Source organism: Mugil cephalus, chromosome 3 (assembly GCF_022458985.1).
Source record: "Mugil cephalus isolate CIBA_MC_2020 chromosome 3, CIBA_Mcephalus_1.1, whole genome shotgun sequence".
In the NCBI taxonomy this organism is placed as follows: domain Eukaryota; kingdom Metazoa; phylum Chordata; class Actinopteri; order Mugiliformes; family Mugilidae; genus Mugil; species Mugil cephalus.
Window position 1 is genome coordinate 8,826,146 of NC_061772.1, and position 233,885 is coordinate 9,060,030.

Here is a 233,885-nt window from a genome sequence, read left to right on the forward strand (position 1 = left end):
GATAATACGTCTTTCTCCTTTGACTGATAAGCACACACACACTCGCACATAGCCTCCTTGTGGCATGCTGACTGTGTTTATCTCTGCCCAGACACTGGGCAATAAAGCACGGTTGTTGTCAGCGCCGAGCCCAGCCGCGTGCTCTTCTTTGCCCGGATAACACAGACACAGCCTGGGTGGAGATGCTGGACCGAGGGCCCCCTCCGCTGGAGAGCCTGAAGAGGTTTGGCTGTTAGGCTGATGTGTGACACCATGTGTTTACTTCTAACAGTGCTGACTGTATCTTAAGTGACAGTGTGGATGATCCATTACAGTTGAGTCCAGGTCCCCTAGAGATAAATAATTGGATGGCCAAGTGCCACGAGACTGCTTTAAAATGCTCTGGTGCCAAAAACTTTGTATTCGAAAGAGCTCACTGTGGCTAGACGTGTCCCCCTTCCTTTCTGTATGTGTGACTGCACGTCTGTGTAAGAGTGTATTCAGTATAAAATCTAAAGCTATTGAGTAGAGGACTCTGTATTGATTCAGCAAAGGCAGCTGTACAGATAAATGATATGAGTATTTATAATGGTGCTGAGCAGAAAACAACCTCCTAGTTTATAAGGAGTCAGCGGCAAATATTTTTCTAATTTTACGCATTTGACTATTTTTTGGGGGATGTTGCTATGTGGTGCCTGTAAGTAATCTAATGCAATAGTGCATTGTTTCACTGAATAATGTATAAGAATGTATGCTTTTAAGAATCTGTGGTTGATGTCACCTCATTTACAAGGATGATGAAGAGAAGTACTGTGCATTTAAAGACAAACAGTTGTCTTGTTTGTTGTTATCCTTTATTATTAATATAAGAGCGTGCTGTATGTGAATATGTGATAGATTCTCTCAGACGGTTTAGCTGGTTATTTACGACAGCTGGTTCCTCCACATGTGGCAGTGGTGAAGATGTTGAAGCCCAAGTCCGGTGCTTCCACCCGTATTGGTCTGTATGTGTCTGAAGGGGTGAATGAGAAAAATTTGCAAAAGGCTTACCATTTATTCTGATAATGGAGAACCTGGCTTTTGACTGTAAACTTGACTAACGTATTTAATGCAAGGTCGACTTGCTAATGTAATCTTCAGGTTAAAATACCATGTAAGTATGCCTGAACACATTGATCACCAGTGACAAATCAAATCATATAAAATGGCTAACAAATATGCAAAGTCAAACGGAATAAAATAGCGACCAAGTGGCTTTTGCATATGGCACTTAATGAAATTATAATAATGGCTGCTTTTGCATGGACACAATGTGTATTACATCACCAAGCGTTGGTGTAGCACTCTGCTAACATATATGTGTCCACACATAGAAAGCAGACAGGTTGTGTGCATGCGCACTTGGCCGTGTGTGCGCAGTTGTTTTGAAGTGTTGTTTATGTTAAGCCATGATTAACACCATCCAGGTGCTCTTGTTGGCAGAGCTCTTCGGCCGATGCTTTAGACGCTCACACATTTTCCCTCTGCCTGGGTCCAGTCATCCATATTTACAGAGCTGGACGAGCCAACATTCTGAACTGCTGACCACCATTTATTCTGGGACTGTCTCGTAAACGGTGCTTCTCCATGGAAAGACAGGGCGCATGCGCGTGCGCAAAAGAGACGAGTGGGGGAGGAAGAATTCCACAGTCACAATGAGTGCAAGTTGGTGTGTGAAGATAGAGGGTGCAGGGAAGGGATGTAGGCAGGGGGGAGGGAAAGGGAGTGAGGGGGTGGGCGGAAGAAGCAAAGGTGCATGCAGAGGTGTGATGGTCTGCTTCGGCACCTGGAGATGGATGCTATAGCTGACACTTTGACAGCTTTCAGACAGCATTTCATTAACCCTATCTCCACTGGTCTAGACAGGAAGGCCGGTCTTACGCCTCACACAACCGCTGCCCTGTGAGGAGAGCGGGTCGGAGGGCTGGATGTGTGCTTTCCAGCTCCCCAGAGGAGCAGCGGCCTGTTTATTCTGTGCGGGTAGTGTACAGCGTGCATCTCTGTACACTAAACTCTGTTCTGTAAACTGGTCAGTGCGGTTTTCAAGACGTCTTTGTGCGTCCAGCGTTGCACCCTGTACCGACTAAATTCATAACCAAGAAAATGTCAGGAAGTGAGGAGAAACAGGAAGGCCCTAGGAGGTCAACAGAAGGGCAGTGTACGAAACACAGCATAAAGGTGAATGTGGGGGTGAACCGAGGCAACAAAGTTATTATTGTATTTTATTTGTTACCACGAACACGCTTGAGAACCCTATTAAGAGGAAGTGGAGTCAGTGGCTACTTTTGGGAAGGAGTGGGGATAGAAGAGTTTCCAGTAGAGCAGTAGAAACATCTCATATTCACTGGCATGTGAAAAAGGTTGTGTAAGAGTGGTGAAATCACCGACATTTTTCAACGTCTGACTCCTACTTTTGTATCAGTATAATCATGCACCTGTGTTTTTCAGACATTTTGCTGGGAATTCAAACAGCTCTAAGGGTCTCAGAGTCACACATTTTCGGTAATCTCACAAACTGTGCTTATGAAACGGTGGGATAAGCGTACACAGATTATGAACTGCTGAATTCACAATAAAATGCATTTTGAAGATATTCCATACACCAAACTCGCTCTTTATTTAAACCACTTCATTCAACGTTCATAAGCAGTATATCAACAGCAGCATATCAACATTACATGCATTTTAGTTAGTTTAGTTGATGATTTCCAACAGCTGTTGTATAAAATGTTAATGAATGTTTTTATAAAGAAATTAAAGTTGTTGACAAAATCAGTAATTAATGTGTGCAAATGTTCTTTTATCAGGTTACAACCATGTTGAGTTATAAACAACTTATTGATTGATTATTTACATATGTTTCCAAAAAATCCACTGTTGCACTAATGATATGAGAATAGCATAAGTGTTAGTAAATTTAATGGTAGCAACGGAGAGAGTTTACTCTAGTTTTCTTTTTTTTTCTTAATTACTATCACTCTGGCTTCTTATTCCTCTTGATGCAAATTACTATTACAGCTTGACATGAACTAAGTCAGGTGAACGGCATTCACTGAAAACAAGGTGTGGTTAATAGCTGAAATAGTTTAGAATAATCCTAAATCCTAAAAAACCAACAGCTTGGCTCTTGAGAGTAGTGGGCAGAACAAACCAAATGAATGGTAGAGGCTGCCTCTTTGTAAAATAAATATGATGTCAAACAGATGTGGGTTATTAGCGGTGTGTGTTTTAATTACCCGACTGGAGGATTGGGTCTGATTACAGATTGAGATACTCTCAAAGATGAGCTGTGCTCTCATACACAGCCGTAATTAACAAATAATAACAACAAAAATAAAAATAAAACATTTTTGGTTTCACACCATAAACTTTTGATTGACTTCAAATTTAATGTGAAGGTACGGATTTTATTTTTTATGTCCTGAGACTCCTCATGAAATAAAACTAAATGTTTTTTTCCATTTGTATCCCCCAGAATTTCAGGATCTCAGCGGAGTTTTGGTTGTTCCTTTGGTTTATTTTCGCCCATATTTTGAGGAAATCACGAAACGCCCCTGCTTTGACATTTCTCCATTCCCATCTCTAAGAGGGCCAACCTGTTTATAGCACTCCCATAACCCCTCTGCTCTGACAGTGAGAGAAGAGCGTGCACTTTTGATTAAACTACCACAGCCGAGTGTTTACTTCTAGTTAAGTGGAGGTCACAAGCATATTTTTTTCTTTCATTCCCCCGCACCCCAATAAATCTCTTTCCGGCCGGAGGAGAGGAGGCTTAAGGCCGAGGGAGAGAGGGAGAGAGGGAGAGACCCCTCACTCGGTGGTCCTCTGCAGCCAGCGCTCGTCCGAGCAGGAGCTAAAAAAATAAACTCTTCCCTCTGGCACTGAGGGTGGGCGATGCCACTCTGCGACAGGGGACGGCGGGCTCTGGCGAGTGTTACTGAACTGTCACTACCCCCATTCCCTTCGAGCGCCCCCATCACTCCTCATCAATGTCCCTCTGGAGAGGGCTGGGCAAGCGGGACAAGGGGTGGGGTCAGAGTCAGGCATTCCCTGCATTCCCAGCCAGCAGTGAGGCGGCAGGTACAAGCAAAAACACAAGTTCACGCACAAGCACGCGCAAGTACGCACGCACTCACGCACGCACGCAGGCATGAAGCGCATGCTCACACCGCCGCAGCAGTGCAGGCCACCGGGGCACACGTCACTGTTGTCAGATTGAACAAGACATGGGGCTAATCCAAACCAGCAGCAGGCTTTAAGACACACACACACACACACACACACACAAGTATAAACAAACACACAGGTATACGCACACTCAGCTGAAAAATAGTCTTGTCCTTCACAAATACACAAACAACGGTGATCTATTTGTGTGTGTTTGTGCATAGGCATCTGTGCGTACATATACGTATGTGTGTGTGTGTGTGTGTGTGTGTGTGTGTGTGTGTGCATGTGTGTGTAAGAGAGAATGAAAGAGAGGGAGCAAGACCAGCTGCTTAATGTCTAACTGGAGCAGCTCTTAGTGGACTTGGCGTGCCCTGACAAAATCCATTTTGTGATGGAGCTGTGATTACAATGATAGGCCTGGAATTATGATGTTGGCTCTTCCAGGCCCCAGTTTGTTCACAGCTGTAGAGTGCACCATCTTTTGTGTGCTCCTCCTCCTCCTCCTCCTCCTCCTCTCTTTCTCTTTCTTCCCTGATTATAGCGAGAGGTTTGCTGTAATACTTTGCTAATTACACATACTGATGAAGTTGAACACAAACTTTGGTGGAGCGAGAGTGCCGTCCACATGTGTGAAGTGATTACTTAGAGCGTAGGGGGCTTGGAGGTGTCAGTTTGTTTGCATGATAAAGATGTCAAGATTATTTTTAAGGCTTTGCTGGCGGTTTAACGTAAGGCTATTCTTAGCACGACACAAGATAAATTTAGCCATCTGGAGTCACTTGCTAATATTCTCGTCGCTGGGTAACCTCATCTTATTAGCACTGAACAGTGAGATGAAGCTGACCTTCTGAACCGCTCTAAGACGGAACACAAACCAAATGTGCATTTAGCGCAAAGCTCCCGCGGCATAAATTGGACTCATTTGAGACACTCTGAGAAATCAAACCCCATCATGAGGAGATGCTGAGATACATTTTTCCATTCCTCCTTATTCACCCAATTCAGATCTAATCTCCTCCCTCCTCTCTCACAGTGGGCTTGGAATGGTAAATGCATGATGGCAGCAGATACTAACACTCAAAATCTCTTTGAGTTTTTGCACGCACACAACACTGAGCGAGCGCTACTACGCCGACATACTGGTTTGAAGCTGTAGAGGTCATGAAGAATGCTGCAGTTTATATGGCTGTGGTCCACTTAACCATGCTGTTACTCTAAACACTCCTGTGTGTGGCACTCCCATTGTGACTGTATCTGTCCATTTGGTACTCTTCATTTAGGATTTACTTTCTTCTTCTGGAGTGTATGTTTGTGTGTGTGCCAGCAGTGGGGGGAGGGAACAGCGTAGTCGGATGGCCATGTATTATACAGGATTGAGAGGGGCGTTATCAGGACATAATCTACACATGTACACATACACCTAATACAACACAAACACATACACACTCTTCTCTCCCCTCTCTGTCCAGGATCTGGGTGTTCCACAGCACAATCCTCTGTCCTCTTACTCCGGCCTTTCCCTGCACACTAAATGTTATCCTTTGGGCTCCTAATTGCCTGTAATTTGCTCGTTGAAAGAATCTCCAGCTTGTCTGGACCAGCGACGTGTGGTAACCTGAGAGCCCCTGAGGGGGAGGCAGGGGAGGAAAGGCGGAGGAGGGAGGGAGGAGAGAAGAAGTGAGAGGAAGTAGACAGATTAAGAGGGCCAAACGTGAAGGTGAGGAGGAAGAGATGAGGTGAGGATAGAAATCAGAGAGAGAGAGAGAGAGAGGCTTTCCAAACATGACCAGTGCTGCACATGGGATCGTTTGTCTGAAAAAGAATTTAGATTAGAAGACTTAAAAAAGCATTATGTCTTCTTTGCACCATCAAATGTATGATTCCCTCAAATAGGTGCATATCCTCACTTTCATCAAGTGAACGTGCTGTAGTTATTGGTTTCATATGTTTCCTGCCTCTACCACAACAACATGGAAGTTGGTACAATTTCATGTTTAGTGTTAAGATCTTCTCTGAACAACAGCTCCAAAAAATTACAGCTACTTTTTCTAGGAAGAATTGTTTTAATAGTGCAAAGAATCGATTATATAGAATATAATATATCAACACATTTTAAGCGACCAATGTAGTTTCAGTCAACTGTTGGCAGGTGGATCTTTTGATATATCCTCAATGCACAAATAAAAGACTATTTAGGAACATTACATCCAACTGTTGGAAAAAAACAAACAAACAAACAAAAAAAAACATCTGGGTTGATGACACCAGAAGTATTCACAGGAAGTGTTACCTCTTAAATGAAGGTTAGCAGCTTTGTCCTTATAAATTGTATTACTTCAGCGTTACCAATAAGCCAGTCTTGAAAATTACATTAGTATCCCTCAGGTTCCTCAGAGTTTAAATATTGCACTTTTGTGTTATACCACAGAAGCTTCACAAGAGGAATTCATAACTTGACTCTGAGAGTTGTTTTGTAATCCTTTAGTTTTCACCTGTTTTGAATCTAAATAGTTTGGAACTTGTCCAATATTCGGTGACAATGCTACAAGCAGGAAGTGAGTAATGGCTGCGACGTAATCACACATAGTGTTTCCCCACAGTCCACGAGAGGCTTCTATTATATTCACTCATAAAGGTACTCTTAAAAATCAGACTCTAAACAAACACTAAAATATACATCGTTTGTTAGTGCTGAGCTACGTAAATCAAACAGATGCTCAAATGACTGGAGCACACTGTTGACTCCAGTCACCCCCCACACTGACCCACTCTTAGTGGCACATGCAAACCTTTCTGATCAGAGCACAGTGTGGTCTCAAGGACAGGATATAAGGTCTTGATTGTTTGCCTTAATTTCCTGTGATGAGGGATGACGAGTGTCTGCTTGCCAGCTTGCCAGCTTTGCTCTCCTGTCTCTTCCAGCCAGTTTAACATGCCTCCATACCAGTCTACCATAAAAGGCAGCAGGAAAGCCAAACACGCACGTTTCCCGAAAGGGCAGCAGAGGATTTGTCACTAAGCGCCGTACCTGAAGCCCCCCCCACAACTGCCGCTAAACTCCAGCCCTCCGACTCCCCCAGCTTCACGTTGCTCTGTGCTCCTGTGGACAAGGTAAACTGCTGGGCCACGGCTCTGTTTAGGCATACAGTTGATTGCTGTGAGATTACACTGCTCCTTTTCAGCTGGGGTCAACGTCCTCATGTTTGACAGTTGGAATCACAAGCAAATTGTGTCATTTCCTACTTGTTGTAGGTCTCAGCATGTATGTGTATGTGCATGCATGTGTGCGGCTGTCTGATCTCCTTAGACAGCCAACAGTTTGCAGGCTATTATGTGACATATGTATGTGCAGTTTACTACAAGAACAGCGATCCTATTTTTCAAGGAATAAGGCGCTAACCTCGTCCCTTATGCGGACTCCAGTGACTCATCACATCTGCATTGTTCAGCATGTTTCTAGGTTTGGTGTTAGATTTTCTTTCCATCATCGTCACTGTGTCTCTCTCAAAATGTCAGTGCAGTAGTCTTATGTTGTTTCTGTGGCCAGTGCCAGCGGCATTTGGCCCATTGTAGAGTAGAGCTGGTTTACAGTTTACATCTGACTGTTTGCCTGTCCTCTATATTCCTGCTAACTGGGACCACCCAGGAGAGCACTGAAGTGGTACTGGTCTCTCTCTCACTCTCTCCACTGCGTTCTCACAATATATTTGTGTCTTCCATTCCCTCTGTTTCTTTGCAACTTTCTCTCCCGTTCTCTTTTTTTCCTCTTGGTGAACTGGCATTCTTCTTTCTTTCCCAAAATCAAGTAAACAGTAAGTTGATAACTCATCATAAGACACAGAAAATCAGCACAACAAACGACCCGTTTTCTTTCATATTGTATATTCTGCCATGGCAGTGCCCTCTATCGTTGCTTACATGTTTTCTTACCGCAATACCATGCAGGGTTTGTAAACCAGTTGTTCCCTTAATTCAATTTTGATTGCCGGGTTGCATTCAGAGTTGTGCTCAGCTCCTTTTCTGACCAATGGAGTGAGGGGTTGAAGGAGGATATTTTGTGGACAAGAAATCAGCCAGCTTTTTTTTTTCCCGTTGTTTTCATTTCGTTTCTTCATCGTCCAGCGGGATTATCTGTGTCATCTTATGCACCCAAACATTCTTCTATTGAACCCAAGGCACAACTGTACTGTACACATGCATTCATATTAGAAGCTCCAGAAGCTGAGAGGTGGGACAATTAGCTGGCCATCTAAAAATATATCTTTTAAGGAAAAGTGTGTTGCGCTTCCATCTTGTCAGCATGAAAATGTTCCGCATTTCTTGGCCATAGATAATAATCAACTAAATATGTTTGGTTTATTGGTTTAGGGTTAAGACATTTGATGATGTCACTCTGGACTTACAGTACTACTTATAGCGCGTGCAATATTACAGTTTATATTCCTTAAATGTGTTTTAATATGTACTGATTATTTAGATAATGTGGCCACAGATGTTTAGAAAGCGGTGTTCTTTGGTTCGGTTTGAATCTTATCCCATTGTGTCCTCTCTGCTCCGTCCTCTCCTGTCTTGATACAACTACTGTTTACACACTGAGGTCGTGGACTCTGTAGCTGAAGATATCACTCATATCTGTAAGTCTTGACCCGCTCCTCGGGGATGGATCATAATAGCCCATCTCTGCACAGCCATGGCAACACCATACATGGAACAAAAGAATGACTCATCACCCGACTGTGGGGAAATGCTTTTTGTTTTCCGGCGAGGCTTGCTTCAGTTTTGAGGGAATGGCATGCATCTTTGACGTACTTTGAAGAGATGGACTGTAATGGGAAAGTTGTGGATTTCTTGCAATCTGATGCTGCTGCTCTGGATTCCTTCAGCCAATGATGTATGTTAACTCGCTGGGAATGAAGACGTAAGAAATGGGTCTCGAATGATAATAATTTTTAACGTGAAAAAAAAAAATGCATCTCATGAGGATCGGCCGTCTATAGCTATATGCAAACTATGTAGCCTCACACACACCCAGACACATGGACTCAATCTTAAATTAGTTTTACAGAATGTGTGAGAGTTGCAGAGCAGAGCTGATGAGAGGCCAGCACTGCTGAGTGGCTAGTGCCAGTGGAAACAAAGAGATGTTGTGTTTGGAACGGCTTCCATGTCTGGATGTGATAGGGCCGGATGGGTGAGTGGAAGTGCAGGCAGCCTAATTGGAGAGAGACTGAAACAGCACACGAATGGACTGCTTGTGATGTCAGCTTGGCCCAGATAGTGCTGTTTCATTGAACACTAAAATACATATGCAACCAATGTTTCTGCTCAGCTGCAATCAGTCCTGTGCTGGGGGAGATTCTGCAGTTGCTCATTATAACTAAATGCAGTGGAAGCTGATGTCGGTTGTGCTAAGCTGTTACTGACAAAGGAAGATCTATTTAAGAAATCATGGCATAGGACTGTTGAGTGCATCATTTGCATGGCGATAAAATTTGCAGTGCATGCCTACTGCCTATTTACTATATTTAAAATATATTATATAAAATATTTGATTAGGATTTATCACAAAAAAAAAGGTTTAGTATTTCATTTGGGGGATGAGTTGAGGTTATAGTTTTCATGTTCAGTGATTATATTGTTTTTTATAATAATTAAGTGCTTGCTGTGACATTTAATTCCAGATTTTCCAGAAGTCATGACTGAAGAGGAAGGATAGATGGGACAGAGGAAGCAAGCTGAGAGGGTTTTCTGAAAGGCTTCTCCTGTTAGCACGTCACAGCCAATCTAATCAGCCTGCCAGGACTAAAGAGGAGTACAGAGGAGCTCCCTAATTGCTCATTTGTTCTGTATCTCCAGCCACTCAGCAGCACTAACTGGCCCCAGCCTCAGCCCCCGAGCTTTCCCGTGCTCCAACTAAATGCATGCACACACGCACATGCCCACACAGTAGATGTTTACTTGTAATCATGGCATTTAGTTACAATAATTTATTTCCTCATGTACATGACATGGAAAATCTAAATCACTGCAGAAGAACTACATCCAAGCCAAGTTACATATTTCTCTGAACGTTGCACAGTTATGAATACACAACTACGAATGCATGCTGAGTGGGACTGGGAAGCTTAACCCTCAACATAACCAGCAGACTGGTTTCAGATTCAGCTGGAGTTGGCAGGACAGTTGGACAGCAGGTTCAGCACTGAGGAGGAACTAATGCAGGCAGCTGGACAGGATAACACAACTGTCACAACTACACTGTACATAGCGCAACGTCAAAGTCAAGTTTTGCGCCAAGCCAATTTTTTTTCTCTCCTTCTCTCTTATTTACTAAATTTGTGTATTTACAGGCACTGCTATTTTTAATTATCAGCACTACTCGACTGTTATGTAATACCTTATCCTTATATCTATCCATCCTCTTCAGTTTTTATTGCTTTTATTTTGGACATGTGCTGGAGAAACCTGCCAACCAACATTTATGTACAGTCTTAATGTCATAGGTTATATTAATTAAATGTCTTGATTGGGATTTAAATGTTGTGTCTGTTTCATGCATTAAATACACTACCAGTCAAAAGTTTGGACACATTTTCTCGTTGAATTGAATGACAAGGAGTGTCCAAACTTTTGAGTGGTAGTGTAGATCAAGACAAAACCATTTTAAACTAAACATAGAACAACATGGAACAGAAATAAGATGAATGTCAAATCTGAAAAATATCCCTCAAAAAGTAACATTAAAAAGTAATTAGTAAAAGTAATATTAACCGGTAATTTATCATTCAGCTCGTGTGCGCTGTGGAGTATTTGCCTTCCAATTTATGAAAATTCACAGTGATCAAATTATGGAAGGCATAGGCATTTAGTCTTCTCCATGGACACACGCAGGCCAGGTCTGGCCCAGCAATAACCAGGTCACAGGGTTAACATAAGCCAATTATCAAAAGAGTTAAGGAGGAGACAGGAAACACATTATTTACCACATGACTGCCAGAGTGATGTACCACACACAGAAACAGGCTGTTTATGCCTTGCTTTTTAACTTTGCCTTTAGGCTCCACTGTAGAGGTAAAATCTAAGGTGAGCTTTTTTCTTTTTTTTCTTTCTTTTTTTTTTAATTCATTATACATCAACATGAATATGACGTCGTGAACATCCTAGACTTAACCACAAATCCAACCTGAATCTGAACAGACACTAACACATTTTAGAAGCTGCATCAATTCAATCACACGCCGTATTTGGTCTGAAAACCTTGTTAAAATCAAACATACAGGTTGTACGTGTGGCCGAGTCGAGGTTTGTGAGTGAGACTTGTGTCACCAAATCTGTTTTTTGTATACAAGAAGACAACGTTCATGCTATTCTTTGATGTTTTGACAGGATTGATAGCTATGAATGTCAGTGTATCAGGCATGTTTATATTGGGGATGTTTGGTATGACCCTGGCGTGTGGCTGCGGGACACTGCGGGGGGTCTCACTGTTTCCTGTTTATCACATCTCCCAGATGAATGTCAAACAGTTTACCTAACAAGGTACTCTCTCTCTCTCTCTGTGTCTTCTTTATGTCACCCACATGTATGCACACACACACACACACACACACACACACACACACACACACACACACACACACACACACACACACGCGTGCATACACACAAAGTACACACATGCACTTATCCCATAAGCACACTGAAATGCAGTGGGCCGATACAAAATGCAGACGCTTTTCTCTCAAACGTAGACACACGTATGGATGATATGTAATATAATAATATAACCACACATATAACATAAGACCACGCTAAACTTTCTTTGCATTCAATTTATGTTTTTGACAGTAAATGCTTCTTAAAGCTATTATTATAGTTATGATTACAAATATAAGATGCAGTAGCCAGAGTGCTGCATTGGAGGTATTTTGGTAGATGTACAAGAGTTTGTTATATTATTTTACAAAATGTCTTTAAAATTTGCCACGTGATTGGCTCAACTTTCTAAATGTCCAAACAAAATTGATACATACTCTTTCAGTTTTGCACTTTCCCATCACTCCGAATTTTGCCATTATCTCTGAGCTTAAGAATGAATAGATATTGTGTTTATTTTGCCATTTGTGATTTTTTATTCTTTACAGACGGTTTAACAAATTGTGCATCGGTATCATCACAGGTCTTATTGAGGAATGAGGATCTAAATAATTTTGCTGGAAATCAATAAAACCAGACAGACGCCATATAGAAAAACAAACGTTGTTGCTACAAGTAATGGGTTGGTCTTAATAAATGTGCGTGTGCAACAGCACACCTTACAGGCTATGTGACTTGATTATTTTTTTTTTCTTCCAACTGCCAGTAAAAACAATGTCACCGAGAAGCCTTGTCAGGAACAGCTCGGGTCTTCCTGTCTTATTTCCAGGGCTTTCTCCAGACTTAACTGTCTTGTAAACCATGCAAAAGCTACTCAAAGTAACACGAGATCCTGCATGTCAGAAAGAGAGAAAGAGAGAGCGAGGCCGGAGGAAAGAGGGGGTTGGATGAAAGTAGACGTGTATGTGAACGACTGGAGGAGGTGATGGTAATTTGCAAGCTCCGTTTTAGAGCTTTAGAGGATCTGCCATCTATCTGATATCCACCACGGTTCTAAAAACTAGTGGGTGGCTGAATGTGAGTTTGTGTATTTGTTTCCGACCACGTGCTTTCGTGTGAGTAACTTACTGAATGGAAGGAACTGAGAACTGTAACCTGGGCTTCCATAGAACGAGGTATTTTCCATGAACTCAAAACCCCGAAGCATGTTTTTGTTTCTTTACTGTATTCCCAGTGCATAAGACAATAGGATCTTCATCCTGCTGCTACATTGCATTTAAAATTATGTGCACTAAAGCCAGTGTCGGGCAACTATAAAAATGTCATCAGTTATAGAATTTGACCAGTTTTACTTGCGTTTATTTTTTATTAATTAAACTGTTTATATTTTCATATAAACTTGGTAACATCAATGTTCATACTTTCACTCAATGAATGATTTATTTCAGCAATACCTGATTGAATTAATCAGTAAAAGAAATAAAACTAAAGTTATATGGGGGAACTTTAATTTATTTTAACAAATGGTTATTTTGGCTTATTATACCAACAACATCTGAGCATTTCTGAAAGTAACTGACTTTTCCAATGTTATATCCAAAGGCCATACACCTTCAGTGTAATGTGCTGGCTTTAAAATATCTGTTGTGGATTTTAAACAAATGAACTCAGAAAAAAATGATCGATGCCACTGTGGGGGAAAGGGTCCTTTCAATTTAACACAAGAGGTGGTCTGCCTGGGAGCCAAGCTAATGCTTTTACTCTTCAGACCCCAGGGCGATGCTGGTCCAGACCTGGGGCAGAGAGAGATGTAGATGGAGGGACTATTTAACCACATAATGCACAAGGGATTAGGAGTCCAGTGAGACTTAGAGTCCCTAGACTGAGCCCAGTCACCGTAATCAAACACAGAGATGGGCAGGACATGTATCCACAAGGGGATTTGCGAGTAAAAGCACACAGGGAGATATTTAGACGCAACCTTTCCACATACTTTTTCCTTTTTTTTTCTTCCCCTTTATGATTTTTTTCCATCCTGGAGGATGCATCCGAGAATGATGATTATTCTATTTGCACAGTGCGCTGTGTAATGCACGCATGTGTGTGTGTGTGTGTGTTCGACTTCATGTAAAAGAGACAGACGAAAAGAACAAGTGAGACATCAGATGAATGTATGTGTGTGGGTGGTCTTCTAAAACGAGAAAGCCCGGCCATGAAGGTTCTACACTGCGAGCGCAAGTGAACTGTTAAGGGCCGCAAGCGCAGCCTGAATGAAATCACAATATGCCAAATATGAAAAAAAAAAAAAAAAAAAACGAAATATACAGCGGGGAAACAATCTCCCACTGAGACATGCTGAGGGCCTGTGGATGGGGCCGGCTGCTCCCCTCTATAAAGCAACTCTTTCACGAGGGGAAACATTCATGGGACGGCTGATTCGCCTAATAAAGTTTCAATAGATTTAAATAGCTGGACAACCAAAGCCAGGTCTGAGGGAAGCAGAAGGCCTTGAGTTAGGAAAACCTGCTGCTGACAGCAGCCACCTAAACCCTCATTCACATCAGCTGGAAAAGAAGAACACCCTGAAAGATTATTTATGGGACAGAAAAGCATTAAAAGAAGGTGATTTTAAGCTTTAAAGATTTACGTTACGATTTCACTGAAAGTGGTGATTGCTAAGAAAATTGACCACACCAAGAACTTCAGCTGTTTGCTGTATCGATACAAAGGTGCAGAGGATCAACATGTCTTTGTGTGTCTAGTAAAGCGGTGCACAAATTCTCTCCACATCCACATCCTTGGGTTCTCTTTCCCCCCATCTCTCTCACAGTGTCCTGGGCTCTCTCTGACAGGCTTCAGTCTCTCAGTCTGTCTGTCTCTGTGGATTTCCTGTGGCCTCAGGGCTCCTCTATATCCACCTCTCTCGAGGGACGTGGCTTGTCCTCTACACACACCAATATACATAGACACACAAACACACACCCACATACACAATCAGCTCAGTGTCTCTCGGGCCGATGATAGGGATCTCCAGCTCAGTCCACCGCTTCCCTCTGGGGTCAGATTGGACGAGATGCTGCCACTAACGGGGATGTAAGTATGTGTATGTGTGTTCTGTCAGTCATTCTGTGCATACGCAGGCCTGCTGCATGTGTCCCTCTGAAGGTTTATCTACATTAGACATACATTTCTTTCTATGCACTTCTGAGAGAAGAGAGACAGATGGAGAAACGTGAGAGAGAAAAAGAGAGAGAGACAGAGAGGCTTTGCCCTGTGAAAAGAGGATAAAGTGGGCAGAAGCTCTTGTAGCTGCAGGGCTCCGGTCTCTGCCAATGGTTTCCAGATGGGAATCATTTGCCCTGCACTGCTCTAGTACATGGACCACTGTCCTCCATAAGGGATGTCCAAACAGACACATGGACACAAACCCCCAAAAAATAAGGGAGACAGAAAACAAATGCATTTAAAAAATATGAATAAGAAATTGTTTGAGATGGAGAATGCAGAAATGGGAGAAGCAAACACATTTTATTTATGTCCGGTTCAGTGTGGGACAATAATTATTAAAATAATAATAATAATTTTAAAAAACAGGCTAAAATTAGAGCGTCTGAATCCTGTTTGAATCAACTCTTGCGTCTTATCTTTTTCACTCCATTAAATTTGGGGGGACATAATTGTGTAAAAATCCTACAATGTAAAGATTTGATGACAAAGTAGCACAATAGCAATAACACAATGTAATAAGAACCTTAAGAGAAAAATAACAAGATGTAAAAACCCACTAAAACACTTTAAACTGTAATATACATTAATGCAGGGCTCTTCAACCTTTTTCTCATGGAGAGATTAAGCAGGGACCCTCTACCTACTATATGTGTTCTATATTAAACTCGGACTGATGAAAATTATAAATATATATCATTATTATCATTTTACATTCAATATTATTCAAATAATACACAGGTTCAAATATATATATATATTTCATTTCAATTTCCTTCCTCCATTTATCCCATTACTAAAATATTCTGGATTCATGTTAATGTGTATTTAAAGACAACATTTGAAATTTTAATTTTTAGTTAGGTGCTTAGTGTGGCGCCAGCAAATGGTTGGTAGTTGTGGAATAGCAAATAACGTATTTGATTAGGTGATATATTATTTTTTCTTTGCACACAAAATGCATAATCTGCAGAATAGTAACTTTTTTTATGTAGAAGAGTAAAAAGCACAACAGTGTAATAAGAATATATATATATGTTTATTCTAGAGTATATGTACATAGTTACTTTGCACCGGTGAAAATCAAAAGAAAAGGTAGAGATGTACACAAAGTGTTGAACATGTCGTGGTGTGTGGCAGATGTCCCTTCCCACGCACTGCTGTGGCTGTACAAAGAGTCAGTGTTCAGAGGCCTACAGTGTGGCGATGCGTGACGTGACGGTGTGAAGCTGCCTGTAAAACCCACAGAAACAGGTACGGGTCACAGGCTACAGCACACATGGAGGGTCAGACTGGGCTTTCTCACTGTGTCTGGGCTGAGTGTTTGTATGTGTGTCTGCGAAGGATTGAGACAGGCGGTGTGTGTGTGTGTGGGGGGGAGGGGGAGACGGTCAAATATATGTGTCTATAACATTGTATTTTTAGAAACCACATGATACAAAGCTGCGTGTCCATTGGCGAAGCACCCACGATGTCTATCAGTGATTGTGAGCGTCCGGTAAACTGCCCTCCACCACCACCACCGTTCACACACAAACACTTCTACATAAAAACACACAGTTTTGGGCTTTCACCTCTCACAACCTTGAGCACCACATATGGTATCGGTTTTTAACCCTCTCTATTCATTGTCCAAACCCAGAAGTTATCATCAACCAATGATGGATACATCTATAAGCTGAGGATATATCATTAGCAACGGTTAACAGCCTCACAGAGTTTACATTATTGATACACAGCTGTTGAGGACTGTCAAACAAGCAGCATGGATAAATAAGTTTTCCAGGTGCAGCTATTGATCACCAAAAGTTTTAATGCCCCCTCAGCTTGCGGCTCTACACCTCAAGATCGATTGATACCTTCATTAGCCAACTGGAGGTGGCCCTAACCTCAATACAAAATCTATGTTTGTTATTGTGTGAAAAAAATGAGCCCGGTGGGGATAAAACTGGCTGCACTGATAAAAGGACAGGAGCGATGGTGACAGAGGGATAAAGAGAAGTGAGGTTTGAGGGAAAGTCGGTGATATATAAAATTGGATTTTGAAAGCGTGTTTAAGGGTGCGTTTTAAAACAAGAAGGGAGAATGAAAATGATGGCCACATTTATCACATTCATTGGGGACATGTGCAGGCACGTACGTACTTTCGAGGGCTGGTTTTCTGTTGCCTCACCATACATTAGATAGATGGTTCGCGTATGCGCTGGCAGGCTGGTGAAACATCTGGTTTCCATGAGGTTCTGAGCAGACTGAGAGCAGCCAAGTAGTACAGCACAGAAGGTATTAGAGGTAATTTACTTATTAGAGAAAAGGGACTCAATCTCAGGAGCTGTGATTGTAAATGGAGATGGGGCCTATCTGGAGGACTATCAGTATCCCTGCAGGGGAAATACAAGTAGGCAAGCAGTGGCAGTTTAACACAAACACGTGTACGTCATAGCCACAAACACATGAACACTCACACAGCATGACACGACATTATTCTGTTTTCACTTGTACATATACTACCAGTCGAAGGTTTGGACACACCTTCTCATTTAATGGTGTTTCTTTATTTTCATGATTCTCACTGAAGGCATCAAAACTATGAATGAACACATATGAAAGTATGTAATAAACAAAAAAAATGCGGATACATTTTTTTTTATATTCTTCAAAATAGCCACCCGTTGCTTCGACTGCTGACCTTCCCTCAGTGAGCTTCATGAGGTAGTCACCTGAAACGTTTTTCCATTTTCAGTCTTGAAGGAGTTCCCAGAGATGCTGAGCACTTGTTGGCCCTTTAGCCTTCACTCGGCGGTCCATCCCATCCCAAACCATCTCGCTCCTTACACAGCCTGGAGGCGTGTTTGGGGTCATTGTCCTGTTGAAAAATAAATGATGGTCCAACTAAACGCAAACCAGATGGGACGGCATGTCCCTGCAGGATGCTGTGGTGGCCATTCTGGTTCAGTTTGCCGTCTTGTTCAGTGTGCCAACTTATCGTCAACAGTGTCACCGGCGAAGCACCCCCACACCATCACACCTTGTCCGCGCTTCACGGTGGGAACCAGCCATGCCTGCAACAAAGCGAAGGGTCGCTACTGAAATGTGAAATGTATTCATAGTTTTTTATCAATTTTTAACGTAGGTCATGGCTTTGCCGTTTAGCTGTGCAGACTGAGTACTGAATCATATGTGCAGTGCAAAACACCATGAGTCATCATATAGTCAATTATGTTGCAACTGTGGCAGTGTCATCATTTTAAAACTGAATCTGATAAAACCCCTTTTCTATGAAACCAAAATCTAGAAAAGACTGAGTTCTACTGAAGAAACAGCTATTGTGATTATGCAAAGTTCCTTTTTTTTTTTTTGCTGTATTGTGATGACTGTTTTTATTGAAACTATCTCCCACTCCCTTCTGCTGGCCAGTTTCCTTCCTGCACACCAGAATAAAGCCCTTTTTTTTCCCCCCACAGCATCAGTTGCTCGGCCCAGTAGTTGTTTCGGCTACTACACAATACGCGGGTCCAGACATGAGACACCAAATAGTTACCCAGCGAGGTTTCTTCACTGTTGAGACAACACCACTGCAATAAAAGGCAGCGATTATTTTCCTAGCCATGTCAAATGATGTGCGTCACACTCGACCCGAGCAGCGTGGAAATAAACCAGAAGCTGGGCTTTGAGACTGGAGGGGTGACATGAAGGAGAGAGAAAAAAGTAGACATGTCTTACCTTGATTTACCCCAGACTGTCTGATTGTATACTGTACAGTAACCCTATCAGGAGGCTTTGTGTCAATCTTATCATCATCTTTATCAGGGAATGCTTTTACTCTGTGACACTTTCTGTTTCCCTGGTCAAGACGGACTTTTCTTCGCTGTTTTTTTTTTCCCCTGAATCCAGTGACGATGACGCTACAGAGATGATATCACTGTTTAGGGATGTTGTCACTGTTAGTGTTCCTGAAAAATGGTTGCTCTTATCTGTTTGTAAATCTGATGATGCCTTTGTGGCTAGTTAGTCACCGTCGTCATGCATCTTCTACATCAACATTTTCACCTTTCTTTGAGTCCTGGGCGATAAACCAGACGGAGAATACTTCCATGGAAAAAAACTGAGAATATCGCTGATTAAACCAGCAAGATTATCATCCCTAAATCTTCTTTGGATGCCGCTGAATGTCTGACCTGTTCTTATTACGGTCTCTCAGTAGAGTCTATGTCTCTGATGTACTCCCCCAGGGAGAAGCGCTCTCCAAGATTATGCCTCACGTGCTCACCGGCCCCATTCGTCTTGACTCAGCTGAAACTGGATAGTCCAAACACCGCAGGAGACATTAAAACCGAACAACACATTGGCCTTTGAACTTTGCGGATCACAAAATCACACACGTCATGTTCATTCATGTTGGAAAGGACTCAGATGAGTGCCCCCGCATTGCGCACATCATGGTCTTTATCCTCCAGCTCCCACATATTCACGTGGGTGATGGAGAGCGGTTGTTACGTGTCGGCATGGATTTGAAAGCGTGCGTGATCAGTAATAAACACTGTTAACACAGTCGACTGAAAGCAACTAAATCTGCCTGCGCAACTTGATATTTTGGTGATTGATTAGGAATGTTGTGCGAGCCTTCATAATTTATATTTATCTCCTGAACGCGTTTACCATCCACCACACCCACAATTCACCTTTGCTCTTTGGAAATGGGCCACGGCGTGGTCAGCAGTGTAAGTGAGCGAGATCCGTTGTGATATGTTTGTGTGTTGGGGGCTGCAGGGAGGTTGTTAGGGTAGAGAGTTACCTAATCCACTGATTGATGGAGTAAATTGGGTGGGCCAGGCCTCACTGAAAGGAGGAGTGTGTGGGTGACGTCTGCCTTCAGCTGTCCGCTGTCTGATCGATCCCTGCGCGGTGGTGGCCAGAGAACCCCTACTACTGATAAAACAAACTCACACACACGCAGAAACACCCACACATTAAATTCCCTCCCTGACTCAGTGTTCGTACGCAGGTTAAAATATCTATTTTTACTGCACAGGGCTTCAGAGTGAAGAGCGAATGCGCTGGTGTTAGTGTCGCTGTTTGCCGAGCCAGATTGCAGAAGACTCGCTGCTGAGTTTACGAGGGGGAGCTCTCCGTCTGTTCTGTGTCTTTGTGTCAGCGTGACTTTACCACAGTGATCTGGCTCGTTTCTTCCGCTCCAGCACTCCAAATAGTTTTTCTCTCACTTCTTTATTCTTTACCATGAAAGTGCTGTTTGAAAAACTGCAAACAAAAGTAAAATTGAATTGTCTCTTTGTTTCACTCTTTACTTACGACATCCTCTCTCCTCTTCTCAGCCCTACATTGTTAAATGTTACTAACGCTAATCGATAAACATATACAAAGATCTTTTAATGTCCTCTTCTACTGTTGCTTGCATGTAAGCACGCTGTATTGGATTTTGAGTCTGAGGCCTTATAGTATTTCTGTACTTTCACTGTGCTTGGCTTTCATTGTCTATCCATTTATGCATCCGCCTGTCCATGTCTGGGTCCGGAGAGATGCTCTAACCGCCACTGTCTGTGTGGCCTTCTTTGTTGTAATGTTGGGCTGCTGTTCGCTCTCCAGAGAAACCACGGTGTGTCATAGCCACAGAAATAGACCTGTGTTTACATCACCTTAAACCCACCCCGGCGCTTGTTTTGAAAGATGTTCTGTGGTGAACTCTTTGGAAAAAACGCTTCTTTTCCTCCGGATTGGAAAAGAAATCACCAGGTATACATATAATACCCACTATGGTTGAATTAACAAGGATCGCGCATGATCAAGGCGCGTCCTGCTTTTCAAGATGCGTTTCAGAATGTCTCAGCTCCGTTGTAGATATTACTTTCTGAAGAAATATCCACCAAGGTCAGTGTTTAACAGAGGGGCTGTAATGACAATGAGCTACTGGGGCCTTCCGAGCTCTGGCCAAGTGTTGGACCGTGGATTTAGAACGTGCCTTTGGTTTCATAGCGTTGTGTAGTACCCCCCCTACAGGAAACTGAGCAAACTGCAAGAGACAAAATTGTCACTTGGAAATAAAAAATAAAACAAAACACAAAAACATTAACAGTTGACTCATTCTCACTGACACACGACACCAAATTATGACAAATTGAACTGCAATTAAATATCGAGTAGTTAGTAGTTATCACATTTTTACATAACTACTACTAATAATAAATAACGAGAGCGGGCCACCAAACTATGTTCCACGGACACACAGCACGGAAACACTGATCTTGCTTTTCCCAAAGAAATTTCACAAATTACAACAGAAACCACTAACTGAAAAAATACTCTACAAGGCAAAGACACTGAACCACGAATGTTGTTTGGAAACAGTCTGTAAAAGATGAATAGTTGTGGTATTTGTTTATTATTTAAGCAGCGTTTGTAAACTATATTCATTATCGACATATTTCTGGCACATATACATATCCGGTTGATTTCTAACTTCAAAAACCATTACCAGCGTCGAGCGTATTTTATATTTACTGTTACTACCACGTACTATTTCCTCACAAAAGCCACTCTGACTAACACTAATGCCGATGAGCAAGCGACGATAAGTCTGAGTGTTCTCTACATCTTGATGAGTGGCTGATAAGATGGCAGGGGTCAGATCTGAGTGGTCATCTCCTCTCCACTCTTCGGAGCGCGCCATAAATCACATGATGGTGTCTGGGTGCTGTCAGGGCTGCCTGCTGCCCACCAGGGTTAAACCAACAGAGGCCTGAGAGGGGTGGCGGACAGACAGGGGGAGGCCAGGGAACACTCTGCTTTGTCTTCCTCAATGACAGCGATACCGCAATGCGTCAGTGGTGGGGAGTGAGGAACCAAAAGTTACTGTAGACGTGCGCCGAAATGACTCTTTATTGACGTCCACCGCTACAAATACACTTTGATTCAGATGACGTTTAAGTAGCTTTCTTCCGTCCCCCTCATATCTTCATATTGCAATAACTCTATTTGGTAAAACATGCCACTTGCTATAACATAGGTGGCTTTCTTCCCATCGAGTGACTTATTTTCGCTCTCCATCTGCTGCTCCGTCTTTCCCTTCCTCTTCGTCCCTCCATTCTTCCCTTAAGAGCCAAGTGGTGGCTGGAGCGCTGAAGGCCTTACCCAGAGCTAAAGATAGAGCTCTTTAGAGCCTTCATCTGTCATTCTGTGACAGTATTGTAATCAGGACTAGAAAATCCTGCCTACAGGCCGGACCCGACAAGGGGTTTCAGCAGTCCTGAGTCCGCTGGACAGCTGCCAACCCACAGAAGGCGTGCGAGTAAACGCAGCATAGCCCTCATACTCCATCTAATGTCAGAGCATGGAGGACAAATTTATACAATGCTGCTGAGAACTGTTGAATAACACAATTAATTAGCCCTAACTTGGACTCCACGGGTGCCATCAAAGAGGGAGCTCGCTGTGTCGAAATAAAATGTAAAACTACAAACCGTGTAGTAACAAAGAGGAATATATCAAGTCCTTGACGCACACTGATGACATGCATGGTTAGCAAATTTCCCTAGCGACATCATTATAACCATCAATTATGTGGCCAGAGACTGAGATCGGACACAAATGTTGCCAAAGACAACAAAATGTAAAGAAAAATGCTCCATTTTTAATGGAGTTGTACAAAACGCTGCAGCATACAGTGTGTAGAACACGTTCATGCTATAATGGAACAGCGTTGCCACGGAGGTGGAATACTGTAAATGAAATTTAGCTTTGGTGAATCTGGTCCAGTGTATTAGTGGCCCTGTCAGGACTAAACTGACAGAAATTTAAGGAAAAATTTCATTGGAAATTGAGAGTTTAAACAGGCCACTGTACATGTATGTGACTGTTTATGAATGGGGGCGAATGTCCACCTGGGAGAAATCTTTCATCTTGACATTTAAAGCCTCCTGGACTTCAGTGTCCCTGCTCTGAGTAATACGTTTAGGTATAACATGGCTTTGGCTCCAATTATTTTGGATTACATCGGAGTGCATGTGTAATGTAATGTAAAGTCAGAGTGAAACCATAACATTTTAACAGCGGAATTTCCTAAATTTCCTTAAAATAAAACAACAGTTCTCTTGTGTGTGGGACGTGAGTGGGATGAGAAATGGATGACACCAGATGATTAGAGCATTAGCGAGTTTATTGTTATGATCAGTCACTCACATAAGTCAGGGAGAGTAGCACATGGATATTGCACATACTTCCATCTTTGTGTTTGTTTGTTTGGCTCGGGCCTCTGATGATGACTCTTTGTCTGGTGTGGGGATATAAAGGAGGAGTGAGAAAGAAAGACAGAGGGAGAGGTGGAGTTTGTAGGATCTTATCAACTTCCTGTGTGTGACCTGGTGGCAATGCTCATGTAGGACAGTGATATGCTGACTCTTGTTGTGCCCCTCAGACAAACAGGACAAAAAAAACACTTAATGTTGTGTTGTATGAGGCTTGTACACGCGGAGAGAATTGTGTTAACGTAATTCCATAACAAAAAAACGTGTAAAACATTAAAGTTTAGTCCAAATAAATGAATATATATCCTCAATATACATCCTCAAATACAATACATAACTTTTTTTTTTTTTTTTTTAATTTCCAGTGATTCCAAATGATAAAACCACGTCTGCTTGTTAACCATTAGATTTCATGCATTCAACTCTTTCTTCTGCTCTCGCACAATGGAGATAAATTTAATTTTATTTGTAGTTCCCCCCCAGCGCTATAATGTGCCTTCGCAGAAAGAGTATACTCATTCTAAATGAATCATTCAGCAAAACATACCATTATCATTATAAATACAGTGCAGTGAAGAAACGGCCCTTACAAAAACTGCTGACAGCATGTTCTGTGAATTTTATAACAGGGACGCTGTTTCTGGAAAGCTGTGTTGTTGTTTAAATTTATACTATTTTAAGCAGGCTCGGTGGAAAGCAGATTCGGTGTGTGGGTCAGCAACAACCGATTGTTAGAACTCCCATGCAACGATCCCCTGACTTTTCCTCTAGCTCCACCATGAGGATAATGTTTGTGGAGTTGAGTCAAATGTCTCCACAGCTATAGGATGGATTTGAAACGGGCATTGTTTTCAGGATTGTTTCATCACTTTGGCAGCGCCTTAATGTGTCGAACCCAATTTTAATATGACCAGTACTTTATGAATGTACACCCGAAAACCTGCAAACCTAATTTAACCAAACCTTACATTTGTATCAGCTTCAGCAATACTTCTCTTCAACATTTTATTTATTTATTTTTCGTAAAACAAAGATGCGGAAAATGGCCGATATCGTGCATGCTAAGCTTTGTCATCCTGGACATATTAGCTCGCTGATCCTAGCAATGAGATACTGATGTAGCACACGGAGCTGCCATTAAGGCTGCAGACTTTTGCTGAAATGTAATGTAATTTTTATGCTAAACATCTCAAAACCTGGACAGAATAAAAAAACAAATATGCCCACCTAGGTTTACTCTAAAGTGTTTTTCCTAATTAACGAAGCTTTTACCAACATGTCACAGAATTTCCTTTAGTACTACTTTTGGTAGTAGCATGTCGGCGCAGAAAATAATAAATAACCCACAGGAGCGCAAGTGCCTTGCCAAACAGCTGGACGCTCTCATGGCACGTAAGGGTTAGCAAAGTGATGGAAAGAGCAACAAAAAAACCATCACGGGAGGATGCATGCAGTCACAGATAGTAGTGATTTCCTGAGAAAAGCACTGAGGGAGAGGGGAAGAGAAAACGCAGCTTCATCTCTCCCAGGAAGTCTGTTAATGTGGGAAAGGTGAGAGTCAAAGGCACGGTGGGTTTAAGGGTTACGGGCAGGGTTGTGGTTAGAGAATGTGTAGGCCTGGAGCTGTAGTGCGTCTGGCTAATGATGGATGGACAGTGCCAAATGGAAGGTGGCTGTGGGGGTTGGTTCTTCCTGCTTTTTAAGCAGACCTTGACAATCTCACCTTTTTCTATCAACACAGATTAAGTCGTATCTCCCTGCTCACACACAAACACACACACACATCATCATCATACATGGGTAAACACAGTAAACATAAACACAAATTCCATCATAAACACATCAATGTTGTATTTTCTATCTTGACAACATACATACACAAGGCATTTTGTCCGATATGTAATATCATTCAATTATAAAAATATAACTTTATGAAGTTCAACAAATATCTATTGTTTGGCTTGTGCATGCAGACAACATCGTCTGGGGCTGACGTGGGTAGAAATCCCTAGTGTGCAGGTATCACCGGTTGGCATCAGCACACTCAGAGCTCATCATCTCAAACTGCTCTTTTATTACAGGAAATTGCATGTGGAATGAGCAACAATCTAGCTCCTAACAACACATCTGCACTGGGGGAGCCGGGTGACGCAGGTCAGAATTCGAGCAGGGAGTGAGTTTGTCGGGTTGGGATATATGCTCAGGTTTCACAGCCCCTGTGAGAACCGAAAGAGCTTAAGACATTCAAAGTGACTGTGTTTTTTTTTTTTGTTTTGTTTTTTCTTTCCTTCCAAGATCGAGCATAGTTTGCAGAGTTAAAATTTCTATTAGAGAATTGTACTTTGCATTTGCCTTAGGATGATGCCTTTGACTTTAATCTTCGAAGATAACCTTCGAGCATGTGTGTATTTGTGTTTGTGTATGTCATGTATGTGTGTGTGTGGTCCCCTTTAAATGATAGATGTGTAGAGGGAGGAGTGTGGGGCGGGGGGCAGTAAACAGTGAGACATGCATGTAGGAGGTCTGGGTGCAGACTAAATCCAGAGCTGTCAGGTTCCCAGACAGAGATACAGATAGATCCCATCCCTTCGTCTACACAGCTCAATAAACCTTCCCACCTACCAGCCAAGCTTAACGACCATCAGACCGATAGACCGTCCGTTCCCTAGAGCTGGGGTCATCAGCGTGCTCCTAAAAACTGCATCATGCACTTAAAAAAAATAAAATAAAATAAATAAATAAATAAAAAACAGGACTTGGTGTGTGTTCATTGTGTACTTTTTGTTATAAACACTGCAATGGTGCAACCATGGAAACCCTAACAGTAGGCACCACGGCTTAAAATAGGCCAGTTTATTAGACGTCACAGGTTTTAGAATCTGAGTTTGTTCATTTTTAAGAAATCAGAGGTATTCAGTTGTCTTTGAGCCCGTAAGGAAAACATCACAAAAACAAAAAGCCGTCAAACATAAATCTCAAGAAAAGAAATGCAGAGCTCATAGTTTTTTATGAGTGCACATTGTAAAGCGCAAATAAGGAAGGAAATAACTGATATTGTGCCAGAATTACAATGACTGCATTTTGAATAGAGAATTTAGCTCCAGCAGAACATCTGTCATAAGTGGGTGCCAAGAAGTTGCGTGACTTGTTTTTTGTTTTGTTTTTTAGCATCAGAGATCCACTCATTGGGAATTACTGTATATTAGTTGTTATATTATGTTGTAGAAATCGAATTGCACCAAGAAAAAACGGTAACAAAACAAGCTTACACACATACACACACAGACTTAAAAAATATGTGATGAATAAAACTTCAAAGAATGTAGAGTTGATGCTGTTACTATGTGCCGGGTCACATCACGAGGGAATACAGTTTTTGTTCTGCTATTAAAAAAAGTCACTCGACCAATGTGATTTTTCCCAGAGATGGTTTACTCTCAGGACTTTTTACTTCCGGGCTGAATGTTGTATGTAAGTCTGATGCGTGCGTGTGAGAGAGAGAGGGTATGTTTGTGATGTGTGTGTATGTGCCTGAGGGTGGAAGTCTTCCCTCTTCTGACCCCCTCTGCGCCCAGGGGTCACACATTGTTCAGGAGGATGCAGACACCCAGGCTGATGGATGGCTGTTCGGACTGTTTCCCTGGATTCAGCGATACTCGGGAAATCGTAATTCACCCCGTGGGAGAGACAGAAGGCGGACCAGGTCTCTTCTTCGTCTCTGCACTCATTTTCTTTCTCCAGGATGCGATGAAGAGGCTGAGAGCTCAGCTGCTTTGGCCGAGCTTTAAGGAGGTGGAGTAAATCTTCAGCCACAGCTGTGCCCTCTCCAAACTCCGGAGAGTTGTCCTGCACTGAGGACTAATGCCGTATATGGTGCAACCAAAAATACCGCTTGTTTTTTCCTTGTTCCTTCATTACGCACTCTTTCTAAACACTCACGTATATTTACACACATTCTTTGTCACCAGATGACGTGAAATAGGATGATACATCCATTAAGCCAATGTTGAGTGTAAAACATTGCATTCCTTAAATTTCTTTTCTCTTATTACCCTGTCTCAGATTCAAGGTCAAGTAACCATCTCAATTAGTGGGTTCACACAGTTGCAAGAGTTTTTTGCGAGATTAAAATACAACTGAAAACCTCCGTCCACGTGAGACACAAGAAAAAAGCCCCTCTCTCCTGGAAACATGATTTTTTAAACCACAAAAGGTACTCTCACATCCCCAAACTTTGAAGGAACTCTCAATTTCATGCCCAAAATAACACTGAAAAACAACTTTATCAACTTTTCTCACACACCCATGAAGTGGACATGTGGACGAGTTGTTCCATTAGTTTCCTCGGCTTTACTGCATAAAGACATCATAGGTCAGTTGGGGTACCTAATGGGGCTAATGACCAAGACTGATGGTTCCTTAGCTCAGCGAACGCCATCACCACCCGCACTCTCTGCCAAGTATTCAATTAGGGTCAGTGAGTAATTGGGTGTAGATGAGGTAAGATCATTGTTAGGCTCAGTGTGGAAAGTCTTAGAAATGTGTGCGTGCGTGTGTGTGTGTGTGTGTGTGTGAGCTGTTGAGTCTTGAGTGACTTAGTAATAAAATGAGTTTCTAAACAAGCCACATGAACACTTAGACGGACGTCCAGGGACAATGGACGGCACATTAGCTAAATGTAGAAAAGTTTCATGATGTTTTCTATCACAAAATATTAAATTTTCAGAACTTTTCTGCATTCTTATTTTTTTTTTTTTTTTCTGGAAACGGCAGCTAAAGTTCACTGAATCTGGTACAAAAGGCATGATTGTATCTTCAAAGACTTTTTATTGTTGAAAACATCTCATGGGTGAATTCAGTCATTTAAATACTATAGCGAACCATAGCGGGTTTCGGTATCGGTAGTGGTTTTATGTGATGACTGGATCTAAGCAAAGAACTGATTTCAGTGTCTTTCACAAGACCACAACCAGTGTGTGTGTACCTCCTCAGCAACTCTGCCCTAATAGTCTCCACTAAGACACTTCATATTATTTACCCATAACTGTTGAAATGTGACGCGTCTGACTGTAGCGCAGTCAGGTTAAAAAAGCATCATGAGCTTCTCTGACGAGGCAGTTTTTCTTTCATGTACCAAACTCTTGAGCAGTGGTCAGTTCATTTGCTCAAGTACTGTGGTGCTTGTAATTTAACTGAGTATTTTAACCACATTTTAACCACTCTATTTCCGAGAAAAATGTTGTACTTTCTACTCCACTATGTAAAAAGTTATTTTGATATAATGAAAGAAAATTATATTATGATTTGTTGCGCAGGGTAATAAAACTAGTTCTACCTGATGCATTAATATGCTGTTTGGATGTTGTATAAATTGTCCTGCAGGACAACATATAAAAGAACACTGACAGAGATAATTTTTATTTTTTACCATCATACATTTAGTACATTTTACTCACAAGCATATTCTCATACTTTTACCCAATGTTTGAAATGTAAGACTTTTGTTTGTAACTCAATATGTTGTTGAACTGTAGTATTGCTTCAACTATATGTGTTATTTTAATAATTTTCAAAGCTAATCACTATACAAAAAAGAAAAACAAAAGTAAGAAAAAAAAACACAACTCTCTTTGCAAGGAGGCAGCAGAGAAATATCTATAATTGTGGTGGTCAAGTGTATGACCTCTTTAGATTTTAAATGTAGCAGAAATAACAAATAAACAGTTTGCCCATAAGCCCCAGACCGATATGATCTGCGTTTCCTGAAGGGAATGGAATTGTCATCAAGATGACCAACGCTGCCAAGTAGAACAAGATTCTGTTTGTTATCAGCTGTGAAAGGGGAGGAAGAAAAAAAATACAGTTTTACATCTCATGACTCTTTTATGAGATGGGCTGACACACTGTTTACATGTTCTTCTTATTAACACAGATAAAATAAAAATAAAACTTAAAATCTTATAATACTAATAGTAATAAAAATCATCAAATGTGATGTCATTTTTTTTATTACTATTTCAATATATTTTGACCATTTTACACAAACGAAAAAATATAATGGAGCTTGCAAATAATCTTATGTGGCGTCATATAGTGGCGCTATGTTGCCACTAGATGGCAATATGAAGCTGTGACAGCTTAACCTGGTGATGTTCAAGTTGTTTACTTTCATTTAACGCTAAAAATCTTTAGGCAAGGCAAACACACAAAAAAACAAAACAAAATGAATTGTATATTACAAATGCAATACCCAAAAGCAAAAGGGCATCTTTCAACAATTGGTTATTTCCTCTTTTTGATGAGTTTCCCTATTTGCTTCTCATACTTTTGGACACTCTTATGACATTAGTCTTGCTTTTAGTCCCAAGTTACATAAGCAGAATGTTTCCACACACACTCTCTCTTGATGTGAACTGTAAAGTGTGCAAACCATCATGGTTAACTAGCCATAGAGGATCTGCTTCAGTAGTCCCCCCGCTGTCGTTTTTTTCTTCTTCGACGGGGCACAGCAGAACACAGAAACATTCAAATATTGGGATAAAAATATACTTCACCCGGTTATCGGGTTTCTGCTTTTAAACATGCAAAATTTTCACAATTTCTCCCGTCTGCTAGATTTCGTTCTACTCCCCCTCACAGCAGTGGCAGTTATTTTTATACATGCGCTGTTTTTTCGCCGTAATCTTCGAAATTTTAAAGTCGATTAGACAGATTTGCTGCTTATAAGATAGAAGTGTTGACAGGTGATTCCACCTTGATCATGTTGGGATTGAAGCATTTCAGAAGAGGAAGGTATGCAGTGTGGCTGCGCTCTCTACTAAGCCATGTGGCTGACAGACAGCTTGGCCCTCAGACTCTTCCAGCTGTACTGGAACCAATTTAGAGCAACTTTAAATAATCCATCCCGGCAGCACCTGTTGCCTGGTCAATGTGTGGCCTCTTCCTCAGAAAGAGGTTGTTTTAATAATATCACATGTGCAGTCGTGTAACGTTATAGATGGAAACAAGGTTTCGAACCACAAACACCTTGTTCCTCAATCAGTGATGCCGTTACATACAGCCAACCACATGTCGTCCAAAAACACAAACAAAAACAAAACGATTTATAAAGGCAGTACAAAAATAAGAATGTGTGCTCCGTGTTTTGCTACAAACAATGCTTGTGGTAACATTTTTTTTTTTTTTTTGTGGTAACAGCATCCAACTGTGAAATATGAACAACACCAGTATGGAGTTGTTGTTCTGTTCATAATCGTGCGGCGTTTAAAGGTGAATAAACGTCAGCGTGGAATCTTAAAAGGAGTAAATTCAAATCGTCGATACGGCAGAAAAACTGTTTCTCAGGTGTCTTTCTGTTACCTCATATCTTTCACCTTTCTGGCTACCCACATCCCGTCACCTCTGCACTTTGCATGCACACACACACACATAGTGAGCACTGAGCTGTGAGCTGCATATCAATACAGTTCTCATGCTCCCCTGACTCGGGCTCCTCAGGGACTGTTACCCCACCCTGGCCTTCCCCTCCTCACATCAGCATCCTTCACCCTCTTTTTCTACTGATGAGTTTTGTTTTTCTTGAATATGAAACAGAAGTGCACTATTTATTGAAGTTTATTCTAAAAAAATAAAAAAAAAATACAAAAACAAAAAAATAAAACTCATCAGTATTTCTGTTAACTGTGCTCCAGTTGTTGAATGTCACAGGTAAAGCATCTCAGTAGTTTTCTCCTGTACAACCTGCAGGTTGCTGCACTGTAAATGCCGGCATGTAGTTAAATGCAGTTAAACTGTGTGCTTGCTCTGGCCTAAAAGAAATCCACACTCTCAGTGGCTCGTGCTGTCTGAGCCTTCCACCACAGGCCCGCATGTTAATTGTTCCTCTTTTTCTGGGAGAAGTTGTGTGCTGAATCTTCTTTCTGGGCTCCTTCCTGTGTTTCCTGTCCAGAGACAGATCAGGCGGTCAAGGATCACTCTTGTCAAAGAGTGCAACCACCAGGACATGAACTGACGCAATCCTCAGCTGTCCCTTCACCCGCCGATACAGCCGATACAGTTCATCCGTCTGCTGTGCGACCTTTAAAGGGTTCTGTGGATTCAGGTGTATGATCGGTCTAGTTTGTTCTAACGCTTTAAGTTGTTCACTGATTTGACCAGTGTTTTTCTAGGACACCATATGATAGATCGGTCACATCTCACTCAAAAGATAATTTCTGATGAAATAAACCACAAAGACTTTAGCTTACTGTACTCATGAGATTGTCAGCAGTGGTCAATTAAATGCATGTAAGGTATTTTGACTGTGAGAACTAAAATAAAGACACTGATAGTGATAGTGACATTATTATTATTATCATATGGATGGCTTATTACAATAAACTCCTTTCCCGTAATCCGCCAGACTTCCTTATCTTCACTTTTACTTGTCATATCTTTCCTCCCACATAAAACCATAGCCATTGTTTGGACATTTCTTTGAAGCTGCGCTGTTATCTTCAGTATACATTTGATTCTACAATGTATACTCATACATTTAAGAGCACTAAAATAATTTCAGGCCGTTATTTTTTTTTACCTTCGTCATTCGTTGTAAAACATTAACTGTTAACACTACCGTGAAAGAAGACCGCCGTAGGTAGGAGGCTACAGGGACCTTTGGTTTGAAGGACATGAACTGATACTGATTAGAGGATATGATCCTTGATCAGTGGCTACCGTGATGTGTGTGCATGTGGACGTACACAACATGTGTGGTTAGGTGGCTTTCTCCCTGCGTCCCAGGATGTGGGCTTCTCGTCCACCTGTCTCTCCACTGACAGCGTCCTCAGCGCTCTCCCAGTTCCTCTCTGAATGCCTATTCTCATCTCACCCACACTGATTCTAAACCAGAGTTTTCCCCAGAGACCCCACCAACGCCTTCGGCACCGTGGCTTGCATAACACGACACGTACATGGTAAATCACAACTTCCCACCAAGGCTTCGGCCTTTTACGTTTTGTTTCATTCTTTTGAGGAAGGCTTTTAGTTTTAGATTTGTTTGAACAATTCCCCCCAAAATCATTCCAAACGACTGCCAATCAAACAGCGAGCCGCATTAAAAAAAAAACATTTCTTTAGAAGTCGTGACTCTCCGTGTGAAATTACAGCTGATACAAGCATAAGAACATGACACCCAAAATGAAATGAAAGGTCAGTGCTGAGCCTGCAGGCAAACCCAGGGACGCCAACTGAAGAGTCAGCAGAACAGGCAAATCAGGAAACAACAAAAAACAAGAAAAAGTAATTCCTTTAAACTATTGGGGGGGGCAACAACTTTCAAAGTATAGTTATTCCTCTTTCGTTTAGTTTCTTTGAAGCACTGCCTTTCACAAAATAAGAACTGTTTCTTTACAGTACATTGAAATACTGGAGCAGATGGCCACGGCCTCGCATGATGGCAACATCAGTTCTGTTTGTCCCACGTCTCTAATGGTTTATTGTGGGAAGCCTCAGACGCCACAAAGAGATGTCGCAATAGAAAAAGAACCACATTGCAGACGCTTAAAATGTGAGCAGAGTGTGTCCTTGCGCAGAAACGTACACAAGATTTTGTCTACTTCTTTTCCCACCGGGGTCCCTCGGCAGAGGTGGACGGAAGAGCCAAATCCTGCAGCGCGCCACTGAGGCAATATCATATTTTTAGTTTGGCTGCTTGTAAAATTCAACATTAGTAAAAGCACAGAAGCATTTCTGAGAAACGTCCTCATCGGAAGTAAAAGCGCTGCTTGGGGAAAAGTGTTCACATGCGTAGATGTCCCTGAGTTTCTTCTGCAGATTCTGCTTCCCAGAATCATCTGGCCTAACGACACCATGCTTTGGTGGCTTGTATAACGAGGCCAAGCATATTAAACCATTAACTGTAAAGAAAGTACTAAATAATATTTAGAGATGTCAAATTAATATATCAGTTATTCAGAGCTAATGTTTCTATTCTAATGGGCAGAAGTTTGTAGACTCCAGCAGTGAAGTAAAGGTCTTAATGTCTGAAAGATTATTCTGTCATGATGCGCCTACTTTTTATATTGCTGAGAGTTAAACCATGGAATTGTTATACATCTGAATGTCAGTAGAAGGTTAATTCAGTTTTACCGGGCAACAGTGAGGCCTTTTTCTGTCTTTCAAAGTGTAAAGTGCAAAAATATATTCTACTGCTCCTGACACGGTATTCATTATTTTAATTAGTAGTTTAAAAAAAAAACAAAAAAAACAAAACAAAGAAACAAAGACAGATTTGCATATTCATTGACACTTAAGTAACACAAAGCATAAAAATGTGACAATGATTGACTTTCAAAAAATAATGTCAGCATAATATTTATTGATTTACAATATTGCTTAAATTTGGTTGACAGCCCATCATAATGTGATATTTATTGTGCGGGGAGGAGGAGTCAGTTTCCTGTGGCAGTTTTTGAAGTCAGTTCCTGTTCTGTGGAAATTGGACAGTACTCCCCCATGTAAATAAGTGCACCCGCACACACACACACACACACATTCCACCTGTGTTTTTTATTCAATGAACCATTCATTCGATTTGCTAATTTAAGTCGAAGGTTTAACCCAGTCACTTGTCATATGAAGAGCACATGACTTCTGTAATCATAGGTGATTTTTGTGTGAGTCATTACAACAAACTTTACTGAATACTGAAAAAAAAAATTATTGACATACCTCCAGGGGGGAAATAGTTTTCATATAAGTCTCTGGAATCATGTTCAGCTTTGTGGCTTTGTACCTATTTGACATGATTTGCTATTAGGTTTATTCATATTTAGACCATTTGTTTACGCGTATTTCACTTTACAGTAGAAAAGTGAGTTCAGCGTTTGCAGCAGCATTTTATAATGACAGTCTCAAAGCCTTGCCTTCTGTTTTGGGGAACTGAAAACACGCGCACAAAATCACTCTTTTGGGGAAAAACGTCTCGCGGCGTACACCATTAAATTTGATTATGAATGGTCAAAACGATCTTGATTGGGGTTCAGCAACCAGCGTGTGTTCTTTTCTCTATTAAGTTTTGGGGGCCACACTCTTATGTTGTCTGTTTAGGGCCATTTTGAGTCCCACACCTTTTAAAGAATTAGGCTGCTAAAAACTGAAATCTGTGTGTGTGTTCTTGTTTCGGAGTCCAAACTCTTGCCATTTTGGCATGTTGCCTTTGTAGGGAGACCACACAAATACTTGGTTTTGGTGTATGTGTATGTGTATGTGTATGTGTATGTGTATGTGTATGTGTGTGTCTACATGGTGCTTAAATTAAAAAATAAAACATTTCTCAGGAATGAGATGCCCCCAGTTTCTTGGAAATATTCCCTCCATGTACAGTTTGCTGCTCGTTGGTGGTTTTGTCTGCTCTCTGGAATTAGTAAGAAATGGAAGAATATGAAGAAGAAGTAGAAAGAGAAGGGATGTCATTGTGAATCACTTAGCACCAGTTGGTCACCTCTCTTCCTGTCCTTTCTCTCTTAGTCATCACAGAGACATGCCGGGGGGATGTTTGAGAGTTCCCCCTTACTAAAGTTGTCTAGATCCTTCTTTTAGTTTCAAACTGTGTTTTAGTTTCATCATTCCAGAGCCAGAGTAATACATCTGATGTGTACATCATGAATGGTCACCTCAGCAATGGAGGAGTTCCCTCCAAATACACTTTTGTAATTCCATTATCCAAGAAAACTATATGAATCTTGACATTTGCGTGATAAATTTATGTGACTTAAAAGCACATGCTTCAATGTTTATCTCAAATTCTAATCAAGATCTTAAAAGATTTGTCAAAATTCCTAATGAATTTAGGAATTGGTAAATCTATTCAAACACAGAACAAAGTAAAAGGAAAACACGGCGCATATAGGGTGCAGAAGTACTTCTTAGAAATGTTGTCATTTCCCCGCAGAACATGTACCAAGTTTTTGTTTTTGTTTTTGTTGTCACATTTAGGATACATCACGACCGCATGGCTAACGGTTATGATGAAACTGAGGTTCATAACTTTACACAGCGCTTTAAATGTTTTATAGATCAATTCAACTGTAGAAAACTCCGCATAGATATTTAAAAAAAAAAAAAAAAATGAAATAAAACACGGTGGTGTGGTTTTTAAAATGGACGAAACCTGATTAGGCCATATTTTTGTCTTGCTATTATTAGATTTAGTTAATGATCTGAAACATGGTTGTGTGACGCTCATGAGGAACACTCATATTAACAGGTCAAATCTGTGTCGGTCAGTTCAATTTAGCAGCTGTTACACAACTGTGTAATGTGCATTTTTTTAATAACTCAAATCAAAATGACATAAAACAATATGATTAAGTAAAGTCAAGTACGTGCTGTACATTTAAAAGGTTTTATTTGAAAATCAGTTTACAAAAAAGATTAAAAAATTGGCAATATCAAAACAGCATGATAGTAAAACCTATCTGTAATATAATGCTACATAGCACCGAAAATTGTTTGCAACTTTTACCAACTCATATAAAAAGAAATGCAATGTACATTTGGTTTGTTTCTTCAAATCATCCCCACACAGTAAACTGAGTTGAAAGAAAAAAAAAACACTTAAAAAAAGATGGAAGTAAAGATCAAAGTTCAAATTTAGCTTTGAGAACTAAACTACTGGCACATATCCATTTACTGATACACTGAAGAGAGGCTTTTTTTGACGTGCGTGTAATATATGATATACATTTGCCCTGGTTAGCCCTGGATGTATAAAATAATAAACATTATTCTACCTATAGATACCAACATTCAGCTTAAAAGTCTCACTGGGAAAGAAGAGGAGAGCTCTTTCTCCTTTTATGTCATTTCACCTGATTGGCATGTGTCAGAAAAAAAAAAGGAATGTCCTTTACATGTTTTCAGTCACTCAGTCTCATACACACAGAAGAGCTCCTGTCGGGTTTCACTGCTCACAGTTCAAGCCGTGATGGGCATGTTTTCCCTGTAGCAGGCTTGCCTCTGGGGGCCATTGTAGCTGCACAAGTCCTGATAGATCCGAGCCATCTGGTCAGTGGCCGCATCATCAAACATCTCCAGGTTTGGGTTGTTGCAATAAGGCTGGGAGCGACGCATGTTCATTTTCTCCAGCAGGTGCTGGCAGTTCATCACTGTGATCTGTCAGATGGAGACAAGACAGGGGAACGTGTTTATTTTATTCAACGTACAACATTGGTTGTGAGAAGTTTTCTTTTTAAATCTCGATATGGTGTCTTCAGTAGACTTACCTGCACAATGATCAGTTTGCTCTTGGCGCTGCTGTGGTCATTGAGCTCCTCTCCAAAACACAGGGTCACTGTTGGATCAGGAGCAGGAATCTGACCTTCCTGGTAGAGCTGGAGAGCTGGAGAACACAAAATAAATGACCGGCTGTTTAAAGCATCTTTGCAACTTTACAAATTTGGCTTAAGCATTAATATGAAATGAATGTGCTTTAGACTGAACGATCGTTCAAATCAAACACAGTGCCTCACCTTGAAGAAATCGTCCTGTGTCAAAAATCTTGACTACAGCATCCCTCTCGAGTTTGCCAGGCACAGAGCTGTACTGTGAGCCGACTTCACCCAGTCCGCTCCAAAAGACGCGGCTCTGGCAAAGCCTCTTGATGAAGATGCCCTCTTGGTTTGCACGGACCAGTACACCTCTCTCCAGGTGGCCCAGAAGCTTGCGAGTGACATAGCGCTGGCGGTCGTACTCAATGAGCTCAGCCGGGGGGAAATGAACACTCTGCATGGTGTCTGAACTGTAGAGGGCGCCACGACCCATGTGCTGCTGTGGTGAAATCCGGCAGCCTTCAGGATGGCTTACCAGCGTGTTGTACATCAGCTTTCCTCCATAATAGAAACTGATCATCATTTGAGAGGAAGCTGGAGGTGAAAATGAAAAAAAAATTACCATAAAATAATGATGTTATGTTATATCTAGCATGTTGCATGGTGAGTTTGTTTCAACTGCCACTGCTTATCTAAACAGTGGATGGTATTACGGCCTGTCATAGATAGCATTAATGATTACCTGAACTGTGAGTGCCTGAAGGCAAAGGGTCCTGATGCAATGGGAAAGCTGTGAATCAGAGGAGGAAGATATGAATTAAGGCTACATTTAAACCCAGTGCGGACACAACCGCACTCATGTCATTAGTTTGCTGCATCAACAAAAATGCTATTTCTCTAGCACGATCACACAAAGAAATAATCACTTTAGTCAGCAAAGTTCAACAGGATGTTAGTCAACTCCTCCATTGCAGAATTCAACAGACAAGCAAATAAGTTCTATTTAGCACCCAGGACAGCCGGGGCTTGATTTCCACTGTGGTTATTTTTAAGGGGAATTATAGCTTGGGTCTGTGTAAAAAGAACCGCCTCACATGAAGTTTGAAATAAAAAACAAAGGAAGTGCATTGGCGGACATACAAACGCACGCTAGATGAAACTGAGAACAAATGAATTCAATCAGGCTAGTATTTTTTTCTTTTAAAACGCTGTCTTACCACTGATGCTGCTCTGAGACCAATACTCTGGGCTGGCCTGGATGCTACAGCCTTCCTCCTGCAAAGAGACAACAACGTGCATAACATGTCAACAACCTAGCACCTTTGTACACTTCAATGTCACGACGATGAAGTGGGAGGGTTAGACTGCTCAGTGTAACAAGTGTTGGAGGAGACAATGTAGTGTGGTAATGAGAAAGAAAAGTCACACAAAAGCCGAGTGTCAAAAAAAAAAAAAGAAAGAAAGAAAGAGAGAAAGAAAGAGTGCAATCTCCAGAAACAGATGTGGGGGTGGTGTCTCACCTCTTTAATGAACTCTTCTATTTCTGTAGGGCTGCAGTCCATGTCCGTCATGTCACCAGAGCTGGCGGTAACAGGCATGGCCATCACCGAGCTTTTGCCATCTGTGGTGCATTACAATGTCAATTCTAATGACAGGTGATTGATAAAAGTGTAATAATAGACACCTCCCATTTCACTTATTTTGACATAATAATAGAAACTCACGCTTCTGCTCCTCTTCAGGCACAATGCGGTAAACTTTATAGGGCTCAGAGATGTCCAGCTGTGACCTCTCGGTCACCTCCTCAAAGTCAGGACTTTTATTCAGGGCACAGCGTAGTCTGGTCTTCCATGTTGCAGGCTCAGCCTTGTCCCCCTCCTTAAACTTGCCTTTAAACACAGCCCAGGCCTATAGAAGGTACAAAAAATACGTTAAGGTGATATAATATATTTTTTTTTGTCCAACTCTTTCTTACAAAAAAGTAAGACACAATTTGTTGTTTTTTTTTTTTTGTTACAATAATAATTTTCTACATGGTGTCTAAATATATGTTATCAATTTAAAAGTTACGATTTTTGTGGAAACATAGCACAAAGGTTTTCACTTAGATAACTTAATTAAAATTAAATCAAATCAATCATCGCCAGAATTCATTGCAAAGCTGCGGTTTTTCCGCCCAGCAGTCTGCCCAGAGGGCAACACAAGAGTGCTTTCAAACCTTAAAAATCGATGCGTCAACTTCTTGATTGTAATCCTGTTTCCCTGCATGCTTCCACGGAATTCGGAACATAGTGCGGCTTTCATCCTCCCACTGGAGACCGGAGTACTGGCCACTTTGGATCTGTTCCATCAACCACTGCTTCAGTCTCCGACCTCCCGAGTTTGACATCTTGACCGAGAAAACTTTTTACGGCTTCTTCTCTTGCGCCTAAAGGAGGAATATATAGTTCATAATAGTAAGCAAAAAAAATCGTATATAATTAACAATTCGTCCTCAATTTAGCCAGAGGTTCTAAATCGTAAGTGGCAACTAAATAAAACCTGAAATCAAAAGTAAAAGCACTTACAGTTTAATAAGCTGCTGAGCTCTTGGCCCTGTGAGTCAGGTTGATAGATCACTGTCAGACACTGTCAGACAAAATCAAGTGAGCGGTCCCGACACACGCCTTTAAAATTTATCATACACTACTCCGTACCATGAATGAAATAGCTGGAGCGTTGCGTGACGACGCTGCGTCTCCTTAACCAATGAGCGCGTGGAAGCGCCACAGGGGACGGCCCACTCCGGAAGAGTCGTTCTTCTAACCGTAGGCATTTACAAGAAATGGCCTGACATAAGAACCGAAGGTAGTAAAGATGCTGCCCACGCTAACAGCCGTGAGCACTCACTAAAACCCGCAGAGTCACAAGTTACCTTGTGCTGAGGGGGATTTCTGCTCTCTAGGCGTTTTAACGCCCACTCCTCACTGATGAGAAACATCGGAGAGCTGTGGAGCAGGTAGAGCAGCCTGGTAAAGCAAGTCGGCTGATTCAAATTGGCACCGACCACCGGGGCACAGGAGCTCGACTAACGTCAAGACAGTGTCGCGTATGAAGGTGCGAGGGCAGCCAGTGAGACGCAATATGATAAATCTAATGTAGGCTAGACTTAAAGTCGAAAGCAATTAATACTAAAGGCTATATTTCTAAATTCTGTGCTGGAACATGTTATAAATTAGTTTTGTCAGAGAAACTCTGAGGTAGAGACTGAAAGAGAAATCAGTGTTACTCTGATGCTGAAAAAAATACTTGTCAGCTGTTTTACCTAATAGAATATTGGGTTTAATTCTTATTCGAGTGAAAAAATGGCAAACGCCCTCCTTGTTCGGCTAATCGACTTTAAATTTTTGCTTCGTCCTGTCAAATTGTCTTTCTGAAAAGGCATGTTGTCACGTTTTATTGAACAGAATTACCGTTGAAGCAGACTGAGTGGTAATTTAAATGGCTGTTAGTTACACCCCTAGACCGGTGGTTTGCAGATATACAGAATTTCCTTCTGTCATTTGTTGAAAAGTAATTACCTGAAACTGAGTGAGTACATGCAATGGTGGAAAAACCAACCACAAATTAAATTCAATTTGTCATTAATCATCATAATAACTGAATCCTATCATTCTAGTATCACCTTTTTCTAAACATACAGTAAAAGTGAATGAATGGTTTCTGTGTCTGGTCTGCCCCAACCCCAGGAATGTTTTCTTGGGAAACAAGTTACACTTCCCTGGAAGTTCTGATTATGGCAAACCATGTTGGTGTAGTGCTTGTTTTATACTGACACACTGTATATTTGAACACCTGGGCTGAGCCTGGTGTGTATGCGCTGTGTCATTTATTTTTTATTTATTTTTGCCATACACATACAATGGTGTCGATAGCACTGATTTATTAGCAGTTCCATTTTTTTTGTCAATTACTGCATTTCATTATAAAACACAAACAAAACAAACAAAAAAATGACATAAATACACAATTAACCCGTGAATAACACAAATTCTCTAAAAATCTGCTTTGTCACAATAAATCAGAGCTTCAGTAAAATCAGGAAGACTTTTCGTACAAGACTGCAGAGGTCCTTCATGTGTCGTTAAACTCAGCCATAGTTTGTAATAGCTTCCTATTTTAACCTGCTCTGAGATGCTTAAAGGAACATTTTGCCATTTTTGACACCTACTTTTATGAGTCATTCATAGAGTTTGGTTTGAACGTCCACAGTGCAGTCTCTACATCTCATAGGCAACTGTGGCAGCCTCAAATATCATCCTCTAACGGATGTGATGGCAGCTGATAGATGAGAAAATACACAGGGGTTGACTGTTGAGTTTTTCTTTGTCCTATTTGCCTGATAAGAGATGAGTTAGAGACAATGTGCTAGTTACAGACACTAGTAAAAGTGTGCGGTCTAGATACAGCTTGGAATTTTGTTTACATTTAAAACAAATGAACCACTAAGTATAAACAAGTGCTGTTGACTAGATTGGCAGTGATATGTATGTAACTCATGTGACTCATATATTGGCCAGTGAACTCACTGGAACATCAAATGTCGGTAGCTTTTCTACATTTGAGAGGATAGCCGTAGCACTTGGTTGCTGACGTAACAATTTGCAGTATTAATCACGCAGTTATATTGTTTTGAACTACAGTGTCAAAATAATGTCATCAAAATGTGATCAGTTTGGCTGTAGATTCGTAGATTTCACTTTCACAATCACAGGCCTTAATTTCAGGCAAAATGTCCATTTAAGACGGTCTTTAAGGCTATTCAGCTGAACATTGCAGGTGTAAAGAGTGCACACTCAAAAACAAGACTCATCATGGCTAAGGTGCTGAGGTGTTTAGAGTAAGGCGTCTGCGAGCACCAATACCCCTGTTGTGGCTGTATTCAGTTTAGGAGCTTGACAGGTTCTGCTAGTGGATAAGAGTCTGTTCTACAATTCAAAATCAACCTCCGTTGCTTAAAAATAGTGAGACAGATGTGAATAAAGCAAAGCTATGGTTGAAAATGTTAATAGTTTTTCTACATCTGAGAGGATAGCTGTAGCACTTGCTCTTTAAACTAATTCAATGCCAGTGGACGTCCTATGGAGGCAGGTTGATTTAGAAATTAGTACAGAATAATAGTAATCCCATTGCCTGAGCAGAGACTCATGTTTCAGGTGTTGCCTTCGGGATTATCCGCGCTGGATGGCAGACCACTGACGCCCATTCCCTGATTTATCCAGCGATGGTCTGCTCCTCTCCTCTGGCTCTCCTGTTGCTCTGTGTACTGGCTCAGCAGGGCTCCCACCTGCTCCTGGTCATTGAATGGACTGGGACGGAAACTGGACTGTAACCATGCTCGGTACTGGGGACAAGAGGGGGAATAAATCTCATTAACCACCTTCAACATTCATGTATTAAAGCTAAACAATGCTATAATTTACTGACGTTCTGAGTTTTGTACCTACTCACCTACAACATATCATGTCTGACAGATGTAAAGATTGAAAATGGTCGAACGTGGCATACAGTCCAAACATACGCATTTACCATTATCTATGCTTGATGTACGGAGTTTGTCACACAGGGTTCATACACGCCAGTGGAGTATATGAGACACAGGAAAAATGACAAACTTAGGGTTCCCCCCCATCCAAAGTGAAACCCAAACCCACAACACATTTTTAGTGGTTAATAGTGGTAGTCAGTTAAAATGGTCTTATGCATGCATTTGCGGTGACATTTTGTTGTCTTGTTCACTTGTCTCATCACAGACAAGTTTGAAGGCTGCTTGCAGCTGGTGAGCTGATGTCACCTTAACCACAGTCATCACGGGGGGTTTAGTACAGGGATGTTATATCAGAATAGTTTTGTACTTACCTAGCTACAACATATCATGTCTGACAGATGTAAAGATCGAACATGGTCAAACGTGGCGTACAGTCCAAAGGTGCACATTTACCATTATCTGTGCTTGATGTACGGAGTTTGCGATAACATTTTGTTGTTTTGTTCACTTGTCTCATCACAGACAAGTTTGAAGACTGCTTGCAGCTGGTGAGCTGATACTAAAAGACAGTGGCATTGTAATTTGTGTGTAAAGGTAATTATTCATATTCATCCTCCTCATGTCACATTCATATTTTAATTACCTTTCTTTCAAGCACATTTTCATTGTTGATTTAAACAACAATAATGGGTCAAAGAGGCAAACAGTTGTAATATCTGAATTAATGCCCAGGAATTATAATGTTATTTTGTGCAACACCTGATTCTGAATGAAATTTAATGAAGTGAAAGTCACTCTAACACGAATACACTAATCTTCCTAAAATTTGTATTTTCACATTCATCATTAAAACCAAACGCTACAGGATTGACTCATAGTTTCAGCCAAAAATCAAGCGGGTATAAAGAGGGCACTGATAGGAAGACTGATAAGGCAGCCTGCCATAACATGAGATTCATACTCAACATTTTCAAGATGACACAGTGACAGTAGACTTCAGGTGTTATGAAGTCTACTGTAGTTGTGTCATCTTGAAAAAAAGAGTATGAATCTTGTAAGAAGCCACAGAGTACTTTCAAGTGTTTCACACGGTATACAGAATGAAAGTATAAAAGTATAAGCTCCAGCAAACCATGAGAGGGTGACAGAGCAATCAGTTACAGCTTACCCAGTTTGCCCAAGTCACGACATTAAGGTTTAAACAAAAGGTCAATTTGAGTAAAGTGTGAGAAGACTTGCAATGGATAACTGCTTCAGAATAAATCCAGTAAGACACTTTATGTTCAACAGACGTGCCTCAGTCAAATCGTATTAAGTAAAATTCAACACATTTAATACAATTAATAAAATTTATGCTTTTGAGGGCTTCTTGTCTGATATCAGTAATTATCAGGAGAGTGGTTTTATACCTTTTCTGGACTGTAACAGAAAAGTTGATGGAGATCAAATTTGAAAATATTTTCTTCTTCTATGGTAAATTTGTTAAAGACACTTGTGCCTGCATGCCCCGTACACTGCATTGTATTTCACGTGCCTTGTTACCGTGACGCTGCTCACGAACATAATGTTACAGCGACATTTAAGACAGAAGTCATTATCTTCTATAGTCTTCACTTTCTATCTGAGACATGTGGGAAAATCACAAATACAGAAAACCCATTTCCCCTTCAATCCTCGAAATCCGTGCAAGGTCTACAAACAATGAGCAATTTTTTCAGTCATGTTATGTTGCAAGATGCTGACAGTAATGCAAAACACGTGATGAGCAGTACCAGGCTAATGCAATCCCAGCAAACCCCCTGCAGTTCCCCTTCTCTGCTAATCTACTATTCTACTGGGTCATTCCCTAACCAAACCGGCCAACTAACTAAAGCAATAGAAAACATTAAAGGTTTTTGACAACAACCTGCTACGTGCTCACATTATGGGGTCTTCCTATGACTAAAACATAAGGTATTCAAAGGACTGAACAAGTGTTTTTGATACGTATGGTTGAGAATTTATAAACTTTCTGCACTGACACCGAATAGTTTCACGCATATTTGAGCACAGTTTGGTTGCATGCAGTTATGGAGGCAGAAAGAAATGTAATGACGTGAAGATACTGTAACTCGTCATATTTGAGCAATGACATTAAACAAAAACTGCATTGTCACAATATTCTTACATTGACTCAAGAATGAAACTTACACCAGTTACACTAGGACCACCCAAAGGCCAACTCATCAGTTGTTGGCGGGTAAGCTTCCAACGTGAACCCACAAATTTTGAACTAACATTTTTTTAATCCACACAAAACTGTGATCCCCTGTACATATGAGACGGAAGTCACATGACAACGCTCCCCGACAACGCAGAAGGACAAGAATGACTTGCTCTGAGCTCTAAAACGAACATGATGAGCAATAATACAGATACATTTTAAGATATTAAAAATGCAGAGAAAAAAATATCTGCATGCAACTGGATGGTTGATCAGAGCCGATCCTACAGCCGATCAGAGCTATTTTTATTTATTTATTTATTTTCCTGGCAGATCATTGTAGGAGCATTATCAGTGCCCAACAGAGCTACACCAGGCCACCAGGTTAGCATTAATCGGCCCCTACGCAAATATATCTATTCAATTCAATTTTATTTATATAGTGTCAATAACAATACAAACTGTCTCGAAATGCTTTACAAAATCTGAACCTCAGCCTAAAACCACGACAGCAAGCATATTTGCTGTTATAACAGCAGATATGCGATACTAGTAACTATTTTTGAGCAATTTCAAGCAACAAAATGAGCGCATTTATTTGATGAAGTGCTGCAGTTTAGTTTCCCTTTCGGTTGGAGTGGAGAATCTTACCTAAGTCAGCCTGAACCACCAAAGGTGACAATTCCTGTGAACCACTGTAGCTTATTGGCTTTTTTAAGAATAATAAATATGCAATGACCAGTTTCAAAAATAATGCAATGAGCATTCATGAGATGGCTTTAAGATTAACAGTTTACAGGTTAACCACAGACTACATGCGCTGTGTGATGGTTGTGTGTGTCATATCCTGTAAGTGCCCGTGCAAGGACTTCAATCACAAACAGCACACTGCAGGCGTGTTCAGAGAAATCTTGCATATCACAGTTAAATAGAGTTTTCATTCTCATCTTCTACAACCACTTGTCCTCTAGAGGGTTGTGGGGGTTGCTGGAGCCTATCCCATCTGAAACTGGACGAGAGGCGGGGTACACCCTGGACGGGTCGCCAGTGTATCGCAGGGCTAACACAGACAGACAACCATCCACACTCACACCTACGGCCAATTTAGAGTCACCAATCAACCTAATGAGCATGTCTTTGGAGGTGGGAGGAAACCAGAGTACCTGGAAAGAACCCACACCAGACACTTCTAAAATATCTAAAAATATGTATGTAAAACCTCAGATGATGCAATATTCAAATGTTAAAAGCAGGTTGGATGCTTTATGTAGGAAGAGTGTGTGTGTGTGTGTGTGTGTGTGTGTGTGTGCGCGCATTCATCATTTCTGTTTTCTTTTTCTTGGTCACCTCTGAAACTTGTGTAGTCTGGTACTCCTGCAGCTGCTGCTGGAAGCCGTAGTTGGGGCCGACAAAGGAGCGAACAGCTTTGACCGCAGACAGACACTCCTCCCAGCTGTAGTGGGTGACAGTCATCAGGTAGGCCACCACCATGGTCGTGCTGCGGGACACACCAGCAAGGCTGCAACACAAAGGATACTGGGTCAGTTTGATTATCGTAACAAAGCATTGTAGTCAAACATGTGTTTAATTGTCACTGATAATAGGCAAATAAATAAAAGAAGGCATTCAATGAGAGATTAAGACATAAAAACCTACCAGTGAACGAGGCAAGATCCACCATTCAGGCGACATTCATGGATGAAGGTGATGCACTCTTTAAAATGTTGCAGTCTAGTAAAAAGTCAAAGTACAACAACAGGTTGAAATACTATTTTTAAACAACAAAAATGTAGCACACACTTGTATTCAGAACAAAATATATAACCAATGTTTTATTGTATTACATTTACATTATAGTACATTAATACTGTTGCTCATCAAATCCAAAAAGTAACTTACTTATACCCAGGTAGAGCGGTGAAGCTAAAAACGGCCTGCACATTATAGGATATGAGAAAGCACACCTTGAACTGAAACTACTGTGTTGAGGCACTAAATCTGCATTTCCACTCAGTTGCTGAAACTACGATAATGTACCAGTTTTGACTGTACGAACTGCAGGTTACTCTCAAATATAGTAAGACGTCCCAGAATGAGTTAGGTAGTTTTAATATTATTATTATTTCTAAGAAATAGGTTGAGGAGTGTCAAATTTTGTTTAAACCGCTCAAAGTCGTCATGTGAGAAAAAGGTTTGCTCTGCTAAAACAGAGAGTCTGTGGTAGACCAGTGCACAGACAGGGAAGTGACTGACTTCATTTTTGTCTATCTGCAAAATGACATGAGTTTGCAGGTTTAATGTATTCTGTGCCTAAAAATGATCAGCGTAATCATTTGAATTAATACCAAATAGCCTCCTGTCTTACGGCAAGCACTTGCAAACAGGTGAACAGACAAAGTGTAAAGGTCACAGACAGGAATACAGTGCAGCACAATGAAGTGCAACTGCTCCCCAAATATCCTACTTATTCACTGTCAGGAAACACTGATGGTGTTTTGCATAATCAAGAGCTGCATGGCTGACAGCACTGTCTCCTGAGGAGCAGATGCTGGTTACTCAATAGCAGACAGAATAACAGACTGGGGCTAAAATAGATTGACTGTCACTTTTCTTTTTTCCTTCTTCCTGAGATCCAACTCTTCTTTAAAACATGTCTCCTCAGCACTTTGATTTCCTAGCATAGAGGTTTTCAGCAGTCTTGTTTAATATGCAGAAATTTAACTTGTGACAAGTATTTGAGGTTTTAACCAGTGGAACATGGAGAGCATTTCTAAAACGAAATAAAACTGTTATGTTAGTGTGTAGTTAAAATGCAAAACAAAAGTTCTCTTAGGCCTCTGGTGTTACATGCTGAATTACTATTAAAATACAAACATTAAAAAACATTATTATATATATTAAATATAGCACATTAGTTAAAATACATTGTGTTGGACGAGGAGACTTGTCGCATAAATGCACATCTTGTTTTGGAAATGTTGCTGTGCAAATAAGTTTACACCTTCATGGTCAATGCACAGTGTGCATTGACCATGAAGGTCCAAAGCATGATTTTCATGAGAGAGTTTACAAAAAAGGGAACCTCTTGCTCTTCACAAACACCTACATGCGCATGTTAGAAACTTTAAATAACATTTCAAGCAATTCCAATTATCTCTTCTCTGCATCAGCTGGGGATTGTACAAAACCTTGACAATGTAATTGGTAATAAATATGTCACAGCTGTTAGGGAAATTTATTTTGTCAGGCCCCTTATCACTCACTGCAAATCACTGACTAAAATAGATGTTTCTGTCTTCCAGTCAGCTGTTTAATTCTGCACATATTTTGTGGACTTGTTAGGGTGTGAGGTTGGCTTTCATTTTAGTCTTCATACATGATGAATCCTCTTTGCTAACCAAATGAATCTGACCTGTTAACACTGAATTCTAAAATACAGACACAAGTTTTATGGGAGTTTAAAGTTTAAAGCCTATGTGAGAAAGGCCATCCACGGTGTGTACCTTACACGTGGGAGGGGCCATTAGACCTAACCATAGGGGCCCCTATATGATTGCAAGCATGGTGGGGCGGCAGTTGGCCTCACCCTCCCATCAGTCAGACCAGTGATTGTGACAGAGGGGGTTTATTAAAGCCCTGGGTGGTCGAAGCAAAGAGCCAGATGTCACACTTAGGTTTCCTTCCTCTGCTGCCTGTGGGAAGGACGCTTGATTGCGACAGTGGAGGTCAGACACCTCCAGCCCAACCAATCAGCAACATTCAACCAACCACTAAACCTCAATTCTCATTAAGTTACACTTCACACAGCTTAGTTTTCTTTTTTTCCCCCGCAAACTAAAGCAAAGATAGCTCCTCTCAAGGCGCTGGATGACCACAGTGACTGTATAACACAAAGTCAAAGATTTCTGTAAACCTCTATCTGTGCATGAACCCTGACCAACCGTAGAGAGCGGCTCTAACACCATGAGCCCTCCTTAGCTCCAGCACAGACGTCAAAGTCAGTCATCAGCTGGGGCCGCAAGACATAAGACCACTCCGTCGCATTAATGCCCAACCTGCAGAGTGACTGACTGATGCTTTGTGTGGTTCCTCCACTTCATGAATACAAATACAACACGTAGGGTTAAAAGAGGTTAAAGACTGTGCGTATAACGAAACGTCCCTTTTTATGACTAATGTTTTAGCAGACGTTGCATGGGTGGAGGACTGGCTCAAGCCTGTTTCAACATCAGTCTGCCTACTGATGGACAGTGACACACTGAATAAACGTACTCTGTCTTTTTATCACACGCGATCTCATAATAAACATGATACACCGTGACGCGAGTGTTCATTTCACTTGATATTTCTATATTATGAGATCACTGTAATGTAAATGAAATGGTCATAGGTCACTCTGACTTTTAAAGTACTGCTGGAATTAGAAACTCACATTTCAAATTAACCAGGACACAGTTGTGTAAAACCTTTCCAACAGGAATTTTATATTCAGGTTTTGTAATGTTTGTGCTTGTCTTTGTATAGATAGTTTGAAATTTAGACCATCTGAGGGAGAACATTTTGGCTGGTCCTCACTTTCATAGGGTTCAAAGTTTGGGACGGTTAAGACTAAGGTTACGGTTGGGGCTAAAATTGAGGGGCTAGGGCTAGGGGATGCATTACGTGGGTGAATATCCTGACCAGGATAGCTATACAAATGTGTGTGTGTGTTTGTACTTACAGGTTCTGGTTGGAGGCATCGGCTGCATGTATGCAAAGGTACGTCATGTCCTGTAAAATATTCATAAAAAACTGTGGACAACTGAAAGCAAATGGAAGAATGTAGGTCACGTTATTACCCCTAAATTAACTGTCCCACAATTAAAGTCTTACCTGGTAATTACACCAGATTTTAACAACCAAATAAATGATAAACGATTAGATTATTCCTAAACACATGTGTACAGAAGAAATGAAAAAAAAAAATCTGTCAAAAAAAAAACATATCTTGCTCCAACTATGACTCATCACTACCCCCAGCTGGCTGAATTAACAAATTACATTATTGAAAATACCAAAACCATCTCAGTAAAATTTTCCCAGAACAAGTCTTGATTCATAAAAACTTGTTATGAAGGCAAACAAAAACACCAGCCAACCTGGAATTTCCCACTTACCTCAAACACAGGCTTAGCATTGTTGTACACGGACAGGATATGGGTGATGCCATTCTTAGCTAGACTTTCCCTGTTTTCTGAATCTGAGACATGGAGAAAGCGGGGAACAGATCTCATCACATGATTACTGAATTTTACTCAAAGCAAACACACAGACAACTATATCCAACTACAATGAAAGTAGTTGCAGTTGCAGGTCTGAGAGCTGTTCACTAACGTGCCACGTGTTTTGGTTATAGTTAGGCCTGTGCTAACTTGCTCCTGTCACTTGAGCTTATCTTAGCCATTTTACTGCTGTCATCATCAAGGCAGCTAAAGTTAGAACACTCCACATGCCTGATAAACTGAGGAGGAGGTTTGTCGGGCCAGGGAGTGTCGCACCAAAGACTGCAAAATCAGTAAAGCAACACCTTCTATATTTTTAATTATCTTAGACCTAGACTGACCTTATTGTCATTTTTTATGCACAGGGTGTATACAGAATGAAATTTCATTGCATACAGCTCAGGACAATGTAATAAAATTACAAATAAAGTAAGATAAAGCAGCGATGCAGATGGATAGGGTTACATGTATCATAGTGCATCAAATGTTTAATAGTGCAACATATCAGTGCAGTGAATGACAGTGATTTTTTTTTAATAACAGCTACATCTACATCCTTTACAGTGATCATCAATGATCTAATCTACTCCACCAGACAAAAGTTAAATCTATATTGCCAAATCATTAGGCACTCTAGTGGAAGCGAATACATTTGAATGCATATAACAGTCCCACACTAAAGCCCCCTTCATGACTGTTATAGAATTAGTTTATGTTGAAAACAGCCTCAGAAAGGTGGTGATTTAACAGTGTGATCATTTTAATGGATGTGGCTTGTGGTGCTTTTATACTGGATTATTGGTGGTGTTCTTATTGTTATTTAGCCTAGCCCACTGACTAAGATGGAATTGTGAAAATAGGAGACACATGTGTCAGTAAAACACAATGCAATTCAATAATACTACAACCCACAGCCTCTGCAATAAAAATCAAAAGCATTCAATTATTTTAAACAAATGCTGAATACCATAGCCTTCCTGAAGCTAAGTTTTAGTGCAGGACGTTCGCCCTGACTAGTGTACCTAATCAACTGGTATATCTATGATATAAACAAGCCGTACAAAGGTATAGCCAGATCCAGATTCATCCATTCATAATAAATATGGACTAATTCATTTAATTTATCCTCAAAATATCTGAATGCATTAAATACATTAAAATGACAACAGAACCTACCCAACCTACTGAGAACACTGAAGGTAAAATGTAGTACTCTATCAATTTCCCACTTCTTTGTGCGTTTGTAGCCTATAATGGCGGCCTCACGCCTTACGTGCTGAACAACTGCTTTATCCAGTGTTATGCATCAAATCAAGTTACATGTTTGTCTTACCTCTTATGTTCCCAAGGTAGAGCCCGTCAACAACCTGTGAAGCAGCAGTCACAGACATGTTACATTTAGATATTCATTACACTTCAGCTTCCAGGACTTGAGAAGAACAAATGCTCCAGGTCGAGCCAGATTGGATTTAGAGCTTAAAGCTTAAGAACCAGCTAACAGGAAAGAAAACGCTCCCTATAGCCATACAAGGCCTGAAGCACTGATGCATGCTGACCAGGACAAAGTGACAATCTGCCCTGATGATTTCTGCTGCGGTTAAGAATGGATACATATATCAATTCACCTTTTCTAAGGGAGATTTTGGGCTGACATGTCTTTGTTGAGACAGGTGGAAGGAAGACATGCATACGCATTTAGGTATTTATTTTACTACAATATTTCTATGGGAAATGGGTGCAACGTAATTCTTATTTTATTAGACGTACTTAAAGATTTTGCAAACAAAACCGCTGTCATCTTATTGTAAGACAACGATAATTAGTTATTAAATATATAACTAATATAAATGAAATATTCATTGTGTCGTCAAATATTTAATAGAGAAATTATTTTAAAATGAATTGGTCATTTTATAGTTTATAGCATTATAGTGACCGTGCGGTTGTCCCTGTGTAACTGTGTGTAGCTGGGCACAATGATCAAACATAACATTATGACCACCTTCCTAATAGGTTTCCCTTGTGACTCATCAGAGAATGGACATGGGTCCTCTGAGGGTGTCATGTGGTGTCTGGCAACACAATGTTGTTAGTGGGGGGCTCTGGGTCCTGTGGGTTGAGGGGAGGGTCCTCTGTGGATCATCACACAGATCCTTGATCAGTTTGGGATCTAGTGAATTTGGAGGCCAAGTCAGCACTTTGTGCTGTTCTTTGTGTTTTTTTCGTTGTTGTTCCTAAACTGTGCGTGTGTGTGTGTGCGTGTGTGTGTCAGGCTGGAGATGGCTGCTACCATCAAGGAGTGTCATTGCTATGCTATAGAGTGGATGTTGCTAAGTAACATCCACATGAATACCTGGCCAAAAGTACCCCAGCATAATATTGAAATGTCAGAAGATAATCAATGTGTACGATGGCATCACGCAACTGACATTTCGTTTGGTAATTATTAATCGGATTTATTCAGAGACCAGATATGAATCCAGATATGAATGTTTTTTGTTTTTTATTCTTTTTTAAATACCTGTCTTGTGCAATAAAAACGTCTGCACTCGACCAGTGTTATTTGTTTATTTCCACTACCCACAGATCAAAACATGTGACGAGCTTGACTAACGTTGAATAGTTGACGCAGACTTCAACCAGCTAGGGGAGTTTTACAAAATCCCCCACAAATGGCACATTGCTAAAACAAACAAAATAGGCGTACCTTGTTCATTCCATTGCCCATGGTAATTCCGAGGCGGTCTACGCCGAGCTACAGCACTTTAATGTGTTGAATAGCTATGATATGTTAACATGGACTTTGTATCCAAAACACGAGGCAGGACTGAATGACTTCCGGCGCGTGAAGCGGTGGATAACCTTCGCTTCGGTCGCTAAGTTTCCCTTCTATTCAGTAGCATTATTATTATATACAACTTATATGCCCCAAACGATGGGGTTTCTTTTAGTCTTGGCCTCCTCTCTGCTCCAACAGTTCCGTCATGCCGTATCTTCTTCCGGATTGTTTTGACGTGAAACAACAGCTGCATGCTCATCCGGTATGTGACGTCACCACAGCTGTCCTTCACAGGAAAGACTTGGACACCGATAACGCCATCCTCCAGCCCACGGGTTACACAGTTTGATAAGGAAACCATTGATTACGCAAAAGGGATCTATGCAAAATAGCAATGCTCCCACCTCTGCCTGCCAGCCCAACTACTGCATATTTTATAGTTTATATTGTTCATTAACACCGCAATATACCGTTTTGTCACCGATAATTTGATTTAAGCAGGTATCGATTTCATTCTGTCAGACAACAAAAATACAAGCTACTAACATAGTATCATGGTATTTGTATTCTCTTAAGTTGAAATGCTGAAATTTGAAAACAATTTATATCAAATTGCATTGAGCAAATGAGCTAATTTAAATCAAACAGCCTTATAAATGCCTTATGTTAGTCTTTCTCTTCTGCATTGCTCATTCATTGCAAAACAGTATTCATGTACACACAATTAAAACACGTTTTAATTCATTTAACTGTTTTTATTTTTATTTCTATGATACACAAAGACCGTAAGAGGAAGTGGCCTTCCAAAATGCACAGACTGAGGTAACGTGGACAACTGATAAATACAGAAATACGTTTTTCTTGTCTGCCTTTATCTTCAAGTGCATGTTGTTGGTCCCCTGGGTCTGTTACTTCTTCCACTTCTTGTTTTCGTAGTCCCAATTGGATGAGAAGCCCTCCACTGGACTGACTCTCATGTCCAGCATCCTCTGCAGCTCCTTTTCCTTGTACTCTGCATCAAATGTGTGTGGGACAGGTCCATACACTGCAAAGAGAAAACAAAATGTGTCAAGCCTTAAACAACAGAAATCAAAATAATCCTTCCCTCTAGATCCGAGACTGTACCAAGAATACTGAGGAAGATGCCATGTTAACATATTTACCGTACTTCCTCTGCCAGAGCACAACGAGGCCAGTGAGGCCCATGAAGACAAAAATCCCTCCAACCACAGACTTCCACTCTCCTGATCCCCGATTCATCTCAGCAAAGCTCTGGTCGAAGCTGATGCGGTACACTAAAGATTGGAGACACACAACTCTAGATGAAGAACGCTTTGAAATCAAATAAAAAATTAGTTTCTAAACATGCTACTTAACTATTTGCTGCTGATAAAATCGTTTAGAACAGAAGTGCATCTCAGAAAAAAAAAAGTTTAGTGTTAACAAGCCCTACATGCAATCTTCTCATCATTGGAGAGGGCAGCCCATGAGCCTTTCTCCTTCTCCTTCAGGGACTTCTGCTCAGGACTCAGATTCTGCACGAAGCGGACTTCTGGGAGAGGGCTCTCCCGCCTATCAAAGTAGGGGGGAAGAGAGTAGTCCTCCACCTTAGCAACACCTGCAGGGGGAGGAAACAATGGCTTATCAAGTTACTTTGTATAGAATGCGTTAATTCATGATAACATTCACTTGAAACCTTATGTAAAAGTCATACACTAAGATTAAAGAGTCAGTATATGTGTTCCCATTTCAGTTTTTTGCCAAAATAAAAGCAATATTTCTGACATTTTGATAAAGCAAATTGTGCTTTGTACGAGTTTCCATTGAAGGTATAGAGACACCACCTAGAGGAATATGGACCTCTAATGAACTGGGGAAACGGGAAAAAAGTGTTTCCATTGCACTTTTGCAATACACTTTTATATTGATACATCTGAAAAACCACCTCATGAGAGCGTAAAAACGTTTCAGCAATATTTGAAATGTATACTGTGAAATGTAGACGTTTCCATTACCAAGTTTTTACTGCTATATTTAGGTTTTGCACATTTCTGGGGTAATTTAATGTTTCTTGGCTGAATTCAAAGTCAATTTTGTGAATTCTTTGAAATTGTGGATACAACTTTTTGGGGACATCGTGTCAGTAGATCACAGTCATTTGAATTACTTTGAACAAAAAGCATGCAAGTTTAATTATGAGTGAATGAATAGCTAAACTAATAAAAAAAACAATGGGCTTGGTTGGGGACGTTGTGCAATTAGAAATTAGATGCTGTGGTGTTTTGCTGTCATGACCATGTCTCTTGATATTTCCTGATAAAAGTAGATACAAGCTAATAGAGTGACTGGAACTCTTTGAGAATAAGTATAAGCAGTTAATCAGTTCAAAGTACTTGATGGCGCATGACACTACACACATGTAAGTACGTGAAATTTTTACTGGCACATTTAAATGTTTCCTGACGGCCATAAACCATGCTCAGAGTGAAAAGGGGTCAGGTACAGATAAGGAGGAGGAGCTGTTCCTTTGTGTAACCTTCACTTTCATTAAAGGATGGAAACGTGTGGTTGAAAAAGTTATGTTTATTTAAGTAAGAGAACGTAAACACCCATTTATTTGGGGTGCAAATACAATTTAATTGACAACTAAATGTCATTCAAAAAGCTTGCTCAAAATAGATTTTCAAAAGGGCTATTGCGTCTGGAGATTTACACTTTAAATTGTAAAATAAGTGAAGTTTGCTTTTGAAGGTCACCAGGAATGTGTACATGGAACAAGTTGCATCTGGTGTCATACAGCCAGCCACAAATAGAACAGACTCATTTCATCTGTTGAACATGTAGAACATACCATGTCCTCCACGTACACAGACAGATGTGGAAATGGCACGTTTGCCAATAAGGCTGAGGGCTCTTGTGGCCAGCATTCTGTGGAAAAGATCATATAGGAGATATTAATAAAGCCATTAAGTACATTTACACACACTGACGAGATTTTCACAATCTCTATACAATTATATTTATTATCCTTCAATTTTTAAAGTAGGCATGAAAAACAGGTTTGGTACAGAAAAAAAAAATATATGAACACTGTAGGTAAATGGGCAATTTGAAGTAATAGAAATAGCAGATTTCTCTGTATGTACTGTCATAAAGCGTTATACTTAAAGCGTTTACATGAGAATATGTAATGCACGGATACACTATTATTCACTCCACGCATTGTACTTGTATGCGAGTTGATCTGTCGCTGTTTGGTCGCGGTTAGGTCGTGGTAAGGTCTATGCGTCCAAACCGAAAGGTTCAGCTTCCACTACAACGCTAGCTAGCGTTAGCTGCAAACACAAGGTCATTGCGCGAAGGAAAAACCTAATCACAGAAATGCCAGTTTCTCCGAGTCACCGCTACATTATTCGCTGTTTTCTGAGCCTCATCTGAGGCTGCATTCGTGGTGGGCCACTGAAACATTTGCTTTTTGCACATTGCATCTACCACTTGAGGCTAACGTCAGCTACCCGGAAAGTTAGCACGTACTAGCGCCCGCACAAAGTCAATGTAGGCAGCTGTCTATTTGGATTAAAACTATTAACTCATCCTAGGTCCTTCATTATACTCAGAATGTATATAATGGCAAAGCACGTTTGCGGTAAACTGCGATGTATTTTGATAAGGTTAGATAGACGAGGTTGATAATAATAAATACGACCTGCCGTCTCTTCCTCGCTCTTCTCTCCGGGAAGTATGGGAATGACCGAGAGCGGAAATACGTAAATTGTGCGACACATAACGGAAGTTGGTCTCGATTTTGCGACACTCCTATCCTGTTTTGCAGCAGCACCGGTGGTACACGAGCGAGTGGAAGGTGGAAGTAAGATTAGCACTCCTGGTTGGACACCGTGTTGAACGTGTAGCACACAAAGACAGCGGTGATTTGTGATATATACAAAGCTTACATGAGCTCAACAGAAAACATCGCTCCGACCTCATATCCTGTCAGTAAGGTGACTGCTGAGGTAGATATCTACTTTTCTCCGGGCATGATAAGTGACGATAGCTAACGGTAGCAGGCAGCAGTTCCCCCTCGTCGTTTAAAGAGCCACTCAACTACCTTGGCAGGAGCTGTCGCCCCTCTGCTTTTTTTCCGTATAAACATGCCGCTTCAGCTGACAAGCCAGGCTTACTGTAAAATGCTTTTGCATGCTGCCAAGTATCCTCACTGCGCCGTGAATGGACTGCTGGTCGCAGAGAAAACGAAGGAGAAAAAGAAAGAGAGCCACAGTGATCCCGTGCTGTGTGTGGACTGTGTGCCCCTGTTTCACGGCAGTCTTGCTCTGGCACCGATGCTGGAAGTAGCTTTAACGCTGGTAAGTAGGCATCAAGGAAACAAGGGAACCATACAGTTGTTTTGTTGAGTGGGCCTGGTTTAAATAAATGCAGTCTAGCACAACATGATGATTAAACAGTTTTTCAAGTAGTAAATGATGGTCAGCATGCAGGCTGTGGAGCTGTTAAGGTGCACTGCATTACACCAACAGGTGAAATATATTGTTGTCCCACTTAAATGTATGTGCTGTCACATCACTGTGTGCACAAGGGAAAAGGAATACGTTGTAACACAAGAGTACAGCAGTAAATCCAAGCTCCATCAAGGTTATGGTATGGTTGAATAACAGAGCCATTGATCCAACTGTGTTTTCATTTCGGAGGCTGTTTATTATTGTATTGTGTTGCATTGACACACGTCTCTCTTTTGGCAACGCCATTTTAGTCAGTGGGCTAAGCTCAATAACAGAAATTAAAAGATCCACCAAAAGGATCATGGAGCTGAATCAGTGTAAAATTGCAAGTGAGTTTATAGTATACAGCAAAGACTGGACTAAATATCATATTCAGCTCTTAATTTAAAAAGCATCATAAACTACACCTCTGAAAGTAACAGTGAAGTGCAATCAACATGTCTGTGACAGTTTTCCCATTCATTCAGCTACATGTACGTGATAAACCTGCAGCTGAGCGTGGTTTATTTATTTGTTTCATGTCTGATGTGTTTTCCTGTTAGAAATTAAACCGTTCTGATGGTCGGCTTTCATTCTCTCTTCACATGTTGCCCTCACGCCCTCATGCTGCGATCTCAGATTGACACTTGGTGTAAAGAAAATAATTACATCATGGCCGGATATTATCAGGCCAACGAACGCACAAAGGATTCAAGGTACAAACTCTGCTGTTCCGGGGAACCACGCTGCACCCTGCTCAGGACCCCTCGCTAACATACACAATATGTTTGGTCCTTTCTCTTGTAGACCCAACCAAGTTGCAGAAAAAGTAGCTGCCAGGATTTCAGAGAACTTCAACGAAGCAGCAATTGTTATGGTAAGAGTAAATCATTTAAGCTTGTCTTAATAGATTACATATTGGAAATCATGTGTTAATCAGGAAGGATAACACAAAAGAAACAATGAGAGTTTCACTGTGGTTTTCATATAAAGAAAGTTAAAGCAAAATTATGGCTACCTGGGAAGTGGTAGAAATGTGATCAATGAAAAATGTTCTGACGATATTCTATAAAATAGTTGGCAGCTTTTTAAATTATACACATTTTATTTACAAGATTTTTGTACAACCAAAACTCTCGTCTGTAACAAAAGACCCTAGTTGCCACTATATCCCTTGTAATTTCTGTGTTGTTTTTTCCTTCAGGTGGACAGCAGTAGATTAACAATGAGTTGTTTTGAGCCCATTGTGTTTATCTACGATCATCATGAAAACAAGTGGAAAAACAGAGAAGTAACTCCGTAAGTGTCCCAGTGTTAAGATCTGCTTGACTATGAGGCCTGCATAATGCACACCGCACAGTCTGAATGTGTAGCTCAGTCAGAGCTTCTAGCATACACGCTCGCAGCCTTCTCTCAATAACTCGCGGTATTCAAGTATTTAAGGTCGTATTTTCGTGTCTTTCAGTGACTCTTTCGAGGACTGGAGTGAAGCGCAGAAGATCACGTCTGCTCTGCTCGAGGGAAAGTCCTACGAGAACTTGATTGACTTTGACAATCACTTGGATGATCTCAGGAATGACTGGACCAACCCCGTGATTAACAAGTCCGTCCTGGATTTGTGCTAAGACCTCCAAGTCAAAGTTGCTGCCATTTCAGCGTGCATGATGCTACTCATTTTGTAGCACAGGAGAACAAGAATGCTTCCATGAAAAGGTTCCCGCAGTGACGGGAGCTTGCGGAGCACTGACCAGATAGGTCTTTAAAGGGCAAGCGCCACATGTGCATTGCTGTCCTGTATCCACCTTTACAAGGTGATACTAAGGTAAAGAATTGAATGCAACTTAAATTCAAATTTCTTTCTTGCAACGGTTTGTCTTTATTCATAGTTATGTGCAAAAAGTTAAATTCTAGAGTATTTAATCTATATATTTCTTCTTAGCCTCACAGAGATCAAGTTCTAAATTCTTAACACATTTAGATGAAGATTGTACTGATGAGATATGATGTAAAACATATATTCTTTATTAAATTTCTAGTTTAAGCCCTCAAATGAAATTAAAGTTTGTAGACAGATTAATAATAATAATTAAAAAAAAGATTGATGATATAGACCCAGAAACACAGGAACCTTAAAGTTTTGTTCTGTTTTACTGTACCAACCTGTTTCTGCAGCTGCACCAGCAACAACAAAGGGATGGTTGACTCAAGAGCTTTTTACTGATTAATGCTTACACAAATGTTTCTATAATGCATGTCTCTCGTCAGTGTCGCTACCGCGCTGCTGAATGTCATTCTATACAATATGTGTGTTCAGAAATCTGAATTGGATCCCAGGAATGTGTGAATTTAGTTTTGTCCTGGATATCTCTTAAAAGAATGGAGTAGTGGTATGTATTTTTACTTAATCGACAAATCTAAGTCCATCTATTTAAGAAGCAACATTTTTGACAGACATTTTATGAACTGAATGTAAAATGAAAAAGATTTTCTGAAAGGATCCATGCTTTATGTCACGTGTGAAATCATTTTTCTGTGTCTTACCACTGCCTTGACCTTGCCTTGGCCCAGCTACAGGGTTTGCAGCTTCATTGTTTCGTTTGATATAGTTTAAAAACGGCCTATGAACGGCTCCATTAATGTCTTTGCTCCTGTATCAGTGACACGTGTCAGGGTGCTGTGGTACTGTTAATGGGTAGAATGGAGAACTACATGATAGACATTTTATATGTCAGTTTGCAGAACTAAATTTGTAATAAAAACTTGTATGTACTAAACATTTTAAAGTAAAGCGGTAACAGAATATCTTTTTAATGCCAGGGGAAAGTTGCATTGGTATTAAAGTAATTGCACATACTTTAAATGTTATCTTTTTTAAATGCAGACACCGAGTTGACGTGTTTATTCAAATTCTTCTCATCAACCTGACATTGACTTAAGCCTTTGTTTTATGAAAAGAAACACACACACATAAAAAATCAATTATAATTTACCAGAAAAAGGAAAATAAGAACTTTCAGATCTAAGACTGAGCCGGCACAGCAGCTCGGTGGTTAGCACCGATGCCTCCCACCCTCCTTCTGGGTTCGAGACCTCAGGCCTCTCTGGGTGGAGTTTGCATGTTCTTGTGTCTGTGTGGTTTTCTCCAGGTACTCTGGTTTCCTCCCACCTCCAAAGACGTGCTCGTTAAGCTGATTGGTGACTCTAAATTGACCCTAGGTGTGAGTGTGAATGGTTGTTGGTCTCAGTGTTAGCCCTGTGATAGGCTGGTGACCTGTCCAGGGTGTACCCCGCCTCTCGCCTGATGACAGCTGGGATAGGCTCCAGCAACCCCCGCAACCCTAGATCAGATGAGATCTAGGACTGAACTGATTCTAGTCTCCAAGTTAAAGATTTGTTACTGTGTTCTACATCGCTGAAAGATTATGTTTGTTATTGACCCCAGATCATCACTGTGGCATCTCAGACTTTTTGATGTTGTGTGTTGTCCATATGAAGGTAATTTATACTTACCTATTTTTTTTATTTTATTTACAGAAATCTTGTACTTGAATGTATGTAATCAGTTTTACAAAACATTGTTAGGGCAACAGCATGCAAACTGATAAAAACTACTGTTTAGCATACATGTTGCTTTCGGAATAATAATATGATGATTCATTTCTTAACATCCAACAATCCAATACTTTTACCTTTTTATAGTTTCAAAATGGTTTCCTGTTAATACATACTTTGGACCGTAATAGACTGCCTTTAAATAACCTATAGATAAAACTACATCAAGAATGCTCTTGAATAAATAAGCCTTAAGTCACAAATACTTTAATTTTAAAAGAAATGTGTTCAAAACAGCTGTGAGTGCAATAAAACAACGATTAGTTTATGTGTTTATTAAGATGTCTGGTTGCACTGGTACTTAATGTTTAAGGAACCAGTCTTTTGGGAATTAACAAGAAAAACTTATGCTATCATTGAGTGTTTAAAGCTTTGGCTTCAAACACCACTGTTGGTCAGCAGTTTGTTCCAGTATTTAACTAAAACTATAACTGTTCCACAATAAAGCAGCATGTACAGCTCTTTTATGAGGGTACTGTGCCAATGTTAATAAAATGAACAAATGTCAGGGATTTAAATTAATTAAATATCATTATAAAAAAGGAAAAGCTTTAGCCTAGCATGAGTTATTGTATATTTTATTATTATTATTGTGCATAAATATGCAAACAACATAACATTAAAAGATAACTTTGTCGATAAGTATTTTCTTAGTGTGAATAGACCAGTAACTTGTGTTAGCGACTAGCTTGAAGTTTGAATGTGAAGAAACAAATAAATAAACCACGGCGCCTTCCTCGGAGCACTCCCTAACACTGCCACCTAGTGGCGCACGGGTCACATGGCTCATTTCTTCCTTCCGGTACAGACAAAGCAAAACAACGAAGGTATCGTCATTGTCGTCATGACTCGTGACTCTTCAATAAGCAGCTTTCAGACTACCAATTCTATGAAGATGTGTATACAATAGGCCAAAGATAACATGGAAAGAGGCTAAAAAATAAGATGAAAGTCCATGTAACGTTAAACAGTGCTCAGTCACTCACGGCAGCGCTGACTCCGTGTTGCCGTAGTTTACTTCCTGTTAGTGACGAAGCTGTCTCCTCCCTCCATGTCTTCCGGTTACGCTGCAGCGCGGGAACAGTTTGCATCTAGAGAGTGAGGGAAATTTAAGACAACAACACAACAAACAGCGATGGACCCTTCGGAAGTCGAGTTCCTTGCAGAGAAGGAGTTGGTGAAGATTATACCAAATTTCAGCCTCGATAAGGTCTTCTTGATCGGGGTAAGTAGTGGGGCTTATAGACACCGCGTTAAAACAGTTAGCTTTTGACCATGTACTGAGAAGTTCACAGCGTTACCGTAGCCACGTTAGTAAGTATACACTACTAAACCATACGATGTGAACACATTAGCTTAAGGCACATAAGGTACAAAGAATATACATGAATGCTCTATGTAACAAATTATTCGTGATAAATTGCGCGTGTTTCTGTGATCAGGGTGACCTGGGTCCCTTCAACCCAGGACTGCCTGTTGATGTTCCCGTTTGGCTGGCTCTAAACTTCAAACAGAGGCAGAAATGTAGGATTGTTCCCCCTGACTGGATGGATGTTGGTAAAGTTAAAACTTGATCATCATTATTAATAATTAATTGCACTTAAACAGGTACATAGAATGTAATCATTGATGGTTTGGGTTCATTAAGTTCATAAACAGCATTTATGTATTGAAGTGGTTTCTGATTTACTCCCTCTGTGATGTGGTGCCATGTTGTTGACACTTCCTCCGATGTGCAGAGAAACTGGAGGAGATGCGAGATCTTGAGAGAAAAGAGGACGCCTTCACACCTGTTCCCAGCCCTTATTACATGGAGCTCACCAAACTGCTGCTGAACCAGTGAGTCATATAAACTGCAACAATCCTCATGCCCAAATCCTGCCGGCCTGTGTTGTGTCTGCCTCACAAGAGCCTCATGTGGTCGTTTGTGCTTTTTTCCGTAGTGCGTCTGACAACATTCCTAAAGCCGATGAGATCCGCACGCTGGTCAAAGACATCTGGGACACTCGTATCGCCAAACTTCGCCTGTCTGCCGACAGTTTCATCAGCCAGCAGGAGGCTCATGCCAAGGTAAAACCGTCCACAGACCGTCGTCCTCACTACTGTTAACTAGACACTGACTAGTGGTGCATTTGGTTCTTATTTTATCATTGGCCATTAGGGGATCAGAACTACGACCTTATTCTTAGTTTATTTTTCAAAGTTTTCTCCGGATAAATTTAGCCCCAAAAGAATTCTATCATTTTGGAATGACATGACTCATAAAAGGAATATGAGTTAATGTGGCAGCCACTCAACCAGGTGAGCTATAAAACGCCATTTAAATGGAAGCCTCACCACAGTTGGGTGATTTCAGTCTCCTCCCTCTGCTCGTCCGTCTCCACTGACTGTCCAATGAATACACAAAAAAGACCAGTTATTTTTACACTCTAAAGATCATCTTTAAGTGAACAACTCCCCCTATTTTCATTAGGGAAAGTTGAACCATTTCTTTGTTTTCATTGTTTATTAATCAACAGGATTACTACTAATTGTCATTGTGTCTTGAAAAACAGTTGGGATTATCCTCTTTCCTCTGACTGGCAACACTTTAAGATGCACCTCTTTAACATTTACAGGCAATCTGTAAACACTTAAATACCCTATAAGACACTGCACATTAACAGTATTAAAACTCTAAATGCACCTTTATGTTTACAGCTACAGTTAATAAACGTTAATAGGAGGCTTGAAGGAGAGTAAGAACACTATTTTCCACTTGTTAAAAGCCAAAATCGTTCTCACTGTGATTCTGTCCCTTTTCAGCTGGACAACCTGACTCTGATGGAGATCAACACCATACGAACGTTCCTCCTGGATTCTCTCAACTGCATGTACAAGCTACGCACCAATCTGCAGCCCGGTTCCAGCAAGGGACAGTTCACGGACTATTGATTCAGGAAGGCCAGGGCCAGGGCCAGGGCCAGGGCCAGGGCCTGCCGAATCCCATCTGGATCTTGTCCCAAGAATTTGGGAAGACTTCCGATTACAGAAAAGACTGTTCTCTCAGAAACTGAAAAGTTTTACTCGGCATTTTAAGGGATCGTGCTTCTTCCGACGGAGACGCACGTCAAAACATACATATTTAAAAGCTTTATGTGCATCTGCTGTTAGCAGTAAGTGCTTGTTTAATTTAATCGTGTTTAGACATTGGTTCACAGTAGATTAAAGCAGATGCCATTTCTGGACGTTTCATAATGTGACAAAATAAATGTATTTGTGGGTCCATCTTGTGTATACACTATGTGTAGTCCATTTGCCATAATTTAATGTAATGTTGCATGACTTAGAATGTGACTCCAGTCTAGATGATAGATGATATGTACGTTCAACTTGCGAAATGATGGTAGGCGTAAATCAGTTCAAGCAAAGATAGAAAAATGTCCCAAACAATATTAACCTAAATAGAATGAATTTGTCTGAACTGTACGTATCATTGCCGGTCTACTACACTAAACCAGCACCCACAAACACACAAAGCCTGTTGATATTTAACATTTTTGCCATATTTTATTTTCTTTTTTGTCGGAAAATCACAGCCATATATTCATAAATACCTAATTACTACATTCAACAAAGAATATATTACATTAACAATGAATTCAAACAAGTACATTTTAAAAACAGGATTTCACAGCATCTAGACATCCTCCACTGAGTATTGGGGCTATTGCATGGGCGTGCATGGGTCGGAGACACAGGGAGGCCGGAGCCAGAGGCTCGCCGCACTGCGCCCTCCTCCCCAGCTCATTGGCAGCTTTTACCTCAGCATGCATGCTCCCTCTCTGTTGGCTCTCTCCTGCTCTGTAAAAATGACAGACCGCACTCTGTGTTCCTCTGATCTGGCCCATTTATTTAAAAAAAAAAAAAAAAAAAAAACATAACAAAACAAACGGTCTCGTGGTTAAACTGATTTTGATAAACAGTTTTAGTGTCCGCGCTTGACTTGGTGTGAGGCCTACAATAGACACCCGGATGTAAAAATGTGAAGTCCCTGATCAAGATGTTAGGCGTAGAATTATGTGGACTGAAACTCATTCACATGCTCCCAAATTCTTGAGGCACTTATAATATTGTGTGTGTATGGGACATTTGTGCTTCAGTGTTTTTTAATGTTTTTAATATAAATTCATTTTTGTATTTTTTTTTTTTTAAAATACTGAAATCCTTCACCCTTTCACCTCAAACATCCCACATGCATGATGTGGTATGTGTGTGTATCATTTCCAAACATCACTGATGGAAGTGTTATACCAGCCCAAACTCCGTGTAGAGGAGATAGAGGGCAGCTTGAATTGTCATGTGATATCCTGTGACTCAGAACTCGTTGGCAACTTTGTTTTTAGCGGGCCGTCCTAAAAACAGGGAAGTGCCGAAAGTCGATGAGTAGGGTCAAAGGTGTTCAGTACTGAAATTGGCTGTTCTTGTATGGCTGCCCAATTGCAACTTCACTGAAAATGAATCCAAAATGCTAGATTATTATTTTGGCACCGTGTCCTCTAATGGCTGCTGAAGAGGGCTCGATCTGGTGAGGAGTAACATTCTGAAAACCGTCGTTTAGTTTGAGCCAAATGATATGAACGTCAATAAAGGTCCAATGATTGGGCAGGGCAGGACTAAGCATCGAGACCAGTTCTTCTGCTGACTGCTTAAGAGACTTCATGTCTTAACAAAATAGTCAAAAAAGACCAAAGTAAAAACTAGATACTTATATGTGTCACTGTGGATGTTGGTGCTGCATGAGAATATCACAAGCTAACTACCAGTAGTCATGCCTGCAGCGGTGAAGCTGACCAGAGGAGACGGGGAATCGAAACAGACACGTGTCGCTGTGAAGGAACGGGGCTGAGTGGGCAGGAGCCGTGTCTCAGGGCCTCTAAGCAAGCTGTGCTGAGCTCGGAGGCTGGATGAGGTGGCTGTGGCTGGGTCTCGGCTGCGCAGTGCCAGGGCAGAGCAAGAAGAGGAGCGCGTCCCGCTTTCTCTCGCTCTGTTAAATGTCTTAAATCGAGCTGTTCTGGCCAGCAGCAGTACAAACACTAAAAGCAAGGCTTTCTTTTCCAACCCCCCAAAAAAAGCATAAACATATAAAAATGGCAGGCTTTGTCTTTTAAAAGAACAATGATTAAAGTAATAAAAACATACAAAATTCTTTTAAGTCTTCATATTATGTACAATACAAGGCTGAAGCACCTTTTAAAATTCTTATTTTCAAATTTTCTATTTCGAAATAAAACATTTCCTTAATTCTTTCCAAAAATGTGCATTTTCTAAGTTCTTCCCTAATTTGAACAGATCTTTGTTGTAACACAGTACCACCAGGTAGTTCTTCAGCTTTTATTCTTAAGTGCATTTCCAGTTCAAAAGCTCGTGTGGCCACTGTGATAAAAATCAGTCCCAGCTGACCAGGAGCCTTCGTTTGGAGATTCGGAGCTATCAAGTCTCGTAACGACACCCCTCCGGGGTCTAGCTGCTCCCTCATTGGCAGGATTGTCTGTGTAGCTGTGGCGGCGAGGGATGCAGGGACTGAAGAATGTGAAAAGCAGCCGTGCGTCTGTTTGTTGATCTTCAGGTTCTCTTGCCCCGTGCTCCTGCTGATCTCCGGGTCGGCTACATTGGCACACGTTAGTGGCTTGTGGTGCAGTCCCTGGGTAGCCACGATCCAAAGACTGCCTGTCCTTCACTGAATGGTCCAGTCTGTGCACTCAACTAATTACTCATTGTTTCATCTTATCCAGCCAGTCAGATTCTCCGCCGTGGAGCCACGAGGACCTGGCCGTGAAAAATAAACTCTGGGTGTCAGTCTGAAGGGGGAGGTGGCTGGGGCTTGGGGGCCGTCGGATCAGAGTGTCAGGGTCACCTTGGAGGGTAGCCTTTGTAATGGCCGCCCCTCGGCCAGTGCGTCTGTGGCAGCGTCAAACACTTCCTGAAGTGCTCCAGCTCCGCTTGTAGCTTCTCCCTTTCCACTGCTAGTTTCTGTCTCTGGGACATCAGGTCCTAAGCAAAAGCGAGGTGACAATAAATGAGAATCACAAAAACTCAACACGACAGTAATAGGAATAGACGACTTCATACTGGCAATCACTTTACAGTAACAAAAACACAAAAGTGTGTAATAAAGAAACGTAAAATCCTAAACTGTGTCCTTTAGTTCAAAAGACTGTACACCAGCACCTCAAATGTCAAGGACGAAGCATCACTTCATGCTGTTTTTTTCTTGAAACCAGCACTGAATTTATTTGCCATTTACAGGAACATAATCATCCATTACCACTACAGACATTACGTAACGTGTCCAATATGATGCACCTTCCTTAAATTCTTGGCAGCGAACCATGTGGTTATGTTAACTAAAGGTCTTGAATGACAAAGCATTTTTCTCAATTCCCTTGCTGCTTCTGCTCTGAATATTTCAGGCCTCTGCTGCCCTCTCTGTGTTGCGTCGTGCCTGTGTCTTACCCCCATGGTGTGAGACAGCTGCTCAGCAGTCAGACTGAGGTTGTAGTTCTGAGCTTCTAGTCTTCGACACTGGCTCTGCAATACTTGCCGCTCCAAACTTTGCTCTAAGTGACAACAGAGAATAAGAGAAAAGAGTTTAGAACAAAAATATGTCTTAAAGTACACCTTAAAAGACATAATCGACTCGGTTGATTGGATCTGGGTTGAATTTAATTTGAATATATTTCTGGAACAAATACTGATTACACATTCATTTGCAAGTGATTTGTGTGGAAGTGGATAAATAGCACCCTCTAGTGACAGAAGAACATCATATCAACTTAAACATCTTCACTCTTCTTGAGTTGACAAAATTGTTTCATTATTTTAGGTTTATAGTTATATTTATATTTATTCTAGTTATTACTTATACGTAATGTGCATTAATCTTCATTTGTTGCTCTTTGTATCGACTGTTGTCTCTTTTCAGTCACCTGTAGCACAAAACGTCCCTCTAATATAAAGGGTGTTACACTTTAAATCGTTTGAAACACAAACCAATGTGTGAGTGCTCAAAATAATAATAAAAAACCACAACATCAGAAACATTTTTTTCTCATTTTTAAAGCTATACTGGGGTATTTTGACAGGAATAAGCAGTATATAACAAAACTGTTGCAATCACCACATCACTGCAATCACTACATTTTTTATCGTGGATGCTTACCTTCAACATATTCCTGATAGGCTTCAAATATAGATTCAATCCCCTGCCACTTCGAAACCGGGGCCTCCTCTTCCTCCTCATCCTCATCCTCCTCAGAGTCCTCAGGCCCAGACAGGTCCTCTCTCATCCCTGACGCCTCCCTGTGTACGGGCAGTGAGAAGTGCTGCCCGTTGGACTGAGGGTGAGAGTGCGCATGCGGATGAGGAAATGACTGTGCGTTTGAATGAGACTGTGAGTGTGGCGGCGGGGGCCGGCCGGGGGCGCTCTGGAGCTCTGGAATGTTGTAGTGGACAGAGGACTCCTGGAGGTGGGACGACTCTGACGCCCCTGTGGCTCCACCTGAAGGAAGAAGGTGGTGGAGAAGAAACAATTGTTATCTATTTTTAATAACATAATAAAAACAAATATCACAAAACTTGTCAACCAAGAGAAAACACATTTTTTTGTTATATATGAATTTCTGGTTTTCAGTTGACCCAAAACTCAAATTGGTCAAGTTTTAAAGACATCTAACACATCTGTTTTCTTAAATGTGACAGACATGCGTGGCACTGCTCGTGTTGCTCAAAGTGCCGAGTAAAATAACAAATAGAGGCCTGGTCACGCAACAAAATCAACAGATGTTGTTGTGAGCAGTTCCAGTTACAGGAGCTGTCTACCAAACTACAGAAAGAAGCTTGTACATTTCAAGGGTCCCTTTAATGTATGTATCATGTAACACCTGGAACTGCTGGGTCCTGCTTCCTCCTAAAATGTGACAATTTGACTTTCTTTACCACGATTATTTCTTAATGCTTTATTAAACAGGAACAGTGGGCACATTTCTGTAACTGAGAATGAGTTTTATTTCTACAATCTGTTCTCATTTGATGGATTCCCCTACTACTCTGTCCCGCTACCCATTAGTCACGTTTGTAGAGATGTCTCCGTGATCTTGACTTGTGACGCTTACCTTTGTGTTTCTGCAGAGCCTTCTGCGTAGACTGAAGCACAGACTCGTGAAACTGCTGGGCAAATTCCTCCGGGGTGAAGCTGTCCCAAGGTTTTGTGCGTCCGTTGAGGCTGTGGATACCCTCTTTCGCCTGCAGGGGGAGTGGGGGCCGCAAGCTGTTAAGTAGGCTGGAGCTTCTCTTTGAGATCGGCCCCTCGCTGGGCCCCCGGGCCTTGTCTGGGTAGACAGCTGGAGAAGGGGGTGCCTTTGGTCTTAATGTTTCCCCAAGGGGTTTTGGATGGCCATTGGGGGACGCTGGGCAGTGTGAGGAGGGGCTGTGTAGTCTGACACTGTGGTGGTCTTCAGATTCAGAGGGAGGATGGGTAAATGCTGGATCTGCAATCATTGAGCATACGTTAGTCATGATGAGGTCAAGAAGATCCACATTACTACAGAATATGTAAAGAAGCTATTAGAAACCATTGTTGCTATTAGATTGTATTATGCTGCAGAATGCTCCAACTCAGATACTTTACATACAGCAAATGAATAAACCAATAGTTCAGAGATATGAAAGTGTGGATGTTTATCATGTCTTACCAGACGTCTGTGCTGGAGGGCTCTTACACAGCGGATGAGGCGCATGTCTGATGGTATCCAAGGTTACACTCTTTTCCTTAATGGCATGAAGCAGCTCCACCACCTTTTCATTATCTAAGGCAGAAAAATGACTGTAGCATTAGTGTAGGCCTTAAACTCAAACACCCGAGGGTGTTGTTTGAGTGTTAAAAAGTAGGTGTTACTTGAGTTGGTTTAAAGGCTTAGAATTGGGCACGTTGTGTGCGTGTGTGTGTGTGTGTGTGTGTGCACGTGCACAGACAGAACCTTGATACAGGTCAACCTTTCTAACAGGGGTAACGCAAAGCAATACATTGTTTAATATTTGTTTCATATAATAATATAAGAGTATGAGGTTGACATCATAATTTTTGACTCCTTTATAATTTCCTTTGAGGCTTGAGTCAGCATGTTATTGAGAACGTAGTGCAAGTAAAGCAGCCAGAGCTCCGCAGAAGCGAAGCATCAGCAAGCCGTAGAGCCGACTGAGAAATGACTACTACATTATAAGAGCTAAATGAGCATGCAATCAGTCTTCTTCTTTACTGTGCTGGAGAGAAATGGATGGACTGGTTTCTAACTAGCTTGGTGAAACACACTGACGTGTGCTTTGTTCGGAAACATCCATAGTGTGGACAAAATCTATTCTCAATTCTGGTGTTTCCCCATCGAAGCCATTAAAGTTGGTTTCCTTAAAAACACCTATTCTTTAACAATAAGGGCAGGCCATGTTTGTTTTTAAGATTAGCTTCCACTAACTAATGTACATCATAACCCATATTTAGAGTAACTCTTACACACAAGGAACCATATGTAAAGTGCATTAACCAAAGGGTTCCAAACTGGCTTCAACATGACTAAGTCAATATGAAGTGTATATTACTAAAAATTGCCTTACCTCTCCTCTGCTGCACAGTGACATGGGAGAGTCTAAACATAGTGAGGAAGCGCTTCTTATCCTCCAGCTCTGGTGCGCGGTCCATATCCTCAGGGGTGAAGCGTGTGCTGAGTTGAGGTGGAGGTGGAGTGCGTTTGGACTGAGAGGCAGGTGGTGAGGGGCTGCGTTCCCTAAGCATCCTCCTCCTCTTTCTCCTCTTCTGGTGCACCAGCTCGTCCCGCCGGCCCACCGTGGTCAGTCCAAACACTCCCAGAAAATCCAATTTCTGTGCAAAGTGAGTTAAAAACAATCATCTTACTCTAATGTTTTCTCCTGAGGACTTGTGTGTTCTTCCATTTCATAAAAGCACTGAAAGCATACGGAACGTGTTGGGAGATGTTTACCTCTGTGGAGTCATCTAGTTTAAGTGGGGGCTGCTCTGCTACTCTCCTGAGATGGGCTCTCACGTCCTCTTCGTCACTCTCGTCGTATGAGTCATCCAGCTCGTAGTAGTAACCTGCAGAATACACAGAGGTCACTCCTGACACCCCACTTCTTAAATCCTCTAACGCAGATGACTGTCAGATGAAAAGGATGCGGTCTATAATTTTCCTGGCGTGTGAGAAAACATGTGTAATAGTACCTTTCTCCCTGGCCTCCCTTCTTCTCTTCTCCTCCAAGTCGAGCTTGCTTACAGGCCTTCGGTGCTGATTCAGGAACTCGTCGTAGATCAGCTTCGTTTCTGGACCCGCACCCAGTGAGGTTAACTGTCCCATACCAGGCCCGGTGACCATTCCTAGTCCTTGTCCATGTCTACTGTGTCCTGGGTGTCCCTGGAGATTCTTCAATGCAGCATTGCTTTTTACAGTTCCCTCCAGCTCATACTGGCTGGACAGAGACAGCGATGCCCTCTGCTGGCTCAGGAAGGACTGGGTGGATTTTTCCAAATCGGCGAGGAATGTGCTGGGCTCAGGCAGGCCAGGAGGACCTCTCAGAGGGGGATATTTCTCCATTGGTCCCCCCTCTCTCCTCCGGGCTCCATCGTCGTACTTGGAGGGCCCCGGAGGCAGCCGACTGAGATCGTAGTGTCCCATCCCTGAGGGCTCGTGGTTACGTCTGGACTCCGAGGTTGTGTCTATGAGAGATGCAGGGTTCCACAGAGTCGTGGGAGGCGGAGGGTGGTGTTCACGTGGTGGCTGCGGAGGTTTGGGGGAGATTAGGGGTGGAGGGGCACCTAAGTGAGGGTGGAGTTCCCGACTACCTGGTTCATGGTGATTTGGTATGGATCTGCAGAAATACAATGGAAAAAGCAATTCAGGATCCGTTAGACATGTAGTGCGGTACAATATCCATCTCTTTCTAAAACTGAGGAATAGTGTTTATGAGTCACATATGCTATGCAGAGACACAACAGTGCTCACATGCCCTGCCTACTTCCTTTAATCCATGTCACTATGTCTGTGGATTTGCGTGTCGGTGCAAAGCAGTGTTATCAAGCCCAGACAGACTAGCCCAGAGCAGAGTGAGGATGTGGCCAAAGCACACACTGTCCTCCATATAGACAGACCTGTTTTTGATCTGTTAGGCCCTTGTACTGAAGCGTGCTTGGGCACAGAGACAAATGCACACATTATACTGTGGAAGAGGCTAAGAGACAGAGAGGGACACAGGGATGTTGTGCATTACAATGGATTGTTGGAAAGGGAATTACACTTAATGCTAAATGTAGAAGAACAGGCACAGTATGTAAAGGGAGAACAACAGTGGAAAGAAAAACTTGAAGAGGGTATGGTAAGAGCAAATAAGAAAGAAAGAACAGCAAATGGCTAAGAGACACTGTCTTGAGTGCCTCTCTAGATGGAACCTGACAGGATGCACACTGCATGACCAGTGAAATTATCCACGGCTTGTGTTTATGGTCATTTTTTGTGTGTGAAAGTGAGTCAAAGTGTCTTATCGGCAATCTGCAGCCTGCGAGCTGTGATTCTGTGATTATACTGCTGGGATACTGATAGCGGACACATGCCCCTCTTGTACCCTACCAGCACAAACCACAACCTCATTTTTGAATTACACACAACAACACAAACACAGACGCGGTTACAAAAGAGGGTAGGGGCTTTCTGCCGTGCTAGGTTGAGAGGATTAGCTCAGAATTAGCCATTGTGTATCTTAGTATTCCCACTTGCTGCCTGTTTGAAACCACTACCCATCCCCTGTCATGATACAGCAGTCATCAGGCAGCCGTTTCCTACATCAACACCTAAACACAGCCGCCATACCGGGGCTGGAAGGTAACATGAACAGAAATAGAGTAGATGTGATGCTTCTGACAGGATTTATCTTTTTTTTTTTTCCAGTCCTTCCTGAAAACAAACTTCTAAAGCCTGTCAGCCTCTAAGGCTTCAAAACACAGGCGCAACTGTCCCTATCAGGCTTGTAGAAACAGCCAATATCACCACAGTGTGTGTACTGAAAGCACGCGTGCATTTTGGCGACAGGGACCTCAGAACTTCTCGTCTCTATCAGAAAACAAGGCCAAAACGACTCAATTGCCAAGAGAAGTTGAAATAAACACTGGCATGAGAATGTGTTTGAAATTTCAGCACAAGTTGGCTGAACTGCAACACTTGGTGAGTGTTACCTCACCTGTGTGAGTCTGTCCTGTGATCCGAAGTGTCAGCTGGCCGGCCCAAGTCCAGGTGCTGCTCCAGAACCTGCTGGCGGAATTCAGACACCTGGTACTGACGATCCTCTTTCTCCTGACGCAGCTTGCGTTGGCGCGCCAGCCACCTCTCCTCCTCATTGGTCCTCTGAGCGATCATTGCGGCCGGGAGCCCCGCCCCTACAGCGCCAGGCCCCATGTAGAGGCCTGGAATCAGGCCCGGGACGGGGTGATGTGACTGGACCACAGAAGGGTGGATTCCCGGCGGAACTGGTTTGGGAGCTGGAAGAGCGGGCTCTTTGGTTTTATCTGCAGGGATGAAATAGTCAGTTTAAAAAACGGGAAAAAAGATGTATGTGGATGCAACTAATGATTATTTAATAGGAAATTATCTTCTCAATTAATATTCAACTGTTAGTAAAACAGTGAAATATGCCCAATGTAGATGAGGGTACTGGTGTCCTTGGGTGTTTCAGATTAATTTCATTTGTATCGACTGTATTTTTAAACAGCTAGTTGCTTCATTGTTTATCATGTGCTTATGAGCAGTATGACTGTATCTTATGGAAGCTATATGGGACACATGGACACATACCAGCCCGATTAGGAGTTAGTCTCTCAGGCTTGGTTCGCTCCTCTTGTCCTCTCATGGCATGGAAATCAGCCAGATAGTGGTTTTCCATGGCCTTGGATGCCTGGAGCTCCTTCTCCCTCAGCGCTCTCTCTTTCTGCCTCTCCAGCTCCTTCTCTCTTTCTCTCTCCTTCTCCCGTTCCCTCTCGCGCTCCCGCTCCCTCTCGCGCTCCCGCTCCCTCTCCAGCTCCTTCTCCCGCTCTCTCTCCCTCTCTCGTTCTCTCTCCCGCTCCTTCTCTCTCTCGGCCTCCCGCTCCCTCTCCTTCTCACGCTCACGTTCTCTTTCTCGGTCCCTCTCTCGCTGCCGCAGCTCGTCCTCCAGGTGAAGCCTAAAAGTGGATAAGAAATAAAAGGCAAAAGGAGGTGAAGTTAGAAGGGAAAACCTATTATCACAGCATACCACTGAGATCTACTCTGAGTATATAGCTTTGGCTGTTTGTATGCACGCATGGATCACGGGGACTTTACCTCTCAGACTGCAGCGCTGACAGTGAAGGGTGTGTGAAGTCTCCAGGGTAGCGGACCCCTGGTATGTGCATGTGAACAGCAGAGGGATGGATGGGGGGTAAACCTGCCCCAGTTGGCAGCTGATAGAAAGGTGACCTCAAAGCAGAGAGGCAAAACGGGTCATCCATCCTGGGAGATAAAGATTACGATAAAGAAGAGAGAGAGGGAGGGATTCAGTTTCCCTTTGTGACAGCGCAGCGTTCACTTTCATTAACCTGTGTGCCTCCATCTCCCGAAGAAGTGACAGCGAGGGATCTTCCATCTTACAAGGAGACAGCAGAGTCTGTCAGCTAAACTCAATCACCACACAGCAGCCAGCGAGAAAGTGCTGTATGTTGACTCACAAGTGTGAGTTTTTGTGTGTGTGTGTGACTTCCACTGCTCTACCCCTCATTACATCCATTACAGTGCAGTGTGTGATGGGTTCGGCAGTACCGCGATCCTGGTTAGTTGACAGACCAGGGGCACGCAGTCTGTGATAGCTCCAAGCAAACGTCGCTCTTCTCAACACACACACACAGCGCACGTGTGATCTTACATAGTGTACAATCAAAAAGTGCATTAAATGTTCTATACTCATTTTTGGAGCTGTTTTTTTTTTCATTGTTAATAATCGTGCTGCGGATGCTCTTGTTCTTCAGAGAGAATCCAAAAAAGTACAGATTTGAAGTGGGACATTTTCCCAGATGTATAAACAGTATGGGGGTTCTAACAGACAGTTAGAAACAGCAAAACCATCTGTAGTTATCTTCTCTCATTCTATCCATACAGTACAACATAACTGAGCTTGTGAAATGATATTTCACAAAAAAATGTCTCTTAAGTGGATTGGTTTAGACAACATTAAAACATACAAAAACATCACAATATGGAAAACTGTCAAATGTGATGTGCTCCTTGTTCTGAGCACTGAAATAAGTAAAGCACATATTTTTAATCAGTCTTTCAAAATCACTTTGACACACCTGAACAGGATATTTTCAAATACACACATATCGTATCTGTCGCATAGATGCTGCCAGTATTTTTTATAGATACTCGGTCACCTTCATTTAAGTAGAAGTCCATGTATTCACAACATTGTTTCGTTTTTTTTCCTACCCCATTTTTTTCTGTGCTGCCATCTGTCCTAGTCATGTCTCACATAAACACAGAATAAAATCTCCCTCTGCTAGTAATATACAAATATCAATATTTTACCACTTGGAACTTGAATTCAATGTCAGGGAAATTACTGCTGAGTCTTAGAAGTACAAATACTCTTCACTTCAGTTTTTTTTTTTGCACAGTTTGCAATCAGATAAAATGGGTGCCAAGTCAACAAAACAAATGAATGGAAAGGCTTACCTGTATGGCGTGAAGGAGTGGTGGGACAGGTAGCTGGGGTGGTAATAAGCAGCTGCAGCCGCTGCAGTTGCAGGGTCCAGGCCCAAGGGCACGGAGGGCATTCGGAGGGCGTCCTCGGTTGTGGGATAGGGCCGGAAACCCCGGAGATACTCTTCCGGTACATGACCAGGGGGCACTGCATTAGGCAACTGTCTGGGCAGGCTGACAGGAACAGAAGGAGTAGAGGCACAACAGGAAAAAATATATGGTTACTTTGATTTGTGTGTGTTCACTGTTGTGGAAACCCATTAATTTCCACCAAGAAACTGTGTGAATTTAAATTGTTCCTCAGCACTAATGTCAACAAGACAAATGCGCAATGTAGCTGCTTATTCCAGTACGTTTAACATAACAGTGAATTATTGATTGTGCATTTATATCAAAGCGAGCCGAAATTTCCTTTAGAAGTGAAAACGTGTAGACTCTGCACATCCAGAGAAAAAGGCATAGAAGCGATTGACTCACTTAAGGGGCTGAAAACGTGAATCCTGCATGACAGCGCCGGGGGTGAGACCAAAGGCATAGGGGTTTCCCAGGAGGTGCGCAGGGACTGAGGGGCCACCCTTTTCCTGGGAGAGTGTCCCCTCTGGACCCAGACGTTCCCTGCTGGCCCCACGAGGCCCCGAGTCAGCCTGCAGAGAGATACAGAAAGAGAGTCTTAGTCATTGTTTGTGAGGACCTGTGATCGTCACGGTTGTCACTGTTCATGGAGACCGTCCTGTGTGTGTGTGCGCGCGCGTGTGTGTGTGTGTGTGTGTGTGTGTAGGGGGGGGGGATAGGCCTATTTGTGGTTTGGCAGCCTCCCTCACTCTTCCTTCCTACCTCAGTCACTTATATATGCTTTCTCACAGACAACACCTCACAATAAATCTAGACAGTTAAACAATTCTCTGAGGAGAACGTATGGGAAATTGGAGGAAGCAGGCACGGGGTGTTTAAAGAAAACACAGGCACATGCTCTTCTCTAATTGTAAACAAGATATGTCATCCTTATGATCGATGAGGATGTGGTAATGGCAGACAACGGCGGTGCTTCTAAGAGATGATGACTTTGATCTTTGCGAAGCGCGTGCGTCTGTGAGCGCGCGCACGTTTCCTTCACAGTAACATCTACTGGGAAGGCAACAAAGTCCAAATAGCAACATCCCTCTGCCTGTGTTTATTCTTCTTCCTTCTTTTCTTTCACCTCCCTCCTTCCCTTTGGCAACAAGCCTGGTCTCACTTATCCAATCCCACAACAAACACACAGAGACACTCAGCAGGCACATACACCATTTCAGAGCTACAGAGACACCCCGCCGTGGGAGTAGGAGGGCATTTTCTGAAGCTTTGGTTCCCGTCTTCCCACAAATGCAATGGCAGAACCAAAAATCTAAAACCTTTGTAAGTAAGCACAAGGAATTTGTTTATAGAGTGATACACAGTCAAGGAGGATTTTCACGGGACTGGTGGAACGTGTATCTCTTGTCTGTTGAGGATGGCAAGGGAACAATTAGTACAAGTAGAAATGTTAGAAAGAGAAAGGAAAGGAAAGACAGCGATGAAGCCATAAGGTGAGCAAGAGGAGAAGGCAGTTCGTGGCCCACTAAATTAACCTCTGGCCTCCCTGGGATTAAACAGACACCTTACAGCAGTGCTGCCCTCTCTCTCACCACTGCCTCTGATAAAACAAATCCCATTTAGTGAGCCATTACCTCCACGTCCTGTTCCACAGCCGCTGACCCAGGCTGACACTCATGCACTAACATCCAATCCTAAATGCCTCTTATGTTTAGACTCCCCACATCTCCCTTTGTTTCTTAAATCGCCCCCCCCCCTCACAGTGGAATAACGTAACTGTTTTCTCCTTGCTGTTTCTTGCGCTTCACTAAACAGTATGGCCTCTTTATTCCCCCCGAAGCATCCATCCCTTTAGTCACCCCCACTCCATCCCAATCCTTTCAAAGCTTTACGAGCGCAGGGAGAAGGTGGGCTTTCCCTGATGGCCCCGGCAGCCAACTGGAAAAATAGGTTCATATATGTCAAAAGAAGTCAGTCTCAAATAGTGGCTGGGGAACTGCAAAATGCAGTTTCTGTTTGCTCTTTGATCCTTCTCGTTCTTTTTCCACCATCTTTTTTTTTTTTTTGTATTTATGGCAGACAAGGGGACGCATTTATTTTCTGAACCTGCATTTACTTGCCCATCAAGCAATGCGCACATGTGCTGTGTGTGTTTCTTCCATCCCTCCACCCCATAAAGATGTGCTACCGCAGGTACAAAAAACTGGTGAGCAACACCGTGGTGGTTGGATGCACTGAGCTGCTTTCAGTCACACTGTCAGTTAATTCACTGCTGTAATCACACTGATGACAGATTTGCTCACCGCAAGATCTGTGTTTCTTGAAGCTGTCACCGTCTCTTGAACATCCCTGCTGCCACAGGTCTGTGTACTTAATTATGCATGTTTGTTATGTGAAAAGTCGGCAGGACTTTCATATTCCCAAGTTGCACCTTTCGTTTCAGTGTGCGGCCCAGTTTCATCACTCATCGAGTTGTTGCAACAGAGTGTGACCTTATAATGAAAATGTATGCTAAGAGCAAACAACGTCCACTGGCCACATTTGTTAACATAACAGCACAAGAACCCGCTTAGCAAATAAAATCACACATGGTCAGTTACAATGTCAGTTAAAGTGTTGACTGCTGTCTGTCTGGCATTTAACTGATGACCCGCAGTTGGTAATCAAATGAAGGTTGAACCTGCGTTCAATACCCACCCTGCGTCATACACAATTTGGTGTCACAGGGGTTTTATAATCACGACTATGACTCAATAACTCTCAATTGGTGCAATTCCCAGACACAGATTGCCACTGAAATTGAATCAGCTGTTCCTTTCCAACAAGTTTCACAGAAATCCTATCATAAGAGGATGGAACAAAGATGCCTGTAAAACAACAAAGCATAGTGGTGCTGCAGCAATTCTGTCACCGATTTCTGCTTTCGCTGAAAAAAGGCAATTCTCCTCTCATATGTAAAATGATCAACCAGAAAATAATGCAGACATCACCTTTTAGTTTATGTTAATACAATATAGTTTTTTTTTTTTTTTTTTTGCCTGGACTAAGTCTTATGTTGTGTATGTCTGAATAAATGTGTGGATAACACTTCCAGAAAAGCACGCAATGGTATGAGTATTACATGTCAGAAACTAAAAACTGCCCGGATCATAAAGACAGAACCTGCCATAGCCATTAAGGTGGTTTTAGAGTACTGCAGGACCTAGACACAGCACCGGGACCTAGCGCAGAAGCCTAAACTGCAGGTAAGACACACAGACACCTACACATCCAACCAGCTATCCCATTTTGACCTTTCCCCTGCCCAAAAACAAGCCCTTCCAGTCTCAAACACACACTATTCACTGGCAGCCCGTCATATACACACACTACACAGTGCAAATACAAACACTCAAACTCAAAGACATATCCATTAACAGCCATCTTCCTCTGTGTGAGCCGGTCCCCTGTAACCCTCAGCAAGGGTGGGAGACCCCGCACATTGTAGAGTGCTCGTTTACGCCTCTCAGATGGAGCCATGAATCCAAATTGCCAATTATAAAGCAATTACAGGCAGCAGCGGGAGCAGACTCCTGCAGTCATTAAAGCAAAATGCCAACGCACCAAGGCCTCCCTCTCCTACTGCCTTGCATATCACCCCCCTCTGAAAACAGACTCATATCTCTGCCAGGGAGACACTATAATACCCTTCTAACTCCGGAAGAGGGACGCGTACATTTGAACACACAGCAACAAGCAACTTCTTCTCGGACACTTCAGGGATCCGCTCTACTTGCAAATGGTTCGTATAAACGCGTGTCCTCATTGGTCCTCTGACTCTCTGAGACCACCATTATATGCGCTTACTGAAGCGGCACTGCAGAAATAGGGGAGGCGCTATGACGCCAGCTTTAATGACACATGCCTGCTGTCCCCCCCAACCTCTACCCCCTCATCCCCAACCTCTTGTCCATATCACCTCCCTCGGCCTCCTCGTTCTGTCAGGATGGCCCCAAGCCCCTCGTGGGGGCACCGTGAACCCAGTGACATGACCTTTTTCATTTTGAGCTTGACCTGTTACACACACACACACACACAGCCACCGTACAAAAGTCTACAAAAACATGCTTGCAAATGCTGTATACACAGAGCATTACGTACCATATATGTAGCTGTATATTTTTTTCTGCTCTTTTAAACTTTGATGCTGAATAAATGACAAAATGGGTGACATCACCGTGTCCCCCCCGTCTTTCCAACCCCTCCCAGCTCTGCCTGACCTTTGAACTGCAGAAGGGGTCATTCTGCAAAAGCTATCGCTACACCGGGTGCGGGTCAGGGGGGTTTCCATGAGAGAGGACAATGGCCTGAATGCTACCACACACTGCTTGCTGGCTGACCTCCTTACTCACCCTTCACTATCCCCCTTCTGTCCGTCTCCGGGGAACCGTCAAAGTGTCTCAGAGAGTTTGCGCATGTTGCAGAGTGCTGTTCATAACCGTGCACTTGGCCTCAACCATTAGCCCTGAGCTGAGATAAGATGGCTTAAAGCAAGGCCATAATCCATAATCCACTCCTTATCAAAGCAAGCAGCTCTCCCTCTTTCTCCCCCTCTCTCTCCCACTACGTAACAAGACTGGTCGAGGAGGCAGAGGATACACTTGACTGCTCAGGTAAAAAGAGCGAGGCTTAAGGTGAGTTTGGGGGGGGGGGTTTAGGAAGCTCAAGGCCGGGACTCAGGAGGGACCGGTTCAAAGGGCAAGGGCCAGATGTTTGCTACAGTTGAGGCCGTCACCTCGATGTCCCAGCGGCAGCTAACATTGTTTCATTCAACACACAGAGCCTTTGAATTTGGTTGGGATGGAGCGGCGGAGTGGGACACATTAATAAACCTGCCGGCCGTGTCACATGTACGTATGTCAAGCGCACACTGCCACACTGTGCATTTCAGGCAAGCTACAAAATCCATTAATCCCCCCAAGCATCTGTCTATCTGTAATACTATAAGGGAAGCTGGATAATGAGACGATCTGAATGCTGCTTTATCAGACACATAATAGATGGCAGATTGACAGGACACTGCACGGAGAGTAAACACATCAGAAAAAAGAAAAAACAGAAAGAGCAACTGAGAGAAAAAAAAAAAGAGAAGAGCAGATTCAAGGTCAACGTATGTGTGTGTCTGTGTGTGGGTGAGGGGGTTGAAACGTGGCTTTACCTGGCGCCCCTCGTTCCTCCACAGGCCGTTGCTAGTCTTTGTTGGAGCAATGGTGACTACAGGTGGAGTATTTGGCACACTGTGGCCTGTTGGATTAACCAGGACAGGCCCTGGAACAAGAGGCCCCCTCTTGGGCGTACTGACTGGAGAGCTGTGGTTGGTAGCCGGGGACGACACTGGTGATGACTCGCTGCTGATGGAGGATGCAGCTGGGGAAAGACAGAGACAAATGAGAACAGTTAAAAAAAAAAAGGTGCTGTTGATCTGTGATTTTCCCTACTAACATAAGGCAAATGTAACAACACTATGATTCTGTAGCTACTTCACGAGGGAATAAAAAGAGGTTGTGTCCCTACAATAGCAACAAATAACGTCCGTGCACAAAAACAGAGTGCCAGATGGATGGCCCTAGGCCCATATTATGAGCTGACAGCGATCAGGATGGGCAGCCCTGTGAGAATCACACAGCCTTGACATACAGGACACACACAAAGCACAAGAAAACACTGCTTGAGAATGAGCAGCTATACTGTATGTATATGCAAGCAGCCCCACACCAGACTCCCCCCCTCCACCACGCACGCACAGCAGGTGGTGAAACGCTGGCCCAATGAGCTTCTCTGTTGGGCTGTAGCTGTGCCACATTAACAAAGCCCTCAAGGGAAACCCTGTAGCGCAGGGTCGCGGTCTGGTCACATGCCTGGCTTTCCACACATCTTGCGTTTCTCTCTCTCTAGTTCCAAAGCTCTCAAATGATAGCATGTCCACGTCCACCTATCACTGCAGTTCCTTCTTAGCCTTCTTCAGTGAGCTACACAATCTGTTCCTCTGTCTCAACTACATCCACCACAACTCTCCCCATTTTCTTACTGTTAACATGTGTGTTTTGTCTTTTTTTCCTCTCAATCCCTCTCTTCTTCTGCAGCTTCTGCCTCTCCTCCTGATAGTACAGTGTGTGTCTCCTCTGCTCAGAGCGAACGCAGTACAACACAGTCAAACTGGGTCACAATCCTCTCAATCAGACACATACTTTGGTGCAGCAAAAAGGACAGTGAAAGATGCGTGCTCATATCTGAGTGTGCAGGTAGTGTGCTTTTGTGCATCAACGAGGTTACATGCAGCTATGTTTAAAAAAGGCAGCTGAAACCTCAGACCAGTTTCAGGTCTGCTCGTCTCCAATTATCACCACCTGAACAAAAACCGCAGATCTCTACTCAACTGCCATTTCTTCCCTGCTTTGGTCTCCGTGGCAACATAACCCAACAGACAATGTCAGCATGTAGTAGGCGCGGTCAGGATATTAAATGATTTTTAAACACTTCATTCTGACTAATACCACTAAATAATGGAAAGAATCAATAATGGCAATGTGATGATGTCTGGAGAAAATCTGAAAATCTATGTGCGAGTGGGTTTGGGATGGGGAGGGCAAGGAAAAAAAGATGTGTGAGGAAAAGATGGTAATGATACATGTGAGGTGAGACATGAAAATGAAAAATGATAGGAGATGGGGGATGATTGGGAAAAAACAACGAGCGATAGTGCAAAAGAGGTGCGAGGTGAGGTGGGAGATGGAGCGGAAAGGAAAGCAGAGAGATAAGGGTTGCAGATGGGTGAGTGGGTGGCAGTGGTGGCGTGGGGGCATGGGGGGGGGGGGGGGCAGTCATATCTTGTCTGCACAATGGCAATTAGTGGCCTAATCCTCCCCCCTCACCTTGGAGAGCCATTACTCTCCCCTGCAAGACTAGGCCAATCAATAGCAGCCCACTCAGCCTGGGGAATGGAGCTACACTTAATACAGCTCTAGTGTCACAGCCTATTCACTCATCACACACACTCACAACATGCATACGCATGGATGGGGGAACAAATAAAGCTGGAGGGAGGGAAGGGGCGGCGGTGGGGTGATCACAGTGATTCTGAACTGCTAAGCAACAGACCTCTGCTCCATCTATTTCTTTCAGATCCCTCTCCCTCTCCCCCCCATCTCCTCCTTTTCCATGTAGAGGCAGAGCGGACCAGAGAAGAGGCAGGGCAGACTAAATAATTAAGAGAGCAGGAAGAGAAGCAGGTGAGGGGAAGAAGGAAATAAAAGAGACAAGGGCTGTCTACCAACGGTTTCATTCTCTCCACAATCTGTGTGCACTTCCTTCCTCAGTGGGTATCCCCACCGCACACAAAAATCACAAATGGGTATTATTCCTCTATCACTGCCTTCTCCTCTGACCCTTCATTTCTTTTCTGTTAGTCGAACACTGAGCATGCCAACCAGATGTACATCTGTCAGACGGACTTTTATGAACACATGCACAATATTTACAGGGTGCCATGGCTCTTGGAGGTGTCTTGCAGGAGTGGTTCAGTGTCCGTGTGTGATTATATATATGCAGGTTTCCCTTTATGTTTCTTATAAATTGACGCAAATCCACATGCTCCTTTCCTTTATCAAGCCACCACGCCTCATCAAAGATCTCCTCTTGTGCCATTTTCAGTCCCCCTCCACTGATTTCCATACCTATGCATCTATTTGCCCCTCCCTCATATCATATTGCCATGTGATTGGAGAAAAATTACATATATGAAGCATGTGACTGGCAACAACCTGCTGTCATTTCTGCCATAAACTCCTCCCTTTCCATCTATACAGAAACAAGATGGCCACACATGCTGGTCCTGTAGGGACCCAGAAGAGTCAGACGAGGAGGAACAGAGCCTTCGTCCCCAGAGTCTAAAATTGGCTCATCAGCTCTCAACCTGCACTTCATTAGCAGCACTGATTGTCACTTGCTTGCTGTGTTGGGGGGGGTGTGAGGTGTGATGATGGGGTCGGGAGGGGGCAGCAGGGGGGAGGGCAGGGGATGGGCAGAAGAGGCAGAGACGGAGGGAGAGAACAAGAAGAAGAGAGTGAGAGAGAAAAAATGCTGTCTTAGTCCCAAGCTGTGTGTGATTAATGTGAAGCTCCTTTCTCCATCGCCTCCTCTATTACCAGTCCCACTCTCCCAGACTGCCTCCACACTTGACCGCTCAAGCTGAGCCACGCACACATGCTCACGCACACACACAAAAGACACAACCAACAGCAGTCATGAGCAAACAAACCAAGCTGCGGTCAGAGGCTGTGGCCAAGTGTCCATGTGTAAACGGTAGCCTTTACTTCAGCCAATGACCCGATGAAACAGGAAAAAAAAAAAAAAAACGCATCACCACGCCTCTTCAGTAGGTTCTTTTGGAGAGTCAAGCGGCTACAATGTGAATGGGGTCCACTAAATATCTAGCAGGACTTCATAGGGTGACAACGCTACACAAAAATATTTCTCTGCAGCCAAATGGCCTCTTCCCATCCACTGCCACGACCACCTCTGTCAAAACGGCCAGGCATAGTAAGCCCAGCCAGGCAGAAGCTACTCTCCTACACCCTGCCAACACACCCAGCCCTCCACACACCTCCTCCCTCCCAGCATGCATTACAACAACATCAGCACTTAATTAAACAGTCCATTTCACACCTGGTGTGCGTAGCAGTGCCCAGCCAACCCTGCATCCATATGCCACCCCACCAGCGCACACTAGCACAAGCCTCAACACGTGCACTCCAACACACAATCACACTCTTGCGCGCAAACACTGCACACACCTGCTACTACAGTCTTGCCATGCACTGACAACACAACACAAAGCCTGTAATCTGCATCACTGAGTTGGGGGAGGGGAGAGGCGCACGGTGTGTGTTGCTGTGCCAGTGAGAGAATGGAAGACGGTACAAGATGGCGGACAGAAATAAGATGAGCAATCTTTAATGCATTCTGCTTACTGCACATTACACTTAAATTGTGCTCCACTAGTGTAGAGAGTGGGGAGATGTGTATGGGTGCTGTGTATATAGAGACAGAGAAGGAAGGAGAAAGCAAATGAGCTTGTTTGTGAGTGTTTCAGGGACAGTCACAGCCTGAAGGGTTTGCCTTTGAGAAACACACACACTGAACACAGCAAGGCTGTGGAGCTCCAGGCAGGCTCCAGATGGAGAGGTCAGAGACACACTGCCCCGCTGTCCCAGCATGCTCTGGGCTCCCAGAAACAAGGGAAGCCTCCGGCCACACACATCCATGCACACACGAAACTGTACACGCAACAAAGCTACACACAATCTGACCGGCACCCCAGGTTTTCACATACCTACTAATTACTTTCTATTTTGTTTTCTTTCCAGCCCGTTTGTTCCATCTTTCTGGTATACCTTTATTCACCCTCTCTTTATTCTGCCTCCTGGCAGTGTACTACGGTTGGTGTAAACATAGTCATGGAACTGGTGGTGTTTATGTGTCTAAGAGTGAGTGAGTGAGAAGAAACAACAGAGAGGATTAATCCCAATTAATCAGATATCAGCAGGTCTGCCTTTTGGAGCCAGTGTGTTATCTGTGTCTGTGTGCTTGCATATGTGATGCAGTGTGTTTTCATGCGAGCGTACGCTGCACGAGAGTGTGTCCTTTATGCTGCTCCAATACTCATTATCCATCACCTCCCCTCTTGAGCGCAGCACTCACTACACAGAGCTATTCATTATACTCGCCACAGACAAGTGACGATGTATGCGACTATGTGTGCGCAAACGTGTGTGTGGGTGTGTATATAAACAGCAGCCGTGCTCAGGGTCTTAAATCAGTTCAGCAGCTGGTGGCGGTGATACTAGTACTCAAACCTAACTAATTCCTCAAGGCCTCAGGACACTGAGTCATGGCACCTCGTATATACTGCACCACTCAGCCCAAAGCATCAACCAGAGGGCAAGAGAAAGACAAAGGGAGGTTGAGTCAAAAGGTAATGAAAGGACAGCAGGCTGGAGCATGCAAAGAAATCACGGAGCTTACACAGTCGCAAAGACAACCGTGCGTATGAGCGGCGGTGTTTGGGTGTGTTGCCTATAAATACAGGCTGAGCAGACAGAAAAGTGACTTGGAGTTCCCGGGGCCTCACGTCTCTCTGCCCACCCTGGAGCCGGCGCTCTTAACACAGGCAGTTGCCCCTTACGCCTGACGGCTGACTCACCAACACATCACTACTCCAACCAGGCGGTACAGTCAGAGGGCCTCAAATATAACAATGGGGCTTTTTGTGTGCTTCATAAAAAGGTGGCGGAGCTTCATAAGATAGGATCTAGTGTCTGTTTGCATGACGAAGACACAGACAGGAAATCTCTTCTTTGACACATTGTGATTACAAATAGAGCAGCTCACACTTATTCTCACCTCGCTACACAATGAGACGTAAAAAAAGCAGAAATATTAAAAATCTGGACAAAGAGAAGACTGTCCTTGTGCTGTTTAGCTGCAACTGACAAAACGGCACATGCCTCAGATAAGACAGAAAAAAAATCCAATAAAAAAAGGGAGTCCACAATAACATGAAAAGACAGGACAGGCCTCTGGAAGTAGTGGTTGTACAGAGATAGAGAAAGTAATAGGGCTGACATGATCGGGATGAAGGATGAATGGAGATGATGGGGAGAAGGACTGAGAGGGAGGAGAGGAGATGTTGGTATCTGAGCTCTCTCTCTCTTTCTCTCTGTAATAAATCATCTGCAGGGTTGTGGGTCCCAGACTGCTATGGGCTGGGGAGCGAGGTGTCCAGGGACAGCCAGGAAGGAGGGGACCAACTGATTTAAGAGCCAGAGCAAGGGTGGACAGCTGGGGTAGCTGGGCCTCTCTGCAGCCAAGGCACAGAGCCACACATCCACACACAAACATACAACGACTTCACAATGAGAATTTTCCTACGGAGGTTCTCCTGCACTGATTCTGCTTTGTAAGCTTGTTTGTGTGTTTATATATAGATGCTTAAGAGACACACATAAGCGCTGGTAAGTACTTGTACATGAATATGTGTCCTGGAGACCAGGCTAGCATTTACTAAACATAAAGGAAAGATGAGAGTAAGAAACTCGCAAAATCAGCAGTTCAAAAACATTTACATGGATCTTTGAACAATCATGTTTTAGGAATAGTTCAGAAGGCCAAAATATAAGGTTAAGAACTGGAGACTCAACCACCTAGTGCTTATTTCATATACATACCGCCCCAGAAGTTCTGAGAGATGGGGATTTTGTTGGATGTTTCATGTGGGTAGCCACTGACAAAGAGGTATGAATGATGAGGAACTGGAGAGCCAAGATATACACACTGACAAGCTCACCCAAGCGTACATGGACACACACACAGCACATTAAGTGGGTCAGCTAGAGTAGCTCCTTTTCATAGTAGTATCTCCAGGGATACTAACTAATTCAATTCTGCGTGAGTATCACTTCATTGCTATTAGCCATTCTCTGTTGCTATACATACAGTACTGATCTTTGAGTCGACATGTATGCACACAGAGCTCAAATCAACTGTGAAGTCCAAATGCTGAAATGCGTCACATCCATGTTGCGTGGCTTTACCTCGAGGTTCTTCAGCCTGTTTTGCCAGTTTACGGAGGGCTGCAGCAAATCCAGAATGAGCTGACTGAGCAGCTGGACTTCCATTGGCTACGATGGAGCCGTTCAGAGGTGACGGGGTAAGGGGGCTGACCGTCGCCGTGGTACGGGTCGCCGTGGAGATCATTCCTAACGATGGTGACTTTGGCTCATGGCTCATGCCTATGAATGGAAAGAAAAGGGAGGACATCCGGGAAGTATTAATAATCAATACTGCATTAAACTGAAAGAACGAGAAATAAATAAAAAATATTCCTGTCCAAACACAAACACATGTATTGAAATAAATGTGCAAGGACAAACACAAACTTAAGTGGACTAAATAGTCACATAGTTGTTTTACTGACACACAGACACTCTGGATATCTGGACGTGACAGCTGGGGAGGATGCAGATTGGTAGAGGGGCTTTGGTTGTGTGGCTTAGGGTCAGAGGTGAGAGGCTAGGAGGGCAGGTCACCCTCCCTCTGCTCAAAGAGCCGGAGTTGACTGCGTGTCTGCCAGAGGTCCATGGTCATTCAATTTACACAACAGCTCTACTGAGCATGCCCCAACATTACCATGGTGATACAGGTAATTTCTTAGTGGCATTATGTTATAGTGTAATTAACAGATTCGGTGTTAAACATCCTTACTGCTCCCTGCTAAAATGTAACAAATTAGCAACTCACTGGCTCCCTCACGGTACCATCATTTAAGAAAAACTATCTCACTTATGTTGTTAATGTTGTGCCAAAGTGCTACAAGAACCTTTCTCCGTTATAGGGTATGATTAAGTAAGAGGAAAAACTGATGATTTGAAAAAGACCAAAAGCTAGACAATATCTGAATTTTGTCAATTTTGAAAGATGTTTTTATTTTTATAGTTAAGGGTCGTTGCGAGGGTAGAAAATGTGAGGAAGGCTGAAACGGCTGTCCCTTTCCTTCCTGTGCATGTGTGTGTGTTGAAAAGTGACACCATGTTGACAGACCCTCGGTCAGTGGAATCCCTAAATGCCAGAGCGGAGTCTGATAGCCTGACGTGCTCAAGCAAAACCGACACACGCACGCACGCTCACACACACACACACACACACACACACACACACACACACACACACACACACACACACTGAGGGTGGCTCAGAGGACAGTGTGAGTTCAGACTAGTGATGTTTCTGTTTGGCACAAGCATTAACGGTTACACACGCGCGCTGGAGATTGTTCAGGATCCTCCTTAAATCAACATTCAAAGTAAACTTCCAGCTCAGAGACGTATATGATAAAATAATGCTGAAATTAGAGCTGCTTACTAATGGTGTATCAATAGCACAATTAGATGAGTAGAAGTTATATCTGGGTTTACCCCAGAGGCTGAGAGGGCTATAAAAAGATCATGTTCCCTCCTGAGAGCAGAGTAGAGGCACGGCTCCATGTGCGTTTGAGTGGACACATACAGAAGCAAGTCATGCTTAAGGGAGTGAATAGCATTCCCAACACCTCCTGAGCTGTCCTGCATGTAGCCTCCCAGCTACCCAGTGCACTTTGAATGACCCCGGCAAACAATTAATAATGGAATCGACAATGACGACGATGGAACAACCCACACAGCACCAGCGATAGACCGGCAAACGGGAAAGCACACACCAAGTACACTCTCAGTCCGATAACGTTACTTTGTTGAGACAATAGTGTTTTGCTCTTCCTTCCACTTCCAGCGAAAGTAAAACAAAAAAAGTCAGAGAAGACGAGAAAGTTTTTAGAAAACTAAAACACGACAGAGGCTGGCCACGGCGTATTTTCAGACCGTATCAACCGCACAAATAAAACCACAATACAAACAGAAACGCATGCGAGCAACGCCGTGAGACAGGCAAGCGTGTAGCCTGACAAATCCACAGAGGCACACATCCGGAGGTCTGGTAGCGGTTCGCAACCCCCCTCCCCTCCTCAGAGATTAAAAGCATGGCTGAAGCTCCTTACTGCACAAAGGAGTGGAGTCGCCTGGATCCCCCATGGCTGCATCTTCACGTAGAGCCCAGCCCAGTTCACACCGGCAGCGACGGACAGGACACACACCATCTTCCTACTCCCCTCTCCCTCTCTCTCTCTCTGTCTCTCTCTCTCTCGCGCTCTCCTTCTATCGACCTCCTCTTGCCGGTCCACCCTCTCCCTCCCTGCCTGCCTCCCTGCCTTCCTGTTTCTCGCACTGCAGCTCACAAAGACCGTTTAGAGCTTATCTAACAAAGCAACACACCACACATGCTGCCTATCTCTCTCCCCTCCTTGCTGGAGCTCGCTCTCAAAGTGAGAAAACAGAAATTCTTAGGCTAGCAGCTGCTGCGATGTCACATGACCTCATCCACCCTTTCCCTCCCTCCCACCCCCCCACCCCCCTTACACTCTCCCTCACTCCTCCTCCCCTTCCCCTCTCAACCTATAATTCCTCAGCCATTTGTAGATAACAGACACAGGCATGCATGCTCTGCCAAGGCGAACTGGAGGAGGGGGAGGGGAGAGGAGGAGGAACAGAGGAGGGTGCTCAGCCCTTCACCACATATGACCCCATTGGTGGGGAGCATCAGGCAGCGTGTATGAATACGTGTGTGTGCATAAACAGGGGGTTGGGGCGGGTTAACATATGAGGCGGACAGAAAAGCGGCTTCTTAAAAAATAAAGAAAACAGCAAAGAGAAAGTGGAGATGATGAGCATGCCCTGGCTTGTGTTAAGCCTTGCAGCAAAAGAGAGAGAATCTCGTCAAATCTGTCTCTTTTCAATTTACTTTGTTCTCACAGTTGTTCTTTCACAATAGAAATGTGGCGTTAAAAATTAAAACCGGAAATGAAAGAAATGAATCCTTCCTAAATCAACTTCACCACAAACATGAAGTCATACAAAGAAGGCAACTTACATTCACACACGCCCGCATGGCTACACACTGATAACAACCCCTTGTAAATCTACTATATTTGTCGGTGCGGAGAAAATGAAGGCGAAACAGTGGTCGCGTAGCCACGGGTGGAGGGCTCAGGGAAAGGGTAAAAGCGTGGGTTTGACTTCCCCTCTGTCTGTCCTGCTGTCATTGCAGGGGTGTGAATGAGTTGGTTCTTTAGTCATTTCCTCCTTCCGTCATTTGCTGCTTTTCTCAGAACAGCGGAGGAGCAAATAAGCAAGAACGATGACAGGGAGTAAAGCCACACAGTGGCCAGCACAGTGCCAAAGGCCACCTCTTGAAAAAGCTCCTTTCTATTCATAAAGACACGGTCGGTTTCCCTTGAGAAAACAAAAGCCTGCTAAACTCTTTAAGTCTCTCTGAATGTCTTCCACCCCTTTCCTGTCTAACATAATCACCCAGCCAGTTTTAGAGAATAGTGTCTCTCTGCGGTCTGCATTGAGATCTGTCTGAAGACACTTGAAGCAACCACAACAACAAATCATATCATACAAGGTTGAGGTGCTGTATGCACTAACATAGATTTCTCATAGATTAGCCTTCCTCTTCTGGTACTAAGAGGCAGAACCATAACTCACGGGGAATCCCTTTGGCCTCAGGAGAAACAATTTCCCTGGTTCAAGTCTAGCTTTGTTGCATGTCACCCCAATCTCTCTGCACTCATTTCCTGTCAACCTTCCATTTCCCATGTCTAGTAAAGTACACAAAACATACGACTGAGGTGCAGCTCCATGAGAAACCAGTAAGAACCAGAAGCACTGGTAGAGGGAGTCACCGAAAAAGAATTAGCAATGGAATGTTCCTAATTAATTACCATATTAAGAATAGCATGGATAAACGCAAACATGCACACTAGGCTAGTGTAAATCCATGAAAGTATTATATTTATGTGGGTGGACATAGTCTAACAAGAGTTTTTCCTGCTCAATGTTTCCCCATTTCTTTGTAAACAATCCAGCAATCGGAGGCTGTATTTTCAGACTAAGTAATGATGAATACCATGATCTCAGCAAGCCCCGGTTGACTCATGACTTATGAATTTCCAGATAAGTGTGGCTATCTCCACCTTAAACCATGACTCTGTTGCAATTCACTTAGTATTTGAGGCAGTCTCTCCAAACATCCAGCAGATGGCATCGCCTCACAGTTAATCGTGGCAATCGTCTGTCAGGGAAACCACATACAGTATGTCACAGCTTTTAAATCCAAAGATGCTCGAAGGAAAAATAGATTTATATGACATTGTTGAAAATCATACAAAGACAAAACAAATGGCTGAATCCACATTTGAGCTTAAGAACCTTTAACCAATGTACTTGGGAATTTTTAAAATGTGAATAAATTACATTTTTTTTTTGGTATTGCATTGAACATTTCTGCTGACACCCCAAGGGTTAAAGGAGTCTGCTACACACCAAGCTTCCTGATGCAATTAACCCTTTGAATGCCGTTAGACCCCGAGGGAAAACAAACAAAGCCCTGGGAAAAAAAAAAGAATGTAGATTACAACAAGCCACATACAAGCACGATCCCACCCATGCGCACACACACACAAGCTTGCACACACACAGAACAGATTGACTGCTAAATGGCATACAGTAAACACACAGTTTTAACACCCAGCTGGGAGAAAAGCCGATCACTAACTCCCATAGTCAAACAAACACACTGACACACAAGCACCGGCACACACACACACACACACACACACACACAGTTCCACCCTTTTGCTAGTTGGAATGCAGATTACTCTCTCTCACACACACATGCGCACACACACACGTATAAAGTAAATCCTCTTGGCTCCTGTATGCCCCGGCCAGTGGAGAGATAATGCAGAGGCAGCTCTAGCGAGTGGTTAATCTTTAACCAGGAAGGGATTTGCCTATCAGCTTGTTAAAACTAGCGGTGCAGTGCTGCCGGCCCATCTATCTGATCCAGTGACCGACCTGACTTGACCAAGTCCTAAGCAGCCTGGACTGAAAGAAAACTGCCCACAACTGCTGTGTGTATCCATGGGTTACTGCACTGGGGCAGCAGACGCATCTTTTGTAGAGGTTTGACAAAGCACAATTTAATCACATTTAACAGAGTGTCTGCCCTCACATGGCCAATAAATATGTCACGCTCATAAACTGGTTGGATCGACATGTGTGCCGGGTTCTGCTTCGTTCTGGAGCTCCAGTGTTAACAGTCTCTGTTGTTTGGTGTTTTGTTCCACTCCTGTTTTTACTTTCTTGTAACAAATAGCCTGATCATAGTTTTTTTTTTTTGATAATATTGTCTTTGTTGTACTATCAGAGCTCTATCAGCTTTTACAAAACAAATATTTACTGCCGACTCACATTAAACCATTTTCATCTGCTGCCGTGAAGCTTATATTAGAGGCTTACCACATAAAATTCATCATATGGGCTTTTTTTAGGTTTTAATAGTACAGAGAGGAAATGTGTGGGGCTGCGGTGAACTTGTTTGTCAGAGAGCGTGGAGTAACATAACATTTACTGCAAATCTGTCATCAAGAAAAGCAGCACCTTTTACTATGTCACCTTATCATAAATAACTGGAAATGTTTTTCACTGCTCAGATTATGAACTCTGAGCCAAGTTGTTCAGCACAGTGAGGCAAAAAAACGGAGGCATCACTCAGTGGGAAAGCATACTTCAACCAGGGGGCACAGGTTGAACTATCCACCCTGCTGAAATGACTCACAGTAAGTAGCTCAGCCACTGATACAGGAGGGATTTAGAGTCAGCTTGATGAGTACATGTCATCATGAAAGGTTGACTGAAGTGCTTGCTGGCGCAAGATGTGCTGACAGGGGGATGGAATGGATGGCAGGGACAGCGGTCTAAGAAGTTCAGCATGAAAGCACATTCAGACTGAAGACAGAGAAGGGTGCCAAAAAACACCAGCGAAGCAGCAATGTGGATCAAACTAATTAGCAAAACAGGATGTGATGTGGGTATAATAGCCAGTACCACAGCCACATTATCACGTTCCTCAACCTAAAGTAGGCCTATAAATGACACCTACTTAAACAGTCTGCACGACAGCAGGAAGCATAATTGTGGCTGACAAAATCAACACTTGAGGTGATGTAGTGATTATAAATGGCACTCATGTACTGTATCCATGAGCTGCTGTTGAAGTTATGATTAAAGAATGTGGGATGATCTTCAAGCTGCACGGGCAGCTATTCCGTGAAAAAACAAACTCGGTTAATGCACGTCGAACAAGAGAACAGGGACACACTCTCAAGGGATGCGGCAAATGTTCATACGCACGAATACCAGGTAATAGGTTGTTAATGGTGCAAATAGATGTATATGATCTCATTCTTGAACTCACATAAACCTGAATATTAATACATACGCAGAGTATCCAGGAGTACAGCAGGATAAACCTGCTCTGGTAGTTCCAGGTTTGTTTAACTTTTGAGATGAGATGTCAGAGCAATCTACCCTCAGGCGCTACACAACGGATGTGTATGAGTACGTGTGTGTTTGCACAGGAACGCACACCTGCGAGTGCCATCTCTTTTACTTCGTACCAAAGACAAAACCCTGATATCAGAGAAATCCTGAAACAACAGCACTATGTCTATGGAGCAGCCGAATCAAAGGCACGAATTTCACTGGAGAAGGAGGGAAGGAAAAAATCGAGACGAAGATAGAGAAAGGAAGGAGGTGGCGGTGGTGGTTGGCTGCTGAGCGAGAGATCAATCAAGAAGCTGTAAGAGAGAGAGGCCTCCATTATGGAGCTACAGCGGAGAACAGAGTACGTCTCCCTCTGACCTGGCTTGCTCACTCTGTCCTCCACACAAAGAGAGACCCACACATCTCTGTGCAACAAGCAAAGAGAGCAGTCTTCCTGTCTCCTACCCTGTGTGCTGTTAAGTGATATAGTTGTGTGTGCGTGAGTGTGCATGTGCGCGCATACCTTATTATTCATTCCTCACCTCCTACCTCTCTTCCACCTACTCTGTTTTCACCCCCACCCCAACCTGCCTGCCAGCAGCTCGCAACAAAAACACGGAGATTTCAAAAGACCAGCCGGCATCTCTCTTCCTCTCTTCACCTTCTTCTCTTCAATCCTCCGATGCACACACGCACAGCCACAGAGAAGCCGTGTGTCTTGAGGGTAGGCACGAGCTAAGATGATTTTCTCTCCTCTCCTCCCTCCTGCATCCGACTCACCCACCCCAGCAGTGCCATTTCCTCTGTCTGTTAATTACATAGCGGCTGTGGTAGGGGCTGCTGGGGTTGTGGTTGTCTCTGTGTGTGCGTGCGTGTGTCTGAGTGCACGTGTGCATGTCATCTGGGGAGTGTGTAGTTGTGTTCTCTGAGACACCAGCGTGGGCGTATGACAGAACAGTCTGGTTACGCTTCGCAACACTGCTTAGAGAGTGTGAACACACACATGCAGAGACACACATTTACAGACACGCACACACACACACACACACACACACACACACACACACACACACACACAGTCAGTCCCACAAGCAAACACAAGAGCCTCCTGTCTGTGTCTCTGGCTCTTTGTGGTCCATGCCCCAGGAGTCAAGCTGCTGTCTGTACGACTGTGCCCTCTGCAGCCTCTTGCTGAGGGGGACACAGCCGTGCCCCTCCCCTGATGAGAAGGCCAGCTTCAGCCCCAGCCCAGCTGTTCGACCGAGAAACAACACTGACTCACCATAAACATCGGCGAGTCCTGTCGACGCTCTGTTTTAATCAACCTCACTGGTTACAGAGAGACAGGAAAAGGTGGTAGTGTGGCACTTTCCACAAAGGGAGGGGGAAATGACAGATGTTACAGGCTGTCACACACATGAACATGTCACCCAAAAGACTAGCCACAGAGCTTATCATTGGTTCTACACCTGTGTTGCTCGTCGTGCTCTTTGTGTACCTTTAGCCACATTAACGGCTACGTACACTCACACAAAGACTCGCAAATACGCAGACGGCCCACACGTCCCACAGACCTGGACAAATTATACTGTTCCGTACTGCAATTCTCTTAGGGCTCGGGGACATCACTGCACACAACATATTTCGGTTGTTATCATTATTCAGCTATCTCACTTCTCTCTTGATCTCCTGGCTACTGGCTTCCTTACGTAGACTCTCCACTTCATGCTCACTTTCTCTCTCTCTCTCTCTCTCTCTCTCTGTTTTATTCTCCTTTTCTCTCTGTGATGCACTCTGCTGGGTTGTGGTTGCCTAATTAGCACTGTGTGTGCTCTGCATGGGCCCTGACTCCCAAGCGGCTCCACAGCACACACAGGCAGACACACACACAAACATGTACACAGCACCCACTTGACTTTCCAAAGCAGGGTCTAGCTGCTGAGAGTCGCCCTGTTGTAATCTTGTAATTGGTATAATTGGCGTGTGTTCCTGCCCGTACATGCGTGTCCGAATGTGTGGATGGTGTGTGGTTTGATGAGTGAACCCTTTTCTCTCTTAGCAAGCAGGACTTAACTTGCTCTCGAAAGGGCCGCGTGCACATTTAGAATAGAGGAGGTTAATATTAACGACAGACCTGAGACCACACCTGCGGAGCTCTTCAATCTATGAAATGTTTTATGAATGGATCTGTGACACATTTGGACAACATCATTTCCAAAGATCACAATCAATTTTAGCACTAGCACTGCGTGAGAAGAGAAGAGAAGAGAAGAGGACCCCTTGACAGAGCAGAGCCATTAAGTAAATTATCTGACTATTTGATCAATAGACATACATGGCAGTGACTTATGCAAAAACTAAACAACAAAATGCAATTATTTCTCAGCTTTCAGCTTCGTGAATTTAAGGATTTGTTGCTCCTTTGTGTCATATTTAAACTGAATGCCTTCAGGCTTTCGACGTGGCCATTAACATTTAGTTTTTTAGAAATAATCAAAAGACTAATCTACACGTTGTGGCCACGTTTAAAAGACACATCCAGTATCCCCATGGAACAACTTAAAACAATCGCGTATGCATACATTCACAAGCTTCATTAACAATGTGTAAAACCCATGTGATAGTTTTCTTTTAGAATGAGACCCTCTTGTGTGTTGATGTCATATATATATTTACTGGATCATAGCACATAATATCAGTCAGCGGCAGCGCAAAGGAAAAAAAACATATGGCTGATGTGAAACTGAGATAAGAGGCGACACTTATGGAAGATGTGAAACCGAGACATAAACAGAAGCTCAAACACAAAAAGCCCAAAATGGAAACACTGAGTTATGCAAATGCCAGCCAGATAAAACAACTCTAGCTGGCAACTAGATTTTCTGTGAGAGCACGTTTAACACAACAACTGTGGCCTCCACCGACACAGGCATGCAACTTTGTCCACGAGCTGATTAGAATACTTGGCCACAAAACCCACTGCACTTCCTCAGGCACATATCTGACCTTGGTCTCATACACAAGGAGGCATGCTAACAACCAGACACATACAATATGACAGTCAGCTGATATAGTAGATATCTGAGAAAGAAACAGAGGAAGCGATAGAGGCGAACAGACAGACATGTTGAGGGGAGATGGAAGCAGACACAGATAGAGGCAAAAGGAGAGACGATGATGTGATAGCAAAAGAAAAGGCCTTTGTTGAAGAGTAGCCCTTAGCACAATGCTGGGTTATACTGCGAGAGTGTGACTGGGGAACGCACAAAGACAAGACAGATAGCCACACACTATTTGATTTGCGCTGAGGCGCACACACCAAGAAATACTTAATGAAAGGGGCTGTATTTGGTGAGGGCAACAGTCAAGTATGGTCAGCACTGAGCGTGTGTATGATTCGCTTATCTACTGCTCTCATGTTGCCTGTGTTGTGTTTGTTTGGCCAGTGCTTATCAGGCACGGGGGTATGACAACGACAGCGGCAAACATGAGCTGCACAAAGGTACACACGTACTGTATAATCTAAAGATCCTGAGATCTGAGTGGTGGTTTGGTCTGGTCAGTGTAGCAAGAATGACTTGTGTGAATGAAAAGGTTTTCATTTTTTTCTGTCGCCTTAGGCAATTCAACCCGTGCTGAAGCCTGAGAATACAAACATAACATTGTGAAAAGTTGCTGGTAGTTACTCAACTACTGAACACTGAGCTGTGTTGTCTGGCTGAAATCACACTGGATCGGAAACGAGCAGTATGACTCTGCCTAACTCAGCCGGAATCTATAATGACTCACCTTAATGGTATAAAGATGCAATGGCTGCAGTGGTGTTTGGCAAATCAAATGCAGAAGAATTATGATAGTAACAAACTGCTGAAACAACAATACAACGGTACAATCGAGCTAAGTCAAAGAAAATAGAAAAGGTTATTAGTTAAGAAGTGTAAGAACCTGTTCAACCATAGGCGAAACTGGAGAAACTCCCATTTATGTATCCAATAAGAGCCGTGGTGTAAATCCTGTGAGAAAATACCTGTTGACATCTGCTCGCCACAACCATACGAATGCACACATACAGATAGTTAAGACAGTGAATGAGAAATAGGTCAGTGCATATTAACAATACTTCCACAAAGTTCGTTAAATACTGAAAAGAAGAACCAGGGTACAAGGTATGTACTTTTACCATTGTTACAGCTAATCTCTAAAGTCTAAATGAAGAGCGCAAGAAAAGTCAGATTATGTAAAGTGGTTCATGACAAGGGCTTGGCATACAAGATGTAACAATTTGGGCCAACGGCAACAGGTGTATAAGAAACTGTGCAATTATGTGTTCACTTTAATGGTAATCAGCCCTGGTTTTCATCGCCTGCAGCCATCCTCGTCTACTATACGGGATCAGGCCCTGTTTTGTGTAGTTTATTTTTTCTGATGGACAATTATTTGTCTGTAAATTGTCACGAGGAGTGCGAATGTGTGCCATGGTGTGTCACAAGTCCTTAACATACGTGAAAGCACGAGTCACTCACTTAATACTAGAAAATATTCTTTAAAGTCAACACTGGGCGACACCGAGGCATGTTTCTCGACAGAGTTTACAAGCTTACAGAGCAGGTTTGGCTGGCTCTCACACACAAAGCAAACACACACACACACACACACACACACACAGAGATAACCGGCTTTATCAGTGAAATATGGAGCAAAAAGTGCAAGACACGAGAACAAAAGTCATCAGCCACAGGAAGTTTTTGGTTCTCTGACTGTCTATCCTACCACATCTTCCTCTGTGAAACTGTCTGTCGGACAGGTTCTCCACGCAGCATCCAGTTGGCCTTCCCCACGGATAAATACTTTATGACCTGTTTGTTCAGCCGTCCTCACTGTCATCACACTCACAGCTAAACTTCACTTCAGTTTTTTTTAAACACCCAGTAGGGGATTCTTAAGATGCCCACACATCGTCTGACTCCACCTCGAAGGAGACGCCATCAGACAGGATATAACACCACTGAGTCTAAAACATGGCCAGAGTCGGTTCTAGCTGGAGGACAGAGGAACACAGATCAAGAGAGAGCGGCAGAGGGAAGGCAGAGAAAGAAAGAATGATGGCAGAAAGGATGGAGACACAGTGGCCGAGGAAAACCTTAATTTCCTAAACAATGTGCTGTGGTTTTCTCTTCCAACACACAGTCAAACCACACAGAAACTCTGCCCTGACACACAAAGAGAACGGCACATGAAGCCACATTTTCATACCACCTTAGGACATTGTTGTAATGCTAGTCAAAGCCAAGCCTCGCCCAGTCAAACACATCCCATTCTCTCTAATAGGGAAGTATGTAAACCCATGCAAAGGCCTCTTTACAGTCTGTGCTATTCAAAGCTATCAATGTAGGCTGTTGATAAGAAAATGCAAAGTGGGTCACCTTTAACTCCAGGCTCCTTGTGTAAACAGTACAGGGAGCTGCTTGGGACTCTCCTAATCACTCTCTAAACAGAGCCAGGTGCTGTTGCCACAGACAAACTGTCACCAACACTCTGCTCAACACAGCTGCTGTCTAGCCCCCAGACACTCACAGCACTGCAGGCTACCGCAGCATGACAAACAGCAGAACGACACCTGAAAACGTGCCAAGCTAGTGTAAGCACTATGGCAGAGTAGAGGTTCAGCAACTTTTAAATGGGAGATTAAAAGAGAAAAATTGGGCACCTCTGAGCAAGATTTGCCCGAGTAATCCCACATTCTTATCATGCGCAGAACTATCAGACACATGTAAGTCTGTGACAAGGGAGGATAAACCCAACTTAAGTCAGCCAACTAACTTCTGAGGACGGGGTGTGTCCTGTTTCTTAGTTTGGTAGATAAGACCTCAAAAAGACTTTATTTTCATAAAACTTAGCAAGCAGAGGTTTTGCAAATCACACTCACAGAGACCTAGTTGATTCAGAAAGTAATCGTCAGTATTGGCAGGTGTTTGTTTGCTTAATCGTCGAGGTCACACAAAGTGGGTTTCTGCAGGGAACAAACTAAAGCACACAGAAAAGTTGTATTATGGTTTACAATATGTTGACACTTTACTATTTTTACTACTTAATGACTGCATATAAGGCACATTATGCCAATGCTCAAGGTTCAATACCTTCACTATCGGCTTTTGCGTGCAGATGGCTTTACTCATAAAGAGGTCTGTCTGAATAAACAATCAAAACAAACAAATAAAACTGCTCAATAATGACAAAAGGGCTGCAGACAACTGTCCCGACTGCATAAGTACTGCTCCAATTATCATCCAGCTTAGGTGCATCACACACCCAGTATCTAAAATGTGCTGAGTAAAAGGTGATGCTGAGGTTGAAGATGTTCAGTCTGCATCTCACATTCTTCTTCTGGCCTCTAGAAAGCAACTATGAACCAAGTCAAATTGGATCGCACCTTCCATCTCTTGTCTCAGTGACTGATCTGGATCAAGAGGTTTCCTGACATTCTCGATGTTCTCTCTGGTCCACCGATTTAGTGCCGCCTTATTACTTCGGTTTACTACGTAGGGGGAAACAGTAGAATTAAACTAAGAGATATTCAAATAAAAACGCTAATCATTTTTTTGCATTGGCTAAACTACTGCTTGGGCCTATATTTTAAGCACAACACTTGTCATCTCAATAAAATACCATGGAGCTCATTGAGAAAAAAAAGAAAGCTAAGATTAGAATCGGTTCTCTTTCTCCTACTAATTGAAGGGTTCAGCATCCAGACAAGACAACAACTATTCTATTATGATTTAAATAAAATAACATCATTTACATCAGTATACAATTTGTGGTAAAGAATGGTTAAGAAAAAGTATGCTCAATGCAGATGGTCAGAGATCAGTCTGTGACAGCAGTTTAATGTGGAGAGACTAACAGTCAGTTTGAGCGTGCATTTATGAGAGTGATTTCCTATATGAAAGTGGTATTAGTGCAGTGGTGACACTGACTGCTGAGGTGCTAGCTGAAACCTCAGTCTGACCTGACCGGAAGATAAATCATAAAAGCACTCATTCAGGGCACATAGCCTTGACTTAATCTGGATCAAGATATTTACCAAACACACATAGTGAATGACGACTAACAGATATGTACCACGTACAAATCTGTTTTCATTCATTGAGTGCAATGAAAATGCAGAAAATGTTGACACATGTTAATGGCAAGTATTCTTTTTCAAATCCCTGCATTGCCACCAACTCTGACACCCCAGGAACAGACACACAGCTCCCAGAATAATAAAAAAAAATATTGTTAAAACTATACTGTATGGAATAAATGCTCATTTATAATCAAGTAAACAGGATTAAAAAAAAACATCTGAATTTTTTTTTTTTTTTTACTGTGAGAGGTGAAACTTGAACCGCACATATGGTGTCGTTGACAAGCAAAACAGAACAACATTTACTATTGTCTTTCACTGTCAACTGAGGGAAATAAAGGTGTAGCCTAATTAATTTTTAATGACCCTGAAGTGTATTTTTCTGTACCTCGCCCCGCTGTGATACTAACTAACTCTTGTGTGAGAACCCGGGTTGTAAGTTATAACAAGAAAAGTGAATTACACACCACGGAATTGTGACAAAAAAAAATGACAGCGCGCGGTAATGTTACGTGAAATGACCCATCTCCAGCACCAGTCAGCAGGGGGACAGCCTCACAATAAAAACCAGAAGGCTCCAATTCCCTGCTCTTGCAGTTATGGCTAACCTTATCAGCGGCAGCTAAAACACACAGCAAGGCTCCTTCTGGCTGCAGATAAACTCAACCCGCTGCACGGTGTGTTCGGTAAAGCCTGTTGCTCCACCGCTGTGTTTGCGGAGCGCGTTTTAAAGCCGAGGTGTGTGACGAGCGTGATGAGCGGCGCGTCTGTTTGTGTGTGCGCTGCGCTCCCCGCAGAAGCAGCTGCTGCGCGCGCCTGTACTTCAAAAGAAGTGAAGGAGCGCGTGGGAAGTGATTCAACACGGTCCACCTGCCGCGCGCACGCGCACACTTACGTGCAGGGTCACGTGTTACACCCGAGAGCACCAAATGGTCAAAATGTTACAATTTCGACAGAGACAATGTTGGTTTGAAAGACATGCTCCCCTACACAGAAGGAGCAACCCAGACCAGACAATGATTTTAAAGGAGCCAGTCTGACTGGAGACGGCGAATTAGCAAGCAAGTAAAGCCAACAATACAGCTTTACAAAGGCTAAAGGGTCTACGGTGAGCGTAAATGGCAGAAACCCTCTGGGCAGTGTTTTACATAATAATCACAACAGAGCACCCGTAACAATGTTACAACAAGTTAATTTGAGGGGGTGGGGGTCGTCTGCTATTCTTATCAGAGCTTCGGGGTAATCTGCATATTAAACACACGATTATATGAGAACTACTCGTTGCAAAACGACAAATAAATTGGAGGTGATTTAAAAGCGAAAATCACCACCTGAACGCACCGGAGGTGGCGGCTTCTTCTGTTTCAGTTCCACCGACTCTCTTCTTTTCTTTCACACGTTAACACATACACACACATACACATACACACTCACTCACTCACTCACACTCACACACATACACAGACACACACGGGCTCGGCACCGAGAAAAAAAATAGCACCCGTTTCCTCGATATAGTAATGACTTCCTCAACAAAACCCCGCCGTATGCTCGCTCGGTTACTACACAAACGACCTCCGGGTTTGAAAACATAACTACAGATTTATACACGTTCACTCACCGCAAACAAGTAGGGGTTATTCCAGTGTTTGTAAATTAGTAAATTTCTCCCTCCGTTAGCGGTGAAGGCGCGGATCCATCCCCCCGTCGAGAACAGAGACTCTGCACTTTTGTTGTCACGCAGGAAGCTCCGACGCCTAGCGAGGCCACAGGGACGGAGCAGAGCAGAGCAGAGCAGAGCGCCGGGGAGAGGAGCACAGAGACGGCCGGCTGCTGGGAGCCGGGAGGTGGAGCTTCCTCTCCGGCGGGGGCCGGACAGATAGACAGACAGAAAGACAGACAAGTCGGAGGGGGCGGAGGGTAGAAGCACCTGCTCCCTCCCCGCCACGCCCCCAATCCACGGGGCTGACCCCGCATTGTCATCCCACCGGGATAAAGAATGCCCCATCAATCGCCAAACAGGATGGAGAGAGTTACTTCCTGTACATTAAAACATAGGCTACCACGACCAAATCTGGGAGTAAATCAGGCTGCGATTAACTTCTATCTGCATCAACGATCTATCTGTGTATATGAGAACATTCATTATGGCGTTTGTTTATTGGATTTTGTTGTTGTTTTCTATGACAAATAACATATAGCATATTTCATTTGTGCTCAGTGATTCAGTCATGATATTAACTATGTGGGAGGGTACCATGAAATGTTTTAACAACAACTCCCAGAGTCACTCATTCCATTCAGAAATGAGTGACTCTGTAAAACAAACGCATCTTTGTTCTCGCCATACATTGTTGTTTTTCTCTAACAACACATCAATCTTATAGTTGATCGGTCATAACACTAGTGTAAGACAACACAACTCAGTTTTGATTGACGAAATACCTGACTTCACTCACAATTTGCAGAAAAAACAACAGCTATTTAGCTATTTTATAAGACTCATTTGTTATGCTAGTTACTAATATCCGATGACCACACAGCATACAGCAGGTCAATAAAAAGGAGAGAGTAATTCCAACAAGTGCCCACAAGGGGACAGTCAACTACAAAAAGCACGAGGAAGCCTCAGCTGCTGCCTCTACTCCTGTCTGGCTTATCAATGGTTTTACTGTGGATTAGATACCAGTGACTGCACAGGCTGTAAAATCAAAGCCACACTTGTGAGCAGTAAAGACAGGGTGTTCTCGTGATGCCAAGGATGAAAAAAGGGATTAAGCAGGTGACGACTTGGGAGGAAGCGGGATGAAGCCCTTTGTACATTCTGCTGCAGATTGCTAATTGCTGGATGCATTGGATCAAATGCAAGGCTAACTGTGTATTATGTGTCTCCCGCCACTTCTAGGTACTAACAGAAGGCACAGAGCTGCGAAAAGAAACTCTGCCCCCACACAAGCAGCATTCTCCTTTAGGCACCACGACCCTCTTTCTTGCATACAATATATATATGTATATATAGTGTATATACACTATACATAGTGTGTGTGTGTCTGTGTTTGTGCACTGTATGTCCTGCCTTTCATCCAAGTGATAGAGTATCCCTCACCTCTACTTGACCTGTAAGAGAGAAAGCCGGTATAAAAACTATCCTACCGTTGCAGCACAGAGTCCTCAGCCTTTGATGTGCCTGCTGTCTGACGGCTCTCCAGACACCAAAGGATCCCAATTTTGTTTAATTTATGATTTGGTAATTAAAATATTTTAGTTGACACAGACATTTTTAGTCAATTAATATTTTTGTCATGGTCTTTTTTTTTTTTTAATCACTAATCACTAATGAGCTATTAGTATGTAGTTGTTTCTGGTGATTAGTCATTGCTCTTAAGGAAGTCACTACAAGACCCATCTCTAGAACGACACGATTATTTTTTAAATTTAAATATGTTTTCATCTCTAATCAGCCCTACTTTCCTTAGCATGATTGCATTAATAGGGAAAACATCAATAATGTATTTTATAAAGAAATACTGTGGCTATTTGTAGCTAATTATTATCTTAATCATAGACAGTCTTAGTAGAATATAGCCCTACAGAAGTGCATTACGATAGTACAGTACAGGACAGATAAATATGCTCCAAAATGCATTATTCCTCAGAAGGTTTTCCACTTTTTTTACGCACTGCACGACGAAAAATCTGCACTTAGCATGCAGTGTAATTAACATTTGACCAAAACAGTGTGAACAGCTTCAAAACACTTGCCTGTTTTACTTCACAGAGCGGTCTAAACATTTACGTTTTCACTGGCAGTTTCTGACACGAACGCTTACTTTCAAAAATACACTTTTGCACACTGTATCCCCCACAATGAGGCTTCACTTAATTATCATTCCTCCTCTCCTGCAGGTGTATTGCTGTATAACGATAGGAGTCCGCGGGGTATTCCTCTTCTCCTCCTCCTGTTCTCTTTCACCAGCCTCTCTTCTTAACCTCCTCCACTTTCCTGCTTTGATACTAGACATCCCCCTTTCTTACCATCCCTCATTGATTTGACTACTTGCCATTTCACATACTCGCTCCTAACGTTGCCTCCTCCTCCGCCTCCTCCTTTTCTCTGCAGCCTTTAGTTCCCTTTGCGCCACCTCTCCTATTCTTCTCTCTCCAGCTCCCCATCTCTCTCTCTCTCTCAGCAGCGGACCTGGCCTTAGGCATCGTTAGCTTAATTTAATAAAGGGGCTTAAGCTTTTGAGAGGCTTTTGAAGGATCTGACTGCTGTTACATTCATTACAATCTATCAGCCACAAGAGACACAGCCTTGTTGCATGGCTGAGAAAGGAAGGAGAGATAGAGGGGGAGGGAGGGAGAGCGAGTTAGAAAGAGACTGAGTGTGTGTATGTTGGGTAGGTTGTAATAATGATGGCTCTAATTGTTAGCGCTTTGATGGAATCCTTGTGAACTCACAGCTGAGTCTTTAGTAAAACGCTGTGTAGTGCAGGGCTAAATGTGCAGTGTGTAAGAGTGTCTATACCATATAGATGCAGAAACCTGGGGAGGCTTCACCCTTTAGTGAGAGCCTACTACAACAAACCAACAATCTGAGAAAGAACAAAAAAGTAAAAGAAAACAGTTAGGCTTTGCATATGTGTGTGTGTTTCTTGTGTGCAAGCCTATGTGCATGTGTGCGTTGTGAGGTGAGGGCTGGAGGCCATTTGCTATACCTCTGGGGTGTGTGTTCCACATTCTTTCCCAGACAGATATTAAATTAAGGCGAGAGATGTAATTAACATGCAGATCAGATGCCAGACTGAAGACGGAAGGGGGATCCGCACAAATTGGCAGGTTAAGCAAGAACCACGGAGTAAGAGAAGGGATGAATCATGCCTTGCACTGTTATTTACCTCCCTGCCTGACCTGCTGTCATCGCTGTGTTGCCGCACAGCTGTGCACAGCTGTCGTACACAGATTAATAATGGCGTATGCGTAGCGGCAGAAAGAAATCACAGAGCTGCAACTAATGATCGGTTTTAATAATATTACACGTGTTGTTGATCAGTAGGTTAAATAGTTGCTTCGTAACACGACTTTAACAAACGGCAAAATACTTGCCAGTTGATTATTCATTAAAGGAGTTAAGTCTTTCCAGCGCTAAATATAATCTATGATTATCCATACTGTGGCCTTTAGCCTTGACTACAGTTATAACACTCAAAATTCATAAAACACACAGAAATCTGTATCTGTGTCTCACCACGTTATTAGGTTTAAATGTACAATGCAATTTAACAAGCGATAAACCAGAAGTTCTTAACTAACCCATGCAGCATGTGTACTCCAAACAATATACAATTGTATAATGTGTCCTAAAAATATTTAAATGACATTGGCTTTAGACCAAAGCCTCACCAAACAACCAGTTCACGTGGATCCTATGTGGACAACAGAGGTCTAAAATTCTGGACATGTCTGTATGCAGTGACTTAAAATCCTCAACTAACCTTTACAGTCTATTGGTTACTTGACCTAACTTAGACCCCAACCTCACGGCCAAATGCCACCTAACGCATTTTGAACAAATCACCATCCGTTTAGGTTTCCTTCACCCAATTAGAAAAGCAGGGGGTTGGCTGGCTGTCTTTGGTCCTGTGTGTACTAGACTTTGAGGAGATTAGATGAGGGCTGCACAGTAATCTTGTTCATATTTAACTCACGTGGCTGTAAATATGCCTCCTATCTCGCCCCTCCCCTTATTTTCATACATACAAATGCGCCGCCATATGCTGCTTACCGCTGAAACGGGGCAAAGGCCACGGAAGGGAATGAGCAAATAAAACAAAGGAGTAAATGAAGACGTGCGCGAGAGACGCGGGTTGAAATAGGGAGTGAACATGCTTGGCTGTGCTCCCTCATCACGATCCTCCTACGATCCGGGCGTCCGTGTATGTGTGTGCGAGCAACAGGGGAGTGTGGTGAGGCCTATTAACAGACGTAGTGGTAATAGGCAGGGGGAGCCAGGATGTGTCTGAGCCACTGACCTGCCCATTAGCTCTCTCCACTCCGCTAAGCCCTCACATCGATCACCCAGCCACACATCATTGATCTGGAAAACCAGGCACGAGCGCACCACTCAGACAACCCTCCGTCTCTCATGCTGCCGCGTACGTGTGTGTGCGCCAGCGAGAGAGAAGGAGAGTGAGAGGGGACGTGTTTGTGTGTGTAAGGGGGAGGGAGGGAGGGGGGGGGGGGGGTAAATGTGCAAGGGTTTCTACTTGTGCAACAGTGTATGTGCTTTATCTTTACGGACGTTACTCAGAACCCTGAGTGTAAGTGGACACACGCATACACAGACGCCTTTAATTACACATGCAAAAGGGCCAAGGAATTTAAAAGGCCGGTGTTATATCATTCTTGCCATTATTCAAATGTATTCCACCTTCCCACCCCTCTGCTGCGACATAATTAACAATGTACACTCCTCTATTAGCCACGCTGGCATAAGCTAATTGTGAGCTGTCATTGTGAATGCTGAGCGCGCGTCCGAACCCTTAACCCTCTGTGCACGTTCCCCATTCACACAGTGTGTGGACGAGCACAAAAAACATATACATTCACGCAACCATACTTCCTGTATGTCGACGACTTCTACTTTGTTTTTGATGTGAATTGCAGGTCCACCTCTAAATGTTAGCAGTTAGTTCAGAGCCGAATCTTCACGGGCGACACCTCAGCTGCTAATTAGATCAAATCCTTCCCACCTCACTCACTGGAGATGAAGCCCCGCTGTCTGTTTCCCTTCAATGCACCAGCAGAAAGAGGCACCAGAATCACATTTTTAGTCTCTGGCAAAGAGAGAATCCAAGACAGGGGTGAATGCACAGTAAGGGCTTATACAAATGATTATTTTACTGTGATGTCTGCAGCAGAGCGGGGGAATGGGGAAAGGTTTGCACAGAGAGGAAGGGAAGAAGGAACCGAGGGGGGATGATCCAAATAGAAAGTGGGGAAAGCAAAGAGTTGGCAGTACAGATGGAGACGTGCGTGCATGTCAGGCAGCAGCAGATGTGCTTGTATATCTCTGTGAGCGAGGGAAGACAAAAAATGAAAAAAAAAAAAGGAAGATAGAGGAGGCACACAGCGAAAGAATGGCGTCTGAGCCGTTTTTGCGTACTATATGCAAACACCCGGGGATCTTTAATTTTATGCAAACACATTCTAACATGCAGCGGAGCAATCCCTGGTACTATATCCTTCTAGGTTGCAATACAATAGAACAAACAAACCAGCTCTCGGCTCACAATACTTTATGTTAAACGAGCACTTTGAGGTGGGACTGAGTTTGAAAGTAGACTCTGATATCCTTTGTTGTTGCTTTTTTATTATTATTATTATTTGTACAGGTTAAACAGTTTGACTGAGAAAGAAAAGTGTTATGTAAAGTCACAAAGATAGTCTTTATATGACTACTGTATCGCTTTTTAAAATGAAAACATAAGCCCTTGAAAACCCTGGATCTTTACCATCCTGCCGCCCTTTTCAGTCACACGCCTTGCCTTTCACACACCCCCACAAACCCACATACCCTCAAACAGATGGCACAGGGATGATGATGATAGCCAAACCAATTATTTATCTAATTATGACTTACCACTTAACTGCATAATCTCCCCCAGCAATTGTTAGGAATTCAAATAGGGGTGATTAAGGGGGTTATGCAGAGCTAAACAAAATCATTACGCTTGCAAGGGAGTTAACACGGGCAACCCAGCACGTCTGCTTGAATGGCCTTGACTCAACATCCGGGTTTTAATTGTTGTTTCTCCAATATTTTCTTCTTTTTCTTTTTTTTCGACCCAGAATGTACAGGGCACCTCAGATATGCAGAGTGGTAAATGTACAGGAAATGAAGAAAGGGAGGGAGAGAGAGGGACGTAGCAGGAGCCAGGGTGAGTTCAAGCCCATGCTAATAGGGTAATTGCATTGATTTCCATTTAGCTGCTCTCTCTGATGTTATTTACAGCATTTAGCACTGCAAACAAGGCCTTTCTCTCAGTTCTCCCAGTTTGCTTTTAACCAGCCGTGACACGCTGTCAACCCCCCTTTTCCTCCGCTCTCTGACCCTCTCACCCTTTTCACAACTGCCAAAACAGTCAAATACATTATTAAGCCATTAATAGCCGCCGTGCTTGCACATCCATCCACCCCCTCTATCCTGATTCATCCCAGCATTGCGGTTCCTTCCTCCCTCGACTTCTCTCAGGCCTGCTGCCACGGGCGCTGAGTGGCTTTGTGTTGTTTGTCTTTTTAGGTGGACTATTTATCAGTGCCTGTCATGTCTGAAAGTCAAATTTAGATTTTCAGGTCTTCTGGTTCTCTACTACGGGTCCGATAGCAGCTGAGATCCACCTCCTCAAGATCTTGAGAAATGTGGTAACTGCAGGAACTACGGGCAATCGTTTTTCCTTTCTATGTTCTTCCCATACAACTAGTGTCACGCGTACAGTGCAGACACTTGTAGCTTTTGTAACAGTCACTCCTGCTCTCCTGTGCAAACCACGGCGTAACTGTAGATTTCTGTGTAACTAAACAGATAAGTGAATGTAAACATGACAAAGGCGGCGGTGCCGTGACAGTCAACAGATTAATTCACTCGGCCCGTCTTCCCCCGCCTCTCTGTCATACGTGTCTCACAACAATGGACTCCGCGAGAAGAGCGAGGCGGCATGAGAAAGAGTGTGGCAGTGATTAGCATGCGGCAGACAGAGCGTTGTATTAGTTCTATATTAATGTGGTGGTCACGTCCGGGACATAGACAGACTGCATTAAGCTCATCATCACTCTCCTGCACACATCAAGGACTCCGCCTAGACCTGCAACCCACCGCACCAGTTAGAGAGCAACAGGAGATGTGGCTCATCCCCGCGTGCCGAGTCCACTTTTATAGCCAGTGATTTGTGTTAACATTGAGGCAGGACAGGGGGTCGCTCTGCAGCGCTGAGCACAATCTAAGTAGGAGTGTTTTGTATGTTCGAGGCGAACATATGTGTTCTGCGCGGCGTGTCTGTGAGGAGCGTCCTCACATATGACTCATTTCATTCACATCCAAGGGACTGCGTTGGCGGAATGGTGGCTTGGTTTTAACACCACAGAGACACTAGAGTGCAAGTATGCGTGTTATACATACATTTGAGCGCAACATATGCCATACGAGTTTATGCGAAGCGCGCTGCAGTACCGTCAGTGCCCACACACTTTGGCAGTGGCTTCCCCTCGCGGGACTCGGACCGAGCGACGTTAGCGCGGCAGCAGAGCTCCAAGGTGGGAGCGCGTGCATCTATTCGTTCAAGGTGGAGGGTTCATCCACTGAGCGTGCGCGTGCAGATGGCGCACGGTTTAAGGCGCTCTCTGTAATACAGCCCTTTCATTAGTTTAACAAGGTGATATTTAAAGGCAGTTGACGAAAATAGGAAAAAATAAATTCCCCTGCACTCTTTCATCCACCGCAGGATTCATTTTGCTGAATGCTGAAGGTCTATTAGCTGTGAAGCATCTCGCTCTCAGTCAGTGCAGCCATTTTTTTAAGTCTGCCGGCTGTCTTTCTTCCTCTTTGTCTCCCTTTCTGTCCTTCTCCGAGGCGTTGAATTAGGATCGCTGATGAAGATGATTCCCATAGAAAAAAGCGATGTCAGTCGCCTATTGTGCTTTTTCAAAGAGATACAAGGACTACGCTGTAGCGGCAATCACCATGTCCCACTGCTGTAAGGCCATCTATGACATCGCATTCACGGGAGAAAAACAGCACGGCGTCTCTGAATCACCGCAAATAAAACGAAAGATTACACTTGGTGTAGGTATGTTTTTCTCACTCTTCCTCCCTCCATCACTTTTTTTTTTTTTTTTTCCCTCCCTGGGGGCTCAAACTGCAATAGCGAGCGCCCTACTGTAAGACGATAAGGGAAGCTAAGGCGCTTCTATCCCTGCAGAACACACACACTCAAAGGGATAAGCTATGGACTAGTCTGGATCCTGGATACACACAAACATGGAGAAGCAGACGTTACAAAGCAGAAGCTCTCATCTCACTGCTAAGCAAGCAGGGGAAGGAGGGAGGGATGATGAGGAGAGAATGAAAGGATTTAGTCTTCATCTGCGGATGAACATGCCATCTCCTCCTCCCTGTTAGCACAGATTCCCTTGCTTCCCTTTGCCTCTAATTGCCAATTCAGCCCTCTTTTCAGCGCCGTCAGCCTGCCCTCAAAACACCCACTGTCTTTGGACAACTGGGTTACTGATGACTGATACATGAAGTGTTTGGTAACACTTTACATTCCAAAGCAACATAAGCTATGGCTATGAACATTGGAAACACGTTCTTTAAGCCAAGCACACGCTTCACACGCCTCCGACACACTTTCTCCGCATGCAGATGGTGCGTGTTCAAAGCCAGCAGGGCAAGGCCACGCACGCATGTGTATCTGCGGCGAACGCGCGCACGAACGTGCGAGAGCGCTGGCCCGCGCGCGCGCTCGGCATCTCACCTGGGGAACGGGGAATTAACACAAGCAAATTTTTTACTGCGTTCATTTTCATTTTGCTGGTAACAAGACCATCTGCTAACCATCCTGCTCCACACAGGGGGAAAAAAAAAAAATTGAGAAAAAAAAAAAACGAAAAGAAAAGTGGGCTGCGCTGCAATCACTCCCACAATCCCTCGCTGCATCCCCTACACACTCTCTCCGGCACAGTGAGGGGCAGAGATAACACCTCAAGGCCATGGTGTTGCTGCCAGCCTTTAAACCGCTTCGTCTTCCTCTGCCCTGCTCTCTGTGGTTTTCTTGATGAAAGAGGGGAGGCAGATCAGAGGGAAACATGGCAGGACAAACACTTGTATCCGCAGCCAAGGCTAAAACCGGAGCAGGAGAGCAGAGATGCTGCCCTTCACCGTTCACCTACAGCACGGGGATGTGGGCGCCCTTCATGCACACACACACACACACACACCTGTCCCAACCAAACGCAAGCTTATACATTTCCACTCATACTATACATCCCGCACCACTTTTGCCCCCCCAACACACACACATGAACTCATTTGTGTGTGTGTATCTGCGTTTTCGGATACAGATGGGCTCCAGTGGGCTGTTACAAACCCTCTCTGACAGCGGCTTAACGAGGGCACTGCCTTTTGGCTCCTGCATCTGTGTCGGCGTTGAGCAGCCAAAACACACACTGATTAATAAAAGCTTCAATGTATGTACCATCCACGCGCACACACACACACATTCAGTTCAGCGTGTCATAAAGGGCGCAGTAACGTCCGTTATAATGACAGAAACTTGCTTTCCATTACGCACAGGAGTCCTCTGCACCATTTAGTAACGGACTGAGAAGTGTTTTGTTCGTAGCGAATAATGACAGGGAAAGAGAGAGGCAGGGAGGGAGCGGTATACGCTGATCTAATTAGCAGCTAGTTAGCAGAAAAACAGTTGAGTCCAATTAGGGGGTGTGTTGTAGTGTACATAGTGAAGGGTTTAAATGCTATCCTGATTATCAAGCCTGTTTGTTTGTTCTTCTACCGGGAGACACACTTAGTGCATCTGACTGCTAGATTTAGACAAACGAGGGCGAGAGGAGAGGAGCAAGTGTTTATTTTAGACAGAGGAGGTGTGTGCGAACGCGCCTGAGCGTTTTGTGTCTGTTACAGGTCTGGGCGGAGAACGTGCACTCGCATGCATCCACCTGCGCGCCCGGCGTCTCCGTTGCGAGGGGGCGCGCAGTTGTCTGATACGGTTAGACTCCTCATTAATATCCGAAAATCTTCAGAGGCCGTTTTCCAGCGGCCCCCAAAACTCGGGGCCCCGCCGCCACGGCCCCGCAAACACGCCCAATCTCTCAAGCTCCCTCTCCGCTCCCTTCCCCGGCTCTTGGCAGAGTCTCCCCCTGCCGGCAGGTGCACGCTCCAGTGGCAGCCAAAGTGCCAACCTGCCCTCCATATGCCCGCCTCCGCGGTGCCAGCTTACTCTTGCCACTCCCCACCAGGATTCAGCTGGCCGGCCGTCCCCAAATCTGTTCTCGCGCCCCCATCGCTCGTCAACCCCCGCGCCCGTCGGCGTCCACCCCGAGCCTTTCTTCTCCCTCACACCTAACCTCACCCCTCACGTGCCAGCTCTCCTCCTGTCTCGCGCGAGGGGGAGAAGCGCCGTCCGCAGCCGGCTCACATTCTCCTGTCTTATCCTTCAACGTGCTTCATTCACACTCCCCCCCCTCCAACCCCCACCCCCACCCTTTAGCCCTTTTCTCACCTTACACTCTGCGTCCCTCTGACCTTCATCTACTATCCTCCGCCCCTTCTAAGCAGCCCCCAGTTGTCGACCTCTTTCCAGAGACCTCCCCTGACATGATGCCGAGAGACCGGAGCAGGCACTCACAGAGCCAAGAGCCAGGCCACATCAATCAGCGCGGGAGTGTAGGACGACCGCATGTCAGATCAATGCATCATCCTTCAACTGGTTGTACTCTGGGATTTATAGTGAAACCCGCTCCCGGACAGGCGGTGTAGGGCACGTTTTACTGCTAGCAAATTACTCTCGTCTCCACTGGACGTCGATGTATGGCGTAAGCATTTGAGGGGAAACGTGTTTATGCGTCTCCCCTCACTTAGCATCGCTCATGTGTAACCTTGTCCGACCTTTCGGCTCATTCACTTTCTCCTAAGGATGTAAAATCACGCTTCTTCGTTCTATCACTAAGCAACCAAATAAACCCAGAGTAAATACATAAAAACAGCAGCTACAGGTCTTGGATGTGAGAGGATGAGATAAAGCACCAAACCCTCCGACCCCTTTGGGTGGTTTTCTGGAAGTTGTTTCTCTTGGAAATAGACGAACGCACAAATGCACAAATGTGAGATTTGTACTCGCTGCGTAGCCGCTGTGCTGTTTTGCGGTTTCCATGAGGCCTCCATAAACACAGAGTGACGGAGCAGTAATCCTGTGTCCTCTCCTCATTACTCCTCCTCCTGAAGAAGTCATCTGACTGGCCCAGAGCCATCTATTCAGGTCACAACCATCATCTACCATCCATCACCCGGTCTCTGCCTGTCTCTGCGCCTCACACTCAGTCACACACAAATTTAGTGTGTGACACTAATTTTAATAGGATGCTTTAGACCCAGTAACTGATCACATGCCCCACGCGAAAACCATCGTCAAACTGGCAGCGATGGAGGGAGTGAGTGAGAGAGGATGTGGACAGAGGCAGGAGGGGAAATAAAAAGGAGAGAAGGAGAGAAGGAGAGAGAGAGAGAGAGACCTTGCCTTGAGTCATCTTCAGTCTTTAACAGGATGTGATGAGCTCTCGCCATTCTCTTAATCTGTCTCCCATGATTCAATTCCATTTCCTGTGTGCCGAGAGGCTGGCAGCTCGGCACCAATCAGCCACACAAACAAGCACACACTCGCTCACACACACACACACACACACACACACATCCCAAACAGCAAATAAAGTGGAAAACAGAGGTTATTCATTCATTACTCCACTGAATGTACTGGACCGCACCTCCTGCTGACGTAGCGAGGTCATCGGCTGTCCATCCTTAACCCCTTCAACGCATTCACAACCTCATCTAAAACCACTGCGGTGGCCTTCTCTGCACCCCGGAGGCTGATTATGGGAGGTGAGAAGGGACCCCTAACACTCCAGACACCAGGCCAGGGCGGAGGCCACTGAGCATAACTGCATACACACAGAAAGCTAGAGGCAGATTTTCATCTAAGATGGAGCCGGTGACACGCTATGTCACAAGCTACATACCGAAACAGTGGCTGAATATCTTCACGAGGAGGATAAATGCTAAACAAACGGAAGAAAGAGGAGAACGGGGGATTGAAATGTGACTTGTCTTAATGCTTTGATTGCTGAGCATTGAAATCCCATTCCCCACGATTGGAAAGCTGTCAGCTTAAAAGGATGTCCTCACCACCCACAAAACAAAACAGAGCAAGAGACGAGACGTGCACAAAATTCACCCTGCACTGCAGAGCTTCAGAGCGGAGAAATATCAGATTCTCTATTACCCTCTCTCCGGGTGGTACAGTTCCAGGCTTCCCCTCATAACTCGTAGCCTCACGCACTCCTAATTACTTCAGGAAGCGAGGGAGGGTTACCCTGCTTCTCCCCTGACCTCATCCATCTCCTCTTTTCCGCGCTCGTTTCTCCACCGACTGTTCGATTGTGGTGCAGTTAAAAGGGCAGGGACCATTTAAGATCACCGGCATTTGCGAGTTCTCAAGCCCTTTGAAGTGAGCGTGGTCATGTTCATTAAAGCTCGTGAACGCGAGGGGCCCCTACTGCTCGGCCTGGTCCAGGCAGCAGGTGCTCTGCCGAGGATCAAGAGGAGAAAATGTACGCTAACCTCTGGTGTCCTGCAGAAGAAGAACGTCATCTGTTGACACATACTACGTGTCTGTCTGTTTAACCGAGTGGGAGGACATGAGCATTAACATACATAAATTAGTTTCTGTTCAGAAAGCTTCAACAAAATGTCAAACATCCCAGACACATGAAAGTATGCAACAGTAAGACTAAAAACATGTCCAACATGGATGAGGGATGACATTGCACATGTACACTATGTATTTAAGAAGCAGGCATATACAGTACAGTGTAGCTATCTTGCTCAATATCCATTATGCTCGATAGTCTCGTGATTCATTATGTTAAATAAATGAATAAATGGATAGAGCCATGGCCCCAGCCTGTCTGGAGCAATTTTGTGGTCAGCATAAACGCACAACTCCAACCTTCAGGAGTCAGAGTTGTTTCCAACGCGGTGTTATGGCGCATGCTGTGTCAACAGTCCTGTAAAGCCCCTGTGCAAGGAGTCAAGTCTCTGCCGCAGGTCAAAATCAATAAACGTTCTCACCTTAAAAACCTCACATACACTACCACCTAACTCAGATTCCCTCTTTATCTGTGTAGCTGCCTCTTTATACAGCTCTCGTTTTGTTTCTTTTCTTTTTTTTCTCTCTCTCCCCCAGAAAGAAACACCGAAAATCATGCATTGGGTTCGGCCAAATATTCCTTCTGAGCATCCTGCCTCAGATTGCATTACACCATTATAATAAATCAATTAGACAAATAACCACAACGAGGGAAGCATTACATGCATGGATTCCACGCCCATTCTTAATGCACTTCAGTCATTGTGGTGGTCAGGTGGCGGTGAAGCCTGGAAACCAGCGGCCATGCAGCCTTTTAATGCTAAACCGCTGCTCATCCGAGCGCAAATAAGAGAGAACAAAAAAAGTCTATCGCACATGTGTCAATGCGTAATGATGTGCATCCACGAGTGTGTGCGTGAACCCGGCATCAGATGCAGGCAGGGTTTAATTAGAATTCTCTGTAGTCTAATTTGATTAGCGGAGGCAAAGGAAGATGAAGGCAATTAGAGCTCGGCTATTTCTGCTGCTGGAATAATGTTTCAGGAGAGAGGTGACAACACACGCACGCACACGCATATTTAACTGCAAAATAAGTGGGCTCACGTACGCGCTGCCCTCGCGTGCCGAGCGGAGGTCACGTCAGTTCGCGGGCGACCCAACCCAAAAGAGCAGGGAGGCGGGCGTCTGCCGCGGCAGCCGAGCGTCTGATGAGCACTGCGAGCGTGACATGCGAGACCTGCCAAGTGAAATCCCTGCATACCCACAGCTGTAAAGGAGCCGTTTACCGTCCCGCTGCTACTTCTGTGTGTGTGTGTGTGTGTGTGTGTGTGTGTGTGTGTGTGTGTGTGCGCTGTCCGCAGCTGCAGAGGAGCAGAGCAAACAAACCCACGTACAACACAATGCATTTCACAAACGGCATGGCGTCTCCCTGGTGCCAAACTGACAAGGCGACCAGAGGGATACAGAAAGAGAGAAAGAGAGAACTGACCTCGGTCCATAAATCATAGTTGCTACAGTGATAGCCAGTGAACCCCCCCCCCCCCCCTTCGCCACCCCCTGCACCTGTTAGCACACCAAATGTCTGTTGGAGTGAAGTGTGTGAGGGTTTATGTGTACATGCGTGTAAGTTCCTGTCCGCCAGCGTCAGAAAACCAACTGTCCTCTTAAAAAACAAAAAAAAAAAGTCCAAGGAAGGTAAAGGCACATTTCATAAAACCCTAAAAAATCAAGAAATGTGTGTGTGTGTTATTTATTTTACCTTTAGACAGAGCTTAAGTACGTGGCTGGAGCCAGGACACGCACGGCTTTGTCTTTACATCTGTTGAACAAATCCTTTAAGTGATTATGTTTTAATAATGGCGTGTGCATTTAGACTATGTAACCAATGAAGGTTCTCTATTACAGTGTGTATTTATACAAATGTGTGTGTGTGTGTGTGTATTCCTGGAACTCCCACGACACTGTTGCTGGCGGTGGCTCGCATCCAGAGAGCAGCGGAGGCCACAGGTGTGGAGGGGTCAGGGTTTAACAGCCCCGGGTTTACGAGGAAGCTAACGGGGCAGCCGGTGAGACGCGCCACCGCCGACCTTTACAGCCGCGACCGGGGCAGTGCCACCTGCGGACAGGCGTGGAACAGATGCCATGCCGAGAATGGGTCATTGCTTTTATAGCAAGGGCAGAGCGAGGGAGAGAGAGAGAGAGGCTGAGGGAGATAGCAGTCCATCATTGTGACTGCTTTACTGCCGCTACTGCCATCTAATGACAGAGCTGTCAGAGCACATGGAGTGGGAGGGATGGAGGGATGGAAAGACTGAGGAGCAGAGGGGGAGTAAAATAGATAAATGGATACAATGATAGAGTGAACTGAGGGATAAAAGCACAGTGGGAGGAGGAGAAGGATGCGGAGAGATGGGTGACACTTGAGTAGATGCTAGCATAAAGAGAGTAAGATGGAGCGGGGAGATTTGCAGGAATTGATCGGAGGAGACGGTCTCAGCAAAGAATAGAGAGTAGGAAGAAGGAAAGATATTGTAGTTAATTGGATATAATGATTTCACTGCCGCACTGCTAATCTTCTAACACAGCGCGGACTCCTCCGCTGGTTTCCGTCAACGGCCGTCCTCCTATGGCTAAGGTTAGCCGCGTGTGGCGGGTCCGGCGCTCGCACACGAGCAAATATTATGCACATTTACCCCAAAGCTGTCTCCACACGGACCACTCTGGCCTTTTCTCCCAAACGAGCACTCAGTAATCAGCAGTGATTAGTCCACACTCTGATCCAGGGCTTAACACCCAGCGTGGCTCGCACACATATTGATTACCCTGGTGTATGTGCGCGTGTCTGAGAGAGAGAGACGGAGGAGAAAGGCTTTTTGTAGTGCTGTGTTCTCCGGGAATTGATTTTCAAAAAGAGCCGGGGTGATGGGAAGAGAGAGGAGCACAACAATCAAACTGCATTTGTTCGAGATTTGTTTTTATGTCCATCTCGCTTCTCTTTTAGCATACAAAGGACCTGCTCAAGTCAAAGACATTGGGTTACTCATGGTTGTGCTTGATTACCAAGTGCCTGGCAGGATCAGCTCTCAACATCAAACCCATTTCAGTCAGTGGCCTGCCATAATAAAAGAAACAGCTGTTCTTGCTCTTTAACCTCAACACCATTACTCCTGTTGGCTTGGGGTTTAAGCACCACTTAAGTTTTTAATATATTTTTTGCTTGTTTTATGGTCTTCAAACAGTAAAGGCATAAACGTTTTTGTCCAACCCCTTTCCTGTTCTTCCTTTCCCAGTGTTTTATCGTCAGGGAACCATGGATGATTGATAAGTCTGTGGCTTACGGTAGAAGGAGACAATTTTAGAAAACTCAGCATGTTTGTTTTTCAGAATATTATAATATAAGATTCCTTCTCTATAGCAGATGGCATCTTAGACCTACAGGAAGTGATCCTTCTTCTTGAATTCGCAACACTGTAAGAAGGGACAGTTTTCCTCAGCATTTCCACGATGTCCTTATGGGCCTCCGTGGGTGTTGAGCCCATCAGAGGTAGCCAATGACAACATGGAGGATGACGTTGCCCACTTTCAAAGACACCACTGACTTCCAATTTTCATTTACTCAAAACAGAGACATCTCAAAAGTTATTAACCTGCCGCCTTTTCGCATAAGTGTAATGGCATCAACTTATCAACAATGCCCCAAGCGCAGGGCATCAAAGGGCCTCAAAACAAAACTTATAGGAAGCTGAATGAAAACACAAGGTGTGCAAAAGTGAAATGGCACGCTGACAGAGAGCGACCGTGACCCGTCCTCCATTTTGAAGTGCTCGCTCTCTGGCTCCGCTCCACCGCCACGTCTGCGATGTAAATGCAGCCTAAGTTCAAGTGCTTCTCCTCTCCACCTTTATCGCCGTGCCCCTCACGGTTACTCTCTCTTAATACATTTCTTTATCTGCTTCTTTTTCCCATCAAAACCGCCCCCAACCCAGTCCTCTTTATTTAACCCAACCTTTTTTGTTGTCAAATAATCATGGAGAACTAGCATGTGTCTGACATGGTATCCAAGGCAACGGCGGTTAAGACGGGAAGGCAGGCAGGGGCTCATTCAGTGGCTGAATGAAAGAAGGGGGAAGAGAAGAAGCAACCCACAGTGCTGGGCGCACAACACGCACACGCGCACACACACACACACACACCAACCTTGCTAGCTTTGGCCACTGTCACAACGAAGACCCCACTCTTTCTCTAATCTGTGAGAGTCTCCTGCTGCAGGCTATAGGGTGATGAGGGAGGTTTAGGGAATACAAGGGGCACTACACATATAACCATAGTAATGAGGAGTGGGGAAAGGGTCACAGGAGAGGGATGAAGAGGAAGGTGAAGGAGGCGAGCGGGTGAGTCAGAGAGAGAGGAAGCCCCGAGACTACAGGGAGGCAAGGTGAGGAGATGGATGGGGTGGCAGGCAGCAACCGAATCCCTCTCTTCTTTCAAATCTCCCCTGATTTTGTCTCGACCTTCCAATTTTCTCCCCGCCCTCCTTTTTTTGTGACGCTTTATCTCTCTGCTGGTTCTTGTTAATTTACTACACCACTCTGTTTGATTCAAGCATTACTGCGAGCATAAAGAGCACTCTGATCAGAGGCTTTGACACATGTAGAAAAGTACTGCATTGAGTCCTTTGTCCCCGCCTGTAACCCCTGACACAAACACCTCTCTGTGCTTCTCTCTGTCTTTATTCCTCACACAGCAGGCACTCGGCGGCCTTTAGCAGCAAATATCCATTTCAAACCCCCCCCCCCTTCTGGAAAAGGGAAATATGCTCGCAAGCCACAGAAGACACGGTGAAGACGGGATCGTGATGAGGAAAGAGCGCAGGATGAAAAAAAAAAAAAAAAAGGTTGCTCATCCTTGGAAATGACACCAGATTATTTTGGTTTGTGGTAAACCAGTGACAGCTCCGCTGTTTAGTTTATACACTCCGTAGTCATCCCATAGATGTGGAGACAGTCCAACGAGAATTCATTCAACAAAGAAAAGCAATCTGTTTTTCATTTGGAGAGGGTGGCACTCTACAGTCAAAGAGGTTATTACAGGTATGATTCATTTTCTGTGTATTTTGTTTTCCCTTGAATCGGCTGTTATATCACTCGCAGGTTTCAACGACAGCAGTGTGCTCGAGGAAGGGAGGGAGGAAGGAAAGAAAGAAAAGGGAAGTTACTCGGTAAAAGGCAGATAAAATCAGACATTCGTAGAAAATATTGATTAGCGCCGGGGAAAGCGTTACTGCAAACCGGCAGTTTGTAGAAAAGTAAAGCGCGGGAGTTAATAAACAGGTCAGCTGACGTGACATCTGGCAGGTAGAGAGGTCTATTAGGATGCGCTGTGGGGTTGTAAAGTGAAATGCGAGGGTCAGAAACTGAAGCGGTGTCAGTTATGGCCTAACTGCACACTCTACTGCTGACTAAAACACATAAATAATTTATCTCTGCTAAGTGTCAGTGAAGTGTACCCACTTCTGCTCTGGGGAGACAACAGTCACACACAGATGAAAGCACACATTAACCAGACGACAAGCACCTTTGAACGCATTCCACTTGCAAAATTAAACAGCAGCTGAGGTCCGTGCATATGGATTTGTTTGATTCTGATGTGTGCACATACACAGAGTGAGCGTTTGAGGCGTGTGAGGTGCATTTCAAGGCAAATCCCGTGTCCCAATATGGCAGGAGAGAGGTACAGATGTAGCAAAATATTGCCAGTCTTAAGTTTCGTCCCCCTTCTCTCCTTCATCATCCTCTGTCACTGCCCTCTCTTGGCTGTCCTCTCCACAATCAGTGCCCAGTGAGCCGTGAGACGCACTTAAGCGCCGGCCGGTCGGCTGTAACCTCACGACGCCCTGCTACTCACTCTTTTTTTTTTTTCCATTTTCCACACATAAACACGCGTGTGTCATGCGCACAAGTGACTGACCACACACGTAAAGCCATACATCCGCTTCCCTCCTCCACCGGCTGCGCCGAATAGAAACGCACGCGACCACTTAGCGCGCTGTTCACCTGCCGACTTGCCACGCTGATAAAAGGCTGAGAGGTTAGCGAAGCCGAGCGAGAGGTGCTGTCGTGCAGAATTACCAGTCTCGACTCTGAGGTTCAACCTCAGGACCCGCGGCACAAAGGCGAGCGCTTCCTCACATGCACTCTAGAGCTGACCTCAAACCTCCAGTGCACTTTGTTGGACGCAGACACACACACACAGCTGCACGTTCACACGCCGAATTTGAACGCATTAAAAAAAACACACAAGCCAGCACATTTTCCGTATCCCACACTTACCAGGCAAGTAGTAAAGTGGAGCTTTTAGTCCAAACATGGTTTACAGTTCAAGTGTCATGAAGCAGGAGCGAGCTGTTTCGAGTGCGCCGGCAGCAGGTTCCGGTCCTGGATGACTGAGATAGAGAGGGACTGTGCCCTCGCAGCCACCCAGAAACGAGGCTCTGTGTGTGGTGAGGCTGGGGCTGGGACTCAGCCTGTCATCCCCGCTTTCTGGTCCTCGCTAACCAAGCGTGAGGCTGGGACCGCCCAGCCAGCTAGGACACACACACGCATACACAAACACTCAGACAGGCGCACAGATCCACACAGACAGAGCGGTGTAAGGGTCAACCCCTGAGCACGCCCCCGCTCTCGACCCCCTCGCTCTCGCCCCAGATCCCCTGGGCGAAGGGTCACGCGCTCGCTGTCCGTTTCGAAGCAGCAGCAGGAGGCGTGCTTTCTCTGGATCTTCTTACATGGACACACACCCGGAGAGTCAGGACGGCCAGAGAGAGAGAGAGAGAGATGGGGAAGCCAGAGTCCAGAGGAAAGAGGGAGAACGAACCCAGGCTTGGGTAAATCCTAAGGACGAGAGCGGCCACCGATTCCTGGGACTGTGTTTGTGCCTCTATCCAAGAAAGATGATCAGAGGAGAGGTGGCTCTGCTTCCCTTGCTACTGCTGCCACTCTCTCTCGCTCTCTCTCTCTCTCTCTCTCTCGCTCTCTCATTTTCTCACCCTCCCTTTGCTCTCTCTCTTTCACTGCCGATACAGGGAGAAGGAGGTGGAGGAGAGGAGGAGAGGAGGAGGAGGAGGAGGAGGAGGAGGGCAGAATGAACTCCCTCCAGGCAATAACACAGCCAGATAGCGAGAAAGGGTGTGTGTGTGTGTGTGTGTGTGTGCGCGCGCGTGTGTGGTGCTCGAGCGAAAAAAGATAGTGGGTACAGATGAGAAGGAAGGAAATACCAGCCAATGCTGATGCTTCACCCGAGGAGGAGAGTGGTCACAGTTCAATTTGGAGTCAGGGTGACAGCTGATTGGACGGTCCCAGTGACAGCGAGAGGCCAACGACTATCAAGGGAGCATCTGCTCACACTGTATCAGACAGTGGGAGAGCACGGACCAGTAGAGAGTGCAGGCAGAGTGCCGTAGGTCTTCAAGGGCGGCTCACAATAGAACAGCTACGTGTTTGGAAGAGGAAAATATAAAAGATCCCCCGCCTCCATTCTCCTCTCTGAAAATGAGAGTCCTCGTCTCTGTCTGCGAGTGTGTGGGTGCGCTTGTGTGTCCGTCTAGGAAACTTGGCTTGTGCAGTCTAGTGCACAGACTGCTCACCATGCTGCGCCGACAGCAGACTTTCCCCCCTTCTCTCTCTCTCTCTCTCTCACACACACACACACACACACACACGCGCGCGCACACACACACACACACGAATAAACACGCAAACACGCCGTGTTACGCCGCCGCCCGCTCCGCACACAAACCTGACTGAGGCGGTGGCAGCCGGGGTGAGGAGTTAACTATCTGCTGGGAAGCATCCATGCCACAGAAACAGCAGGAGCGGTGGCAAGAGAGGGGAAGAAAGAGAAAGGGAGAGATGATGGGGAAATACTCTAGCAGGACAGTTTGCCCCGTGGGCTGACTTGCTTTCCAAGCCATTCTATGAAACACCGTGGGGGAGAAAGAGAGGGGGGAGATTGGCAGGAGTTTAGTGAGGAAGGGGAGGGAGGCACACCGAGGGGTCTTATGCCTTCAGGAAGACTCAGGAGATGGAGGGGAGGGGAGGGGGGGGGGGGGGGCAGCGCACATCCACAAGCACAACAAGCGCAGTGAGAATGAGTGGGAGTGCGAAAGGCATGCTCACAGGCAAATAGGGCAAATAATCACTAATAGGGACTGAGGATTGAAGGAAGAGGGAGAGACAGACAGACAGACGGAGAAAGCAAATGTGGACGGGGAGGGGAGTCAATAGATTTGAGATATGGATGGAAGCAGAGAGGAGGGGGAGTTATTCTGGGAACAAAGCCCCTTTTTTTATTAATACAAAGACAGGAAATCAGTAAATGTTTAATTAAGGCAAGTGTCAACAGCGTGTAGGCGCCACAGTATAGGGACGGAGAAGGCAGAGAGTTCAGCATATTCACATTTACACACCCTTCACACTACACTGCTTACAGCTGGATGTGTGCAAACAATACACATTATCATAGCCGAAAGGCATGTGCATGCTCCTGTGCTGCTTTACACAGGTGTGTGTGTGTGTGTGTGTGTGTGTGTGCGTGCGTGCGTGCGTGTGCGAGGTAGGTGTTGGAAGTGTCTCGCACCTCGCCAGACAGGTTGGGAGGTGACGTGTCCCCCGAGGTACGACACCAACAAGCCCGATGACACGCTGACAGACGCACGCGGACAGGACTAAAAATACGACACCCAATTTCCGTAAGGCGGACGAGACGACGATAAGGAGGAAAATAGGTGGCGAAGATTCATTTGTTTTCAACGCGATGAAGGCAGAGCCAGGTGCGCGCCTCCGCCAGTGTCAAACAAATTCCCCGAAAACATTCAAATAAAGGTGGCAACTACATTTATGTTCTCAATCAAACACGAATGCGTTTGTTTCCTGCTTTTTTTTAAACACTGTTTATAGGTCGCGTCTTTAGCGATAATGTCTTTATTTTGCATAGACTTGTAAAAGTTTACATGTCTTTTTTTATCCTATGTTCGCTTCCGCTCTTACGACAACTCGTTTATCCGCTTCCTCCAAATAGACTGGAGAAAAAGAACACATACTTTTTTTCCTAACAGAGACTTGAAACAACAGCTTCGTGAGAAAATAGAGGTTAACTATATTTTGTTTAATATCAGTAAGTGAGACAGACAGCAGAACATCACAGGTTACCGGCTTATACCAAAACCCTGAGTGTTTGTTCTGCAAAATAATGGAACACTGACCGGTAATGGAAATGAATCATCTGTTTACTTTCTTCTTCTTTTTTTTTTTTTTTTTAATTGTTGCTGCACATTAAGGGACAATGGCGCAGAACACTTTTTTGTCCTGCGTTATTTAATGAGTCACATTTGACAAGTGCACTAAAGAAGACGGAACACGCAAGCCACGCAAACACACACACAAACACACACACACACACATACATACATACTCACACACACACACTGAAAGGGTATAAAAGCTCCCTGGGCACCAAAGCAGCAGCATGTGAGGCTAAAACACTATGATCAAGAAGTAACAGCGAGCTAGAGAGAGGGAAGAGAGGGGAAGAACAAAATAAGTGAAAATGGGGAGTTGAGAAAAGATGAAAACAAGGGATGGACACAGTCAGCACACACACGCACACAACTCCACCATGCCCACTTCCTGTCCACCTACTCAACAATTTTCTTTCTTGCCACCCTAAAACAAACAAACAAAAAGAAACGTCTCAAACATCATGTGTTGAAAGTAGGGCTCCACAGCAGGGAGAGCAAAGATAAGGCATCACTGTAATCTCTCCCTCGGGCGCACGATCTCCAAAAGTTCTCGCAGACACGCTGATAAACGTACACATACGCACGCTGCACAGCCCTGTAATATGCTCCGCTCTGACATGACTGCAAAAAAGAGCAGGTGTGGGGTTGCAGGCAAAATGAGAAGAGTGGAAGTCCAGTAAACGTTACATAGCTGAGTAACGCAAAAAGAGCGTGGTTCATTGTTGTGAATCATCGACTCTTTGCATCGCACCACAGTTAAACGCTCCTTTACATGCGGCAAACAATCAACAGATAACAGACGACGACAATGGCGTGTTGACATGTTTCATATGTCATTATCCAGCTACTAGAGTCACACGATACTAAAACACCTCAGCGTCTAAATTTGCCTCAGACCAAGTGGCAGCATAGTAACAATGTGTGCAAAAAGGACAACTCTTAAGAACTGGATTCTGCTGAGAGTTAAGACACACACACGGACATACAGTCTCTGTATCTGATTGGAAACAACAGCTCCTCTCCCTTCACATGTTCTGATAAGAAGATAGAACACATTTAAATCAGACATGCTGCACATGCAGACAGGCAGCTGACAAGCTGAAGGAACTTTGTTCGTGTTCTTTCTATTTAATTGGTCCTAATCGGGGCGTTGAAAATAAATTTTGAAAACACAAAGCAGCGGGTCTCATTGTCAGGTGTTCATTAAAGGAGCAATTTGTAAGATTGTTCAAACTCTAACTGAACACGACAACAGGATGTGAATCAATACCTTGCTACTGTCTATCGATTGTGTTGTTTGTTTCAGACCCAGTGATGGAAATATCAAAATAACCTGTTAAGAATAAACGTTTACACATTGTTTTTCTGTTAATGTCGTACTAGTCCCGCATGTAAACACTGTACGGACCGACCAGCTTAAACAGCCCAGCAAGTAGAAAAGGAAAAGAAGACCTTTTTGTGAGAATGCGAGAAGGTTTATAGAAACGCTGGACTTAGACGCATACGCTCATATCAAATCTGATGAGAAATAATATCTCCTCACCCTTCACTCACCCCTATTTGCCGAGACCCGCACCCACTCCACCATTACACACACCCATTTAACATGACCTCTCACTGGTGATTAGAAGCCGGCGGAGTGTGTGAGCGCGCGCACGCTCGCGTATCGGTCTTTGTGTGTGAGATGCTTCTCTCCGTATGCTAATCACAGCCTAGTACCGAGAATTAATTTGCAAATGTGTCATTACCCATCAGGCTCAGCAGCAATAACCCTGCAATTACACAACTCTCGCTTGGCCAGCTGAGCACCACACACGCATGCGGGCAAACGGCTGCACACATAGCCACACACACACACACACACACACACACAAACATATAACGCTTCTACGAGACAACAAAAAAGACTCTTCATGAAAATATATTCTGCTTTTGTAACATGATAAAAAAAAACAACAACTCGGAGACAGTTCTTTGTATCCCAGTGATATTCAGCGTGTTTACACTCTAATCACAGCTCCTCACCTCAGTGTCAACAGGACAGCAACCAAGGTCAGTTGCGCACTTTCACTCACTTCTGTTTCTTAGCAACATTATCCAGGAGTGTGGCCTTGCTAAGAACTTCAACAGCATCACACAGCACCTTACAAACAGAGTAACTGAGCAATGTGCTTGAGTGTGTATGAGTTATATGTAATGTACTTACCTGTGAGGTGAGGGGGTTGGGATCAGAGGGAGTGTGCAGCGACCACAAGGAGGAAGAGGAGGACGGTTGACATGGAAAAGAAGAAAAACAAAGCCGTGAGTGTTGAAGTCAGAAGACACTACCTATTTCTAACAGACTTCCGTACAGATACTGTGGGGTATCTGTATGGTCTTGAGCATGCTACAGCCAATTCCAGCCAGGTCAAAGCAGCATCTGATACCGTTTTCACATCGAAAATTCCAGGTCAACCTGGCATTTTCAGACCTGAGTCGACTCGCCTTTGGTGCCCTTTCACATCGGCAAAAGTCCAGGGTCAGACCTCCCACCGTGAGAGCTGTATGTCTGTTTTTTCATACATCATTGTGTATATCGCAGATAACGTTGCAGTTTGTTGATGACCTAAAGAATGGACCGGTCAAACACTCGCTCCTTCAAAAGGCTGCTGATATTAGAATAAATCACTGTCCTGCACAGTTCCCGATTTCTGCCGCCAAATCTCCTATTTTCCTTGGATGCAGAGTGGGAGATCGCTATACAAGCTGTGTATAAACACAGTCCCACAGTCGCTGTTTACCTATGCGCTTCCATTAACGGTCATGTAACAACACATTTGATTGAAAAAAACAAACAAAAAATCTCTGCCCTTCAGAGATCAGTCTTTATGGGAGTAGAACAAAATTTGTTTCTGAGCTGAAGCTTCTACAGTGATACAGTCTGTCAGACCGTTGAGTCAGAATGTAACAGGCAGATATATCAGCACCAGTCGTTGACCCAGGTTGTTTGACCGGGTGCTTGAGTTAGTAATTAAACACAAATATGAATATGACAGCTCATGGAAGGGGCCTGAGAATCTCAGGACTACTTGACATAAATAACCTCAGCTCCTTCTGGACAGAGGTACTCCACATTTTTAAATCGTTACTTAAACTCTGAGTTTAAAGAGAAAGCTGTGTTTGGGGTCATTGCCTCAAAGAGCTTCCTTCGAGGACAAGCAAGGGGAGACAGTGCAACTAATGTTTGTGCAGCCACTGGATGCAAACCACCTGCTCTCAAAATCCACTTCACACATCGGATAGCCTGATATGGTCACAGCTCAGTCGCACAACCCTGCGTCGTCTACAAGAAGCTAAGCCACAGTGGCACACGCTCATCTAAAGCATGTCACACACCTGTCACAAATACTCCTCAACACTTCACACGCACTCACGTCTGACGCTGGCCCTGTCGCCCACTACAGTCACACCTTGTGTGACAGCAAAGGTGTGCAAATGCACATGCATAGTGTATTTATCTTTTGCTTCCCCAGGACCTTGACAGGCTTGGCCTTGGAATCAAACAGCAAAGTCTATAAACACTAGACCCAAGGCTGAGTACATTGAAAGCAAAAAGAAAACTAAACATTAAAATAATAAATAATAAAATTGGCTATGATCATGTCTTACTAGCAGATACACAGAAACAAAAAATAGCCTAATCTAATATAACAAATATGGGAAAGATAAAAAATGATTTGTTTTTCAAAGCCAAGCCACGGTCCAACAGCTAATAGGGTTGCGGTGTTGCTAATCCTGACTGACTTTAAAAAAAAGAGTGAAAAGAGTGAAGATAAACACTTGAGTCTCGAGTTAACAACTAAATGTACTGGAGACCCCGCTGGCAACACTGCAAGACAGAGTCTATTTTGACAATTTATTTTGGCAAAACACAGCACTCCATGAGTAACTGAACACTTCCAACCGGGGACAACTGAGGTCTTGAGAAATATAGGATATTATGAGTGGCGGGAGCCAAAGGCAGCAATGACTGGCTCGTTTCACACAGCACTGCATCTACTTTGGTTTCTGAATTATTATTCATGCAATGTGATGGTGCTCAACACGTATTTGTGTCACCGTTATAGAATTGCGGATGAATCACAGATGATAGAAAAGTAAATGCGCACGCAAGGTTTAATGAAGCGGTGGATATATCTTGAAAGACAGAGGAGATGTGGCATTAACATCGTCAGTTTTCCGTGTGCGTGTTGTAGAACAACGATCACCCACATGGACATTGTTTTAATCAGTATGTATGTGTGAAATGAATTCACACGCTACACTAAAAAGGCTTATAGAAGGACTGAAATGTATCAGAAACCAACTTTATTATCTCACTCAATTGGCAGATTTGCTTTTATTATAAGAAAAAAAATAAAATCCCACCCATACTAATTACATCGGATCATTCCAGCTGTACGGGTTGCACCCTTCTTCAAAATTTCTGGATAATACCTTCAGGAGTCTCTTGCCACCATATTGCTGTGACAGCCACATTTTAATATTCATAAATCAAGCCCGCACCCTTCTTTTCACAAGAATACTGTCACTCTTGATTTAAAGTGGATTTCCATTTTAAATGGCCGCTGGGCTGCACGGTGGTCGACTCTCACACACACTCGCACGCACAGACTAAGTGGAGGGAGTAAGGTGGGGGGAGGCTGGCCAGAGCCGACAAACTGATGTGCCGTCATATCATATCCCTCCCACAATGCCTTGTGGCACACCTGCTTTCTAGAACAGACAACAGAAGCGTCCGTGCTCTCAGCCGAGGGAATTCATCGCGCCACGCTTTTTATAGTCACTCGGATCTCTTACCTGCATCCTCCAACTTTTCATCTGTCCCGATATCAAGCACATCACATCTGCTGCCTCTCAGCAAGTCTGTTGTTGTTAGACAGTGGAGCAGAGAACCAGAGAAGAAGGAAGGAGTAAATCTTTAAAAGCGCTGCTCATTTGATTAACAAATATCTGTGCTGTATGTGTGTCCTTCCGCCTAGTGTGTGTGTGTGTGTGTGTGTGTGGGTGTGTGTCTGTGCCATCGCCCAGGGGCAGGTGCACGGTCCATGCAAACGCAGCTGAGGAAACCTGGAGAGCAGACGCAGCAGGAGAATCCTGCTTTACAGCAGAGCGCCAAAAGGAAGCTGACAACAGGCTACGCACACGTACGCACACAATCGGGCACGCACACGCAAGCAACACACAATGCCACATACTTGATTTGATATTGAATTGCATGTATGTATGCACATAAGACTGCGCGAGCAAACACACACACACCCAGAGCCGTTGGCAGTGTGTTTTTCGCTTGACTTGTGCTCTCCTGTGACATTTCCTCATTGGCTTATTTGTCTCAATTATCGCTGCTTATTGGACAGAGATGGTTAATCCATTAACTTACACGCAGGGAGCACGAAAGGAGAGCAAGGGAGAGGGAGAGCTGGATTATGGTCGGTTCTGCCTTAGGCGTGTTGCGAATCACACAACTGCACGAGGCCGCAAAACATGGGCAACCTCTACGCGTACGCGGGCAGCGCAGAGCAGCCGACGGGGCCCTGGACCGACCTCCCGACCTCCTCCACTGACTTCTGGATCGAACACGCCACCCTACAACACGTTTGAAGTCATTTTGGAGTATTTTAAGCCCGTCATCAGATGTGCATGTGTGCCTGTGATGTGTATACGTTGGGAAAGCTGTGTGTGTCTATAAGGAGGTTGCTCTGCCCCGTGTCAGGCCTCTGCTGTGCTCGGTAAGTGAGGCGTGCTAATACCGCGTGTGCTCAGGTTTCACGCATCAGCACACAGTCGAAGAGACTTACCCGAGGTCACAGACTGTCAAAGCCTCCTCCCCTTTTCCTCCTCCCCCCCTTTGACTCAATCCTTCCCTTTCTCTCACTAAATACTTTACCTTTAGCCAAGCTTCAACACTCCTTTTACATCCCCCCCCCCTCCCCTCCCACTCCTTCGCTATCAGTCCTCCCTTCCCTCCGCCTCTCCTCCCCCTGCCTCCTCTTCCTCCCCAGAGGATTCCATCATGCTCAGTCTTTTAGCATCTTTCATGTCTTTTACCTGTCAACACAGGAGCGAACGTGCGAGCAGCTCCCCAACAAAGGAAAACCACCCTCCTGTCATCTCAGAAAATGCTGCAGGGTGGAGGGGGCCAAGGAGGGAGATCGACAGGGGGACAGAGAGAGGTAGATAACGCGCGAAGCAGAGTATAAAGGAAACGTTGAGTGAAAGGGAATATTATGAATAATTCATTCCCGGGCAATTTAGTTGGATATTTAAACAGCGGAACGTCTTAAGTTTGAGTCACGTCCCATTTGTTGGCTAACTTCGTAGTAGAGAGCGTCTCATGTACCAAGTGCTGAACTCGCGCGCAAGTCAGAGAGCACAGACAAACATTCACAAACGACCTCTTCAACGGCTTCACGCAGCTATAGTCCGCAAATCAGCGGCGGCTCAGTTCGGCTCTAGCACGCCACACAACAGCACCGGCGGCGCACATTCACACGGGATAAAACCATAAGCCGCGCAATCCAATAGGCACCTCGCTCAATCTGTGACTGTCGCCATATTCCGTGCCCAGCGTGCGCGCGTGTTTTTTGCGAGTGAATCCGTTGCTCGCACTAATCTGCTGGCACAGACACCGTCCTCAGCGTCGCCCTCGCCTCTGTATTATTCTGGGATTAGCTCGCGTGTTAGCCTAGCCTGCAGCCCACAGCCGGAGCTGGGAAGAGGCAGCCATCTTAGGACAATGCCTATTGATGAAACACTAAGAGGCTTGATTGGATTAATCATCTTTCCCTCTCATTTTTTCCCCCTTCTCTGGCTGTCCCCCTTTGTTTCCACTCTTCCTCTGTAATTCCGCCTTTCCCTCCTTCCCTTCAAACCTCAATAGCGCGCAGATTTTGTTGTCCCTCCCCGGTGACGAGATGACGCCGCCGACGCCCCCTTGCTGGATAACGAACACAAATAACAGGCTGTCACGTTACGAGGGCACTTGAAGGTAAAAAGTAAACATCTAATTAAAAGGAGAATCAAATAGCTTGGAACTGCTTCTGTGTGGCGGTACATTTTACATTGCAGTACTTAAGTGGCGGGGCCCTCCTTGATGAGGGTGAAAACACCGGCTCCGATAACGTCTGATTACGATTACAACGGAGGATCTTATGGGAGGTTGAGAAGGAAACTGTAAGAGGAATCACATATACAGAGGTTTGGCTTCTTTTTTGTCTTTCTACCAAACGCACGGACGAGAGCTGCCAAAATTTGTGGGATATGACAGTGGCAGCACTGAAAAGGAGGAATAGGGGTGAATCTCTACAGATTTGGCCTGTGTTTAGTTGAGGGCATTCTACCAAGTGGCAGTCGCTAGCCTGGGCGGCCTTTGGCCTGCTGTCCCCGCCAATCACATTCCAGCCCCAACTACGCCAGCGTGGACCCACAGCAACCCTCTAGTCTGGTGCCAAACGCCTGCGCGCATACACACACACACACACACATACACACACACACCGGCAACAACAGCTCATGCAAACACTGCAGCCAACTCCATTTTCAAACATGGATAACAACTGAATTAACACTCTGTGATCCTCTGCCAAAGCAGAAGGATGCTCCTTTATACATTCAAACACACACTTGCAAGCGCATTTATGCAAACAGTCACACACATCAACAAACACACACACACACACACACGCATATACGTGGCTGTTTGGGTGGAGTTAACTGTGTTTGGATTTTAAATGCATCATCCCCTTATGTCCCTTATGTCTCCCTGGCTGTTTTGCGCTCCCTCTATCTGTTGTGCTGCTGCAAAGATAAAAGCAAATTACTGTCTCATGCTGGTGTTGTTAGCATTAAAGCTATTTACTAGACAGTGGCACCCCTGTTTGATGCCTCGGTGCTTAGAATGCAGAAACCGGGTTGAAAGCAAGGACGAGTCAGAGCGGTGGTTGAGGGAAGCAAGGACGTGGTTTGTTATCTGACCTGGAGCCCAAATCACATGAACTACAAGCAGAGGTAATTTCATTCCCCCACGCACTCATCCTTCTCCACATCTTATCCTCTCCCCTGTTATTTGCTCCATCCACAGCAAAACAGTCGGACATCCTCCCATCGTATCACGGTTTCATCTGACCACCACCCCGCCTCCCTTTCTAGCTCTGTCCTCGCAAGATCTGAGATCTACTTTTGTTTATGTTTTTGAATTCTAATTGTCACAGCTAGGGGCATTTAAGGGCATTTTCTCCGTTCAAGATCGCAGTGTGGGGAAATTAAGGCAGCCGGCTAAAAAAGGGAGACGGGGGCAATCACCTGACATCTCAGCTATTCATCCTGCAGAGTTTGGTCCTGCACCAGCGTGAAGAGGAAAAGGCCTTCCAAGAATCCCTCCTCTTGCTTTCCTCCCTGTCTTTTTCCACAGATTAATCTGTCCAGCAGCCGTATAAATCCCTGCGCTCACTGTGGAGAAATGCTCTGTGTGGATCATTTATGTATGACAGAAGAAGGAGATAAACCTCAGTAAACCTCTTGAGGAGACTCAGTGAACAAAAACGTCCAAATTGGACTCAACATGGTTCTTTGATCTTGTAACGGCCTAAACTGACCCCATGCGACACACACGCACGCTAGGTTCGGCTGCAGCATGAACATCGCTGATGTGATTTATTTTAGTTTTCTTTTTTTTAATACGAGTGTGAGAAATGTGCGAGCGCTGCCTTGGTGGGGCGTGCGCTGATCGTGTCATGATCATTTACGACCAAGGTCAAAACAACTCTCCTTTTAGTACAAGACTGCAGGAAAGGGGGAGGATGGGATCAAGGGACACCGAAATGGGAGGGGGTGTTTGAGATGGCTTCAAAGGGTTCTGCTGTAACCATGGTGCTGCTGAGCTTGGTCACCGTGGGAACGGACCTTCTGCAATGTTGAGGAAGGGGAGAAGCATTTTTGTGACACAAAAAGAGGTTTGCTCTTTCCTGAATCTGTGTTCCTGTGTCCACATGAACTATTCACATGAATGGACATGATGATTTTCTAATAAAAAGTACTAGAAATCCATAATAAATGGCGCTAGCTTATATTACCGCTACACAGCCTTAAAAAAAGCCTTAAATGATAACAGTCCAGTTCTGAACGCAGTAGCACCAGGGCTGCAACAAACAATGATCTTTCACCTAGCAATGTTTTCCTCTGGCTTACATTCTGCATTACCATTTAATTATTTAGTTACAGACAGGTTATTAACGAGAAGAAAGGTCTGAAGTAAACCTTTATAGCGGATGGTTCTCTGTGTTTCTGATTAACATGTGTTCACTTCACCTTGCTTTCGTAACGTAACAACTTATCCAGTATTAATCACTGCCTGCTAAAGTCTCTTCCAGGGAACTGATTAGCACCTCATCCCCCAAGATGAAAATGCATCTATTTCACTTTTCTGGCAGCATCTCCAAAGTGTGTGCAAATCCTTCTTGACAGTTGGATGGAAACAGCTTGTGACTGCTAGCAGGAGCCTCTCCCATTGGTTACAGATGATGATCAGAGTTTTCCAAAGGTTTTTTTTTTTTTTTTTTCTCTTTGCAAAGAACGAACATGATGAAATAGAGAATCTTCTGTTTCAAGACGCTGTTATTGCAACATTTACCTCATCAGTCTCGCTGACGCCATTGGCCAGACCGATCTCCGTTCTGAAGACCTGATATGTGGGTGGGTGTTGCCATCTCCAGTACTGTTCCACGGCGAGAGGAACCGGTTTGATGGAAACGGTATTTGTCTGCTTGAGGAGTATGAAGTATAGTCGTGTGTGCACGTGCACGTGATTGATTTCCCGTCCTTGTCAGTAAACAAATCAGCTGAATCTGTCAAAAGGAGACAGGCACTTTTAGCAGTGACCAAAGCTGCAGGATTTACAGCACTCTTCAACGGCCACACCCGCAATTAGACCTGCAGAATAGTGTGCACGTGCATGCGTATGTGTGTTCTCGCGTCTGATAAGTGGGATAATAACTACCATACAGAACAGCGGGATGCAGGGGCTATGAGTAAGCGCCGTAGCACTTCGATTTCCCCTATTGCCATGATGTCACTGAATTTATTGCTAGCTGTTGCTTAAGATCATACACGCCGTAAATCAGACGCGCACAGAAACACGAGTGCAGCAAGAAACACACACGAGTTGCTGTCTGTTTGTGTCAGACTTATGATGAGGAGCAGAGCACAGAGGGACTTTGATGAAGGGGAAACAAACAGAGCGTGGAGACGGATGACGGATGGCTCCACTCACTCAACGAGCCAGCCCGGGATGAACATACACTTAGGCGGCGCGCTCCCCAGCCTCGGCCTCCATCTTCCCGTCTCCTCCGCTCGCGGCAGATAACTAACGCCGCGGCACCTTGATGTGCCGATAGTACCACTGCAGGCCAGCGGCAGAAAGACGATTTCGAGCCTGATAGGCCGACTGTCGCGCACCAGCAGCAGTAGAGATGTGAGTCGTGGCCTGACACCGCTCGCAGAGTGGCGACTCCCACTGTGTGAGGAATGGAGATAATAGAGGAGGGCCCACTCAACGTCGAGCGGGGAGCGGTGGCAGGGGGGCTGGAGGTGACCAGAAGGGAGAGTAATTGCCTCACCACACTCAAGGTGCTTGAAATGATCTGTGACCTGTTCCGAGTGTGTGCGCTCGAAGGGAGGAGGCGAGAGACGTGTTGTGCGAGAGAGAGAGAGAGAGAGGCACGGACCAAGAGAGAGGGCAGAAGAGAGAAATGACTGTTGCAAATGCCCATTTCCTGCCGCTGCGCGGTCATGCCTGAGCCAGGAAGTGTGGAATGGAGTGGAAGGTGGAATAACGGAGGGATAATCTTGTCTGAGCTCCGGTGAGAGAGGGCAGGGGGCTTGTTATGAGAAAATGAAAGGGGAGAGGTGGAGGAAAGGAGCACCACGGGCCATTAGAGACACCTCAGCTACACACAAAGGCAAGGTAGGGCAGAAAGAGACGCAAATAGCTCTGTGGAGTCGGGGTGAGCGAGGGAGCAGGGCCAGTGTGCAGCCTTGGTAAAAAAAAACAAACAAAAAAAACAATAAAGCTACACATTCACATAATGATCAACATCAGGACATACACCTTAAAACAATGTAATGTGACTGCTTTTCTCATTCATACGTAAATATTTCCTCACTTGCCTTTCTTTTGTTTTTGTTTCTCTGACAAGTAGGTGGCTAACGTAAAGGCAAAAGAGGGACCTGAGAAAGCGAGAGGAAGGAGGAGATTGGGAAGAAAGGGAGAGGTAATCCTGAATCCTCAATTTTCGGGCATCCAGTTTTGCTCCTTCCTCTCCCTTCCCATCCTCTAACTGCCCCCTCTGACACAAACGATCTGATCAGGAGGTATCTGCAGGGCGAGGCCCGTGTCAGAGGTTTCGCGCAGACTGTTGTGAACGCAGACACATCCTCGGATTTTTTTCTCTCTTCCTTCCCCCTTAACACTTCTCCCAGTCACTCTCTTTATCCCTCACTGACTTACATGCTTCACTTCCCCTGCTGTATCCTCAACAGCAGTTACCGAGCTAATTAATGGAGCAGAGGGTTGAGTACTGCTCAGCTGAGACAACTCCTTCTCTTTGTCTCCTGCACACGTGGATAACTGCGGGAGAAAGGGGGTCGCGAGAGAAACAGAGGGATAGATGCGCTGTTGTGATAAACTAAGGTTTGTTGTTCGCCGGAATAACCTCGTATTGTGATTATGATTAAAATACGGTGGAACACAAACGTCGTGAGAGACGATGCAAAGAGGACAGGGAGACAGGGGTTTTATGGTGTCTTGAATAAAATGCTTCCCTTGAGCCGCTAGAAACAGATACAATATTCCATGACTGACTGAGAAAAGGGCCCTTCAGACAAAACTGTGATTGAGTATCCTTAAATTCATGTCACGCCGTGTTAGATGGAGCAATGAAGTCTTGATCTTGTTGTAAATCAAAGCGCTGCACTGTAAGCGTGTGTACGATTATGTCATCTGTGCTGCACTTATGGAGAAAAAATGCAGCACATGCAATTTTTGCTTTTCACTTCCATCATCTGGTTCCACATCGGTGTGTAGATGAGGGTCTCGACAACATTAAAAAGCATTTTTTTTTTAAAATAAAATAAAAATTGCATTGTTTGGTCAGCAAAACATGCAGCGTGATCTGAGACATGGTTTCAGACAACCACGTCCAGTTACCTCTCAACCAGCCTCACGCGCACGTCTTTCACCTGCAGTGTTTAATAAATTAACATGTAGATCCGGCACATCCGCAAACAAACAAAAATTTTGCGAGTCACTGGAGTCGCTACGTACAAATAATTAATGAAATCGTTTGGGTGGACTTTATGCAATATGAAGGACAGAACGTGTCATCTGAGCGTTGAATCTGTTTACAACAAAATGACAGGTTGCAGGACTATCCAATTCCATGCAGAGCTGCAGAAATATAGTGTTAGCAGAACTGGAAATATACTACTATACTACATTTGCATAAAAAAAAAATATTCCACAAAACTCACTTATATCTGGCGCATTGTCTGCATTCATTCTCTGAGGCGAGGCGTGCTAGGCTAACAAGTCAGCAGAGATGCGCTCTGTTCCTCTCTCACACTCTTGGCTCCCAAAGTGCAAGTTGCCAAGTTACATGTCTTTCATTGCTGGGTTCATTCAGTCAAAAGTGGATGAGCTTTAATTTGATGATTGCAGAAAGCAGCAGAGAGAGAGAGAGAAAGAGAGAGAGGGAGAGAGAGAGAGATAGAGAGAGGTAGAAGGGGACAGGGTGAATCAGAGAAAGGCCAGGAGGAAAACAGATGTACTGTAGCTGCAGGAGAGCAAAAAGCAAGGCTCTTATTCAGAGGCTGTGCTGAGTAAAATGCCACCTTATTATCGGAGCAGAAAGGGTAGCCTCACCTTCCTCACTGAGAAACATGACACTCTGTGTATTTTCACAAAATGCATGGGTCAGTCAGCATGAGGGCATTTCTAAAGCAAAAACCCTTTCTCGGTCTCTTCATGACAAAATGTTATGAAATCATTTCATTTAAATACACCGTTCGGTTTTAACAGCGACGAAAGGAAAACGTTACGCGACTTCTAGAGCTTCAAGTTTTTAGTAAAATCCTCCTGCACAAAAAAAAATTGTCCTTAGCGTCAAAAAATAAAACTGTTGTAAAAGTCCGTCCGCTGGATATTTGTTTGAACAAAGAATGAGCTCGTTTCAGACTTTATTCTGCCCATTAGTGTTAAAAAAGAAAAAAATAATAATATTAAAAGGGACCTAAAAACAGTCACATACATTAAACACATCGACACAAGCTCAAGCTTTAAGTAAACAACGAGGGACGTATTATTTGCATCTAATTTCGTAAAATGCATTTGAATCCGTTAGAATTTCTTTAACAAATTTACAAGGTCGTTACCTACTTCAAAAAAAGAGCCCTTTCTGTTTTTAAGTGTTCGTTGAAGTGCTACAAATAAACCGGTGTGCTCCTCAATGCCTGTATTTATCCTAGTATTTGCGCTCAGTACAAAACTACTAATGCCACACATTTCAGGTTTCCGTCTGCGAGTCTGTCCTGCAATTTGTCGCGTTTTTATCACCTCCCTGTTAGCCTAGCATGTCATTTTGCCATTCTCAAAGAAATCCAAAAGTGTACGCGACAACAAATAGTATATGTAACATGCTATTACTCAATGCTAGATTACAGACAACAGAGAAACCAAGCTGAGGGACCAAGGAAATTCTTTATAAACAATCATTAGCTACGGATCCCAAGTCTCCAGTCTCTTTATTTTCATTTGTGTACGATCCATCTTATTTTCTGCTTCCTAACTCCATCTTCTTCTCTCCTCCCCTCATTAGAATTTTCATTCATGCTCGGTTTGGACACGGACATACTACTGTACACATGCACAGACTTGAAGGCGTTTCTGTTACGCTTCTACATGGGCGTTTATTAAAGTGGTCAAACCAGACACTAAGACGGAATAATAAACAACTCACCATGACGAATTCTATTTGCAGAATACCACCGTGCCAGCGCTTTCTTGTGTGTATGTGTGTTTGTTTGTATGCAATCACATCTGATCCACATGTACTGCTGTCTATGCTTCGGACAACTTGGGCTTCAAGTCATTACCATCAAGACCAAGCAGAGTTAATTCATAGCTCGGGGGTAGCCTTTCGCAGCTCTTTTGTGCATTGTAACACATTTTTAAATAAAGACAGGCCTCATGTGGCATTCAGTGACAATTCGGAATTCAGAATTTCAGAAAGAAAACATCTCCAGGAGTCAGATTTCCTTCTGACAAAAGGCTTCACCAGCACTTCCGCTCTTTATGTTGTTCCTCAAATGTCAGCTTACACAGTAAACGCTATATAAATGGATAACCGGCGGTCTATTTTTGATGAGTTAACCTGCGATAGTTCTCTAAATCAGTTAGCTTTGCTTGAAAAGGCTTCAAGGCCCTCACCTCTCACTCAAGCCTTCACTACCATGCTGTTTGCATTATTCAGCACATCGCAACCAATACAACCAAATGCTGCTTTTGCTACTCTTGAACTAACAGAACACGCAATAGAGGACATACTTTTTTCACCCTTTCTGCACCTTAGATAAGTGAAATACACGTCTGCTGAGGAGCATTTCTAGGTTGGAGATATGAAAGAAAGCAAAGCCAAAGGCAGCCACTGAATCCTCATTCTTCATTACTGCTGTCCCCCTATTCACTAAAACTCACAACAAGCTTTTATTTCAGAAATCTATGAAATAAAATCATTATTTAATGTTTATTATTATCATGTTTTGTTTTTCCATTAGTTTGAATCCTTGCTGTACTCAGGACCAACATTCAGATTGTGTTCGTTAGTGTCACGTCAATGAATCAATTAATGAATCAGAGAACTTCAGGGTTAAACTCTCTTCTCTTTACTGAATTTCAGAGCTCTAGTTTATTCAAAACTTAATCTTTGCACCATATCTCTCTCTCTCTCACACACACACACACACACACACACATACACCCACCCAGGATACATCCAGAAAGCAGGAGCCATAAGGATGCTGGTGGTGCCGCGGGGAGAGTTGGACACAGGAAGGTTATTGATGTTTGCTCTCACAAAGCCAAGGTCTAGGCCATGAATCGCAAACTCCACTGGCCCCAGACGTTCACAGCCCCAGATAAGACATGAAGGATAGCCTGCATTATAGGAAAAACAGCTCCACTGCATTATGCCTCCCATCCCGCCTCGCTGATATCCACACATGCACGCAACACGGAGGCACGTGCGCACACAGTGAGCGGAGACAATTTCATGCCTCGAGAGCGTGTTTATGTTGCCGTCATTAGAGTCTGAGTTTCAACAGTCATGTGATCTAGAAGAAGAAGAAGAAATGGCATTCGGCGTGTGTGTCCTGATCACATGAGATTAAAACCATTAGCACACAGAAAGTCATGGGAGAGGGATAAAACTGAGCATCCAAGTCGAGTCAATGTCGGCTAGTTGCTGACGTTCCATATAAAAACACAGCACAAAGTAATGCTTTGCAGTAATGAAATCTATGTTCTTGATCAGCTGAAGGTCTAATAACTTTGGACAATGAAATTCACCAACAAATTGTGGATTTGCAGCCTCTTCCTCTCTGTTACCACAGGACGTTTGGTGAAGTTGTTCATTGACTGCTGTGAGAGGGTTTGGTCTGTAGGACCAGGACTGGGGCTTAAAATGTGTATGTATGTAGAACTGCAGAGTTCTGCAGCTGTCACACAAATCGAAATTGTTCTCCTCTTTAAGCTAAGTATGAAACTGTGGTGCATGAGCACATGTGGATAATTGCAGATATTCAGTGTCGAGTATTGACGGAGCACTTGCATGTGAACTGGGGAACATCCTTACTCAGAATCAAGGGCAATGTTATATTAGCAAAAAGACCAGCGCACCCGCTTGACCACACAGCATCATCCAATAAGCATTACCTTTGACCTCTGCCCCATGCTGATCCGAGGGTCAGAGGTCTTGCTCTGGTCGCTGTCTGTGGCCTCCTGCCCGGACCTTCCAGGTCAGCTGAGTTCAAAGATCAAGCTGCAGCTCCTAAATCCACTATACATGTGGTCTAAAGCCATCCATTACTATCCGCAACCCCCGGATAACAACAGCCTTTAATAGCACGTGATCCTTCGCCCGGCTGTCATGGAAACCATGCCCTGCACCTGAACCATGAGCAACACAAGCGCACAAAAGCCTGTCAACTGCTCAGTCAGCACAAGGAGCGAAGAGCGCTCCTTTTTAGACGGTTTACGAAGATTCGTGTTTTGTCGGACTACAGAAACAGCTTCACAACAAAGGCTTCAAGGCCCAGAAATTCCAAACTTGAAAAGAGGACACAGCACAAGTACAAGGCCAGAGTCTGACATGACCTGGCATTGTGCATGAGGTGCATCAGACCGGGCTGTCAACTGTCCTTTTATGTCGAATCCCATTTTATTTTGGTGCCAGAAATAATAAATACTTGAGGAAAACGAGGTTGTTCTTGCTCCTGTGATTGCTCACGTTGATTACATCTTGATGCTGCGAGCGAGCGACACAGAGGAGTTCTCTTTTTTGTCACTGCAGATTACCAGAGTGCTAGCTGCGGGATGATTTTAGCATTTTGCTGGTCATGAGGACGTGTGAGCTCAGCCCTGATTGTGGTTATAATGGGCTGGGGTGCCATCCAAGAGCAAGAAAGCGTGCGGACAGATAAACCATGTCCCCGGCACACAAATACACACTGACATACACTCTCACTCGTACACATGATCTTGATCATCAGTGCCAAGCTCCTTCATTATTTAATCAGAACCACTCTTTGCAGCGGCTAAATTATTTAGCAAGTGTATGTTCACACAATCCCTCGCTGAAAGGTAGTACAAGGGTTTTCTGAAAACTCCAAGCACTCCCACACACCGCGGCCACGAAGCGCGCACGGCCTTACCTTTTATTGTTACCTCCTTCTGCTATCTTTAGGTCTCCCCCTGATCTCTTGTGTGGTGCTTCGACAAACAACAAGAGAAATCAGGAGGCCCTGGTTGGACTGACTAACACGCCTCTTATTTCATTAACAGATCCGGTGAAAATAATAGAGAGGAGATATGCGCCTTCTTCCCTCTCTCCTCCTGGCATCCTCAGGCTCATGGAGGCAAACACGCAGTCAAAAGGACAGAGACACTAATTCAGGATGCAGATGGACAGGCAGACAGACAGATGGACCGAGGGAAGGAAAGACAGATTTGTCATTGGCTCTCGGAGATAGCAGCACCAGGGCTAGGCCACGACTAGTCTGACTGTCTTAGCGGCACAACCCCTTCCTGTGGTACAGAGATCTGGAGGTTCGAGGGACCTACTTGCTCCTTGCTCCCCCTTGCAACTGCCACCCCCTCCCCAACCCCACACCTCCACACCTCCACACACAAACATACTTGCACAAGACACACATGCACGCAACACCCAGTCTACCCCCCCACCCCCCACCCCCCTCCCACAACCACAAAGGAGGCCCTCCCGGCAGGAGCCCGGTGACTCTTCCAGGGACCAGACAGGTGGTAGGAGCAGAGCGGGCACGCGAATGCCAGCCCACTGCCAAGGGCTCCGTGCCAGCTGGCACACAGTTAACAGGCGCTCTCCCTCAATGTAGAGCACAGTGCACACATGAAGATAACAGGCCCACACACATGCTAGTCTCAACGCACTTGTGAGGACATTTCATCACGGCGTGGTAAACCCCTTGCCCGGGCTTCGCTTGTAGCCACAAACAAACCCGCGTCGGGAAGAACCGATCACAATAACGCAAGTTAGCGCGATAGCTTAAGAAACGAGAGTCCAGAACGCGCTCTGAAGGAGTTGATCCCATAAAACACGGCCACGTGAAAATGTGCTTTCTACAAGTGACATGAATGGACGGAGGAAACTAGAGACAAAGAGGAAGTTAACCCTGCAGTCTAACCAAAAGCCTGGGTTCTTGTTATGCAACGTGAACATCAGACATCAGAAACGGTGGAAACAAAAGCAGTAGCTTGCGGAAACACGACAAATCGAGATCTACCGCACAGAAACTCAAAGAGTTACTTTGTAGGGATTCTCCAAACATCCGATATACCAGCACATACCAGGTTCATAATTCGGAAGTATTACTATTTTACTTTAAATCTGCAGGCGCCATGTCTCCCGTGTAGTCATTTTGCAAAGCTTTCTGTATGAAAGCTGCAGCGTAAAGCACATCTACATACAAGGAGCCGACTTGATTCGAAAAGTGCAATTTAAAAAAGGACTGTGAAAGGCTACTACTAAGAAATTCTGCAAATATCTCACTTAAACCTGATCAAGGTCAAATAGTCTGGAAGCTAATAAAATGTGGAGTGCAGCGACAGCTTATGAATATTCTTCTTTCTTTTTTGAACACTGGGTTGTGGTACATTCATGTCCTGCATGGCCTGTAACTCAGTGTCATTTTTTTTTTAATTGCTGCAGGTAAACAAAATGCAGAAATAAAACTTTAATTGGTAGAATTCTGGAGCACCTGAAATTATTACTTCCAGTAAGTAAGCATTTAAATCAAATGCACCCCAAAGCTTTTCTCATTTTCAAAGGTATTTTAACAACAACCAATAATCCTGAAACTATTATTCAATATTATGAATGTGATTTTTTTAAAACATAAAACTGTTTTAACTTTCTTTTTTTTTTCTTTTTTTTTTTACTTCTTCCCTAAATAAAAAAAGCACATAATTTAAAATGGGCTGTCTGGTGGCACAAATCTCGCCTCTCGCAGACGTGCATACCCTCTCACACATGTCAGTGGCAGATTTTGCAGCATGTGTGCTGATCACCATATGCCAACTAAAAGAGAGGCCTGATGTCTTCAACAACAGAGTATCTCTGTATTAGACACCCACATATCATGCCATCTCAACGGGAGCCGATACCCTTTCCTTTTCATTTCAAAGAGTCATATTACACGTATTACAGGCAGAGACACTCTGCACCCCTGAAACAACCGACGAATAGGTACGAATTTGTGACCACCTCGTTATTTGTGCGTGGCCAACTGTGCGCCTTGAAGCGTGAAACGCGGCATTGTACATGCTACACGTGGGCTTTCGAGTGCGTATTCGAATGTGGGAGCAGGCGCGTGGTTTCATGTGAGCCTGGATGGAAATTGGTAATGAAAATTGTATTGGCTGCGCAAGAAGTCTCTAATTATAAACAGGCCTACTTTCCTATTCAGCTCAAACTGACAAACTGACAAGAACAATTGTCTTCCCCTCCCTCTAGAGACATTACACTTTGATAAAGAGAGTGTTCTCCCTGTGTGAGAGCGGAGCATGAAGTGTCATAATACCACTCCTAAACAATGCTAGCTCTGACAGGACATCTATGGTAGGGCTTTACGAGATGGAGGGAACTTGTTTTGTTGCTTTATTAATTCATGCGCTACTTCCACGCTCGAGGAGGAGTAGCGAGCGCGCCGTGTTTAGTGAAACATGGCGGCAATGGACACCGTTCCTACAGACTGGTGATGATATACTCAAACAGACAGTTAGACAGCTGAACACACAGAGAGACAGGCATTCAAGCAAGCAGGCAGTTTCTACATGAGCAGTGTTTAGCAGCCTCTCTGACTCATTTTTATTTTTTTTTTCTATTCTATCTTCTCTTCTTGCTTCTCCTTTCAGTTTCTTTTCCACCTTCTTTCATGCATTCAATACACCAATACTTGTTTTGCATTCATTTTACCTGCGTTATCTATTTTCTTTTTGAGTTTAAAGGTACTTCCAGCTTACCAACTGTAACAGACATTTAAATTCATAGCCCGCGCTTAAAGTATCCCAACAGCATTTCCCACACATACACACACACACACACCATCCAACAATAAACACGTCAACATATGCCAGCAGGGGGAGAGCGGGGAGGGTAACCGTTACAAAACTAACACCGCTTAATGGCTTCTATTCTCTCCTGTTTCAGTCAGGAGTCTCCTCCAGTGGTGTACTTAGTCTTTAGCTCTGTAAAACGCCCCCCCCCCGTCTCTTTTCTCCTCGACCGCCCCCCCCCTCGCCCCCTCCCCTCTGCCTCCCCTCCGCTCTTGAGAGAGGTCCTGTCCCGGGCCAGCAGAATTGTGGCCGACCTTTCACCCTTGCTCGCTAATTACAGCACCATGGCGACACTTCAAGTACCTCGTCGGCCCCGCCCCCACCACCCCCACCCCCACCCCCACCGCCACCGCCGCAGCAAAAAGTGAGCGCATGTGCACGCACAAAGAAAAACACACACACACACACACACTTGTCGGTCCCACATCCCAAAGCGAATCTGCAACGGCGCACAACGCGTACACAAAACTCGAATAGAGACACATGCAGAAAACGCTCCTAGCACACACAGCTACACACACACACACACACAAATTGTTTCAGCTTGCTTGCTCTACGAAGTCATTTAATTGGGGCCTCTTTTCAATCCTGAATGGCACGGATCCCTCTCCGACCCAGCCATTACAATAGAGGACCCCCCCCCCCCACACCCCCTCCCCAACCTTCACCCCTCCCGCCTCCCTCTCTTCCTCCTCATCGCTTCCACTCAACCACCAAGCTCCCCTCTTCTCCCTTCACCTTTCTCATTCTTCCCATTTTTGTTTACAGAAGGCAGAGGGGAGAATAAAGACACACAAGTCCTTCTCTGTGTTGGGCCCGCCAGCCAACAACCCTTCCTCTCCTTCCTGGCCCAGCGTACACTGTGGCCCTTGTTGTGTTGAGGCAGACATCCTGACACCTCTGGGTTCGGCCTCCTGCCCTCAGAGCCCCGGATAAAAATGACACTCCGCACTCTGCTTAAGCTGAGGATGTGTACGCATGTTTTTTTACAGCCACTTCTAATGGAATTAAAGGCACTGGATGGTCAGATAAACCGTGTAGTGTGGGGCGATAGTTTGCTCAGAGCCAAGTATTCGGTAAAATACCCCTGTTGATCTTTAATGAAAGATTGACGACTGCAATATCAGAAGTAACTTACATTCTCAGCATAAGCATCCCATCACTAAAAAATTACATTGGTTAATTAACCAGATGTCTACTGTGATGTATGCAAAGTGAAGTGGAGGTTTCAGTATTTCCTTAATAGTTACGGCACCATCAGAGCAGAGGTAAAAATGATTTCTTATAGCTTAACATGTGCTTTTGGTGAGTGAGTGAGAGGCGATTTTTCTGTTTTCTAATCTTCTATCATGTTAACACTGACACACAAACAAACGGCGCCGTTCATCATCTCGTGTAAGTACCAGGTCTGAGCTGGTCTTTTGTCCCGAAGGAGTCCTTCAAGAGCCTGAGCTGTATAAAAATCAGCCCCAACTCCTGGTCCCATACCCCTGTGAAACTGAAAGCTGCTACAACGTGTATACTTACACGTCTATTAAAGAAGGAGGCCTGTTACAGCCATTCCTTAAAGGTCACACACAAGTCTGACCTTTGAACTCTGGACCTGGACCACCTGCGGAGTGCAGCCACAGGCATCCGGCATCATGGCCAGAGCTTGCGGGTTAAAACGAAACAGGAAAACAATAGAAAACTAACTGAGAAGTCGCACGCGCTCATCCGTCTTTGCTGGTCTAAACAGCTGTCTGTCTGTCTGTCTCCCTCTGTCTCCCTCTGTTTCAGCAACACACAGCGTCACAGTCAGGATGAAGTACAGTGTTCAGGGGCTCAAGAGAAACTGGATTGAGGGCACGTGGGTTTGTCTTGTGTGGGTGCGTTTCCATCTGCGTGTGTGTGCGCGTGTGCACGCGCTATCAGTGTCTAACAGGTGGAAGATTCTGGCTGCTCGTCCCTGGAACAGTTTGGGAAACAAATGACATTTCCTCTTCTGACGGAAGGGGGGAGGCGGATAGATGCTGCAGCCCGTTTGAAGCTAAAGACGCAATTATGCAGGAAAAGGCCACGTGAATGCACTATGCAAGAGCAGAGGGAAAGGGGGGTGGGCCGAAAAACCTTTCCCACAGACGTATAGACGTATAGAAACAGAGATATAGTGCACAGAGGGAAGGAAGAAAGGGAGACACTAGTAGTAGAGTAGCAGAAAATTAGGAGAGGTTAATAGTGGAGGGAAAAGAAGATGGGACTGAATTTGACTAATATTTGGGATCAGTTGTGGATGTAACACGTTCCCTTCCACTACCTCTGTCCCGCTTGCACAGAAACAGGCCTGTTTGTTTAGCCGGGCATTCCTCAAGACACTGTGCACTTTTTGTGTGCGGCAGGCACAGCATCTATTATGTATGCCTCACACGCCATCTCTTTACACGGGTCAGCGCCGCACGCACGGACGCACGCACGGACGCACGCACGGACGCACGCGCGGTCGCACACTTGTGCACACTCACACACATGCAAACAAGGGCACATGATGCGTGCATACACAAAGTGGCCCACAGGCACCGGGGCCTTTAGTAAAATTTCGGAAATGCTACATCAAGGACTAAAACTGTCACCCCCCCCCCCCCCCCCCCCCCCCCCCCCACACACACACACCTTGCTCACAGACATCGGGTTTCCTTGGAAAACTCTGGTATCTAGCGGCTGCGCTAACACGCTGCTCCCTCTCCCCTTTCATTTTCAGATAAACAGATATGAGGGAGGGGGGACGTACGAGATTTGAAGATAGAGAGGTTAACATGGAGGTAGAGAGGGTAAAGTCGTGCATCAACAGGAAATAGATGAACGCCAAATGATTCATCCTTAAACGTAGGGAGAGAAGAAAAGACGGGACAAGGCTCAGAAATAAAGGATATCCCTCATTTCTCTATCACGCTAACTCCACCCATCCTTGCTTTTTATCCTCTGCTCATTTTTCCTCTAATAACCAGGTACACTGCTCTCACCCCTCCTCTCTTCTTATCTTTGAACATATCAGTTTTCTCCAGGCCCATAGCCCGCGTTATCCATTTTTCTGTCTTATCTGCGAAAAATTCATGTAGCGCCGCTCTCCTCTTCATGTGCTTCACATCTCTCCCTCTTCTTCTCAGTCTGACCCCACCTCTCCCCGTGTTACTGAACGTCCTCTTTCTCCTTCTCCATTGTGCTGACGGCACAGCCAAAAGAGGCACACTGTGCGCATATACGTGTCGGTGTGTAGTTTTGGAAGTGTGTGCGCCTGTCTGCGTGCGTGTGTGTGTGTGCGTGTGTGATGCAGCTCTGACCCGCTAATCAGTGTGAGGAGAAACAGAGGAGGACTTGTGCTGCCCAGCAGGGTCAGAGGGCGTGTAGAGTCAGCCATTACCCTCTCTCACCGAGACACACACACACACACGCACACACGCACGCACACAATTCCTGGGCTTCACGCCCAGTGAGGCATCTGCCTCCCAACAGACAATCCTATGTACGACAGCTCAGCAAGAAATGCACACAAACACACTCATACAGGAACAGATAGGAAAGGCCGGAGCGGCTCTGTATCTGTGCACTGTTTGACTGCTCCAACCCCAGGTCTCCTTATCAGCTGCGTCTCATCTCATGCAGACACTCTCACACTCCGCACACTCGCGTATACACATCCCGCTTAGGAGGCCATTTCAGCTCGTGTTGACACGGCTCCAGTTTCTCCAGCTGACTGCTTTTGCTGTACAGGGTAAAGACACTGTGTAAATAACATCTAATATGACTCATCCACTTGTGAAGGAATCATCCACGGCGTACGTGGCTGCGTTTGGCATAAATTTGCGCGGGGCAACGGAGTTAACTCCCAAATCTGCTCTCGGCTATTGTTTTTCCAGCTGATGCGGCTCCCGATGTGAACCATGACACACCGGGTCTGCATTAGAATTAGGCTAAATTTGGGTTAGCAACTGGATGACATCTTGGAAGCTTCATTAACGAAAGCACGGCAACATTCAGCTCGGTGGTTTTCTTCTGAGGTTAAGCTGAAAACAGCCCTGTGTGCCCTGATGAGAGCGGAGCGGAGCGGAGCCAGCGTTGCATCGTGCGATGAGCTGGCAGCAGGAGAGTGATATCAATTATGGAGGTTGCAGCCGTCGTCATTGCCGTCATCATCGTTGTCGTCATCGTCCCACCGCACGTATTCTCATCACCCATATGTTCATATTGAAAATACAGCCCGCGCCTTTGTTCCCCGTTTAATCCTTTCATCTCTCCTGTCCTCTGCTCTGCACTGTCGTCCTTCCCCCCCACCCCTCCCCTCCCCTCCCCTCCCCCCGACAACCCCCCCTCTCAAACTCATTCTCCTCTCCTGCTCTGTGTGACGGTCCCACACTGTTCCCTATAGACAGAAAGAAAGGCCAGCTTAACATTGTAGCAGCTTGGCAACCAGGCACTAAACGAGGGGGGTGTAAAAAAAAAAAAAAAAAGGAAAAAAGCCCTGTGTTTTCCCTTGAGCCTCTTCTTCCCTCCATCTCTGACCCTCGTTTCTCTGCCCTCTCTCTGTCTCTCTGATTCTCTCCTCTAAGCTGGCTGATGGTGGCGGGGTCGGGGACCCTGGCTGAGTGGAACTCATTACAGACTCCCTTCATTTCCATTCCGAGTGGGGCCCGGAGAGAGAGTGCGCACCGGGGCATTGAGGTGCACTCGCACAGGGAACGGGGCGAACACATTGAGCAAGACACCACTTATGAAGAGTGACGGCCAACAGAAACAGCCTTTAATACCCCCACAGAGGAATAAGAAGAGATGCGAGGGGGTGGGGGTGGTGGCGAGCACGCCAAGCAGAGGGGAGAGAGGAGGAAGAAGAGACAGCAAGGAAAGAAAGAGCAGAGAAAGAAAAGAGTAGGACAAGGCAGAGAGCAGGGCAAGCTGTGGGGCTGACACAACAAGAAAGCTTATTTAATAAACATGAGCTGAAGCCCAGTGCAATCGAGTGCTACAACGGAAAGCTTATGCAGATGAGAACCGACCTAATGACTAAATGGAGTGGATAGAGAAAAGGAAAGAAAAGAGAGGAGGGAGAGATTAAAGAGGGAATGGAAGGCAGAGGCGAGGGAGTAGTGTTTAAGTGTCTGTGATGGAGTGTAAACAGAGGGGTTTCTCTGCCGCGTAGAGAAAGACTTTGTTAAACACAGAGGAGGAGGAGAACTGAAGAGAACACAGCTTTGCCAATCATGCAGCTGTGCAGGTTAACACAGCGAGGCCTTGTGTAACCTCATCAGACGAGGAAATGTTTACAAGGAGAGCATATTCTTGCTAAGTGTGGTTTCAGCGGTAGTATTTCATTTAACAGCATTACTTTAGACTAAAAGTGTAAGTGACGAGATATTAGGAAAAAAAAAAAAAAAAGATAAATCATCTTGCACAAGGACCAGACCAGACAAACACTGATACTCTGTTGTTTGCTGAATCACCTCATAAGCCACACATCAGCAAACATCCGGCTAATTCGCACCAATTACAGAGTAGCGTTTGTGCATCGCTGAGTTCCATTACAGATAAGAGGCCCCGAGCTTTGAGCAAGGAATACGTTTAAAGGCACACGCGAAGGACAGCTTTTTTTGATGGCGTGTGTGCAAGAGATGGGTCTGGGCTTTTGGGAGGAAGAAAGCTGTTTACCTGGAACAGAGGATTAAGGGACAACTCCCTTTGGCATGTTGGAAGCTGTGGGGTTCTGGGAGGGCTGGGCCTAAAATCAGTTTAGGGAACAGTCACACCTCTCAAAGTCCCTCGCCACCGCTGTCTCCTCTTTCCCACCACGTCTGTCTTCCTCTGCCTTTGTCACGCACATGCAAACACCCACACACACTCTTCGTCAACCCGAAAAAAATATCTATCTCCCCTCTATCCCCCCCCCCCACCCCTTTTTTTTCCCTCTAATGTTTAAGTCGCAGTTAGCCTTCCAAACCTAATCCATCAGACACCATTTCATTTTCTCCACGCAGGAGTCGCTCTTGTCGCTATCTTTCCGAGGGAAAGCCCTAAAAGTTGCAGTTTCGAAATCTACAAAGCGCGGGCATGCTGAAAACATGTAAAAGTGCGCCTTCAATGACGATCTAGCATGGGAGGGGACGCATGTCGCTCCGGCTGTGGATTCAGTTTTCTCCCCAGATTTACCATGACGTGGAAAGTAAATGGAGAATTACCAGAGATATGAAAAAAAAAAAAAAAAAAAAAAACATCCAGGTAAAGTCCCTGAAGGCTTTTGTCTTAGGTGGCACCGTTGTCCTGCCCAGTAAATTGAGAGAGTACAAAGAATGCTGCAGTGAGATCAGAGGAGAGGTGTGGGCGGATGCCAAAAAGAACACTCCTACTCTAAAGTGGGGCAATCTGTTGGCAGCGTGAAGTCTGTGTGTGTGTGTGTGTGTGTGTGTGTGTGTGTGTGTTTATCAGTAGGCATGTATGACAATTGTTTGTCTTCACGTGTTTAAAATGTTTGCATTCCTCACTTTGTCCCCCCCCCCATCCAAAGAGTGTGGGTGGATAAATCTTTGAATGTGTGTGTGTGTGTGTGTGTGTGTCTATTTGTGTTATTAAATTCACACAGTTGATGTGAGCTGGCGTATGTGTGTCTCTCAGTGTGAGTGGGAGTGAGAATGTATGTGCCACACTGAGTTTAATTAGCCTGCGTGGAGCTAGCGGGGCTGTGGTCAGACAGGGCTGTGGAGCAGTGAATGGGAGCAGGTGGCCCCTGCTACTCGGGGGGAGTCAGAGTCCAGCCTCCGGAGCGCCCCCGGCACCAACATCCCGCCTGCCCACACGAGCCCCGGCCGTGACTGAGGGGGGGACAGAGGGCTTACCTGCGCGCCTCTCTGAGCCAGGGGAAGTGCTGGAGGACGGCGATCGCTAATCGCTTACACGCTGCCTTTTTGCCTCGCCTGGCCCGTTTCGGCCCCGCGACGGGGAGGGCGAAGCCTTTAGAAGAGGAGATTCTATGTCTTTTAAGTAACTCAAACTGTGAAAAACAGGGCTCTGCCACGCTGCCGCAGCAGGAACTCTGGAGGAAGACCAGGTCAAGAGCTGACAGCAATATTATGGCTCGGAGGAAGGGAAAAGAAAAAAAAGAAAAGAAAAAAAAAGAGAAGGACACAGGGTAGTGAGTGCCAGGTGGCAGCAGTGGCATGTCTCTGCCACCTGTCCTGGGGAATATGAACCCTTCTCGCTCCTCCTGTTCTCCCAATGTGGGATGACACTGGCTCCCTGTCTGCCTGGTTGGCTCACTGGCTGTCAGCCTGTCCATCTATCCGTCTGACCGTCTGTCAGCCCCACTACTAGTCAGTCAGTCTCCCTCTTCGTCAGCCTGTCTGTTAGCCCATTAGTCTTGCCTCAGGCTGCTGCTTGCTAAAACAGCTTGCTCGCACCACCTGCATTCATCCTTCTCTCTCCACTTTATCGTTTACCTCCACCCATCCGCTCCAATCTACTCCTCCGTCTCCTCGCACTCTCCTCTTTGCATCCCCTCGCCAACTTCCTCATCGTCTTTCACATCTGCCCATCATTCCCTCTCCTTGCCTAATCTTCTCCACTTTTAATTTATTCCTCGCCCCCTGGCACCAGTTCAGCCAAGCCAAGCACACTAACGTGCTTTAGCTATGCACTAGCTATCATGGCAGTAACTCAATTGCACCACACGCACGCACACACGCGAAGACAGACAAATGTGTACATGCCTGGTGTAAGAGAAAACAATCCCTATAGCAATACACAAAGATTTGTTTCATTCTCTGCCAGCTACATTAAACTTCAAACAGGTGCCGCTCACACTTAATATGCAGCCTCCACTCTGCAGTCTCTCAGAAAGGAAATGACTGTTACAAAACACAGGCTGGATTGAAAAATGACTGTGCAGACGTAGAGGTTATGCTGGGGGAAACATTTCCTGACACCGAGGCTTGACAACAGGAAGCAGTTAGGAGAGGCACTGCTAGCGTCGCCCAGAGCCTCCACTCTGCTGGTGTGTGGAGTACAAAGTGGTGTTTGAAAATGCACAAAGACACAAGAGAACGCACGCACGCACGCACGCATGCGGGCGCCAGCGCGCACGGACGATCAGCCGAACGCATCCGTACATATACGCGCTCGCGCGCGAGTGCACGCGTACGCGCGGAGGACAGCAGAAACTCCTCCTGCCAGCCCTGCACCATCTGTCTCTCTGTCTGTGCTTCACAGCCGTGCCCAAACAGGGCCCCAGCAGAGCCAGTGTGAAATTAGCTGCCTTTGTGGGGCTTTGTCTGCCTGTGCATGTCTGTTTGGGTGTACCAGCACGCTTGGTTTAGATGCGTATTTTAGAACATATTTGCAGTCAGTCTGTCAAGAGGTAACCCGTGTTGGTGTGCTAATGTGTGTGTGTGTGTGTGTGTGTGTGTGTGTGTGTGTGTTTGCGTACGTAAGAGAGAGGTGAGGGGACCGGTGGTCTGATGCAGGGGCTATTTCCCCTGACCTCTGACCTCTGGCCAGCCACACTGACCTTAGCCTTTGTGAACTCCACCTACAGCAGTCTGCAAGTGAGGTGTGTGCGTCTAAACGCTATTGTCGGAGCAGTCAGTCCCCTGCAAGCCTATCTGGCTGTGCCCGGGCCACATCCAGCTCCCAGGGTGCTCTTTGATATCCACTCAGCGCTCTGACCCCTCATGACCTCTGACCCGGCCTCGTAACCCTGAGCTTTTGAGAGCTCTGTCCTCCTCCCCTCTGCCTACTAATACGTGATAAATCATGTCCGCCCTGACGCTGTTCTGGATGCACGCGCACGCCGACGCCGACACACACACACACACACACACACACACACACACACACACACACACACACACACACACACACACACACACCAATTATCCCGCAGGCACATCATCACCTCAGACCCCAAACATTAATGAGTCTAGAGGTTAAAGGTTGTTGACATTCCTCTCACACTCCAGTCTGAGCACTATTGCGTGGCCCTCACACCGCACACACTCACGGAACTGCGTGCTAATGTGAAGAGCTGCTGATCCGCTCAAGCTGAGAAAAGTCAAATAGCTCCATCGAGCCTAAAGTAAACTAGTAAAATAACATAAGCAGACGAACCAATAAAACATATTTAGAGTTTCGGTGTTGAAAAAGTCTTGAGGCCGGTTCAGTGTGTGGTCTGAGGTTTCTGCAGGGCAGTCTGGGCTGTTGCTAGCCAGACTGATGAAGAACGCTGCTGCCTTGTGACAGATAATCATTGTATTCTTCTCTACTGCAGAGTCTTGGCCAGGAGACAAACCGTCTGGCAAACAGACAGCTTTACGACGCAGAGCTCAATCAAACTGTCTCCCTTCCCAACAGTAAACACACACAAACACGCATGCTAGGACGCCCGGCGAACACACACAAGCGCGCACACGCACGCACGCACACACACATATGAAACAACCTAGAGCTAGCAGAGCCTAACCCAGATTGATAACACCAAACAAATCAGTCTGTCGATTCCCCTCGACTGCTTACAGGAACATAGCTTTATCAACACTGACATTTTGATTGTTGCATACTTTACTTACCTAATTAATTTAGAAGTGTTCTAATTCAAATGCCATTAACATTGTACACTGGTTGATTTCAGCCATTATTCCTCCATAGATGAGCAGTAAAGTCAGCAGTCATGACAAAGGGAAGGAACCCTCTGCTGCACTGTGCCAAGAGCCCTCTGCTGGACACACGAGGCGTGGCAACTCTCTCCATCCTCCATTGCTGTGTGTGTCAGCAGTAGGAAATTGTTAAGAGTCAAAGCTGACACCCCTCCCTGGGGAGGAGTGGGCTCGGCACTAACAACACAAAAGAGGAATGCACAAAATATGGCTGAGCCAGCCCACTGTGCACTGAGCCTACGGTACAGCACACTGTATAAGTGTGTGTGCAGTGATGTGAAGTCGGTCTTCCTCGCTACTCAGTTAGAAAGGGGATGAAAAGAAAAAATGGAGGAGTTCTCAATGTTCACATGTTCAGAGATGGAGCGAAAGAAGACGAGAGAACGACATGGAGGTGAATTTCACTCGGCGCCTGAAGATTATTGCAAGCATGTTGTGCCCAGGCATGTGTGTGTATGTGTGTCCTATCTTCCCCCCCTCTGATTGCTGACCCCTCACCTTCATTGCCACCTCCAGACCTCGCAACAATTGTCCCTTTGAGGCCCCAGGGCCCCTCTGGCCCCTAAGGGTGTGTGGCTGTGGAAGACCAGTCACGGCAGTCTGATTCTGAGCTGAGCTAACAGGATTAGAGGAGCCAGGGCTCAGAGGGGAGGAGTCCCCCCGTCTCTGTCTCTTGGGGATCAGAAATGACACTCAGCAGATGCCCTTAGAGCTGCAGATGACTAACTCGCAATACAGATTCGAGAAAAGGTGCGGGTGAGGGAGTAAAAGACGACTTCCACTTTGAATCGCCGGAACTGCAGTGAAAACCTTAAAAGCGAAAGAAAAGCACCAAGAAAAAGAAGGCTTTTTTTTTTCTTCTGTTGTCAAGACTTCCGTTAGGAAGACACTTCTTTCGACTTCAGCTGCTCCCAATGACTAGCAATGGAAGAGTGTTTACTGATAAAAAGGAACAAATTTTAGTTGTTGTTTTTTTTTTTGTATGTTTTTTTTTTATCAAGAATGGTAAATGAGTTTCTTTTTCAAATTTGACCCATCATTCAGGTAGCGACCGGCTAGAAGTGATTAAGACTTGCAGATCTCTGATGCATTTGACGGACTGAAACCAAATCAGACCACTTCAGACCAGTTTACATGTGGCTCTAATGACAGCTGGCTAAATCACATTGGGTTAATGAATTTAGGGAGTCTCTAATCGAATCTGTGTGATCTGGCAACAAGACTGACATCCGCGTGTGTGTCTGTGTGTGAGTGTGTGTGTCTGTGTGTGAGTGTGTATTAATAACATATGAGAATATACACTGATATGGAGCCAAGCGTGGCAGGCAAATTCTGCCGACATGCTTCTGATGCAAAATGAAACTGGGTATCGGGGTCTTTCTGAGGTGAAATAATAAACACCAAAACATCAAAGTGCAGGAGGTGGAAAAAGTAGAGTGACAGAAGGAGGGAGTCGCGCAGATAGAGGGGGCGGCGAGAGGACCTGCATGCATGTGCATGAGAGTGCATGCATGCATTCATGATTGCACATCTGGCAGCCCAAAGAGTGAGGTTCCACAGTGACCCTATTTAGCTCTCCATAATATACTCACACTCTCATTACCACCCAGCTTTCGTGTGCGTGTGTGTGTGCATGTGCGTGCGCATGTTATTATAGCTGCTTCTCCCATTATGCTGTGTTTAAACATGAGAGAGCTCTTTGAGACAAGAGAGAGCTGCATGAGGGGATCAAACGGCCGCACATACACAAACACCGTCGAGTACAAACACACACACACACACACACACGTCGGCGTGCTTATACATACACAACCTAGAACAAGGACACACACACACCCACACAGAGTCACAAAAACGCACTACACACCCCCCACACTGCTCTGATTAATAAAGGTCAATTAGCAATTATAATTTCCATATTTAATCAGTCCCCTGTGGTGTTGCTCTGTGGCCTGAGCTTTGACAACTGGCTCTCTCTCCCACTTTTTCTCTCCCTCTCTCTCTCTCTCTCTCCCTTCTCTGTATCTGCCGCTCTCGCTCTTCCTCTTTCGCTTTATGTCACGCTCCTCTGCTTTTCCCATCTCCTACGTCATTACCATCCGAGCGCCCACCCCGTCCACCTCCTCCTCTCCCAGCCCCTCTCTTCTTACCGTGTCATCCCTCCATCCTCCCCTCCTCCCCCCTCTTTCTCCCAATCCTTCCTCCCTTACTCTCTCTCTCTCTCTCCCTCTATTTCTCTGATGAATGCATCCCCTCATTAATCTTGATGTTTTTCCTCTTGCTGTGTTCTTCCACAGGCCTTCAAACCTCTCGCTAATTGCAATTAATCACTGAGGGAAACAGATGCTGGGAACAAAGGCAACCTGGGAGGGGGGCATGGGCCTGTACATGAGTATGTGTGCGCGTGCCAGTGTGTGTGTGTGTGTGTTCGGGCCACCGGTGTGTGCGTGTGTCCACAAATATTAAAACAGGGTGGAGGCTTGATGAAGCTGTCAGTCAGTTTGCCACACAAAGTTTGGGCATCCGCAGGGAGCTGACATCAGCTCCCCTCGGCCGTAGTGTGTCTGTACGTTCGCTCAGATGAGGGTGAAGTTAGTGGGCTCTGGCCGCCGCCGCAGGTTTAGATCATAAATAAATATGAAGCCGCGTAAAATGGTCAGCAGGAAAGCAAAGAACAGGAAAAAACAATTACACTCCATAGTCACCATTAAAAAGTAAACGTGAAGATTACGTCTCGTGTCCAACTTTCCTGATGTGCACTTGAACGTGACGATTACTGGTGTTATTTTATTCCACCTGGAGAGAGTAATCCCCCCCTCCCCTCTCCTTTTTTTTTTCTATCCCTCATGTTCCTCCCTCCTTCCCTTCTCTCTCCATCCCTCCTTGAGCTGCCTGCCGTCACCGCTCGGCCTTCTGTTCTGAGAATCCACACAACAGCTCACTGAGAATGCAAAATATGTTTCAGGAGAATAAAGAGCACACAAATACACGACCGCCCGCACGCACGCGCGCACACACCGAAAAAAACTCTTCAGAACCGCTGAGCTGAATCAGAAAGAGAGAGAGAGAGAGAGGGGGGGGGGGTTTAATATGTGTGTGCATATCTGGCTTTGTGCGCTTGTGTGTATGTAAGGTGGTATTATCCATCACAGCTATCTGCATCGCTTATCAGCCACAAGGAGGGAGAGGAAAAAAGGGCTCCTTGAAAACATCGGCACTCAAAACAAAATGGAGAAGAAAGAAAAAAAGAAAAAAAAAAGAAACCACAAGTCATGCATTCTGCCGGGTACACCCACGCGTCGACGCGTGCACCTAAGCGGCGCAAGGCTCGAAACCTGCGCTGCTCAAAATCCGGACGCGAGCGTTGAAAAACTCATCAAATAATCAGTGGGAGACGACGCCGGGCTCTGCTGTGTTTTAACACAAGCCAAATCCACTCCGGGACGCGGCAGAGTGGCGTCCAACACAATGGGGCTGAGCGGCATCACAGATAACGGTGCACGGACTCTTTCTTCCCATCGCTAGCAGAGGATCATTCTAAGTAGCTTTGAGCCTCTGCATATGGGGCATCAGAGAGACAATAATGAAATCAAGCTGATCTGATATGTTCTCCGGGATTAACACAATACGGTGACCCCCGCATAACCCTGGGCGTGCGGCATCAGCCTCCGAGTACAAGATGTGAGAGATAGCAGCGCTACACAGGGAGTAAGGGGAAGTAGTGCAAGATGGAGGGAAGGTAACGGAGGCGGTGCAAAGAGTGTAGCGCCTCAGAAATTGGTGTTGTGGTAATGCTCCGAGGGTTGAGCCCTTTCTCCCTCTCGCAATCTTTCTCCACCTCGCACACCATGTCAGAGTACAGCACAAATCCTAATAAATGTATAATGTGCAGCTAAGTATACATAGGTGTCAATGAGTCACTGATAACGACAGCACGGTGTACGTGACTAGGCCTTTGCACCTCTGTTCCGCAGCAGCGTCATCTGTCACCGCCGCTGTCACACTTCAAAGCCCAGAGCATATTCAGCTGTTTTTCGTTCCTAGTAAAAGTGGAGTGGGAGGAGGTCTTTACTGAATGCCTGGAGAAAGCTCTATTAATTCCGCACTGTTCTTTACCTGACAATCCTATAACTTCAAGATATGACAAAAGCCTTCAGCCCCAAACACAACACCAACCCCCCCACGCACAACGTCCCCTGACAATTCCTTCCCAGCAGGCTCCACTCAGCCTTTATTCATTTTTTATACATCACCTCCTGTGAGTCTATTGCTCGGCACGCAGCAATCGCTGCACTTAACCCATTATGCTAGGTAACGCTCCCCAGAACGGTCGCTCCCTCCTCGGGATAAATTATTAACTTCCTCCACATCCCACCATTTATCACTGAGCCCCATCGAGCAGAACAGGAGAACCATTGCTCATATCCATGGCAACAAGGGCCCATTTGTGCAGCAGTTGGATGCTGCTGATGATGGGGGGGGGGGGATGAGGAAGAAGAGGATGCAAGAAGACAAATAATACCTGCTTTTATCACACTCTCCATTGTTAGCACCAGAGTCTACTCTTTTTGCACTGCACTTTTTTTCTTCCTTCTCGCCGCTTCCGTCCTCTACAATCTTCTCGGCTCGTTCACGTCACCCCGGCCCTCTCCTCAAGTCTGACAAGGCAGCAGTATGGGTAATTAGATCAACGCCTTCCTTTTGTCTCCATGGAGATGAATCATAGAGTCAGGGTGACAGCCTGAGCTTTAGCGCTACCCAGTAACCTAATCAGAACGTTTGAACTCAAGCCAGAGCGGCAACATAACCTAATAATACCGACATGAACCTGTAGTGACCTGCATCCCTGCGCACAGCAAGGCACACAGAGGGGGTGACGAGCAGGTCTGGTTAAACACACCAGGTCACATCCCAGGATGTGCATGCGTGTGCATGCGTGTGCATACGTGTGTGTGTGTGTGTGTGTGTGTGTGTGTGTGATTCTGAGCTCGAGAGGAGAAGGCCCTCACAGGTGTCCTAATTCATGAGCAATCGCAGCTCATGAATAATTAAACACAAAATGCAAATGGGGTCCTTTGATCATTTACATTCATGTCTAACAGCATTAATTAATCAAACAAACCTTTTCTTTATCCCCAGTGGAACAGAAAAAAAAAACACCAGCAGTCAGAGCACAGAAACGCTCACACACACACACAGACAGACAAGTGCACAAAAAAAGCAAAGGCACCTAGTAAACAAGTGAGCTAATCACACCGTTTACACGCATGTGAAGAAACCTCACACTGCGTGTCGAGAGCAAGTTAGCCTGACCCAACCATGGACCGACCACACGGTGAAGGTGACTTCTTCGTGTGAGATTACTCTAATCTCCTGTAGTAGCTACACCCACAGTATGCTAATGCAGTTCACGCGAAAACACAAAGCAACGCGAGCATAAGCTCTATGGAGAGAGATGACCAGATGTACTTCTACGATAATAAAAACACCGTGTGTTGTGTCTTACCCGCACATACAGGTCAAAGCCTACCTTCTGTCACAACACACAAGCACACACACACAGAACCTGTATAGTGTACGCAAGATAATTCATACAGCATGACACACACTGAAAAAAAAAAAAAAAAAAGAATTAAGACCGTCAAAGTGTGAGATGGTTGGTAATTGCTCAAGCAAACACAACACGCAGTAGATTGATCACCGTTTTATGGGCTTTTTGATATGCTCAGTCTGAGAGATGGACCTTATAAACAGCTGCTCTTCAGCTGACCTCTTGTTTATAGCAACAGTATCATACACAAAGCGAAAGCTCGTAAAGAAGGAAACAGATCTGCCTCCCTCGTCCTCCCCCTCCCCGTCTGTCCACATCTCTGCCTCTCGCCGCGGCGTTTTTCTTTATTAGTCTTCTTCTTCTCCCGTGCTAAACCTGCAGCCTCGCCAACTCCCCTCTTTTCCCTCAACGAGGCCTGCCCGTATGGGATGCGCACCTGTAGAGGCCTCAATCACAGGCTCCGGGACGCACACAGCCGAACTCCTATCGCTCCCCGCCGGCACCACTCCCTCCCCCCCGCTGTCGCACCCCTCGGTCATCAATTTCTCCTCAGTGACACCGAGCGATGCTCCTGACTTATGGAGGATATCAATATCGCCGACATAAAGGGGATGAGGCAGGGATGCACAGCACGGGCTTCTTTTAGGACGCCTCGTAAAGCTAAATGATAGTTGAAGGGGGATGAGAGACAGAGGAGGGGGTGCGGAGGGAGAGGGGTGGGGGTGGGGGGGGGCGAGTGGTGGTTGTTAGAGCTGTGGCAGGGGGCCGTAAATAACTGAGATAGTGATCTACAGCGCGCGTGTGACGTTTGCTTGTGAGGTATTTTTGAGCGCTGACGGTCGTGCTAACAGGGTTAAAAAGGACTGAGTGGCCGACTGAGAGATCACTCGCAGTATGTAAAGTGTAAGTATTTGGCAATTTATGTTTGAGCATGGCTGACAATGTGTATTATCCGCTGGCACATCTCGCCAAGGGATTTATGCTAACAGGCCGCGGTTGAAGTGTCTAACGCTAGGCCGTAAATAGCTGTCCGTCTCCGCTGACATTGCCAAACTGTCTATAAACCTGTCACCTAGGAAAGTCTCAGTCACACAAGAAAGGAGAGGCCACACAGCCATTAAAAAATCAGCCTACACTGCGCCGTGTGAATGTGTACGTTGGATTTCGGCGAGCGGGCGCTGCGTCCATTTGCATGTCTACTAGCGCATTTGAATGTTGTGCAGGAAGAGTGTGGGCGCGAGGGCGGGGCATCACGCGCATCTGCATATTCATGCGGCGCGGTTGAAATGGACAGGTCGACGGGAGTGGAGGTTCTCCGCGGGCACTGTAAACAGACGCAGCGCGCTGAACTACGGTCGGACCTTTGACACGCTGCGCAAACACATTTGTTGGCGCGCACGCACGGACGTGCTTGGCGAATGAGGTCAAGGAGATAGCACTGAACTGAGGAGAGGATCAATAGAGCGCTGAGTGTCGGCGCGCCTCTCGCCTCCCTCCCATATTTTCTTTGCCCTTTTGAGATCTCTCCATCTAGCAGCTCTTTCTCTCCCTGCCTTCTTCTCTTTCCACGTAAACCAGACTACTAGCACGGGCGGCGGCGCATCAGCCACCACGGCGTCGCGCTTTCCTTCCTTAAAAGCCCTCAGGCTGATATTAACGCACAGAAATGTAAGCGGGCTGTCTTTCCTCTGCATCATCTCTGCCGCGCGGTATAGCTGTCAGCGCCGTATGCATTCGTCTGGATGTGTCCCAGAGGCTGTGCTCGCGCTACTGAAGGAGATCTGTGGCTGGTGACTCCAACTCTCTGGCACCCCACTAGCAATAGCCTGGATGTGATAGGCAGATGAAAAGAGAACAAGGCAGCGACAGAACGACAAGCGGAGGAGAGGGAGAGAGAACATGTAAAGGACAAAAAGCTTTCTTCCCTGGTTGGGAGCATCTCATTTTTTCTCATTAGGGGGAACTCATCTGAGCTCAGAGGATAAAAGGAGGGCTGATAGCCGGCGTTTCTCTCTCGCTCCATCCCTCCTCTCCCTTCTTTTTTCTCCCACTGTGCGCATGCCACCTAATTAATTACACCCTACCATTGCATTGCTACAACAACCACTGCCGGCTAATTAACTGCACGCCTCAATCATGACCCCACTTCAAGGTTCCTGGTTATGCATCGCGTGCATGAGTGAGAGACAGATAGATGGAGGAGGAGGAGTATATGTGTGATATACTCTGGAGGGAGAGGAAGAGAGAAGGGGAGTAATTTTAGAGGAGCAGAGTTGAGGAGGAGTGCAGGAATGAGAAAGCAACATTGTTGATGTGACAGACAGATGCTTAAATAAAAAAAAAAAGCGGGATAGATGTAGCACCTCCTGTCCACACCCAACTGGGCTTTATCAGCCAGGCTGGAGCCAGAGAGGCTGGTGGGGAGTCCCAACTATTGGGTGTTCACCCCGGACACGTCACTCCCAATCCCCCTTGAGACTGCCTGAGCTTCGCCAGGCCTCGGTGCTGCTGCAGCCTGCCAGGCCAGGCTCCTTGGCTCCTACCGCCTGAAACAAACTCATACTGATTGTATCAGAAAGAAAAATGGAGCGAGGCAGCGCGTATGAAAACACACATAGACTGAACAAGCTGCACACCACGTAGGCCACATGCAACATCCGCGCGGCCAAATCGAGAGCAAGAGAAATTAAATGGCAAGGGAGGCAGCTATAATTTGTTTAGTGTATGTGATTGCATTAGTGTTGGGGTCACATTATTTTTAACCCACGTGTCACACACACAAACACACACACACAAAGCTGCAGCCCAGTGGGGCAATCGCAACGTTAAAAGTGCTCGACTCTGCCTGCAGTAGACGTGCACACGCGGACAGTTCAAGTGTGTAAACAGTTTACGGAGAGGACAGAGTGTGGGAAATGGGATGACGTGGTGAAAGGCTGAAGATGTGGCCCACACATCCTTGAACAGGAAGAAACCTTTACATAAAAACTTAGCCAGAGCTATAAACGGCACAACATTTAACAACACTCAGAGAGTTTAACTAATGTGTACGGGTCAAAAACTTAATCTTATCAAGAGCCAAGCAGTTTGCCAAAAAAAAGAAAAAAAAGAAAATCAAATCAAATCTTTTGCTTCCCTAGGCACAGGATAAAGCCCTCAGATTTCATCATCTGTATAATTAAGTCTAAACTATTTATGCTAGCTTTAAATAACTTCAAAAGAAACTGGACTGGATGAGTCACTATATATACCTTCACTGTAGGTGAATGAAGGCAAACGTTAAGGACAAAAAATGGTTCAAGATGTTCAATCACCAGACACTGAAGGTGAGATAATGATAATAATAATAATAATTCCTAAAATATTTACAGGAATATAACTATAATCATAAGACACATGCGCAGTTTTTTCTTTTCAAATGACAGAAGCACGATCAGGAAAAACCTGACGGCTAGATCCTGGAGCACTGTAAATGAAAAGGAAAAGGACAAGAGATGGGGGAGGAAATAGTGAGAGTGAAACAGAATGTACTAGTAATGGGCCAACAGCAGAGAAGAGAGGCCATGTTCACTGTCAGACATTAACATGGCCGGGACTAAATTATTCACTGCACTCTGTCACCTTACACAAGCCTGGGCTAACACAGACTAAAGAGGGCCGTGTGCGTGTGTGTGAGAGAATGTGTGTGTGTGTGTGTGTGCGAACCAACGGTGGCTGGTAGGAGGTGGTGAAAGAAGGGGCTCAGTATTGCCATCCTGTGGCTACAACAAGAAAGGTTACCTAGGGTGTGTTAGAGGTCCCCCACCCACCTCCCCCTATTTAATGAGACTGGGCAGGAAAACCCATATGCAAATAATATACATGCTCTAACCTTCCAATGTCCTTTGAGGGCATTACAGGCACACACACACACGCATATACACAGACACACAGGTACATACACTTCATGCAAAACTATAAAAAAGCAAGACAGAACAGAGAACTGTTTTGTGTAGAGGAAGCTGATTTCCATGTAGCCTGCTGGTTTACTATGGAACAGGAGAGGTGGTTAGGAGGAGCAGCTGGGCAAACAATACAACCTCACCTGGAGTCATTTACATGGATTGCTCGTGTGTCCGTGCCTTCGCCTGTGTGTGCGCACGCGTGTGTGTGTGTGTGTGTGTGTGTGTGTGTGTGTGTGTGTGTGTGTGTGTGTGTGTGTGGTTGTTATGCTGAGAGGGGTGTCTCCTGTTGCTGCTCTTCTTCATCATGCTCCTGAAAGTGCCGTTGGCAAGGAAACCAAAGCGAGGCAGAGAGGGAGGCAAGTCAAGGAGCACGGTTTCGGGTAAGAGCAAGACAAAATGGGGAAGAAAAGGCAGACAAATGAAAGCAGAAGATCTTGGAAGAGAGTGGCGGCGGCGGCGGCGGCGGGGGCTGGAGGGAGACGGAGGCGGGGGTTAGAGAGGGGAGGCAAAGAGCATGTGACGGTGTGACCCATGCCTCCCACCGACAAGCTTTATTACAGTCCCACCTGCAGAGAGACAGCAAAAAGCACTTAGTCTCAGGCAAGTCACCTGACAGGGGAGAACGGCTGAAAGCGGATAGAGGACGACGGATCGAAGAGCAGGAAAAAAGGATGGAGGTAGCGGGGAAGGGCTGATTGAGGGAGGTATGAAGAAAGTGAATAATGAAAAATGAAAAGAGAAAAACAGAAGTGCTCTACATCCAGTACTGATTAGTTATTAGCTGACTGTCAGCGCTGTGGCTTTTCTATATAAAGCTGGATTGATTTCAATTCCGCTTCTTTGGAGGCTGTGGTTTGCTGTGGTGTTGTGTTAAATTGTAAGCTTTTTCTCAATCTGCTGTAAATAAAAAAAAAAGAGACAGATACCAACACATGCACGGCACAGCTTGCCGCCAGCCCTGAGTGTGCAGGCAGCCGGGCTTAATCCTGCTTGAACAGCTGTTTCCTGGTGAATGCGAGGTCAGAGGTCGGAGTCTGGAGGTTTCTCACTAAGTGGTCATCTGATTTCAGAGCTACTGCTGAAACATGCCCGTAACCTGACCTCGCTGCAGCACGCTGAGCCTTAACCTCACATCAGATGGCCTCTTACGCAACGCTTCGGCTCAATAACGTAAACCTGCGATGACGAGAACGGATAATACGCGGCGGACTGCGCACGCTAACAGAAACCAACAACAAACAAACGATAACCTCCGCGTTCAAGGCAGCGCAGATTCTTCCAGGTACTCTGGTGAAAAGATACTTGACAGGATTATTGGCTTGTGGATTTAGGCTGTCTCACTTGCTGTCTCTTCATGTAATTCCAAACTTAACTTCCCTCTTGTTGCAAATCTCCCTGATTGTTTGTCACTCATGACAGTCCTTTTATTCCCACTACGCTCTGACTAGACCTCGGTGCTTAATTTTGTTTCTTCTCATGTGCCTCATGTTTAGGAGCGACAATAAAAAGCCTGAAACCGCATAAATCTGACTGCTGGTTTGGGGTCGCCATCATGCTGCAGAATAAATCTATAAACAAGTATCTGTGGGATGCACTGGAACAAGACGGATCAAAAGCCCATCCCACTTCGGAGACCTACATAATATTAGAGTTATTAAAGTTATGCCTCATCGATAGGACCTTTGGGTCCTATGGGTTGAGGGGAGGGGCCTCTGTGGATCATCTCACAGATAACTGATCAGTTTGGGATCTAGTGTCAGTGCTATGGGGTGGGGGTGCCTGGTCTGGTCTGGTCTACGTGGGTGGTAAATCTCTACATATATGCACTACAGATATATATATATATATATATATATATATATATATATATATTTCTATCTATATATATCTCTCTCTATATATACATATCTATATATCTCTATATATATATATCTATATCTATATATATATATATATATATATATACACACGTGTACACACAGCCTCTTTGATACTTTTATCGCTGTTATCATTTAGTGCGATACTTGCAGTCAGTGAGAAGGAAAATAATTAAGGGGATAAGATGAAGAAAGGTTTATTACTTCCTGAATGGGTGCAGCTCACATCTATTAACGCTCCAGCCTGCTGATGTATCTTCTGATGAGCTATAGCCAAGTAATGATGTGCTCAGCTGGCTGTGAATCCATAGGTCTCTCCCAAAGTCTACTCTTCCCGGCTCCTAGGCTCTGGATGGAAAACCACAGTCACTAAATCAAACCCATCCGGAGGTAAGGCGAGAGAAAGTGACGGAGAGAGTGAAAGAAATAGACAGAGAGAGAGAGAGAGAGGGAGGGAGGGAGAGAGAGAGAGGGGGGAGGAGGAGGGGGGCTAATAGCCTGTTTCACAGGGCTTTCAGAGAGAGGAATGTGTTGGAAAGGGTACAAATCAACCAGGAGTGACTGCACAATAAGGTCAGTGTGACCAGAGGAGAATCCTGACTCACATGCTACACTTACACATACACATGCACACAAACAAACACATTAAACACGCAAATGCAAACAAAGTGAGTGATTGAGTTGGGGCATAAGCCCGTGCCCACCCTGTGAGTGGCTAATAACCGTGGCACAGCGCCAAACCCACTGTCTCCTAACTAATTCCCTCATGCCCGCCAGGACTGGCGCCACACAGCAGAACAGAGCTCTGTTTCTCAAAAAATCCTGTGATCATTACATTACTGAATTGCTCGAGTAGATGAATGAAAAAGCAGCCGCGCAGATCATCCAACTCGCCTGCCCCCCGAAGAAAAGACGCAATCGAACAGACGCCGGGAACGCCACGAATTAATATTTGTTTGTCGAGACCACGTCCTCTCACTTAATACACACAGGCGCACACCTCAGTGCCCACTCTGCTGGGCTGGAAAAAGAGGGCAGACATGTGGCGCTCTGCCAGGTGCGGCGCTGCCAAGAGACTTGGTATACCCCGGTCTCCAGTGGCATTTTAAAACACACACATAAAAAAAAAAAAACACACTCCTGCCTCTGCTGTGCTTCACAGAAGCGGTGGCAGGCTTGTCACAATCATTTGAAGTCGTACCACCGCCGTCCCCCCTCCCTGCCCCCCCTCCCCACTGAGGGAGACAAAAGAAAAGAAGAAAAGAGAGGGAGCAGATGATGTGGGGGGGGGGGGCAAGCAGTGGCATTCCACCCCGTGCTTTTTCTGTCAACCTCCAATCATTCTCTCTAAACACATTCCTCGGAGCCTCTGCATTCAGCCTCCCCTTATCCTCAGCTCACCCTCCTGTTCCTTCGCCGCTCTCAGCACATCACAGTCGTAACCTCTCAGCTCTATTCTTCCTGCTGCGGCTGCTTTGTACTTCGGAGGAGAGACAAGAGAGGGGGCAGCTAAAACCACCCTCTTCTGGTGAGGCTGTTCCACATTAAATATGTGTATGTGCAGCGTGTATGTACTCCTGTGGCGTATTAAACCCGCGGTGCCCCCCGAAAGACTTTTAATGTGAAACTTTAACCACGACGTCTAAAGCAACAGTTCAGACAATCTGACACTCCTTCCAAGCAAATGTGGGTTGCCAGAGAACAACCCCCACCCCCCTTCCCCCCCTTCCCCCCGTGCCCCAAACAGCACCCACACCTCATCTTCAGTGGCGCTCCAGGCTCCCACCAGTGGGTAATTGTAATTGTATTGAATTGGCCAGCAGCCAAGTGCACAAGTCTGCCAAGTCCAGCTGTGCTGTTGCAATCAAAACACACTTACAGCTTATCTCACGACAATCACCGTCATCAGTATTAGTAATTCACAAGCAAAGACACACATCTACACACCACGATGAAGATATATGTCTTTGGTATGTATTTGCTTAACACGAAACAAAGAAAACAGGCGGTTGTTAACAAGTGGCGCAGAGAAAAGTGAAGACAAAGTTATTATATTTTGAGACAAAACACGTCACACGTTTCCTTACCATGTAGTCTCGCCTTTATGTCAAGCCTCCGCGTCACCCTGTCCATCAGGATGTGCAGTCAGGGGTCTCTACTTTGGTCCTTTCACCATTCGTAATGATGCACTGACTGATGTATTGGTTTTTTGAGCCTGAGAGAAACACTGATGTGTTGTATTCAACGAATATGTTCACGGTCTACAAAGCTGTAGCGCACTGTGCCCAGCCCAGATGTTGCATCCTTCCCTCTAGTCTGTTTCCTGTCTGATAGAGGTTCGTGATGGGCTGCAATTTAATTGCAATCTGAAACATTTGTGATGGGCTGTGACGTGACCCAGCAGATAGGCCTCAAATCATCAACTTAGCACCATCACTGCTACGCGGGGACACATTTAATGGTTTAAACCCAGCAGTCTTGAGATCATGACTGGTTGTGTACCTCTCTACTCTGCTCAATGTGCATACTGCAAGCATGCTTCGTGTCACGTTTTCTAGCTCGGGCGGAGGGAAATGGGCCGTGTCATGTCAGTGTTCACTGCAGCGCACCACGCATGATGGAGAGCACTTAAATAACCCATGAAAAACCCGTTCTCAGCCCCCACCGCACCACTGGGAGGATCGTTCCGTGTTACATATGTGTGTGTGGATGTGCGGTGGCCCTCTCCGTCGTGACTGTTTAAGCAAGTGCCTTTGTGGTCGCGCCGGTGTACGTGTCTGCATGTTTCAATGTGGGTTCAGATGGAAAGAGAGCTTGAGATGGGTTTCTGTGTACGACAGGGGGGCCCTCATGGCTAAACTGAAATAGCCTCAGAGAAAAGAAAAAAGACAAAGACGCCTGAACAAGAAAGAGTGGTGAGCAAAAGAGACCGAGCAGTGAGACGAGAGGCAAGCGAAAAAGAAAAAAAGAAAAAAAAACGCAATGTTTATAGGAGTAAACATTTTCAAGTCTCTTTTAGGAGACTGAAAGAGGGAGCTGAAAAAGTGAAAACAACTGTTCAGTTACGCTGATAAGAGGAGACAGCCAGCTCTGAGCTCCAAAATGCTGTGGTGACAGGTTCCCTGGGGACATGTTTTATTAGACATGAACACATACAGAGTGTGTGTCGGTGTATCTAATAATCCAGTATCACTTCATCAGTACAATCGTCTTCACCCCCACAACTATCTTAAAAAGGTGGTCACGCTGCTACAAGGTAAGCGTGAGGTTACTGCAGAATTTAACGTAGCAAAACGTTAAATGGTCGGCATGTGGAAAAGTCAGCCTTCAAATAAACAACAAGAGTCTCTATGAAATAAATACATACACCAGTCAGCCACAACATTAAAACCACTGACAGGAGAATTAAATAACATCGATCATCTTCTGACAGTTTACTGTTCTTCTGGGAAACGTTTGGACCTGGCATTCGTGTGGATGTTACTTAGACCAGGACTCCCACCCCACAGCAATGACACTCCTCGATGGCAGCAGACACCCCCAGCAGGATCCAGCCTGACGCAGGCGCACACACAAAAACAGTTTAGGAGCAACTAAAAAGCAATGGAGAAAAGCACATGGCGTTGATCTGGCCTCCAAATTCCAAACTGATCAAGTATCAGTGGGATGATCCACAGAGGTCCCCTCCTCTCAACCCTTAGGACCCTAAGACCCCCATTAACAACATTCTGCCATCACATGACACCATCAGAAGACCCAGGTCCACTCTCTGATGTGTCACAAGTGTTTTGAAGGTCCAACGGAGAGCTGTAAGGAATGCGGTCATAATGTTATGTCTGATCAACATATCGTGTAGCTATTGCGTGTATGTGGATCCATGTGCAAACACTGAGGCGTGTCAGTTTTTGAGTCTTGGTTGTGTGTAGGTTTGCATCGGTGACGATTAGGAGTAGTTGCTATTAAACAATGCAGTCAAGGGGGAGTGAAGAGACCCTTGGTACATTTGCAAAACAAACTCCAGGCAAATCACTATCTCATTCAGTAGCAAGGTCGCCTCGGTTGATTCAGAAAGCTCAAAAACACCTTGTTATTGTGGTGAAAAGGTGATAAGTAAGGTACATATAGAGGTGTAATCGTGTGGTTGAGGAGGTATAAGAGGCAGAGGTGTAAGAAGATGTGATAGGACCAGACTGAAACAAGAACTCAAAAGTCATTTTTGTCACTTCTTGGTTTGAGTGTTAGAGCTGACTCAGGCCTCATCTCATTCACTCCAGGGGTCTCGGTGCTTCCTGTGTTGCCACATAGCAGGGCCAGGAGGATGCCTCACACCGGAAAAAGGAAGCCGCTAAGTAAGAATGCAGATATTCTGAGAGTATGGCTCATTCTAGTTGTATAACTGAAGCTAAACCAGGGTATTTACCACAGTATGTACTGAATGGATGTGTCCCTCACACCTGTGACCACACACGGCAACAGCCTTAAGAAAGGTGAAAACCAACATTACAGGATGCTGATGATGAACAAAAGTCGCAAGAGAAGCAAAAAAAAAATAAAAAAATCTCAAGACACAAGAGTTACGGTGAAGACAGGGGAGAGTGACTGACATCCGAGAGTGCACTACTCACTGGAAAGAGAGTGGTCAGCTCTTTCTGCCTCCGAGGTTCCTGGACGAGACGGCGTGTGGTCACCTGCTGCGGGTTGCGCGGTCCCCGAACGGGACTCTGGCTCCTTACTGGCCACAGCTGCACCCTCAATCACAGCACCAGCCTGAAACATAGGAAGACATAATTAACAGAATGCTCAATGGTTAATATAAAAGAAAGAAAGATCTGCGCACTTTTAGCATATCCAGATATAAGAGGCGCTTACTACGTGAGTAAATTCAAAATACATCCGCTTGATTAACCATCAACAAGGTACAGGTTCCACGTTTCCCCGAAGCGCAGTGGAAATGTCACAGAGTGAGTCACTAAATATTGACATAATGATCACCTCTAAAAAAAAAAAAAAACTCACTGATGGTGCAAATATAGCAATTAATTGCAGATCTGTTTCGTCACTGGCGCAACCATTTTTAGCTGCTGTCACAGCACTCAAAGTTTCCGCTATAAAAAGACAACAACTAAAGGGGATGCGGCTCTGGGTGAAGAAGTGTCCCTTCCCTGAAGTGACAGAGCTGCAAACCAGACAGAATCAAAGGCAGAGGGAGAGAAAGACTTTTCCTGACAGACCAAGTCTGCTTGGATGTGCTTTACCCTGCTCCCTTCCACAGCTGAAAGAGGGAAGAGGGATGAGACTTCAGGAGAGAGACAAGCTGACCATGAAAAGCAGAGGGAGAAGCAGAGGGTGGCTGTCAAGCAAGGAGGGAGAGAGAAAAGTAGGGAGAGAGTTTAAAAAAAAAAAAAAAAAAAAAAAAAGAGGCTGTGATGGCTCCCTCCATTGACGAGTAACAGAGAGACAGGCAGGGGAGGTGCAGCATATCTTAAGACAAAAAGGCACCCTGGGCTTATGAAATATACATAGCTCTCAGCTGGAGACAGAGACACAGAGCGACAGAGCAGAGGAGGGCCCTGAAGACTGACGAGACTCCACCACCCCTCCTAAACACACTGCTAAAAATAAAACACACAGACAGATTCCTAATGACTTCTCATGAAGCGCACAGGAGGAAGTAGTTAGCGCTTCTGTTTTTTTTTTTTTCGACTGTGTGCGCATAGGCGTGTCTGTTTTGTCACACACGGCCGAGCGTGCAGGTGTTTGCGGGCATCAAGGTGCATCGATGCTGCCTCCTACAGTTACAGCGAGACAGGGCAAAAACCACAACTATGACACAAAAACCGACGAGAGCTTTGGCTGTTGGCCTATATGTAAATTCATCGTGGTCGGGAGGGATTTGTTTGATTGGGAGTTTGCTTCGAACCTTCCCACCTGCCCCGTTTTCAAGTCCGGACAGCTGTCTCTGTCACGCACAGTTAAAAACAATTTAAACAGACCTCACTTGACAATAAACTCACCCTTTGTTCAAGCTAACGATCCACCTCTCCTACGCACTCTCAACAATGGCCGTGCCACTGGAGCGCTGGCATTCTCATGGAGTTCTGTTTGTGCGTGTAAACATTACCAGGAAGTTTATTCACCTTTTTGCCTCATCGAGTTTCCCCGTCTTATCTTCTCTCCTCATCATACATGTTGAATGTCCCTCCCCGGGTTAAATCCCTTCCACGTCAGCAGTGGGGGAAAAAAAAAAAAACTTGCAGCCAAATAGTCATGTCTGATCCTGGGGATTACCTCTGCTCTAGAAAGTATACACAACAAACATGCCTACAGGTTCCCTAACCCTTTTTTCGTTCCTCGCTCTTCTTTAAGCCGTTTTCCTCTCTCCTTCCTCTTTCCCTCTTTTTTTATTAAGCTAAATCACCAGAGGCTTGCTTATGAATTCCCCAACGCTGGGAAGAGTTTGTAGAGAGAACAGGGGGACACGAGTCTATGGATTTTAATTAATGAAATATTGTCACTTTTCTCTCGTTCCACCAAGACAGATGGTGGGGAGTAACACTCATTCTGGCCTTAAAGAACAAGCTGGGATGGCAGGTTTAGATCATGTGTATTTAGCTGATGCCATCATTTCCCTCATATAACTTGAGTAAATAGTGATGAAGAGATTAAGTAGGGACCCCCTACCTACTGAATGTGCTCTATATTAAAGTCAGCCTAGTGCTGTTCAGAAATATACATTGTCATTGTCATTGTCATCATCATTGTTTTTACTTCAAACACGTGCAACGGGTCTGGCTGGGCAACTGTGATAAACGTTTGGCTCAGGGCCAATTGCAGGGAACCTGACATAGTCGGTGTGTGATACGCCGCCTCGTGATTGGCTCAGCAGCGCTAGGGGCGTGGCCTACTGTGTACAGGAAGCTTAGATTGACAGGTCTCAGCTAGGGTGGTGCTCCGTGGGAAATGGTGAGTGAGGCGAAGAGCTAACTGAAAGACAATGTTTTCTGTGTCCATTTAGGCCTTTACTAATTTAATATGTTGGATTCATGTTAATGTGTATTAAAAAAAATTAAAAATTTAAGTGGAAAATTTAATAAAATGTATGAGAAATGTCTAATCAACCAAAGACATTTCAACCCCCCTGCAGTCCCTCCACAGACCCCCTGTTGAAGACCTATGATTTATGTTAATGTGTACTTAAAGAATTTTAAAATTGTGGGGGAAAATTTAGAAAAATGTATAAGAAATGTCTAATCAACCAAAGATTTCACGACCACCCTGCAGTACCTCTGCGGACCCTCTAGGGGTCGCGGACCCCCCGCTGAACACCTATGCCCTAGAAGCCAATTCACCAGATGAAAACAGATGAGTTCCCACTGACCAAAGCTAAAAAAAAAAAAAACATTTTCTTTTCTCTCCATTTGATGCCACATTGTAAATAAAAACCTAAAATATAATTATATTACTGGCATTTTTAAAGAGTTTGTCACAATGATACATACCCTCCGAACAGACCAGGCATAGACTGGGGACATTTAAGACGCAGCGCATGAGTCAGAAGGTGAAATGAGGAAGATCTACAGAGGTTGTGCTAATTGAGGTTAATTCCACAGTTCAGCATTATCTCCTCTAATCGGCATGGAGGAACTTGGTAATGGATGATGTCGCGGGACACGGAGGGAGCTCGTCAGCAGAGCTCGCGCAGCAGCGTTGAGCACTGCACGCCCTCAAAGGATCGTGAGACATTAGCGGCTTTGTGGAGATCTTGATAGGTAGCTGCAGATAAACAGTCCGGAGGGCCTGCAGGCGTACACAGGAAAAACTGTGCACGCTCGCGTGTCTGAGAGACGGAGAGACGGCTTGTCAGTCAAGACACTCACAGCCGCTCCAGTCATTTACTCGTCTCAACCCGCATATCACCCGTCAACCTCTGGAAACAGTGTTGACACCGACTTGCGCACATGCGCCAACTCTGCTCTGGACGGATTATCATTTAGTAGCGACACATAGGGAGTGATGGGACAATACATATGCACATCACTCAAGAAACACACACACACACGCACCCAGACCTCTCCGGGGATGAGCACTTTCATCACGCCTGGGCCCATCGATACTTAAGCCCCGCACATCGTCTGCAGTTCAACACCTACCAGATTCATTAGGAAGGAGAATGAGGTTAAAAGGAAAAGGATACATCGATAAGCAGAGGGGGTGGGCTCGCGTGTGTGTGTGCGTGCGTGTGAGCGTGTCACCAGGGGGCAGAGCCATCCATAAACACTGCTGACAGTCTAGACAGGAAATACACTTGAGGATGTCGATAAGTTAGTCAGCAGCAGTGAGGAGAGATCAATGTGGATACAGGATGATGTCAGTGGCTGCGTATGAGATCACTTGATGAAACTAAGCATCTACATATACATCAGCCTCGAAATAAAATGTTTATTGTAACTAGAACGGTACTGAGCCTAAGAGTGGAATCGGCGTTGCTTAGAAAGCAGCTGAGTTGACCACATACCGACTTTTGAGAGACTTTCAAGCGTCACATTTTACCTGAGCTCAGTGGCCTGCCTCCAGGCTCCTTCACTATGCCGACCCTATCAGTTAAATCACTATTGTGTCACGTTGTTTCATGTGCGCGAGGAGCAAAGCAGATGTTTATTCATGTGAAAATGCCATGGATTATAACTTCAACATTATTTGGAGTAAATACCTCCAGCGTACAGAGATTCTCCCCCAAGATCTGTGAAAACGAAGGAGATGAGGCTGATTTCGCCCACAGGACACGACTGCCTTATATCACGTTGCCTTTCTTGCCGCGGTATTGGGCTTCGCGTGCACGCGTGCGCACGCGCCTCAGCCCCGGTCGATGTGTGTTTGCGTGTGTTCTCAGCTCTGCTGACATTTCCTCAAACGTGGTTGACATTTCCAGGGGATTTGAAGATTTGATCCCTTCTGTGTTTGAAGAGCTGTGCGCTGCCCTCCTCGCAACACAGAGGGAAACGCTGCAGCGGGGCCCGCAGCGTGCCCTGCCTCCGGGGCCTCGGTCTGCAGCATCTGGAGCGGCCTGTCCTCGTCCACCCGTCGTGTGATCAGGAGTGGACCTGCACTACACGTTGGCCGCCTTTTAGAGATGACCGGTTCACCGCTCGGTCTTTTACTTGGTCTTGCTGTTTTCCCTTGAGCTGCGGAGTGTTGCTGCCGCTCTCAACTGAGGCAGAAAGGCTATCACCAAAAGATATGAGAGAAGAAAGTAGATAGAGATGGTGTGGGAGGGAATTAGAGGGAGAGGAAGCAAGGACGTGTGAGAGAGAGAGGGAGAGATCTCTTTCTCCTGCTAGAGGCTGGTTAGTGGAGCGAACTGACACAGACTGACATCTCTCTTCCACAGAGACGGAGTTAAAAAGAGACTTGCTGCTCTTTGCCCATCTCTCTCTCTCTCTGTGTCTCTCTCTTTCCCTCTTATTACTCTTTCAGCCTGTCCCAGCCTCCCTCTCTCCCCTTCTCTCTCCGCTCACCCGAGGCTCCCATGTCTTGCTTTTTCTGCCTGGATGGCCTGTGCAGCAGTCCTGCGCTAGCCTGGGGCTCAAATTACACCCTACCACCCTGTGTTACCCACACACACACGCATACACAAACTGAAGCCTGTACAGTGGCCACGAGGTGGCCCGGGGCCCAAACACAGGTCAGGCTCGGGTCAGTCAAGGGCAGAGGGACGGGAAGCCTCGCACTGAGGCTGGCGACTGGGTAGACGCAGTATAACAACACACAATAAATTCATACGCAAAGCAGCAACTCTCCTATTAGGTATCTTAAGGCAGTTGTCTTTTCAACAACAGCTGACACTTAATGTTTACCATCACAGTTTATCATGTGGCATATTAGTTAGTCTGGCTTTCACTAAAATAAAACATATTAAATTACAACTCTAATGGCCGTATGTCTTGTATAATCAGATAAAAGACATCCTTTAAATGAAGCACTGGAACAGACCTTGGAGCAAGTCAGAATTACTTTCAATCCAAAAAAAAAAAAGATGGCAAACATTAGAATTGCTAATTGGCCTCGGAGTGAATCAGCAGTACACTTTCAGCCCAACTCTGCCCGGACTGTGCGCACACATTTTTAAAGCACACTCCCCAAGAGCGCAGGACACTGGAGGTCAGCGGATCGGCAATCAGGCCTCGCTGTCATACTGCTTTCAATTACCAGTGATGTCATGGCTGCGGAACATGTGCATCCTGTCAAAGAGCAGAGCTCAAAGGAAGGGAAGCGGCACGTTTGAAGCATCACAGTGAACATTCTGTCACTTCCTGGGTTCTGTTTGTTCCCGGCAGCAGGATGTGGGGTTACAAGCGACTCAATAACTATGTGACACTTTATTGATCCCTACAGGGGAACCCCTTCGCATCCCTCATGGCATGTCATCCTACAAACACAAGCTACAGAGAAGCAGAGTTACACAGTGCTATATCTGCATGAACACGTTTCTTGAAATAACTGTTTATCTATAGGAAATATATTGAAGACACCATTTCACTGTTATTTGAAATGAGGCTCAGATAGGTGAAACCCGCAGAACGAAGAGGAGCTAGAAATATGTCAGTAAATCAAGTGAAATGCTACTTGGAGTCACTTTGGTGCGTCCTTGAGTTAGCATTCCAACTACATAAACGCAATCGATTCCCGCTCAGCCGGAGGCATAATGCTTCATAAACAAAAGAAAAATGCGTGAACGGGGGCAGGCACATGTACAGGCAAAGACGCAGACACACAGCTGGATGCAACTCTTCAGCGCTGCGGCTTTCTCCCAGATCTAACTACAACAGGAAGAGGGTAAGTGCTATCGATCGGCTTCTTCCTGCCCGTCCCGGCTGTCAGAGCGAAAACAAGCTGACCGTTTGCCCCGACTGCTGTTCAGCGCGACCAATAAGTGCACGAGCTCGCATGCAACACATGCATAAAGGGTGCAGCGGTGGCTTTTTTGTTTTGAGTGCAAACAGACTAAACAAGCCCAGTGAAGAAAAATGACTGCCTGCATTAATAGATTCGGTAAGCCATCGACCGTGAACATTAACAGCGTTTGTGATCTTTTACATGTTTAGCATGCATTCACGTAGCGAGAGGCAGGCACTCGGGCCGACACAGAACGCTCCTCTTGGCAGATCCGTGGCATTCTGAGCAGTAATCTCGCAGCTCTCTTTGATGGCATTTTGATACGAAGCAAAAGAAAGCTGGAGGGATACAAATCAGGTGGCGGCATAAGTGTATGATAAACAGACTGATGGAGACAGAGAGGCTGCTCATTGTGCTTTAACAAATCAAAGGGAGCGGGGAAGCAGCAGCACAGCGAAAGCAGCGGCGCGGGGGTATGTACTGTTAATGGACGGATTTAGACGAATGACGGCGTCTTTTTGAATACCGCCGCACAGAAAGCAGCACAATTGGATGCGGCACTGCTCGGTCTCAAACGCAGACTTTGCTCGGTCTCAAACGCAAATTTTTAAGCAAATACAAGTAGCAGGCGTTCCATATTTGCAATCGCAATATGTTACCGTGCAACAAAATTAAGCAAAGCTGTAAATAATGAGTCGATTTCAGGTATTGGTCAAATTAAAAACCTGATGATATTAGTATTGAATGACATTAGAGGAATCTCATGGCAGTCCTTTAATGAAGACGTTAAGGCATATGATTAAATCCACATGTGTCATGTTGGTGCTGGAGGAAATCACCAAGTCAAGTGAGTAGGAAACACAATTTAATGGCATCCAGTAGTTGTTGACACAGTTCATAGTGGGCAAAGGCCATTGAACACTGCCATCCCAAGAGCAAAGTCAGTAGCACGCTTGAAAAAATGTCAGCATGTTCTCCGTTCAAATAAATAACAAGGGACCGTAGAAATGTTACAAAGCGCTGCTCCTTTGGTTTCTGTGGCACACAGCCTCACAGGGATGAGAGCACACTGTGATCAGACCGTGATGTTACCGAGTGTTACCTCACAATGTTCTTGTATTTACAGCAAATGCCCAGATGCATTACTTCCTACAGGATACAGTCGGTTAACACACAGTCACTCACACACATTGGAAACCTCACGAATGAGAATGAAGCGTCTTCTCCACCGACTCTGTTGGTCAAATTACAGAAATGTAACAATTATGTCCAATCGCTTTTAAGGTTCGATCTTGACACAGCGTCAGTACATTATCAACCCAGGGACTTCTGCCAGCTCAAGCGTACAGCAGCTTTTTTTATATACCATAATTTAACACGTCATGTCAAAAAGTCAATATAAACCGTGTTTGTATCTAAATGTCTTTTTTTTTTTTTTTTTTTTTTTTTTTTTACGTGCCGTCTTTATTGCCACATTTACTGGCAAATGTGAACGGCTGGTGTCAGCCAAAACTACTGCTGCACTCATATATCTCCTGTCAGGCCCCCAGGAAATATATATATATATATATAAATATATATATATATAAATATATATATATATAAATATATACAGTTGGTAATATATACAGCGGAGCACAGCAAAACAATTCTATCCCCCGGAGACGGAAGAAAGTAGAGAGACAGCGGGAACAAGACAGAGAGAGATACATAGATAGAAGGAGAGAGGGAGAGAAACACAAAGGGCTGTTTTCTGCTGGGTGGGTAAAGTGTGTCCAGCGGGCAGCTGAGTGAGCACACGCAACACAAAGCCTGTCATTAGTTCCAGCTTTCTGCAGACACAACAAACCGTGTGTGTGCGAGCGTGAGCGTGAGCGACTGAGTTTGCGGGAGAGGGAATGACGGTGCACCGCTGGGCGCGCGCAAAAGGTTCTGTGCGCGTGTGGAGTTTCAGGCGTTGATAAAAGCCGGTGTTGTTTCTGCCTGTCTCCTCTGATGTACAGCTCCTTCAGGATCACAGCCCCGTGCAGTCAATACTCGCTCTGCCCCCTCGTGTGAATGCGTGAGATTAGTTGCAATGTATGGATCGCCCCCCCCCCTTCCTCCTCTTTCCATCTTCCCCTGCCTTCCCCTCTTCTCTTCTCCGACCTCCTCCCTACGTCTTCCTCTGACACCACCACACACACACACACACTGTCGCCTGTCTACCAGCTGCCACTTTGCTGCCATTCATCAGAGCTATGATTAGTGTGTGGAGGAATGTCATGTAGCTACAGCCGACTCCTCACCCCGGCCCCGACCTCTGACCCCAGCGCGACCCTCGGCGACCCGGGGGCCGCAGCAGCTGCTTTTTACGCCGCGCTGACACACTCCATTAGGCCCCCGACACCTGCCTCTGCGCGCGGCGAATCACTGCGAAACACACTCCGCGTGCGTACGTACAGGGATGCAAGGGACGGCGGCAGAAGCAAGATTCAGAACAGTTACTTATGCACGGGCACACACAAACACAATGGCCTTTACACATGCTAATGCAGTGAGGCGGCCCTTTCATGAGATTACACAGTCATTACAGAGGGAGGGTCACGAGGGGGCACCTGTAGCTGTGTGGCTCCACAGTCTATTAGGAGCCTGTGTGTGTGTGTGTGTGTGTGTGTAAGTGCCTCCGAAAAGAAAAAAAAAAAACAAAAAACAAAAAAAAAGAAAGAACAGAAGACTACGTACAGTATACAGTGAAGAAGCAGACATAAGAGTTGCGTTACAGAGCCAACACTAGCACAATTCAGTGGGCACCGTGCATATGTTCTGTGTGCAATACGATCCACTTTGAATGAGTGAGTGTTCCTCCGTGTGTGCGTGTGTGTGTGTGTGTGTGTGTGTGTCTCTGTGTGTGCCTGTGTGTGGGCCCCAGGCCGACTCTGACAGCTCAGTGGTAGCCATCTGCTGGCAGTCACACCAGGAGAAAGCAACCGCAGCCAAACAATGGAGAGCAATGACAGGCCAGGATTTGTGGGTAGTTTTGTATGTGTGTGTGCGTGCGTGAGCGTGTGTGTGTGTGTGTGCGCGCGCTCTGCTGTGGCGTGCGCGTTTTCCCTTCACAGATCCAAATGAGCCCCTCTCTATGAGCATGTGCAGAGGGGCGTGGCTGTTGTTGATAGGCTGTCTCTGTTACCAGGCGATAGATTAACAAGCCCAAATGGCCATCTGAGGAGGATAGATAGCATGGGCGAGTGTGGGCTCACTATTTTTTTTTTTTTTTTTTCCCTGTGTGTCACTGGCGTCTAGTCCAGGTTTATGTGCATGTCCACCCCCCTTTTCTCTTTTATCTTCCTTCTCCCTGTGGACATCTTTGCAAGTTGAGAGTTGAAACAAATGAGCAGTCAGAGGTTATTTGGACGTGCGCTCCCGTGCTTCAGTTTGCGCGCGCACAATATACTTTGCGCATCACATCAAAGACTTGGTCTTTGTGTATCTATGCAGGCAGCTCTCCTTTCGACACAGAGCGTGTTCGTCAACCCCTTCCTCTCCGCTCGCTCTCCCTGTCTGCAGGTAGAGTGCCATCGTGGATGTGGACAGATGGCCGGGTGTTGGAAGGAAGCTGGCTCTCTGGATGTGACAGCAGTCTGAGAGCGAGCATCATCCAGCTGGGTGGAGGCCTACAGTGCCTCCTAGAAAGAGCGTGCCAGGTGGCCAAGAATCAGGCTGCTGGTCTCCTGCAGCCACTACATGCATAACCCCTCTAGTCTCCATTCTGCCGTTTCAACACCAAACACAGCACAGGGCCGCTTCCAACAAAGAAATACAAATAAGTCGAGGCCGCAAGTCAGAAGCAGAGCAACTCACGAGTAAATGACCAGTAAAAGACGCGGGGGCAAATGGCTGGTTATGAAAAGAATCCTTCTCCCCGCACTTCATTTGGCCAAACACATCGCCCGCGTTGTGTGTGTTGCCTTGGCCGTCCGTGCCTTTGTATGGCATCACTTCAAAGGCTGCCTCCACTAAGTTTCTGCTCTTCCACCTCCTGCTGCTGCGAGTTTGTGTGTATGTTTTTGTGAATGTGCGCATGCGGAGCGGTGCCTCCTGTAGCTGAGGGCTACGGCTGATCACCGCTACCGCGGCGAGGCTGGCATGGCATGCCCGCTGGCACACTAACAGGGCACACCTATTTACACAGACCCAGACTGAATGGCAGGCATTGTCTGGGTGAGAATGCAACACTTAAGCTCCTGATTAAGGCAGAACAAAGCCCCGAGGGGGCAAGAGTGATGAATGCAGGCAGCGAGAGAGCCAGAGAGGGACGGCGGAGGAGATGAAGGGAGACAGGGAAAGTGAGGCTGGGTGAAGCAGAATCTCATCTGCTGTTGCTGAGGGAAGGTGAAACGGGAGGGGGGGGGGAGGATCTGAGAGAGGAGAAGAGGAGAAGGAGTCGGGAAAAAAGACGAGAGGGCAAGAACTGGCAGCGATATAAGGAAGCAGCAGAGAAGCGGGCGCGGGAAGTGAGACGACGTGGAGGTTGGTGGTGAGGAGAGAGGCAGGTAAGGATTAAAAAGAAAATGTAGGAAGGGAACCAAGAGGGAGCCAGGGAGGAAAAGAGGAGGTGGGGGGATGAGCAGACAGGTAGGCTTAGGGAGAGATAAAAGAGACAACAGAGGAAAAAGCCAAGCAGAGAGGTAAAGAGAGAGGAGACAGGAGGGAGCTGCTGCCTCCGTATCCTCGCTGATAAGGATGGAGTGATGCTCCACCGCAGGAGCAACGGAGCAAGCAGACAGACAGCGCCCTCTAAAGGCGCATGTGCACGAGCAGTGTGCTCTCTTTATTGCCCCCTCTTGACCAGGGGGTTTACTGCAGGCGAGAGGGAAGAGGCCAATTACAAATCAATTTAAAAGACAATAAACTCACTTGGCCTCTGTTTTGAAACGGCAGCATTAATAATTAAATTTTACACCGACACATGAAGGCATGATAAAAGCTGCTGTGATCCTGCACATAACATCAGTGGATACTGCCTTCTTGATACGGTGCGGCGTGCACGGGGCGTGCGCGTGGTCACGTGCGCGTGTAAAATTAATGGCACCTTGGCAACATATGGGCAAAAACAGAATGTGTATGACAAGGGGCGAGCTACTCCCCGGATGCATGTGTGTATCCTAGCAACAAGACAGACGTAGTAGCAGAGCAGTGAACAGCTGGCAACACGGGACACAGAGGCCATGATGGATTTAACATGATGTGTGGGTGTGTGCGCGTTACATTTAACAGCTGGGAGGGATTTAGGTGTGTCTCCACGTGCGGACAAGTTACGCATCCATGCATGTTTAACGCTTAAACACTCATCGCTGTGTCAAGCCGGCAGTTGCACTGACGACGACCGCTAGAGAGAAAGCGACATCGCTGCGGTGTCACAGTTTTACCTACAACAAACAACAACACACACATAGTTTGGTTTTGCAGAGAAATGGTTGTCTCGTACATGGGATTGTGTTAATTTGGTCAGTAGGTGTTTTGTAAGGTATCTTTCATATACTGTATGCAGAACCTGAACAACAAGTAAGGTATGAATAAACTAAACTTAGATCCTCTCATGTAATGAAAATTTGACAAAAATAAAAGCAATAATAGAACTAATTTTAAAAAACTAAGGCAGGGAGATATGACAAACTGGTCACCAAAAAGTAAAGTAAAGTAAAGTAGGGAGTTTCTTCAACTAAGGACTAAAAAAAGGATGTCACTCTGGTACTAAACAGCAACCAAGAGTGGCCAAAACTGGGCAAAATTGCACTTTATCAAAAAATGTAATGCCCATAGACCCCCATGATAAAAAATTCCCAACTTTGCAATAGAAATATATTTTTACATCTAGTACCAAACATAAAAAATAAAAAGCCTGGGTGTCTATTGTGAATTTCCACAGCTTACCCATGTGTCCCTGAGGGTGCTTCCATCTTTATTGAGTGCGTAGCGCACAGCTTTAGCAAAATATGTTAATACTCGCCGTGTATTATAGCACATAAAAAAATCTTTTTAGGTCTTCACATCAGACAAAAAGCCACAGTTTATATTCATATCACCTCTTTCTCACTATAAATATTAGATATTTAACACAGAGAAGGCCTTATTTAACTCACACTCTTAACGGATACGGATATCTAATACGAGTCCCACAGTCCCGGTGAAGATGATTACATAAACATAAACACGCTGGATGTAGCGCCAGTGATCCTCAGGCCCAGCTGTGCACCAGTAACTATGGAAGTTCTCCATGGTAAGTAGGGGGCTAGCTTCCAAACCCCAGGCCAGTCAGAGGGCCCTGGCCTGGGCAGAAGTCTGTCTCCACGGGCCTTAACGCCTGCCAGCTTCTGTTCCACGGAGGAACATCAGGCTACAGCTAATCACCAACTCTAAACCGCTTCTGGAGTGCCGAGCCAAACCACAATAAGGAGATAACACATCTCACTAACACTGCTGCAGTCATCTGGCCCTGTACCATATGTCCCCATGTTTCTTCTATCTCCGTTTCTGGATACATAGCATTAGGGTGAAGGAATCGGCGGATATGATTTAGAGAATCAAGACATCTTGCCAGATTGAGCAAAGATGATGTTGACGTTAGCCTCATCTGCAGTTCGCTCGCTGCAGACGCAGATGCAAAACAGAGATGCAGATTGGGACGCTAAGTTTTGTCAGTTCCATGTTGTACCCTGAAGTCATAATTAAGACTAAGAGTCACAAGCATTCAACAGATGGTTGTGTGTTTTTTTTTTTTTTTTATCACAACGATGATGCAAAGATATAAAGTCACGAAAGAAAAAAAAAAAGGACTGTAAAAGGTTGGCTTTGTTTCTGTTTGACACTGCGTGGTACACTGTTGCAGCCACCCCCTCCACCACCTACACTATTCCCGCCCCTCCCTCCGTTCTATTTCTCCACAGGCCGTCTCAGGAAGTGTGATATCTTTTTAAACGGTGCCGGCTTTGTGTGTTTTTAATGTGTGCTCATGGAAATGGGCTTCGATCACCAGTGACTTGCACGCTCGCTGGATGTCAAGAGAAGCCGAGAAGCTGCACTAGAGCTGTGGGGGGGAGGGGGTGGGGGACGCAAACACGCAAACACACACTCTGAACGGTATGTCAGATCTGTATCTCTCGTCTTGAGATTGTTATTAAAATAGTGTGAAAACTCCTCTAAAGCCCGAGTATCCTCTGTTCACGTCCAAGTAGCTGCTGCAACTCAAACTCAATGTTCTGATTTGTATTGAAAGTCTCACTGGTGCTTGAAGCAACAAACACGGTCCGTAGCACTGTAACACCGTTCTGCGTTCGGTATGAAAGTGCAAGAATGACACACTGAGGTGTTTATGTTTTCACTCAGATAGTATCAACAACTTTTAATGGGCTGGAGATGCTCAGGCCAAACTTTAAACCAGCTCTGATCTAGGACACCGAGAGCTGTGCTTTTCTTATTTAGTTAAGACCAGTGGCTGTTAGTTTCTTTTTCTTTTTTTTTCTTTTTTTTTGCATCAAATGGTAGCGGGGGAGTCTGCACAAATTCTGCAAATGCACCATATCCTCAAAGACACACACTCACATAAGCAGCTGGCACACATGCACGCCCCAAGAGGCAAACCTCAGACTAACCATAAATTCCCCACCACACACAGACACAAACCAGCTCCACAAGACTTCATACATCACTGCACTGCCTCCATCCCAGTCCTTCCCGACCGAAACCCCTCCCCTCCTCTCCTCTCCTCTCCTCTATCGGTTCTCCCCCAGTCCCTCCCGTTTCTCCGCTGCAGCCCACCTGATCAAAGTGATCCTCATCTGGATCTGGTGGAGTGTGTGATGCATTTTGAGGCCACATCAATGGCTGCCCGGCGCGGCCCATGCGACCACATTGAGACGCCATTCCTCTCGGTCGCACCTCCCGGCCTGCCCTCTGTCTCTTTATCTCTGTCTTCCCTGCATCCATTTTGCATTCCTTCTCTTCCTTTGGAGAGTGTGTCCACGGGCTTAACAAGATTGATCACTTCTAACTCCTTGTACTCCTCGCTAAATCAATGGCTCTTTGTCTCGTTAAGAACTGGAAGGAACTCCATTCTTTGTGTGTGTGTGTGTGTGTGTGTGTGTGCATTTGAAAGTGAGAAAGAGAGGTAGCGGGAAGGAAGGGAACAAAGAGAAAGAGTGTTTGGTGCTGAAGAGGTGTAATGTAACGGGAGAATCTCACTGAGAGGGTTTATTCTAGGACGGAGTCGGACCATTAAAACGAGCTGTGATCTACTCCCTTGGGGGGGAGGGGGAGGGGGGGCGCACTGTCCGTAAAATAAAAAGAGCACCTATGTGGATGGGTCAGCATGAGAGGGGGAGATGTATAAGACAGAGAGGGAGACTGTGTGTGTCTGTTTGTCTGTGTGTGTGTGTGTGTGTGTGAGTGTAAGACTGTGCGAGCAGCGAGCCAAACCTCACCGCTGACTTGGCCAGGGCCTCTGGAGCCAGAGAGAAAGCCCTGCTAACCACAAGCTCTCTTTCTCTCTCTCCCTGTCGCTCCCACATACACACCCTGGCTCAAAGCGCCTCGCTGTGTGAATACGTCATTTCAAAACATGTGTCACTGGCCAGGAGAGCGAGGGGAAGGAGCCTGTGAAAGAGGGGAGCTCGTACGTGTACGAGGAATAAGCGCGAGCGGAGAACGACGCGGCAAGTCGCCCTCGTCCCGTGCGGGGAAAAAAAAAAAAGCGAGCGGGAAGCATCTTGCACCACTTGTGTCGTCCCCTCTCATCCGCCTGCCCTCGCCACTCCACCGTATTTAAATTCCTGTCGCTGTAGCTCATTATATTTCCCAAATGCGCCAGGGTGGGCGGCTGCATCGCTGCACTTTGAGTCAATAGCGCGGCCGCGGAGCCATGAAAATGAATAAGGATAGGGGCTCTTCAAACAACATCACTGTGTAAAAAGGCCTGGGAGTGCTCATCTAAAGCATGGCTGCTCTTGGCCCATTTATATTTCACGGTGACACTGCATTAGCTGCCCCTGGATGAGCACGCAGCCCGCAAAATCCAGCTTTGCCTTGCGCTATGCACAAACACACAGAGAGCGTTTCACTGCTGCTGCTGCTGCTCACAATTATGAAATAGAGGAATAGAGTGACACCTAAAACAACAAATAACGCCCCGTATGTAAATGCCGCACCTTTCACGGCGCGCCGACGGTGAAAAAACGCTGAAATGGAAACAATGAAAATGAATGATAGAGACAATGCAAAAGTTTCTCACCTCAAAAAGTCAATTTGTCTCCTCGGAGCGACCGTGAACGCCTGAACGCCCGGACAGCAGAAAACTCACCAAGACATAATCAGACACACACATACACACACACACACACACACACCTCTGTCTGTGTCAACTCAGGCTTGTTGGAAGGTTGGGGAGTGTTGTTAAAGGAGGGTGGGTGCATGCTCTCTTTGGCATGTTTGTTTTTGTTTTGTTTTTTTCTTTTTTTCCTGGTACTGAAGGTTGAGGCAAAGCGTCACAGGACTCTGTGTGTGTGTGTGTGTGTGTGTGTGTGTGTGTTAGTATGTGAGTGTGTCAGAGAGTGTGTTAGCGGGCACAGACAAAAGGAGCATATGGCAGCAGCAGCCAAGGCTGTAAATTAAACATAGAGGAAGATTAGATAATGAATGTGTGCTCTGAGACATAGAGACAGCGCTGAGCCAGGGGCGGAGCAGACCCTCGCAAGACCAGAGATGGCTGTGTGTGTGTGTGTGTGTGTGTGTGTGTGTGTGTGTGTGTGTGTGTGTGTGTGTGTGTGTGGAGAGAGAGAGAGAGAGAGAGAGAGAGAGAGAGAGAGAGAGAGAGAGAGAGAGAGAGAGAGAGAGAGAGAGAGAGAGAGAGATGACTAACTGACATGAAAACATTATAAAGAAATACAAAGATGAAGAAAATGAGAAAGACGGGGAGTGAGGAGGCGTATATGGACCAGTCACACAAGTCAGTGACAGATGTATGTTCGTCTTGTTTCTCCTGCGGTTTTCTCTTCTCTGTTTCTACCCGGCTGGCCTAAGGCAGATGGGTCCATGTGAGCTGGGTTCTCCTCAAGGTTTCTTCCTGTTAAAAGGGAGTTTTTATTCTTGCCACCGTCGCCTTCAGGTCTGCTCTGCTCTGGAGGTGTCAGGCGGGACTTTGTAAAGCGTCTTGAGACAATAAGCACTGCCACCGACGCCATCTAAACGAAACCGAGTTGAATTGAAAGTTCACACAACGTGAACGTCGCATCCGCAGCTAAACCGGACCGCTCGGCTCCAAACCAGACAGCTGCTTCTGAGCTGAAGCAAAGCTGCATTTCTGTCAACCGGATTACCCCAAGCTCTTCTTCCTACACTCGGTCCAACACGAGCTCACAGATACAGAAACGTAATCACACATCAGCTTGGACGGGCGACGACCGACCGACCGGCGGTCGTGCGGCTGCTCAGTGTATGAAAACATCGTGCACGAAACCAGGATGAGTAATCTGGTGCGCGACTCCGTCAACTGAACTGTGAAAGTGAACGTCGATGTTAATCTTGTGGTGAATAAATACAGTCCTCCTAAAAGTCATTCCTGTTTATCCTGAAACTTAGTAGCTAACCGAGATTTTCTTCGGTAACCGTTTTGATGCCAGACCTTTAGTTTTATGGGGAAGAATGACGCTTTTCACTTGAGCATGGATGTGGTGTTTAAGGATGTGAAAAGTTCCTCTCGTGCTGATTACAGATGACGAGTCTAAGGAAAACCTGGTCCAAAAGAACTCGGGAATATTTATCATGTGCAAAATGTCATGACGGTGCCGTGACCTGGGTCTCCCCGAGCTGCCAGGTCATCAAGCGACGTCTGATCCCGGTTTTAGCTTTGCCTGCCAGCTCTCGCACAATTTGACACTATAAATGTCCGACACAGGATTAGAAACAGAATCTGCGGCGCATGAAGCATATCACGGTCCCGTCACTTGAGCTCGCAAGCTTACACGCTTCATACATAACTTCAACATCGGCTCACGTAATGTCATCGCAGGACTCTATCTGGGTGTGAGAGAGGGGAGATGTGGGGAGAGATAGACTGAGACTGAGGTTCAGGGTAATCTGTCACTGTCTCATTACTGGGCCACGCGAAGCGCGGAGGGAGGGCTGGGGAGGCGGAGATAATGCAATAATAAAAAGATAGAAAAACAAGGGAATGAGAAGATATGGGACAGGAGAAGGGAGGAGGGCCAGGTTATCCTAATCCAATAACGGCAAATCAGGTGGATGCAGGTGAAACCGATGTGCACCTCACTTGAGTTACTGAGCAATCGTTTGGCTCGGAGAACAACAACAACAGCAGCAGCAGCAGCAGCAGCTTGGGGAAGGATAAAGGAAAAGATGCTCACATGCAAACGTGGCACATCAAGTCATTTTAATGCACACATAAGAAGACCAAACTCATCCCATATTTTCAATATTCATTTCCAAACTCATATAATTTAGGATGGAGCCTGGATGCTTTACTGTGTACTTTCTATTTCTGGCTGAACCACGTGTTTGGATATTTTGTTAAATATATTTTTACTATGAAGAAAGTGCTTCCAGTTTCTGGGTGTTAGTAAAAAACAAAAAAAGTACTACACAGAAGTGAGACAGAGGTCACTTTTAGATTCCAGCAATGCCGGTGGTCAGGCTCTAGGATTGGCAATATTGGTTTAATGATTGGTCCAACACTGCTGAACTGTTACCAGTGGTAATAGTGAAACTTACGTGGGCAACAAGTCATTTTATTTCTAATGACCCGATCATGACTCCGAAATAAACAAAAAAAAGAATTGTGTCCAAGTAGAAATGCAGTTTTTGTTGTAGAAAACTCTCATTGCAGCTTTGTGCGAGTGCAAAACGTGCATCATTCCCCGTGTGCTGTGAAAGGATGCATCTGTTTGGAAGCCACCGATGCCGCAGCCACCATCCATTTCAGAACCAAACGGTCATTTTCGAGCCAATCAGCCCCAAACTCCACCAAACAATTATCTCTGCATTTTACATAAAACACGCACACACACACATCCCTCCGCCCGCACCCACGTGCACCACTGCTGCCCGGAGGAGACCGTAATCACACACACGGGAGGTAAAGGCGATCTGCCGGAGCCATAACGAGGGAACACTGTTGTTGCGAGCCACTCACTGCAGCTCTGATTACAACCTGGTGTTTGGTTTCTGAGGCTGGGAGTAAACACATGAGAACGCTGCCGCTGTGGGGATTTAACAGTGCGCGCGCACACACACACACAGGTGCGTACAGTACGCCATGCATACAGAAGCGGAACAACACAGCCGGAACGTGAATGGAACATGGTGCCTTCATGTGTGTAAGTTTATAGGCCGCAGCCCAGCACGCACCACTTTCCCCGCCTGCCGTCTGTCTCTTCAAAAGACAAAGCGTGGCCTTGCTGCCCCGAGCTCATTAGCAGCCGCGGAGAAACAGGCAAACAACGCACACTGTACGTGGACACACTCACAATGCTTTCTTCAGCGACATGATAACCAGTTCAATGGCATTTGGCCGTGGGAAAAATAAGGTAATCTCTCCGCTGATATGCGAACGCGGCACAGAAAAGCCGAAGCACGTCTGAGTCTCGGTCATTCCCACACTTCTAATTTGCTCCGAAGCCATTAAAAAGTATATTGGCAACGCCAGCCTCTTGTAGTTATTCACCGTGGCACTGGAAGTGAACTACAATATGCCTTTTTTTTTTTTTTTTTTTTAACTGCCTGTCAGTGGCTTTACAGAGGATTCAGGCTGCCATCAGGGATTAGTTCAATTCTCCACTCAATCTCACTACTACACACACTATATAGCGGGATCTATGTGTGCGTGCGTGCGTGCGTGCACGAGAGAGACTGCGCACGCACATGTTTACACTGCGTTCGTGTTAATGCGCGCGCGCACATACACTCAGGGGTGATATTAGTTAATCATAGCCTTCACTCAGCATAAATAAAGACCAATTACTGCACTTCCCTATGGGCCCTTCACTATTAGCACACTAAAGACCCCAAAGAGTGCTGCCCCATAGCTAATACAGCCTCCGTACAACAGTCAGCCTGCTGAATCATGACGATAAGCACCACAGAGGGTAACGCAAGGACAACATTCACAACTAACAACAAAGCACTGGAGCAGGATCAGACGTATGAGCCCCAGCGTAGACCAGTAAGTGAAATAACCTAAATAACAACAAGGATGATCAGGAAAATGTAAACCGTGCCATTAATTAAATAAGTATTCGCTCATATTAACAGCACTTGGTAAAGAAGGATGTGCACCGATGAGGGTAGGCAAAAAAAATATGATCTCAGGATGGATGCCGTAGTCCATCCAGTGTTCAGCCACAACGTACATGTGCATCCTAGTGTTGCATAATGCATTCGCCTTTACAACAATCCAAGTTCAGAAGGTCAAACGGCCTCCTGCCTGCAGGGTTTAAACATCACTGAATCGGCTTATAGCAGACAAAAAGAAAATACAGACACATAACTGTGAGAGGAATCACAAACAGAGAGGACTCTACAGCACTGCTGTAAATTCTGTCAAAAAATGGATCTTAAAGAAGGGCTACAGATCCAGAGCTGCGTCACGTTATGTGCAACAGCGACGCGCTCGCTGTGAAACATTTCTTCCTTTTTTCAACCGAAGCAACTGAAGAAGTGATGTAAGCGCCAAAACAAACTCGAACTAAACAAGAGGTCTGAATGTTAAATATTGTATTTATATGGTGTTTTATATATAATCGCTTTTGCACTGCGGAGGATTAAACAGAAGTTTGTTGTTCTTCACTTGACAGTCGCCCAAGCTCGTCAAAACAACAGCTAGCACACAAAAACCGAGCCCAAGTTTTCACAGCGCGTTACGACAACAGCGACTCGGCTCCCTCCGCAACATCAGCACCAGGGGCAGCGCCGACACATCCCTCCGCGCTCTTTAACAAGCAAAACCAGCTGTTAAGTTTAGACCTGCCGCTGCAAGATAAACACGAGATACGGCGCTGTGCAGACCGGGGGCCGTGACACCGTCTCCGCAATGCAATCCTCGTTCGTGCTTCCATTTGAATAAGTGTCTACTTGTGGACAAGTGACGCATGAGGCCCAAGACACACGCTTCAAAGCACATGCACAAATGCAAAAAAAAAAATGCAAAAAAAAAACGCCCACGGATATAGTGGACCCTTGCTGGCAGCCACTCATCACCCGGAGAGGCCAACCTAATTTGGAGGACAGGCTCCTCTTTGCCTGCTGGGGAGGCAGTGAGGATTATGAGCCTTTATACACACTAATCTAGTTTATCCACGCTGGCAAAGGGAATCTGTGTGTGCGAGTTTGTGTGCGTGTAAAAAAAAAAAAAAAAAAGGGAATATACATCAGTGGAGCGCATGAGCGTGCACAGTGTGTGTGTGTGTGTGTGTCCTTCACCGCGAGCGAGTTTTTTTTGTGTGCAGCCCGGCCTGTGCGAGCAGAGATAGGGGAGGCTCGCAAACTGGTTAGAGATGTGGCTTAGCCTCTTGTCCTCTGACAGCAGCTGGCAGGAACTGCGCGGACACAAATACACACACACACGCACGCACACACACAAACAAACACAAGCGAGGCCAGTGCACAAATCGAGCGCAGTCCTGACGTCACGATCAAAGCTACCGAGCTGGCATGTGTCAGATCTGAAGTTAGGAGCGTGTGGTGGGAAAATAGACGCGGGGTAAAAGTGCCCTGTCCGTGTTTAAGTCAAGATTAGGGGGGGTTAGAGGTCAACTAGGCTGCAGGCAGCAATCTGCAGACCCAGGTGTGGGTGACTTGGACCAACAGCTGGTTTTAGCACACACACGGTAACACACACACACACACACACACAGGCACAGGCACAGGCACAGGCACGGAGCACAATGCTGACAGGACAGTTTCTAAACCTGTCTGGTATGTGTTAGCTCATTGTTTAAAATATGTGTATCTAAACAGAGTCATGTGTAATTGATTTGTTGGCTGGGTCATGTTGGTCAGGAAGGGCATTACGTTATGATGCGACCATTTGTGTGTGTGTGTCTGTGTGTGTGTGTGTGTGTGTGTGTGTGCGTGCGTGCGTGCGTGTGTGTTACCAGCGTGAGCACGAGAGTAAATTGGCTGGGAGCGCAGACACATTCCAAATTCCAAAACACAGGAGACAGATTTCATGGCCAAACCAGAGCCGGGACCACACTGGGAATCACAGAGGAAGACTTTAGGAGAGGGAACGACAGAATGAGGGGAAAGAGAGCCTGAGAGCGAGGGAAGGCAGGAGAAGAGAGCGAGGACCACAGACTGTACAAGCTTACAGTGTGTATGAGCGCTGGCTTGAGTAATTACAGACTTGCCTGGTGTGTGGAGCCGAGAGTCTACCACAACACAGCCCAAGTGATGACACCATACACCACACACACATGTGCGAGCGAACACAATATGGAAGCGAGCGCACACATAAACACACAAATTACCGTACAAAGCGTTCGAGCAGCTGCTCCACACCGCACATACATTCGTGTGCAATTTCCGAGCCACCCAGTGATGCAGGATGACTTAAACTGTTGCACAAGGAAGCACGTTGACACGCTGATATGGATAATGCAAATATAAACACACACGCACACACACATTCCAGGCCAGGTAATTGTATTTATTCTGCTTTGAACAGCAAATACCTGGGTCCACTCCCTAGTTACACACCTACTGGTGTCTTCCTTTGTTGAAATAATTGGAGGTCTCTATCTCTGCACTCAGCCGACATGAGGCCTCTTCTGAGTGGAGCACTGACACCATCTGGTGGCTAATAATGTTATTACACATCACTCACGTTACGGACTTCAACATAAAATAAATGCTGATATGGATGCAGAGTTTAATAACGGATAAGCTCAGCAGAGACTAATTTCTGTGAAGATTAATAAATTAATTCAATGGCGTGTCATGAAGAAAGACAAGATGCTTCTAGGAGCGCAGAACTGAAACAGAGAACATAACCAGGCAACTGTCACTTCAGAGAAATCAACCAGCGCTGGCAGATGCCGGTGGTTTTGAAGTCTGCAATTAGCCACAAAGTTCCAGTCTATTCACCAACAGGAAGAGCTACATATGGTACAGATCCAGGGGAAGAGACATACACATACAAGAGACTGACAGAAAAATGTTCTACGGCTTCAAAATCCATGACAGACTGGTAACAAACTGAGCACCGTGCAAAGAAACTGGTATCACGTACCAACTTAGCATTAATACCTTAATCAAAAAGATCAAAAATATTTTTCTGCACAGATACAAAATGTGGTGATGGTTCTTTGTGTATACATGTGCATTCACACCCAACACTCTGCTTCATGTTTTATGCCAAGGCTTTGCTTTTTGTTCAGTCAGTACAAACACACAGAAAGTGTGACTGTGTGGTGGTGGTGGTGGTGGTGGTGGTGGGCTGATGAGTCACAGTCGGCACTTTCTTCTCCTTCCTTCTCTCCTCCCATTAGCTCTCCCCTCAGCGTTATCTTTTGTCCCCCGCGCCGCATGCGTCTCTCCGGTCCCTCCTGGTCCTCCACCATCTTATCGGATCTCTCTCGCTCTCCCGTTTTACATCTCCTTTCTCGGGCCGCCCCGCCAGGCTTTTTTCCTCCGCGCGAACCACCGGCCGCGTCCCTTCTCCCTTCTCCCGTTCTCACACACTTATCTCGAGAGTGAGTTATTACACCCGCTCCTCTCTTATCTCGCGCCACGCGGAATTTGCCACAGAAAGACGCTTCCCCTCGAAAACTGCAGACAGACGGACGTGCGCACGACACAGAGAGACAGACAGACAGAGAGACAGAGAGACAGACAGACAGACAGACAGAGAGACAGACAGACAGACAGAGAGAGAGACAGCTCTGGAAGACAGTGGAGGGGGGAAAAGAGAGGCAATCTGCAACATTTACAAGGGGATTAGTGTACAGCAGTAAAGGACATGAAGACCCTCACAAGTCAACTCTGAACTTGTTAAGGTAGAACATCTGTGGAGGGGAGGGATGAAGGGAAAAGAAGGTCAGGGTTAAACAGAGAGAGAGAGAGAGACCGAGAAGGAGGGAGAGAGGAGGGGGAGGAAAAGGGAAAGAGCAGATCAAGGCATGAGAGCTTTGTGCTCCCTCTCTTGGCAAGACTCCGTGGCTGTGTATGTGTGTGAGTGTTTGTCTGTGTGCTAGCGCGCGCACACACACACACACACACACACACACACACACACACACACACACACACACACACAGGCCTGCGCTCCTGGCAGACTCAGACTAGGCATTAAAATTATTGGTGCCGCCAGCGTGCCGCGGCCCCCGCTGAAAAGGAGGGAGGTGAGCAGGGAGGGCAGGAGGGAGGGAGGGAGGGAGGGAGGGGGATAGTCACCAAGTGCTAATCAGACCCATGTGTGTGTGGCCAGCGCTGCTCTGAACAGCTGTTCCCATGCTGAGGACCCGGCCACCGCACACGCACAAATACACGACGCGCACGCACACGCACACACACACGCAGACTCCCTTTAAAGCCGCACAGGTATAATCAGTTTGCAGTTAACACAGACGCCACCGAGGCCTGTAGGCAAAAAAAAAAAAGAAAATGCTTACAGCAAATGACAGCTGAAAAATAAGCAAGAAGGAGCAGTGGGTGATGAGCTCACTGCTGATTTAAGCGTAACCCGGCTATTTTTTTTTGTTGGCTCGCTTTCTGATTTCACACTACATGCTTTGGCAGCTCGCATTTGGACGTGCGGCGCATGCATCGATCTCACTGAACGCGCATCATGAGAATTAGAACTGGCAGAAAAAAAAACAAAAAAACAACAACAACAACAAAAGAGACGGGTAGAGCGAGAGGGCTTTGGAAGTGGCATGTCTTTTCCGCCCTCCACCAGGGGGACAACAGGAAGAGTCGGAGAGCAAAGGGAGGAAGCGCAGTTATTTATTCTATCAATGGAGGGAGGAAAAGACCCCCACTTTACAACCCACCCCCTGGCAGGCAGACACACACACACACACACACACGAACACACACACACACAAACACACACACCGCACTCTCCAGCGAAGAGGACAACAATCCATCTTACTTTGCTTGTTTGGATTTGCCGTTTCAGATGTTGTAATTGGATCTTTAGGCTGCAACAGTGCTCTCTCTCTCAGACAGTGTTACGCATTACTGTAGAAAGAGGACTTCTTTGTGTGCGAGTGTAATGAGGCAGAGCTGTGATGTGCCCCGCGGAATGAGTGTCTTTGTAGTGGGCAGGGAAGTGGAGGAATGTCAGGAATCTCCCCAGAGGATGCAGGGTCCGTCCGGTCAACTCTCCCTCTACTGTATTTATGTATTTCACTGTCTTTTGCTCACTTTCTCTAACGCTGGCGGCCGTTGCGTGTCTGCGTTGCGTTGCGCAGAGCAAACACAGCGGGCCCGAGATGAGCGCCCAAAGATGCAGAGCCAATAAAGTTCTCTAACAGCCCGGGAGCAAATAAAATAAAGCTTTTACCAGAGGCCCTGGGGTGTGTGCGCGCACGTGTTAAATAGGGGGGGATGAAAGAGCCGGCGGTCAGACTTGGTCAAGAGCTCTAATGGCTTCACCAGCTCCTGCGTTACGGCGACACGGAATAGCGCTGTTCTCACTGTCTGCGTGTGCGCCCGCGACACCCGCACTCTCGCTGCCAGGGGTCATGTTAACTTCTGCGCGCGTAGCTGTCAACCCCCGGGGCCCCGGAGAGAATTTCTCAGAGCGGTGCAGTTTTTAGCAGCGGTGTTTGTAACACAAAATGCGCCGGCAGCCAATCCGGGCAGAGCATCCGGCTGATGACAGAGCATTTGCAGATCACGAGTGAGCAGAGGTTAGGGAGCAGACGAGAGCGTGCGCAAAAAAAACGCGTGCGTGTGCAAACTGAACGCAGAGCCCTGCGAAGTCACAGAACGACCACGGGAAGCTCCCCGCACACGGGGTTAAACTGAGCGGTGGAGGACGCTGCTGGAAAAGACGAGGAGAAAAAAAAAGGAAAAAGGTTGTCGGAGGTGGACGAAAAGATGCGAATGAAACGCGATACGTCCGTGGCCGCGGCGCTACGCTGGGAAACGGGGGCGTCCCGCGGGGGCCGGTGGGCGCGGAGGGGCCGAGCAGAACGGCGCAGATGCGGCATCTTGCACAAAAAAAAAAAAAAAGCTTTCACACGCACGGCAGACAGATGAAGAAGAAAGCAAGATGTCCAGCGTAGCCAGAGGATGGAGGGAAAAGAGAGGAAGGGAATGAGTGGTGTTATGAGTGAGATGAGTAAGTCCAGACTCCGCCAGCAAGCAGATGTGAAATAACAGATGTGATTTTGTCACTGTAAACACACATTGTTTGCGCACGGAAACTGATATCACTCATGTTCTTCTGTTTAGAGGAGAGGAGAGGAGAGGAGAGGAGAGGAGAGGAGAGGAGAGGAGAGGAGAGGGCTGGTGGTCAGGTGGACTTTTTAGAGGCCTGATGGGTTTTTAAGGGGCCGGGGTCGAGAGGGCACCTCGGCTCAGAATTGAATTAGTCATCCACGCCGAAGCCAGAGGATGCTGACGGGTCAAAGGGTGCGCACCGGCAGAGAAGTTACCAGTGCAGCAAAGACACAAATGTTGCAAAGTCCAGGCGCTACACTGACAGACAGACACATTTCACAGAGACGAACAACTCTGGGTGCACTCCCGCCGCAGAGTAAACGGCCACCGTCACTCATGGAATCTGTGACTGCGAATGCGCTGTGTAACGCGGACCACCCCGCCTCCGTCCGCAGCAGCTTTCCGTTACTTACAGGTGTTAAGCCTTGTAACCTAATGATAGGTTCATTTCCAGGCCAGTGAGCAAAAAGGATTACCCAGACCTGCGCTGTAAGGATCACCAGAGCACAGTTCTCACAAAAATCAAAGCGCAGCTAAAACAATGCCGCTTTAACGTCGGGTTTTCCTAATGGGAGGCCGCAATGAATAGTTTTTCTGGCGCACTGCTCAAACTCCAAGAGACTGACCTGATCTGGTTCCTGTACAGTAAAAGCCTCTGTATCTACCTACTGCTACTTTTTTTTTTTTTTTTGCAAGAAACTGTGCATGCCATAAAAAAAAAAAAAAAATCAGACCAGCTAGCAGCTCCCAGGACGCGCCACCATCCACACTTTAAAATAACCAGCAAAGAGCTATTTAAACAGGACCGGTTTACAGCCCCTCGTAAAACAAATACACATAGGAATAACTGTATCAGCGCAGCAACCTGGCGGTGTTGGGGGGGGGTAGAAAAAGGTTCTCCGTTGGGGGGGGGGGCGTGGGGGGTCCCAGGACGCTGCGCCGAAGAGTGGCGGCGGCGGCGGCGGTGTTGAGGGGTGGTGTGTGGACAGGGTGGGAGGGAAGAGGAAAAAGGGGGGCGGCGGGGGAGGAGGAGGAAGAAAAACAGGTCCCACAGAGCTACCGTGCAGGCGCCAGCAAAGACAGCGCGGGTGGAAAGGAGGGGAGGAGGGAGGGAAGAAGGGGGAGAAAGACCCTGGTGAAACTCTCAACAGATGCGTGAAGCCCTTGTCAGCATTCCTGCTAGGTAACGCAAGGTCAGGAGCAAGCAGGAAGACAATATGAGGACTATTTGGGCTCCCTGAGCGCCAGATGTGTTTTAATAAGACGGCTGCCCTCCTAGCTAATAAGGTCAGCCTCTGGCTCCAGCCAGACGAGCAAACAAGTAGACTCTTGGCAGGAATTCAGCTCCAGCTTGGCACAGCCTCCCTCCCTGCTTCCTGCCTCGCTCCCTCTCTCATTCGCTCCCCTCTCTCTCTCACACACACACACACACACACAGGCTCAGAGAGATCGATGGAAGCCGACTCTTTCTGTGCGGGTGTGTATGACTCATTCAGTCTCATGCGCCCGCCTTTTATTAGACACTTCCCTTTTTTTCTGCGCGGGGAGAGGGAGAGCTGCTGCCTAAAACCTGGAGCCTCTGAGAACATCTGTGCTTGGACCGCGCGCCGACGCGCACAGACCCCCCCCACACACACACACACACACACACACACACACGCCGAACGCGCACGCGCACAGAAGTATAAACACAATTTATACCAATTCACACAGTGAGCGGTTCACACCGACTACTTCTTACCGCTGGAATATGAAAAAGCAACTGCGCAAATGTTGATGATAAGTAATGAAAAAAGTAAAATTAGCTGTAAAATAAACTTTGGACCAATAAATCGGACTCCTCCAGAGGGGGAAATAAAGAAGCATCCTCGGCGCCAGAAAAGATTGGCTTTTTGTCTGCACTGAAATGGAGACAGAGGAGGTGAGGAATGAGGAGGTGGAGGAGGAAGATTTAGAGAACGAAGGAGGGAGAGACTGAAAAAAGTTAAAGATAGAAAGATCAAGAGTGAGGAGGGAGAGTCCTGGAAGCTTGGAGAGAAGCTCTGTGTAAACTAGCTCCTAACTCTTTTCCATGAGGTACGAATACATAAAATAACTGTCCAAACAATATCTGCCATTTAGTGCTTTTAAGTTTTTCAGATAGCGAAGACAAATCTAAAAAGTGCTACTGTCCCTCACTAAAATAACTGCCTGAAGACGTTCAAATGCGTGTGCATGTGACCGTCCAGAGCCAGGTGCCGTAAAAAGCAGCACAGAAAATGTGATTGAGGGCATGTCACATGCAAGGAGCCGGGCCATTTCCCTTAAAATAAACACAAACAAACTCACACGCGGCGTAAGAAACACTTTTCGCCGTGCGACACACAAACCTCCCGTCTCTTTTTCTTTCTCTCTCTCAATCTTCCAGCGGATCCGCCGAGGTACGGCTGACGTCATCCTCGGCCCTCACACAAGATCGCCCCATCAAAGACAGACCCTCTCTCCTAACGGTGCCTGCAGCTCTCAAATATTTACCTCAGGGTTGGGCCGTGCCATACCACACACACGCAGGAAACCTACTCCCCCCCCGCGCGCGCGTGGCCCTCACTCCCACCGACACCTTCCTGTTGGCGCGCGGCGGGCACGAGGAGCCGGCGGCTTTAATGGGCGGCGGGAGAAACGTTGAGAAACCCAGATCGATACCACATTTCTCGACCCGGCGCATATCTTTCTCTAAAGAAACACGTGGGAATTCAGCATCCAGTCCACAGACACCTGGAGGTGGGTGTGATAATCGCAGCTTTGCCAGATTTTTGATTTTCCTCCGCGCAAAATGCGAAACTACGCATCACGCGCGCAACGCAGGGTCATCGTCGGTACCTCGATGTAACAGAAAACAGAGCAGCACGTGACCGTGTATAACGTTTGGCTTCTTGCACCATTGTTATCTCAAGAAAAACATTGGGATAGCTTCATAGGACAGCTCCTTCGCTGCTTGATCATATTTATGTTCCCTGTTTGTCCATTTGTCAGTGTTTATTGGACATAAGGTTGGGCAGAAGACCAGCATCCATCACTGGGTTAGAGGAGGGGTTAGACCTTGCGCTCTTAATGCCTGCAGACAGGGAACACTTGGCTAGGTGTAATTTGAGATGACCTCGTCACAGCGAGCTGGGGGTTACGAGGTCAGCAGGCCTTATCGTTCACTGGCGGGCCCTGTTTCTGCTCCTCGCTGATCCCCACTGCACACACACAGACACACACACACACACATATAGATATACTCGAACACAAATACGTCTGCGTTCCCACGGTTGCTGCAGGTCTACCGGTTGATGTATAGCAGCTTGTAAAGCGGGGCTGTCAGTCAGTTTCAAAAGCCCATCACAGAGATCCAACAGGACTACAGCCACGCATGCAGGCTCAGACCACTGACCGGATCAGCAACACTCCATAAAAGCAGCTCAGACTCAAGAGCACGCCGAGCACAGGAAAAACAGCCGAAAAAGACGCCTTTGATCTGCGCCGACGGATACTCAAGATGCGCCCGCCCCGCTCTCACGTGCGCGCGCAAAAAGCCCTCGCCGTCACGGGCTCAGAGCTGTGCGCCGCAGGCCGACGCGCGACTCTGAGCAAACCGTGGCACCTGTGGAGCCGCGCGTCGCGGGAGCCCATCCAGGGCCTGCGATCGCTCCGACGCCGAGGACACATGTTCCACATTGAGTGGAAGTCAAACAACATCTGATCACCGCGTAACCAGCGTCAGTCTGTCTGAGCCTCTGCTTTGTGGAAACTGCTGCTCTTGCTCCTCTCCTCAGGCAAAGCAGCAGGTGAACAACGACGACCGGCTCACACAAACCCCACCTGGCCTCCCAGCCCGGGCCGAACCTCGAGTGTTACCGTATACGCTACACAACGAGCACATCTGTAAAACGTATATTATGGATTTCAGCCTCTTTAAGGATCTCATGTTTTGTCCCCGTCATCCCACACGGATCCACTGCGCGCTGGGCTCGGAGATCGGGGTTATTTTATTAAAAAACATGTCTGGAAAAGACTGCTAGGACTGCTGATGAATCTCACAGATGAGGCCATGAAAGTTAACAACAGGGAAGAGTTATGGTCTTAAAAAAGGTCTTAAAAAATACCTGAGTAGAATTACAACTAGAACAGGATATTACAATGAAAAAATAATAAATATACTGAGGAGCACCACACAAAGTTGACAGGAGACATGACAAAATATAGAAATATAAAATAGAATAGAATTATTTTAAAAAGAAATGTGAGTAATTAAAATATTTTAGTCTTTGATTCATGGTTCATGGAAAAAATCCATGGTTACAGTCTCAGCCTCGGTACATGCTACTGTACATACGCTATGGCATATGAGGGAAATTAGTGGACGCGAGCACACTTAAGGTAATGAGGCAGAAGCACATCTGTGTCAACTAAGTGTAACCTTGACAGATAAATATTCATTAGCAGGCTGCTAAGCTGCCTGACCTGTGACCCCCTCTCTTCCTTTCTTTCGAGGGAACCAAGGAACACAGCTGCAGGCAGACACGGAGCCTTTACCCGTCTCCTCACCAGATTCCTTCCTCGTATGTGACTGCACTCGAAGTGAAGCGACGCAGTATAGCTGGGCACATTTGTACGTCACGTTTTTCGAGCAACTTTTCACTTTTCATCCAAACAACATTCGGCACTGATTAATAGCACACGCTGATCTAATAGAGGTCCTCTTTTGTTGTTGTTCGAAGAAACCATTTGCACGTTAAGCACGGTTTCAAAGGAGCTGACGGACCTGTATTCATGAACCAGATTTATTCTGTACGTGGTGCGCATTTCGAAGTTTATGCAGAAGAAGCTGCAGCAGTGCCTCTGCTCTCGTATGGAGCCACTCTGTAAATACAGTGCATCTCCTGGTATTTGGACATTAGCTGTGCTGAAAACTGTACTGAAACAGCACGGTGCAGCTGTCCACAGCTGAAGAGCACTCAAACCGCGGCCCACTGTCTTGAGTGTGCGCACTACTCTCCCTGCGTGCACAAATGAATGGGTTTAAAGCATAGAAATTGACTATCGAGTACTGTATTTATTATAGACAAAGGCTTTATACTTCGACACGAATGTACAAACAGATGCGGTAAGTGGAGGCAAAGGAAACGTATAAATGTTCTGCATGAACTCAGTGTTATCTTTAACAAACTCCTAAAAGCATACGCAACACAGATAACACTCAGCTGTACGTCTCCAATCTAATGGCACAACGGGCAGTGAGGCTAAGAGGAAATGCGGATAACGAGGGAAAAGGAGCTAAATGAAGTAAAGATGGGGGGAAATGAATGATGACCGATTCTGAACAGGATGAAACAAATACATGAACACAATATAAAGTGAAATGGGTATGGTCAACAATAGGATGAGAGGGAAAAGACACTGGCACAGGATGAAACTTGTATGTCGCGTGCAAACAGAATAATGTCGAGGGAGATGAAGAACAGGTCAGCGTACAGTGACAAAAATGCAACACAGACTTTGTTTTGTTACTCAACGCACACATGCACAGAAAATCCTTTCAGAAGGATCAAAAGTCACCTTTGAGAATCTTGACTGAGGGAACTGAGAATAAGATGACTATCCACAAGCTAATAAGGATTAGGACATACTGACAATGACTATCAATGATTTTACCTCAATACACTGAAACGCTTTCTCCATAACAATATAATAATAGAAACAACAATAATATATTTCTTTTGTGGGCACCTTTCAGAGAACTCAAGGCCGCATTGCATGAAACAGCAATGTGTAAGACTTTATAAGAATAAAACATAGAATAAAGACAAAAAGCAGATCAAAAAGTATACAGAAATAAGATAAAAGGGAAAGCAGGTTAAATGGAGTAAGCTTTTTTAAAAAAAAAAAAAGAAAGAAAAAAAAGAAGGGCATTTATGTAGTGTGTGCTAGAGATCTAACGACTTCAGACTTCAAAAAGTCGACCATTAAGTGGTGAAAGTCGAGTCGACTAGTCGCCAGTGACGTCGCTAATACAAACACAGTAGAAAGTAAAGTTTTGCAACAATGAAATCTACATTCTTGACCGACATCCTAGCGTCTCGCACAAAGGCAGCTAGCCACGGCTTTTCTAGGAGTTTATTGAATGTCAACACCGTGAACACCGTCATTCTCAGCTCTGCAAAAAAAAAACAAAAAAAAAAAACAAGGCATGTCAACTAAAAAGAACACAGAACACAGCGTAAAGGCACGAGTTTATCAATACCAGCTGCAGGTAAGTTTAGGCTAGGTAACTTATACGAAGCGTTTTCGGAGTGCAGCATCTAAGCGTCTAATAACTTTGACAATGAAATTCACCATCAAATGACGCTGTCTAGAGGATTTGGACCGTTAGCTAGCGTTAGCGGGTGCCTTTTCAGATGGCTATTAGTGGTACATTTATGGTATTTCAAGACTGACTTACAATTTCTACAACGATCCACTGGTCTCCATGCTGTCATTGTCACGTGATCGGTGACTAGTTGACATGGTGGTTAAAGCGTGATGGCAACATTGAAGTGACCAATGACTAGTCTGTACATCCCGCGTGTGCATGTGCGTGTACGTGCGCGCACGCGCACACACGCAGGACATGCTCTGTAATAATACAATCAGTAAAGTTGATGCATTGCAAAATACTTTCTAAATAAAGAGAAGGAACGTGGAACCCACACCGGTAAAATGCTCAGATATCTAAATACAAACATATTCTAATCTAACATTTCTAAACATGACAGTTAAGGCTTCAAACTGTAAAAGATCTGGATTAACCACGCTAAAAACAAACCAATTAAGATAAGGCAATCCTTTATTTATCCCATAGTGCAGACACTTGCAGTAACAGAACAGATTAGTATACCTGATCAAATTTCTGTACCTGATTAGTGACATAATTTTCCCGAACCGTAGACACTAAAGACGCGTGTGTCTGTTTGTCTGTCTGCTTTCATGTCTGCTTCTTCATCTGGTTTGTTAATAGCTGAATTTTGTCTGTTGAACTCTGTGTCCAGAAGAGGAGTGTATGAAGAGAGGACAAGTAAAGGACTAGAGAGATAATGCAGGAAAACTGAAGCTGATGTGTGGAGAGGGAGGTCACCTGGGTGACCCGAAGCGATGTGACAGGACTTGTCATCACATTCGCGAACAGAGACTGTGAGTTTGAATCACGGGGGAGGAAGCGAAAGGCAATGCATGGACATCAAATTCAGACTTTAGTTCTAAAATCATCTGCTATGGCTGTGTGTGCACGTGGTAATCTTTTGCATGGCATGTGCGCCTCTGTTAGTGTCTTTCTCTCCGGAGATCCATCTCTCTTCTAGTGTGAGAGGCAAAGTGTTGGTCATATGGTTGTGTTCAGGAGTCCCCGCCAGAATGGACACCTCCTCAGCCTTTAATGCCCCCTCCTGAGGTGTGAGATCATGTCTTCACCAGCGATGCTGCCAACAGAACAGAGAAGGAGGCACAAACTGTGTGTGTGTGTGTGCGTGTGTGTGTGTGTGTGTGTGTGTGTGTGTGTGTGTGTGTGTGTGCGTGCGCACGTGTGTGTGTGTGTGTAAACGTACGTGCGCGTGAGTGCGTATGTAAGCATGTGAAGCAGATGGGAGGAAAGAGAGAAATTAGAGAGGGGTAAAAGGAGAGTAGCGACAGAAAGTCTGCAAGAGCATGTGTGTGTCTGTGTGTGTGTGTTGGACTGAAGGGGCTGTGAGGGGTTAGGGGGAGGCAGAAGGGAGAGGAGAGGGGGAGCACTGTGGTTAGGCATCCAGAGTCAGTGAACATTTTTCTGGCAAGCCTCCTCTATGCTCCTGGCTGCTTGCCCGGCTCTGAAGCAAACTTAAACAAACTCCTGTTGCAGCCATCTGCTGGGCCCGCGGGATAAATCACAGCACTGCTCCGCTCTGTACTGCTCAGCCGCACCACTATCAGGTTACTGTGTTAGCGGCCTCACACACACACTCACACTCGCACACACACACACATTCACTGTTAGGCATGCAGGAACACATTACGGTACTCCCTCTCATCCACACACACACACACAGACGCACACACCGAGCTACGCGTCAGCCTGGAGCCAGGGCCTGCCATGGGGCTCACACCACCAGGAGAGGCCAACAACATGTGGCCCCGCTAATACCACAGGGAGAGATGAAGAGGAGGGAGGGGAGGAGGGGGGGAAGAAAGAAAAGGGAGAGAAAGGGGGAAAAAAGCAAAAAAGGGGGTGTGGAGAAAGGACGACAGAGGTGATGGGGGGACAGGGGAGAAAGGGAAAGGCATGGAAAGAAGACAGCTAAAAGAAGAAAGAGGAAAAAAAGACACAGAGAGAAGAAGAAGACCTCTGACACCTAACTAAAGCCAAGTGCTATTTTTATAGCCCCCCGAAGAAAAGAGGGACATAAAAAACATCGAGAATCCCTCTGCCTCTGTGGTCTTTCATAACGACTTAAGCATTTTATAATGGTGGATATCGTTGAGGAGGAAACATTTGGTTTCAACATTCTCCTCTTCATCACGCTTATGCTACAGGTTACTCTAATACTTCAACATCTTTGGTCAGTGCTGTACAGTTGTGTTACACCTCCCGTTAAGGAACACAGTGGCTCGATAACTTTGCCACTAAATCTTAATACAAGTGAGTAACAGTGCAGCTGTAACCCAGCGAGAAGAGAGATCGGTTTGACAGGTTTAATCTACTGTGGTGTCTCACCACTCCAGCTACACTGCTGATCTCTGAAGGTATGCTGTGCGCATTAATCACGACTTGCACATTGGTCCACGTTGCACACAACTCTTGACCATGCGGGTAATGCCACTGACCAAGCTGACAGGCATGGGATTATGTTAGGCATGCTTTCAATTAGAAATAACCACCACTGGTAAACAGCCACCTGGATCTACATTAATAACATTCATGAGCGCAAATGGCATACTTAAAAGGGATAGCAGGCAAAATGCAACAAATAAACAATGACAAGCCTTCTGGAAGTTTCCGTGGTATTTATCTGTCCCACAGATGCAGAAACTGTATCAGTTTATTTCTGACTCATGCCGTGCTCATGTCAGCGTGGTGGAAATTCACCCATGGAAACTATTCACAAAGTCTCTGTACGTCCTGTCCATGTGTTTGTGTGTGTCCATGCATGTCCATGCCTTTGTTTTCATGATTATGTGATTCTCCACTCATTAGTGAGTGCGCTGGGAGTGTCGGGCTCTGGGTTCTGTCTTTAGTCCGTGTCTTTAGACAGTTTGGATTGCTATCGACGGTATACGCAGTAAATAAAACTGAATGGAAAAATGAATCAAACTCACAGTCCAGCCAGATATCAGGATCTCTGCTGAAGTGTGCAGCTTTTTTTTTTTTTGTTTGCATCATGCCCTACATTAGTACTCAAACTAAGCCATCATCAACGTTCAAATGTTACACAGCGTGCCGCGACAAGCTTATCAAACACCTAACAGTTCCTTTACAAAGTGTATGACATCAACTAAGTGCCACCCCAACAGAGAGATCCACTTTTGGCGCACAGTGTACATAATACTAAATGTGGCAGGGCTAGTCTGCATTCTTCCAGAGGCATCACGGTCTTTAGCTTCATGGGAGGCTCACTCCAAATCTCCCTCTCCGTCTCCTTCTCCCCAGCTGTCCTGGAGCTGGCAGGACAAGCTGAGTATGTGAGAGGCCAGGTGGCTGGACGGCATAGTGTGGGGGTGGGGAAGGAGGTCAGGGCCAGGACTTGGGGATGCTTACGGGAGGAGGGAGTAATCCAAGAAGGGAATTTCTTCTTCAGCCAAAATAAGTTCCGAGAAGATCACCAGCAACGCAGTCTTTACCTCGTCTTTGGTTGGCTGTCATAGAGAGGTGAAGTGATCTAGTGACTGGTTGGCAGGACAGAAACAGGGCGGATAGTATATTTAGTCCACTGCGACCGACTCTTCGTCAGTTGACATCTCCAGTTGTCCTGATAGCAGGGCCATCTTTAGAGGCGTGATGCAAGAGCATGAATCAAAGTGGGAAATGAAGAGCCATCAAAGAACACATTCACACAGACCTTCGACATCACTTGGGAGGTCTAAAGAAAGCAAGACTAATGAGTAACACATAAAAGCAATGAATAATCTCCAGTAAGCTGGGAGCTTACTGTATGTTACATGTTAAATGTCTGGCCAGGAAATAGGTCCGCTATTAGCTACTGTTCTGCCACACACTCCAGTTGTGTCCAGGTGCAGAACCACACAGGCACACACACATACACAGCTGTGGCATACACAGCTGCATTCGCCAGAATGAGAGCAAACACCTGCCAGTGCTCCCAAGCACCTGGCAGACACACATGTGCAAGAATACACACTTTCACACACGCTTGCAGCTGCTCTGCATGTAAATGATGACAAAGATTTCACTCTGTGTGTGTGTGCGTGGGGTGGAAGTCTACGGATGTATGCATTCATGCTGTATGTTATGGCCAGAGGGTGGCTGGCAGGGATGGTTGAGCTACATTGCACTGTGTCCTCTATAATTATCACCGACTTTACTACTGCAAAGCGCAGACTGCAGGGTAGTACTGCGTGACGGGATTTACAGCATAAAAACTCCTCCACCTTGGCCTCTTGCCACAGGTGACATGTGACATACATATCTGACGTAACATTTTATAACTAAAACAATCCACTCTGCCTGTCTCTAACACCTTTGTCTGGTCATAAAAAGCCCAGAAGTTCCTGCTGGTAGTGTTAGTTATTTTAATGGGGAAACTGTAACATTTTGAGTAAAAGACTCAACAGTCTTAAGCGATCTCTACTGAGTGAGGACCTGAGGTGCTACAGAGCAAGCATCCATCTTTCTTGTCAAAATGTTGTTTTTAGACTGAAATGATGAAGTGCTAAACTAACATCAACACATCATTCATTCCTCTCTAAGAGTAAAGTCTTTATTTGCATATGTGTTGTACTACTACTCATGACATCTGAACAGATCCTGAATTCCATTTGGTTAATTGACATTTGGCTGCAATAACTGATAAACTTGATGGAGGGTAGACAATGCCAATATTTAAAACCTCTTTATGTCCATGTTGCACAGTTCACATAATCATGCACCACTGTGCAGTAGAAGAAACAAAGAAGATCTGACATATCTTATCTTATCTTACTATGTACCGCATTTAGACTTCAGAGCATGTATTACGTGTATGATTCAATGTGGTAAATTGTTAGATTGCATTCCGGTGACTGAATGTTTATGAATGGTGCATTTCTAACAGAATGTGAGCAAAATACAAAAGAATGCCCGTCGTCTTTTTAGACCAGTCAAATGCTAAAGTCAAAAACCACAAAACAGGTGACAGAATCTTTCCCTACAATCCGTCATTTGACCCTTGGTGTCTCCGCATGTTAAGCCTGATCAGTATCCCCTCTCTGCTTGGCCCTGCAGGGTTAAAAGGTCAGCGTGTCTTCATCTGTCAGCTCCAAACTGCACCAGGACTTCCAAGACTTCTCACACTGTCAGTACACTTAAAACTTCCTTTGCCACGTCTCTGTCTCTCCCGACAGCATCAACCTTTTGCTTAAAGAAAACAGAATACAGAGTCCCCTCCTCAGTTGTCTGCCAGCAAATTATACGTTGCACCTAAGTGCCGTTTATGTTACTATTTGGCACGTTGATCCATTGAGACTGCCAACCTACAACAGCTTATATAAAAACCACAGGAGAAAAAAATGTATTGTGAGTTACGGCTTGCAGAATTAACAAAAAAATCTAATTGGGGCTTTCCAAGCAGTAATGCAAAACAAATGGTCTCCTACTGCCAGTGTTTTTAGTAACTGAATGACCACTGCTCATTGTCTCTCTGCGTTTCCTGCACTGAAATCAAACCAAAACAAAAATAGCTAATTCCATTCATGTGAAAAAAAGTTCACCAACTTCCTTCTCAGAGTGTAAAGACTGATCAATATCTAACAGCGATGAAAGTTTAGATCTGTAAATCATCCCCGTGGCACAGATAAGCTGTATCCATGTGTATGCAGCACTGAGTGGGAAAATACAAATCAAATCTGGACGCGAGAAAATGTTTTGGCTAATGCGGCGAGGGAGCAATTTGCATTCAAATCAGCGGGAGTGAGGTCCAGTTCTTATAATACAGCCATGAGCTGGATATGGCCCTGCGACTTAGCCTTACTGCCAGTTATCACAGTTGCCAGCCGCAGTATGGTAACAAGACATCCCCTGCAGCCTAAATAGAATAGCATTTTGTTTTCCCCTTACAAACTATCTACAGTTTCAAAGAGGTGTCTCTGCTCACAGGCGTCTTAAAAAAAGTATAAAACTTTCCCAGAGGTAAGACTGCCTTTTTTCTATGCTTGACATTACTCATTGTCTAGATTCTGAGTGACCAGAGGATTCAGAATAAGTGCATCTGATGTTCAGTACAACACAGAACATTTGAGCATACACCGCTTTCATTGGAAAGAATGGATGCCATCTCTGGTTTTAATGTTGAGTTACCCTGATACAGCTGTAACACACATGCATAGTGGTCATTCCTGTGCATGTTCGGTATCCACTGAATGCCAGCAGTGAAAAGAGGGTACTGTATCTAGATTAAAGGATTGCCTTCTCCAGCATGTTGAGGGCTGTGACAACTCAAAAAAGGTATGAGGGTCAGCAGTCGGCCAGGTACAGCATAGAGCTATGATTAAGGCCTGGGGTATTAGCGTGCCCCTCAAATTAGTAGCGGGGCAGACCTGACTAAAGGTCCGTCTTCGCACGGTTGAGACATAAAAGGGAACACATGAAACACCTCCATCTCATCTGCTCCACGCACGATCTGATCCCTCCATTCAGATATGGGCAAGAATGTGGCTCCGAGTTAGGCTAGCGGGAAGAGAGTGATTAAAGCATCGAGAGCTAAATGAAAACCCACCTCCAGCAGCTTTGAAATGAAGCCCGTCAAATACCAGAGGATTCCCTGTGAAATGCAAGGCTGTCTGTCGGACGGCACCGCTGAAGCACAGCCACAGGAACGTTACAAAATGAATGCAATGTCAGTGGTTTTGGTTAAACTCACAGGCACATGGATAGCTTACACCATATGTTAAAGGCCCAACACCTCACATGTCTCAAATTAACCATTTTAATAGAATAGCCTTTCTGAATAAAAAAACTCTTTGGCCAACCAGCTGTAATGTTTCCTTTTATGATGAATAAGAACAGGACTCAATCCTCCTCTGGCTGCAATTTAAATCCCATTAGCCCCTCACCTATTCTTAGACTCTCACTTTTCTTTTTTTTTCTTCTGCTAATAATCAATCAAGGTAATTTCTTTCTCCCCCTTCTCAACATCACATCTGAACTTGATGTGCTAATTTTCATTCCCTTCTTTGTTTTCACTGTACTATAAATCTTCCTTGGCGATGCTGTCGAGGTGCCGGCATGTTTTTCCTGTCACAGCAAATAATACCGCCTTCACTAGATATGGGCCGTGCGACGAGAGCACAGGGGATTATTTAGACTGAACACATATGCACACAGAATATGTACACAATACGCACACAGATGCACACACACACAAAGGAGCAACATATCAGCACAGAGCACATGTAGCACACCCACCCCTCTCATGCACACATCGAAACAGTCTCTCAGCAGGCTGTCATTCATAGTTAAACATCACATGTGGATGCAGATGCGCACTCTATACACTGCAGCTAATTAAGGGAGGGTGTTCTCCATATCGATGAAAGCAGCATTTATCATTATATCATACTATGCCCGATTATTGATTCCTTCCTTTACGCACGTTGAAAGCTTCACTGTGAGGGGCCATTCAGCTTTTGCAACAAGGCACCTTGTTTGTCCTGATGCTGAAGATGGTTCTTTCTGACTCTGACAGTATGAGTGGGGCCGCTGTCATGCTTCAAAAATATCACGACTGATTGCCCAGACAACCACCCAAGGGTACTGCGGCATGGTGTGCATGATCGATTAAAAATCCCCAACTTAATCAATCCCATTCCTCACAACGAAAAAATGTAGTGGTGGTGTCAGTTTAAGTAAGATGCATTGTAATTGTGATATCTCCCTTTTGCTTAAGGTCTAGAAGCATCCGACCCATCTATCACCAACATGTCAACACTCTTCCTGCCTTTCTAATTGTTTGTGTCTGAATAATGCATGACTGATAGCGAAGACCTTGAGGAAATACTCCGGTACAGGCCATGCTACAGAACCCCTGGTACACGGGGAAACTGCACCTTTTGTATACAACCTGTACAAGTAGTGTGTTAGAAAGATAAGCTATTGAAACTGACTTTGCAGTGTGCAGTTCAGTAATGAAAGTAGCATAAAATAATCACCACATTACCACTACTACACACCATAACGTTACATTTAATTTTCAGAATATTGTTTGGGCATCTATATGTTTCCACGAAGAGGAGAACTAACTTCACTGATGTACCTTGTGTGATGTGCAAACTACTTCATAAATGTGACCCTGATTCTCCTCCTCAAGCACATAAGATACTTCAGACCACTACAACCTACCGCCCTCTACTGTATATATCATATATGCAAACATTTGGGCACTTCTTTAATCCTCAAAGTTTCACATTAACACATCAGCGGCTCATTTGGACTTGTAAGGTGGATGGAAAATTGGCATTAAAACTCACACTGGTAACACAACCATCAGTTCCTCTAGTCATTAGACCCAGAATCTTAAAATGATGCTAATCGATGACGACAAAGAAATGGAAGGCTATAAAAAGATACCAAAACGCTTACAGATTGCCATTTCCACTGTCCAAAAGCATGGAGGACCATGGAAGTCAAGATGGGAAGCCAAGAAATTTGTACATCTGCTGGGCAGAAAGGCAAAGTGAAACCGTCAAGGGAGCTACACAAGCTGAGAAGAGTGGTGGTGCACCACTTACAGGAAAGATCCTAGGAGGAGATGAAGCTGAAATAGAGGTTGTTGCCCACAACCACTAAAGGTGTGTTTGGAGAGAAAGGGGAGATGTTTAAGGAAATAGCAGCTTGTCAGTGGATAAATGGAAATGATCTGCTTTGTGGTTGTGTGGCATTGGATTATACAGATGGCCGTTTCTGTTGTTTGGCCAATTATTCAGCACAGGCTCAAAAATGGAACACGACCACTGAGGTCGAATTTAGAGCAATATTATTGTAAACATGAATTTTTTTTTAATCTGCATGCTGCAGGTGTTGCATTTACTTGTTTCACACACACAAAAAAAACAGGTATTCATCCGGGGGCGCTCAAACAGTTGCGTGAAACTGTATCCGGTCTACAAATTGTGGACAGTGGACAGCTTCACCGAGAGTGCAAGTGAAGGATCTGCTAACCAGCCGCCCCTCTCCAGTCGCTGTCTGGTAGTCTATATTTACACCTGTCAAAAGTCATGTCCAACATACTAATTAAACACACTGTAGCAGAACAAAAAAACATGACAACTACCCATCACTTGTGTTTGTCTGCATGTTGCCCTCAACAGCTTCAAAAGTGTCATTTGCTAATTCGTATCAAATCAGACAGCGTATAAAAGCGCATACAATTCGAGATGTCATTCTAGGACAGAAACAGGGCATATAGAACGAAATGGAACAAAATATGTTTGTTCATCCCCCTTCTCCAAGCACACACGGTGCTAAGCGGAACCACATGGGCACTCCCTCCTGACAGCCCAGGCCCTGGTGCTGACAGACCCTCTCAAGCCCACAGCGTGACACTAGAGGACAAAGCACCTGTTCCCCCTGCAGCTCTGTCGCACCACCCCTTCCCCTCAGAAACACACACTGGCACATTCAGAGCCATGAGGTCACTGGCTCACTCGAGCCAAAAGTAGCAGTCCCACCTGCGAACGTCCCAGTCCAAAATGATCACCCGAAACCCGGCCCACTCAGACACCCCTCCTCTGCCACCCACCTTATGATTCCCTAACCTTGGTGGAAAGAAAAGCTGGTCCCATAATTTTGTTCTATATTTGGAGTATCCTCTCGCATATTATAGCGATGAGGTCATCAGGAACCAGTTCACGAAGACGAATAACAAAGACTTAAGAGATAAAAGTGAGTTACTTCTTTGAGGGACGGAGAAAATGAGGTGGACAGCGTCAGACAGCTGGGCTGAGTGTGCAACATACTGAGGTTGCCGAGTGTGAATGGCATCCACAGATGTTCTTCACATGTCCTGCATGGCCGGAGAGTGAGTGTCTGTGTGCCTGACAGATCTGGTCATACAACCAGCTGGATGTCTGAATGTTTCCCAGCTCTTCATTTATGCACCAACATCTTCAAACTGATGTACACAAGTCCTCCATCCAGCTGGACAGTCACAACTTCATCTCTGATCTTCCAGAAAGGCCGGTGTCCTTCATCTACTCTCTAACCGCAGGGCACAGATTTTATGCATTATTGTGAAGAGTAGAAAAAAAAACATGATGAAGAGAAAAGAAAGCAAAGGATGACAGAATTGTCTCTTTTCATGGGAAGCGTAGAGAGTATTTTTCACCAAACTAGTGCATCTGGACCACCTCTGCAACCATCTCAACTCCTAGTACTTACTACAGCTGTCATGAATAAGAGTAAAACCACACGACAGTCATAATCTATGTCTTTACGGATGCATCTGTGCCAACTTAACCAAATATGGGAAGATTCTGAGCCATGACTGAATGGTCAGTGTCTTGTGGCATCAAAATTGATCAGATATCTTATAATGTCACCATGTGCATCAAAAGAGACGTGTCAATATTTAAATATTCTATCACTGAGCTAAACTTGTCAATAATATTAAATGACTGGATGAACGACATGGCATACTGCTCAGACAGAGTGTTATGAATGAATAGAACAATTAAATGTAATTTATGACATAAAATTCCATTGAGCTTTTTTATCTTTGCATCTAGCACGACCAGTACAGCCTTTCTCTGCCTCTTTTGTCAATTTTCATGGTAATAAACGGAGAGACATAACACAACAATGACAGGATATAGATATGAGGATTCACATATCCAGACCTGAACTGAACACATCAGACAAACTAAATACGCTTACTTCTTAAAGGTCTAGTTAACAGAGTAACTGTCGTCACTGCTGTCAGAGAAGTAGAGTTGCTTTAAACACACTTCCTTGAAACTAACTCTCACTGTGTTCAAACCAAAACAAACTGCTGAGCACCAGGTGAGGCATGCTCACTCAGGCTTACTTAAATAAACACATGTACACAGCAAACACAAGGCTGCCCTTGGCCTTAAAGTTTTTTACTGGCATTTATAGAAGTAAGTTCTGGTTAACATAGTTCAGTCTTGTCAGCCCCGAGAAACACACACACACACTGAGAGCTATTCTTCAAAACAATACAATATTGTACAAAATCACATGAAGTTCAAAATATGAATGCATCAGATCATCAGATCCTGCATTTCTTAATCAATACTTGCCATTTGACATAGAGGTCATATGAGGGCACGCACATACATTTGTTAACTGAGTTCAAAAATTGCAGAAGATAAAAAATACAACAACATGAGTCTGTTTGCTCTGTTCTTACCTTATGTCTAGATTGGGCTGAGGGTGACTGAGGGTCTTTCCTCTCCACGTCTGAGGCTCCAGGTCCCAGTCTGGTCCTGTCCTGCTGCGCGCTCTGTCCCACCTGCACCATTGCCTTACATTCCACACATGAGCCGATCACCAGCCTCCTTCCATTGTCCACCAGGAGCGTGCGAGTGCTGCGAGGTGCATATAGGAATACGGGTAGCCGGGCCACGGTGACTTGGCACAGCCTACCTTGCCTGCGCTGCTCCCGCCTGCAGAAGAAACACACAAAAGCCTCACAGCTGTACTGACGGGCCCAGGGAGAGCTGGGGAGCTGGGCATTGGCACTGGATAAGCTAGAGGTAGAAGGGGTGGAGGGACCCAGACCCTTGCTCTCATGCTGGGCCCACTGAGCGTGCAGGTCATGGTAGCAAAGGTTACAGGCAGACACCAGGCCTGTGGCGTCAACCGGCTTGGCACGGGGAGCAGGAGGGTGCACCGTGAGAAATGGGAAAAAAGGCTCCCTCTCCCCACAGCGACCTGGTGGGTTGACGTGCAGCTGATACTCTCCTCCCGCACACAGTTCTGCTCCACACAGGTAACACATGGACATGGAACTGCAGGGCCGAGAGCTCACCCCTGACTGAGTGTGGACCGGTCCAGGTGCATCAACGGACAAGGCAGCGTGATACCTGACCAGGAAGGAGCTTACAGAAGTGATGAGGTCTTCACTGAGACTGAGTCGATACGCATCCCAGATCTCCTCCAGGATAAGATGGCACTGAGAGCAGCAGTGTACACGACCATTCCTCAGCCCCTGAGCGTTAGGCGGGCAGGGCAACATGTTGATGAAAGGAAAATACATGACACCGCGGGATTTACCAACACCAGCCTGTGCGTATGCTACTCTTATATCTCCTCCACACTCCTGACCACAGAGGAAACAGGCCTCACAGGAAGACTTAGGTTCAGGTGTGCTCTCCATGGGCCCAGGAGGTTTTCCTTCTTGCAGAGTAGGCTGTGACGAATGAAGAGCGCTGCTGGACTGATTAAGGGGGACTACGTACAGGCGCTGGAGGACAGGCACATCAGCCAGCTGGAAGCTCTGCCACTGCTGCATCAGGGAGGTGTGGCAGCTGCCACAGACAAGGGTCATACCCGCCGGACTGATGGGTACTGCACCACGGGGAGCCGAGTGAAGCCACAGGAAGGGAAAGAAGGGCTCACCCTGAGCCCTCTCCTGCTTCTGAACGCTGACCTTAAAACGGGCATCATGCGCGAGTCCGGTGCCACAGATGTAACACACACACTCCCCTGCACCGGTATCCATAGCGTGGTGTGGTGGGGCATTCTTTCGTGTTGAAAGGTTTGCGGCAGCTTTAGTTGTCATGCTGCCATACATGTTCCTGTCATCATCACTTGTGATGTTAATCTCATCTTCATCAGAGTTGCCAGAGTTATTCTCCCTGGGAAAAGCTATGCTACATTTAGGGCTGGCAACAGTGGTGCCAGCAGCGGACAGTGCAGCTTTAGAGCTACCCTCCCCTCTACCCCGGTAAAGCAGCGATGGATGCCTGGACGGAGCACAGCTGCTGTCGGCAACGCGCTGGATCTGACTGGGCTCCACATGTCTGGCATTCTCCTCCTCCAGCCACAGCCTGTTGCGCATAATGACCCCGTTGTCTTCCACAGGTGTGTCAGGGACAATGCTGTCGTAGCATCGCTGGGGGAATCTCTCTCTGGACTTTGCCACGGATTCTGATGACTGACAGACATTATTCATAATTTTAGCACCGCGCCTCGCCGACAGAACACTCTCCGCTTTTGGTGATCCCTGAGCCCCATAAACACCCAGCGGGTACCGCGGTGCCACCGGTGAATCGGGGCTGTTTTTAATACTGACGGCACTGTTTTTCCTGCCACTGTCTCTTGGAGACTTCCCAGATGCTCTCAGACACTTGTCTTTGCCCACACCTACTCTGTCCACGAAATCCATCTCCTGATCTGATATGTTCTCGTTTTCGGAAAAAGAGGAGAAATCGGAATCTGCGCCCCCGTCGTAGCTCTGGCTGTTGACACCGATTCGCCTCTCCAGGTCATAAGAAATATTCCACTCCTGTGGGACCCGCCGAGAGTCGCACTGGTAGGGCCGTTTCAGCCAGTACATGCGCTTCTCAATGGGCGTCCTGCTCCGCTCGAAGGAGTTCCACTGCTCCGTCAGAAAGCAGTGGCACACGGCGCACACCAGCGCATGTCCATCCGGGCTCACTTCACACGCACCCGGGGCTGGCTCCTGACTTTGCAGAAACGGGAAAAAGGGAATCCTCTCCTTCTGATATGTCACTTGCAGTCTCAATTCCTTCCCCGGTGTAACTCCGCTGCCACATATAAAACAGTGAACAAGCCCCCCTAATCCATTCCGATCAGTCCTGGAAGTGTTGCCGGGCAAAGGGCTGTCTTCGCCGGGCATAGCTGCAGCCATGAGTCGGTGTTTCCGAGATAAGGGTGCCAGTTCCTGGTCACGGGGGGAGTTCATTGTTTTTAAACACCCGAGCGTAGACTACATGGCATAACGTCAACAGCTAAGTCATTCTCGTGATAAACACACGTCTCCGAGTCAGGAAACCATGCAATCAATTTTTATCCAAGTTACTCACTGAATGATAAGATAGACGACAGTCCATTGAAACGGCAGCGTGCAGCGAAGACAGCAAGCCGTGAACTGTTATTTTTAAGGAACAAGGAGAAAATCACTCAAAACACCACAGAAGTCCTTGTTGCCTGAAGTTTGTAGTCCGCATGTTTGCACCGGGCATCCGTAGGTAACATGTCAGAGGAACTTGGGATCATGGGTCGCCTCTCCAGCGAACTTTCCAGCCAGCGCTATTCAACTTTGGCTGCTAACTCGCTCACACTGTACACAGCGCCATCCCCAATTCATGGGACCCGCTTCTACACCCCCAAAGGCAACCTCCACCCCCTGCCTGCCCCCGGTAATAATTTTGCAGAGATTATGAGCGCACACTCCGGCAGAAGCTGCCCTTGCGTCAAAGTAGTGACCAGGCGCAGGATATCCAGTTTAACACGCACAGGGGCGTGTGTTTCAGCCTCCCATAGGTATCACCTGCAGGCACGAGAATTCAACAATCTTTTATTTCAGCCGACAGGAACAGTCTGTCTCTGTGAGAAAAGCATAAACTACACACGATCTCTCAGTGTAACTTTCGTTTTTTTTTTTTTTTTGTTTGTTTGTTTTTTTAACGCCTTCCTGGCAGTTTTATCTACTGAATGTAAAATATTAATTATAACCAATGAAATGCACACAATAATTTATTTTTTATTTTTATTTTTTTTACAGAGATCATGTTAGACAATTATGGAACCGTCAGTGGGCAACATATTTCTGAGCAATATGCGATTATTATTATTATTATTATTATTATTAAATACTATATAATTAAATTAATTCCACAAGCAACTTTTCAAAGTAACTCAGCTTGTTCTTTACTGGAAACACAGAATTGAACTGTGAACTATGAACTATGAACTATGGAATAAATACAGCATCAGTGAATTTGTTCCCACACAAAGGAAGTGATTCATATGTTGACGGGAACAGTGGAAATACTTTATAAATTTACTGCAATTGTGAATGCGCGTGTGCAAATTATTAAAAGCTGTCAAACAAGTATGATCTAAGTCATATCTAAGAGCAAAAATGCAACATATGACACTGTGTGTCACACCAGTGACCCAGGTGTCTATGACACAATAGAAAATACAATACATAGAATATGCACGTTATTGTGATTAAAGTGTGTGGCACAAGGTACTGTCTATCTATCTATCTATCTATCTATCTATCTATCTATCTATCTATCTATCTATCTATCTATCTATCTATCTATCTATCTTTGGTCTTTAAAGAAGATGAGATAGGGAGAGCTTTAAAAGACGCTCAGCACACACAGCCCCCCCACTCCCTACGCATGAACACACAGTGTTTACAACCCTACCCTTTACAACCCTCGTCTTAGACAAAGACGAGACAGCAAGTCGAGGAATCAGGCCTCAAGCGGTCACGTCACGCAACAATAGCACATGTAAACAGTTATGACTGTCCTTTCTCCTCCGTGCATCCCCTGGCCTTGTCTACTGTCAAGTGACCAACTAATGAAGAAGCCGAGACTCCAGTAACACTTGTAGTATATGGGACAACTTTATTAGACCGACACGTTTTGGCCCGTGGCCAACTAGCTACTGCCTCCCCCTACTTTGATATCTCCATCATCACAGTGTCTCCTAAAGTTAAACCGAGCTTCCAACACCGACGCCCAGAAAACTTTGAATACAGAGCTTCTCTCTTACTTTTGCATGACAACTGGGCAACATCACAACATCAAGGGGATTCTTTAGTGATACTAATTTATTTCTATTGACAGTTTTCACAGAGAGAAAGGGCAAGAAGGCCACACAATCACAAAGAGATCCAGCACTGTTTCCCATAGAGTGCACAGAAGGGGTTTCGATCAATTATTCACAAATTAATGCCTCAGCAAGGCATAATGTAGTGGCTCTGCTGTTATTTAAATGATTCCTAACACACAGTGATGTGCAGCCAGTATAGATTTACAATACTGCCTTGTACTGTCAGGTCTCGGTACTGCACCAGCTGGGAAATCCCCCTATGTGGTCAGTCAGAGGCTCATACATGATGAGAAAAAATGAAATAAAATGCAGAAAACATAAAAATAGAACGCACTGAAATGTATTTTCCCAGCTCATCTTGTTTGTCTTTTCTGACAGATACGAATAAAAACCGTTCTACAAAAGTACGCAGATAATATTACATATATATTTATATATATATATATATATATATATATATATATATATATATATATATATATATATATATATATATATATATAAAGTCAAGACTCCAGCAGCTCTTGTAGTATATACGGTATTATCACCATCTCTGAGCATCTAATAAAGTTGTTCCATGTACTACAAGTGTTGCTTGAGTCGTGACCGTTTCATATCCCATTTCCTTCTGCATGCACCTTGGTAGTAGATGAAGTTACACCAGAAATGTGTGTGTGTGCATGTCCACAGATAAAAGTTGGCTCCTTTGACTTGCGAAATAATGGCACTGTTTATATTGTCAGGTCGCTAACAATCTTTCACATGAAAAAAAGGGAGCAATAACTATATTTACATTTCACACATAACTTGAGTAATGCTATATGAAAAGACTCTATTTGCACAGACCCTCCAGGCTGGGAGGAGTAAGACAGTGAGGGGGGGGGATTCGTTTGAGAAACATTTGAATAAAATCCACTTGCTGAGTAACGTAGTGCCTCCAGGAGATTTGTCAAAAGGAGGTGGTGACAGAGTCAGGAGAGAAGCATGGACACCACGGGCTGTGTGTGTCTGCGGAGGGTGAGTTGTGGTATACTTTGTGTAGCAACACCTGCACAGAGGGCAATATTACAATTGTCTTGGGCACAACTTTTACACATAAACCTGTACGCCCGAGCACACATAAGTCAGAAACCGACTTAAAATGCATAAACATGGTGCTTTACTCCTGTTCCTTGTTTGGCCTGACTTCACAATTAGATGATATAGTAGAACTGGACTCACCAGCGTTTGCATGTGTGCGCGCCACAGTGTGTCTGCGTGAGCATTACTTCACTGTCTTACATGTGCCTGCGCTTTCATGACCATGTGGGATGCATTATTTTACAGTCACTCCTCACTGTTGGGACCTCCTGGGAACTGGAAATGTCAGTAAGAGGGAAATAGGAAAATAAAAACACCAGTTTAAGAACTACTATTTTCAGTTAACGTGACAGCAGATCCCACGTTTAAACCGGAGAGCACGCTGCAGTATTAAATGCAGGCCATTTTACAAATCCCAAAATGTTTATCAAATTTTAAAACTTTGCAAAGAGAATCTGCTGAAACTGTACATGCGTGGCTCAAACAGCGAGCTACTACGGGGCTATTTTCACTGCCCACTTGTTGACATGCAAGAAAGTAGCTGTGATTCATAGCAGTAGTTTCATTTAAATGAGTGCCTCTGTTAACCGTGCAAGTGTTGTAGAGAACTAGGCGGGCGTAATAGCGTCAGAGCCTGTGTGACTAAGCTCAACGTGGTTTTTAATGTGCTACAGGAAACTCCTCGGGGATACCAGCATATGAATCTGGATCACGGGAGTTATTCTTTGAAGGTGGAGAAATCCAGAAATCATTTCTTTCAAGGTAGCTATGCTCTGTCAGTATATTTAATGCTTCCTACTGTTTTAGGACTGAACGTTTTTCACAGTCTACCGGTTATGAGTGCCTCTTCCGCAGGCACTCGACACTGTGATGGTGGCCTTCTGACCTCTGCTTCATAAAGACATTTACTCACCTCTAAAACCCTTGTTCTTTTCTTACGCTTTGTACGGCTCGACCTGCTCTTTGAGCCATAGCTTTTTGTTCGCTTCATCAAAATCCTCAGCTACGCCGACACAGATGTTTCAGCTGATTAGACCTCTTCTCCAAGACGAGAGTAGACTTGAAAGAGACCGAGACTGATTTAGAGACCTGAATCTTTTTTTTAAACCACACACCTCCTTTCTTCCTCCAGTCTCATTGTCCCTCTTCCTGTCTTTTGCTGTGAATTTAAATCCACAAAAGATGCACATTCCTGAGCATAGTTTTATATTGAGTTAATGTTTGTTGTAGACTGTGCTGTAATGTTTGAACCAAATACCAGTTCCATGTCTTTTCAGCAAAGCAGGTACGGGTAAACTCTACCCCAGGGTCAGCTACATGTACTGGTCCGTGCACCTTACAGTACATAAATCTCGATGGATGGGAAGCAGACGTGAGAGGTCACAACGCTGTGGAAGTTGTTACTGACAACAATGACGATTTTTGAAAAAGAAACAAAAAAAACGCCTCGGCCTCTTTCACCGTCCTCAAACTCACGATGGAGCGAACTCAGCTGCAGTCACTGCTGAGTTCAACACAGAGTCAGTGGTGAGACGTCAACACTAGTGTGTCATCGTGTAATTTATAAACCGCCACTAGATTCATACTTTTTATTTTTTTCTAAGGCTGGAAACTTTCCTTTTGTTTTCCCTCCTTTGAGTTTTAATAGAAGCCTGTAATTAATGTCAAGAATGGTTGATATATGAGCAAGGATGGTACTGGTTTATTTGTGGAAATATTCAATTTTTTAAATAACGTGTAATTTCAATACACCGAACAGAAACCTTTAAAAAAGGGGGCACGAGGACTTGGATGAGGGGGGAATCGGCGATGGAACGAGCACTGATGAATCCTCACTGCAGCTATCGCGGTTTATAGGTGTCATTTATTTGTTAAGGTCTGAAAGCAGCAGATACCTTTTGATGCCAGAAATAACAGCCGCGCTTCGCTGCCAGCTACAGCTCTGCATCCTGCCAGGCAGGAAGTCAGGGTGTGCATGCCATTACGGGGAGGTAACAAAGGAAGCAAATCGAGCCAAAGAGTCAGGAGTTCCTTGATGGAGAGTCATCCCAGTGACTGAGGTGCAGGTTACAAACCGTGGAGTGTGAGGAGAGCCGACGCTGCGCGACGAGCGGTCGAGTGTAGGACACTAGATGTGTCTCAAAACCTGACACCGGCAAGAGGAAGTTTTATGAGCAGCTGAGAGAGACAGAGAGAATAATGCAACATCACCCCACGCTCTCTCCTTGTTGTTTATGTATTCATTTATTTCTGCACGATGTCTTCCCTCTCTTCAAGGTCAGGGGTGCAGCTAAGGAATGTGTTTCCTCTGAACAAGGAAAAAAAAAATGTACTGTCCAGTTCATACGGAGTAGACTGGGCCACAGCTCACTTAGTTTCTGGACTGTTTAAACAGATGTTTCGGTAAAGTATTCATTTATTCTTGTTTTTTTGTCTTTTTTGCTCCTTTGTTGAGCCTTGTTTATTCATCTGAAACTAGAGTTATATTAACCGATAAAATGCACAAAATGGAATTCGATGGAAACCGAAGACCCCCGTAGATGTTAAATCTAGTGACCTGATATCAGGAAGCTTCTACTTTCCCTCGCAGTGAACCCCATCACAGCTGTAGTTGACCTCTCCCCTCTTTCCCACAGAGGCTTAGCCTGGCTGGAGCCTCCGTGTGTGTGTGTGTCCTCGGTGACACGAGGATGACCCGAAACACTTTCACCTGTACTTGTCAGTCACGAGGCCCCTCCCAGGCCCGGGGCTGCAGACCTCTCCCACCCAAGACTTTTTCAAAGTCTCGACATACTTCTAAAGAACATTCCACCCCATTAGAGTGAGACCTCACAGACGAAAGACGAAGAGAGCGTTTAAAAGGGGCGAGGTGAAGGCGAGCGGAGAGAGAGCCAGGAAGAGAGGAGAGGGAGAAGTGATAAGTGACCCCGTTGGTTGTTTTGCCGTGATCCACATGGAAGTGCAGAGCCTGGGACACCTGCTCTCTGTAGCAGATGTTAGCGAGCTTCTCTAGGTTATAATGATTAAGTGCAGGAGAATCACGCAAGGCACTTTTACTTGACCCTGAGTAACCCAGAAGCTCTGCGGGTTTGAATTTAATCAAGATGTAGTTTAAGGATGAGAAGGAGGCAACACACACAACCACACACACACTCACACTCTCATTCAGGCAGAAGCCATTCCGTCTCCTGCCCCTCCCGACTCCTCTCTGACACATCGCCGTCTCACGCCCGAGAGCAGCAGCAGCAGCAGCGGAGGCGGCGGCGGCAGTGGCAGCAGCAGCAGCGGCGGCTAATAACCAAAAACTAATGACGAGGATGAAAACACAGGACATCAGGGGCGAGAGGAAAGGCCAGCCGAATCCGGGGATGGTGCTGCTCGTAAAGAGACGCCTGGAATAATGGGAAAGGAATGTGGTGTAACGACTCCCCTGGGACCGGCCCAGCCGAAAGGCCTTCTGGCTCGGCAACAACAAACGGGAACGCTTGCGGAGCGCTGGGTGCACACACATAAGGGCTTTAACAGCACCCCCTGACTCCACACACACACACACACACACACACACACAGATCCACACACTCACCCCCACACTCACCCCCAACCCCACCCCCACTCCCCCCCCTTCCTGTGCCGACCTACTGGAGTCGGCTGTTGTTGTTGGCTGCCTGCCGCCCTCGGAAGAAGCTCACCCTCAGCCTCTCCCTCCTCTCCCTCTCTTCACCCTCCCCCCCTTCCCCCCTCTCGCTCTTTCTGTCAGGGAAATGCTGATGACATGACATCTTCAGAGAGGTCCCTGGAAAAAGTGATTACCGCCCACCCTCTTCCATATCAAATAATCCTACTCCTTGTCTACAAGGCCGCCTTTCAGCTCATTCAGCGCTCAATCTCCACCACCTCCTTCTTTCGCCATCACCTCTCTGTCTTTGCCCGTGTGCATGAGTGTGTGTGCGCGTCACTGCCGGTGCGTGCATTTCTCTATTAGGACTCAGATCACTTATCTTTTTGCCCCAGAGAGGAGCCTTCACTCTCAACCCCTGGCAAACACATTTACACACGTGCAGTTCCAGCTGTCAAGAGCAAGTCTTTTCTTCTCAGGTTCTGCCCTTTCACCCATGTAATATCACGTGTGTGTGTGTGTGTGTGTGTGTGTGTGTGTGTGTGTGTGAGCCGGGTAGGAAAGCCCCTTGTCTCCTGTTCATTTTGCTCCAGTGAGCAGAGGTGCTGTCTGATACATGAGGTGCCTGACATCCACATAGCTTGTATAAGGAGTCTTTAATCCCCTGCACTCGCACACACACACACACACACACACACACATACACACACACACTGACACACACATAGAATCTCTCCGCATGGATTCCTGGGGTGTGTTGGTCACGCGAGGAGCGATGTAAGCGCTGAGTGTGAGCCAGTAGTCAGAGGAGGAGGAAGAGTTCAGGAGGGGGATCTGATGGAGGCAGGCTGGGCTGCTGTGTTTGGGTCTGAGCCATCTTTACATTCAGCTCTTTGACTAACAGCTTGATCCCCTTTGCCAGGAGCATTAAACCACTATGAACTCTGAATTTCCAGAGGATGCCTTGGAAGGCAGCGAGGAAACAATTGGCTGGCTTCCTCGTTGGAAGGAAGCACAATTTTATTACGGAGCTGTTAATAATTGCGGCAATGATTAAACTTGTTTTGGTTTTGATAATGCAGGGATTAATGTTGTGCAGCCTCTTCCATATTTAACATTATCCCCCTTTTAACGCGTTCCCTCTTTCAGCTTGCAATCAGTACGATAAGATCACCTCACGCCTGTTTCCTAAAACAAGGGGATGGATTACCGTGAACATTTATCCTGATGACTTGGAGTCACCCCCCGACTTTTCATCTAGCACCATCCACAAGCCACAGTTTGTAGTGTAAAACATCTCAAAGTTTTATGTATCTCACGCACCGTTTTTCGGACAAATTACACGACCGACAAAAACGTATGATTTTCCTCAGTTGTACTTTGTATTTAGTGGTCAGTCTTTGTGAGCTTTTTTTTTTTGTGAATACTGTCATGTCAATGCTGCTCATTTCAACAATTCTTATATATATATATATATATATCATATTGCCATGTAATCCTTTTCTGATGAAGTGAAACACAACACATTTGTTTTTTTGCTTTTTCTCCTTATATCTGTGAAGCTGGTCCTTCTCTTGTTGTTTTGCTGTCTAGGCACTGAAAGCTGAGAACCAAGGGATCGGTAACAAGCATTTTCAAAGAGCCGTTCTTTTCCCCTGCCATCCTCGTCTCCTTCTCTCTGTGCTGTTGCTCTCCACCATGACAACTGCTTTCACAATCCCACTTCCCAAGCTATGCTGGGCTAAGAGCCAGAGTCGTGAGAGCAAATAAGCCTTTCTTTTCTTCTTCTTTCTTTCTCTTAGACAACACATTTCTATCACACTGAAAAATGCGGCCTTGGGTAGTAATAGGCCTCGTTTCTTAGGATGCTCTTTGCAGGCAAGGCGCCACCGCAGACATTAGACAGTGCAGCGAAGATTGGCTGTGACGGAAGAGAAGCACAAGAGAAAAAGTGGTAATTTTTTTATTTACTTTTTTTTTTTTTAAGATGGATGAGAGTGAGTCACAGCATCCTGCAGGTTTTTGGTAAATTTCGACTTTGATTTCTACCAAAGTCACATCTCATTCATATTTTTGGACTTGAGAGGAGACGTCTCTCATCTGCACCACTAGATGTCTCTCATATTGCAACACATTAAGTTCTGGACTGTGTTTTTAAACAGTCATTAATGTCTTCACCAAACCTCAGCGGATAAATCTAAATGGTCCATGGTGGAAGTCTGCCGCGCTGTATTTGCTCCAACGTTTCGTGTCGTAATATTGTTAGTGTAACGTTTTAGCAGTTTTGGCTGTCACGGCAACATCCAGCATTTCTGCGTGATGAATCATAACTGTAATTGTGCATGAAGTATTCCTCTACTTCTTGTCTCCTGTGCATGCGGAAAAGCGTGTGCGGTGCGTTGCTCGATCCCCAGATGTGCCGAGCAGGTGGCCGCGTTGCTCTCCTTCGAGCTGGGCTGCAGGTAGGGGAGGCCCCTCACACGTATTCTCGCGTATCCGAAGGGGAGCACGGTAAAAACGCAGCCTTTATGCGTCCCCTTTATAAAGGCATGGACGCCTGCAAGTTCTCATGAGTGTGCGTGATTGGGCACATGTGTGTTTATCATGATGCCTCACCTCAGCTCTCCCACAGCTTCCCAGCAGCTTCCCAAGGATGAAAGCGAGTGAAACCCCAGACTAGTGGGGCTCCACAGCCAATTAGGATTGTTTATTTAGCCAGCCACGGCCGCCTAACAGAACAGGAGCACACAGCCAGCCACACATCCCTGCAGGGGAAACCTCTCCTCTCTTGCTTTCCCTCTTTTTCCACTCCTTTAAACTCCACCGGATCATCGGCTCTCTTGCCTTTCTCGTACCTCCTCGTCCTTCCTGCGTTACACTCCGTGATGTTCCAGATGTCAATAGGTGTTAACAGTGATCACCGTGACATTGGTTTGTGCGTTTGTTTACTGGTGCAAACGCCGCTTCTTGCGTCGCTGTAGAGAATCCCTCCGTTAAAAAGCGCACACGAATGCTCGCATGGGCCGGATCAGTGGTTATTTTCTCCCTCTGACGTTGTCATATTCATCCTCTGGTAACATAATAGTCCAGTTGTGGCGAGGCCTGTCATAGATTGTTGCGTTTCCCAGCCTTTGAGCATCTGCATTTATCCAGTGTTCCACAGTACATGACAATACTGCGGTTTCTGCCTGTCTGAGTCTTGCTGATTTCTGACCAGGCTTTTGTCTGGTGTTTTCGCTGCAGAAAACTGACGTGGTGAGTTATCGCTACAAAGGATAGCTCTTGCACATTGGCACTAACCAACAGGAGACTAAAACTAAATCAAACTCTAAGATTTCCCACACAGTCAGCCACACATTTACACACATGCCTCAATATTTCCCGGCTCCCTTCTGCTTTGGTCCCTTCGTACCAACAATAGGAAATGCAAGCGCTTTTTTTTTCTTTTCTTTTTTTTGTTTTGCTACTTGAGTTCACGTTCATGTGGGATTCAAAGGGGAGAAAAGCCATCAGCCGGCATCCACTCCCTCATCCATCACTGCGATCGGGACTCCACATCGTCTCCCCTTCTTTGCTTTTCACTCTTTAACCCCACACGTGTCCTTTTCTCCTTTCCGCTGCCGCTCTTTTTTCCTCCTCTTCTCATCAGAACAGACGTTCCATGATGGATTGGCTCACCGACTGATGCCCGAGGGGGATTTTAGTGTTGTGTGTGCATTGATGTGTGTGTGTGTGTCGCGGGTTAGCGGGGAGATGCAGGTATGCCGAACAGAGGGATGGGTTGCAGAGGAAACATTATATCCCATTACGACACATTTAGCTTGTATCGGGAGTTTCACCGGGGGGAAAGTTAGGCCTTGATCGAATTATCTCCACTAATCATATCTTTGTCCTAGAGAAAAATCTATCTCCTCACCAGAACTGAAAACATCCTGGGGTTTTGTTTTGTTAAGCTTTCTTTTAGTCCAAACACACTCATACGCTCACTCGTATGCTTTTTTTTTTTATGCATGAAACCGAGCACACACATACAACTCTATGGGTTTGTGTTTGCAGGAAAGTGGAAAATGTAAAAGGATCTTTGTGCACTTCTGCAGACGACTGCTGTGCCAGAGGTCGGCGGGGAAGTACCTGTTTACTCCAACACACACTCAGTAATCAGACAGGTACTGAAGGGCATCGGACCTCTCTGGGCGACAGGCCACCTTGAGGAAGTTCCCTCTGGGGTCAAGAAGCAGACAAGCAAACCTTCGAAAGTAAAAAAAAAAAAAAAAAAAAATACAAAATCAGCATGCGAGCCAGACAAAGGCGACTTAGTGCGACACACTGGATCACTTTTTGGGAGTCAGAGCTAGCAACGCACATCAAACTGACACATGCAGAGGTTGAGAGAGTTTGAGTTGGTTGACTCACAGAGCAGCTCAGAGTGGGAATAAAGGTCTGTTCACTGACTCGTTCCACATGGATGCCTGCGGTTTGGGCATGTCGTGACCACGGTGCATGTGTGTGTGTGTGTGTGTGTGTGTGTGTGTGTGTGTGTGTGTGTGTGTGTGTGTGTGTGTGTGTGTTTTCTAATGTTCTCCAATGCGGACATTGCTGTGGACAGCCAGCGATCGTGGAAACCAAAATCTGATGACGTCATTTCTTTAAGACCTGACGCCGCTTTGATGAGTGAAGCCGGGCCGGATGAGAATTAGCGCAAGAGAGCGTTGACTAATTTCTTTGCATTCCTCGTGTGAGTGAGCGCCGTGACCACCTGGACCCTGAACACGGCCTGCAAGGGGAAGAAAAATAACCGCTGGAAGTCTGTAGTGGCGCTTCATTTTTTGGGCAGCGATTGCGGCGTTCTTTTATACACACAGCAATCAGACATAACATTGTGCCTCCAAATCAGTTGTGACTCATCGGCGAATAGACGTGGGCCTTCACAGGGTGTCCTGTGGTGTCTGGTGGAAGCGCAATGTTGTTAGTGGGAGTCTGAGGGGAAGGGCCTCATGAGGGGATCACCCCACATATACTTGATCAGCTTGGGAATTTGCTGTTTTTCATGTTGTTTTTTTTTTTTTTTTTTTGTTCCTAAAATGTTTAAGGAAGCTGAGCCCTTTGAACGACTGAAATCAACATTGTGTTCGGAAGATTAAAGTAGATCTCCGCGGCGAGCTTCGGTCTGGGTCTCATTCACGCACAGCTGAATGAACCAATAATTTCAAGTGAAAGATTTTAGAATATTTAAAGGTAAATTAAGTGCACAAAATAGTCATTATAAAGCTGTCATACGATTGTATTTCGCAAAACTTAAAGCATTCCACCATATTTCTTGGATGTGGTATTTCTCTGTTGGACATGTGTAAAATGTGCATCTTAGCCTGGAGGTGCACACAAGAACTACTTATAAAAATCTAATAATTTCCAGTGAATCCTATGACTCTCGTTGCATCTGTGGATAAAAAGGCGGCTCATAGAAATTATGAAAAAAAAATTAAACAAAAATTCAAGATGTTTGCTACCCCCAAGGCCTCATCCCTCTGTTCTCCCAGACTGATGGATAATATGCTGTAGATGGTCAAACACAACCAATCCCTCCCTCTCCCTTCAACTGGAAACACCTTTTAGAAAACTCTGTCTGGACTGTGTTTGGGACATCTCGCTCTTTCTCTCCGTGCTCCTGCCTCTCTGACTTACTGTCAGGCTGGCAGAGCTGTTGCTGGCCTGCAGACTGGCAGGGCTATTGTTTTCATTTCCCTTCCATTAAACACAGCCTTAGGAGAAAATAGAGGGAAAGTATTAGAGGAGGGGTGGGCAACCATCTTGGGAGGATCTGTTGCTACTAGACAGCGTGTTTATCATAACAGCTGCTGTCCACAGGGGAAACTTGGCAGGCTACTTCAAAGGCTCATTCACAGCCCACCTCTACCATCTGACACACATACACAACCATGCATTCAGCACACACACACACACACACACACACACACACACACACACACACACACACACACTCACTCACATGCTAACCTCCCATTCAGTTTGCAAAATATATTGAATTAAAATCCCTATAAAAGGCCAATTCTCAGGTTAAAGGAAGTTGTGTTCCAGGCCTGATTACCTAAGCTGTTAGCTCTCAGCAGTGAGGTCTGTTTTTACGATTGTTCTGGTTTTTCGTGTAAATGAATTAAAGTTCCATTTGAGTGGCGCCCCTTGTATTTGCCAACACATTCTTCAGATTGAGAGCTGAGCTGGCCTCGCTTCAACACATCTCTCTCACAGACTCTTGTTAATAGGCAGCAGTCCTCACGATTCCTCCCCTAAAGACGGAGAGAGCGGAGGAGGAGGGAGGGAGACAGAGAGAGGGAGAGAGGGAAAGGAGAAAGTCGAGGAAGCCAGAGAGAGTTTTTTTGTGCAGCGCTTTCACCAGACTCCTCAAAGGCTCCAGAGGATGAGGTTACAATTTATTTCCTCGTTAAGTCTCTTACTGGCCTTTGAGAAGGAGCCAATCGTGTCGCTCTGCTGCCATCAATAGGCCTAGAACATCAACTACAAATTTCAGGCACAGTTCCTGTGCACAGTAATACTGCAATGAAATTTTAAGGCACAATTTAACAGGATTCTGATTTATTATGATAGATAAACGCGTGGATACATTGTGAATGTCTTTACATTCAGAATATAAGTAATCAATGCAAAGAAATACACTCCTGGATATGTCTGAATATGCAGTACTGATGTAAGAATGAACGTTTAGATTACTAGTCTCTGCATTTGCTCGCTTGACTTAGTAGGAAGAGAAATTTGTTTGCTTTTAATAACAAACATTTAATTAAAAAAAAAAAAAAACATCATAAGTGCAGGAACTCTGAAGATTCCTCCAGGTAATAGTCTGTACAAATATAAATAAGTGAAGCTAAAACAAAGCCAAAGTTAAGGCCATTAGTTCACTCATTTGAGTGTCACTAACTGTGGACACGTTCATGTGACATCCTCTAATTACAGGAGCGTATGTGGCCGTTAACGGGCCGTCATCAAGTGAGCTTAGGCTTAACTCCCCACCAGCTGTTTCAGCTTTTATTTTATTTTATTATTAATACAATTGTAGTCATTTTTGTACTTTTGCTACTTGGATGGTGCATAGTGTTGTGTTGTCACTTGAATCTGTGGTAAATTAACTCATTTACTGTGTTCTAGCTGCAAGCTTTTTATTACTGCCGGAGAAAAAGAACAAAAGGTGAGCAAACATGGAAATGATCACTATTGTTAGAATTCCACTTGGATAAAGTTATCCCCCTTTCTTTACAAATCTGTGATGACAATAATCGGATTTTCTCATTGTGTGACACAGTTGATTTTATATTACTGTTTTATATTACTGCCGTGGCATACCAGTTTATTCTACCTTCATCTGGTAGAACAAAAACATGCAGACTACCCAAACTGAGAAAGAGCCTCCAAAACAATACAGCGAGTGGAACCCACCACTAACCCAATGTTTTTAGACCAAGGAACCACTGCGTGCTGAAATGTACAGGGCACCCCCAACTTACCGAACACCTTGCTCCTCAGCATATACCTTTGATACATCTCTTACATGCATAAACACAGGCAAGTGTGTCACAGTCTGGTCAAAATGAGAGAGAGAGAGACGTTCATTCAGGCTCGAGTCGAGGCAGATGATTTGCTACTGGGAGAGCCTTGTGTTCAAATAAGCCATCCTCCACCCATCTGCTCAGGTGGTGCCCAATCACCATCAGCACCTGGAGGGAAACCAAGTGAGGGAGAGACAGAGAGAGAAAAAAACCCAAAACAGCCAGCTTTCTTCCATTATAGTAAAGCTGTTTTTACTGGTACATTTGAATGGCTTATGGGGTTTTAAAATTATAATAATCATGTAGAAAAAGGATCAAACAAACTAATTTTAGGAGGCACATGGACTGGACAGTGTTAGCTGTGCGTCAGCTATGCCTGCCTTCTCTCTTCCTGCGGACAGTTTTATTGCCTACAACTTTCACCAGTGCTCAGTCACTGGTGTTGAAATAACCGAAGAAGAGCACTGCAGAGCATCAAATGGCTGAACGGTGTCCGAGTTATTCCGATAACTCACTGACAAATATCTTGTTTCCTTCACTTCAAAGGACATTACATAGACTAACACTTGTCTCCTTGAGACTTGCCATAATCATAACCATTCGTGCTCGACACTAACTCTTACGCTAGCCTTACTGTTTGACATTATGTGGACTTTCTTTTTCCCCCAAAGTGAAAAAAGAACGACTCACAGCCACATGCAGTTGCTGACGCTGCATGAATTAAACACTTTGCATAATTTTTTGTTATTTGTACTTTTACATGGTTGTCTGTCAGTGTGTCCCCGCTCAGAAACAATGCCTTTTTCTTAATTTGTTTGTTTGTACTGCATGCCCAGGTAAACTATTGACTGTAATGGGAATCATGTAATTCCCACAAGGCAGCCCAGGCAAATTTAAAGCCACACAACACAAACGTTAAAAACTTCCTTTTGCTCCCAGTGAATAAATTCATCGATGATACACGGCCCAGCGGGGGCCACTGAATGTGAACAACACTGCTGGTGACCCGAGGATGCAAAGCTGCCGTGACTTATTTGTTTCCCTTGTGCATCACGGGAATACATGCACGCAATTATACCTGCTGCAGCATGCTGTGATATCAACCCTAGTGTAGTCCACACAGACGAAACACACACATTAATACAAAATGCAAAGCTCACTGTGCAGCAGCTCTTTTCAGCTTCCTACCATGTCTGAATGAGGTCAGTGTGGCTAAACATTGTGTGTTTGATAATTGCTGCTTTAAACGTGGGACATGCCTTTTTCTTTTACATTACATTAAATAATGGTTCACACTTTCATCTTTGCACTTTTGGATTTTCTCACAAAGAGTGGCTAGGCCTGTCTGTCTGTCTGTCTGTTGTGTGCCTGAATCTCTCCCTGCTGTCCCCGAGGCTGCCCAGCTGAAACAACACAGACTAGAGGACACTTAAGAGCTTTTCTCTATCCTCTCTCACTCAGCACTGCCAAAATCATGAGCCCTCCCCTCATCTCCTGCCAAAACCTCTTCCTCGCGCGGAAGTGTCGGCTCTGCTCGACAGCTGCTGCGATGAATTAGCGCCTAACTTCCCCGTTCAAAATTAACATCTGCAGAGTACGGAGAAAAGGGGCAGACGCGTCGGCGTGGTTAACCCAAAGGCACGGCCGTCAAGTTACGCCACCACATTAGGGCCTCGCATAAGGCGAATGGTCACCGTGGCAACAGCGGAGTCTTTCAGGAGAAGGAAGCAAATGAGAAGGAGGGAGAGGACGTAACAGATTAGCACACCTGGTGACATAACAAAGGAGTGCTGATGGGTACATAAACATGTCTGTATAATGGTGTTAACTGTAAATCACAGCGCGGTCCCTCCCCATGTTGTCATCATGCTATATCTCATAATAAGAGATGGATACATGAGAATACATGCACGAGGGAGGGCACAGTGCAGACAGTCTGGACATGTTCTGTCTGCACGCTTCACGATGATAACTGTGACACAGACGCACACAAACCGAAAACTAAAATAGAGGCCAGATGGCGCTGCGCGTGACAGGGTGAGAGGGGAGAGAGTGCGTGGTCCTTCAGACAGATGGAGGCAGCGATAACCGTTTCTGAAGACAGGGCCCCAGAGACAGGGGCAGGCGCCCGCGTATCTGCTGCCAGCGGCCTCATATTCTGGGTTTTGTTCTCTTTAATCTTCTAACCTGTGGAGCATCCAGACAAATGAAGCACATTAAGAAGCTGTGAGCAAGAGCGCCATCCCTCAGACGTGGCACCAACAAAGCCCCGTTCATTAACCTGACTTTTGCTGAGGATTTACACCACGTCAAAAGGATTTGGCCGCGTGTGCGACTGGTGGGTGACGTTGAAAGGCAAGTGTGGCTTTTGCAATATCAACAGCGACACGGGATTATCAACCATGAGCCTGTGAGTCAACAATATTCAAGGATCTACATGGTAACAGAGAATGAACTGTGTCCCAAGAGACGGTGTCAATGGGCTGTGAACATGTGATGTAGCCCTAATGATCCTCTATAGATGCTGCTGCTGCAGCAGCAACGCAGACTATTTAGCAATACTGTTTCTGCCATCTTTGCACAGAAGAGGGCAGCAAAGAGTGAGCTTCCGTCCTCAGGAGGAAAAGTCACCATATGCGGTATCAGTGCACACATGCATGAAGAGATCAGGTCGGTGCATCACACAAAAATGCTTCCTTCTACACGTGTGCACACGCTATAAAAAGCTATCTTTACACACAAAGTTATAGAGCACTGTGAAAGATGACAGGGTATTGTCTAAAGATAAGATAAGATAAGATAAGATAAGATAAGATAAGATAAGATAAGATAAGATAAGATAAGATAAGATAAGATAAGATAAGGATATGACATGGAAAAGCAAACATTACATAAATAAAAATAGAAACATATCTTGACAAGGATGAAACACACAAATCTACATCACTAGCTAGAATTACACTACACTGCACTGATCCTCGGCATCAGCAGCTGAGCAAAGGGTCAGTGGCTGAGGAAGACTACAGCACGTCCAGTCACACATTCCCTCCATGTGACCTGTCAGTGTCTGTAGGAGACGCTCACAGAGACATAACAGAGTGCTTTTGGGACTGAAGCCAGACACGCAGAGAGGTGTGTTAGGGCGCAGCAATATAATTATTTCATGAGATCTGTTGTGAGTGCACTGCACCCGGAGGCTTACAGGGATGTAGCCGCTAAGGTGAAAATGATACGATCCAGGTCACCGTAAGGCAGACCCGCACAGAGGGGTCACTCAGAATACACCCGCAGCTCTCCCTTAACGCATAAATGTGCCCACAAACTCTTTGTATTTTTCACGCTGCACGCATAGCTGCCTCTTCCTGCTCGGTGCATCTCAAATCTCTGGCGCCCATCTGCAGAAGAGAGAGAAGGCCCGCTAAAACGAGCTAACAAGTTATCTGTACTGACAGCGGTCACGTTTTGCTGAATCACTCACGCGCCTGCTCCCGCTCCTGAACGGCAAACAGGGTCTTTATTTGGAAATGAGGGCGGGGGTGGCAGTCAGTGACGTCACTCCCCGTGACGGAGCGCCCGTGGCATCCCGGCGGGGTGGACAGAGGTGAAGAGGCTGCTAAAGTCACCCCGCTGAGCCTGCAGAGCAACACACAGGCTGCATCCTTAGCTCCTATTACAGACACACTAGGCAGCTTTTCGTAGCACTGCTGAGTATTGTCGAGGGTGACCTTCTCCATATGTTGCTGGTGGCTAGCATTAAGTGTATAATTTACGGTAATTTAATATATTTGCATGTTAGGTTCCAGGGGAGTGAGTGCAGCTACCACCTTTCTGATAAACCTCATGCCAGACAGACTGGTGCACAGCTCAGCCAACTAGTTCAGACTGGTTAATTTCACCACCCTCTATTTCTTCACGCACAACACATATTAGTCACGTCTGATGCTGAGATGTAATGGCTCCATTTATTATTTTGATACCATCTCCCACCTCCCTCCTCCCATCTATCTCCCTAAAGTCAGCACCACTTCCCGCTACCACTACTTTCTCAGATATG

The 233,885-nt window shown here is 45.2% G+C and overlaps 6 protein-coding genes across 6 annotated transcripts; 2 read left to right on the forward strand and 4 right to left on the reverse strand.

The window, feature by feature from the left end:
* Positions 1 to 35,635: 35,635 nt before the first annotated feature.
* Positions 35,636 to 39,271, reverse strand: irf8 (interferon regulatory factor 8). Its single transcript, XM_047580634.1, has 9 exons — positions 39,142 to 39,271; positions 38,793 to 39,002; positions 38,299 to 38,482; positions 38,095 to 38,195; positions 37,792 to 37,849; positions 37,317 to 37,364; positions 36,776 to 37,168; positions 36,530 to 36,645; positions 35,636 to 36,419 (listed from the first exon to the last, which is right to left on the reverse strand). Exons 2-9 carry the CDS (start codon positions 38,961 to 38,963, stop codon positions 36,222 to 36,224), a joined length of 1,269 nt encoding a protein of 422 aa, XP_047436590.1. The 5' UTR covers positions 38,964 to 39,002; positions 39,142 to 39,271; the 3' UTR covers positions 35,636 to 36,221.
* A 1,210-nt stretch (positions 39,272 to 40,481) lies between these two features.
* On the reverse strand, positions 40,482 to 52,591 carry dusp22a (dual specificity phosphatase 22a). Its single transcript, XM_047580635.1, has 7 exons — positions 52,273 to 52,591; positions 50,899 to 50,932; positions 49,461 to 49,543; positions 49,025 to 49,074; positions 45,961 to 46,035; positions 45,652 to 45,823; positions 40,482 to 41,957 (listed from the first exon to the last, which is right to left on the reverse strand). The coding sequence occupies exons 1-7, from the start codon at positions 52,291 to 52,293 to the stop codon at positions 41,766 to 41,768; spliced, it is 627 nt and encodes a 208-aa protein (XP_047436591.1). The 5' UTR covers positions 52,294 to 52,591; the 3' UTR covers positions 40,482 to 41,765.
* A 493-nt stretch (positions 52,592 to 53,084) lies between these two features.
* On the reverse strand, positions 53,085 to 56,143 carry LOC125005348. The gene is made up of 5 exons (XM_047580648.1): positions 56,051 to 56,143; positions 55,196 to 55,272; positions 53,798 to 53,962; positions 53,508 to 53,639; positions 53,085 to 53,389 (listed from the first exon to the last, which is right to left on the reverse strand). The coding sequence occupies exons 2-5, from the start codon at positions 55,269 to 55,271 to the stop codon at positions 53,253 to 53,255; spliced, it is 510 nt and encodes a 169-aa protein (XP_047436604.1). The 5' UTR covers position 55,272; positions 56,051 to 56,143; the 3' UTR covers positions 53,085 to 53,252.
* A 38-nt stretch (positions 56,144 to 56,181) lies between these two features.
* Positions 56,182 to 59,337, forward strand: emc8 (ER membrane protein complex subunit 8). The gene is made up of 5 exons (XM_047580646.1): positions 56,182 to 56,708; positions 57,480 to 57,556; positions 57,648 to 57,717; positions 58,045 to 58,139; positions 58,306 to 59,337. The coding sequence occupies exons 1-5, from the start codon at positions 56,496 to 56,498 to the stop codon at positions 58,463 to 58,465; spliced, it is 615 nt and encodes a 204-aa protein (XP_047436602.1). The 5' UTR covers positions 56,182 to 56,495; the 3' UTR covers positions 58,466 to 59,337.
* A 504-nt stretch (positions 59,338 to 59,841) lies between these two features.
* On the forward strand, positions 59,842 to 63,719 carry gins2 (GINS complex subunit 2). The gene is made up of 6 exons (XM_047580647.1): positions 59,842 to 60,335; positions 61,526 to 61,677; positions 61,895 to 62,009; positions 62,192 to 62,291; positions 62,396 to 62,522; positions 63,258 to 63,719. The coding sequence occupies exons 2-6, from the start codon at positions 61,588 to 61,590 to the stop codon at positions 63,384 to 63,386; spliced, it is 561 nt and encodes a 186-aa protein (XP_047436603.1). The 5' UTR covers positions 59,842 to 60,335; positions 61,526 to 61,587; the 3' UTR covers positions 63,387 to 63,719.
* Positions 63,720 to 63,975: 256 nt separating this feature from the next.
* Positions 63,976 to 216,104, reverse strand: gse1b (Gse1 coiled-coil protein b). The gene is made up of 17 exons (XM_047580644.1): positions 213,144 to 216,104; positions 169,830 to 169,971; positions 86,959 to 87,156; positions 80,526 to 80,734; positions 75,734 to 75,900; positions 75,230 to 75,430; positions 73,844 to 74,011; positions 73,340 to 73,704; positions 72,729 to 73,053; positions 70,723 to 71,366; positions 70,484 to 70,596; positions 70,101 to 70,365; positions 69,185 to 69,298; positions 68,606 to 68,980; positions 67,654 to 67,992; positions 66,948 to 67,051; positions 63,976 to 66,485 (listed from the first exon to the last, which is right to left on the reverse strand). The coding sequence occupies exons 1-17, from the start codon at positions 215,661 to 215,663 to the stop codon at positions 66,345 to 66,347; spliced, it is 6,390 nt and encodes a 2,129-aa protein (XP_047436600.1). The 5' UTR covers positions 215,664 to 216,104; the 3' UTR covers positions 63,976 to 66,344.
* Between the last annotated feature and the right edge of the window lie 17,781 nt (positions 216,105 to 233,885).

Bases quoted from the DNA above. Each gene is read 5' to 3' on its own strand.
- irf8 (XM_047580634.1), bottom strand. From the start codon at position 38,963: ATGTCAAACTCGGGAGGTCGGAGACTGAAGCAGTGGTTGATGGAACAG. The intron at 37,365-37,791 runs GTAAGACAGCGT...TCTGATTCACAG, and splicing joins GTCTCAGAGCAGCATCAGTG to CTTTCCCATTGCATCAGGAC. The intron at 36,420-36,529 runs GTAAGTCTACTG...TCCATCTGACAG, and splicing joins GCAAACTGATCATTGTGCAG to ATCACAGTGATGAACTGCCA.
- dusp22a (XM_047580635.1), bottom strand. From the start codon at position 52,293: ATGGGCAATGGAATGAACAAG. The intron at 49,544-50,898 runs GTAAGACAAACA...TCCATGTCTCAG, and splicing joins CTACCTTGGGAACATAAGAG to ATTCAGAAAACAGGGAAAGT. The intron at 49,075-49,460 runs GTAAGTGGGAAA...AATATTTTACAG, and splicing joins ATGCTAAGCCTGTGTTTGAG to GACATGACGTACCTTTGCAT.
- LOC125005348 (XM_047580648.1), bottom strand. From the start codon at position 55,271: ATGCTGGCCACAAGAGCCCTCAGCCTTATTGGCAAACGTGCCATTTCC. The intron at 53,640-53,797 runs GTAGGGCTTGTT...TCCAATCTTTAG, and splicing joins CAATGATGAGAAGATTGCAT to TGTACCGCATCAGCTTCGAC. The intron at 53,390-53,507 runs GTAAATATGTTA...TTCTCTTTGCAG, and splicing joins GCTCTGGCAGAGGAAGTACG to TGTATGGACCTGTCCCACAC.
- emc8 (XM_047580646.1), top strand. From the start codon at position 56,496: ATGCCGCTTCAGCTGACAAGCCAGGCTTACTGTAAAATGCTTTTGCAT. The intron at 57,557-57,647 runs GTACAAACTCTG...TTTCTCTTGTAG, and splicing joins GAACGCACAAAGGATTCAAG to ACCCAACCAAGTTGCAGAAA. The intron at 57,718-58,044 runs GTAAGAGTAAAT...TTTTTCCTTCAG, and splicing joins ACGAAGCAGCAATTGTTATG to GTGGACAGCAGTAGATTAAC.
- gins2 (XM_047580647.1), top strand. From the start codon at position 61,588: ATGGACCCTTCGGAAGTCGAGTTCCTTGCAGAGAAGGAGTTGGTGAAG. The intron at 62,292-62,395 runs GTGAGTCATATA...TTTTTTCCGTAG, and splicing joins ACCAAACTGCTGCTGAACCA to TGCGTCTGACAACATTCCTA. The intron at 62,523-63,257 runs GTAAAACCGTCC...GTCCCTTTTCAG, and splicing joins AGCAGGAGGCTCATGCCAAG to CTGGACAACCTGACTCTGAT.
- gse1b (XM_047580644.1), bottom strand. From the start codon at position 215,663: ATGAACTCCCCCCGTGACCAGGAACTGGCACCCTTATCTCGGAAACAC. The intron at 75,431-75,733 runs GTGAGTCAATCG...TGTTCCTGTCAG, and splicing joins TCACGTTTTCAGCCCCTTAA to CCTGCCCAGACAGTTGCCTA. The intron at 73,054-73,339 runs GTATGTGTCCAT...TCATCCCTGCAG, and splicing joins ACTAACTCCTAATCGGGCTG to ATAAAACCAAAGAGCCCGCT.